The sequence below is a fragment of the Rhinolophus ferrumequinum genome, chromosome 20, assembly GCF_004115265.2.
Source record: "Rhinolophus ferrumequinum isolate MPI-CBG mRhiFer1 chromosome 20, mRhiFer1_v1.p, whole genome shotgun sequence".
NCBI classification, from domain to species: Eukaryota; Metazoa; Chordata; class Mammalia; order Chiroptera; family Rhinolophidae; genus Rhinolophus; species Rhinolophus ferrumequinum.
The window spans coordinates 10,319,283-10,607,640 of record NC_046303.1 but is presented as its reverse complement, the minus strand read 5'-3'; the positions used below and the strand labels follow the sequence as shown (position 1 = coordinate 10,607,640).

General features: G+C 41.6%; 7 protein-coding genes and 1 pseudogene across 18 annotated transcripts; 3 read left to right on the top strand and 5 right to left on the bottom strand.

Annotated features, from left to right (window-relative positions):
- Positions 1-71,918: 71,918 nt before the first annotated feature.
- Positions 71,919-78,534, bottom strand: LOC117012090 (ribose-phosphate pyrophosphokinase 2-like; annotated as a pseudogene).
- An 8,111-nt stretch (positions 78,535-86,645) lies between these two features.
- LSM5 (LSM5 homolog, U6 small nuclear RNA and mRNA degradation associated) lies at positions 86,646-91,669 on the bottom strand. The gene is made up of 5 exons (XM_033088340.1): positions 91,345-91,669; positions 90,111-90,206; positions 89,773-89,800; positions 88,938-89,010; positions 86,646-87,624 (listed from the first exon to the last, which is right to left on the bottom strand). Exons 1-5 carry the CDS (start codon positions 91,577-91,579, stop codon positions 87,592-87,594), a joined length of 465 nt encoding a protein of 154 aa, XP_032944231.1. The 5' UTR covers positions 91,580-91,669; the 3' UTR covers positions 86,646-87,591.
- A 5,807-nt stretch (positions 91,670-97,476) lies between these two features.
- On the top strand, positions 97,477-137,788 carry AVL9 (AVL9 cell migration associated). Its single transcript, XM_033088320.1, has 16 exons — positions 97,477-97,747; positions 104,673-104,793; positions 106,152-106,237; positions 108,293-108,364; positions 111,106-111,195; positions 111,933-111,999; positions 113,154-113,194; positions 113,943-113,981; positions 117,755-117,824; positions 118,140-118,678; positions 124,320-124,454; positions 125,619-125,838; positions 127,920-128,037; positions 130,526-130,579; positions 131,098-131,186; positions 133,276-137,788. Exons 1-16 carry the CDS (start codon positions 97,655-97,657, stop codon positions 133,389-133,391), a joined length of 1,950 nt encoding a protein of 649 aa, XP_032944211.1. The 5' UTR covers positions 97,477-97,654; the 3' UTR covers positions 133,392-137,788.
- A 3,921-nt stretch (positions 137,789-141,709) lies between these two features.
- Positions 141,710-163,086, bottom strand: KBTBD2 (kelch repeat and BTB domain containing 2). 5 transcript variants are annotated; one of them, XM_033088323.1, is made up of 4 exons: positions 162,952-163,086; positions 151,888-152,404; positions 146,211-146,376; positions 141,710-144,407 (listed from the first exon to the last, which is right to left on the bottom strand). In XM_033088323.1, the coding sequence occupies exons 2-4, from the start codon at positions 152,055-152,057 to the stop codon at positions 142,872-142,874; spliced, it is 1,872 nt and encodes a 623-aa protein (XP_032944214.1). In that variant the 5' UTR covers positions 152,058-152,404; positions 162,952-163,086; the 3' UTR covers positions 141,710-142,871. The 5 variants fall into 5 exon arrangements, with proteins under 5 accessions (XP_032944214.1, XP_032944213.1, XP_032944215.1 ...); XM_033088322.1 differs by lacking the exon at positions 162,952-163,086 and adding an exon at positions 162,520-162,655; XM_033088324.1 differs by lacking the exon at positions 162,952-163,086 and adding an exon at positions 162,443-162,463.
- A 602-nt stretch (positions 163,087-163,688) lies between these two features.
- On the top strand, positions 163,689-181,768 carry LOC117012271 (uncharacterized). Of its 5 annotated transcripts, none has more exons than XM_033088330.1 (3): positions 163,689-163,824; positions 174,087-174,227; positions 180,350-181,768. In XM_033088330.1, the coding sequence occupies exons 2-3, from the start codon at positions 174,095-174,097 to the stop codon at positions 181,522-181,524; spliced, it is 1,308 nt and encodes a 435-aa protein (XP_032944221.1). In that variant the 5' UTR covers positions 163,689-163,824; positions 174,087-174,094; the 3' UTR covers positions 181,525-181,768. The 5 variants fall into 5 exon arrangements, with proteins under 5 accessions (XP_032944221.1, XP_032944224.1, XP_032944220.1 ...); XM_033088329.1 differs by lacking the exon at positions 163,689-163,824 and adding an exon at positions 173,607-173,968; XM_033088332.1 differs by lacking the exon at positions 163,689-163,824 and having other exon boundaries at positions 174,066-174,227; positions 180,350-180,394; positions 180,487-181,768.
- A 5,600-nt stretch (positions 181,769-187,368) lies between these two features.
- LOC117012274 (retinitis pigmentosa 9 protein) lies at positions 187,369-200,507 on the bottom strand. The gene is made up of 6 exons (XM_033088339.1): positions 200,341-200,507; positions 197,271-197,301; positions 196,099-196,228; positions 190,506-190,597; positions 188,756-188,817; positions 187,369-187,987 (listed from the first exon to the last, which is right to left on the bottom strand). The coding sequence occupies exons 1-6, from the start codon at positions 200,490-200,492 to the stop codon at positions 187,786-187,788; spliced, it is 669 nt and encodes a 222-aa protein (XP_032944230.1). The 5' UTR covers positions 200,493-200,507; the 3' UTR covers positions 187,369-187,785.
- Positions 200,508-203,673: 3,166 nt separating this feature from the next.
- Positions 203,674-237,507, top strand: FKBP9 (FKBP prolyl isomerase 9). Of its 2 annotated transcripts, XM_033088326.1 has the most exons (10): positions 203,677-204,070; positions 215,888-216,033; positions 216,461-216,650; positions 217,301-217,446; positions 220,137-220,326; positions 224,937-225,082; positions 228,460-228,646; positions 232,192-232,337; positions 233,762-233,925; positions 236,107-237,507. In XM_033088326.1, the coding sequence occupies exons 1-10, from the start codon at positions 203,838-203,840 to the stop codon at positions 236,281-236,283; spliced, it is 1,725 nt and encodes a 574-aa protein (XP_032944217.1). In that variant the 5' UTR covers positions 203,677-203,837; the 3' UTR covers positions 236,284-237,507. The 2 variants fall into 2 exon arrangements, with proteins under 2 accessions (XP_032944218.1, XP_032944217.1); XM_033088327.1 differs by lacking the exons at positions 217,301-217,446; positions 220,137-220,326 and having other exon boundaries at positions 203,674-204,070.
- Positions 237,508-247,418: 9,911 nt separating this feature from the next.
- On the bottom strand, positions 247,419-287,911 carry NT5C3A (5'-nucleotidase, cytosolic IIIA). 3 transcript variants are annotated; one of them, XM_033088337.1, is made up of 10 exons: positions 287,670-287,749; positions 263,950-264,004; positions 257,660-257,758; positions 256,148-256,217; positions 253,994-254,040; positions 253,187-253,272; positions 251,119-251,208; positions 249,780-249,942; positions 249,025-249,225; positions 247,419-248,092 (listed from the first exon to the last, which is right to left on the bottom strand). In XM_033088337.1, the coding sequence occupies exons 2-10, from the start codon at positions 263,983-263,985 to the stop codon at positions 247,991-247,993; spliced, it is 894 nt and encodes a 297-aa protein (XP_032944228.1). In that variant the 5' UTR covers positions 263,986-264,004; positions 287,670-287,749; the 3' UTR covers positions 247,419-247,990. The 3 variants fall into 3 exon arrangements, with proteins under 3 accessions (XP_032944228.1, XP_032944227.1, XP_032944226.1); XM_033088336.1 differs by lacking the exon at positions 287,670-287,749 and adding an exon at positions 268,291-268,552; XM_033088335.1 differs by lacking the exon at positions 263,950-264,004 and having other exon boundaries at positions 287,670-287,911.
- Between the last annotated feature and the right edge of the window lie 447 nt (positions 287,912-288,358).

The following is a 288,358-nucleotide window of genomic DNA, read 5'->3' as shown; positions in this document are numbered from 1 at the left end:
CGATAAGGACACGGGTGTTTTGGAGAAAATGTCACAGAACAACACAGTGAGAGTAAAGATGAACTATGTTTCAGAAAAACTACAAAGTAGGATACAATACGGTCGTGATTACGTAAAAAAAAGCACTTCAGAAAGACAGGAAGGAAACACAACAGGATAATAGTGATTGCATGGCAGTGCTGGGATTAGAAGAACTTGGTTTCCTGGAGCCAGCAAGGTCAGGCTTATCTTAGTTCCTGTAGACAAAAACTGGCTGCACCCCAATGGCCCCCCACCCAAGAATATAGGTGGAATTTCATTTCTTCTTTTATGTGTTCTCCAAATTTTCTACCATGCCCATGGTTTTTAAAAAATGGAGATAAATATTTTGAAAGTCAGTTGTCAATACAGACATGGGTGTCTAAATGACTTCCTGTACTTTTTCATGTTTAAAACATTTTGTAATTTTCAATAGATATTAAACTAAATTATCCTGAGCCAGATCAAGGACCCATCCCTAGACTGTAAGCTTCATGAAGGCTACGTCTCATCTGTTCACTCATGGATTCCAAATGCCTAGAACAATGCCTGGCACTAAGCAGGTGGTTGGTGAATGAATACATGAATATTCTGCTGCTGACAGGAGCTTTAAAAAGAAGTATGGAAACTAATATGTCAGCCTTCTAAGTCAGGAATGTGCTCTAAGCATCCTCCAGGAGTCAGGGTAACACGGTCCATCTTTACCACTGACCAAGGAAAGAAGAACTCATATCTATCACCTAAAAACTCCTGGCCCTCCTTTCAGAAAGGGTTTCATCCCTTCATCAAACCAGGACCTAATGGAAAAGTCCTGCTACCATATCCCCAGTAATGTGACACTGTATCTCTTGGTACTTGATAAAACACTAGCCGTGTTCACCATACAAGGCAAGCTGATGCCAAAAGGAATAGATGACAGACATGTGTGGTTGGAATTCTAAATTACAGTCATGAGTTACAAAAATCTCCATGGGTGGGGAAAATAGGGAGTCTCTACAATGACAAGATGACTGAAATCTCAGAATCACAAGCAAATTTTTCCAGATGTTGATTACGCTGCTGCCCAAAAACTCTACCAGAGAATCAGACAGTCTGCATTATCATGACAAAAGGAAGCAGTTATAGTTGGCAGGAGGTGGGAGTATTAATGATTTAATGCTGAGATGCTTTTGTCAGGTATTTAAGTTACCAAAAGGTAGTTTTTTCATTGTGATAATTTTTGCACATACATTTGGCAACTGAGTTTTTTAAAAGGCCACTTGGGAGCATGGAGGTGATTTGGTTTCCTCTTTTCACATGAGTTGCCTCTTAGGTTAATTAATTCTCCTTCTGCTGTTGAAATTATCCTTCAAATCACAAAGCATCATCCTTTTTGACATGTAACCTGCACTCAGCCAACACTTACAGGATCGACTCAAAGTGTGTGACAACTGAAGCAAATCACCAGGAAAACTGAACTGTTGCAGTATGCTAGAAATGCAAGACCACACATCGGAAATAATAAGAAGTGGAAAAGGGTAAAAATGAGGTGTTAATTCAGCAACTAAATTGAAAGTACTAAGAGAAAATCAGTGGGTCCTCCTGGTAGTTTTCTTAATTTTCAATTCATGTTCGTCAAGGTCCCCACTAGGGTGCAGGCCCTTTCACCTACAGAATTGCCTTTAGCCTTCCCAGCAATGCCCATTCACATATGAAGAAACTGAGGCCAGCTATAGCCAGCAAGGTGACTGTGAGATCTAACCGGAGACCATGTGACTCCTCTCTGGGCCTCCATCCACCATGCGAGGCTGCCTCTCTTCTGAAAGGGTGTCAAGTTCCAGACACTCGCATCTGATGGCCCTTCTACCCACTGTCTGTTTTTACCTCTTCCTATTTAAGTCAAGTCCACAGCCATAAGTAAGCAGTGGGGAGAAGGTGCTGTTAGAGCCCACAGGGTAAGCCCCATTCATTCCCATCCCCGCACCTGGAATCCAAAAACGGTGCCCCTGCGGTTTACTGCCCTTGAGCTGCCCTTGAGGTTTCCGTGCCTCGGGGAGGGAGCCCCAAACCTCTCCTCGACCCCGATCCTCCCAAGGATCTTAGGTGAGCTTGGTTCCCATCCACAGCGCTGGCCCAGGCCCCCAGCACTGACCCCCTTCAGCTTCCTGTTACACAAAGGGAAACAAGGAAACCCCAAGCATCGTGACAATGACTCACCCCCAAATCAGCAGCCCCTTAAAGGACTACAGACCTGCTTCCCTGATACTCAGATGGACCGTCAGATCTTCTCAACAGGGACTCTCCTGGGAAGACGGGAAGAGATCCGGTTACCTCGAAGGAGTACGAGGGGAGAGAGGAGGAGGAGAAAATGCCACGAGAAGCCAGACGCCCAACATCCAAGCTCCACATCATCTGCTGGGGCCAGGCTCTGGGTCCCTGCCCCTGCCTTCAGGCAGCTCACAGTCTAGCTGGGTCAGCCCACAGGGAATAGACGATCATCTAACACGATGCTAAAGCAAAGGGATGTTCAAGAGGTGGCGGGGGGACGGGGGGGGGCCATGAGTCTGGCCCACAATTTCCTGGAGGAGCTAACATTAACACTACTCCCTTTTTTGAGATAACAGTGATTAAAAGACATAGGCAAAAGTGACAGGGTTTTTTCTTTCTTTGTTACATTATTAGTGTCATTTTCACTCTAACCACACTCACATCATTTCCATCCTGCCCACCCTCACGTTACTTGCAGCCAGGGTCAAATCCTGGCACTGCTCTTATTGGTTGTATGACCTTGGGCTCTGCCTCAGTTTCCTCATATGGAAACTGAGGACTAAATGACTTAATACATGACTGGAGCTTAGAGCAGCGTCTGGCATGTAGTCACCACTCAACAGACAGCAGCTGCGGTATTATTGTCGTTCTTACTGGTTCCCCACCTTATGCGTTTCAGTGACTTTTGACATAGTGACCTGTGAAGGCTGAGAAGCCGTAGGTAAAAGGACAGGGTCAGAGAGGGGAACAGATCGCCCCGACAACTAGGTCGCGAGGTTCTGACACCAGAACTTCTGACTGCCCATGTCATTCCCAACGCGTCACAACGCTTTATAACGTTGTTTAAAAACCCTGAACTCTTAGAAGAAAGTTCCTTTAAAGCTTTAATGACACCAATGCTCCTCTCACATAAACAAGGAGGGAAATGGCAATAGGAGACTCTGTGGCACATCACAGGACACCTAGGGTCAACCTGGGGATATTTGGAATCCAAACAGCAGCTCCTCCTGAGTGCGATTAAAAAAACCCCTCCACACTCCAAAGGCTCACGGGGCCCCTCTGTCCAACACGCCACAACCCACAGCAGCAGGAACCTCACTTCGAAAAGAACCTCACGGGCTCTTGCTCCCCGACTCCCGTCCCCAGGGCTCTGTCCACCCAGCTGCACTCCCCGCCAGCAGCGCTGGGGGCGCTGGTGTGCTGGCAGGACTCCTCGCACCTGCTTGGGCCCCCCACTTCCATGGCGGAAGTGATCGGGGTGAAGGGCAGTAAGGAAGAGAAATCATGAAATCATTAGCCATGAGGACGTTAGAATGGACTACATTTGCCTGGAATTTATTTCCCACAAAAAGAGATAGCGAGAAGTCTTGCAGCGAGGCATTCCCTGTGGCCGAGATAGCTGCGCAAAGCACCACGCGGCTGCTTTGAAACTGGAAACGCTTAGGAAACTCCGGAAAGACACAGCGGGTCCAGGGCGAAGGGCTCTGGGCTGCTAGATGCAAATCCCAGCTCCACCATGGCTTGAAAAAGCATTAGCACTCCCAGGCGTGGTTTTTCCATCACTTCAATGGACCTGACAGTGCTTGCGTGCGCTTCCCTAGGCTGTTGCAAGAGCAGAGGAAAGCAGAGCGTTTGGAAGATTTCGAACCTAGTCAGTTGCATGCGTGGGGCTTACCTTGCTCTCCTGCGCCCTCAAGTTCCTCCACGGTTTCCCCGGGGCTGTGCCGCTCCTCTGCAGCCTCTGCGCTCCTGGCTCCCGCCTCTACCGGCAAAGAAAAGAAACATGGCTGGTCAGGCCCCTGAAATCACGGGAGGAGCATGTCCTCGGTGACCCCTCTCGGGTGTCTGATGCACTTGACTAGTCCCTCTGTCTTGACTTTTGACTTTGGCTCGAGCTGCATTCCCGTGCCCAGCTTGCTCCTGGCTGGCCTCTGCCCTCCCCCTGCCCCATAAACATTGGTGTTCCTAAGAGTTCGCCCTTCTTTCTCTCTCTGGGTGATGGCATCTGTCCCCTTGGGTGCTGTTGACTCCTATCTCTCCAGCCAGCACATGAAGGGACTGCGTCATCTGGGCAATGGCCAAACTATCACTGCAAAAGGGACCAGCTGAGAAAGTGGACAACGCTTCCTCCAGACTGCTCGAATGATTCCCACAAGGCAAACATTCCTGGTCCAAAGGAGGCAGGAATAGAAAAGCAGGCCGCATTCTGCTATTGGATCTCATTTGTCACAATTCTGTGAGTAGTTATAATGACTCCCATTTTAAAAGTGGGAAAACAAACTTAGAGAGGTCAGGTAATATGCCCAACACCAGGGAGCTCGTAATCGCAGAGTCACGATTTGAACATGGGTCCTCAATAGGTCCCGTGCACAGCCACCGCTCTCTAGGTGTGAAGGCTGAAAAGTTCAGTCCATTCTGAAGTGAAAATAGTCCTACAGAAATTTTTCTTAAGATGGTGTTTAATTGCACCTGCGTTACGATGACTAAACGTATTTTCTCTCAGTTTTGTGTACCTTTTATGCCTCCTGAGCATAGAGAAATAAAACAAAATTATACATTTTGTTATCCCAAAATCTAAAATGAAACAGGTGGATAAAAGACCCCCCACAAAGCCATGGCCTTGGACACAGAGCAAAGCTTCCTGGCCTACAACCCACCAAGTTGGGGAGGGGGTAGTCAAGGTGATTTTAGGCCAATTCAGTGAACACTAATTTGCCAAACAGTGACTCTTCAACCTACTAATTGAAAGATTACTGACTCACTAAACCTTTCTTTGTAGTAACACTTTGTAAAGATCACAAAGGTCTGGGTTTCACTGAGACCACCTAACGTATAGTATATTTTTAGAATGAGAACTGCTTGTGAATTTTGTGTGTTTTGATTTTCAAGTATCATGTTTGTCACAAACATCAAAGATTTTGTAACAATAGAATGGGTTTTTCTTGTCCAGTGCCTTTTCAGACCAGCCTGCTACTTTTGTCTATTCCTCTTGGTTAATGGATTTGCTTTCTTGATGGAAGAGAAGAAAAAGGTGAAGGTGAAGGTAGTATGCAAGGAATTGTCCTAGGAATATTGTCACACATGTACCTGCATGCCCCTCCAGGAGCTACACACATTCATAAAACAAAGGTTTCATCTGGATGTTAATGTTCACATATTCACGTCAATTTAAGGAAAATCCCACCACTCGTATCGCACATATAGCACTTTCTGGAAGAAAGGAACTTTGAAAAGCAAGAGCAACGGAGGAAGTATCTTTTGAACACCTAGTAAGCCTCTGGAGCTCTGTCACATAATGTCACCACAGAGCTGCATCTCACTGAGACCTACACCACTTGCCACGTAGGTGTCACAATCCCTGTTTACAGAAGAGGAAAGTAAGGCTCAAAATGAAAGGTGCGTCCAGGGCCCTAGGTCACCCACAACAAAGTAACAGAGTCCTGATTCAGACTCAGACCTCTCTTGCCCCAGAGGCTCTGAATTTTGCAGTGAGGGGAGGACTACCGGTAAATTTCACAGCAGTCCTCATCCCCCTTATACATCATCAGGCCTCATCTCTTGCTCTGATCTACTTCTATCAAGTGAAGAACAATTGCTCAATGACAAAAGAATAAAAACCTCCAAGAGAATAGTGTCAACCTCAATCACTGTGCAGGTCCTAAAAAAAGACAAATTAATACCCTCCCTTCTTTTGTGAAGCAGTCTTTCTTTTAGCACAATCACAGGGCATGGCATGATTAGCTTGTCTTTGATTTGCCACAGGTGAGTTCCAAAAGGAACAAGATCTCACAATAGGCAAAGTGACAATGGATGTGGGAGGGGAAAGAATCAAGGGGTCACAATCTCTAAATCATCGTCAGATTACTTTTGGATGGCTATGGAAATGCTGCCATATTCTGTGAGTTTCTCCAGAATGCATAAAATTGCTGCTCCAGAATTACAGAACATTCCTTCTTGCTTTCTCTTCCAGTGCTTTGTTCAATAATTAAAATTTATTCTATTCCTAAAGTAAAACACTTAGTAACACTTCAGCAGACGCTGGGGAGGAAAGAAATGGAATTTTGATAGCAGGTCTGCTACTAACTTGAGATGAAATCAGCTTCATGCTAATTATTTCTCACATTCAGTTTCTATGTTTACCAATGGCCTAACATGTGGAGGCAGGGTTCTTTCTACAAATGCCTGCTGAAGCTACCATTCACCTCCGCCATCTAGCCACACTCTACCAACCCTTCAAACCTTATTGCAAACCCATCAGTTGTTCAAATCCCCTTACTCCAGCCTACAAGGATCACTCCCTTCTCTACCTCCATTTGTGCTTTTATTCATATAATTTCATACACATATTAAATGTATTAAATGTGTACCATATGACATGTGCCAGATAATATGATGGCAATTGAAGACAAAATAAATACTAATAATAGCTGAATTCGCTGAATGCTAACTAAGGGCAGGTGATTGTTCTAGGTACTTTTGTGTATATGAAATTATTTAGTCCTTGCACTCTATAAGAAATGTCCTACTATTACCCCGGTTCTACAGAAGAAGTAAATTGAGTCACGTAGTAACTTGCTCAGGGTGACTTAGATCATAAGTGATGGAGCCAGAGTTTGGACCCAGACAGCCCTGCTCTAGAGCTCTGACAATTAATCATTACTCTACAGCTGCCTCTCCCAGCTCACATTCAAGGAGCTCATCATTGAATAAAAGACAGGCACAGGATCAGAAGATGACACAAAACTGTGACATGACTGAGCACACCGAGGAAGGGTGACCAACACAGGCTGAGAGAGTCTAGTAGGAATTTGTCAAGAAGTAGAGGAGTAAGGAGATATTCCAGGCATTTTGACAGGTTACAAATTGACACTACACCTAACTCCAAATTTCTACTAGCTCTACCATTCTATAAATCAATGAGTAGTGTTGTGTCATACTCTAAAAATAACTCTGCCTGAGCTTATTAAAGAGGGCTGTGCTGGTAAACCAGTTCTCCAGGGCAGAAACAGCCACACAACAAAAAAGAGCCCTGATGTGTATTAGCAGATTTCCTGTGCCAATGTCTGTGGTGTAAATACTCCCACCATGGCAGATTTCAGCTACCAGCCAGACATCACATCAGGAAACTATAAAAGAGCAGCCAGTGAGGAATCAAAAGTATGCACTATTCTGAAAATTGAATGAAGAGGGAAAACATCGTCCACCAAGCCCAATCCCTATGACGGGTTAAATAAAGAGAAGGACTAATAATTGACTGTTGAGCTTAGCAGTGTTCAAATCACTGGCTACCTTAACTAGTGCAGTTTCCAGGAGGACAAAGGAAAAACCTTTATTAGAATAGGTTTAAAAGAAAACGGGGAAGAGAAGTTGGAGACAGCATATAGAAAGCTGTTTGGAGGGGGTTTACTGCACATAAAAGCAGAACAATGGGGTGGTGGCTGATGGATAAAAGGCATCAAGAGGACTTTTTTTTTTTAAGATTTTATTGGGGAAGGGGAACAGGACTTTATTGGGGAATAGTGTGTACTTCCAGGACTTTTTTCCAAGTCAAGTTGTTGTCCTTTCAATCTTAGTTGTGGAGGGCGCAGCTCAGCTCAGCTCCAGGTCCAGTTGCCATTGCTAGTTGCAGGGGGCGCAGCCCACCATCCCTAGCGGGACTCGAGGAATCGAACTGGCAACCTTGTGGTTGAGAGCCCACGCTCCAACCAACTGAGCCATCCGGGAGGCAGCTCAGCTCAAGGTGCCGTGTTCAATCTTACTTACAGGGGTCAAAGCCCACCATGTGGCCCAGTGGCTCAGGTGGTTGGAGCTCCATGCTCCTAACTCCGAAGGCTGCCGGTTCAATTCCCACATGGGCCAGTGGGCTCTCAACCACAAGGTTGCCAGTTCAACTCCAAGAGGACATGTTTTTAAGGTGGAAGAAATAACGGCATGTTTATATGCTGATGAGGATGATATAATCTCAAGGTGGGACATGAATGATGCAGAGAGTGTAAAGAGAGAATTACTGGGAAAATGTTCCTGACTAGGCAATGGGGTCTGAAATCCAGTGCAAAGTAGGTGCCCTACAAGTAGCACCATAATCCATATAATAACATGGGCAGAACACCTAACAGTCATTCTCCTTTCCTAGTTACCTAACGTCTCCCACCCAGAAGACACACGTGCACGCGCACGCACGCACACACACACACACACCCCTAATCCGTCAATAAACCCATTGGCCACACTGCCAAAATATGACCATTTCTGACTGCCTCCACTACTACCGTCCTGACCCGAGTCAAATTTATTTCTCTATGGGCTACTGCAATGGTCTCTCACGCTTGCTTTTCTAAGGAAAACTTTCATTGAAATATAACATCCATATAGAAAAGTTCACAGCTTGATCAATTTCCACAAGGTGAACACACCCATATCAAAGGTAATCAACCATCACCTAGATCAGAAAATGGGGCATTTCCAGAATCCCTTCTCATGCTCCTTTCCAGTCACACCACATCCCAAAGTCTGGATTTCTATCAGCATAGATTAATTGCTTTGTCTATTTTTAAATGTACACAAATGGAATCATACAGTGTAGCTTCTTTTGCGTCTGGTTTATTTCAGTCAAAATTATATTTATGAGCTTCACCCATGTTGTTTGCATGTAGAAATAGTTCATTCTTCCTCTTTGCTGCATTGTATTCCTTTGGATGAATATGCCACAAATTATTTACCCATTCTACAGTTAACAAATATTTGGATTGTTTCTGGTTTGGGGCTATTATGGAGAGAGTCTGCCATGAATATTTTCTTTCGCATCTCTTGGTGCATGTATGTCAGCACTTCTGTTCAACATATCCCCAGGAGTGGAATTGCTGGTTCACAAGTGATGTATACATCCAGCTTTAGCAGATCCTGCCAGACAGCTTTCCAAAATGCTTCTATCCTTTCACACTCCCATTGCAGTATTAAGAGTCCCATTGCTCACATCCTTGCCAACACTTGATATTAGACTCTTTTTTCATTTGAGCCATTCTAGCGGTGTGCAGAGCTATCTCACTGAGTTCTAGTTAAATAACCTTTTAATTAGTCTCCCCGATCCCACTTGTGCTTCCCTCCAATCCACTCTCCAAATTAAAACCAGAGAAATGTTTTTCCAACGCAAATCAGAGCATCCCACTGCCTTCTTCAAACATCCCAGTGACTCCCACTGCACTCAGATGAACCCAAACTTGTAAGCACAGCCTCCGAGTCCCTGCACGATCTGGCTTCTGCCCCGCGCCCAACTGCTTCTCACACCAGCCGCACTCACTCCGCCGCCTTTCACAGTCCCAGGAGCACCAGCCTCCCTTCCCTCCCTTGAACAAGCCCAGCTCCCTCCCATTGGAGGATCTCTGCGCGTGCTGTTCTCTCAGTCTGGAACACAACCTCACTCCCCGTCCCCCACCCAACTTCTTGCATGCCTCAGTGCTATTAATCCTTCAGGTCTCTACTTACAAGTCACCTCCTCAGCTGTGAACTCTTACCTGACCTCCCTATGAAGAGTTTATTTGCTCTGCCTACACATTTACCCATATCTTATTTCTTTACTTATTTGCTCACATTTTACCTTCACTAGCCTGTGAGACCCATGCGGGCAAGGAGGTGACTCTCTTGGCCACTACAGCCTGCTCAGTATCTGGCACATAATAGGAGCTCAGTAAAATGTTATCAGCTGGTTGATTTAACGAATAGTATGTCTGCCTGGGGAGACCTAAGCTTAGCAGCTCTTTCTCACGGAGGAAAACAGATAAAAGCAAAATATTCTGACATGTTCAGAGGAGAAGCACCATTTAATTGATCAATTTAGCCACTGTTCACTGAGCACCTACTATAAATGGGTAAGCCCCACGTTCTCTGTAACAGAAACCACATCAGTTCTTCCTCTCAATTGCCAACGAGATTTTAATCCAGGCGGGATGACCCTGAGGTGTCTTGGGCCTCCTGCTCCCTGCTTTTGACCACTTTACAGAGCTTCATCCTTACCTCAGAGGTGCAGCAGGGTGAAAATAGATTTGCCCAGTGTTTTAATTCAGAAAGTCTGTGGAAGGAGAGGGAGGATCTGATAATAATGCTAATTAATTATCACTTACAAAATGTGGGGAAATGATACGGGAAAAATAATGGCCATCCATATCTCTACAACCCAGGAAAAATCGGCGAATCTCCTCCACGTCTTCGCTCTTTCTTGAACTATAAAGTAGGGAATTTGGGGGATTCTAATTATTCAGGCCTGCATGCTAGGTGGGAGGGAAATAAAGCCCTCTATGCCCATAACTGGTGTGAATGGATTGGAAATGAAGTGGACGTAGATTATTAAAAGTTTCAGGCTTTGGACCCGTTTCCAGCTTACTTGCTCAAATCACCTTCCATACCTTGCCTTTGTCTCTCCCCGTGAGGGATGCACGGAGCCTGGCAGTATCTGTAGCAATTCAGCAAATACTGCCCTGCAATCAAGGATATAGAATGTCCCAGGACAACCAGATTCAGAAACCATATTTGGTCATCTTTCCCAGGAGAAAGGACAAAGAGAACCCACCCATACAGAACACTTACCATGTTCTAGCTACAGTACCGGGCACCTTCCAGAAGCTACTTAATCTTTACAATGTCCCTGGAGAGAAGAATTGTCTCCATTTTGCAGATGAGGAGGACGTTGAGGTTCAGTGAGGTACGTGAACTGTCCAGGGTCCCACTGAGTGGCTGGATCAAGCTGGAACCCAGATCTCTCTGGCTTCAAGGCCTTATTCAGCTACAGTGATAGATTCTGCCTTGGCCATGAACTGTGGGGATACAAGGAAGGGAGAACAGAAGAGCACATTTCCTGTGCGGGATTTCAAATTGCTCGTGAACCCACAGTGCTGAGCGCAGACTACCTAAAGGGAGTTGGGGAAAACATCGAGTTAATTGAGATCATCACAGGGTTAGATTGCTAATTAATAGACTAGCTACTCCCTGGGGGCACGGCCTCAATACAGCCAGAACTTCAAACCACAGTCCTGTCTCTTTCCCAGGATGCATTTGGATGTCAAGCTCCCTGCCACCAACTTTGATGAGTGTGTGTTAAATAATCCACATTTGGAGAAGGAGCTGGGTCTTTGAGAGACGAGTGAGGCCGTTTCCAGAACCCCAGGCCAAGATTTGCTCCACTGTGGACCTCAGTTCCAGAGGGAGAGGTCAGGGGCAGGACATGGGAACGGGACCCCCAAGCTTGTTTTATCCCCAAAACAGAAGTGCACAGTGTTCCCTAGAAATGCTTTGGGGGTCGGGGGGAGGGAAGTCAAGCCAAACAGCCAAGAAGTGCGTCTGCTAAGCAAGGGGAGTTTTCCAACTAAAACAATTAAGCAAGGACATCCGTGCCTTGGGAACACTGACCTGATTTCAGTCTTGCCCAGACCCCGGGCTTCCTTCAGCTTATACACTTTGCCTCGTCTTTGAACGCAAAAGTTAGGTAAGTTTCTTTCCTTTCAAATACAGGACAGGTGGCCTGGGGGGCAGATGATGAGCTTGGAGCCAGGTGCGGTAGAAGTGGAGTGAAGTGATCCAACTGGACATGGAATCAACGGGACTTGGTGGGACTGGAGAGATGAGGGCGTGGAGGGGCGGGGAGGAAAAGGGAAATGAGTCCCGGCTGCGGGACTGGACAAGACCATCTGAAGTTGTGCGTTTATAATACTGTGTAGATACCCAGACTGTGGGGCTCTGAAACCCAGATTCACAGGCCAGCCTACCCCTTGGTGAAGTACAGAGCCGCCCAGGGCCCCAAAGCCACTGTTACCTAAAATCTCTTTCCCATGTCGGGGGCTGAAAGTGGAAGAAAGTGAGGTTTTACTCTGGCACCCCCACCTCGCTTTCTGTTCTCTCTCCCTCTGCAACCCCCCTTTTAGAATCCCAGGACTCTCGTGCTGCCTTTACCACAACATTGTCTGGAACATGTATCTATATAAAGAATCCCTACAACCAATAAGAAAAACATGGACAGCCCAGTGGAAAATAGGCAAAGATCTGAACGGACATTTCACACACACACACCAAAAGATATCCAAATGGCCGGTAAACATACGAAAAGGTGTCCCACCTCACTCGTCATTAGAGAAACACAAAATAAAACCACAACCAGCTACAACCGCACACCCACCCAGTGGCTAAAATGAAAAAGACTAACACCACCAAATGTTGACAAAGATTCAGAGCAACTAACTCTCTCGTATATTATTTATAGGTCTCTAAATTGGCACAACTTACTGCTTTGACAAAGTGTTTACCAGTGTCTACTCAAGCTGAAATATACAGACCGTATGACCTAGCAATCCGCTCCTAGGCATTTATACAATGGAAATATGTGCATATTTATGCCAGAAGATATGTATGAGATTATTCATAATAGTCAAAAACTGGGGAAAACTTAAATGTCCATCCACAGAGAATGGATAAAATAAGTGTGACATACTTACACAAAGGAATGCCATAAGAGATGAAAGTGAATAACAAATGCTACGTGTAAGAACATGCAGGACTCTCACAAACATAATGTTGAAAAATGAAACCAAATGCAAAATACTGTATTTCCTATGATTCGATTTATATAAAGTTGAAAAACAGGCAGAACTAACCTAGGGCGATAAAAGTTAGGAGAGTGGAAACCATTAGGGAGGGTTTGTGGTGACCAAGCCTGGGTCTGAGGAGGTTTCTCCCACGCTGGTAATGTTCTTTTCGCTAATCTGGGCGCTGGTTACACAGGTGAGTACATTTCATGAAAATCCATTGACCTGTACCTTGTGATATGTCTACATTTAAACATACTTACATTATGCATAAATAAAAATGTACTCTGAAAACATCTGGGGAGAGTACTTGCCTGTGGCAGCCAGAGGCAATATGGCTGCACTAAATAACAAAAATCATAGTCGAGGTAAACCAAGGTCACGGCCAAGCATCAAGTTAAAAGAGTGATTTCTAGTCATAAGCAGCAAAGTCATTCTATTTTCAAATATTAATTTTTTTGAGCATTTTTCAAGTTTGACTCGCTATATTATTACAGCATTTGGCTGCCAACTTTTGTTTTGGCTATCGGGCCTGGCTGTGTTTTGGAGGTTTGCAAAGGCATTATCGTATCCCTTTCAGGGTAGTCTTTTTACATGTCTGTGTGAACACACCCATCTACCCACAGGATATGTACTGTACGTAATATAAGTATGTGACTATGAAACAATGAGAATGATTCCTGTAACCACGCACAAAATCAGTCTGATTATGCTATCATCACACCTTGTCTCTGCGTGCATGTTTCTTGCCACTGAATGCCCATTAAAGAAGTCCAAAAACTATCTGAGGCGCTGTCCTAATCATTAAAAAATTGTGCTGTATAATGAAAAAAACACATGCTTTGGAGCCCGCCTCTTGTCCATCTGTGTGCCCTGGACGAGTGATTCAACCTCTTTCACTCAGTTTCTGCTCATATAAAAGGGAGGAAGTACTACCTAAATTGTGGGACTGAAGTGAAAATTGAACAAAATCATTTACAGGAAGCTCCTGGCATGTACTAAGCCCTTAACAAATGCCAAACAATTATAGTACTATGTTGAAGACATTTATCTTGTGATTCTAGCCATTTTAAAGCAAACACATTAATATTACCTATTTCCTCCACAATTTAATGAAGACAAAAGGTCAGTTCTTTTGAACTTACTTCCTGACTGGACATTTTTCAAATGTTTAGAAATATGCCAGACCCTTTCTTTTCAGAAAGAAAAGCAGACAAAGACAAGGAGGAAAGGCATTGTATCCTTAACTTTGAATCCATGGATAGACACCTTTTCAGGTACACACATGAAAAGTAAAAATAAAATGAACCACCAATTAATGATTCAATGAAAAGGAGGTCCAAACACAAAGAATCATAAAACGCAATTTAACTTGATTTAATTTCATATTTTAATCAAATTTCTTTCAATGAAACTAAACTACCTCCAGTGACAATACATAATTACTGACAAAGAATAACTTCAATTGCAACTGTCATCCAACCACTCACAACCTCTGTTCGTCACGTGGGCCCCGAGGGGACTGCCTCGCCACCTCTATGGCCGGCAAGACCCTTCGAGGCTGAGAGGGTATCCAAGAGGTCTCAGTAAGACTGGTGGTGTTTGGTGAAGGGTTCTGCGTTAATGTGCTAGGGCCGCTGTAACAAAGTACCGCAAACTGGGTAGCTTAAAAAACTGAAATTTATGGATGCTACAAGTCCTAGATCAAGGTTGGCTTCTTCTGAGGTCTCTCTCCTTGACTTGTGGATGGCCCTCTCTTCCTTGGGTCTTCTCATGGTCTTCCTCCTGGGTCTCCTCTGCTTATAGGTCACACTGGATGGGGGCCCACCCCTACGACCTCATTTTACCTTAATTACTTCTTTAACAGCCTTATCTCCAAATACAGTCACATTCTGAGGTATTAGAGGTTAGGATTCACCATAAGAATTTGGGGGCCTGGGCGGGGTGACCCAATTCAGCACATGACAAGTTCATATCAAAGAAATGAACTCAGTGAGTGGAAAGAATGGTCTGATAGAAGGAGGAGAGTACAGTTAAAGACATTGTATGGAACTACCTGCCAATTTCCCAAAATATAACTAAAGTTCCATTTTCTTCACAGCCTTTTATTAGCGGGGTACTGCTTAACAAAAGTGCCCTCAGCATGAGAGATCTTTATCGTATTCAACAAGGAAACTGTTCAAGCTCTCATGCCAGCTGCCAGTTCATCATTCAGTTTAGTAGCACCCCAAATCGCATCCATTAAAGAAATTGTTTATGCGCTTACTTGAATTTTTTACTGCATTTTGCCCTTATTATGTCAAAAAAATGTGTAGAAAATGGAAAAATGACAGGCTGGAACTAGTGATTAGAAACATAAGTCTCCACCTTACTACAATTGACACAAAAATGGGAATTATTATGTGGGCTTGAATCAGAGACTCTCCCAAAACTGGGAATTCACTGAACTTAAGCTGATGTGTCTATACTTAGTGAAGGAAAACCGAAAAAGAAAAAAAAAGAGCTAAGAAAACCATGGACTAAGTTCCAAAACCAGATCATCACCAAGGGAGCCTAAGAGACAAGATGTAACTTGGGATCTGAAAATGGGTTTTGGCTCTCAGAGGATAGAGTTTCCCAAGTATCTTATGCAATCTTATGACATTTGTACACTTTTTCAAGAACTGCCTATAGGAAAGGAGAATTCTTTCCAGGAAAGCAGGGAGCTGCCTAATACAGTTCTTTGCTGAATGTTCACTAAATTACATTAGACAAACAACTCAGGCGAGCATGATTGGACACCTCCCCAGCCACATCATTGAAGCAAACTTTCTGCACGACTGCTGAGTCATATCATCCCTCCCTGCCCTTCTCCCAACATGCAAATCCCATGGGTTTGGATTTCGTGGTTCTTACTATATCTCTTACTTTCCCCCTTACTTATCACCTCTGGATGAGACTCCTACGTGGGCTCCCCGCTGGTCTCCTCACCTCTAAACCCTCCATGCTCCGCTGCCAGATAACTCATTAGTTTCACTGACAGCAATTTACTGAGCCCCGTCTAGGTGCCACCCACCAATTGCTAGAAACAAACTAGTACCGTGAGTGCTATGGTAGGTCAGGACACGCGCTACAAGAAACAGCAGGGAACTAGGAGGCCCAAACTAGGGCAGTGGAATGCAGAACGAATTGCTACTTTAAAAGTTCACAGATGTACAGATTCTTTCCTGGGGAGGATCAGAGAAGAGGGGCCTGGGCGCACATGGGAATGAGCTGGATTTGATGGGGAAAAATCCATAGCTGTGAGGCTAAGGGCTCAATTAGACATCTGAATGCAGATATCAAAAGGCAGGTGGACGTGTGAGCCCGAAGTCCAGGATCTGGGATGGACATAGAGAACCCCAAAAGTATCAGCTGCTATGATAATGCAGAAATGGTCCACCAAAGTTTTGTACTTATTTATTTTGTGCTTATTTATCTTCAAGCCAAACTTAGCATTCAAGTAATTTTGTTAAACTCTGGAATATGCATCATTAGCAAAGGGGAGAGCTAGATTTTACATGAGATGCATTGGTATAGGCATTTCTCACTAAATAAGAGCTGTTGGGAAATGTTAGGTCCAGGGTGCTGCCAGTCGCTAGTCGGCCTCTTGGATCTGCCACCAGAGGGCGCCAGCAATGGGTTTCTGATAAAGCTGTGCAAAAAGTCTCTTCTACTTCCTCATAGGTGGTGAGCTGGGTTCACAAACCACCAACAGTGGGCCAAGCCCACTCCATAAGGAGAGTTAGTATGTTTTGGCTGTACCTCCTATGCCCTCGGTGCAAAAGGAGATATTCTGTTTGAATTGCGGTCCATGGTACTCCGTATGGGTAAAACTATCTTTATGAGTGCATCTTACTTGTATCGAATAATTGCATACTCTGATGAGTCACTTTTTAAATCTATGTCTCTGTTGTAACATTGTAGCCTATTTTGTAATAAAGTATCCCTTGTAATCTCCCACCATCTCTATTCTTAATTAATCCATTTAAAACTTCTCTCAAAGAAAATAGATGCATTTTGCATTTAAATTTCACCTGTTTGTACATAAGCCAGTATTTTCATCTTTTTGGCAGCTCTGTAATAACATTTTAGATCCATTTGTTTTCTTTTATTATCCGTACAGTATCATTTGCCATTTTAAAAAATTAACTATTGATCCAGGATACACTGAATTCCTTGTATTGCTCAGGAAATCATCTGAGACAAACGTAACTATTATACACCTGAATGGAATAGAAATTTAGACATTATAGTTGTACCAAAAAAAATGTGTTCTCCTTCACTTTGTGTGAGAACTCAAGTCTTACTGGTTCATGAGACCTTCCTTATCTGGCCCCATGTCCTCTCTGCCTGTCTCCTGCCTCACCCCTTCTTGCTCATTCTACCCTGACCTCCAGCCCTTAAACATGCCGAGCACAACATAGCCCTGGGGCTTCTTCACTGGCTGGGGCCTCTTCCTTTTTCTGCTCTTTCCCCATATATCTTTCCCCACCACAGATATTACCCCTTTAGTGAGTTTTCCCGGACTTCCCTGAACGGCATGACATAGCCAGCATCCCTGATCCCCCAGCGCCTGCTGACTCTCCCATAGCATTTATCACTTCCGTCACACTGTATCATTTTCCTTACTTTTTATGTATTGTCCGTCTCTCCCACTCCTGGCATGTAAGTGTCATGGAACAAGGATTTTTGTCTACTTTGTCCTATTTAGCCATCTGTGGGGCCTAGAACAGTGGCTGGCACATCACAGGTGTCTAATAAATATTTTTTAAATAATGGAAAGGGATTAATAATACTAAAATCTCCGGAGTCGTCACTTTATCACTTATATTATGAGTAGTGCATCTATCATCCCATTTGCAGTTTTAGCTAAAATTGAGGTTGATGCCAATCATTAATCTTGAATGGTACTTAGATTTTTGAAACAAAGAATAACTGAGGCTTCCTCCTCAAACCATTCCCCTTCTAGCATAGTCATCAGGTCAGATCTTCTGGGGAAATCCCTGATACAGGGCCTGAGGATCTCCAGATGCCTAAAATTTCCATGTGGTGTTTTTCCTCTTCATGTGAGAGTGGGACTGTCAGGCGTGGACCCTTCCTCACCCCCAGGCTGGCCCACGAGCCTCCCCAGACACACACTGCACGTCAGCAATGGGGAGGAGGGTGCAAGGCCCCTGCTCATCTCACAGTCACGTTCCCTTTCTCTGTGTTTCTATAATACAACGAAGAGACATTTGCCTCTCGATGCCCCAAATCAAGTAGAAGAGTGGTGATTGTCACATGGCCCCCAATTTCTCCCCTGAAGAGAATAAAAAGAATCAGATGACACTAAAAGTAGGAACCATAAAAGAAAAAAATATGATAAATTAGACTTCATTCAAATTAAAAACTTTTGCTCTGCCATTGATACCGTTAGGAAAATGAAAAGACAAGCCATAGCTCAGGAGAAAATATTTTCTAATCGTATAACTGAAATGACTTGTATCCAGACCCTATTTTTTTTTTTTGAAAGATTTTATTGGGGAAGGGAACAGCACATTATTGAGAAACAGTGTGTACTTCCAGGACTTTTTTCCAAGTCAAGTCGTTGTCCTTCAATCTTAGTTGTGGAGGGTGCAGCTCAGCTGCAGGTCCAGTTGCCGTTGCTAGTTGCAGGGGGCGCAGCCCACCATCCCTTGTGGGAGTCGAGGAATTGAACTGGCAACCTTGTGGTTGAGAGCCCACTGGCCCATACGGGAATCGAACCGGCAGCCTTCGGAGTTAGGAGCACGAAGCTCTAACCGCCTGAGCCACCAGGCCAGCCCCCCAGACCCTATTTTTTTAAGTCTTCCAACTCAGTAATAAGACAAACAACCCAATTTATAAACAAATGGGCCAAAGTTTTAAATAAATACTTCACCAAAGAAAGTATATGGATAGACAATAAACACATGAAAAGATGTTGAGCATTACTGGTCACTAAAAAAATGCAAATCGGGTGACCGGAAGGTTCAGTTGGTTGGAGCGCAAGCGCTGAACAACAGGGTTGCCGGTTCGATTCCCACATGGGCCATTGAGCTGCGCCCTCCACAACTAGATTGAAGACAAGGAGCTGCCACTGAGCTCCCAGAGAGGCAGCAGGATGGCTTAGTTGGTTAGAGAGTGAGTTCTCAACAACAAAGTTGCCGGTTCAATTCCCCCATGGGATGGTCGGCTGCGCCCCCTGCAACTAAGATTGAAAACGGTGACTGGACTTGGAGCGGAGCTGCGCCCTCCACAACTAGAGTGAAAGACAATGACTGATGTGTCCTGGAAAAACACGTTACCCAATATTCCCCAAAAAAATTTTTTTAAAAAGAAAGAAAATGCAAATCAAAACCATAATGAGATAGCACCACACCCCCAGCAGAAAGGCTATAATCAAAAAGACAGATAATAAGTGTTGGTGAGGATGTGAAGAAACCCTCAGACCCAGCTAGTGGAAATGTAAAATGGTACAGTCACTTTGAAAAACAACTTGACAGTTTCATAAGAAGCTAAACACACGCACTTACCATATGACCCAGCAATTATTCTCCTAGGTATCCACCCAAGAGGAAGGAAAACATGTGTCCACACGAAGCCTCTCATAAGCTAATGTTCATAATGACCTCAAACCAGACACTTACGGTGACTTCCTGAAGCTCTTATTACAGAGCTGTACCTGGCCACCCCACCTGCAACATCAAGTGGGCCCTGCCATGTGAGGTGAGCACACTTATACTGGCCTCTCCTGTATTAAACAGCAGTAAGTGACCAAGAGCTGCCAGTTGCAGCTTAAACTGAGGACATGTAAGGATTCTAAATTCCCTTCTCCCTCACAACCAAGGCTGTGAACAAGAGCTCCACGAAGAAGCTATTCTAACAGAGAACCACCAGGGGGCGTCGTGCTATAAAAGAAAAGATCGATAAACCGTCTCAAAGGCGATCACTTCAAATCACTCAAATGTCAAGGACCCTTTCCAAGTCCCTCCCCAGAGGTAGTCCTCACTGTGACCTGTGGCCTCCTGGGACTTCTCTAGATATGGCACAAAGTTCACAGAGCAGAACAAATGTTATTCAATTCTGTTCAATTCATCTCTGCTGAGCCCCACGGTGCTGCGGGCCCTGGGCTGTGGCTGGGGACGTTGAGCAGGATCAGGCATGTCCCTGCTCTTAAGAAACTCAGGCCAGCGGGGCAGACCATGGGGCAGGACAAATATGCTTGGTCTAATAAAGACGTAGATGAGTGATGCAGGGTGAAGAAAGGATGGGGGCGGGGTGGGTCAGCAAGTTCCAGAAAGGGTCGCCAACATTAAATGGACTCAGAAATGCATGAGCTAGAGTTAACCTTTGTATTCTCTAGTTCTGTTTTCTAAAAACATTTAGAGCACAGCATTTTCAAAACTGGCCATATTAAAGTACTGCGTTTGTCGATTAGAGCTGCCTCCTCTATTCATTAAAGTAGATCCCAAAAAGCTCTGTTTAGAATATTCTGCTAGCAATAAGTTAGGTTCCTTTATTCCAATACTACACTCTTTACTCTGTATTCATATCCCTGATCTGTTACAATCATGTGATATTTAACCACGTCCTGCTTCGTGGCATTCCTTTGTATTGTCTTTTTTGAACATGCCGAAAAATAAACAAACTAATCTAACGAACCCCCGTGGACCCATTGCCCAGCCCCAAACGCCATCAGTCCACTGCCAAGTCTGTCCTTTCTACACCTCCATCCACCTCTCCCCTCTTCTCGTATCATTTTGAAGCAAACTCCACACATCATATCATTTAATCTTGCATACCTCAATAAAGGGTCTCTCCTAACTGCAGTACCACTACCACAACTACACCAAGGTAAGAACAATGCCTCAATATCCTCAAATATTCAGTGTCCTAATATCCAAATTGTCCCTTACAAGTCAAATGGTTGTTGTGTTCCTTTTTAATTTGTTAGAATCGGCATCCAACTAAGGTCTCCACATAGCACTCAGTACGTCTTTAAATCTCTTTTAGTCTAGAGGTATCACCTCCATTCTTTATCTCCATGCAATTAATTTGTCGCATGTATTTAGTGCCTTTAGCCTGCTTACATTTCTCGTATGAAGGGATCTGAAGCTTGGAGGAGTCTATGAAATGATATTGCAGAAGATATTTTTCTCTTTCTCATGTTAGTCTTATGTTACAGATGTCTGTGTTGGAGCTGAGATAGAGACATTCGTATCCTGACTCCCACTGTGTCCAACTGACTATCCTGACGTCAGTCTAATTGCCTGCGATCCTACAAGTCAGACAGATGTGGTCTTCTTCCACATCTGTCCAGGATCCCAAAGCACGGAAACCCCTGAGAGCGCCCCAGCCCAGGGATGGCGCCCGGCTCATTCCTTCCACAGTCACCCGTCCTCTGTCCCCTACATGGCAGCCGAGGTCCCCCCAGAGCATGATTCTGTAATCCTCGTCGATCAGTAAGACATCTAACCTCTTAGAAAAGACCTAACGACCAATGATTTCAGGAGACTACAGTACACCAGATCCCAGGCCACCCCCGTGAGCTTTGAGGAACGTAAGTATTTGGCCGGTAAGGTGAACTTGGAGACTCCTCTTTGGCTCCTCACTTATGATAGCCGTTGGGATGCTGTTATCTAGTTGACTCCCAGAGATCTGTGAATTTTTCTGACTCTTATGAATTTGTAAAAATCCTCGCAGGGGAAGAGCCTATGCCCCATGGGTTCAGGATGGCCACACCACCTGCCCCAAAGTCCTGCTGTCCTCATATGACAGAAGGGACAAGGAAATTCTCTAGCGTCTCTTTGGTAAGAGCATTAATCCCCATTCCTGACCTAATGAATCATTAAATGGTCATTGTTTTAAACTACTAAGTCTGGGAGTGCTTTGTTCTGCATCGATAGTCACCAGAACAGATGCCCAAAAGGTACACTTGATCTCATGTTTCGAGCAACATGGGAAACGTTCTGAATCCCTAACATCCCATGAACTCAGTTTCCACCCCAGCTGTCAGCCAGCCTCGTGCCCATGGTGCCCAGCTCCACTCAGGCCCAAGGTCACCTGTGAGTCACACGTCATCCCTGATACCGGACAAACACCACCGAGTTCCCAGGAGACTGGTTACCCAGATTCCTTGTATCTCCTGAGTCAGGAAACAGATCATACAAAGGATATTTTGACGGGGGCTCAAAGGGACTGGGGGTTCGGGGGGGGGCGGGTGCTACCAGCATCTAGTGGGTTGAGGCCAGAAATGCTCCGAAACTTCCTGCAATGCCCAGGACAGTTCCCACAACAAAGAATCCAGCCCAAAACATCAATCGTGTAACTCCCTGCTACAGGGTGTTCTCGGAAAAGTCCTGGCATTGGGGTCCTGCAACGTGGCCTCCAGCTTCTACTCTGCTGTCAACACCTTTATGGCCTGGGCCAATGACACACTTTCCCTGAGCCCCTTTTCCATCTGCCAAATTAGGGCCATGATAAGATAGGGCCATTGCTTTCTATTTAAGGGATGCATTCTTGAAGACTTGATTTAATTTACACCTTGAATAATTCAAAACCAATCCTTACAAATAGTGGCAGGTAATTCTGTTTACCAGCTGAACCCAGGAGCTGTGTGGCATTAGCATAAACACTGATGGAAATCTGCCAGACAACTTTAAAATTATGTGATTCCTGATGGAATTTTATGAACTGCAGACATAAAGTAAGATTTTATTAATATTTTATATCATGCTTTTTCAAATTCTCATAAAATGCAATGTCTCTGCTTCTGCTCTTCCCTGCCCACTAGGGCTGTTGGGAGGTCCGGCGAGCCCTGTAGCCACAGAGCCCTGCAGCCCTGGAAAGGATGGTCGCTGCTCTGGTGTCGCGTCCAGCGCAACAGAGGCAGTGAGGGAGTGAGAAAGGGCGGCATTAGGTTAAGTTTTAAGAAAGAAAGAAACAGAGACTCAACGCAGTTAAATCTCAGAGGGCCAAGGGTCTCACAGTCATTTAGCGCAGAATCAGGCCAACTGGTGGCTTTTATTGATAATCATACAAGGAAGTGGCATTGTTTCACACAGCCTGTGAGACTCACCCATCATGTCACAAAAGTGAATCAAGCCAGTGACCCCTGCCCACTAGCAGCCAGAGCAGAAAGTCCCATGATGACTTGGTGAGGTATGCACCTCCCCGGGACAAGTCTCTCAGGTTGAAACTGTTCCCTCGAGCTAAGCGGAGAGAGCTGATCTTTATTGCTCTCCTGACTTCTCTCACAATCAGGTGAGAGAGGAAAGCCAGATCAGCAGTGGCTTTTCTCAGGCAGGGGGAAGGAGAGGCAAAGTCCCTTCCCAGATCTTCCAAGGCAGCTCATTGGGGGTCCCCACACAGTTCCGCCTGGCGTGAGTTCTCCGCCCCCCCCCCCCCCGTGGGGAATCTTACTCGTCATTGGCTGCAAACTGTCTTTGGGGACCAGACAGAGAGACATGAGGTGTAAACATCATGGTAAAACAAAGTTCCAAAAAGGCACAGTCTCACAGACTCTTCTTTCCTCAAGGAAAGACACGGGGGGGGGACAGTCGGCTAGGCTGCTGTGTGACAACACTCCGGGTACAGCCACCAGGCCAGGACCGTCTGTCTTTTCTCTCTGTAACCTTGGGACCATCTCTTTTCCATGGGGCATCCTCCATGGCAGCTATTCAAATGGACCAAATCAGTATTTCCTCGAGCTTCCTTTGTATAAATATAAAAATCTGATGACTTCCCCTTTCCAAAGATCCTGTGAACCATTCACCTAGCACCTCCTCGTGGACCCAGGTAAGAATCACTGTCTTTGATGCAGCCAGCTCCCCATCTGCCCTTCCACCCTCCAGTCAATCAAGAGAGAATGAACTGAAAAGGATTAGACAATGACGCCAGGACATTCAATAGCTGAGCCACGTGGAAGCTGCCCAGAGGGGTGCGACTAGTCACCAGAGTGTAAGGCCAGGGTCTGCAAAGGAGCTGGGAGCCTGACTGAGGTCCTCCCTCGGCTCCACCCCTCCCACCAAAAGCACTTCGTTCAAGCCTCCATCATAACCACAGTGCATTGCGATACAGCCTGTGATACTTACCTTAAGTTAATGTGTACTTTCTATTAGCTATTTTAAAATAGTTAATGGGCTCCACCACTGCCTCTTCGGAACCCCAGCTGAGAAGGACAATTCTGGGGGGTCTCTTTATAGTTGCTTTGCCCTTGAGAAGCATTTCATCCTTGCACCGCGTTCCCCGGTCCTCAAATGTTCCAAGTCACTGATAGTAAGTAACAGCTAAGATGTATTAGATCCTACCGTGGCCAAGCCCTGCTCTAAGTGCTTCACAGGTATTATTTCCTTTAATCTTCACAATTACACTGTGATGTAGCTTCTTACTATTATAATATTACCCTTGCTTTAGAAATGGGGAAATTGAGGCACAGGCAGGTTACATAACTTGCCCGGAGTCGCTAGTATATGGTGGAGCTGGGATTCAAATCCAGGCAGTCTAGTTACCAAATTCACACTCTCCAACACGCTACTCTACTGCCTCTCGCCAAGCAAACACCAAACAAGAACGGAGGAAGAAAAGCTGAAAACACTACGTGAGTTTCCTCTTCCATTTTTGTCTCAATGGCCCATAGGCTGGGGTTGTGATTTCTGGTGCACTAGAATCCACAAGGAAGAACAATGCAACCCCCTCCCCTCTCTACGAAGAGAGAAGACTTCCGGGAGCAGGATGCAGCATAAGTCACACATGGCTGCTAACCGCATATGTTGGCAAGAGTAAGGGGTTTGTTTGTATGAGGACTGAAAGGAATAGGATTCCTGCAAGTGATTTCAGTGGCGTCATGTTCTGAAGCCGAGGTGGGAGCCCTGCCAACTGAGTGCATTTACTGTCTTTGACATCGTCTGCTCCCACATCCCTTCTGCCACCTCCCTGGCTCAGGCAGATGCAGTGACGAACCAAGTCTCCTCACCAGTCTCCCTGCCCCCTCTGATCCATACTCCTCGCAGCAGCTGCAGCAGAACCCGGGAGGTTCTTACGTGCAAATCGTCAATGCCAATCTGACATGTCACTCACCTTCTGAAACCTTCCGTGGCTCCCCATTGCCCTCAGTGCGAGGTGCAAGCTCCCACCTGCCTACCTCCCAGCTCCAGCTCCATACTCTTCAGCTCCTGCCCCACAAAAGGACTTGCAGTTCCCTCAGCTGACGCCTCCCTGTGGCTGGTCTCCCCCACTGTACTGTCAGTGCCTCGAGGGCATGTCCCATCCATCTCTGAGTCCCCACTGCCAAGCATAGACCTGGCCCAGCAAAAAGTATCAACATAGGGACGAGGGGGATCCAGACCGCCAGGTGGATCTCATCAGGGCTCAGACATGGCCTGGGCACCACCTCTCTGCCAATCAGATCATGGGACTGACCGCCTGAAACTCAGCAGCCATATGGGGCAAGATGTGCAGGTAGGACAGAGAGAAGTCAAAGTCTAGACAGCAGGACACAGCTTAGGACACCACAGGTGGAGACTTTTGGAGCCAAAGACCCAAGAATCAGAGACACCAACCAAGGCAATCACTTGGGCTGCAAACCAGAGAGACAAAGAGGGAAGGCTGGACATTCAACAGGAAGGAAAAACAGAAATGATGTCAGAAACAGGAAAAGAGATGCTCTTGCCCACAGCAAAATCCCCAAATGTCCTGTTTGGGGACAATGCCAGTATCTCAGCCAGTGTGCAAGCTTATAAGCCGTAACCAGGGCCGGCCATCAGAGACTTCCTACAACTCAAGATTCTAGAAAGAAAGAAGCTGTACATTGGGGTGAAAAAGCAAGACCACTGCCCACAAGCTGCAGGAAGTTGTCTGTTATGTGAAGACTCACCCTCTCAGATTGTCAGTTCCCAGCATTGCTTAAGGGAAGCAGCCCAAGATTCCACACTTAACAAGAGTTGCCCAGGATATCTAAAAATAATCCCAATTGTGGACTTCCATCGCATTAATTTTCCAGAGGGTTTCTCTCTGACCCTCCCTAACGCAGACACAGCTGACAAACCGGGGCTACCTGAGAGCTTTAATTGAGCTACTGATGGACATGGCATCATGTGGAAGCCAAGAATTCCTACAGCTGCCATTATGGCTGCCCTGTCTACTTGCTGGTAATAAGTTCATCAAATTCACTGTACGTCTAATACCAGAAATCTGAAGCTATAAAAATAACTTAGTGTTGGTTCCTGGAATGTGTCTTTCAGTATTCACTGCGGCCCCTCCCCCCAGGAAATGCCCAGCCAGCGCCTAGGGCTCTGTTGGGTGTGTGAGCTGCTAAGGCCAGCCCCTCCCCAGGGCACAGAGGACCATCCCCTGTTGTCTACTCAAGGACTTGGCTCCTGCCATGGTCCCCAATCTTCTGCATTATCAGTGTCCCCCTCTTTACTGGACCATTCTCATCAGCACACAAATGTATTTCTTCCATTATAAAACTCTCTCCCTCTCCTGCACACTCTTCCAGGTCTCTGCTCCCTTTCATAATGAAACTCCTCAGAGGACACGTCTACAATGACGGCCTCCACTCTCCTCCCATCCTCTCTCCAGCCTGGCCCCACTGAGCGTCCGTCCCCACCGCTCCACTGGCACTGCTCTGATCAAGTTCACCAATGACTGTTTGCAAATCAACTGTCATCCTCAATCCTCACTGGGCCTCGGGCAGACTGTGACACGTTGGATCACTACCCCCTTCTGGAAACATGCGCCCCTCGGCTGCTCTGGACACCTGGCTCCTGGTTTTCCTCCAACCTCACTGGCTGTTCCGCCTCATATTTCCGACCTCCAACTTTCTGGTGCCTCAAGGCCAAGGCCCTGGAAGTCTCTTCTCTAACTATGCTCACTGCCCACGTGGCCTTGCCCACACACACGCTAACGGCCCGTGCTCTTGACCCTGCTCTTTCTTTCTTACTCCACATCCACTCAACCTTCAAAATACATGCAGAATAGGATCACTCCTTATCACCCCACCACTGCTTCTCTACTCCAAGCCACGGCTCTCTGGCCTGTGCTACTGCAGTAGCTTCAAAGGTTGCCCCCCTTCTCCACTCTGCCAGTCTCTTCCCCACTCAGCAGCCAGAGAGCCTGTTGGTCAGGGCACCCCGGGTGGAAATGCACACTCCGCTCAGCTACCTACTTACCCCCCACGGCATTCCATGCCCCTTATAATAAATCCAATAGCCTCGTGTGGCTTACCCCGGTCATGTGCACTTGCCCCAGCTGCTGCTCCAACCTCACTCCCCTCCTTCCTGCTGCCTTCACTACAGTCACACTGGGCCACCTTCCTGTCCTCTGACCGCCCAAGCGTGCTTCCACCTCAGGGCCTTCCCCAGCTACTCTCTCCTCAGCCTGGAAACCTACTCACCTCTAATATCCACATAATTCTCTCAATTAACCATGCCTCTTTTCAATTCTCCTAACCAGAAAGGCTTTCCCTGACCCCTCTATCCAAAATCTCCTCCTGGTCAACCCCTTTTCTCCTGCTTAGCCTACCTTGCGTATTATCCTGTACAGTGTATATTTATCCGCGTATTTGTTTATTACCTGTCTGTCCCCCACCCCCGAATATCAGCTCCATGAGAGAAGGAATATCATTTGGTCTCCGGCCACATTCCTGGAGCCTGGAACAATGCGTGGCACCCAGAAAACCCTCTAAATCTCCATTAACTGCTGCCATATGCCAAGCACGGATGGCAATGTTTTCCATAAACGAATTCATTTAATCCTCCAAGGAGGCTCCAAGGTGAGTGATGTGATCATCATTCCCACTTCGCAGAAGACGTTGCAGCACAGAGAGTTGCTATACCTTCCCAAAAGCACATACGTAGCTAGTAGATGGCAGAACCAGGAATTGAACCCAGGCAGCCTGGCCCCAGCACCTGCTCTCTAAGCACCACAGCGGTGCTCCTCCATGAAGGAGCTTGGCATCTAGTCAGGAGGCATTTATGAGGCTGCATCCTGCCTGGACTTACTGGAACCTGGGCTCTGACCTTGGCCCAAGCTCTGCTCACAGGGCTCTGCCCTGCTGAGAGCTGGGCCCCACCTGGGCCCCGATTCTGGTAGCTTCGTCTCTGTTTTACTCTTTAATAAAGGATTCCTCAGTCTCTGTCTGGCCCTCCTGCCCAGAATCCTTGTCCCCAAAACTGGGTCCTGCCAGAACCCTCCCCAGAGGCAGGAAGGCTTCAAGCGCTGTCCTAGGCCGAGAGGCCTCAGCTGCTGAGCACCTGGGCCGACCCTATCGCAGGAGCTTCACGCCGAGCTGCAATCACTCAGACCTCAGAACGGGGCTGGCAGCCCGATAACTGCCTCCAAAGCTGGCCCGTGGGGACAAGCTGTGTGCAAGCCCCTACCGGGTAACCTTACCAGTGACTAGTCATACACCTTTCCTAGGTCACGTGCAATGTGCCAGTGCTGGGACAGCCATGCCCACACATCACCTTACACGAGCCTGGGAGACAAACATCATCAACCCACTGTACGAATTTAAAAGTTTACAAACTTGCCAAAGGTCACAGTGGGAACATGAACCCAGCCATCTGACCCCACTGTCTGTGCTCTCTCCCCCTCCTCCTCCTCCTCCTCACTGTGGCCAGGAAGAGCTCCCAGCCTGTGTGCATGTCTGTTTGCTCCTCATGCATCTCCAAGATAGGGCTAGAAAATTCCAGAACGCATTGCCCTAGCTGTCTAAGTATTACATTCAAACACACACACACACACACACACACACACACACACTCACGCGGAACCATGAGGCAAGTCCTCAGCCAGCAGATGTCTCTGTTCAAAACTAACCGACAGCAGCACTGGGGCATCTCAGGACTATCCACACATTTAATAATAACCATCAAGTTATTATCTTTGACACTAATTGCAGGGATTTGAACAGAAAATCACAGCTCACGACGTGCACTTCTCTTCCACTTACTAAGAATCACAAGGGACTTGCTTGTGACTGAGGTCTGAGTCATGACATAGGCTGCAGCGCTCCCAGCACTGAGCAACTATCACCAGACCATCAATAAGCGCTTCTTGAACACCTACTGCGTACGGGGCAGCCCAGTCCAGTGGATAGAGCTCTGAACTGATCTCTCAAAGGTCCAGGTTTGAGCCCCAGCTCTGCCCCTTATTTGCTGTGTGACCTTGGGTAAGTCACTCTGGGTCTCTGAGACTTGGTGAACAGAGAGAATGGAGCCAACTGGACCTCGTTAGAGAATGAGGTCCCTTTTAGATTTGGCATTCTATGGAGAGGGAGAGGCTTCGGATCCCACAGAGCAGGAGCCAAAGGAAAGTCTCTCTTGGAGTCTGCTCTTCATGGAAAAGACCAGGAAGGAGTGCTCTGTGTTAGAGGTGTGAAAGGCATGAAGTACTAATCACGGGTCAGAATGATGGACGGATATGCCGCATGCACGCATTCATTCAGGACAGGAATGGCGAAGCTGCCCTTCACTCGGGTCCCGATCCCGAGATTTGCAGTCCCGGCTCCCACTCTCACAGTCAGTGGAATCCTTGGCAAGTTGTTTAACATCCCTGGATCTCAGTTTCTGCATTTTAAATTGATATAACAATCCCCTCTGCCATCATCTCCCAGTCTGCAGAAGGCTAAGAAGAGCCCTGTTTGAGCGCATTCCGATCAAAGGAAGTAAAAGGTTATTTGTCATCCACTCATCTAAGAAGCGTGTACACACACAGGACTGCTCAAAGAAAACCAAATGAGTCCCTTAATTCATCAGCTAGGGCCTTTGCATCCCATACTCCTCATCAGTATGATTGGAGCTCCCCATCCATTTAACAAGCGTTTCTTAAGTACCATTTTGTGCCAAGTGTTACGCTGGTTCTGAGAATTCACAAGTGAATAAGTAAACATGGCTCATGGTTTTCATCCACAAAACAGACAAGTGTTATACAAATATTATTTAAGAATGTTAAAAAAAAAATGAATTAGTTAGCAAAGATAAGGAAATCCAGAGCGCCATGGGAGCAAAGAGAAGGGAAACCAAAATCAGATGTGGAAGGTCACAAGTGCTTCTTTGAAGAAGAAATACTTCCAAGAAGAATATGCCAGAAAGAGGGAAAATCACATGCAAATCCTGGAGAAAAGACACAGCTTAGCTGTCACAGAACTAAGAACAGTTCAGTGACCATGCTCAGAGGTCACAAGCAGCAAGAAAAGAGACAAATCTGCATAGGTACGTGGGCACTAGAACTTAAAGGGCATCAGGGGTTCATTTGAGGAGTGTTGATTTTCCGGAGGGCAGTAGGAAACCTCAAAGTGCCTTTAAAAGGTAGAGACATCATTAGATATTTATCTTAGAGTTGTGTTTCTAAATCTTAATGTACTTAGGTATTACCTGGGGGGTTGTTAGAAGCAGATTCTGATTCAGTAGGTCTGGGCTGGAGCCTAGGATTCTGCATTTCTAATTAACTCCCAAGTGAGGTCAAGTGTCTGGTCCATCGACCACACTTTGAGTATCAATTTTAGAACTAGTTTGGGGACATGGATTAGAAGAGAACGGGACCAAGGAGGCAGGGACACCAGCTGGATGACTGATCGTGAGGAAATGGGCTGAGGAAGTGGCAACAGGATCAGAAATAGATGAGCAGACAGGGGCTCTGACAGGATTTGTAGGGGGAGAAGAAGACAGGCATGGTGCTCCAGCTCCGGGCGTAGGCATCTGAGAGAATCAGGGTGGTGTTCCCAAGACGGGGGCCCTGAAGGAACAGCCAGCTTTGGGGAGAGAAGATGAATTCATCTGTATAAACACTGCATTTTTCAGCTTCCTCTGAAAATTGTAAGTGGACATACCAAGTAAACAGTTGAATGTACAGATGTGCAGTTCAGAAGAGAGTTCTAAACTGGAGACATATATCTGAGAGCCATCAGCAGGTAGAGTTTTATTTTTCCTTCTCTGTAATACCAAAGAGGCTAAAGCTACAATGTCCTTCCTTCTGTTAGTCTTTGAAGCACTTCTAATGTGAGGGGGCAGGAGGAAGGTAGCACGTGCCCGGAGCAAACATGATGGCACACAATGGAACAGAGGCTGGTGGGAAGCTCATCCTAGGACTTGGTGTCTGCCCACAGAAATCCAAACTTCTTAGAGAATTTGCGAAAAGAGAACGAGAGAAGATTATGAAGGATACACATGCCTGGACGAGACTGGAGAGAGGGAGTGTGTTACAGTCACGTGTGGTACTGTGCCCAGGGAGACCAGCAAGAGCTTGACAGAACTTAAAACCCAGAACGTCAGATAAGCGCCAGAGAGGAGCCGGCCTGGGAAATAGGAACCACAAGGAACCCCTGTATATGTAGTCAACTAATGTTTGACAAGTGAGCCAAGAATACGCAATGGGGAAAAATAGTCTCTTCGACAAATGATGTTTGTTGGGGAAACTGGATAACTACCTGCAGAAAAATGAAATTGGACCCCTACCTTACACCACTCACAAAAAATTAACTTGAAATGGGTTAAAAACTTAAACATAAGACCTGATTATCATAAAATTCCTAAAAGAAAACATATGGAAGAAGCCCCTTGGCAATGGTCTTGGCAAAGACTTTTTAAATATGACACCAAAAGTAAAGACAACAAAACCAAAAGTCAACAAATGGGACTATATCAAACTAAAAACCTCTGCAGAGCAAAAGAAACAATCAACAAAATGAAAAGGCAACCTACAGAATGGAAGAAAATTGTTGCACGCCATATATCAGATAAAGGGTTACTATGCCAAATATACGAAGAACTCATACAATTTATCACAAAACTACAGTTCGATTAAAAAATGGGCAAAGGAACTAAATAGATATTTTTCCAAAGAAGACATCCAAATGGCCAACGAGTACATGAAAAGATGCTCAACATCCCTAATCATCAAAGAAATGCAAATCAAAACCACAATGAGATGTCAGCTCCCTGTAAGAATGGCTATTACTAAGAAGATAAGAGATACTGCAAGTGAGGCCGTGGAGAAAAGGGAACCATTACGGGACTGTTGGGGGGAATGTAAACTGGTTAAACCACTACGGAGAACAATACGGAGGTTCCTCAAAAAATTAAAAATAGAACTGCCATATGATCCAGCAATCCCACTTTTGAGGATATAGCCAAAGGAAATGAAAACAGGATATCAAAAAGATATCTGCCCTCCCATGTTTATTGCACCATTACTCACAATAGCCAAGATATGGAAACAACTCAAGTGTCCGTCAATAGATGAATGAATAAAGATGTGTATGTATGTACAATGGAATATTCTTCAGCCATGAGAAAGAAGTAAATCCTGCCATTTTCAACAACATGGACAGAGGGCATTATTCTAAGTAAGATAAATCAGACATATAAAAACAAACACTGTATGATATCATTTATACATGAAATCTAAAAAAAGCTGAATTCTTCAAAACAGAGTAGAATGGAGGTTACCCGGGGCTGGGGGGACGGGGAGTTGGGGAGAAGTTATTTAAGGGCACAAACAGGAAAGAGTCAATAAGTCAAGGAATCTCATGTACGGCATAGTACTATAGACAACAGTACTGTCCTATAAACTTCAAAGTTGCTAAGAGACTAGCTCTTAATTGTTCTCACTGCAAACAAGGCTTAATTACGCGGGCTGATCGAGGTGTTAGCTAATGCTACAATGGTAATCATGTTGCTATGTAATCAAACTCACACCTTGTACACCTTAAACTTACCCAGTGATATGTTAATTATATCTCTACTTTAAAAACATGAAAAATAAATATAGCCTGTGCATCAGACTAATTATGGAAATGAAGGCACAAGGTCAGCAGAGCCAGGCCTGCTGCTTTCTGGCTCACCAAGCCTGAGACGCCTTAAACGCCAAGACCAGGACTGGGACCTGTCCCTCAGCCTGGGATGGCCAAGTAACTCTGGCTGTGGGGTTGGAGATATGCCTTCATGGATGCAGCTCCCTCCGCTCTTTCCTTTTGTCTCTCCACCCTTTCCTTTCAAAACCCAGCTGGAGTCAGCTTTTGCCAGAAGACTTCACTGGACCCTCCACCCCTGCCTTTGCGTCCCCATTTATCCCGCATAGAGGACCATCATATCCTCTCCATGCATTTATTGTGTCTGATGGTTTAATGTCTGCCGCCTTCGATAGACGGTGAGATCATGTGGCTGTTGCCCTGGAGTGATATCGAGATAACATCCAAATATCTGCTGAATGAACAGAATTTCATCTTCAGCACTATGACAGACTTGGTTGTCAGGGAAAAAGACTCCTGGCACAGGACACCAAAAATAGTAGTAAAACATGTTTCAATCTCTTTTCACTTACATGGCTAAACTGTCATGAGAGTAAAATAAATGGTCAGAGCTTAGAAACAATGAGAAACCATAAATCCAGAGAGATAAGCAAGTACTGAAACTGGCATTCTCTCTGGAGGCATCTGTCAATCCCTGGTGGCTTAGGGATTGATTTTAATGAGCCTCACAAGCACGGAAGGACCGGAAAGAAAGCCTGAAACCAAAATGGGGTGGGAGGCTGAATTAGAGATCTCACCAAAAACTAGGACCTCCAAAAAAGCACCATCTTCAATGGCACTGTGTTTCCCCAAAAAATAAGACTGGATCTTATATTAATTTTTGCTCCAAAAGACGCATTAGGGCTTATGTTTCCGGGGACGTCATCCTGAAAAATCATGCTAGGCCTTATTTTCTGGTAAGGTCTTATTTTTCAGGGAAACACAATATGACTTAGATTTTAAAAAAGAAAACCTACCCCACACCATGAGTAAACAGTAGTGATCTTGAGAGTATTAATCTTGACTCTGGGTAGAGTATGGGAAAAAAGGGCAAGGTTTGAGGGGAATCTCCCCCAAAGAATTCTTAATCACAAGGCTTTACTCACACAGATTCAGAGCTGAAATCTATACCACCTGTGGGGGCAGAAAAACCCCAAATCAATCATTTAAAGTGGTCCCAGGTTGATCAGTAAATTCCAAGCAGAATGAAGAAAAGGAAAATTGTACCAAACACATTGCATTAAAACTGCAAAGCATTAAATATGAAGAGTACCGCTAAAAAGGAAACAAAATAAAAAGGTAGGTGATCGGTAGCCAAGCAACCACTAAACTGATAGCTGATTTCTCTCATAACAGTGGAAGTTGGAAATGATGGAACTGCACGGAATGCAGACATTTCAGCCCCATAGAGGCCCACCAGGCGATTTGCATACTCACCCCCCCTTTCATGTAGATTTCCTCCAGGAGAAAAGCAGGGAAGCACCCTCTTAGAGCCATCTCACCTCTCTTGCTCTGAGGACAACATCTACCTTTTTCTCCTAATATTATTCCAGTAAGCACAAAAGGGTACCTAAGAAATGTCAGTGACGATTCCTAATTTAGATGTCCTATCTGCAGAGGAAAAGCCCAATTCATCCCATCACATTTCACTCTGGGTTAGGGTAGAAAAAGTATTATATTGAAAGGAAAGGAGCATTGTTCTGGCACCACTATTTATTAGCTTTATGACCTTGTGTAACTAACTTCTTGCTGGGCCCTCATTTAAAAAAAAAAAAAAAAAGATTTGAATTTGAAGAGCTCTGAGGTCCCTTACAGGTCTGAAAATTTCATTTGCACTTGTACTCATGCCCTTAGCTTGCATTTGGCTCTTACTGGATGCTTTCTCTTAGAAATAGAGTAACAGGCAGAGAACATCACTATATATCCCTCAAAGGTAACAATTTTCTCTCTTACGAGTACACATGGCAGGATGAAAGATTCCAGTGTCCTCAGAGGAAAAGAAAATTATAACCATCCAAAGTGTGATAGAGCTGAAAACATGACCGTAACAGGAAATCAGCTGTATCGATTACAAAACATATCACAGTTCAGTTGGCCCTGTGGGGGGTGCAAAAGGCACACATTTTCCAAGACAGAAAATGAAAAAAATGGATCCTATTGAAAAGATCTATCAGTAGCACATCAAAGTATGACCCTTCCGTCACAACTCTGGAGTAAATAAGAAGAGCAAACCCCCAAGCAATTCTATTTTTTAAAATCAGGGCATATGGATACAACAAGTATAAGGGTAGTTATGATGGCCAAAGGACAGAATGTTCGAGATTGGGAACAACCCAGAAAATTAAAAACACAGCTGTCTTATCAAAAGGTCAAGACGTGAGACATAGAGAGAACAAAAAGGTACCAGGGGTAAGAGAAAAGGCATGAGCCCCCCAGTCAGACAGCCTTCATTCAAGTCCTCGCCCCACCAGCCGCTTGCCCTCCCTGACCCAACCTGGGTCCCTTTAACAGGTCAGCTCTCCTCAGGGCATCAGGTCCCTGATCTCTAAAGCGGTGATACTCACAGCTTCCTCACAGGGCACTCGTGAGGATTAACCGAGATCGTGTTCAGAAAACACTGGCACCGTGCCTGACATTTGGAAGGTAGCCAGCAATTGTTACTTCTTTCCCCGTTCTTTGTCCCCCGGTGGGAAACAAGGAGATGAACAAGCAGAAAGACAAGCCAGGCAGAAGTAAAGGAAGCTGAGATGAGCCCAGAATGGCTTTACCTCATCTGAGATAATAGAAAGAAATGGAAGTCCTTTCTGAGAAGCCCAACTTTCCTCCTTTCTCTCCCCCATTCATCCCGGGCCCGGACCTTGGACGTATCCACAGACCTCACTGCTGGTCTCTCGGAGCGGGCTTTCTGGGCAGACCCCAGGCAGCTCCGTGGAGCTGCCCCCCACGCCGGCACTGCTGTCTTGAAGTTCTGGCCACACCATCACTTTCGTGCCTAGCATTTTTAGTTGTTTCGACAAGAAAAGTTAACCTACAGGGTTATGACTTAAAGGGACGACGTTGGCCTTTATTTCAATTGTCAGTTATTGTCATTTTCCTAGGATGGATCAGCCATCCTATTCAGTAGTTATTTCCTGAATAATTCCAGGTAACATGCTTGCTTCAGCAGCTAGGAGCCTGAAATACCCAGCATTTTTAGAAAGTACAGACCTGGTTTTCATATGATTTAAAAGCATAATCTTATGCCACTTGAATTTGGATTTCTTGTCAAGTTTTTGCCTGGATTTGTGCCAACACTCAAATCATATAGTTTGTCTTATTGTTGCCAGATCAGTACCACCCACCCCATCTTATATCTTCCCTTAACCACGTTTTATGAAATATTTTCCCAATGCCACAAGCAGTTCAATATTCATGGGAAATGTATACCTGTTCTGCTTTCCTTAAGAATGATAAAAGAAGAAAATGCAGGTTACTAAGGACTCACAAATGACGCCGTATAGGGCTGTCATTGTGCAAGGCTGTTTGTGGACATTTTAATTGTTGAGAAATAAGTGTACATAAAGCTCCTGAGTTATCTGGCCCTCCATGGGGACCGCTGGGGTTGGTTTTTTAATTAAGGCACATGGTCTGCTCGTGATGCAAAAGTTGTGGAAAACGATAAAACGTCTGGTTAAATATCTCTTCAAACAGTAAGGGATTATCTGGAAAGCACATCATTGTGGAAACTGTTCAAAGAGCTGAAGCAGGGAGGCTGACGGAGACGCACGATAGGGGTCTCCAACTCAACGCCAGGAGCCAGCGCCCACGGGCGTTACCAGCCTAGGGGAAGCGCAAGTGCCGGCTGCATCGGAGCCGGGACTCGACACACGGAGCCGGGACTCAACACACAAGCTCGGCTAAAGTGGCCTTGGCGCTTCAGAGCGGGGAGTACCTCTGTAGAAGTTTCTGCAGCATTTCAACAGCTTGCGGGAGGATCTGGGCTTCGGCCCGGGTTCAAATTCTGCTTTTATCTACTTGCTGGCGTGTGATTTTGAGCACATGTTATTAAGTACTAATAGTATCTCCCATTTAATAGGGAGTTACTAGGCGTCAGGTAGTGTTTGATATGCATTATCTATTTATTCTTCTGTCTGTCGTGCCATGAAGATGTCCCTATCCCCAGTGAATAACTCAGAGAAACCAAGATTCTAAAAGGCTACGTAATCCGCCTATAGTAAACCCATGTCTGTCTGACGCCAAACGCCCCACTCCTGACCACCACACCTACTGCCCCACACTCACCCTCTCCAAGCCTCTGTTGTTTCCTTTGTGAAATGGAGAGAAACAGTCCTTGTGTAACATGAGCATAGCACCTGGGCTCAGTAAATGTTACCAGTTATTGCTGAACCCCAGGTGAGTCCCCAAAAACGTGCCAAAAGTGAGTCATCGGGATGAGAGGACAAAGCAAGTTCATCATGTTGACCGCTGTCTGACAAAGAAAGTGCCAAGAGAAGGGGTTGCAGGGAGCCCTGCGAAGGCAGGAATGTACAGGTGTGTACCCTGCCCCCTCTCTGCGGCCTTGGGGCAGGGGTGGCAGGGCTGCCAGCCAGCGCACGGGAAATGAAGGTGGGAGCTGAGGTCAGAAGCTTCCTGACTCCCAGCTTTTACGCCATCAGCCTCTTCTCCTCTGACTTCATGGTCATCACGCAAGCTTCTGAAAGCATTTCCGTTCTCCACGGAGGAGAGAATTCACTGACCATTAATGTTTTATAGCAGGACAACTACATTAATAAATTGACGTTTTTGAAACTCCAAGATGTAGGAGACAGATCACGAGCCCAAAGGCCTGGATCCCATGCTTCCGGGCGGCTTCCTGACACCGTTCATCCCCAGCTCTCTGCAGCGCAGACTTCCACTGCGGAACATGTCTCAGCTCCCTTTGCCCTGTTCTGAGTCCTAACCCTGCAGCACTTAAATCCCCGGCTCCATCTCTGTCTCTTATGACGTCATCAACGCTGGCTCCCCAGCAGTCAGAGCCGGCAGGCTGTATTTTAAGGCTTGAAGACACTCAGGAGGGAGAAGCCATGTCATGCATGTAAGCCAGCACTCCAATCACTCATCACTTGAATCGTTAACGGCGACCCGAGGCGTGGAAACAGAAAGGCTACGGCAACCACACTCGTGTCCTCTCTAAATCTGTGGACATCTTGGTTGGGTTTGCCTTGGATTCGACTGGCAGTCAACACGAAGCCTGACTCCTTTCAATAAGCACGTCTATCCCTGACACCTTGGCGGGGAGCTCTCTAAATCATATTTTATGCTGACAGATTCAACGGTGCATTTGGTAACTATTCTTACTTAGTAACGGTCACAGAGTTAGGTAGTGGGGGTGGGAGCGGGGGAGAGGGCTGCAAAAGATGACAGGTGCCCTTTTGTCCACTTCTTCTGTTGTTTTAATATTAAGGGTAGTGAGCTTAAGGTTAAAATTACAATAATAATATTTCCGAACTTACCCATGTTACCTCCCCCAACACAAAGGTCATCCCTACTGCCCCAAATCCTCCAAGTGCAGGCACACATGCTAGTCTGGTGACCAATCACCTGCCCTTGGGATGGAACTGCTGGCTCCCCCGGGTCGGGGGTGTGGATCTGAGACCTGGGCCAAGTTCTCTGGACTCTCTGTGCTTCCCTTTTCTCACGGGGAAAATGGCAATTACAGTGGTGGTCCCTACCTCACAGGGTTGTTATGAGAACTAAAGCAGTTAGTTATACACGTAAAGCATTTACAAAGTGCCTCCCACATAGCAAGCAATAAATAAATGGGGACTGTTAATTATGGCAGCCACACTGGTGTTTAACTTAATTTTCAGTAGCTGTTATTTATTTGTTCACTGGCATTGGGACTCTACATATTCTTCGTGGCCACGCCCTCCATATGCAAGGGGGTGGGGGTGCTCCTTGGAGCTGTTTGGCTGAGACAGGGAGGCAGGGGACACACTCTCCAGTCAAAACCCTGCAGGGTGGCGTGAAAGGGAGGGGGCAGGACTGGGGAGACCTTTTTTTCAGTTTTGTTTGTCCCCTTGCCCCTCTTTCTGTCCTATCCCCCTCCAGGTACCCATGTTAACAAATCTGTTTATGCTCATCTAATCTCATGCAAACTTATAGAGAGAGGGGTGTATGTGAGTATAGGTGTGAGAGACGAGTGTTTGTTCTCTTAAAAACGGGATCATGCGATCATACATTTCTATGCCTCTTGCTTTGCTCATTCAAAATACTTCAGCTGAAGGTGGCCTGTTTCTTTGCAAGTCTGTGCTTATAATTTTAGGTGGAACATTTATTTCAGCAAGACCACCCATGGGAGCATGTGGAGCCAGGGTTAAATATCTACCTTTCCAACAAGGGTTTACATTCCCTTCGCCTGGAACCCAGGGCCCTGCCAACCCAAGTGTACTATATTGTGTGTTGCTGTATATTACACAAATGTATATATTTGGGTATTACACACATTTCTATTATAAAGTCTAATTTATAATATCCCAGATCAGCCCAGGAGTGTGAATCGGGAACTTAAATGCAAGCAACAGCAGACTTGCAGAGGTAAAGGCTTAAAAGAAACTTTTTTCTCCACCCAAACCCAGCACAAAATAGGTAACATATTATTTTTTTCTTATTGTTGGAAGGCAAAATTCCTTGTAGCACATTCATTCACGAGAATCCTAGTTTGATTCAGGGCTTTCAGTTCCAATTCTGTGGTTCACCGATGCCTGAGGCCTTGTCTCCTCTCCCCTAGAGCACTTAACATCTGGTTACCCAAGACCTGCAGCCCCACTTCACTTCCTTGGCCCCCAAGAGGTCCCCTTAATTCTCTGCAATCCCAGCTCTGAATTTAAAGACATGTTTGCTGTGCTTTATCCATTCTTCTAGGAATTTGTAAGGAGGGTTTTTCAGGATACCTATTCCACTGTACAGATGGGGTGCAAGTCAGAAGCCTGTGAGAATAGCTGTGTACCCCTCAGAGGCACTCCCATCCCCCGCTCTCAATCAATAAGTCATCACGCTGTACAGCTCCGTCTACTTTTCCAAGCGTCCATTACCTTCCTTGGTAAACTCATCAACCCCATGCGGTAGACACTACAGTATCATTATCGTCGTTTTATCGAAAAAGAATCGATGCCCAGAGAACCTAAGTGTCTTACCTCACAGAGGCCACAAAACAAACTAGAGGCAAATCCGGGAGCAGCGTCCTGATGGTACCCACTGTCATTGCCCTGCACCCTCTGGCTCCTAGCACAGCAATACACTGACTTACCCCCGGTCTCTCCTAGGACTTCTTCCATCACGCTTCTTGAGCTCCTACCATGAGCCAGACCCAGTATCAGGGACTGGGATTAAAAAACCAAAGAAAAGAAAGCCTTTCCGAGGGGTTCCTAGCTTGGCAGGGGGAAATAAGTAAAATTCTATATTTTTCTAATACAATACACTCAGGTACAAACTGTAGAGAGAACAAGAAGAGGAGAACATCATACGTGCCCACATGCCATTGGTGGCCTCTATTTCTTGTATATGAGGGAGAAAAACATGCTATTCAAAGCTGGTTGCAGCCTGCCTCTTGTTCAGCAAAACATATTGATGTTTACAATAAAATCCCTCTATAATGCAAAAAAAAAAATGGACTGTAGGAAATCGAATTGCATGAAATGCTAAAGTTGCATTCTTGCAAAGTTAATGAAAAGCAATATTTTTCAGAAGGGTTTCCAGTTACTGTATAATGTACATGCATGTGGGACTGTGGGGGTGCTCCTTGGAGCTGTTCGGTTTTTCTTGGCTAAGACAGGGAGGCAGGGAGACAAACCCTTCAGTCAAAACCCTGCACAGAGTGGGTGTAACCTGGGTGGGAAGAAGAAGAAAAAAGCCAGGATTGCACAGGGCTCAGACTTGGCGCCTGACCAGCTGTGGCTTCTCTCCCTGGAAGACAGACAGCGTCCTGATGGGACTCAGGAATCCTTTACATTAAACTGAGGACATTCTACACAATCGCAGTGGAGTCACTTCCTCACCCACCACACTCCCCCTCGCTCACGAGTGACTGGAATTTAAAATCCCACTGGGCAGAGGGAGGGGAAAATTGTCAGTTGTGTTTTGTCCCAATTCCATCATCATCCCAGGGCACGATTATTGCTGGGTTTTATGTGAACAGAGAAGCTCCAGAGAATTGGATAACTTTCCATAATAAGTGAGAAGGATTCTGAAGAGTAGGGAAGATGATACGAGGCAGGAAAGAGAAAAGAGCACAGTGATAACAGGTAGGCCAAGAGATGACGGGAAGAAAGGAAGAGAGGAGTTGAATGGACGATTGTAAGCTGTTTGCTGGGCTGAGCTCAATGTTACCGACATCCTCTGTCCACAAAACTTCTGTAAACTGCTACAGCCACAAGCCTGGGTCAGTGGTACTGTGGGGAGGGATGAAATCAGAGCAGTAGCCAACAGTGCTGCAGTGACAACAGGAGGGAAGAAATGGACACCACCACAGAACCCGGAAATCGGAAATTTGGGGCGATTGGAAGGAACGTGCAAGCCCACTAATTGGTAGGGGAGCTCAAGCCCCTCCCGCTAAAATATTAAATAAAATTCAAAGAGGCTATAAAGACTATTTAACCAGAAATAAATACGTTTTAAAATCTGAATGAAATAGATGATTTTCTAGGAAAATATAATTTGCCTGAGGATTCTCAGGAAAAACAAACAAAAAAAAGCTGTAAGTTTTCTAGTTTCTGGAGAAGAAAGAAAGGAGGTTGTCAAAAAATTGTCGTTCCCCCCTCCAGAAGGCAAAACGCCCAAGGTTTTCCAGCAGAATTATACAAACTTTCAAAGAGCAAGGAATTTCAATGATACTTAAATTTGTCTAGAGTATAGAAAGAAAAACTTCTAAGTTATTTTTGTAAAGAGAAGTATTACATTGATAGCAAAACCTCATAAATATTTCACATACAGTAAAAACTAAAGACAAATCTCAGTTAATATCAATGTAAAGATCCTAAATAAAATATTAACCAACAGAATATAACAGCACGATAAGACAATATATCATATCCAAGTAAAGTCGATTCTAGGAAAGCAGAGATGGCTCAATATTAGGAAATCCATGGATTATTCATATTTACTGATCTAAGGAGAAAAGACATACTGATTCCTTAGAGGCTGAAAGGGCATTTGACAAACCTCAACCCCTGTTCTTGATTTTTTTAAAGCCAAATAAAATAGGAATCTTTGAATAATTCCGCGTGTATGTTTGTCTCTAAATGCATATGTACATATTTATATATGTACATAGACATATATCCTCAACATGATATTATATTCCTTGATATGTATTATTTTCCAATATATGTATGTATATATAACATATATATTCATATATAATACAATTATTCTAAAAACAGCATTCTAACAAAGTCAGAAACAAGAAGACTCACTCTCACTATTATAATTTAACCTGGTCCTGGAGGTAATACGAATGTAATTGTGAATATAACTAGACAAGAGAGAGAAATGGAAAGCATAAAAACTGGAAATAGCAACATAAAACTATTACTAAGATACAGTTATATTTGGGGAAACCCCAAGAGAATTGACAAAAAAGACTACTACAACAATAGGAAAGTTCAGTAATACAAAGTAGTTTTCGAAAACTGACTGCTTTCTTTTATACTAACTAAAATCGGTTGTATGATATAAGAGAAAGATCCCATTTAAAACAGCAAACATAACAAATGCTAAAGAATAAACTTAAAAAGAAAGATACATGAGCCTGCATTTAGAAAACTATAAACACTATTGAAGCACACACACACATACACGAGAAACACTTGGACAAATGTAAAGACATGTTCATAGAAAGGACAATTCAACATCATCAAGATGCCAATTTTCTCCCAAGTTAATATATAAATCTATCTTAACCCAAACAAACATGTCAACAAACTGAGTTTTATTTCTGTTTCACTTTTAACTAGACAAATTGATTCTAATGTTTATATGGAAAATAAATAGGCAAGCACAGCCAGAAAATCTCTAAGGAAGGGAAAGCATGAGCTGGAAGTAGTCTTACTAAACCCTCAATAATCAGAACACCGTGATGCCGGCTTGGGACACACAAGCAGCCGGCGCTGCTGTTCCTCTACTCCCATGACCCACTCATCATTTTCCCCCCTTCTCTGCTCTGCCCTGAGGCATCTGCTGACCTTTGCCCTCTGGCTTCCTGTGGGTTCAGCCAATGGGCGGCCCTGGTAGGAGCTCAGAGGGTGAGATAAGAGAGAGGTCAGGTTTCTCCCCTGCCCCTTTGATACTGTTCAGGCAGTGGCTCTGCTCCATCGGTTCTGCAGCTCCCTCCTGCACAGCTCCAGCTGCCACAGTACCCCCATAACTATTTCCTCTCCTTGCTCCTCAGGCCTAGGGGTACAATGGCCTCCCACCATTGCTAGTCTCTGGGGGCTTCAACATCCCTTGTAGGTCCCTGATGCCTGAACCCACCTCCATTAAACCCCTTCATTTGAACCATTTGAGTGGAGTTCCGTTTCCTACCAGGAACTTGACTGATCCTCAGGCTAATGAAACAGAATAGACAATCCAGAAATAGACTTAAATGTGAATAAGGAAGTTAGTGTATAATAAAGTTAGCATGTCAAACCAACGGAGTAAAGAGGGACATTTTAATAACTACTGTTGAGACAAATGGATAGCCAATCTGGAAAAATATAAACACTTACCTTAGATGGTACACCAAGATACCTCCAGATCAAATGAAAACAAAATAAAACCCTAAGATTAGAAGTAAACTGTAGCTTAGTCAGACAATGGAATAGTACTCAGCAATATACAGAAATGAATGACAGGCAGACCCTAGAGATGTTGAGGTTTGGTTCCAGACCACCGCGATGAAGCGAATGTTGTAATAAAGTGAGTCACACAAGTTTTTTGGTTTCCCAGTGCATATAAAAGTTATGCTTATACTATACTGTTAGGCATAGTCTATTAAGCATGCTTTAGTCTTAAAAAACAACACACATATTTTGATGAAAATGTGCTTTATTGCTCAAAAATGCTAACCATCATCTGAACGTTCAGAGTCCTAATCTTTTTGCTGGTGGAGGGTCTTGCCTTAGTAACATAACAAATAACTAATCACAGATCACCATAAAAAATATAATAATGAAAAAAGCTCGAAATCTTGTGAGGATTACCACAATGTGGCACAGAGACACCAGTGAGCAAATGCTGTTGGAAAAATGGTGCCAACAGACTTGCTCGACACAGGGTTCCCACAAACTTACAATTTGTAGAAAACACAAAATCTGCAGGGTGCAATAAAGCAAGGTGCAATAAAATGAGGCGTGCCTGTGTTCACACATGCACAAACAGAGGTGACTCTCAAAAACCTGTGGAATGATAGAAGGTTTACACAGAAGAATTTGTGCTGTGGGATTTATTCCACTTATAGGAAATTCTAGAAGACATAACATAGTCTACAGAGGGGAAAAATCAGAACAGTGAATCAGAAGAGTGCAGCGATGAGTGGGAATGGGGTAGAGGTTCAGTGAGAAGGGGCATGAGGGAACTTTCTGGGATCATGGTAATACATGGGTTCTGTATCTTGAGAGGGGTTTGGATCACACAAGTGTAGGCATTTCTCAAAATTCAGTAAATGTACCCCTTTAATTAAGATTTTCACATTTTGGCCTGCTCGGTCGCTCAGGCGGTTGGAGCTCCGTGCTCCTAACTCCGAAGGCTTCTGGTTCGATTCCCACATGGGCCAGTGGGCTCTCAACCACAAGGTTGCCGGTTCAACTCCTTGAGTCCCGCATGGGATGGTGGGCAGCCCCCTGCAACTAGCAACAGCAACTGGACCTGGAGCTGAGCTGCGCCCTCCACAACTAAGATTGAAAGGACAACAACTTGACTTGGAAAAATAAATAAATAAATATATAAATAAATAAAGATTTTCATATTTTGTTGTATATAGATTTCACTTGAAAACAAACAACCAAAAAATGATCAACAAATATCAAACTCCAGTTAGTGGTATGTATGTAGACTTATTTAGGAGGGAGTGTACTAATAATTGCAGATAAAATCTAATTTGAAATGAACCAAAAATAAGATAAATGAAGGAATGCATAGAAGGATGAATCGGTAAATAGATATGTGATAAAGCAAGGATAGAAAAATGTTAATTGTAGTATCTAGGTGATGCGTACAGCAGTGTTGGCTAAAAAATTCTTTCAACTTTGCTGCATGTTTTAAATCTTTAATAATAAAACGTTTTTTAAAAATACTAAAAGAAAAAAATCTGACATGCTACAACATGGATGAACCTTGACGATATTATGTCAAGCGGAATAAGCCAGTCAGAGAAGAACAAATGCCATGTGATGCCACTTATACGTGGTACCTAAAGTAGTCAGATTCAGAGGGTTGAGTTCTCCACTTCTCCTTTCTAGTGGGTTAGAACTCAGACTTCACAAAAAGGACAGGAGAGATGAATCTGAATGGCTGAAACCTAAGCCTCAATCAATACTTGCCTTGTAAAATTTCCAGTGACAACATTATTCACAGATTTAAAATAGGCTAACATACAAACAACTTAGACACAGGTGGAAACGATGTGCTCTGGGAAACTGTCAGATGACTCCAAAATGGCATTAGTGTAGACAATGGCACTAGTGATCAAAATGCAGGCAAAAACAATGAAATAAAATTTTTATGTGAAATGTATGAGTGCAAGAAGTAATATTCGAAATCAATGTATTTTCTGCAACTTGAAATTTTTAAATAGGTATAACAAAAATAACAAAATAAATAGTAAGGTACACGTGTGACTTTTTTCTAGTCTCTTCAAAGTTTGTATGTTCAAGTAGGACATTTTTTAAAAATACATTGTGTTTTGAGGAATCTTCTCAAAGGGGGAAAGAGAGGACTTGCCTTGTATTTGAGGTCATTTCATTACATGAGAGCTTGAGAAGCGGGGCAGGGTGCAGGCAGAGGTCTGGGCCCTCACTTGGCACTGTTACCCTTTCCCCCTTTCCCTACCAAGTGGAGCAGGATTCCCAGGACTGACGATAACAAAGCAAAAGGCTGGAGGTTGGAGAGGGGCCAGGGCACAGAGTACAAGCCTCCTTTCCTTCTCCCAGGGGAGCCCACAATTAGTACGGCTTGGAAAAAGTGACAGTGGAAAAAGCAAAAGCTGGCAGGGCCACATGGTGGGTGAAAACTCCCTGCAGAAGAACGGTTTTCCCCTGAGTTGGGCAGAGGCTGGTTCTTAGGGAAGAACCAACGTGACCTGATGTGCCTGCCATGGGCGACCTGGAGAGGCTCAGGGAGAAAATGTCAGTCGGGGCCTGGGCTTGCTGGCCCGGCACATTGCGTGTCTTTGATCTAAGATCTGATGGTCCTCCCAGGACCCTCCTCCCTTTCTGCCTCCCTCTCTCTAGGATGCAGAGGCTCAGAGTGCACTCCGGAACGACCTGGATGTTTATTCAGGGGTAGGGGTGAGAAGGGCCTCTCGGAAAAACCTGCCCTTGGTGAGTAGTCTGGAAGGCAAAAGAGATGTGGAGACACCCCCTGCCCCGCTCCTCCAGGAAACTCAAAACGCAACGTTGGAGGGGCTTGCCCAAGTGGTTACTGTCTACTGAGAAATGAACCACACAGCCCATTAGACACCATGTGACATGTTGATGGCCATTTTGACATGGCTGTTTTGATGTGGCAAACGTTTTTAAAATGTGTCACTAAGCAGCATGTACAATTTAATCAGCTAGCCTCATCCCTTGCCCTCAGCCCGTTCCTGACCCTCATTCAGTCTCTATTCTCTCCAATGTGTAAAGGAAGGTGGGTGTGGGGTAACAGCCAGGCTGAAGCTCGGGACATGTGGGAACTGAGGAAGCATCAGGAGCAGAGTGAGATATGGTGTGAGGCTCAGGCTTCACACATTCTTTGGAAGAACAGTGTTTTGGGATCAAGTCACAATATGTTATACTCAGAACACACTTCTCTAAATCAGAACAGGTCTAGTGGGGGATGTGTGGTTAGGAATTGCTAACAACGAAGAGCTGTGTGGGGAGTGACCCAGGGAGAGACTGAGGGGCCCCTGCTCACCTGTGTGAGTCTGCAGGGCCCAGAGAGCAGCCACAGCAGGAGCCGCCTTAAACAGCCACGCCATGCCTCGCTCTCCCAGCCGACACACTTTGCCCAGGCTCAGGAGGATGACGGTGTTGTCAAATGCCACTGCCTCCCTCCAGGCAGACCGACTGTGGGGACAGAGTCCCAGAGAGCAGTTTCCAGGCTCTCGGCCTCACGTGGCGAGGTGCTGGCTCTGGTAGTGAATGACCGTCAACTGTGATTGGTTGGCCGTCAGCTGCAACCGGTTAGCCAATTGGCTACTGATGTAACTGCGGGGCTGTGTCCATTGGTTGGTTGGTTGGCCGGCAGAGATGTGAATGGCGGACTGCGGATCGGGTGGCTACTACTGCGTGTGTCTTGTCCGGCCGCCAGCGAGAATATAGTGGTATGACTCCCCCATCTATGACTCCATGGGTGCTCCTTTTTGGCCTCGCCATATCCTGCGTTCTTATGTGGGGAGCGGGACCAGAGACCCCACAGGCCGCCCCGCATGACAAATGGCACAGCAAGCAGGGAGGGTATGGTGCCTGCCAAAACCTAGCGAAGCATGGTGGAGCAGTTTGTGCTTGTAAAAATTCAGTTTCAGAAGGCCCGAGGGGAGTTGTGCCAGGAATGGGAGGTGCTGTCTGCCTGGGAGACTCGAGCCTCCAGATGGCACACCTCCCTCCTGGCCACAGAAGGCGTCACCTTCCTTTTGTGCTGCTGTAGGCTCCGAGGGTTGCGGACATCCTGCACTGAGGCCTCCACCCAATCGGATGCCTGGCCGGCGAGCAGGATTCCGGCCAGGTAGGAATGGAGTCTGACTCTGGGCAGGAGGACGTGTGGCCCCCATACAGTGTGTGGTGTCCAGTGGCCACTGTTCTCAGGAGTTGGACTCCCAAGGAGGAGTGGGAGGTGTAGGGACAGAGCCCCAAAAAGCAGTTTCCAGGCTCTCGGCCTCACATAGAAAGGTGCTGGCTCAGGTAGTAAATGGCCATCGACTGGGATCAAATGGCCATCAGCTGTGGCTAGTTGGCCGTCAGCTGTAACCAGTGAGCCATTGGCCACTAATATAACTGCCGTGGCTACGCTAGCAAAAAATGGGGGCTAGCAAGAAGATGGTGGCTGAGCCTGCAAGTGGTGCAGTGACGGTTGCGAATTGTGTGGCTCCTGTTTCCTGTGTCTCCAATCCAGCCGCCAGCGAGAATATAGTGGTGTGACTCCCCTATCTATGGCTCCGTGGGTGTTCCTTTTTGGCCTCACCATGTCCTGTGTTCTTATGTGGGGAGCGGGAGCAGAGACCCTGCAGGCCGCCCTGCATGACACATGGCGTCATTGGCAGGATCCCCCGCAGACCCTGCAGGCCGCCCCGTATGACAGAGGACATGGATGGCTCTCCAGACAGTGTGGAGAGGGCCCTGCAGGCTCTGGCTCAGCGGTTGCCGGAGGAGGAGAAGGCTACAGCTGGCCGCGTGGGCTGGATGTTCCTCATAGCCTTGAATCTCAACACGGAAAATGCACCTAATGAAATAGCCCAGCTGCCGGACCAGGTTGGAGGTGCTGGAAGCTCGGGTCCGCCTGTTAGAAGAGGGGCCCCACAGTGGAGACTCTGAGGCAGAGGCGGAGGAAGCGAGTTGAGACAATGTAGCTCCCAATCCCCAGGCCTGGCCAAGCTTGAAGCAAAGGGTAAAACGTGAGCAACCTTTGGGCCCGGGTGCTGCCAGCAACCCAGCTGTGACTGAGTTCACAACCTACACCCCTTATACTCCCACTGAGTTGCAGGAGCTGGGGAGGCGGTACTGACATAGCCCTGGAGAGCCAGTCCCGGCATGGCTACTACGTTTATGGGATGAGGGAGCAGACAACATTCTCTGCTCCCTAGGGGAAATGAAAAGTTAGCCTCTGTGGCAGTGCATTCATCCCTGTGACAAAGGTTACAGAACTGCCATAGGTTGGCCCACGACCAGGGCAACCATTCTCTAATGGAGTGGCTCACTGCTGCGGTACGCACAGTATGGGGACAGGCTGGCGAGCTGCCAGACACTGTGAGTCAATGGCAGTCATACACGGAACTTACGCAGATCATCTGTGAAATGGGTATGAGACATGCTATGTTCAACCCTAATATGCAGGGGCCAGATGATGAGCTTTTTACAGCCAGCATGAGAGATCTGGTTTTGGATACTGAACGTGCGAGTGCTTTTGGATCCTTGGTTGCCATTCTTACACCCTATGTGGGGCGACGGATCCATGAAGTTACAACTGCCATGGCCACCCTAGGGGATGTTGAAAGCCGGAGATGAAGCAAGTTAAGACAGGAGTTCTGAGCAGTTGAGACCTGGAAGCCCAAATCAAAAGTAAAAGGACGAGGTTGTGGGCCTCAGAGAGTAACACACGCACAGATGTGGCGTGATCTCATGGCAGCAGGGGTCGATCGGAAGAAAATAGACCAACAACCCAATGCACTCTTGTTGGAACTTTGGAAACAGTTGCGTCCGGAACAGCAATTCTGGACAAGCCTAAAGGAGAAGTCTCGGAAAGCGTGACCGTGTCCCTCCAGGACTTCACGCAGACGCTTGAGGCCGACTCCTTCCAGCTTGATTAGGGGTGGGGCCAAGGTACCTGGTCAGAGGGGACAAGCAGGGATCAGAGGCCCCATGTGGAACTATCCATACGTTGGTCCCCTTCTAATGTGCAGAGGGTTTTGGCCCTAGTTGACACTGGCACAGACTGCAGTCTTGTTTATGGGAACCCAGAACTGTTCCCTGAACCAGCAATCTGCATTGATGGCTACAGGGGCAAGACTGTGACTGTGAAAGCTGTTTCCTTACCACTGGGTATAGGAAGGCTTCCTCCTTGTACCTACAAGGTTTATGTCTCCCCCATACCAGAGTATATTCTAGGGGTGGACGTGCTACATGGCCTCAGCTTACAGACGTCGGTAGGACGGTTCCATCTCCGGATCCGGGTGGTGAAAGCGGTGACACGTGGGCATGCTCACCACCCTCCTCAAGTGTTGCCACAGCCCTGGCGTGTGGTTACAGTGTGACAGTACCGCCTGCCAGGAGGGCAGGAGGAGATTGGTCCTACAGTATTGGAATTGAAGAAGGCACATATTGTGAGGCCAACACACAGTCCCTTTAAGTCCCCAGTATGGCCTGTCAAGAAGCCAGATGGGACCTGGCGAATGACTGTGGACTATAGGGAGTTAAATAAGGTGACGCGACCTTTACACGCAGCAGTGCCTTCCATACACGATTTGATGGACCATCTGACTGTCCGCCTGGGAACGTATCATTATGTTGTGGACTCGGCCAATGCTTTTTTCTCCATTGACATTGCACCTGAGTGTCAAGAGCAGTTTGCTTTTACTTGGGACGGGCAGCAGTGGACCTTTCAAATCCTTCCGCAAGCATACTTGCACAGCCCCGCTATCTGCCACGGGCTCGTGGCCCAGGGTTTGGCGCGGTGGGATCGCCCGTCCTCTGTGGCATTGTTCCATGGTATTGATGCTTGTCGTGTAGATCATGAGGTGAGACCCTGGAGGGGTAGAGTGTGGGGACAGAGTCCCAGAGAGCAGTTTCCAGGCTCTTGGCCTCGGTGGGGAGGTGCTGGCTCGAGTAGTGAATGACCATCAACTGTGATTGGTTGGCCGTCAGCTGTAACCGGTTAGCCAACTGGCTACTGATGTAACTGCGGGGCTGCGTTGATTGGTTGGTTGGCAGGCAGGGAAGTGAATGGCGGACTGCGGATCGTGTGGTACTGCTGCGTGTGTCTCCCCCAGCCGCCAGAGAGAACATAGTGGTATGACTCCCCTATCTATGGCTCCGTGGGTGCTCCTTTTTGACCTAGCCATATCCTGCATTCTTATGTGGGGAGCGGGACCAGAGGCCCCGCAGGCCGCCCCACACGACGCTGACCCAGCCCAAACGTTCCAAAGGACCAAAGCTCTGGGCCTCTGATGAGCCACAGCCCCACAGAGCAAAGCCCGCCCCTCCTCAGGGCCTTACATTCCAGCCAGGCTGGACGCTTTCACCAGGAGCCAACAGCCGCTGGAATAGCCAGTTCAGGGACGCCATACCAGCACCAGGAAGAAAAGCTCAGAGGCGCCCCACAAAGCTGGTGCAAAGCGTGAGTGAATCCTAGATCAGACTGACTTCCTTTAAAAAGTGACAACGTTTTTTAAGCAATGACAACTGGTTAGCCCAAGTTTTAATGAACTTATACTAAAAATGCCCCACTACTGCTAATAAAAATCACACATTGACAAAGACAGTCAATCTATCGATTTATTTACTGATTATATTTAGACCACAACATTAAAATAATGAAAGATAACTATAAAATGTGCTGCTGGAAAATTTTATGGCATTATTGTCTTCTTCACAAACTCTTTGTTTCCACAGCAGCAGCATGTTGGCAGAATGTTTTCATCATCCTCAAGTTTCCGATATCTCGGGCAGTTCGACACAGTGCTTGAGACCTGAGTTCAAATCCCATAAGATCCCTCTATAACAAGGAAATAACTATGGCACTTACTTCATAGTGTAATGCTGATACGTAAGGATGCTCAGAACAGTGCCTTAGCACATAGTAGGTGCTCAATAAATGTTACTATTGTTCCTGTGCAATATAATGATTGATTTTTTTATCCACACTTTTCCAAGCAAAATATATACATATTGTTTGCTTTCCAAAAACATCATTACAAAACAAGATTCAGAATAGGAAGGTAAAGCAACACATATATTTCAAGACTAGGATTCACCTTTTCTTCCAGAACAGAGGCTTTTGTTCTGAAGAAGTTCCCTTCAGATGAGTAATATTTCTTGTCTCCTGGTCTAGAAGAAGATGCCCAGTTGTTACCATATTAAAGTCCGGGGACTAACTCAGTGGCCTCCCAAACTACAGCCAGACAGGGTTTGAAAAATAAAGAAAACTCTTTTTCCAAATAGCCCTGCCATGCAATCTTCAAAACAACATAGAAACTAGGTCAACTCGACTCTTGGAGCATTTGGGCTGCAGGCAAAACCCACTGCGATACCAAGAGGGATAAAAAATAGATTATGTATGTACTGATCTAATGGTTCCTTTTTCCCATTGTGTCTTAAATTTTATTGAGGTCTGTTAGGAAGATCTGACATCAGTAAGGGAGCCCAGCACTCTCACTGGCAGGAAAAAATGGCAACATGATGGAATCCTCCTGAAATCTGTAAGCTGGGAACCAGGAGGTGTTGGTGGGTAAAGCTTGGAGGAAAGAGTCTGTTACTGAATTTGGACTCGGGGGATGGGGTTTCCTCATTAGCAGCTCCATGCAAATCCAATTCTGCATCTTTCTAGTTGTGTGTGGAGGGCATGGCTGGCATGCACCATTTCTAGACACTTCCAACACAGCTGGGAGACTAAAGAATATTCTTGGAGTAGCTAAAGGAATAGTTGAAGAATATGGGAATATACTTCTTACTGAGTATTTCTGAGGAGGGTGTTAACTACCCAACCTTGAAGGCAGATGAAAACTAACACACACACATCACTGTCTAGATTAAACAGTTCAAGTAAATTACAGACAATATAACATTAAAGACGACGTAAGTAGATGGGATCTGTGTCCTTGCCCAGAAGTGGGTAACCCAGAGCCCCAGCCTCTAACACCAAATGAACCACTTTGGGTTTTCTCGCTTGCTTCCCCTCTGCCTTTAGACTTCCTCTGGTTCTACACCCCTCTCATCCTTACCTTCCTCACTACACTTACTGTTTTATTTCCACTGAAGACTCATCCTGGTATTACGGAAAGAGAACTGACTAGAAATCAGAAGATGTCTCTTTTAGCTCTGCCATCCATTGGCTGTGGGACTCCAGGAAAGATACCTGCGTCTCTGATCTGTTTATTTATCCGTAGAGATAACCAGTATTTACTGAGTCATTATCATGTCCCAAGGCAAGTGCTAAGTGCCATAAATTACCTTATTTAGGTGAGGTCAATACCACTTCCATTTCCACATAAGTAAATGGGCTCCAGAGAAGTTAAGTTCACAGCCAGGAAGTATCAAAGCCAAGGATTAAGATTCCAGAACTTCTTTCTTTCCCTGGCACCATGCTTCCTGGAAGAATTAATAATGGGCCACCTGAAAGTCTAACTAACAGCAAGTGATCTAGGATAAAGCATGTCATCGATAATAAATAAAAAGTTGATTTAAATTTCCTTTATTATAAGGAACAATAAGGCCATCTGTCCCGTCTACCTCAGAAAACTGTCCTAAAAATCAAATGGTAAAGAGATTTTCTAGGGCCATTCTAAACTGTAAGTGCTGTACAGAAATGAGGCATCCTTCCCAAGTCCCCCACCCGCCAGGGGCAAACACAACACTGGTGGCTCAGGGACAGAGAGGTTACTCAACTCTGACCTGAGATGAGACTGGCTTTGGAAGCCAAGACTCTAGTAAGTGCCAGGAAAGAGAATCCCAGGAAAGTGGTTCGGACACTTCTCAGCCTTCACAGGATCCTAGGGCCCCGGCTGGCCTCTGCAGGGGGAAGGCAGAGCGGGGGGGTGGCAGTTCCTGGAGGTAATGCCAAATCCACAGGAGCCCAGCGCGTGACAGTCACATGTCTGTTCTCATCAGTATTGCCTGGTACTAACTTAAGCTTTTAGAAGGCTGCTTGTGTCTGTTTAAATTAACTCAGAACAGAGGCACCCCTTAGGAGATGCTGTGAAGGCTGAAGATGAAGACACTAGGGGCAGCTCTACTTCACCCAGCCACCCTCTCATCTTTAAAACAACGAGGGTGTTGTTTTGTTTTCACATTAATCATCAGCCCTTTGAATTCAGCTAAAATCTTCCAAAAAACAATTAATCCCAAAGTAAAAGCATCCCTGGTAAAGAATCAGAATTATCCTGACATTTTAGAGAGTGGTCCTAGACGCAGAGAGATGGGGTAAATGAAAGCTCCCTTGAATCCAGTCTCTCTCCTCCACAGCATCTGTCAAGATCCCAAATCAAGAACTCCATAATGGTTAACACAATACATCTAAGAACAGGGTTCCTTCTGAGAGGTTTCCATGCATTGACCAGTGGTTTTCAAAGTGTGATCCCTTGACCAGAACTTGTTAGAAATGCAAATTCTCAGGTTGCTTGCCAAACTTACTAATCAGAAACTCCAAAGGTGAGGTCCCGGGATTCTGTGTTTTAGCAAGACTCCAGGAGACTTTGGTAGTAACAGAATCACCTAGAAAATTGGGTTAAAATACTAAGACTCCATACTCAACAAGCCAGGGCTTCTGGAATTAGCTCTCCAGGTAATTATGATAAACAACAAAATTTGAAAACCACTGATCCTAACAAATGAAAGGACTGAGTTAGAGGCAAATAGTGGTGGAGGGATTAACAACCCACCAAAGTGGTATAAAATTGACTTTAAACTGAAAACATCTGATCAGCAGCAACAGCAAGAAACATTATCTAAACTTAAGCAGAGCCTCCAAAAAAATACCTTCCATACTTTCCCACTGAAGCCCTAACCTGTCCTTCTTTTTCTGTTAAATGGGTATATCAACTTAATGGCTAGTCAACAAGTTACTCTTTATTAAGTATACCTTCAGGTGAGCATTTAAATAAACCTGTCTTCCCTCCTGTTAAACTGTCTATTGTCAGTTAATTTGCAGGCCCCTGACCTTGAATCCAAGTGGTTAGAGGAAAAGTTTTCCTCCCAATGGTAACCTTATCAGAAGCCACAAAGGACTTAAATGAAAACCAGAAAGCAGACAATGAAATCAGGAAGACAATGTTCCAAGACCCCCATTTAACAAATATTGGTTGTACTTTGAAACTACATATTTCAGGACATGCCTTTTCCAAATGTTAAAACAACAGGACAAGCAAAAATAGGAAAGAAAGGGATACAAATGAAAAATTGAAAGATCCCCAATAATTTTAACATATATTATTAACCAAAAATCACTTTAATCAATAATATCAAAGTCTCTCCGTATCTAGAGGAATTTCTAAGAAAAGCCGGGAGCCTCAGATAATCTACTGTGGATTATTACACAATGGACAGGTAGCTGTGGAAGGTTTTTTTGTTTGTTTCATATGGTTATTTGTTTATTCTGAGATGTGCTTTTATTGAAAATGGATCAACCTGGTCCTTCCTTTCTACCACTGAGTGGGGCCCCAAAGATCTGAAAAGAAACAAACATACAAAACAGCCATGCTTAATACATGCCAGGTCCCCACTAAGGTTTTGACACTGTATCTCATTTAATTTTCACAACAATATGATGAGAGAGGAGTAGGGAACCAATCACCATCCTTAATAAAATGATTTTCAGCAGCTCAAAGCATTTAAATTTAGACGAGGAGAGACAGCTGGACTTCCTGGCCTGACTGCATCCTGAGTTTTACTTTCTCCTTAAAGTTCTCTGGCTTTAATATGACCACAGTCATATCCAAGGTGACAGTTTCTTCCTGAATACCCTGACCCCTCCTACCCAGGAACAATGCACTTTGCCTTGGTTCCCCTCATCATAGATGGGACAAAATAATACTCTCAAAGGACTTCCCCAAATAACAAACTAAAAGCCTAACAAATGGGAAATAAACACACAACACTGAAATAGTACAGAGAAGTGGATACGAATATAGTTCTAGAGCTAGACTATAGCTCTACAGTCTGTACTAGTTCTATACTAGTCCTACAGACCTAGACTACCAGGGCCTAAAGTCTGGCTGTCACTTAGTAGCAGTGTGACTAGTTACTTAACCTCTCTGTGCCTTAATAGCCTCATGAGTATTAATAAAATCACAATAAAATTATGCATCCTACCATCTTATAAAATAGCATCTGGCACATAGCACACGTGTATATATTCAGCTTGGCTTGCAAAGCACAAGTTTTAGTTTGCAGCATAGCTACTTTGTTCCTGGATTCACAAGTTCTGTGCTGTTCTATCCGGTATGTGGAGAAATCCAATCTGGTCCAACAATGGGCCACGCAGCTTCACAGATGAGGGCAACTCACCTCAGTTTTTACAGATGATAAAACTGAGCCTCATCTACAATTCCAGCTCTCTACACCCACCACACTTCAACTATTTAAGCTCAACGCCATTTTTCTTTGTACAAAAAAGAGCAAAATATTAAAAAATGAATAACTTTGCATAAGCATCCTCGGTGAAAAAAAATGCAGAATGTCATTTTTAATTGGAGATGTTCTTTATGGGAAAATGAAAAAAAAAGAAAATGAAAAAAAAGAAAGAAATTGTACCAATTCTTGTATAATCAAAAAGTTCAAGTTAATAGTATTTCCAAGGTATATTCATCAAATTTAGAACAGAAATTAATTCAATGCAAATTCCTAGAAATTGGTTTGCAGGTATTATGTGTGAATTAATTGCAATATCTGAATTTTCTGTCCACATCATCAAAAATGTGAGAAAAAAATATGGTATATCTTCCATGAATGCATGTATGTGTAACTCAATTGATATCACACACACACAAACACAACACACTAATATTGAAGAGTTTCACAAAGGAATTCCATATTTTATCCAATGTAACTATGATAGACCATGATAAGATTATATAAAAACTAAATTTGCATCCTCCACATTAGAAAATGTTAAACCTCCAGGTAGTACTTTAATAATGTCTTACACTTGTACAGTACTTAGTGTTTACAGACCATTTTTATCTCCATAAGTTCCTTTGAAAATTATGGCATAAGAGATGGTGTAACTCTGTTTGTACTCATTTTAAACGAGCTGATAGTACAGGCTTAGAAAATATACATCTCCGGCCCTAGATTACAGAGCTGAGCAGAACTCAGGTATCCTGATTTTGGGTCTGATTCTCTCTCCATTAATACCACAAAGACACAACCCATGAATGGAAAAAACTAACATATTTTACAATGACAATTCCCCCATTGCAAGGACAACGTGTATGTATCTTCTTTCCATTTTTGTTTTAAAAGGTTGTTTGAATGAAACAAGAACAAATAAAAGCTCGTGGATAAACTCACAATATTTTTTACAAGAAAATTCTCAAGGGAATAAGGATACATGCATCCTTACCTCTCATGAGTCAAAGTGTAAGCCAATCCCCCTCTCCACCAACCCCATCTGTTTCTCCAGGGGAACCAACATTGCCCACTGAATCCACTGAACCCTCTTGAAAACTCAACAGACAATAGCAGTGAGCACTACAACGTTGCGTGGGGTGAAGTAGGAATCCATGTATGAGAACAAAAGGCTAGTGTGAGAGATTTTTTTTAAATCATATGTACTCATGAAGGACTTTTCTTCCCGCACACACAAAACAGGACCTGCCCAATGAAATGGAGCCTTTGAATATATCAAACTAAATATTGAAAAGTTTCACTATTCCCTTCACTTTCATCTGAAGAAATTCAGAGATGTGGCTCAGGCATAATATTGAATATTTATTTGCATAGCACTTTACAGTTTCAAAATACTTTCCACATGCATTGTGTCTAGTGAGATGCTATTATAATCCCTATGTCACAGATGATACAGTTGAGGCACGAGGACAGTATCCTGCCCAAGATAACAACTAAAGCAGCAGATGGAGACTCAGACCCACGTCTGACTCCAAATCTTGTGTGTGTTTTCATTTCTCCCTTGCTACCGATGCTAAAAATGTCCTCTCCCAACTACACGCCCCCAAGTCCCTTCAGAAAAGACTAGTTCAAATACTGGTTTCCCTCACACGTGGAACTAAATGTTGGACGAGCAGGAAATCTCCTGCCCTTTTCCCAGTTCCCTGGGAGGAGACGGGAAAGGGCGCCTCCTTTATCCTGGTCTTTCCAAGACAACAAGGGAGACTTCTCCCCGTGGTGCCGGCGCCAGAACAAAGCTGGGGAAAGGATCCTTAGGGCATTGCCAGCTACTGTTTAAACCCCTGTGAAATATGGTCCTTCTGAAATAACCCCATATTGAACCAGAAAGGAGTTTCAACTTGTAAAAGAAGTTACCGGCAAGAGGACAGGAAAAGCGAAACCCCGTTGGGAGACAGAGCCCTCATTTCTCCCCCCGAAGGTAAAAAGCCCCCCATGGGTCTCCAGGCAGCAGCTCTCCGCGATCCCTCGCGTTGATAAAGAGACTTACCCGTGGCGCTGCGGCTTCGGGGCAAGTCGGGCTGGGACATGCTGCCCGCCCGCTTCAGCACCGCGGACAGCTCCGGACTCGCTAACTTCGCTTTCGCTTCCTGGCTCCCCGCCGCGGGCCGAGCCTCCCAGGCTGCGGGCGGGGCGGACGTCTCTCCACTCCCGCGTCCAAGCTTGCGGATCTTGGGGAAAGCGAACCGGTCTCTGCGAGCAGCAGGAGCAGCCGGTGGCTCCTCGGGCTGCGGTGGTGACGAGTCCAACTGCACTACGGTGTTGCGGGACCGCGCCAACGCCGAGGAGACCGAGCCCATCTCAGCGGGCCGGGCTGGGCCCAGGTGAGCGGCTGTGGCTCCCCGTGGGACCCACACCCTTTGCCTGCCAAAGGCTTACTCCCTCCTCGCACTAAAGCGCCCCCAGAGGCTGCTCCGCCTCTGACCCCACGGGTTGCAGCCCCTCCTTGACGGAGGAGGAGGCTGCAGGGAGGGCTGCGCGCCCACCTCAGGTGGACGAAGGATAACCCGGGCGGTGTCCGCGCCTGTCTGACAGTTCCGGGCGGATGGGGCCGGTTGGAGGGATCCGTGTGCACAGGTTGTCCGGAGACTTCGCTGGGGCTGGGGAGAGGGAGGGGCGTGGCATTAGCGAGGGATACTTTTGTATCTACTTTCTGCACTTGATTCACCTGGGACCAAAAGCCGAGCACGTCCTTCCTGCTCCTCCCGACACAGCTGGGCCGCCTCAGTGCCCCAGGAGGATGGAGGGATTCGCAAGCGGGAGGAGGAGCCTACATTTGTTTTCTTCTCAATTACCCTTCTTAGAGCCAGTATCATTACCCCTCAGGCTGTGCTTTCCCGGAGAGCCCAGTTCGCAGGTCCCGAGGAAGGTTTGGTAATCCCTCTTCTCAGAGTGCCTCCCCGCTTGCCTCTCACCCTGGGCTCTCCCCCCTTGTGGGAACCAAGACTGCCCACCCATCCTGTGGGGGCTTGAGGCCAGAGAGAGCGGTGGCGGTGCAAAGAGGAGCCAGCCTGGCTAGTTCTCTGCGCTGGTGCCAGTAGGTCCCAGGGGCTCTCATGACAGGAAGTCATAAGCCCCCCTCCCTATTCATAAGCCTGTCCTGCAGGCTCTCTCCCTTCTCTGACTGCAGTGGAAAGGTGGTGACCCTACTGTGGGACCAGAAGCAGGATGAGCAGCCTGGGATTACATTCCAGTTACCATCCTGTTACCCAGAGAGGTCTTGCACACGGTAATACAGCCGGTTGGTTAGTGGTGGAGCTGGGTCTCGTGCCTGGGACTCTCTCCTCTTTCTAGATCCAATCTCCTATCCACACTGCTCCCCATTCCAAAAGTTTTCAGGCATTGGATTAGGAAGCAAGACAACTGTGCAATACACAGCACAACTAAGGTTGGAATATGTGATAGGACAGTGACTTTATCAGGGATTACTCAGCTGGCCTGAGCCCCAACCTGGCCTCCTCCTCATTCAGTGCCCAGCACCCTTTTTATGACAGCATGATATGACTCTGGACACTGTTACCTGTAAAGTGGCTACAAAAGTATGTAAAGTAGTATTATGGAGGTGGCTTCCAGGTCAACAAACCCCAAAATGGGAAGAGAAGGGGGAAAAAAGGTTTTAGAATCCTCGACAACTAGTATTTAGAGTAGAGACAAGTCAGGCTAGCTGGGATGGGATGGTGTGGGTCCAACACAGCCTCCTGTCCTTGGCATCATTTCCTGTGTGGTGGGCAGAAACTGAAATCCTAGTCCCTGAGCTAACATTACACGGAGGACCCGCCACCATTTAGGGGACTACACACCATGATCCCCACACCCTGCAAGGACCCTGGGGAGTATCCTCATGCAACCCATCTTCTCATGGCAGGCTGAAGGAAGGCAGCAGGGTCCACCTGTCCATGTATTTCTATGGCTATAGTAATTTCTTTATAATTTTAATTATCTTTTATTCTTGCCTTGCTTACCTGATGGACAAGTAGGTCCTGGTAGAAATCCTCAGTCTCGGCAAAGGACCTTTTAGAAAGGGAGCTCCCTGGGTAAAACAGTTCCTATCCTTGCACCTCGACTTCTCTGCAAACCTGACCAAGGCATTGTTAGCAATGATATAAAGGTGGACACAGAACGAGGTTAGATGTTGTGGACCTACCCTCAGTGGCCTATTCCACTGGCTGAACATACTGGGAAATACATCAACATAATACTTCTGAGTGGGATGGTAAAGGGCTGCTACCCTAAACCCTCAGAGCCGCCCCTCCACACTGGCTAACCCAGGCCTTTCCCCAGGACACACACACACACTCTCTCCTCCAGGAAGGAGGCTCAGCTCCACTAAGAATTTGGTTCTTGACACGGCTGCTGATAATCAGACTCTCCCAGTTCTGTCAGGGGAAGACAAGAGCCTAGAAAACTGAAACATTCTTCCGTCTCTTCTCCACTTGGATTTTTTTTTAATGGGGCTGTGTATGGTCAGCCTGGTGAGAGGAAGCTGTTAGAGATGTGCCGGCTGCGGGCGATCTTGTTCTCATGGCCCTTGCCTGCCCTCTTCCAGGCTTCTGACCTCATCTATCGGGGGCAGGAGAACTCCCTCCGGATTTCCACCAGTGGGTGTTCAGCACAATGTGCATTGAGGGCCACTGGAAAGTTCTGAGTCACCCATCAACATCCTGCGAGGATGTCACCAATCAAGTGACTTTGGATCCCAAAGGTTTTACCCTTGACAACGTTGAATTTTCCCTGTGCCTTATTCTCCTGGAAAACAATGAAGGTGGAGAAAGTCCCCCATCCTTTCATGTCCCAGAAAACAGCTTACTACAAACAAACAAACAAACAAAAACCCACCCTTCCCCAAAGGACTTAGATAAGACTCAAGGATGCCCCTTTGCTGACTACAAGGCTAGACACTGACCCTCCAAATTCCCACACTTCGCCTCCTAAATGATTGGCTGCACTATTTCATTCCCACTGATTAACTGGACCAAATGCTTGTTAACCAAACTTTGGTTAAGCTTTTTTCTCTCCTTCCTCCAGGCCTCTGAACTTTGGCCCACTCTCAGCCTGAGCCAGCATACAGCCCCTCCTGAAAACAAGCTGGTCTCAGGATAAAATATTCTCTGATCTACCAGCCAACAATGCTACCCTTTTATTCCACTCCCCACATCCAGTTCTTTCTAGCCTTGTTTACTCCTCTCTATAAAAGAAAACCTTTTCGCCTGTTTAGACACTTGCATCCTCCTTAAACACTTGAATTCTCCCAATTGCGATAGTCCTTTGCAATAATCTTTTCAAATAAAATCATTCCTTACTGAGTCCAGATTTGTTTTATGTGGCACCATCTTTAAGAGTTCTGTTGTATAATGTAAGTATCCCTGACAGGGCCCTTTAAGTGTCAATTAGCTCATTTTTTTATGGAGATTAATTTACCCCTGTTTAAGGAAAGGAGAGCAGGCAAGAATACTTAGAGAACTTACTGGGCACTAGACACAAGCCTGGAGATTATATATACTTTATCTCATGTAATACAACAACATTATAATATAAATATTATCCTCATTTTACAGAAGAGAACATTGAATCTCAGAGATGTGAAATGATTTCCCCAAGACCTCCCAGAGGCCAGATTGGAATCTAGGTCATTAACTCGGAATCATAGGCTTGACATAGATAATCACCCCCAAAGGAGCCTTGAAGATCCCAGAGTCCAGCCTCCTCTTTGGTCAGGTTGGGGAAACTAGAATAAACCAGCATGTTGGTGGCAGCAGAGCAGAGTAGGGTCCAAATCTTTCAACCCCCGTCTCTATCGCATTCCAGCACAGTCACAATTTTCACCAGCTTCACAGATCTGTCTTGTCAACCTTATTCTAACTGCTCTCTGCTGAAGAGGTCTTAACAATTCCCAAGAAAATTCAAAGGGCTCCAGGGAAGGCTCCGAACTCGTGTAATCGAATGACTTTAGGTGAAGTCACAACACACAGGAGCAGAGAAGCAACTCAGCTGAGCTCCTTTAACATCGATTGGGTATCAACAGCTTTTTATAGTCAACCAAACACAGAATTAGACATGGCTCCTGCCCAGTGGGGACTATGGAAGTATAATATAATTCTGGGCGCCTTAGCTGTTCCCCAGGCATTGGCAAATAAAAGGGAAAATGCATGTAACTCAGCCTTGAAAGGTCAGAGGATGACCTGCTCCAGGGAAATCTGAGAGCCAGAGAAGGTTTGGGATGCAGTGCCCTGGCATTATGACGTCATTGCTAAGCCTCTGGGTACAGTACCGGAACAAACATCTCAAGTATTGTTCTTAAAAACAATGACACAGGATGTTTCCCTGCTAGATGTTCCATCGTTTCATTTGTCTTTGCAGTATGCTGGTAAATTAGACAGGTTAAAGGTATTATTCACCCTCATTCTATCCAAACAAAACAAAGGCTTAAAATGGATTGTCCAACGTAAGTGGTAGGTAAGGATGGACACCAATCTAGTTAGAGCTCTCAGGTCTTCTAACTCCAACCAATGTTCTGTCTACTGTAAAAATCAAAGAGAAAATTTAAGTTGGATCTCTGGGCCATCTATTCCAATTTACCATCCAGTGAAGGACTTCCTTCTATAGCGTTCTGACAAAAAAAAAAAAAAAAAGTGAAAGTAAAACTTACAGCCTCTAATTAATCTCTTAGTAATGGAGAGTTCATTACTTTTTATAATATTTTCTTTTTCTGATGATTAAAATGATACACATTTAGGGTAAAATTTGGAAACTACATAAAAGCATAAAGAATAAAATTTAAATCACTCATAAACCCACCACATTGACATATCCTTTATTTTCCCCTTGCTTTTAAAATACAAATGAAGCATATGTTGATTCCTAACATTTTAAAAGGCTTGAGATTTTTATTTTCTTTCAAAAGAAGCACGGGTTCCCATAGGTTAAGATACACTGCCCACCACAATGAGATAGCACCTCATGCCATTAGGATGGTGCTATCAAAACAAAACAAAAAAAAAACAACACAAAAAAAACCCCCAGAAAATAACAAGTATTAGTGAGGACATGGAGAAAATGGAACCATTGTGCACTCTTGGTAGGAATGTAAACTGGTGCAACTGCCATGAAAAACAGTATGGCAGTTCCTCAAAAAATTAAACATAGAATTACCATTTATTCAGCAATACCACTTCCGGATATATACCCAAAAGAACTGAAAGCAGAGTCTCAAAGAGATATGTGTACCCCCATGTTCACAGCAGCATTATTCACAATAGCCAAATGGTAGAAGCAACCCAAGTGTCTATCAAAGATGAATAAGGAAAACATAGTATATATATATATATAATGGAATACTATTCAGCCTTGAAAAGGAAATAAAATTGACACATGCTACAGTATGGATGAACCGTGAGGACATTATGCTAAATTAAACAAGTCAGTCACAAAAGGACAAATACTATATAATTTCATTTACATGAGATACCTAGAATAGTCAAACTCAGGGAAACAGAAAGTAGAAGGGTGGTTGCCAGGGACTGGTGGGAAAGGAGACACGGAGAACTGATTCATGGGTAGAGTCTCATTTTCGTAGGATGAAAAGTTCTGGAGATTGGTTGCACAACAATGTGAATATATTTGCTACCACTAGTTGTACACTTATAAGTGATTAAGATGGTACATTTTAGACTAAGTTTATATACTAAACTTATACTATAAATTTAGTATATAAACTTTATACTAAGTTTATACCAATTATTGAAAAGAAACAAACAAAAAAAGACTCGCCAGAGCAACACCAAATCAAACTGTGCCTTCTTCTAGGTGATAAAATTGTAAATATATGAAGATAGTCATTGTGCTCCAATCGGCCTTTCTCTCTTTCAAGCCAACTGTTAGGTTCATCAGCTCTTCCCCATAAGACAGGCTGTTCAGACCCTTTGTTCTCCTCCAGTGTGCTCCTTTGAATACTCTCTAGTTGTTGCCATTTAATGTTTTTCTTAAAACTGAATTCCCAGTCTGAAGACCAAATGTGGTCTAACAGAGATACAATATTTTAGAACTGTTCCTCCTAATATCTAGCAGACCCTGGACTTCTAGCAATGTGTTCAGACAAAGTCATCAACTAAAACCCCAGGCCCATTTGTGGAAGCTGCTTCCCACATTTGGGACATGGGCCTTTGAACCTAAAAGCAGAATTTTTTAATATTCCTATTCTATTTAATTTCATGTTTTGCCTCAGCTGTGTTAAATTAAATCACTTCCAAGAATCAAATAAGGGGGGGGGGGAACACACTAGATTTTATGGCTAAATAAAAAAGACCAAATCTCAAAGGCACATGAGTCTCCCTTCCCAGCTTCTTCCACTATTCTTCACATGATAAACTTTAACATCCAAGCTTTTGTTAGATCAAGATTGAGAAAAATACAGCACACGTGGCAAATCAGTTTCATGTAGAATGCCTGCATTTGATTGGTACTGGCTGCCAGCAGCACTGTGCTTAGGAGGAATCTGGAGCCACACCCAGGTAGAGCAGGAAAGAGTGCAGTGATCGATTAAAGGTGTCTGTCCAAAGCACAGGTGAGGAGAGAGAGGTAAGCATGCCACCCAAGTGCCAGCAAGGACCCTGGGTTTTACTGGAGTTGAATTTCTGCCACAGGTCCTGTGATTGAAATCTAAAGGCTATTAGCAGGAGTGTTTTAACTGTTCTTGTCATTACCCTGTAGCAGGAAATAAAGCCAGGAAAGGAAACCTAATGTCTGTAATTCCCTCAGACTTTAAAGGACATCTGCATGTGCTGGGCTGATTATTCGGTTTCATCCCCACCCACCCAAGTCTCAGCCAGAGTCTAGACCAGAAACAGGAAAGATAATTCTAAAGGAAACCAAAAGATAGAGAAAACATTATAATGTTATTTTGAATTATACATAAATTATATGGAACATATATATGTGAAAATATCCTTTTAATTTTATATGAAATGTGTATATCTATTAATCAATTTCCACTCAGATAGAAAGACATACACTTTATACCATATGCCATAGATAAAGACATATACTATCATAGCAGAAATACATAGGAAAAGCAATGATTAATCTGATACGCATTTAGGGTAAAATTTGGAAACTACATAAAGGATAAAGAATAAAATTTAAATCACTCATAAACCCACCACATTGACATATTCTTTATTTTCCCCTTGCTTTTAAAATACAAATGAAGCATATGTTGATTCTTAACATTTAAAAATTTTAAAAGGCTTGAGATAACAGCTGTATTCCCAGCTGTTAAATTAAAAGAAATTCAGTGTATTTTTATGTTATAAGGCAAACAATGGCCTGAGCCAAATCTGCCTGTTGCCTGTTTTTATATGGCTTGTGAGCTAAGAATGTTTTTACGTTGCTTAAATGGTTGGGGGAGGGCGGGGGGGAATAAAAGAAGAATATGTCTTGGCATGTGAAAATATATAAAATTCAAATTTCGGAGTCCATAAATAAAGTTTCACTAGAACAAAACAATACTCATTCATTACACATCATCTATAGTTGCTTTTGCATGGCCACGGTGGAGTTGAGTCATTTTGACAAAGCCAAAAATATTCACTATCTGCCCATTTATAAGAAAAGTTTACAGAAAAAGTTCTAAGGGCTACTTACTAATCATGATCATTTCCAGGATATAGTTTCAGCACTGCAACCTCTATTTTGGAGCCAAAAGCAAGTAAGATTTTAAGTGACTTGGGATTTGTTCTTACCCATATACTTTTATTAAAATAAATCTTAATCTAAAATAATTTAATAAATTATAGCTCTGAATTTTTCATAAAGTCACAAAATACAAAATTATTATTGTAATCAAAATTATTGAAAATTAAATTTTTTAATATTTTTTTTGAATTTCAAATTTTAGAAATTATTAAATAAAAAGTACTACAATAAACATTTTCTTTTAAAATAGGAAACAGCAAATAGCCTACCATCTGGCATATACTGGGCATGCAATAACTGTTTGTTGAATTAAATTAAAATAGTTTAAATCTTCCTATTTCAATTCATTAAACAAAGCAGTTACTCTAAAAGTGTGGAAATAAATGAAGAGCTATCCAAATGAGAACAAGCAAAGGCCATTTATTCAGGGCTTGCTACAGCAAGGGGATCAGCCACCATCATTCAGGTTTGGAGAGACTCAAAGGCAGGCAGAGGTGTGGGAAAGCTTTGTAGTGGAAAAAGGGGAAGCCTGAGGGCATGCTCCGACTGGAGGCTGTTGGCCTGAGAAAGCTGTAGTCTAGCTCACTAGAATTGATTAGGGAAATATATTTGGCTTCCTCCAGTTGGTCCCACGTTGGAAGTTGGGCAAAAATTAGGGAAGCTGTCAGTTATTAATCAAGTCTTGATCATTTGGGGCCAATTGCTGTAGGATTTGTTTGGCTTCCAGAACTACTTGCTGCACATGGTCAGTCCAAGTCGTATTTTTATAGATGGTCTCACCATTGCCTGGTTGTAGATTAGTCTCTCAAATGCAAAAGACTAAGATTCACTTCAATTCCACAAACATTTCTACAACCACTAGCTACATGCCAGGAACTGCATCAGATACTAGGAATAAAGAGATGGATCTGACATGGCCACCACCCTATATTGGGGCAAGGCAGTCACATAAAAAGCCCACCAGGAGACAGTCTTTCTCTTATCTCTTGTAGAGATGGAATGAAAGCTTCTCTAGAAAGCGCTGTGGATACAACCTCCAAAAGAGATGTCACTGCATCACTGCCTTCAAAGGGGATGCAAAGCCCTTAGTTCTAGGAAATGGTTGTTACATCTGTGTTGCTGACATTTAAGACAATGTTCTCAAAAGCCTACCCAGCAAAATGATAAATCCATCAAATGTCTCCACCTAACAGTTTGCTTAATTTAAGGCCTGATAATAGTACTTTCTTTGATTCACTGTTGTTTCCACTCTTAGAAACCAGAAGAGTGAAAACTACAAAAATTAGACCAAAGTGCAACAGCTTCCCACAACCAGATGTTGATTTTTTTTGAAGCATAGTCCTGCATATGGAACGGCACCCGTCAATCAGCAATTGTTATATCCCAGGCAATGGGAACCCCTCTGTCCCAATCCAATTAGCCAGACCCCAAATTTTCCACCTGGCCCTGGTTCTCACTCCCCCCCATACCTCAGATTGCTCCACTTACCTGTCCTTGGATCTTACAAGTGCTGCTGGGCTCACTGAGGTTTATCAGCGGCATCCGTCACTTCGGACTCATTCTATTGGCCAAAGCAAGTCACATGGTGAAACCCCAGTCAGGAAAGGAGGGAAATAGACGGAGCACAGGGTGAAGAATTGGGGCCAATGACATCCTCTACGTCACAGCATCTGCCTCTGCCTGTGCGTGCTGGTGGTAAAAGCATAAACAACAAAGCTCAGGTAACCTGGCCTATAGCTCCAGCCTCGACTGTCCTCAGGACCGTTCATAAAGCATAGCGTAGTGCAGTGAACTGAGGTTTGGAATAGACAGATTCAGGTTTGTTACCTAGTTTTCACCATTTACACCACTGAAACCTTGGGCAAGTGACTTAACCTTTCTCTGACCCTCATTGTTTTCACCTGCAAAATAGAGAAATAACAGCATCTTCTTTAGATGTAAAACATTATCTGTCTTTATGGTTAGGGCACAGCTGGAAAGAGACGGCACCCTCAAACTGGAAAATTTGACAAGAGTATAATAAAGTGGGCAGAGTTTAGGGAAAGCAAACAGGGATGGGGGAGGATGCCCCGGTTAGCAAGGGGGCCTGGAAGACACAGCCCATCTGCAGTGAGCCGCAGGAGAAGAACACCCGACCTCCTCCTTCCTCTTCCTGGCCCCCTCCCCTGCCGGTACCTCCCACTGACCAACCCACTGACCAGCCCTGGGAGAGCCAGCAGCCAGGCAGAGGGGTCTATTCCCCACGGCTTAATTAACAGACTCCATCAAAGGCCTGAGTGGGGCTCAGCAGGAAGGCAAAAATGGTGACCGGAAGGGTTTGAGAAGGGGACACCCACAAGTACAAGTGGGCAGGCCACAGCTGACCACAGGAAGTTGGGGCTCTTCTCAGTGTGTCTAAAATCATTTATAAATGATTACAAGTTATTTTATAAACGAAAACGAATTTCTAACACTTTTCCGTGTCTTTGCGTCTGGTGGCTCACTTTATTCTTACTTTGTCATCTTTGGAGCATGTTAAGGAACTTTAAACAAAGTCATCTCATAATACTTCACACGAAATGTGCACTGATAAACAATAATAGTCAGAGTTGGCCTTTCTCACTGAAGCACGTCCTCGGTGCTGGGGGATGTTAAATGCAGCACTTTACTATTTAGAGCAGGGCTCCTGGTGACAGATATCCTAGACTCAAAGGCCAGCTCCACAATTTACTGGCGGTGTGATCTTAAGGATTATCTCACCTTTCTCTCCATTAGCTCCTTCATCTGTGCAGTGGGGGAAGATAACAAAGTTTGCCCTGAACTCTGCATGAAGTGCTGACCCATAGGAAACATTACCACCTTAGCAGACCTCGTCTCGTGTCATCACTACAACAGTGAGGTCAGTATCGCATTATTACTAATCCCCTTTTACAGACAAGGAAACAGGTTCAGGGAGGTTAAGTTACCTGTCCAAGTTTATACAAATGCAAATCTAGGTCTTTTTGACTCACACCCACGCGTGTTCTTAACCACCATGTTATGCCAAACTCCCACCATTTATCAAATCTGCAGCATTTTGAAAATGACAGAATTGTTTTGGATCTGTGTGAATTTGTTCTTCTTTTATTTAACTTTTGAAGAACTTTTTTTGCCAGTTTGTCTAAAAAGCCATTTATTCAGAATGGAAGTAGGGTCACAACAGATTATCAAACTATGGCCTGAAAACCACAGGACGAGTCACCACTTCTGGTATATGAGGATGGGGCTGGGTCCCTGCAATCAGTGGAGGTCCCAGTGACAACCTAACCAGGAGAAGCAGCAATGCCCAGCTGAGACCAGGGCATTTCCACGTCCTCTGGTTCCCACAGTAACAGTTAAATATGGGTATAATTATCCAGCAAGGTGGAAAGTGCGACACAGAAAGGTTACATGACTTACCCTTAAGTAAATGCTGTAGCCAGGACTTGAATGAGAGCTTAAGGTATGAGGCATGGAGTGGAAGATGCTGGTTGAAATGGCTTTCATTGAGGGTTTTCTTTTTACATCCTTTCAGAAGTGAAGAGTAAAAGTTCCCATTGTCCAAATGCTTTGTTTGCCTTCTTAGTAAGAATTTGTATTTCAGTATCTGTTTCTAAATAAGGACCTGGAAGGTGACCCCGCTTTGCTTTGCTTTGCACTGATTTACTGAAGAGCAAGACCCAAAAAAGGGATCCTAGAAACCCGGTCTCCTGAGAATGGTCCACTGCCCTTTACTCCTTACTAATTATACCCCAAAAAAGAACCAATGATGGAAACAAATGGGAAATGTGAACAGCTCCTTTTTATCGCCAAGGAGACAAAGCAACAAAGAACTGAAACAGCTTTCGGTAGAATTAATACAAATCCTAGTCCTCCGATGACTGACCTATCCCCACCACCGTCTCCCAAACCCTCCACTTCCACCCCCAGGCGAAGAATTAACTACTTGACACAAATGAGGTGAGGTTTCCTTTCTGTCCTGAAGAGGGAAAAAGAACTTCACTTTTTCTCCTCTAGACAGCATCCTAATTTGTCTCCACTTAGCCACATAGCTCAGGACAAGAGCTTTTGAAATTAATGATGCTTTTCTAAGAGTAATTGCTTCTGTTCTAATCATATGCTATTTCTTGCTACCCACGGGGCTCAGCATTGAGATTGCCTAAAGGAATCAGCAAATTGCCCAAAATGCACTGCTCTCAAGCCTCCAGGTTGCTTAATAAATGACGATGAGTCATCCTAAGCCAGGTAGTCACCTCACATCCCTTACAACACGTGAATGTGCTTTCTTAAGAGGCAAAGCAGAATGTGGCACTGGGAAAGGTAGGGGCTCAGATTTTTTAAAAAACCTTCCAGCTGTTTTTTTTTTTTTAATTGAAGTGAAATTCATGTAACAAGCAATTAACCATTTTAAAGTGTGTAATTCAGTGGTATTTAGTGTATTCACAATGCTGTACAACTACGCGCTCTCTAGGTTCAAAACTTTTCCATCACCCACTAAGAGCATCCTGTACCCATTAGGTAGTCACTCTTCATTCTCCCCTACCCACAGTCCCTGGTAACCGCTAATCTGCTTTCTGTCTCTATAGATTAGTGTATTCTGGGTACATCATATAACAGTACTCGTACAATTGTATATGTGACGTTTTTGTGTCTGGTTTCTTTTACTTATAATGTTTTCAAGGTTTGTTCAGTAGAGTATATCAGTACTTCAGTCCTTTTATGGCTGCATAATATTCCCATGTATAGATGTACCATAATTTGTTTATCCATTCCCCACCTCTCTTTTTGATGTGAATTATTCAGGTTGGTTGTCCAGCCAATACATATACAGAGGGTACCAAAAAATATATATATACATTTTAAGAAAGGAAAAAACTATTAAAATTGTAATACTCCATATATATTGATAACAAAAGATGAATACAAGTCATGTGTATACATTTGTTGGCACCCCCAGTATACAGTCCAACCCTTCTCTTCAGCTGTCTCGGCAGCACGGCATCTCACTTCTGACTGTCGTAAACTGTCAGCTCGTGGGTAACATAATCCTGAGTGAGTTTTTCCCCACCGTCACTTTTGAAAATCTTTGAACATTATCCTAACGAAATAATTAAGATTTAGGTATTGGTACTTTTTTCTTAATATTCTTCTACCTATATTTTTCAGATAAAATCTGTAGTTAAAACAATCATTCGTCTGAGAGACTTGCTACTTTAGAATACAAAAGGCAAAAGCATATTTAATATGAATGAAATAAACAAATACAGAAAGAAACCAAGAAAAGGGTTAAATGTGCATTTGGAGGCACTCATAACAAGCTCATCTATTTCTTATATCAAGAAGCAAATTAAAGAATCAGACTGGATAAGTTCTAATGGATCTAAGACAGTGTTTATTTTGAGGGAAATCCAAAACATAAAATTGTGGAGGAAAAAAATGAAAGGTAGAAGCTAAAAATAAAATATAAAAGAACAAAATGAAAGGATATATTAGAATGTATCTCAAAAAACTAGGAAGCACTGTACATCTTCCAACTTCAATTTGCAACTCACTAAGGCAGTCACAATTTGCTCATCAATTTCATGATAACTTTAAAGAAGGTAGTTCTATTACTGGACACAACTTGATTTTTAAGACTTAGAAGTTCAAGTAAGCATGGGTAGTTACCATGTTTTCAGAAGTGGTAGTTGAAAAGTCATGGTGATACCCAGATGGAGAGAGGCAATTCATAAAACTGCATTTACGTATAATTACATTGTACCTGATTTGTCTAAGTTACATCAGAAAATAAATGGGTCGCTGGCTATGTTTAGCTAAGTAGAGCTTAGTTCCAATTAAGTAAAATAGCTAGTTTATCTGAACCCTGAAAGTCAACATTCAAGGCATTTCATAATTTTCTAATGTTGACCCAAAAGAAAAGGGCTAATTCCATGTAGGGCTTTACCCAAATGTCCATCATATTATCACATGTAAAGTGGTTCCCAAAGCACTTTAATAGGAAGTTATCTTTGACAACCTCAGAAATATGTAAACTATGAATTTCCACAAAGGAAATTACATATGCAAATTATATGATTATGGCCTCAAAGTACCAGAAGAACAAAGGTAAAAGTTATCTGTCACTACAAGGCAACATAACATAGACATTTCTCATTCAAGACAAGTTCAATTACAAACAAAACAAACAGTCCCGTAACCCTATGCATTGTCTCCTAATACCATAAAGATACGTTCCAAGGTTAAAACAGAGATCTGATGCTTAAATATTCATCATTCTACACTTTGTGTGTTTTTTAATTCGGAGTATAATGTCTGAAATCATAGCATCCTGGCGCTACAGAGGATTGTGGCTGAACAAGAGACAGGTTTGCTGTTGTGCGCTCTTTGGTCCGCCTCAGCAAAATCACGGAAATGTCAACAACTTGAATCTTAGACCAGTGTTGCATCTTCTCAGGAGCGGTGTTTGTGACACTGAGAGCCTCAGAGGCAGAATTCCTATTTCTGGAAATAGCTGCCCCAGAGAAGATTCCATGAGTAAAAATGGCATAAACTTTAATGGCTCTGGCACAGCGCGGCTGTGTGTAGCACAGCATTTTTCTGCCACAAGCGTCATTCATGTCATCCATGAGGACGGCCACCGGATATTGAACATCATCAACCAGAATCATCCTACCCACCCCATGGCTCTCCTTCTCTCTCAGTGAAGCAAGGCAAACTCCATGTTCAGTCTGTCTGTCAATGACAGTTCCTCGGCCTGGAATATTCTCTCGGACCCACTGGAGGACGGCAGGTTCTGCATGGAAGTCACCCACGGAATACTGAAGAAGGCCTGCGTCTGAGCAGCGTGCGGAGCCATAGTGATGATGTGATCTGCCCCGGCTGCTGTAAGCAGACTGGCCATAAGTTTTCCAGAAACTGCAGCATGACTCTTGTCATTTTGCTCTCGTCAGGCGCATGGGAAGCAGGAGTCCCGCCCTCACTCTGGAGGACCACGTGCCTTTGCGCCACTGATCATACCAACAAGCTCCATCAGGGTGTCCTATACTCTGTATGGTATAGAAGCTTGGCCTCTCACACGCTCACTGACCTCTACTCGCTCTCCTGGTTGCTGAACTTCTTAGTGATCAGCCTGCCCAGCTACAGCCCCAGTCTGTCCACCACTTTCCGGGGACAGGTCCTGCCATGAGCTGCCACAGAACAGCACCATATTGGAGGAGCCAGGGGATGCTCAAGGCAGTGACAGCAGGAGCAGGAAAGAACTGTCCCTGATGACGGAAGTGGAGGAGGGGCCGGGGAGGCAGGTCTCCTGCTGGCCCAGCTCTGAAAGAGATATTTTTATTTCTGCCACATGTTGCTTCACCTCTCTCTCTATCATTCTCTTGCCATGTGAACCAAGGAAAGAACAACATAAAAAGAAAATAAACCACCGATAATACTTGAGTGTAGACTATAAAATTACTATTAGAACTTTTTGAGATTTCTTGAGCAATTGTAATTTCCCCATCCCTGTTACTTTGGGCTCCTTTCCTATCATTGGAGAAAAAACCTTTAAAACAAAAAAGGCTTGTATGGCCCGTGCACTAAGAGTCCTGGGCTACTCCTGCCAGAGTGGATGTAGACCGGTTGGTTACACAAAGTGTCATGGTGTGAAGCAATGGGGTAGGGGTGCCAAGACCCCCCTCCAAAAGCATCTCTCCTTGCCACAGAGACAACAGCAACCAAGCACAGAAAGTTTATTGTGATGAATAGGCACCAAACAAAGCATCGATGGAGAGAGCACTTCTTAGCCAAACAAAAGATAAAAGCCATTCCCAGAGACACAAAAACAAAACCACTTCAGCATTCTGCAACGCATATTGGAGGAAATAAGCCACCAAAGAAATCAATTGATAAAACTCAGAGTAAAAATAAGAGCTTATCGCAAACAAATGCAAAAGCAGAGTCCGAGGCCTTTAACAGCTATTGAGATTAATCTCAGTAGAATGAAACATGGGACAAATAGAGGTGTGACAGAATCTGATACAGAAGGCTTGATCTGAGCAAGATTATTCTTGTGGTTCACTGACTGAGAGTTCTGTATTGGATAGCATGTTTTCAGCAGCAAAACAACAGCCATGCAACAGAAAAATCCAAACCAAATTAGCTTAAGTTACGATAAGGAAATGCATTGGTCCACTAAACTGGAAGACCGAACGTAGCATGGTTCAATCTCCATTTCTCTTTTTTTTTCTTTCTTTTTTTTAAAGATTTTATTGGGAAAGGGGAACAGGACTTTATTGAGGAACAGTGTGTACTTCCAGGACTTTTTTCCAAGTCAAGTTGTTGTCTTTTCAGTCTTAGTTGTGGAGGGCGCAGCTCAGCTCCAGGTCCAGTTGCCATGCTAGTTGCAGGGAGCACAGCCCACCATTCCTTGCGGGAGTCAAACCTGCAACCTTGTGGTTAAGAGGACGTGCTCCAACCGAGCCATCCAGGAGTTCAGCGGCAGCTCAGCTCAAGGTGCCGTGTTCAATCTTTAGTTGCAGGGGTCGCTGCCCACCATCCCTTGCAGGACTCGGGGAATCAAACTGGCAACCTTGTGGTTGAAAGCCTGTGCTCCAACCAACTGAGCCATCTGGGAGGCAGCTCAGCTCAAGGTGCCATTTTCAATCTTAGTTGCAGGGGGCCGAGCCCACCATCCCTTGCGGGACTCAAGGAATCGAACCAGCAACCTTGTGGTTGAGAGCCCACTGGCCCATGTGGGAATCGAACCAGCAGCCTTTGGAGTTAGGAGCACGGAGCTCCAACAGCCTGAGCCACCAGGCTGGCCACGATCTCCATTTCTTTGACCTCCTCCTCAGACTGGCAAGGATACAGCTACAGCAGGTGCCAGCCTCACAGCACACATACGTAACAAAGCTTTGAGAAAGAACAGCACGTCTGTTCTTTCTGCAGCTCTCTCAGGAGTGAATAAACTTCCCAGAATCCCCCAGCCAACATCCCAAAATTGAGTCGCATGCTCGCTTCTGACTCGGTCACTGCAAAAGGGTTGCGATTACCACTACTGCCTTAAACAATTCAGACCGTTGCCTGGAGCTATAGACAATCCCCCCACAGCATGACTGCTCCCCAGTGGTGGGGCGGTATGGATATTGAAGAGGTACCCACCATAGTTTCCCAACAATTCCTCAGTTAGGAGGTACTGGTGACAATGCTGGGACCCCACAGATAGTTTTAAGCATTTAAAGCTTATCTTTGTGTTAGGACTTTTGGGTTGCAAGTAACAGAAACACCATTTAATTAGGTGGTGGGACTAGGTGGTTCTCAGCAACCAAGAAAGGGTTAAACTTCTAACTGGAGGGAATATCCAGGGATCCAGCTGGGCTGTGATGGGGACAGGAGTATGAATGCGGCCCGGGCTCTCCCTCCATCACTCACCTCTGCTCCTCTTCGCACACTAATGTCATTCTTTCCAACTCAGACTGGCTTTTTCCACGTAGCAGGAAACTTGGCTGCTGACAGCAACAAACATTTACATCTCGCAGCTTCAGCTCCTGGAGAGAGACCGAATTCAAGGTCTCTTTGGTCCCAAGTCAAAAATCTTTAGAATGGGCCTCATGGGTGGAGCTTGAGTTAGATGCCAATCCGTGGACAAATCAGCTGAAGCCAGGGGTTAGGAGTCACCCTGCACTAACATAGCAACTTCTGTTCTAACTGCATGGACGGAAAGAGGCAGTGCCTAAAAAGGAGGTCCTGGGAAAACAATCCTAAGTGTCCACTACAATAGTTACGCTCGCTTGTATAATAAACTGTACAGTTTTCATTCCAAGGAAAGGACTCCTTCATTTGCAAAACTGTTTCTTATAAAGAACCCCACAAGTTATTATTATAGATAATAAGTGGACTCTGACAACTGCAATGAACGTTGGCAAAGCCAAAGAAAGTGCCTTCTTTGTCTCTGGGTGAGAGACATCCTTGGCTCGGTTCAAGCTCAGGGAAGCAGAGAATTAGAGAGACTGTCATTTTCCACAATTATGAGGATTGAAGCCTTTCCCTCCTTCCAAAAAAAAAAAGCAAAAAACAAAGAGGAGTCGTGAAATGGAGCAGGAGCTCATGAGAAAGGAGGAAGAGAATATCTAGAAGCTGGGCCAGGGTGGAGGAGCAGGGCCTACGTCTCAGAAGGCAATAGGGAAATGGTTTCTCTCTTGGTTGGGCGTTCCCACAAAAGCGGATCCTGAAAATGATTTGGGGACAAGTCCTTTTGAGGTCATCCCAGGAAGCAAGTGAGGGAGCAGAGAAGTGTGTTCGAGGGTGTGACGGGATGCACTAGTAGTTGCATTGCTGCTATGAACAACTGGGGCCCCTCCAAGAGACTGTGTAGAACACACCTCAAAATACCAGGGAGCTAGAGAGCTGGGATTTTTATCCTTCAGCTCCCGTCTCCATTAGTTGTGAGTCACTCCTGGGGTCATATTCCCCCAGCATTTCCAAGCATCGCATGCTCACCAGGTCAGAGAACCATGTGCTTGAAGCAGAAGGTCATTGCTGAGACATGGAAACTGTCTGCTCGACTTACAAGTGACCTCCAGGTGGGCCAAGGGGATATGCAAGAGGCACTGACAGCATCTGCTATTATAGTCCCCAAACCCACCCCTTCAACTACAATCTCCCCTCAGATGTTTCTAGTTTTTAACTAGATTTCATCTGGGTTCAATCAGCATCAGAGGAGTAGTAGCTTCCCACAGCGCACTGGGCCAAGCCCCAGCAGTGGTTCAGGAAAGGATGACCCAATGTATACTAGATCCCTACCACAGGCCAGCTTCTGTACAAATATGATCTCATGGCAACATTCAAAGCAGCCCTATGATGTACATAATATGGTCCCAATTCTATATACATGTACATATATATATATATATATATATATACACACATACATATGGAAACTGAGACCTGGGGAGAGGGAGGTAAAGACCTCCGTCTCTAATAGATAGGAAGTGACAGTCAAGACTCAAACCACGTGAGGTCAGCTCAAACTCTCACGCCCTCTCCTCCTGACACGTAGAGAGGCCAGTGCCTCTTCACCCCTCAGGAAGAACATTTCCCTCCCAGAGCTAGGGTGAAATAAGTCTGGTTGTCAGCCGCAATGTGTTTCACTAATTCTGAAGCAGAACCTGAACCCTGACTTCATGGAAACCACTCCTCATACACGTCCACTTATCATGAAACCCCTTGCATGCCAGGTGACTAGTTTTGCTGCTTTGCGTTTATATAAGGAGGGATGGATGTGGCGCCAGCCACAGGGCAGAAATACGCATGTGCCTCCCTCCAGGGGAACACTCTCCAGGGCTGGGATTACAGGAACTCAGTGCCGTTTCAGTGGAGAGACTTGGCCTACACAAGGAGCAAGTTTTAAAGAGTCCAGGTGACGTATGTGGCAGAGTTTTCCAGCCTGGGGAGTGTGTTGCACAAAGGAAGTGGATAATTTTAGCAGGTTCACCTGCAGATGATTTCCCCAATGAGTCTGGAGAAGACGCCGCCTTCCCTCTCCAGGGCAACATGACCTGGGATTAACCTTTCATCCCCTGGAAGATATTGGATCCCACATAAAATCCTTTGCCCTGCCCCAGAAGCTCTCACCAACGATCGCCTCGTCTTCATGTTTCACCACGGGGCAATAATTCCATTGATTCACAGGCATTTAATGGGTGTCTACTCCGGGCCCCGTGAAAAGCATCAAGGGTACGAATATGAGCAAGGAAGTTCAGGTGATGGAAGGATTTGCATTTTCTTGTATTAAATTAGACAACAAATGTGCAGATGCTGGCATTGTGTCTGGCTGTGTACAGGTGTACAGTCATGTGGTTTCCTTTTCTTTCCCTGAATATTCTTCAAAACACTTTTGTCTGGTTGATTTCTCAGAGGCTCCTCAAATCCAATTTGCAATGAGACAGAATAAAAGCACAGAAATAAGTACAGGAATCCTTGAGTAGAAAGAAGCAGGCATTATCAGCCTCATCTGTACATCTGGAGATTGCAACCAGTTAGGCCGTGGAGCAGCAAGGGCACGTGGAGCAGCAAGGTGGGGAAGGGCACGGCTGTGGAGCCGGCGTTGGAATTCTGACTGTGACATCGCCGCCCAGACCTTGGGCGTTCTTAACTCTGTCTCAGTTTCCTCCGCTTTATAAGGGGGTGTGATAGTTTTATGTGTCCACTTGGCTAGGCTGTAGTACCCAGTTCTTTAATGAAACACTCATATAGGCGTTGCTGTGAAGACGTTTTGAAGTTGTGGTTAATAGCTACAACCAGTTGACATTAAACAAGGGAGATTACCCTCAGTAATGTTGGTGGGTTTCATCCAATCAGTTGAAAGGCCTTAAGAACCAAAACTTTGACAGAGGAAGGTTTCACAGAGAAAGAAGAAATTCCACCACCAGCAACATCAGCTCTTGCCAAACCTGCAGGCTTGCCCTACGGACTTTGGACTCGCCAACCCCCCGTAGCTGTGTAAATCAATTCCTTGCAACAGACAGATGATGACTGAGTGATAGATAGATCTATAGATATCTCCTACTGGTTCAGTTTCTCTGGAGAATCTTGACACAGAGGACAATAATACATCCCCTCTCACTCAGTTGTTGAGAAGTAGCATGCTTACAACAGCGCCTGCCGCGAGGGAACGAGCACACTGTCACCTACTCAAGCCCACTCAGCTGGTGGCTATGAGCTAGGCCAAGTCCCCAAGCGCAGGATTTTACACACCTCGTATTCCCTCTGCCCACTGCAGAGTTGCGCCACTCTGTCCTGCCCTTCAGAGCTCCAGTGAGAATGTGAGGACGCATTTCCCACACTCCGGACCGCCTGCTTTATCAGCTGACTCACAAACGGCTGGGTCCGACTGCTCGGGTGATGGAGAGCCTGACCCGAATCTGACCATCGCACTCCTGCCTGAGGGCATCGGGGCTATTAAGGAGGTCCCCTCAGAGTCCCATCAAAGCTGCAACCTGGGTTTGGCTTTGAAGCCACCACGTGAGGAGTTCCCTTTGCTAGCGGGTGTCAATAGCCCAGACAAATAATCAAAATCATAAAGGTACAAAGCAATTTATTAAGGGTTTGGAGTTTTTTAAGAATGGGAATATTTTAGCATTATATTTTGGTTTTATCATGGTCAGCCTAAGAAAAGAGATTGGGAAATGATAAAGGGGGCCTAAGAAATGGAATTTTGGAATTTGCCAGAAATGAATACCGTTTGACCTGGGAAGAGATGGCAAGCGGAGCAGGGATGAACGGTGTACAATCCCTCTCCCCTTCCCTTTGTGCTCCCAGCCCTCTCCTTCCACTCCGTATTTGTGTAGTGCCCCACAGCTAATAGGGCATGCTGGTGTCCTCCATCGAATCACGAGCTTCTTTTTCCTTACCGATCTCTGTCCCCTTTGTCCTGTACCTAACACAGTACCTGACATGTCATTGGTGTTCAACATGTGTGGCATGAGACCTGTGGATTTGATTATCTGACTTCTAGACCCATTGTTCTGGACCTCACTCTGGCTGGCCACTCTCTAAGGATAGGCAGAGTGATAATAATCATGACCTTCAGATCCTGTAGTTACAGCAGCTCTGATCACAAGTTTGTTGGTGTAACAACCAAATACAATGCATGGACCTGGTTTAGAAACTAATTCAGACAACCCACTGTAAAAAGGCAGTTTTGAGACAACTGGGTAAATCTGAATACAGACTATTACATAATACTACCAAGTTATTTCTAATTTGATTAGGGTGATAATATTATTGTTGTCAGAAAATATGCTTATTTTAAAGAAATGTGTACAGTATTTAAGGATGCAGTGACATAATGACCAAGACTTGCTTTAAGACTGCAGCCAAAAGAACAAAAGAGATGAAGGGCAGAGAGAAAAAGGGAGGGATGAGAATGAAAGAGAGATTGAGTAAATATGGCCTATTGGTCATTGTTGACTCTGGGAATGGATTGAATATTTTTGTGAATGTTTGAATGTTTGAATTCAGCTTTCACAAAACATTCAGCTTTGTGAACGTTTGAATATTTTTATAATAAAATGGTCTCTTAAAAGGCTTGTTGGAAAAGAAAATGTGAAGGAATTGCTGACATTAACACCAGATGACCTTTGTTCATTCACGCAGCCATTCCCAGCTCCTGAGAACCACCCACTAAGGGCTTTGGCGACCACATACATCTGAACCATCAGCAAAGCTGTTGCCACTTTTTCTTTAGAAAAACCTGGCTTGTCTTCAACCTGCTCTGAATCTAGCCCCAACACAGTGTCTAGCCTGGGCAAAAGGACTCCAGCAGGGTCTAATCTAGTTCACTAGGATGCTGTGTTTTGCATTAAGTCTTGGTTAGACTTAACCAAGTGGGTCCAACAGGACCATTTACTTCTCAGTCATGCAAACGGCCAGCTGGGTGGTCATGTACTGCGACAGCAGTTCCATTCACAGTTGCCGGGAACTACTTATTACTCTGCAGTGTCCATCTCATAGTTCATCACTTCATTCACAGCCCTTTGGCCAGAATCTTATGCATGATTCTTACGTGACCCCACTTTGCTGAAAGGGAGACTTAGAAATGTAGTCGTTGGCTGGGCAACCATGTAAGAAGACAGTCAAAACTGGGGGACAAGCAGCCATCTCCACTACCATAACCAAGCAAGAAAAGGTACTTACTACCTCCTAGGCATATATTTCTCCTGGGTACCACTCAGAAAGAGGTGGCAAAGATCAGATTTCCAAGGTCCCCTACAAAACATTATTTTAATGTCACTTTTATTGGTGCTCTTTTGGCACGGCCTTCTGCTGACAACAGAATGTGAGTTTGCATCCTCACTCTTACCTCCATCAGGGGAGAGCTTGACTGAGAATGGACGTGACAGAGGAGAGCAGAGCTAAGACACAGACAGACTGTACTTGCTGACATCGTTAGAACGCCTGGATCTAGCCCTGCCAGTAACTGGAATGTTAAATTATGTGAAACAATAAATATCTCCCCCTTTTGTTCTTAAAAACAAAACACTAACTGCTTTGACCTTTGGCACTGTAACATGCAACCTGCACATCTGGAGGAGACCTGAGGGGAGGGAGCTCCGTGAAGACGACGAGGCATTCTGGGCACTGCAGTGGTTTCCAGGAGGGAGTGAGGAAACTGACCTGGGGGGCGCCTACTGCACGTCAGGCACGGTGGGGTGCTTCCAGATCTCATATATTTTTTATATATTATCTTACATATTATGTAATATGTTTATCACATACATTATCTCATTTACTTCTTACACGTATATCCCAAAGTACACATCATCATTCCCACTTACAGAGAAGGGCACTAAGGCTAAGAGTTGTTAAGTACCGTCTCCAAGGTCACACCAATGAGAAATGACAGAGCAGGTATCAGAAGCCAGGTCCACCCCACCGCCATGCTTTGTTTAAATGCCTTCCTGGGCCCTCTTCCTTTCCAGCTCCAGGGCCAACTAAGCCCCCCCTCCGGATCTCCCTTTGGCTCCTTCTGCTGATAGCCTTTTTCAAGGCACCAGGGGCCCAGAGGCAGATGAGGCATCACTCCTAGTATAGAAAAGATGGCTCTTTGGAAATAAATTGGGAAAGCGTATCTCTAGGACACATATGGGGAAGTGCAGGGGCTCAGACACAAGTGATTTCATTCAGGGTAAGCCAATAATCACCACCCCGTCATGAATGCCACGTGGCATAGCCGGGAGTTCTGAACCAGGTTCCAATGAGCTAAGCACTGGTTCCAGCTCAGCCCGAGTCCCTCAGAAGTCGAGGCCCCTCTCTGGACCTAGGTATCCTCATCTCTAAGGAGCAGGACTGGGCCTAGAGGTGCTGTAAGCCCTTTCCAGCTCATCACACCCTGGCTCCTGTAATCTGAGGCACAGATCTCAGCACAAGCCTGTCACTAGGCCAGCAAGAGGCCAGGCTTCATTGGATGAGGTCCTCACCTCGGGAGCTCATCGTTTCTTTTCCTAAATAAATGTCAGGTAGAATAGAAGAAAAGTCGGTGTCAACGGGGCTCATTTGTGGTTCCCGTCACTATGGAAAATCCCTTAAGCCTCGGCAATCTCCACCTGTGGTGATGTGAATCCTTGGTCTGGATCTAGGAGAAACCTGGGCCCAATTGCCCGGACGGAGCGCAGCACTTCTTCCCCAGGCTTTTCTCACCCTCTTGCTGGCAGGCTATCTCTTGCCTGACTCAGTTGTCTCCACTAATTAAATGTCACACTTCCAGCTGCAATCAAGAGATGCTCTCCAGGCAATTCAGTAGAGCGGAAAATAAGGTCCTTCTTATTTCTTACTACCCTCAAGAGAAGCTGGCGAAAACCAATGACAAATAACAAGGTCGCTATAAGGGGCTCGTGCCCAAGGGCAGCAATTATGAGACAAAAGACAGCTTCCTACTCTACTGTCACCACTTAATTCAATGAATATCATTTGAGCCCGTGCCCAAGCATGTACTCTGTGACAGAAGATTCAAAGATGACGAGGGACTCAATTCTCAGGGAAATAGTATGGATTAAGTAAAAGGTAGCTTGAATTGTTGAAATTGCTGTGATGGAAAAACCATTAAGTTGATCTGGCAGCTCTTTAAATAGTAGTAATAACTACCACCATTTATTTGAGCACTTACTATAATTGAAACTATACTGAATGCTTTATATATATTATCTTTGTTAATTTTTACAACCCTGAAAGGTGGTTATTTTTCCCAATTTACAAATGAAAGAATTAAGGCCTGAGACATTAAGTAACCTCCTACAGTTACACAATTAATAAATGATTGATTGGGATTAGAGTCCACGTTAAGTCTGATTCTAGAGCCCATGTTTTCATTCACATACTTACAGTTTTTTTACGAAAAAGGCACCTCACACAAAATATGAAAAAGATTCCTTTTTCAAAAAAAAGTATAAAATAGTATAGATTCAACCTTTACCTGCCCTTGTGCTATGATCCAACAAGTATAGCAGAGTGGAAGACCAGAAACCTGAGTTCAAATACAGGTTTGCTGGTTCAAAACGAAACCTATGGAGCTTGTCAAGTGAATCTGAAACTGGCCCCCATGTATGGAGGGCAAGGAGACACCAAAGAAAGAGGCAGAGCTACTACTCTATAGATTAGTAGGTGGCAGGTTTAATAAGCAAGAGAATTTACAAGGTATGTCTTGGGCGACCACAAAACGAGTAAATCTGTATCCACCTGCCTGAATCTTAAATGCTTATATCGAAGCCTTACCTGGGTTCAGTCACATCTTCCCGTCCAGGTGGTCTCAACACCACCTCATTTTCAAGGCTGCATCCTTGAAATGGTTCCTACTGTGGGCAGAATGTGCATTTCAAGGACAGGAGGGGCTGAGGAGCTTCGGATTGCCCGGGTCCAGCTTTCTGGTAGAGTGGGCACGTCCTCTTGAACTCTTCCAAGAAAGTTCTGAAGCAAACTAAAAAGCCTTGGCTTTTGGCAGCTAGCTGCCCGTTCCACAGTGCCCTCTGGCGACCAGATGATGTCATACATGATTTATTCTTATTAAATTCAAGAATAAAATGTCTAATAACCAAAGATGCAGCCGGGTAACTTTGCAGAAAGTAGATTAAGTCTGTTTTCCAGCCTTACGACCTCACACTCCTCACGATGGAGTAGACAAAGCACGGTTTTTGGCATCAGGCTGACTGGAGACCAAGTACCAGCCACACCACTTCAAGATGTCAGTGAGTGGGACTCACAGCACGGGGCCCTGCGGGAGCTCCCTGAGTTTCTGCCTCTGAGCGTCCCTGCCAACAGCCAGAGTCCGGTTTCATCACGGCTCCGAGTCAATCAACCATGCCAGCCAAACCCTTAAGACACTCAGATAATTACCTAACACCATTAATCCTTGCTTTCTACATTTCATTGATTCAGTATTTAGGGTTGTTTTCTTAGTATATATAATTTTTACCTTAACAAATGAAAAACCTCAATCTTGAGACAAACCCAGAACAAAATTCCTTAGTAGAATCTTTAGGACCTTAAACAAAGAGGTGAGACCTTCCTTCATCCATTTACATCTTAATGGGCATCAGAGTTTTGCAATGTTTATCAATAATATATTTTGCCTCACCACGTGCTCACAGTTGAACAATGCTTCACTGTTCTTTATACATTTATTTATATTTAACGAGTTTGTCATTATTCCATTAATAATAAACTTGACTGTAAATGCAATACGAGAGTATCTCTGTATTGCTAACATCTCTCTGTAGAGTTTCAATAGACAAAATAGCCTAATTGTGTTCCAGATCACACCTGAGTGTCAGACATGTATTCTCATCATCCAGGACTCATTCCCACCAGTCTTCACTGGTCCATATGTGGTGGGTCTCTTTTTCTTTGTTCATTTCTCCATTTGTATTGATTAATTCATTGATAATAATAAAGTGGTTCACAAAACTCAACTAGATCCTTGAGTATCCCTAATATCACTTTATAGAATAAAAAAATTTTTTAAAGATATTCAGACGGTGATGCTGGTGGTGTCAGTAGTGACCCAGACTCCAGTTTCTGCTCCAACAGTGTGACAGGATTTGTTTCCCTTGAAACCAGGACTTTGCATGTCATGAACTGCTTGAGGATTTTTTTTTTTTTTAAAGGGAGCAGCTACTCAAGACAGTATAATGAAAAAGCACTTTGATGTTTCCATGACTTGTCACGCATAAACACTGAGAAGTGGCAGAAGGTTGGGGAGTCTTGTAGGACTTCCTGGAGAAGGTGACACTTGAGCCTACTCTTAAAGTTTGAGTAGAAGTAAACCACATGAAGCAAAGTTTAAAGACAAGGGTATTCCCACAGGGGCCTGACAGGAGTGAAGCCAAAAATCCAAAGAGAGGGAAGAGTCAGCCTCACACATTCTGTTTTACTCAGGCAAGACAAGGTCAATGGGTATCCCTCACGGTATTCTGCTAAGGAACTTGGGCCATTGCTGTAGGAGGGTAAGTTACTGAAAGGTCTGAAAGCAAAAGTGTCACATGACCATATTCTGCATTTAGCTGAATATTCAAATCCTCTACTGGCTGTGCAGGACAGATGTGCAGGGTGAGACAGGAGGAGTCAGGAAGGTGAAGGAGGTTGTTGTATTTCAGAGACTGGAACGCTGTTGGAGTCTTGAGGGGGCCAAAAATTAGCACCCCTCTTCCATGATTGAGTTCTGAACCAATCGAGAAAAAAGGCAAAAGGGTTAACACTTTCATTACTGACAGACACTAGGTGGATGATGCTGCTTATATCTGTGGACTGCAGTTAACTTCTTAGTAGGGAACTCCCAAATTATTCAGATGTACCCACAAAACTACAAGTATTGCTGGACCACCCCAGGCTGCTCCAGGTCTTCATGCAGACCCCTATGAAAGTTACAGCAAAATGCAGAGCAAAACTTATACTCCCTGAAGGCAACTCAACCCCAAGGGAAAAAAGGAATTGAGACAAACATGCCCGATTTCCCTCTTCCCATATTTAATCAGGTAAGTCACTCCATGTCTCCCGGGGCAGAGGGAAACGGAACAAAGAGAGGCCAGGTGCATTATTAGACTCATTATTCCTCCTCCATGTAGAAAAAAACACCAGAAGTGGAAAAGAATCATTCCTCCCTTACATTCCCATTCTTTTTGTTCTTTTCACCCACTGGGCTTACCCATTAAAGCCATGGAGAACCAGAGCACGGTCTATCATGAAGTCTCAAATACCAACCATTATGAGGGGGAGCAGGAAAGAAGAGGAAGGATGCTACTGGCATCTAGTGGGTAGAGGCCAGGGATGCTGCCAAACACCCTACTATGCACAGGACAACCCACACGACTAAGAATTATCCAGACAAAAGTGTCCATAGGGCCGAGGTTAAGAAACAACCCCTTTCAGAATAGTACATACTCTAAATGAACTGCGATATGACCAAAGTGTAAGCAGATGAGATAATCATACCCTCCTTTTTATTACTGCCGAAGACGAGATTAAGAGACACAGTTTATCTGTACACAAGTGGAATTCCGATTCCTGAACCCCAGAAGTCAACTCAGCCACCTAGCCATGGACGAGACAACCACAGGCAAGCCTCCCGAAGTGAGCTCGGCTCCTCTGCCACTCACAGCACGTTAGAGCTCAGACCACGTGCTCCCGGCAGGCTAGGAGCTCCGAAGAGGAAAAAAGTAAAAGCTGAACCCCGCTCACACAGGGTAGCTAGTGAAAAGGTGGCGAGGGGATGGCATTACATCATTTAACCTCCCCCCAAAAGGAAAGACACAATAGCGGGAAAAACACTCCCCCACTAAGGGTTCGAAGCAGCTGGGTGGGGCAACGGGCTGCCAGCTCCTGGGAACCAACTGTTAACCCTTTGGGAAGTTTGCCGGCTGTTACCCCGGCAGCCTGAAGTCAGCCAAGCTAGGAGTATTTACACCACAAAAATAAAAACATTAGTGCTCAAAAACAAATTAGTGCTTTGTTTTTAGAAAATAAAGTTGGGCCCCTTTGTCATGTGAAAACACTAAAATTGAAGATGGATTCAAGATTTAAATAAAACACAGGAAATATAAAGTAACCAAAAAATGTATAATCAGAGCAAAGGTCTTTCCAATCCATGTGTACCATAGACAAAAACCACAAATGACAAGACAAACATGACTACATAAAAATACGTCATTTATCTAAGAAAAATGTACCACTAACAGTCAAACTACAAAATGGGGGGTTTACCTGCAAAATACATCACCAAGAGGAACCAATTAAGAATTCTTACAAATTAGTAAAAAACAAGACCAGCATCTCAATGGTAAAAGCATCATATAAGTAATTCACAAAATAAAAAATGAGTTCACAATACAGAAAATTTTTAACATACCAGGTTTTGCCTATCACAATGGCACAGAGAGAAGACAGAATATAGCCAACAGTGGTAAGTATGTAAACGGTACTATGTAAAGGGTGGTAAGTATGTAATGATGGTAACTGCTGGCAAAACTGTAGGTTGGTACAAACTTTTTGTTGGCAACATGACAATATATACCCTTTGATCTTACACATTTCTGAATTTATTCGAAGAAAAATAAAAATGTATAAAGATTTAGATTACTATGGCCAATAATAAGAATAGGCTAAATATTAGGTTGGTGGAAAAGTAATTACGGTTTAAAAGGTTAACAATTGCAAAAACCACAATTATTTTTGCACCTACCTAGTAAGTTATGCTAAATCCATTTAATGAAATACTATGCACACATTAATTGCTGAAACAGCTGACAAAGAAAGATGTTTGGCATTTAAATTCAAAAAAAGTCATAAATGAAGGCTACAAAACAATATATTCAGGGTGACCAAGTTTTTGTAACAATGTGTACTAAGAGAGTACAGAGAACAGTATAGGAGGATATATAGCAAAGTACATTTTCCTTTTTACTAATCTACACTTCCACAATGTGTATATACTTACTACCCGTGTATTTTGCTTGTTTGTTTTTAATAGGAGTTAACAGCTTGAGTTCAGGAGAAAAATCCTCATTTCAAAGCATCACAGCTTGAATTGAACTGTGTAAGTAATCGTTTCAGGTTTTTTAAATGTACCTGTCCAAATTCAAAGTCTGTCATTTTGTTTGGAACAATTTTTGTTTGAGAATCAAATGGTCATGCAAATGAGGAAACAAACAGGCATAAAATGACAAGAAAGCAATTGACAAAAATGCAAGCTTTGTTCCACTGGCTATTGCAATATAATAAATAAAATGACAATTAACCAAAAACACCTTTATTTTAGTCTTCAAAGAACAAATGGTTCTTTTTTCCAAGATAATCATGATTAACTTACAAAAATGGCATTTACAATGCCTCTTCAAAGCATTCCCCTTTAACGGGAAACTTAGCTTCACAGAATCCAAACATTGAAAGGTTTAAAAAAAATTTGCTATTTTGTTGTCATTATGAGACAAAACAGAATCTAGCATAAGTCAAGGGAATCCATTCATACTTCAGGTCCTTCTCCTCCAGGAACCAGCTGCAAAGGAGGAAAACGTTTAATAACACCACCACTACATTATCTAAAAAGGCCTACTGAGAGTGCCTGGCTGACACTTTTGCTCTGTCCCTCCCTCACATTCCCATTTTCTCCATGGCACCTCTGTTTACAATTCCAACATCATTATTTAATACTTAGTGTCTCAACAATAATTCTTAGTAAAAGATTTAAAAAGCACAGGCAAACTGATAAGGTGTGATCAAAAAATATAGTGAATGTTTAAATAAAAGAATTTATTACAGAAGACAACATTGCCATTAATCCCCCTTCAAAATACTCCCCCTTGCTTCAAACACACTTATCCCACCATTCTTGCTACTTTCTGAAGCAGTTCTGGAAATCCTCTTTCATGACTGTCTTTAGTTGCGATGTTGTGGCTGCCTTGCTGTTTTAAATCGATTCAAAATGTTTACCTGTCATGGTCATTGACTTTGGGGAAGAGCCAGAAGTCGCAGGTGGCAGATCCGGTGAATTAGGTGGATGAGAACACACCGTAATGTTTTTATTTGACAGAAACTGCCGTACCAGAAGTGATGTGTGACACGAAGCCTTTCCGTTGTGATTACAAAATACGATGAATGCTGCTGCCGAGTGCCATCCAATGGAAAGGCGGGGATCTTCCATACGGGAAGTGGCATGTTGAACCTTAGTAACAGGGTATGACAAGTTTCAACTTGTTCGGCATAGTCAAGTGTGAGCTACAGTTGAGAGAAGGTGTGTTTTAAAGCGTGCCGTGAATCATCCTCCATCATGAAAACGCTCCACGTCACACATCACTTCTGGTACAGCAATTTCTGTCAAGTGAAAACATTACATTGTGTCCTTATTCACCAGATCTGGCACCATGAGACTTCTGGCTCTTCCCCAAAGTCAAAAGGACCATGAAAGGAAATCGATTCAGGACATCGAGGCAGCCACGACAGCGCAACTAAAGACCCTCACGAAAGAGGACTTCCAGAACTGCTTCAGAAAGTGGCAAGAACAATGGGATAAGTGTGTTCAAAGCGAAGGGGAGTATTCTGAAAGGGATCAATGGCAATGTATCTTTTACTGTTATAAATTTTTTTTTATTTAAACATTCACTGTATTGTGTGATCACACCTCGGATCTTTAGGCCTAATGTCATCTTCAACAGCTCAGCTTTACAGCCTTGACAGTGGAGCATCGCTTTCCCATCTTAAGCACCATTGGGCGGAGAATATTTATTTATATAGTCAAGCAAGTTAGTTCTGTAATCCCTGCCCCACAAAAATGGTCTAACATCAAAATAAAACAGCTTTACTGTGTCTTACCATTGTTATATTATTTCCATTTAGTAAAATCTGGTCTAATTTAGTAATCCTTCTTCCTTCTGGTGTGATTTCACTAAATGAATAGATAAAATGAGTCAGGATAAACAGAGATAATCAAAGCCAACATTCTGATCCCTAAAAAGGTTATTACTGTATATAAATAAACATGAGGTCACGCAATTATATCAACAGTTTTCAGAGACAAAGTTTATCCACTGGTGATATACATTCTTCCCCAAGGTGACAGAGTGGACTGGTTGGTCTAAGATCCACATCCACTAGAGCTGACTTTCATAAAAGAAACTGAAACTTGCCAAGGAGATCAAATACGAAATAAAATGTTTATTCTCCTCACTCTTTTTACTATTACTTACCACTGATTCCTATCCATTAAACCAATCTGTAATCAATTCAATTCTGAAAGCAGAGATACTGGTTGCGATTTTTATAATTAATATAAATGAGCCATCATTTACATTTTATCCTATACATATTTTGCAGAGCAATTAATTTGATTAAGAGCACTAAATGCTTTTACTATCAGTTCCTTGATTTGACCTGAGCCCCAAGATTCCTAATGTCTTTTACCTCCAAGCTTTGTCTCTACTAATTTCCTAGCAACATAGTAATAATTACATTAAGATACTAAACTTCCAATCCAGTTTTAGTAGCTTAGCATCAGTAAATAAAATTTCTATCTTTAAGGTAATTCCAACAGGAAATGTTTTCTCATGCATCATTTTACTGACTCAATAGTACTAAAATTGCCTTAAATTAAAAAAGGGGAGACTCCACCCAAAAAATAAAAAACACTTCAATTTTTAACAGTACTCACAATTCAGTGACATCTTCCAGTACCATATCTGAAATTTGGTGTTAAGAAATAAATATATCAGGTTAAATTTACTGTGGCTTCTGCTTTTGTTCAGTTTTAATTGTAATGTTTAACACAATGGCTCAAATTCAAAATGTGTGTGACTAGTAGGAACTTTATCTTCTTTCAGTACACACACCACTAAAATAATAAGCTGAAAATAATAAAGTTCTCAGCTTCCCTGAGAACACATTAAGTTTTATTATAATGATCAGTAAGTACTGATTGTCTGTAGTTCTTACTTCTGTTCTTAACTACTGAAGAAAAACCCATACCACCACCATCTTTCAAAAGGATACTGACAAAGTCATCAAATCCCAGAAGCGTGCCAACAATTTCTTTATCACTCTTCATCACAATGTGAATTCTTGATCCTATACATTTGTCCACAAGCTCTATGGATATATATTTTTTTAAAGAAAAAAAAGGGGGAGAGGGAAAATATTATTTTACCCATTCATTTCTTCAACAAATACTTGTGTGCCTATTGGCACTTATTACTTGCATATGGTGAAAGATAAACTAGAAAAAAATATTCATTCAAAAACTTCAGATCTTATAGTATGTATCTCTGTTCAGTCATTACATTAAAAGAAAAATTTTCCCTGTTCTCCACTTATTTTTCCTTTGTAGCAATGTATCATGGCTGTGGTTTTATATTATTTTAGATTATCAGATAATATACTTCCCCTTGAGACTCTAAGCTCCATGAATGCAGGAACTGTGGTGTTTTTTTCTTTATCACTGTATCCCAATAGACAGTGCCTATCATATGCTGGGCATTCAAAAAGAGTTTGTCAAATGAAGGAAAAATTTTCAATCACAGCCACATCCACTAACTCAATCACTCCTCAGTTACAACATATTAGGAAGAGAAAGGCATAACTGTCTTCGCCAGAGATTCCTTCTTGTCACTACCTCCCTTACCCAAAGAAGTCTATCCTCTGTACTCTGATAGCGGCTTGAACAGCTCTTTTAGCCGACTTATTATTTGGTATGATGCTTCTTTATCCAGTATCCTACATCCTGCACTGGTTTGGGTGCTATTTGAAGGCAATGGCCGTGATTTAAATTTGTTGAATAGTACCGCTGCTCAGTTTGTTGAATGAATGAATGATAAATAGAGCTAGTTTCCAGATTCCTCTTTTAAGGCTCATTCCAGACCGCGGTGCTTCTCTTAATGACCCGCCAGATACGTGAGAGTCTAACCGGGGAAGCTTAAACGCCAGGTGAGTGGGGCTGCTTCCCACGACTGCAGAGGCGAGCTCACAGCAAAGGAGGCTGGCGACGCAGTCACTAAGTGGGGGCCTTTTCCGGTGACGGTGTGGTTTGGGGAGTCACAGTCCCTGCCTAAAGGACCCCTACCACGCTGAAGAGACAGGGGCGGCCTAGGACCGCAGACTTGGAGCCTAGAGGCAAGCCGCCGAGAGGAGAGCAGTTGGTCCGACACATTTTCCTAACCGTCGGCCGCAGACCCTCGGCCCCCAACACTAAGCTTCAGCTCCCCGTCCCCGCTTCCCACTGGACAATTACCTAGAGGCAGCAGCTGCGACGGGTTAGTGGTAGCGTTAGCCGCCATGGCTACACCGGAAGTGGCCTGCGTCCATCGACGTTGAGACGGCGAATTTGAAAGAGCGCGGTTCCGCTTTCTTCCCTCAGCCTGGGCAGGCTCGACCAATCTGAGGCCGAGCAAGCGAACGAGCCAGTCCTCTAGGATCGTGCGGAGCGCCTTTATTCCAGGGCAGAAATATTTCTGTCCACTGAACATTCTGTGGTCTCGACAGGTACCCACTCTCCCCTAGAAGTTTCCGAAAGACGTTAAAGATATCCAGCCTTGTGAATAAATTCCTCCTCTAACCTGGAAGATTTTGCAAAATAGGGGAAACTTTGAGTGGTCTTGTTTTTTTACCCATATAAAGTTGCGTCTCATTTCAAGCCAGGATCTTTCTTCAAACGAGTATAAATCAATCTGTTTTTCCCACCACCAATTCATTGTGTTGCAATTTTCGTAAATACTATTCACTGCCTTAAGGAATCTACCGCTTCTTTTAAAAGTCCAGTGGAGTGGAAACCTACAAAGAGCATTTTTTGTAAACTTTTCTAGGATGTGGATTTAAATATGTTTTTATTTTATTTTTATTTCTATTTCTTTTCTACGATATTTAATTCATCTTTCTTAATCTTGTTATATCTACGAGTCTAATTTTTAGACTTTTTGTATTCACTATTTCTTAACATATTGTCTAATGGGCAACCACCAGATGTCACTCTATGTTAATATCATTACACTTGAGAAACCTTAATGCTTTTGCGATTCTGTTTTGAATACAAAGCAAAAAAATTCTCTGCTTTAATCTACTTTATATTTGTATCCTAGGAACTTAAAGCTAAAGAATAAACAGGAGAAGCCAAAAAGAACATCATTCATTCATGGAATAAACATGTCTTAGTTGCACACTATTTGTCTGGCATTTTGCTGAGTATAAAACTGTACAGAACAGAACTACAAGGTCTTCTGCCCTTGTAGGAGCTTAAGGATGAATGGGGAGAAAGACAAATAACAAACATGTGCAAGGCATATGAAATTTAATATATAAAACAAAAAGATCTCTTAGCTTCAGGAATCCTGGAGCAGTAGGTATGATTTACCGCAAACATTAGTGAGGAGGTTCAGAAACCCTTACAGTTGGTCCCTTGAGTTCAAAGCTCTAAGATTCAGCCTCCTAAATCCCAACCCAAGACTGGCTGTTTTGCATTTTGTAAATATTAAGCCCCTATTATGTGCCAGGAAATTTACAAATACACTTACTCCTATTCTTGACGACTAGCCTTTGAGAGGTTAAATAATTTGTCCACTGGCACATAGATAGCTTGGGAAGCTTCACAAAGAAATTGACAGGAGTCTAGTCTTGGAAGATGAATAAGAATTAGATAAGCTTAGAAAAGGGACAGGAGCAGCATTCCAAGTAGACTACTGTGTGCAATTGGCATGTGTTCATCTCCAAACATCTCTTGCTGCTTTAATTTAAATCTTACACCCTTCCTCCAAGTTTGGCATAAAACCCTTCCCTTCCTAAATGTTTTCCTTAATAACTCCTGTCCTTAGTGATTTTGTTTTATTACACTTAGGATACTCTGCACCCAAATTCTGATCAATCCTGCTCAAATATGACCAGCTCTGTCTGTGAAGCTTCTCTGATTTTGCAGTCTTAGTGGGTTATCTCATTATCCTGTAAAAATGTTAATAGCTCTCACAATGTCTTCTCTTATGATTATCCAGGGGGGTTATCACCCCCACAAAAAACTGTGAGTTCCTGAAATTCAAGAATTTGGGGAAGCAGTGTAGTGATTAAATCCATTCATTCCTAAGTTAAATTACTTTGGTTCAAATCTCATCCCCACCACAGTTTCTTCTAGTCATTTGGTCTTGGGCAAATTATTTAACCTTTCTGAGTCTCAATTTACCCATTGGAAAAAACGAGACTAATACTGTGTTTCCCCGAAAATAAGACCTAGCCAGACAATCAGCTCTAATGTGTCTTTTGGAGCAAAAATTAATATAAGACCCGGTATATAATATAATATAATATAATATAATATAATATAATATAATATAATAATAATATAATATACTAATAATACAATATACATAATATAATACTGGGTCTTATATTAATTTTTGCTCCAAAAGACACATTAGAGCTGATTGTCCAGCTCGGTCTTATTTTTGGGGAAACACGGTATCTACTTTAGGATTGTCGTGAAGATTAAATGAGATAATGCATGAAAAGTGCTTAGCAGAGGACTAGCACACAGTGCTTATTTATTAAATAAATATGAGCTATTATTGCTTGTCTTCATTTCATAATATTTAACATGATGCTTGGCTTAGAGTAGGTGCTACAAAAGGTAGCATTGCTAGCTGATTTCACATTTATCTTATTATTTTTTAAAGTGGTGATAGAAAAGTTTATTAGAAAAGATAGTACACTCCAAAGAATTAGGAGCGGGCCAAGCACTAAGAAAAGTGGCTCAAAGACACATTTATCTTATTTTTATAGCTAGATATAAGCCACTTTGAGGCAGCAATTTCTTTTTCTTTTCTTTTTTTTAATGCACTGTGTCTACCACACACAGTTCCAGGTATACTGTACGGTCTAATGAATGTTCTTTAAATTGATTCTCAATATTTCGTTCACATTCATTAACATCCTCCTTAATCTTCATAAGATTCCCAAGACAAAGTAATGCCAAATTAGTTTGTGAAGCCCTTTTTCTTTTCCTGGTTTTTCTTTTCTATCTCTACTCTTGTTTTATTTTTACCATACCATAATGAGAGCAGGGACCAAATTCAAGGCATTGTTGCTACTTGACAGAGTTTAAAATTCAGAAAATATGTTTTCTGAAAGTAAATTGTTTTCCATTTCAAGAACAAAATGAATATTAGCAATTTTCAATACCATTGATGAAAAATAAAGTCTCTTTATATAGTACCTGCTTACCTGTTGTTTTGCTTTCCGTGGTTTCCAGTTACCCTTGGTCGACCATGGTCTGAAAATATTAAATGGAAAATTCCAGAAATAACCAATTTATAACTGTTAAATTGCACATCATTCTGAGTAGTGTGATGAAATCTCCCATCATCCCTCTCATCCCAATCCATTCCTCCTGGGGTGTGACTCATCCCTTTTTCCAGCATCTTCATGCTGCACACACTTCAGGCCTGTTAGTCACTTAGTAGCCCTGTTGGTGATCAAATCCACTCTCCTGATATTCCTGTGCTTGTATTCATGTAACCCTTACTTTACTTAATAGCCCCCAAAGCGCAAGAGTCCTGATGCTGGCAATTTGCATACACCAAAGAGAAGCCATGAAGTGCTTCCTTTATATGAAAAAGTGAAAGTTCTCAACTTAATAAGGAAAAAAAGTATATATAGGGTTCAGTACTATCAGAGGTTTCAGGCATCCACTGGGGGGTCTTGGAACTATCCTCTTTGCATAAGCTGGGGGGCGGAGCAGCTACTATACTCTGAAAAAGGAGATAGATTTCATTTACACGGAAGAGTTAATGGAGATTGCAGGAAGGGAGTGGTTTTATTTGTCATGTTATTTCCTGAGGCAAAGTTACAAAAACAAACAACTGGCCAATTCCAGGTGGACAGTTCATTTATAATGAACTGAAAAACATGCCATAGCTCTGTCCCCAGGTTTTTTTCTCCCTTTAGCTCTTACTTACAGAATACACATAAAATAGAATTTACTTTCATCATGTAATATGCGTAATTGGAAGAGGTTCTTCAATATACAGAGGGTGCCAAAAAAATGTATACACATTTTAAGAAAGGAAAAAACTGTATTAAAATTGTGCTGATGGTAACAACTTGGAGCACCTTTTGTAACTGCAGAAGTCAAACGTGACTTGTATTCATCTTTTGTTATTGGTATATAACGAGTATTACAATTTTAATACAGTTTTTTTCCTTTCTTAAAATGTGTATACATTTTTTGGGGCACCTTCTGTATTATGTGTTCAGAAAAGCATTTCTAACTCTTTCCCTGGAGATAAATATCATAAAAATACAAGCAAAAGTTTCCTTTCAAAATAATGTTCAGAAAGTATTCCATTATCTCAAGTTGTTATTTCCAATCTTGCTAATCTCCTTCTAACACTTTTTACAATAAAGGATAAATTTCTATTTTTTCTCAATACATATATGTCTTTATAGACAATATCTTGTTAATGAATTTATTATATTAATACAACTCATTAAAAGCGAATGTAAAAGTTATTATTCTAAACTGTTAAATGAACCAGTCTGCATATTTAGAGATGGAAAAAATTCTGGAAATTTCCTTACTTACTTTCTCTCTCAATTTTCCCCGTAACATGTCTTCTTTGTTTATAGCATTATCTTAAATGATATTTTTAAAAAACATTTAAGCAACATAATAATTGTGAATAAATGATTTAACCTTAGGTGGAAGCCCTAGGATGCAAAGTGACACAATTTTTATAAAGCCATTACTGGGTCTCCTGCACAATGAATTGAACAATTGACGTTATCTGTAGATGTAGAGTTCTAAAATGCCCTAGCCTTACATCTTTTTAAAAAGATGTTCAACTAGACTTTAATTTTACCTATGCCAATTGTGGATAATATCAAGGCAGATGGAAGAAAACAGTAACCATATTCTGCAGACAGGAAAAAATATAGTTTCACACAGTTTTGAGCCAATGCCAAGATTTTGTAATTTAGAAATGATAGGAACATCTTGAAAATTTTCTACAGTATTTTTACCAGCATTAAAACAGTTCTACTGAATCATAGAAACTAAATTTAATTATAGGAAGTCTACTGTTTTTCCCAGCTATACTTATTCGAATGCAGGTCCTTAAATTTCAATGCCTGCAGTGGAAAAATATCTACTGCTAAGGTTGTTTAACCTAATGGATGTGCAATTAATAATGGTAATATTCACAGCCAATTATCCTACCGTGTTTCCCCAAAAATAAGACCAAGCCAGACAATCAGCTCTAATGCGTCTTTTGGAGCAAAACTTAATATAAGACCCTGTCTTATATGACATAATATGACATGATATAATATAATATAATATAATATAATATAATATAATATAATATAATATAATATAATAAATACCGGGTTTTATATAAGACTGACTCTTATATTAATTTTTGCTCCAAAAGACGCATTAGAGCTGATTGTCTGGCTTGGTCTTATTTTTGGGGAAACATGGTAGTAATGTCAAATTCTATTTGAAGCAGGCACCTTCCTTTAGTTTACCCCAAAACTGCCCTGGATAAGATATGTTAAATCTGTTAGTATTTCCATTATTCAATTTAAATTGACAAAGGATGAGATTCAATGCTTTAAAAAACGTTGAAGTAGTACAACCAGCAAGGAAATTAAAAACCCTGGTGACAATAGATCCCATATATTTTGTGCTGACCACAGTACTAAACCCAGAAAAAAATATAGAATGAAAAAAATGTTGCTTTTTAAATAGCAAGACTAGAATAATCATTTTACAGGTCTCCCTGTAAACTTCCTTTTTTGTCAAGGATATAGTGCTTCAGGCCTTAAGTTGCCTCCAAACTCCGATCGATAATATTTAACTAGGAAGAAAAGTAAAAACATAGAACGAAGCAAAAGAGAAACCCTGGGTAAGCAAGTTATTTAAAGCTGAATTCACAGCTACAGAGCTGCATCGATATGTTTCGTGTTACCAAAAATTGAAGAGTAAAGGGCAGAGAGACCCGAGGCCAGAAAGTTCAAGGAAAGGAAGTGAAGGAATTGGATAATAAGAGAATGAACAGAAAACACGTTAAAAAAAGAAGAGGAGGGAAGGAGCGGAGATTTTAATGAGAAAGGAGAGGGCAAAGGCGGTGGAAGAAGGTTGAGGCCACAAGGGAGCAGGAAACAGGTGTGCCAAGTCCCCGTCAGGCCCTGTCGGGGTTTTGGCGCCCCTCCCCTCAGGCCCCGCCCCACTCCTTAGCCCCGCCCCGGACGCTCAGGCCCGTCCCATCGGTTCCCTCCAGGTCTTACACCGCCCGGCTTCGCCGGAGGCGACCGCCGCATCAGGTGACAGCCCGGAAGCAGCCGAAGCGGATGAGGGAAGCGCGACGGCGGCCCCGGGGGGCGGGGCGGGGCGGAGCCGCAGAAGCCTCGGCCTTTTCCCCGTCCCCTGCGCGGCCCTCATGCGGCGCCCTGGTTGACACCTGAAATCCGCCGGTCGCCGTCCTCCTGGGGACCGTGGGGACGCCCGGCCCGCCGCCCTCGGCGGTTGAAGTCGTCGTGGTGCGGACCCACGGCGGCTGCCCATGGAGAAGGCCGGGCGGGGCAGCGATGGCGCCCCCCGGGGGCCGGTGCTGCACATTGTGGTGGTCGGCTTTCATCACAAGAAGGGCTGCCAGGTGAGGAAGGGGCCAGATCCTGCTCCCCGCCTTTCGGCTGCGTCCCCTCCGCTCCCCTCTGTTCCCCTCCGCTCGGCGCAGTCCCCCCTACAGCGCTCTCGGCCCTTCGCCTCTGAACTCGACTCCTCTGTCCAGCTCCTCGCTCTCTCCCCACCTGCAGCCCATCCCCACACTCCCGTCCTTCTCCGGCCCCTGCAAATTGTATTTCGAGCAGCGGAGGAGCTGTGTGGGTATGTTGGTGTTGGTAGGTGTTTAGGTTATTTGGTGGAATTGGAGGAAGGAATCGAAGGTCGGCCCCACTCTCTTCCCGGTCCATTTCTGTCTCTATTGACTTTATGGGTGTGCACCTGTATAACCCGAGCTTTTAGAAAAATTCAGCACTTGGACTGCGTTTTCAAGGTTATGAGCTCGGTGGGCTTCCACACCAACGCCTCTGGTTGGTTGAAGCACATGCCGCGCGGTGGGAAAATCAACTTCCTTTGTTTATCTTTGGAAGCCCTAGAATCCGTCGCGTTAGGGTGGTGTGTTGACTCCGCCCCCTCCTTCCCATTGGGCCTTGATTTGGCTATTTGATCTTGTCCAGATCGTGTTTTTTGGTGAGACCTTTACCTCCAGCTCTATTACAGTAAGAGCAAGTGTCTTTACGGAGCAAAGAAATGTGCAAATACAAAGTCATTTTTAAGCTTCTTCACTGAAATGGTAAAGGGAAGAATGGCACATTTGCAGTCTATGTATTGAAGGCAAGGGAACAAAATAGAAACAGGATTACTTAGAGTAAATACTGGAAGGCAATGATGTCATAATGTGCTAGTGAAGAGGAAATTGAAATGCTTAAAATATTAAAAACACCCTTTGCTACCACTAAGTAATGCAGCATTTCGCTTCTTGCGTTTCACAGGAAATGTAACATTTTGGGAGACTTTAATTGGCAAAATTTAAGTTCTTTAGAGGATAACAGAAAAGTGATGAAGGAAGTGTTTGTATGTGTTTTAAAGACTGCTTAACTTTAAAGTGTCATATCAAAATCCTTGTCGTTCAGGTAAAAATGACATAGAAAGATATCAAGGAGGAAGTGGCATTATTCAGTATTAAAAAATCCCAAGCAGCCATAGAATATATAAGTTTTTAAATGTGGCCCTGTGTTTAGAGGTAAGAGAATAGATACTTGAGTTTGTATCGTGGCATGCAAACACAGTGTTCATCATCATTAGATTTTTAATACTTTAAAACTTCACTTCTTTGATCTTAATTGTTGCTTTATAACTAACTTTGGATGTCGATGAAGTAATTGAAGCTTGGAGGAAGTATAATGTTCTTGCTGAGGTCACACTGCAAAACAGCCCTGGACTCAGACAGAATTGCTCTGGCACCATATGTGTGCATTCAAGCTGAGCATTTAGGAGTCTTTTAGGGTAAATTAAAAAGTGGAGCCCACTACCCAACCAAACTGAATGGAACTTTAAAGACCAAAAAGAAGGAAATATTGGTAGGAGATAGAATAAAATCTTTTAAATTTTGCTGTCACATAAAGTCAAGATTAATCTGTTTTATACCTGTTTTATTAGCAAAAGTAATATAATTCATATTTCCAGAAAGGAAAATGTAATGCTGCTTAGACATTTAAAGAAAACTGAACAACAGATTGTAAGATGAAAGAGGCACTTTGGGCTGTACCAACCACCCTGGCATTTCTCTGGATTTGTCTGGTTTTGGGTTTCAGCACTGAGGTAAAGGTGATGACAGGTTTTGTAAAATGAACACTATGCTGAGAGTCAGACCTGGATAATAACCAGCAAGTCCAAATTGCTTAATTTTTCTGTACCTCATTTTCCTCTACCAGAATTCTTCATGAGAATTTTAGACCTGGCAGGGATTTGCAGGTGAGTAAACTGAAACCCAGAAAGATTAAGTGACTTAAGCATACTTACACAGCTAATTTGGCCCTGTCTGAAAAACCAGAGCTGTACAATAGTTAAAGCAGTAAAAACTGATTTCATTCAGGAAAGCTGTTGCGATAGGAGAGAAGAGACCTCAGTATAGAACTGAGCTCAATCATGAATACAGTAAGGAAAAGAGAGAATTTATAGCCAAGTTGCAGAGTCGGGGGTCAGTGAATGGAAAATTACTGCATGGGGGGGGGAAGGGTTTCTGGCTAAACCTAACAGGATTCTTGCTAAAATTAGATAATGCAGAGACAAAATTAGTCTATCAGGTATTTCAGAGGCTCTAATTATTAAAGATTTCCCGCAGGATGTGTTAATCAGCCACCTTAGTCTCCATTTTAAGATCTTGCTTCCAGGTGTAAAAGACTAAAAAGTGCATGGCTCATTGAATTGTGACTGCCTTTAGATTGGTTTGGACTGTGTGAAGGTGCTTTGTGAGACTGGTTCTTCCAAGTATTCCAAATGCTGCGGGTTGTGTTGATCACTTCTTTCCATGCACTGAGATTATTCATAGCGCAAATTCCCATACTTGGTTGTAATTTGTAATTTTTAGATTCGAGGGACTGAAGTGAAACCTTTGTTTGAAAATAATGCCTTTCAGCCGTCTGCTGGGTTAAACTTGCTAACTTTGCGTAAGGGAATGGACTCCGTCTTTGTAGCCTCGGGTTATAAAGCTGCTGTCTAGTGCTGTGATAAAGGAGCCGGGTTGATTCCCGTGGACCACCAGGTAAAGTCAGCTTCTAATGTGGCTGTGTGCAAGATCCCAAACGATGGGTGTTCGTTCATTTTGTTTCTTACGTTTTTTTTCCACCTTTGAAGCCTTCACGTCGTGTATTTTAATGAAACATTTCTTCATTTAAATTTAAGTGAACATCTAATAGCTTTATCACTTGCTCATTTTTTCTCTTTTATTTGTGGAAATCTGTGGGAGTGAATTTTTCTGTATATAACATGTTAGTTTCTAGTGGTGATTTTTCTAGTTGACTGATATACTTAACACTTAGAACATGTTAAGTGAGTTAAAGTGCTCCCATGACATTTATAATGGTTTTGAGATAGCCCAACTCTTTTCCTAAAATTTTGTTTTTAAGTGAGTATTTGGCAAAGGACCTTTCTTCTTTAAAAACTCACCTGCAATTAGACTCTTTGACATGAGATAATTTATGGGCATCTTCTCTCGACTAGTTTGTTTGTTATAGATTGTGTGTTCAGGAGTTTTGTTTGTCCTTTATTTGCTTTGTTGCAGTAAATATATAAACTGCATTTGTCAGATTAGTGTAACTTTTGGCAAAATAATATAATCAAAAGCATATGAATTACACTTTTTGGTTCTTTCGTAGATGGAAATTTTTTTAACACTCCAATGAATCGGGATTAGTTATTTTTCAAAGCAATGTCATAAAAAGTTGGAATTATTACTTGATTTTTGACCCACTGTTCTGATTTTTTTCTGTTCATAGTTTTATATACATAGCTAGCAATTTTATTAATTCTTGAATAAACTGGTTTTACCAGACTGAACTTCTTAGAAAAATAGAATTATAAAAGAACTAGAACTCATGTTTACACTAGTTCCAACAGTGAATAAAGCCACTAGAAGCAGTGAAGAGAACAGTATATTTTCCTGTTGGTCTGCGTGGGCCAATCATGGGAACATCTCCACGAGTAGCAGGATGTTGCTTTGCAGATTCAGGGATGGGTTGAGGAGATTGGTGGTGGGAGGATTGGTTTATTTTGGATGATAGTGTCAAGCCCTGAGCCATTCAGGTTTTGGTGACAGATGGCTGGTGACAAGCATGTAGTTTTGGCACCTGCTATTGATAGAATCCTGTGGTGACAATGATAAAACATTGAGGAGGTACCGTTTGTGATTCTTGGAACAGAAAGAACAAACTTTGGAGAGTTAGAGGTTAGGGAAGAATGATACCTAGAGATTCTTTTTAGCTACTCAAAGAAACTCCTAAAACAAGATTGCAGTTTTCTGGCCTTCCTCAGTACTTTTATATTGAACTTGAATATTTTCGTGAGGTTTTTTTCCTGGTATTAGCCATGCTTTTCTAATGCTGAAATGATAAAATTCTCTGACTTTGAAGGGCTTAGAGCAATAGAATAGTTTTCATTTAGGCCTTGACATCCTGTCTAAGCAGGGGGGGTGTCAACTTGTATAATGGAAATTTAGAAGTATCAGGAGGTTCCTTTGTCCTCTTACAATTCCCTCCAGGAAGCTAGAGCGCCTAAATTTCTTTCCCTGGCTTAGGTCTTCATCCCTAATAAAATGCTTATGCATCTGGGTAAGGAACCCTTCCCATGTTATTAATGTGGTTCAGATCCTTTGTTGACCACAGATTTTGCTAGAAAAAGGAAGGCTGCGGAAGGACCCTAGTCTACTAGGGAGGAGCACTACAAGAGGAAGATGAAGATATGTAAGGAGAGGAGTCATTACCTAGTTAATAATTTTGAGACAGATTGGTCCTGTCATATTCCTTGGCTAAGATGACATCAGATTAAAAACTCACTTTCTCCCTAGGAGGTTTTTAGAGAATGTCATTTAAATTGATGTTTTTGATCATTTTTAGTCATATTCCAGCTGTTTTAAAAAATAACATTTCTTATGATCAGATGTAGTATGTACTCACTGTAGTAGAAAAGTGAGAAAAAAAGAAGAAAACTAGCACTTAAAACCTTGTTATCCCAGAGAAATCTATTCTTAACACTTTGATGAATATCCCTCCAGTTTTCTGGGGGTTTTTTTATGAATATATATAACTTTTTCCAAAAATGTATATACTGTAATCAAGTTTTATGACCTGCCTTTTTATGTAACAATATACCATTAATCTCTTTCCATATCAATAAAGGTTGAATTATAATATTTATAATATAATATTTATAATTATAATATTTATAAGTAGCTAAATAGTATTTTGTAGAAATACTTATTTGACTGGTCTCCTTTTCAGACACTAGTCAGCTTTCCAATTTTTGCTATTTTGAGTAATGCTGCAAAGACAACTTTGTGGCTAAATTTTTACACCATTTTTCTTAAGTGTGGAGACTTCATTTTAAGCCATCTTTTTCTTCATGGAGATCTTGTTGAAATGATTTTGAAAAAGAATATACTGAACACAATTTAGGTTAGTCTGGACGATTCTGGCTTCAGAACAGATGTCACTCATACTATGGCCTTCTCCATTTGTTTTAACGTAGAGTGTTTCACATACGCCTCTGATTCAGCTGGGCTTTTGATAGTCAGAGCATGATGACAGATGACAAAGCACTTAGCAGTTATTTCTTAGTGTTGACCCAAAGCATAGCATTGTAGCTTTTAGCTTCCCCTCTCTGCTTTCTAATTTGTTGCTGTTTTTTCTATGCACCGGGAGACCATATCTACTAAATGTATTAGAACAGTGTATGAAATAAAATGCCTTAGTCGTAAGGCTTTGAAATGCAGGAAAACACTGTTTACGTTTACTAGTTAATTATAAAGGATTCAACTCTGCAACAGCCAAATGGGAGAGATGCATAGGACAAGGTACTGGGGGAAGGGGCATAGAGCTTCCATGCCCTCCCAGCACCTCAGTGCTTTGCCAAACTCGAAGCTCCCTGAACCCCATCGCTTAGGGGTTTTCATGGAGGTTTCATTACATAGGCACAACTGATTAAATCATTAGCCACTAGTGATTGAACTCAGTGGACTTCCAGGGAGGTCAAAGTTTGGTCTTCTTGGTGACCAGGCCCCATCCTGAAGCTATTTAGCACCCCCCACCACCAAGAATCACCTCATTAGCTTAAACCCTGATAGGACTAAAAGGATCTTGTTATGAATAATAAAAGTGCTCCCATTTCTGGGAAATTCCAAGAGTTTTAGGAACTGTGGACCAGGGACAAAGATCAAATATATGATACACAGAGGGTGCCAAAAAAATGTGTACACATTTTAAGAAAGGAAAACTGTATTAAAATTGTGATGTTCAACATATACCGGTAACAAAATATGAATACGAGTCATATTTGACTTCTGCAATTACCGAGGTTCTCAGAGTGGTTACCATCAGGGTCTAGACACTTCTGATTACGGCAAACTACTGCTTGAGCAACGTTGACCAAAGTGTCCACTTGTATACATTTTTTTGGCACCCCCAGTATATTGCTAATGCAGTACAAAATCCTGCTTAAATATATTTTGAAAGAAAATTAAACATAGGTCACCTAGAACTTCGAAGTCATGTGATAATCCAAGTCCCATGTATTTAATTGTGCCTTCTTCACAATTAAGTCTTCACAAGTCTTATTGGAATAACAAAGAACGTTAGAAGCACAGAGAACATACTGTAAACCTGGGGAATGCCAGAAACTGGGGGCACATACTAAGAGCTTTGTTCTTTCTACAAGATACAGTGTTAGAGAGACTTCATTGGATGTCCATTTATCAATTCTCAATCTTAAAAAAAAATAACCCAAAATGTTGGTTAATGCCCCCCCACCCGTCTACCAACCTCCCATCAAAACCATAAACTAAAAGCTGCAAGTATTGGGAGCAAAGGAGCCAAACATTAGAAGCAAACGTAGATCTTGACTCAACTTCTCAGCCTCCTTTGTGGGATCTCTTCTACTCAGTTCAGTGGGATGTTGGTTTTCCTCAGGAATCCATGGCTTCAAGTACTATTTAGTGACAACAACCAAATGTAAATTTCCAATCCAGTCACCTCTGCCACTACCCCCTACCCTGTTATGCACATTAAAATGTAACAACCTTTATATCAGAAAGGGGCAAAGACTTACAAATCTTTCTTCCTTTTATCCCTTTTTTTCCTTTTCTCCTTTTCCCCTTCTCTAGTATAGGTTTGCTGATGAGTCAAATGGCATTAAGTGTGCTTTAATCCTTACTTCTGTCCTTCAGCGTTTCAAAGCATTTTAGCCTTTCATGATAAAAGGCTCCCTTTGATCAGCAACCTTTTGGCTAACATTCCTTACCATTTTAGGTTGAATTCTCTTACCCGCCCCTGATTCCAGGCGATGGACACGACAGTCACACTTTACCTGAAGAATGGAAGTATTTGCCCTTCCTTGCCTTACCAGATGGAGCTCACAACTACCAGGAAGGTATGTAAACAGACAGTGGAGCAATTAGTGTCATTTTTTTTTTACTTTGCCAAGACATCTTCGATTCTAAGTACTTTGATCAATGAAAAGCCTTTGGCCTATTGTGACTATTTGTGAAATATTTAAGTGCTTGTTTGGAGATGACCATTCATGCGCTAGAGGATCTCCAGCAGCGTGCCAGGCTTATCTTGACTTATCTTGGTTGGTGAACCTTCGCCAGTCTTGCCAGGACGCCGACCAAAGTAAGTGATTATTATCCAGAGATTAGGACGTTTGCTTCTGGTAGCACCTCCTGCATTTCTGTAATACTTCAGAGTCCTGTCAGGCAAACTACGTAAAGGGCTTACCTGCACCAGCCACAGATTGATTGAGGCTCTACCTGCAAACTCCAGTGCCCACCTGGAAGCAGCTGGGATTGCTTGTCCACCCCCGGAGCCATTGTCATCACAGAGCTCTAGGAGCCCATTTGTCGGCTGTAGAGCATGTGAGCGCACTCAGAGAAGACAGGGCTGTGAAGTCACTACAGAACCTCCCGCCCACCTAGACAAGGGCTTGGACTGGCTTAATGAAGGATTCCATTCTATCACGTGTTAGAGCTCTACCAAAACACCAGTTTGAGCTTGGTTTGATCACCTGTTTTACTAATATTTGCTAATTTTTGATGACATGAAGCAAACGTTACTGTGCAGGTTAACAACATTTAAATATACTGTTTTAACCTAGCAAATGTTTTTTTTCCTAACTTTTTTATTATAAAAGCTTTTAAACGTAAGAAAAGTTGAAAGAATGGTGTTGTGAATATTCTACAAATGTTCTTTATATTTGTGTATGTGTAGTTTTGCCTGGACTATTTGAAAGTCAGTGGAAAACATCATGACACTTTACTTCTTATTACTTCAGCATGCGTCCCCTAAGAAGGTTATTCCCGGGGTAATTTACAATATCATTATCACAGCTAAGAGATTGTTCAGTAATTCCCTAATACCGTCTAATATCCAGTCTATGTTCACATTTCCCCGTGATCCCAGGAATTTCTTGGATCTATTCAAGATTCATGTATTTATTGCCTTTGGTTTTTATGATTCTCTGCTTTCTTTTAATCTGGTATAATCCTATATAGGTGAAGTATTTTCTGAGATAAGTGATCATAGTCTGAATTTGACTTGTTATAATTCAGCCTTTTGTGTTGAGTGTACACTGTTGGTCCGTGAGAGGCATTGTAACAAACCAGTGGTTGTGATGTGTTCCCTGTTACATTATCGTTTTTGTTTTAATGACTGCATTATAATAACTTCAAATGTCATTTATTAATAAGAGTAACTCATTCTGGTATTTACATTTTTCTGTGTATCTCTTAGATACTGTGTTTTTTCACTTGCCACCCAGAAATGGAAATGGAGCCACAGTATATGGTATCTCTTGCTATCGACAAATTGAAGCTAAGGTACGATAGTTACAACGAACAACAAAAACCACTCAAAAATTCTTTTTTATGTGTTGACCACTTAAAATGTAAAACATGAGGAAATACATAATCTTTTGTGTGTATGTGGCACCTGTGATATTATTTAAAATTTTTATAAACAGTTTAGCTGTTTGCCCAATAGTACCAATTTATTCAAATGAATTTTTGTAAGTTGATATTGGTGATTATAATTATATCTGTATCATAATATTTTGTACATTGTTTTTAAATAGTGGTACCTAGATTATCCATTTGTCTTCAAAATACTGTATTTAAATTTTATGGTGTCCTTGAATTTTCTATTTCTAGTGTTTGGTATATAACTTAGAAAAATAGAGTGGTAACAGGTGCTTTTTGTTTTTTGGTGTTTTTTTTAAGCAGCATTTTAGAAGTAGTGCATAGTACCCCCGAAAAGACCCGGAATTATATTATATTATATCATATTATATTATATCATATTATGTAAGACCGGGCCTTATATTATAGTAAAATAAGACCGGGTGTTATATTAATTTTTGCTCCAAAAGACGCATTAGAGCTGATGGTCCAGCTAGGTCTTATTTTCTGGGAAACATGGTACTTCCAGTAGCTTCAAACTACTCACAAGTTATCTTAATTATAACTAAGATTTTGATCATTCTTGAACTACCTGCCAGTTTAACACCTGTAATATAATAGCTCTAATTAATAAATTCGAATAAATAAAATGAGTAGCTCCCCTGTCATGATTTGGTTCTGAGCAGCACTGTTTTGTTTTATTTTGTTTGTGGTGGAGATACTCTGTATGGTTGCTTTCTGCATTTGTTTTCTTCATACACTGTTACCCTTACATGCTTTTATATGAGATGAATTGAGCTGCTGCCCTTCTTGAAAATCCATTCCTTTTATTACCTCTTATTCCCTACAGGTTATGTGAGCACTGGTAAAAGGAGTTCTCGAAAGCTGTTGTCGCTAACAGCGGTTCTCATGCCCTGCATCGCCTTTAAATGGCATTCATACTGCCCGTCTCCCTCCCCCCGGGTCTGACCCACACCTGAGTGTATTGGGATTGCCCATTTCCCCCAAGTTTTTCTAGCCTCCTCTGATAACCAGACAGACAAGCCAGATATCAGAGGGACCGAGAGCCTACCATGTTTCTTCAAAAATAAGACCGGGTCTTATATTAAGGTTTGCTCCAAAAGACGCATGTTCAGGGGATGTCATCCTGGAAAATCATGCTGCGGCTTCTTTACTGGGGAAACATGGTAGGAGAAAGACTTTAATTCCTTTTGAACAAGGTGAGATCTGATGAATGAATCCAGTCAAGGCAAAGAGGTAGAAAACAGATGGAGGAAAGGCTCTGCTCTTGACTTAATTTAATGACTAGTCGTCAGTCATCAGTCAGTTGAAGACACTGAGGCCCGTTGGTCCTAAAGACAGCTCGAAGGAGATGTCAGGTAATACACTGGAAGGGGCGCAGTCATACTTCCTTAACTGAAGCTGATCAAATCAAGACTTGTTTCTATTAGCAGAGAACTGTAGAAATCTCACATGGTCAGCTACAGAATCACGGAGGCATGAGTTACGGCTCAGGGCTGGGCTACAATACAGCTCTGCCAGGATAGACTCCAGGTAGCATAGAACAACCACCTTAATTTAACAATTGCTGACAGTTCTTCATCTCTGGAGAAACAAGCCGTTTTGTCACCTCTTACACTATTTCCTCACCAGAAGCAATGGTCTCTGAAAGCAGAGCCAAGGTGGTTGCTGTGTATTATGAGTGTGACAACTCACACATTCTCCATCAGACTGTCAATTCCTCCATAGTAGAGATTGTCTCTGGCTGTTCTATTCCACTGCCTCCCAGATTCCAGCACACAGTGCCCTGGCCGACTGACACTTATTCATTCAATAAGTATGTTCTGAGCTTGTCAGTAAATACTTTTTGAATTTAATTAACTAAACGCAAGAAATATTTTCTGTCTAAGTGCTATATTTATGTTGAAAAAGAATGATTTGTAAATATTTCTAATACTGCCTATTTGTTTGTAATAGGCATTGAAAGTACGGCAAGCAGACGTCACCAGAGAGACTGTTCAGAAAAGTGTCTGTGTTCTAAGCAAGCTGGTAAGAGACCACATAACACATTCATGCATTTGTTAAACATTCATGGCAGAATTATTTGAGGGTAAGGCATTATCAGAATAAGGAGAGATTTATGAAAACAATATATTAAAATTCACCGATGGCTCATTATTTATGCTTTCGCAGCTCCTTTTTCTCTTTGCCTTCCAGCAGTTTTACTCTCATTTGCTCCTCTACTCAAAACTAGATAAGAGGAAGGACATGTAATAGATAGGTTTTGAGAAAGGAGGTTGACACTTGACCAAAATGAGGTAGTTCATAAATTTCATTTATCCATTTTTGGGTTTGTTTTCAAGACTTCGGATAAATAATATTTTACTGAAATTCAAAATATTGTGATTATATTCAGATTTTATTGATGATAATAGAAGAAGTGCATGACTTGACTCTTTTACATTGAAAAAATTACGAAAGCCTTAACTTGATCTTTAGAAACTTAAAATGTCCTAGGGAAGGAAGTGACATAATCAAGTGTACTATCATAATACTTTAAAGTTGTTTCTTCTACAAATAAGTTGATCAGATGCAAGCATATAGTCATTTTAACTTTATTTTAAAAAAGAAATATATAACATTTCTTATTTTTCATAGCTCTCTTCATTAAATCATTTGTGATGTTCCATTTTTATTACTAATAAGATAATAACACCTTTACCAGTAATACCAAATGCCTAATTCTACATGTAGTATATAGTACTCCAAATCCCCTTGTGGGGAAAAACCCAGATATCCAGCATATTAAGTACCATAGATCTATATGATTAGTGAATACAAATGTTTCTGCAGTTAACCTAAACCAAAATTCAGACTTTCATTAGCCTAGTCACCAAATATATTTAGGTTTTAATGATTTCTTCTGCAAGTGTCAAATTTCATATATCCAGAGACAAGTTAAACATAGTTTGCTTAATATAAGTCGAGTTTTGCAAAATAGGATTTATTTGGCTTTTATTACAAAGCTTAAAAAAAATATACAAAATCCTAAATAATAATAATTTAATACTGCTGGCCTTAATAATAAGATTTTGAGGATCAGGATATTTCTTCCAAGATAGTAATTTTAAACATAGGGCGAGAATAGTCTTTTAGAAAAGGCAGGGTTACAAAGGACCCCAATATTAGAAAATTGGTAGATTGCTAATCTGATCCCTGTTCAGTTTCTAGAAGGGTAACCTGAAAAATATATATCAGTGAGTTACTTTTTTTATACTGGGCCAGATGACCAAAGAAAAGAAAGCATAGGAGTCCTAGATATTAAAGCCAATACAACATGTTGGAAGGTTTACTGAGGAAAAACAATTCTGCTTTTTAGAGTAAACAAGTAAATCTCAACAATAATAAATGCTGTATATCGAGTGCCTGTATGTCAGGTATGAATTCTGTACCAGACACTTTTTAGATATAATTGTCATTATAATCCTCATGATAGCAGTGAGATAGAAGTATTTACTGTTCTCATTTGACAAACACATTTCAGAGAAAAACTGTCTGAACTTTCATAGACATGTAACTACTAAGTGATAAAATTAGGGTGAACATTCAGTTTTACCTGGATTTATCATAGGGAATAGGGAAAGCTAGCTCACACAAAAAGGTTTGGTGGTTCATAGTGCATTGTAGTCTATTCAAATATACTGATTTTGTACATAGATGGTAATAATGATATATGAACAGGAATATTGGGGAAAAAAATAATCCCAGTATTGCTTGCTTTAACTAATTAGAATATACTGGGGGTGCCAAAAAATGTAGATACATTTTAAGAGATGTTATCTATGCTTAAGCAATAGTTTGCCATAATCAGAAGTATCTGGACACTGATGGTTACCACTTCGAGCACCTCTTGTAATTTCAGAAGTCAAACGTGACTTGTATTCATCTTTTGTTATCAGTATATATTGAGTATTACAATTTTAATAGTTTTTTTCCTTTCTTAAAATGTGTATACCCTCTTAAAATGTGGCGCCCTCTGTATATACGGCATTGGTCTCTGCATATTAAAAACAACATAGAAATCAGAAAACATCTATAAAAGAAGACTAAGAATAAAAGGATGGAAATGGTAGAAGAGGGTCTTAAAAAGGAAAAATAAGAACTAAGTAATAACTTTGTTCAAGTATACAAAAGAATATTATGATAGAGGGCACAGAATGATTGTTCAAAGCCTCCATGGAGGACAAAAAAGGGAAATGAACTTAAGTTTGATTATGAATGTTGAACTAGATCTAAGAACCAACTGCTATAAGGATTAAATGTCTCCACAAGCCAGTAGGACAATGTGCAGAATTAGAATAGGTTTTAAATTGTGATAATCACAGCTAATGTTTAGGTGCTTTCTGTGTGCTGGATACTCTAAGTGCTTTTCTCTGTGCCATTTCATTCTGAAAACAACTCTGCAAGACGTCCTTTGTTTTCATACACCCATGTTCACATCAGCAAGCAGGTGTGTATGAAAGGAGAGGTAAAGTGCCCAGAGTCATGCAGCTGAGTGATGGAAAAGACCCAGGTCTGTGCCCGCCTCTCAGCCACTTACTCTGTGTGTGCCAGGCACTTTTCAGCTGCAGCCAGAGAGCTAGAACAAGTGACTTAATGGCTTTCAGCTGTGGATAATAAGATACTAAAGTTGAGTTACTTTTTTCTTCCTGTTCTCTTCCAGTTAAAAGAGGTTGTGGGGTATTTGTTACTATTATCAAACTAATGGTAATTTCTCTTTTTTCTTTAAGCCTCTCTATGGCTTACTTCAAGCAAAACTCCAACTCATTACACATGCTTATTTTGAAGAGAAGGATTTTTCCCAAATTTCCATTCTAAAGGTAATTTTATACCCCTCTATAGATGTGTTTGGCTGATGACAGATTCATGAAACAAGTAAATCTCATCAGTAATGCGGTGAAAGATAATTATTTATGAGCTTAAGAAAGACATTCTTTGAAAATAACATCAAAGAGCCAGGGATCTGCCCAAAATGTACAGTTCGTACTTTATTACATTTAACCAAACTGTCTTTTATTAGGAAATAATGACTGCAAATGACTATAACTAACATAAACGTTTCTATTAATAGATAAGAGCCTTTTTGCTATGGCATGGCTTGTCTAAATTTGCTTATCTTCTTAATACACTGCACACTATGTTTACATATCAGGCTTCTGGTTCCTAACACTCATAGCAAAAAAAAAAAAAAAACCAGAAAAACTACATGGCTGTTTTACTGCAGATGGATAACATGTTTTTCTCAAGGCTGCCATGAATGTATAAAACAGGAATCTCTCCTGGACTCTAGTGAGAGTAGGACAGCTAGATATTTAGCAAGAAGTAGAGGGAATTTATCCCAGGAATCCATACCACCATGTGAGTGCATCAAGGACCAAAATGTAGAAGAGACGGATGGAGTGCTGACAACTGGCAAGGTTTCAGAGAGACCTGGATTGTTTCTAAATTTAGGGCCTGGCAAGACAAACTGCCTCAATTAGAACCATTTTTTTCCTGATCATCATATTCAATGTCTACAATGATAGTAAAATATCTAAACTGAATCTATATTTTATAGGAGCTTTATGAACATATGAATAGTTCCCTGGGAGGAACTTCATTAGAAGGATCCCAAGTATATCTTGGTAAGTAGCTTTTATACAACTCCAAAGAAATGCCCTCATTTCTTTTTGTTTGGCACACAGAATTGCATGTAACGCTTTATGAGCAGAATTACATTTCTACATGGGATCAAATTTTTCATCATTTGATCCTGCTGCTTTCTTAAATATCCTATTAGCCAGTATTTATGTTGACAAAGGTTATAACATACTGTGCCAGTAGTAGTCACAGTTATTACGGTGTAAGGCAATTCTGCTTTTCAGAGTGATAACGGAAGTTTTGTTTTTTCCTTACGCTAACAGTTCCCTCGTAACAGAGAGGGAGAGCAAGAGAGAGATCTGCTTAACTCTTTTCTAGTCTAAGATTTTTCAAGTTTGGGGTTCTGTTGAATTTATATTATTTTGACAATCCAAAAAACCCCTTGGTGTCCAGGTACACAATACATATCCTTTTCATGATTAAAACAAAGTTTTAATCCCATGGTGGCTTATGCTGACTCAGTTCCGATTTTAGCATGAATTAGGCAAGCTGATAGCCCGCTTTTGCAATCCTGTGTGCGACCTAAACTGGTTACAGCCTCCTACGCTGAGGACATATGTTTCTCTAAATTATTTTCTCTTGTCCTATGGCTAATGATCAGAGAAGACTGTGATTCAGAAATAATAGCCTAAGGAGTGCAGTGACCAAAAACCACATTTAAATGATTGACTGCCACTCCAGTATAAGCTTCGTAATTTCTAAGTTTGTATAATTTGTAAGATGTTTGTAAAATAGGGAGGTGTCAGAGCTGCATTGTCCAAAGCAGTAGCCACTAGTCACATATAATCACTTACATTTAGATTTGAATTAATAAAAATTAAACAAAATTTAAAAGTTAGTTTGTCAGTCACACTTGCCACATTTCGAGTGTTCAGTGGGCACATGGCTACTGTATTGGACAGCACAGATTTAGGATGTTTCCATCACAGAAAATTTTACTGGACAATGCTGTCTTTGACTATTAATTGTAATTTGATAAATTCTGAGTACATGTGTACATAATCAAATACTACATAAATATTTTAATATTTGCATATTCCTGCTTTTTTTACCTGCTTTTCCTTTGAGGGGGGAAAAACTTTCTTGGACAAAAATAGTAGGTTGTACTTACAGATTAGCTTTTTCGTTACCATTGTAGGTCTGTCTCCTCGAGATCTTGTGCTTCATTTTCAACACAAGGTATGAAACCTTATTTAATTTATGATGTCCTAAAGTTGTGTTCCTTTAACTGGGCACATTCCGTGTGCAGCGTGGTCAAATGCAGATTATGGTGTAACCATGTTTTAGTTCTTCTAAGAGCTCTCAGAAGGAAGATCCAGAGTCAAAAGTGTTGGTAGTGCTTGTGTGGTAGAAATTTCTTAAAGATTACAAATACCGCTTGTTTATTTTTGTGCAGGATAGGATACTTTTTTCTGTTGACTTTGTAATTTCAGGTATCCTGAAATTAAGAGTGGAAAGAAACATGTTGTGATCTTGCAGAATATTTTATGTGCTGCTCTGTGAGTGGAACATTTTCCAGTAAAATATTTATACTTATGCCTTCTCATCTTTATTACTAAAGCATATGCATTCATCATTCATTTAATAAGCAGTAAACTGAGTATCTGCTATGCGCATGCTCTGGACATATTCAGAAATAAATGAATAGTTCCTGCCCTTTAAGGAGCTTGGCGATATTTCAAACAAAAATGGCACAACTCCTTCCAAAAAGCACATTTTGTTAGAGAGTTAAGTGGTTCTCACATTTTTTAGAGGACACAGATAATATATAATTTCTCAGTACACGTTCATAATTTTCAGTGTATTTTTAAAGCAGTTATTTAATATTATTGATTAAATGATATATGGATATGTTTGAAGGGGGGAAAGGCAAATAAATAGGCTTGTGTTTCTTGTTTTAATATAATTTTCCTTTTTTTTTCTACAGGTCTTAATTCTGTTTAAACTAATTCTTCTTGAAAAAAAGGTGAGATTTGAAGTGATGCAATATTTAACATTGACATTTCATAAATACTATATAAAATTAAAGCTAATGATACACTATAAATTAATTTTTTTGCCTATCAAATTGTGGTGAGCTGAAGCACACATTCTTGTTCACTGTCATAGAAGTAAATATTCATGCAATCTTTCTGGGGGCGGTTTGACAGCATTCAGTTATCAGAATGGTTTTGATATAGGTAACAGAAAATGCAATTTAAACTGATTTAAATAATAAGGAAATGTATTGGCTCACTTCAGACTTCAGGATTGGTTGACTGAATGGTTCAACAGTATAATTAAGAACCTAGATTTTGTTCCATCTCTTTGCTTTACTGTCCGTAGCCTGGCTTTGTCCTAAGCCTGGTTTCCCTCATAGTGTAGGATAGCTGTCAACAGTAGCTGTTCTCAGTTATAACTGGTGGCAGAGACAGTACCTCTTCCCAAACCATTTAATAAGAATTTTTCTCTTCAATTTGTTTGGGGCCTCTGAGGCCATGTGCATACCTGGAACCAGTAATTGTTGCCAAAGAAATGCCTGTACTGATTGGTTTACACTTGGGTTCTAGGCCACTCCCCTAGTACATAGGGATGGGACTGCCATGATTTTAGACCAAAGATTTGTATCGGGGATTTTAGACCAAGGGTCTGCTAACTAGGCCCCTGGACCAAATTTGGCCCACCGAGCTATTTTTGTAAATAAAGTTTTATTGTAACATGGTTACACCCATTCATCCACTTATTATTTATGACTACTTTTGCACTACAGTGGCAGAGTTGAGTAGTGTAACAGAAACCACAAGCCAGCAAAGGAAAAATACTTAACTATCTGACCCTTTTTAGAAAAAGTTTACTGACCTCTGGTTTAGACTAATAAAGAGGCATTTTTGTATCTGGGGCCAGTTTTATGTACCATATTACTGTGCTTGGTGGAATATGGTTGGAATGGATATTGAAGAGTCAACCATTCACAATATCCAGTATGACTCATTACCTTAAAAATATTTATTCCTTTGGCTCAGAAATTCTCCCCTTTGAGATTCATTTTCCAGAATTAATCTGAGTTGGACACAAAGCTCTGTCTAAGAGATTCTATCACAGAATCATTTTTAATAATGAATTATCAGTGAATAAGTAATGATTTATCTTGTATATTGTATATACTTCCAAACAACAAAGAAGATTTTGAGATGTTTAGTTGTTGGAAAGATGTGTCATGACATATTAAGTGAAAAAGTTTGTCCAACTACATATCAAGCCCATGATCCCAACTTTATAAATAAATATATATTTATCGAAAAGAGACCGGAAGGGAAAGACATTAATAGGTTGGTGAGAACATAAATTATAGTTTTAAGAAGGAAATACTTTTCTGTATTCTAGTTTTCCGTAATGAACATGTATTCCTTCTTCTAACAAGAAAATAAATTAAAAACAAAAAAGAATGAATCTAACATATACTAGTGCACTGGTCAACCTTTTAAAAAAAAGTTTTTGATGTAAAATACACATAACATAATCTACCATCTTCATCATTTTTAAGTGTACAGTTTAGTGATGTCAAGTACATTCACACTGTTGTGCTGCCATCACCATCCATCCACAAAACTGTCTGCACTGTGCAAAGCTAAAACTCTGTACCCGTTGAACAATAACTCCCCATTCTCCCTCTCCCCAGCTCCTGGCAACCACCCTTTTACTTACTGTCTTTATGACTTTGGCTACTCTAGGTTCCTCATATAAGTGGAATCATACTGTATTTGTCTTTTTGTGACTGGCTTATTTCACTTGGTTCATCCATGTTGTGGCATATGTCAGAATTTACTTCCTTTTCAAGCCTGAATTATATTCCATGGTTTGTACATACCATATTTTGCTTACCCATGCATTTGTCGATGGACACTTGGGTTGCTCCCACCTTTCTGCTCATGAATAATGCTGCTATGAACATGGGTGTATATATATCTCTTCAAGACCCTGCTTTCAGTTCTTTTGCATATATACCCAGAAGTGGTACTGCTGGGTCATATGGTAATTCCATTTAAACATTTTTGAAGAACCCCATGTTGTTTTCCATGGTGGCTGCACCACTTTACCATCCCACCAACAGTGCACAAGGGTTCCGATTTCTCCACATCTTCATCAACACTTATTATTTTCTGGATCTTGATAGTAGCCGTCCTAATAGATGAGGCAGTGTTTCCTGGTTTTGGTTTGCATTTTCCTAATGATTGGTAATATTTGAGCACCTTTTCATGTGCTTGTTGGCTATTTATATATTTTTCTTGGAGAAATTTCTGTTCAGGTCTTTTGCCTATTTTTTAATCAGGCTGTTTGGTGTTTTTTTTGTTGTCGAGTGTACATTTCAAATTGTTTTATTGAAACCCACAATAAAAAATGTTTTACATTGCAACCTGGAACACACAGGGATATTCATGTCTGAAACGAAAGTTTTCCAAAGAATACTTTAATCTAGGTACATGCAGTGGCATTTATGATCAAGTAAACTTTATCTAATGTGGCAAATCACAGTTACATTCTTTTTATATTGATTTGATAAAATAAGGACATCCTTTTATGCAATACTTGGGTTCTCTGTACTTGCAAGCTACTCCTTAAATAAGACTAATGTACAAGGAGACAGACGATGGGTGCCGTGCTGTTAGCAGTTTAGTGTCACTAAATGAGTCAATTGTTTAAAAAGGGGGGGAAAAAACTCACCTAAGCTTGCTTGTTTTTTCAACTAATATAATTATTGCCCATGGTAGTTTTAGTGCAGTATCTAACTGAATTCTGATTTTTGTCTCAATTTTTATTATGAAAAATGTCAAACATAGAAAACTTTTGCCACTTTTGCATTATATTGCTTTATACTATATAGGTTCACGTTTTCCCCCCTGAATCATAATTTTAAAGCAATTTGTAGATAAACATAGTACTTCATCCCTAAATACTTTAGCATATATTTCTTAAGAATAAGGATATATTCCTATATAGCCAGAATACCATTTTCACATTTAAGAAGCTTAACATGATACAATAAGTGATTTCTAGCATACAGTCCGTTTAAAAGTTTCCCCAGATGTCATAATGATGCTCTATAAGCTGGTGTTTTTCAATCTGGGAACCAAGGATCATGTATTGCATTGTGAGCTTTCTTTTACTCTGAAACTAGTCTACCACCTCACTCTTTTTTTGTTTATTTTTGTTTTTCATGACATTGACTTTTTTTTTTTGTTTTAAGAGTACAGAGTAGTTGCATTATAAAGTTAGATTTGTCTGACTGTTTCCTTGTGGCTAGTTTCAGATTTAACTTTTTTGGCAAGAATACTATTGAGGTGGTGGTACGTCCTCAGGGCATCACATCAGGAGGCCCAAAACTGTTTGTACTGTTATTGGTGATGTGAAGTTTGATCATTTGATTAATGTGGTGGTTGCCAGATTTCTTCATATTAAGGTACTTGTTTTTTCCCTTTGCAATTAATAGGTAATCTGTGGGGTGATAAATTTGAATGTATATGAATATCGTGTTGCCTAACAATCTTTCATAATAGTTTTAGCATCCATTGGTAATTTTTACCTGAATCACAGTGGATGTTTGGTGGTTTTCTAATTCTGCTATTAATTCTATACTTATTAGCTGTTATTCTTCTGTAAAAAAGAGATTCCCCTCTCTTTCCACCTGCTTTTTTTTTTTTTTTCCTAAGTATCATTGTGGACTCAGGTTTTCTAATTTGATTTTGATTGAATCCATTTCAGGTTCTCTTTTATATTTCTCCAGTGAATAAATTGGTGGGTGCCCTGATGACCGTGTTATCCCTTTTTCCAGGTAAGAAGGTAGTAGTATCTACTCTTTCTTTTGTTTAGCTTTTGTAGCAAAACTTACAATGATAAAAAGTTTTCGAGGATAAACTCATTAGGGTTAACATTTCTATTTTAATATGACATTTTCATTTTGGCAATTGGTTTCTTTTATCTGAGATTTTTCTTGTGTGTTTTTTTTAATTATTATTATTAGAATGTGTACAAGCATAGTTTATTCAAATTTTTAAGGAGAGTTCTATTTAGAACAGAATATACAACTCTTATTTTCTTTCACCTTATTATAAGCCAAGCTGTTGTTCTCCAATGTTTTATGTTTTAGGCATGATTGAGCACGGTCTCAGTGACTGTTCTCAGTACAGACCCCGAAAGAGTATGTCTGACGATGCTGGGCTTCAAGAAAGTAATCCCCCTGCACGTGATTTTGCTTCTGTGTCTACCCCCAACTTTCCAAACACCAACTCGGAAACTGTCAAGAAAATTATGACAGGAAACCGTGACGGAGACACTGCCATCAAAACTGAAGGACCTTTGTTCCAAGTACAAGATGACAGCAACAAAGGACAGGAACTTGGTGATGCCAATCAATATTTGAAACCTCCTTCTCGTCCATCTCCAGAGTCTTCAGAAAGTGACTGGGAGACCTTGGATCCTAGTATTTTAGAGGATCTCACCTTGAAAGAAAGGGAGCAGGGGGGGCCAGAACAGACAAACTCATTTCCAAAGGAGTCGGTGCCCTCAGAGAGTCCTCCGATTACTGTACAACCTCAAGCTCACGTGGGCCAGGCGGTCCTGGTACCAGGGTTGATTTCCGGTTTGGAAGAGGACCAGTATGGCATGCCCTTGGCCATCTTCACAAAGGTAAACTTCATGTCCTTTCTGAGGCCCTTAAAGAATCTGACACAATCCTTTCAGAATTTAACTTTGAGCGCTGAACACATTTTCAGGCCTGAAGAGTTTCCTTGAAAACTAAAATACATACCAAATGGATAGTGCTGTGGCATTTGTGACCATAAAGCTATAGGGAATTAATTCAGAGGCGTTTGATTGGGAAAAGTTTGCAAGCTTAGTAGATAAGAGGTTAGCCATCACTGAATTGGGTCTGTTTTTAATCATTCAGGTTTACCTTTGAAAAAAAAATGAATTGAGAAAGTCCAGACAGTCTTGATTACACTTAATGAATATATATTAAAATATTCCAATTCCAAAGCTATGACTTTATGAGGAAAAAATGCTTAGATGGCTAACTAAAATATTAGTACATCTCGTACATATAATATAGTGCTTTGGTTAACTTGCCCTAAAAAATTTCTAAATCTTTTTATGAAAAACCATTGAAAATGTATTTGTAATTTTTTAAATAACTTAAACATAACATAGGAAATCAAATTGAATCTTTGGTTCAGGATCTTATGTCCTAGGATTTCATTTCTTAATGTCAGTAATACATTAAGATTATAGAAGCTATGTTATTTGGAATTTTTGTTTTTTTCATCCTATTCAGGAAAAGCTACTTTTATTTATTTATTTTTGCCATTCTAAATTATGTTTCAAAAATGGAGCAGAAAAAAAGAAATTCCATTTAATTCCTTAGTCAACAGTATTTATTGCCTTCCTTTGTGCCAGTGGCACTGTACTAGGCTCTAAATTCTTGCATCATGATCTTACAATGAAAGACAGCTATATCTCTGCAAATTATCTTAATTGGTTTCATGACTGAACTAATGCTGGGGTTTAAACTGGGGTTTAGGAATGTGAGATAAATCACAGCTGTCAAACGACTGGGTATAGTTAATAGCCACGAACTGTGGGTCTTCTGAACTCACATGTGGGTGTCATGACTGCCTGTGCTTTTACCTTGCAGCTTTACCCACCCATTTCGTATTTCTATCATTGTGGAGCTATCGAGAGGGAGATTAACTGCGGAGGGATTTGTCTGTGAGGTTGCTGATTTAAACAAAGCATTGTAAACATACATTGTATGTGCTGTCAGTTAACCATGTTTGACTGCATATTCTATTTATGTGCATTATACCAGTACTGCATATATGATGGGTTAACCACCATCATTATGATAAATGAAACATTTTTCTTTTTGGTTTTATGTTTTGTTACATACTGATTAAAATCAAATTTGTTGTTTAATCACATTTTTAAATACAAGTGCTGATTCTTTCATGTCAGTAACTTTGGAATATGAACTATTCCTAAACGTGAATGGTCTTTGGGCTCTTTTTCTCTTGAAGATCTTAAAACGCTTGTGCAGAGGGAATTAGGTTAGCAAACATCTCGAAAAGTAATTTCAAAAATAACCAGAGAGAAGCATGGATGCCTAGAGAATATTGCTGAAGTAGGATATCGAGCTTTGAAGAGAATATAATAATAAGCTGACCGGTCTCCTGACTCAGCATATGAATAAATGGAAACAAATTTCTACATAATAAAACAATTATGTCTGGAAGAGAATCCTCAGCTTTCCTGTCTCTCTGGTATTTGAAATTGCCTAAAAACGATACCTTTCACATCAGTCTTAGGTATTAGGCTTACTATGTAAATGCTGCAGACAGCAGATTTTAAAATATGCTTGAACCTTTCCTGAAAGCTGATTTAGGAAGTGTAAAGAAGAAACTGGGGTACCGAGGGAGGAGATGGTACTGGAGGCAACTTTCAGGGTTTCTGAAGCAGTTCTGACAACTTTGATTCCCACAACAGCGCATAGGAATTCCCATTGCTCCGTGTTTTCATCCACACTTGATATTGTCAGACTCATATTTAGCCAATCTGACGGTATCTTGTAGCTCTAAGTTTGCCTATTTTTCAGTAACCACTGTTAAGGTTAAACATCTCTTCCAGTTCTTATTAACCATTTGGATTTCCCTTTGTGTAGAGTTAGTTCAAAGCTTCTAGAGTGCCTCACTTGTTGTCACTGATTTGTGAGACTTTATATATTCTAGGTACCTTTTCTATTTATGAATTTCTTATTTTATGGCTACTACTTTGGGGGTCTTATTTAAGAAATCCTCCCCTACCTTAAGGCCAGAAAAATAATCCTCTAAATTATCTTTTAAAACTTTATGGTTTTGACTTTCACATTTTGTTTGTTTTTTAAGTACCTGGAATTGATTTTTGTGTATGATTGAGGAAAGGAGTTAGTTTTTGGACTCTGTCGTTGTTCCATTGGTGTGTTTGTCTATCCCCTGGGCAGTCCCACATTGTGTTAATTACCTTGCACCTCATGTCAGGCAGAGAAAAGTCTTCCCCTCTTGTTATTATTCGTTAGGAGTTTCTTAGCCTTTTGCATTTCCACAGGAATTTCAGGATCAACTTATGTTCTCACTCACACAGGTTGTGATTTTGATAGGGATTACCTTCAAATTCTAGATAAATTTTGGAGAGAACTGACATCCATATAAGATGGAGGCTTTCAATTAATGAACATGCTTATCGTCCCTGAACAGAGGTGAGATGAGACAATGACATTTGGTCCTGATCGTATTGTGGCCCTTTCTTTCCAAGTCGCAAGAGAGAAGGCATACTATGCTTTCGCAGACCAGCTCACAGTAGTTCTGCCAGATTTACCAAGCTGAGGTGTGGGTTTTTTTAAATTTGTTTATTAATTGTGGTTAAAAAAAACAAACATATAACAGAGTTTACCCTCTTTACCATTTTTTAGTGTATAGTTTGGTAGTTTTAATTTTTATATATATTGTTATGCTACAGATCTCCAGAATGTCTTCATCTTGCAAAACTGAAACTCTATAACCATTAAATGACAACTCCCCATTCTCTCCTCATCCCAACCCCTGGCAACCACTATTCTTTCTGTTTCTATGAATTTGACTACTTCAAATACCTTATAGAAGTGGAATCATACAGAATTGATCTTTTTGTGATTGGTCTATTTCACTTAACATAATGTCCTCAAGGTTTATCCTTGTAGTAGCGTATGACAGGGTTTCCTTCCTTGTATGTATTTGCCACACTTCCGTTATCCCTTCATCCTTCAGTGGTCCTTTGGGTTGCTCCCACGGTTTGGCTGTTGTGAATAATGCTGCTGTGAACATGGGTTTACAGATATCTCCTCACTTTTCTTTTTACCATTATATATTGCAGCTCCAAATTTGGAAGTTAACGTACCCTAGAAAAATGGAAAGTGGGGTATAAAAGGTATGAAAGGACCCTTGCCCTTGCCACTCTACGTTAAGGCCTTTTAAGAGATTTAGGTTAAACTGATCATTAAAACTAATGATGACAAAATTTTAAGGCTATTTTGAACTGCTGGTTTAAATAACTTTATAAATATGTAATACTTTCACATGGTTCAGTGTATTCAAATGGTTCCAAAGCGTCTGTAATAAAAAGTCTCCTTCATTCATTCCCCTGGGACTCATTTATCCTCTCCAGTGGCAACCAACATGATCAATGTCTTTTGTTTCCATCTGGGAGTATTTTATGCATAAATAAATGCTTAGATATTTTTCCCCTTACTTTTTACACAAATGGTAGCAAGCTAAACCTGTTTTTATTCCCCTTATTCTTTTTTACAAAATATTCCTTGGAGATGAACTTCACTCTTTATCGCTGGAGGGTTTGTATAGATGAATTGTATAGATGAACGTGTATGGGGTTCCCTGCTCACGAATAGTTAGGATTCCAGGCTTTTGCTATAATAAACAATGATGTAATAAATACCTTTTTACAAACCTCACACATGAGCAGGTGTATCTGTAGGATAAATTACAAGAAGTGGAATGCTGGGTCAAAGAGTATGTCTATGTATAACTTTTTAAGAAAAGCAGTTTTTCACACTGTTAAAAAGCTTTGAACTATTGATTTTTAAAAACACTTCTGAGTATTCATGATTTTGTAGACGTAGACAAGATTCCATTGTTGACAATAAACTAACAGGATCAGTTAGGAATGTAATACTGTGAGCAATTAAATTATCTTATTGCTATTTTGTAATGAAATCTTTTGTAATAATTGGCGGTTCTGAGAATGCCTTTGTCAGGGATTCTCAATTCTATTGGGGAAGTGGATATCCTGGGGTCTACGTCAAGTGTGAAAGTGCATTCAATATTGTAATACTAATGTTTAGAAACAGGTACTTGGGGACAAAATAAAGCGTTAACTGGGAGCCTTAACCAGCTGTTTTGACTGCGTGATTCTGAATGAGTGGCGTCTTTTCAGCCTTTAGTCACAAGAGGGCGTGATTGAGACGCACTGCACTGAGAAGCTCTTACGCACAGACATGGATTTCTTTTTGCTGCTTCTGTTAGCGTTTTATTGAGCAAAGGAAGACATTGTCAAGAATAAGAATAAAACCAAGTTGCTAGGCCTATATTCCAACTTTTGGAAGTCTCTCCCATGTTAAATGTTTAAACAACCACCTGTTAGGTACAAGGTACCATGTTTCCCCGAAAATAAGACCTAACCGGAAAATAACCCCGGGCATGATTTTTCAGGGTGACATCCCCTGAGCATAAGCCCTAATGTGTCTTTTGGAGCAAAACTTAATATAAGACTGGTCTTATTTTCAGGGAAACATGGTACAGGGTACATCCTAGATGCAATGAAGAAGATGAAGTAACAAAAGGGAGAGATCCTGCCCTCAGAGACTCACCTCATGGTGTAAACAAGACATCCAGATGACAAGAGTTCAGTGCTTTGTACAAAGTGATGAAATGTCATAGACCTGGAGATTGAAAACAAGTGCAGGTGTTCAGCACCCTCCTGGCTTCATAGACAGGTTGTGCCCCTTGTGAAAAACCTGTCTTCATTCAGAAGCTTTCAGCAGCAATTCCATTTCCTCCTTCGGTGCATCGTTCCAGCATTAACACCTTTATTCAGAAACACACTGCCTTTTGTACACGTAACTGCCTGCTGTGGTTTGGCAATTCAACTCTAATGGTGTTATCAAATACAATTCTAATGGAAATTTATTAAATATGCTACTGCCGCTGTCATTTTTACTTTAAACACTTAGGAACAGATACCTTGAAGTATTTCTTTTGCGTGATTTTTAACAAGAGGACAATAAAAACAAATGCTGTGCATTCCTTTGTGTTTCTCATAATAGTACATTGGTGGTGTGTGCCTGTGTGTGTGTTTCAAAATTTTCCTGGATGAACAGCTTTCTGCTAAACAACATACTACTTAATGGGCTTAGTACTTCATTTCCTAAATGAAAAAGTCCAGTTCCTTAGTCACCTTGGGAGCTTTCAGGTAGAACCAAGAAAAAAGTGCTGCAATGAGACAGCCTTCATAGCAGACCTTGCCAAGCTGCCCAGGCGCGGAAAAGGTTAGCTATTGACTGACGTGCTGCAGTCAAGACCTGAGGTTCCCCAGGAATATTATTGTAGTGAGTCAAACCTTGGACAGATCAGCTGCGTGAGGGGTGGCAAGGAGGTGGGAGAAAATCAGGGGGTTTCTTTTCTGCTGTTAGCTCTTTGTTCCCTTGCTGTTCTAACATTCTCTTCTCTATTATTCTTGTGACGTGTAGGGGTATCTGTGTTTGCCTTATATGGCCTTGCAGCAGCATCATCTTCTCTCTGACGTCACCGTTCGGGGATTTGTTGCTGGAGCTACTAACATCCTTTTTCGACAACAGAAACACCTCAGTGATGCCATTGTGGAAGTAGGTTTATGTGTGAGTGTGTGTCCTCGACACTGCTGGTCCCTGTTTTCCTTTCTTAAATGGAATTACGAGGGCATACTCATTACACTAGTAGCGATAATAATTGCTTCCTGTGCCCGGCGTTCTAAGCGCCTTAGGTGTACGAACTGATCTAGTTCTCATAACCTGTGCAATAGGTGGTGTTACTGCCGCTCTTTTAGAGCCGTGTTGACTAAGGAACTGAGAGATCAAACAGCAAGTATAGTGGGTGAGCCAGGACTCCCATCTGGACAGTCTGGTCCTACCACAATCTGACAATTCAAATGTGTTTATTGTTTAAATGATTTAAATACTTCTAGCCTACTTAATAAGCTTATGATATCAAGGGGAAAGAAGCAGAGATAACATATGACATCTTGCCATCTATATATAAGAATTTTAAATCGTTTGTTCAACTTAACAGTTGAAGTAATTTTAATAAGAAAGGAAATCAAATCAACCCGAAGGTTTTTTGTACTTTCTAACATACAGCACCAAGACATACTTCCTGGGAAATGTCTATAACATACAAATGAAAAATATGAGGTTCAAAGCTGTATGTATTACGATTCCAATTTTGAGGAAGGAAAATAGATACATACCGTCCAAGGCGGAAGGATACAGATGGGAAGACCACAGAGTTGTGTCAGCGTTGTTGGTTATACTCTAGTTCTCAAGTAGGCGGGTTCATGGGCATTTGTTTTATTGTTATGATTCAAAACTAATCTGAAAGTTACATATATTTCTTTGTATATCAAATGTTACATAATAAAAATATTGCAAAGTATCTGCACTCAAAGGAAACATTTTTAGAAATTGTACTTATTAATTGTAGTCATTTCCGGTTGTGTGATGAAAATGATACTATACATCTCTATATTTACAATCAATGTGAATTACTTTTATAATTCAAAACTCAATATTTAACATCGTTCCTAAAGCTAGAAAATGAGCAGTTTTTAAAACTATAGACAGATAACAACTTCAGTGTAAGAACCTGTCTCTTTCTTAGACTCATCATTTGAGAATACTGTCGTTCATATTTTTTTATTTCCAGCTGCAACTTCCCAGTAGTTGCTCTATAAAGTGTGGCATGGATATCCGCATGAATGCCCAGCCTCTGACTTGTACCTGGGTACCCTCTAGGTAGAAGAAGCTCTGATCCAGATCCATGACCCAGAACTCAGGAAGTTGCTTCACCCTACCACTGCAGACCTCAGGTTCGCAGATTACCTGGTGAGGCACGTGACGGAGAACCGGGACGATGTCTTCCTGGATGGCACGGGCTGGGAGGGAGGTGACGAATGGATCCGAGCCCAGTTTGCAGTCTACATCCACGCGCTGCTGGCAGCCACACTGCACTTAGGTAAGGAGCATACAGCGCTTTTTCCTTTGGTAACAACGACGATGTTTTGAATTACATAAGAAACACATTTTCATCACCGAAAAATTATGTTACTCCCTCATGCAGAGGTAACTACTGGTAGCATTTTGAGTACTTCATATCCTTCCACACCTTTTTCTATGCATATTTTTGGACTTTAGTTTTGTGGTATTTGTGGTCGCCCTTTTACAAAAATGGTTCCCGTTGGACATGTTCACGAAACCTAGATCTTTTTTATAATAGAAACATAAACATCTATCAAGACAATAAATGCAGATCTTTGTCACTTTTATATGGGTGCTAGGTATTCTACCATGTGGAAGGGTATCTCAGTATCAGGGACTATTTATAAACACTGCTTACATGTTTTTAAGACATATAAAGGGAGAAAAGAGAAATATGCAAACTGGAAATTATTGGAAATCACATTCTGAGTGATTGACCTTCAAATTTATTCCTCATTCTAAGAAATGTTATTCGTATTAAATAATTAAAAGGGAGCGGGTAACCATAGACTCAGTCCTGTATTAAAACCATCGCATTCTCCATAGAAGAAAATATGTAAAAATAAAAAAGGAAACTCTGCAACGAGCTTTTGTACCACGGACACCTACCACCCTCGACATTTAGCAGATGTGCAGTAGAGTTGTTATAAGAGTGTTGAGCTTTTGTTTTTCCTTTTTTTGAATTATCTCTACCACTGTTTTTTATTGTTGATTTGCTGCAATACACAACCTGAAAATACCATCTTACCCACTTATAAGTGTATAGTTCCACAGTGGCATTGAGTACATTCACCTTGTCAGTAGGTTCTTTAAATCATCCCCACCACTGCCACCTCCCAAGGTAGTTCTTCACCTAGTATGTCTGGAGTTTAAACCCAGGCTTCAGGTGTGTTCTTCCTTTGTAAAGGGAAGCTATGGAACAAGTTCTTCTTTGTTAAGGGGATATTTTTAAGAAGTGTTTGCCTGGGCAGCTGTCAGCATAGATGAACAGTCGCCAACTGCCTCGTGTGTGTTTCAATATGTGCAGGGCCCTGTTTGGAGCCCCTTCCATCTTCTAGCCCTGTCACCTTCAGCAATCCTGGAGGTAGATACCTGGTCGTCCTCACGTACAGAAGAGAAGATGGGTCACAGAAAGGGTAAAGAGCTTGCTCTTCCATCTGGGGAGAGGCTGAGCTGCTATTTAAACCCAAGTAGCCTGGCTCAGGTCCATGCATTAAAGGAAATTCAGCCCAAGGAACCATTTGAGGAATACGATCTCAAAGAACTTCCTTATCCTGCTTACGGAACCATGTACATCCTTCTCTTCCTTTCCCAGCAACACAAGTCACATGTTTCACCTGCAAAGCAAGCAACTTGCAATTAAAATATGAAATAATATCCTGTGGAATCATTTCTCCAAACTTTTTCTGTTCCTCCAAGTAGAAACGCCCTGCTTTGAGGCTCCCCCCATGGTATTGATAAAGCCGAACAGTTTTAAACATTAATGATGAAAATTCCCTTGTTATTTTAAGTATGTTGACAGTGAAATGCATGGAAACTGAGTGTCACCAGATAATGAGACAGAATCGAAAGAAGAGAAAATAGTGGCTAAAAGAACCAATTCATATATTCTTTCTAATCTTTTTCTGTGGGGAAAAAATGACATTTGTGAAAAGATAGCTACCCCATTGCCTTCTCTGTATGTGAACATCAGCACATTTACTCACTGTCCAGCCTGTTGTTTTTGTTTAATAAACAATATCGTGCTTCCCAACCTTGCTAAGAAGAACGTAGACATATTTTGGAGTTATAAGGAACCTGAGACATTATCTGGCTCAACCCTTTTCTTTTTTGGTCAGGAAAATGAAGTTCTGGGTGATTAAGTGACTCGTCACAGGCCACATAGCTTCTCAGCAGGGTGTCTGGAACTAGACGCAAGTTTCCTGACATCTGGTCAACTATCTCCCCCTAAAAGCAGGGGCGGAGAGGGTCAAACTGTTGCTTTACCCTTTTTGGTTGTTAATCTTCACATCCCTACTGGCTACCATCCAGCTCAACTTGTAAATATTTACTTGACAGATAATGAAAAGATAGTATCGGACTACGGGACAACCTTTGTTGCCGCATGGAAGAATACTCACAACTACAGAGTCTGGAATAGCAACAAGCATCCGGCACTGGCAGAAATAAATCCGAAGTAAGCACATCCCCGAAGACTGTCTGAACATAATGGTGGATTTGCTAATGTGCCCCATAAATCATATCTGAGCTTTGGTGACCCTGTGAATATCTTCAAGAATCTCCTTAAGTAGATTAAAAAAGGAGAAGTAGCTGATCAAATATGGAGAAGTAGCTGAAAAACGCTCACCTATTCACTTTCTTACACGAAAAGCACAAAGCATTTTGGGAAGCACATTTCTCCCAGCTGTCTGTGTAATTTGGGAAGAAGTGCTAGCCCGTGGTAATGCTCAGCACGTGACATTTCTCCCCCTTTCCTGAGATCTGAACCTTAGCAGAATGGTCAAACAAAATGGAAGCCTTGGAGGAAATTCCACTGGTTAATACTGAGAAGTTATTTTAAAACATGAAGAATAAAAAAAACGAAAGTTGATATTTGAACTCCTAGACCTGTGGTCAAACCTAGCTTCCATATCAGATTCTAAAAGTCAACAAAATTCAATGCCTGTCACAATATTGAATGTTGACTGGACAGACTTTATTCCCACATAGACATAAAAGACATTTAAACATACTATGGAGTGGGACTCTCATGAAATAATACCATCTTTATGTGAATGGAAACAGAGTAGAGTCTAAGGAGATGAAGTGATACAATGTGTGCATCCTAGGAACTTATTTTTCCTAATATAAAATATTAAAATAATGGTATTTTTAGTGATAAGCGCACACACTGAATGTTTTCATTTGTATTTTAAACTTTTACTTCTTAGTGAGAATCGGGCAAAAATCAACTTTGTACTGATCGGAAGCTAGGGTTAACTTAGCTAGACTGGGGGGTGTGATTTCAGTAATGCTAGAAAGGATACTCCCCCCCCTAAAAAAAAAATCCAGATATTTATGTCGTAGTAACTTGGGGTGAGGGGGGTGGGGCATCTGCAAGGATGAGGTGGTGTGGCCGGGCTTTGGAGAGCATGTCTGTTACACTTTGTATCCTTTATCAAGAACAATGACTGGGTTCAGTACCGATTTTGGTGAATTTAATCATCATACTGGGCTATAGCAAAAGCCTATATTGCCATTTGAATGCGGCAAAAACATAGAGAATGAAAAGGCAAAAACATTAAATAGTATTTAATGAAAGGGCTAAGAGTTCAAAGTATTCTCCGTCACTAACCACAAGCTCTGTATTCTAAAGAGTGATGAAGAGAAACAGATGTGAGTTTGTTTGCCTAGTGGCACTTACTGTGGCCGGCTGGGTGGGGCCGGGGTCTGCCACGGCCATCCGCAGTGCGGCATGTGGGGCCATCGGTCTGCTCCCCGTCGTCAGACCTTCATCCAGTCTCTGCATCTGCTCTTCTGCCTTTAACTTGAACCTGCCCTACGGATTTTAACACAGGCCCATATGAGGCTTAGCTGGAGTGGCTTTTAAAGGACTGTAAAACAGTACTTTTTAAAATGTGTAAATAAATCGAGGTTGCTTCGATTGAAGAGAAAGCAAAAGAAGGACCTGAAACATATAGATAGGGAAATGATGTAGATAGGATAGTCAACAGATTTTCAATGTTTTCACCAAATTCAAAACAAGAAATGATCATCTTCAATTGTTAGCAGGGGGAATCATTTAGAAATATTCCAAACTGACTAAGATTTGAGGTCTGTGAATCCCTTTCTTTAGCTCCTAAAGATCAGAGAAGGCAGTCCTCCAACTTTCCTTAATAAGCAAGAATGGTTAAGTAATCTCTCAATTCTTTCAACCTGTGATTAAGAAATCCAGAAAAAGAGAGAAGTGAATATGGCCAATATGGCCAATTAGGAAACTTGTTGTTTGAAAAGCCATAAATAGTATTTTGATGTTTTTATAAGTTGCTATTGATTTCACTAGGGTCGCTTTCTTTGTTAGACATTGACTGAGAGACAATGTCTGAGTGTGAGATAAGAATTTGTGTATTTATTGACTCCTTCTTTTATAGTGTAACTTTAGTTAAGTTGCCTGATATATATATATAAAACCTTTTGTATATTTATACCCTTTTGTGTATTTTTAAGATCTGCATTTTGAGTTGCTTCTCTAATAGAAAGTACAGATTTTACTGATCTGTCCTCGAATCGTCATATGGCCGATGGCACACATTTATAAGATGACCAGAATCAAGGTACAATCCATGGCCATGGCCTAAGTCAGTGACTCTAACCTGACTGTCCTGAGAGCTTTTTTAAAAATGTTGATACTTGAGCCCCACCTCTAACCAAATAAATCAGAGCATCACAAACCACCCCACCCAAGAAAAAAAACCCACCTATTGCACAAGTGAGGAAATAAGCTCAGAGAGGCTCCCACAACTGGAAGCAGGGGGCTGTGATCACAGGACGGCTGCTCACACCTTCAAAGCCCCGCAGCCCAGCTGAGTCGGTGACCCCCCCCCCCACCCCTGTGACAACTGATAACTGTTCTGCAGCTTTATTGGTGAGATACTCACAGTCTGAACTCAAACTTTGTTTTACAGCCATCCTTTTCAAGGCCAGTACTCAGTGTCAGACATGAGGTTAAGATTCTCACAGTGAGTATTTCGAGAAAATACTAGAAACATTCTTACATCTGACTTTATGCCATGCGTTTCATTGCTAATTAGGAATTGTTTTTCTCCACTTGATAGACTTGTGCTTCAAATAGTAACCAAATATGTGCATGACAGTCTCTAGCTTAGCAGTGTGTATGTTTCCAAGAGAAAACACTGCTGTTTCATGAAGAATGGTGTGAACTAATAACAGGATTTGCCATTTTTATTCTGGTGAAGTAACTTTAGCAAATCATGACTATAGGGTGAATTAACGATATATATGCATCCTTATATCCTTACCACTTTCTGGTTCATCTGTATGTTCTTCTAATATTTTCTGAAAAGTTAATGCTTAAAACATTAGCAAATTAATAGATACATAACAAGTAATGAATGATCTAGCTTTTCTCAATAATTCTAATTTGGGGGATGGTTATAGAATTGTGTGTGTGTGTGTGTGTGTGTGATTTTTTTGTTGTTGTTTTAAAATTATACTTACACTTCTTTCCTTTACTCAGTTCTGTTCAAAACAGTGAACGTGGCAAAAAAATTGGAAACGTCATGGTTACAACCAGCCGGAATGTTGTACAAACAGGAAAAGCTGTTGGTAAGGCATGCCTTTAGCCAAAACTAGATAGGAATCATAACGCATCTCTCTGTGTCAACTTTATCAATATGTCATTGATAAAGTTGTAGAGCTCTGTGTAGCACATAACGATACAACATAATTTCCGCGGTCGAATACAGAGGGTTTTTTCTTTTTTTAAAATTTTTGTCTTATTCATTAAAAAAATTGCCGTGACACCAGATAATATCAAAGTTCAGCAAATTTTGCCGTATCTGATGGAGAAGTGACAGCATTTTCTGATGAGTTCACTGTTCTGTTCCAGGATTCATGCTTCACTGGAGTTTTCCCCTCCCTTAGCTTCCCACAGTTCTTTGTAAATAGTAGAGAGCAAAAATAAAGGAGGCATTAGGAACTGCTGTCTTGTAAGGCTGTATGTCACACAATTAGGAAAATCAGGGAAATCAATAGTTGGTTTTTGAAAAGATCAACAATATTAATAAAACCTTTATAGGCTAATGAAGAGAAAAAGAGAGAAGATATAAATGACCAGTATTAGGAATGACAGGGGACATCACTATGGATCTTACTGAAATTAAAAGGATAAGGGAGTATTGTGAATAACTTTATGCCAATTTTTTGACAACCTGGATGAAATATACAAATTGTTTGAAAGACTCAAACTGCCAAAACTGACTCAGTAAGAAACAGAAAAATTTGAATAGCCCTATATCTATTAAATAAACTGAATTAAAAAACTTTCCATAAGGTTTTTAATGTAATCCAGGCCCAGATGGCTTTACTTACAGATTTTACCAAACATTTAAGGAATTTTATGAATTTTATACAAACTTTCAAAAAGTGGTAGATCAGGTAACGCTTCCCGACTCTTTCAGGGAGGCCAGTGTTACCGTGAAACCAAAGCCAGACAAATGGTGTATTGTGTACACTCTCTGCACCTAGCTTTTTTCACTTAAAATTTTTGAAAATTGTTTCATATCCATTCTAAAGATATTTCTTGTTCCTTCTTTTCTATATTTTTAACTTTTTATTTTTATATAATTTCAAATTAAGAGAAATGGTGTAACAGTATACAAGGAATTCTTCATTATCTCAGATTCACCAGTTACTTACATTTGCCACATTTGCTTTGCCATGTCAGCATGTAAAAATAGCACCCATCTCCTTACGTAGCTCCTGAGAAAGGTTAACTAATGCTATTGAACACAGTTCAGAAGCCCCAGAACTGCGTGCTCTCTGTGCAGGGGTCCTCGTAGGTATAACACCTGTGCACTTAGAGATAGATAGACAGGGTGAGAGAAACACTCCACAGACTCGTCTTAGAAGACGAGCCCAGAGCACATAGCCCCGTCACCAGGTTTGTTTTATCACCGCGAATGGAATTTGACTGTAAGCACTTGCTTCCGTACAGTATTATGCATTTCACTTTTATCTTTTAATAGAGAAATTCTACTTTGTCATAGATATCTGATGTCAATTGTTAGTTAATTTTTCGTAGTGCTGCTGCCTGTATTTACAGTCTGTGGTCAGTTCTCTTCCACCCTACCCTCTCCAAATATAGTGGGATTCATCTTCAGTAACTTCACTTTAGCGCCACTTTTGCAATGTTTTTTAAATCGAAACAGACCTGAGGCAGGTAGAGCTCTGTATGTCTTCATTTAATGCAGTGTCGTTTTAGATGACACAGTCAGTCAAATGTCCCTAACGCAGCCTAACCACTCTTCCCTGTGTGGGTGGTTATCAATTATCACTTTGGATTTAGAGTACAGAGAGCACACGGGACTTTTTCAGTCTGCAGGTAATTCTGATGCACAGCCAGTACTGAGAACCACTGGCCTAGCACTGTGGGTATTGAGGAAAGCTTGCTGAGTACCTCCAGAATGCTTGCAAGGTAGTAGGCTCTTACACCCAGACATTGTCCAATTTCTTACTAGACATTGCCATGGAAAGGGATTGTTTCGAAACTAGAAATTTAAATGGTAGTTTAATAACTGTTAATATACTGATGCGTTACAGTAAATGAACATTTATTAATCAGCATTGGTCTTTCGGTGTCTCTTAACAAACGTGAATGCGTGTTTCCCTTTGTTTTCCCCTCTTTTCCATCTAGGCCAGTCGGTTGGAGGGGCTCTTTCCAGTGCAAAGACGGCTATGTCTTCATGGCTTTCTACTTTCACCAACTCCACCCCTCAGAGCCTCACTGAGCCACCCGACGGGAAGCCCTGAGCGTGGGGTTCCAGACGCTGCTGCTGCTTTCTTAGGTTTAAGTGTTCTCTGTCTGTCTGCTGCTCCCGGACTCTCCACTTCATCGGCCACAGGTCGTCGAATGTTTACATGGACGGTTGCCCTCTGTCTGGATGAATGTCACAGGATGCTGAAAAAATGAAATCACAACCATAGCAGGGATGGCTTTCCAGGTTGGGGTTTAAATTGACTACTTTTATTTCAGTCTGAGCCTGATTAAAAAACACAGTGTACCGTCTAATCATTTTTGAATTCTGATAGTATACATTTGTTTACTTTAGAAAAGTTTTTACTTGTGTAAATTTTATTCTGTTTTGCTATTTGAATAGCTAGATGATCACTGCAGTTTATTTTTGCTGAAATTAAGTTATATTGCTATTATAATTTCTCTAAAGTTGGCCCTAAAATGTGCTTATAAAGTTAAGGGGCCATACAATCCAGCTTTGTTATTATTTTGCTGACGTATATGACCATTCTTTGTTTATTGGTTTTCTACCTACAAAACTATCAATTCACTTCTTCCCAGAAACAGGAAAGTTGTGGGTAGTAGTTCTGAGGATAGAGTGTTTTGTTTCGTGTTTAACTTATTTTTTCCCAATCCTAAATACTTGCTTTGAGACATCAGGGGGTGTCATTGTATTTTTTCTTCCTCTTCCTAATTGTTCACGTAGGTTTGCAGAGAAATAGCATAATGATGGGTCCAGCCACGTTGGAGCAGTTTAACATGAAGGCGTACTTAGGGCAAGACTTTAAAAGACCTTGGTGTTAGTTCTGTCAACTCTAGTCATGTTGCAATCTTCTACAAGTGTTTTCTAACTCAGAGTTTGTGCCTTCTATGTCTTCTTTTGAACAGTTTTCCATTGGGTATTTACAGACCTACAGGTTTTTTCTTAGTCTTATTCTTCATAAAACTTTCCAAGGCACTTGGCTTTCCTACTTCCCTGATGGAAAATCTTCCTGTAATCAATCCCTTCTAAGAGTATTTTTAAAAGAAAAGTAAGATGACCTGTAAATATTAAATAGAAATCTCATCATAGGTCCCATTTAGAAAAGCAAGAAACAGGAGAAGAAAACTACAGCCGTGACATCAGTCATGTTTCATAAAGGACATCTGGATTCATTTTAGATTGTGTGTGTGTGTGTGTGTGTGTGTGTGTGCGCGCGCGCGCGCATGTGCATGCTGTCTACTGAAGACTTTTACACAACTGGACCTCATGTATCTGTCGTGTTCAGCTGTCATTTGCTTTTCATGGGGACATTGGATGGGAGTTCTCAGGGAGGATTTATAGGGGACAGACTGCTTTTTCAGTAACAGGATACGTGGAAAATACATAGTGAGTGTAACCTAAACACGACATAAAGAGTGTTGGGAAAATAAGGGGTCTAATTAAGGATGACACTTGATTATATTTGATTTATCGCTTAAGAAATGTTTATGTAAAGTAAATCCTTCTAAGGCATGTAAAATGGTCATGGGGACATAATCTAAATATCCCTAAATCTTCCAATTTGTGTTTTAACACAAATCCAGCAAATCTAAAAGCATACTTCCATTTGAACATAATAACTCAAGAATTCAGTGATGATAAATTAAAGGGCTTATTGTGAGAACTCCATTCACTCCACCTCTGCTAGGAAAGTTAACCTTCTCAGGAAATGTTACTTGAAGAGAAGTAATACCAAACAAACCCTTAAAAGGTACTTTAATCAGTGTTGCACTGAGACTATAAAGAACTCATTCTAACATCTTGTTTCATCAGGCCACACCATTAGCTGGAGTGATAGTGTATTAGTTGCAATTGTTACCTCTCAACTGCCAGAAACTCACAGTGCTAAGCGCACTGCGAGGGGTCGGCCAGCTCACTGCTGGCTCATTCTTCGGTTTGTATGAGAGGGCTAAACTCCCATCTCTCACTATTCAATAGCAACCCAATCCATCCACACTTTCGAATGCCACTAAAATATAGTTATATGAAGTCTAACTTTGCTTTAGTCTCACTTGTTCCCCATTTTAATATACACCTTAATTGAACTTCCTATTGTTTCCAGTTAAGAGTTCAACTCTTAAAATGGTCATTTAACTGGCTTTCAACATAAAATGAATATTTCAGAAGATAGAACTTTTGTAATAGAAATGGCTAAAAGACTGTCACTCTATTTCCTTCAGGTTCTGGGAGGTGTGGGAGTTTGCAGGGAACAGAGGCCATTATGTTGTCGGCAGGGCCGCGGGACAGCCAGCACAGCTGAAGGCAGGAGACCTGTCCCTCATCCTGGGAGCCTGTGTGCATTGGGTGTGGGCTCCGGGCTCCGGGCTCCCGCTGAGAGGCCAGCACAGGAGCCTCACTTCTAGTCACTGGCTCTGAGGGCCACAGGAGCCAACACGGGGCCGTCTTCGGACCCGTCACTGATAAAGGTGGGTTTTGGTTGGCCATGGTTGCTCCAGTGCTTCTGGGTCTAAGAACTGAGTATTTGTCAGGAGGCCTGAGGGAGCGAGGGGTGCTAGGCACACAGGCGGCATCTATAGCTTGCTGTTGGCCTCACTGTCTGTCTAGGTGATTTAAAAGTAAGATTGTTTGGAAAAAGTCGCTGGCATACTTTAATTCCCACTAGGCACTGTAATGACAGTGACACAGGTAAGGAAAAGAGACTTGAAGCTATTGTGTCCTGGACTAGGAGACTAGAAGAAGTTGTATGTCGGAGTGAGGCTTAGAGTTGTTTTGCATATGCATTTGTTTCATGGAACAGGTATGAATAGTGTACCCCCAACTCCATTAGTGATTTGTTAGCCCCCAAGCCTTAAAACAATTCCCATCTACTTTTGCTTTAAGACACATAGCGGCAATATCCTTGGGCAACAAACCTGAGCATGTGACATGATTTGTTCAACCTTATCTTGCTTTCCCAGTCGTATACTAAACATTGCATTTTTCTTTAGAATCATTTAGTTTGGAAAGGCAAGGAGAAAGAAAGCACGCTATTGCAAGGCTGAGGAGCAAGGTACTTAAAAATCGGAATGAAAGTATTTTGAGAGCAGTATTTCATATGCTGAAGGTTGTAAGAATTTATAAAGAAGTTACAGGTTTAAAATGATGCTGTAACATTGTGTCTCTGGCAGGCAGGTTTTGTTTTTATTTTGTTTTGTGGAAGTTACAGACAGATGTTCCTTTTCCCTCCCGGCCTGGTGATGGGTTTGGGAGCGCTCAGCTCACTAAGGGGTTTTGGGCTGATCCCAAACCACAAGAACTTGATCTGCTTCAACAATTTGGGAAAGTAGCCTCTTAGGATCGTAGCTGTTAAACACTGCCTGTTATTCTGTCGGGAACTTGGTTGGGACTGTTGAGGTGGCACCAGCCTTTGCCCGCTCTCTCTGAGCAGAGGTGGCACGGCGTGCACGGCCTTTCCACCCAGCGCTGTGGTAGCCTTTCAGTATGACAGAGAACGCAGCCCTCGCTTCCAGAAGGTGACTGGCTTGGCAAGCAGTGCGCTGTGTGACTCGCAGTGTTTTCATTCCACGTCTTTGGACTTCATAACATTGGAATTGTTTTTCCATAATCTCCAACATTCCATGAATATTTGTCAAGGACAAAGAAAGGGAATATGGATCTTTATTCTTTTCATATAAATAACTTTGTACACATGACTTTCTGCTTTCATATGAAGGAGAAGAAACTCGCTCCCTTGTATGGTAACTCCAACATTGTAAGATTGTGCACGTATAAGGGGTTGAATATATTTTGTAAAACTCTAATGCATTTGTATTTCTGTGCTGTTCTAAAGTTTACCCTTTTTACTTATATTAATTAAAGATATAGAGGCTATATATTTAAATCATGTAAACGGGACATAATTTAGGGGTTTTTTCAGCCTTGTTTTCCATCAGCTTCTCACACGCACATAGTATGCTGCTCAAATTTGTGTGCAATATAAACTTTTGAACATTTCAGTCAAGTACTGAGCCAGAAAAGGTAATTGAAGTTTTTAGAAAGCTTCTGTGCTTAGAAAATACTTTGTTTTTTCTTGAAATAATAATTTATAGCTGGAAAAATAGGATCACGACTTATCTGTTTCAGGGCACTTGGTCATTGATTCCTAAACTTAGGAAGCATTTGATTAACAAGTAGGTAAAGGCATTTAGTGGTTACAAAAATAGTTTAAATATTTGAGATTCAGGGTTTTTTTTACAGACCCTTTCTAAGGAAGTTTAGCTTAGAAATCTTAGAACGTTTTCTGAGGACGTTTAGCTGTGGCACATATTTTAATCAGAAAGGTAGTTTCTCTTTGCTCTGGTAGTTTTATAATTTATACTAGTTCTTTGTTTCTGTTGTCATTTGTTTCAAAAGAATGTTAAAATTATAAATCACGTCTGATCATACTGAATTGTAAAACTTCTACTGTATCTTTATTTTAAAGAAAAATGAGAATAAAATTATCCGGTTGGTCCTGCATACAGTTGTACTCGACCTCTCTTTCTGGAGGTGCCCCTCGTGTTTCCGGTATGGTCTGTGGCCTGTGTCACGGTCGGCAGCGGAGCCAGCCCCATAGGAAAGCAGCACGCAGAATGAACTAGAGGACTCAGCGCTGATGTAATCTTTCATTTTGACATTGCTGATGGTGGCACCTCAGTTTTTAAGGTGGTGACCCTCCCAGGAAGGGCCCCTTAGTTTCTGTGAAATGGTGAGTGCATGCGACTGCCGAGTACAACCAATAATACGTCACCATGTGCTCACTGACAGAAACCCCCAGGGGAGTAGGACCTTGTCACGAGCAGCCCCTTTTCCCACCTGAACAGGTAAGCTTCAAAACAGCCCCTGACATTTCCTTGGCCCCTAGTACATTTTCATCTCTTTCCGTGTGCTGTGGTTTTCTTACAGCTGACCTACAAACGGGAGCTCTGTGATGTGCTTCACGGAAGCGGACAGATGTCCTCGTCCGTGGGAAGGTGTGCTTTCTGGAGCACAGGGTTACGTTGAGGCCCCAGTGCTCCCTGGCCCGGAGTGTTAATGCCCTGGGGCTGAACAGGTGACTGGGGGGGACAGGAGAGCCCAATGCTGGACATCTCCCCTTTTCTGAGGACCTGTTACCGGTCATCCAGTCACGAAGTTCCCACTGTTCTCGGTAACGTGTCTCAGTTCCATCCCTTTCTAGCTTCACTTCCCTCGTTCCCAGCGTCTCATGCCTGACCCTTTACTGGTTTCCCTATTTCCAGTCCACCCAACCCAATACACCCCGATTCGTCTCCCTACAACATGAGTGTTTGTAATTCTCACTTCCCTGCACAGTAACCTCAGCGTCTCCAGTTCCTCAGCATTAAATCCGGATTCCTAAGTCAGGCACTTGGGGTTCACTGCACTGGAACCCGCAATCCATTAGCTTCACTGGGGCCCTGGCCAGCTGCAACTGTGCTGTGACTGTGGCCTTCCCACTCTCCAGATGGGGGAGAATCCACAACACACACCAAAGACCCAGCGCCAGCCTCTTCCTGAAAGTGACCCCTAGGGCTGCTTGCCCACTGGTTCCTTCCTTGCTTAGGTCTCCCTGACTCCATGTTTCTTGGACTGTATCAAGTCCCACACTGCACGAGTTGTATTTTGTATTTGAATGTTAAGCTAACACTAGTTTCATTGCTTTCAAAGCGATGAGCTTTTAACCCGCACAGTCAATAAAACAGGAGGGAACATTTTTATGGCTCTTACCTTCATCAGGAGAGCAACTCACTCCTTCTAAATGCACTTAATCCCACCCTGGGCCTGGCCAGCATTCCACTGCTAAGAGCTAATAGCAAGGAAACAATCCAAAAGGAAGAAAGCTATGTGTGTAGTTCTTTGTCGTGGCATTTTTCATTGAGTGATGAAAAGCTGGCAACAGCCAACAGAACTGAGTTATGATACGAAAGTGTAATACTAAGCGTCAGGCTCCTTGTCATGTTAAGACAGCTATTGAAACAATCACTGAAAACGGGGGTAATGTGGAGAAAAGGAAAACACAGACTACAAAACGATACAAAGGGAGGTGGTCCCAGGAGGGTAGGAGTCCTGTGCCTTTCTTCTTCCTGCTTCCTGTCTTTCCTGTTTCTCCCACGTTGCTGAGAACATGGGGCAATGAGCTGACTTCAGGTCAATGACACTGGCGATTTCCTTCTGCTTCAATTGCTGCACTGGGGAGGGGACAGAATCAAAGCACAAGGAGAGCTGGTGAGTGAGCCTCTTGGCTTTCAGCTAGGCCAATGCTTTTCTCCCCATAGGCCCTGACTGTCTCCATCACTGTTCTTACTGTTCTGGGCGGAACTGGTGTTGTAATGAACTGAGGGCAGGGAGCTTCGTCACAGTAGGCGCTTGACGAATATTGTGACATGAAAACCTTCCTTTCCAAAGCGAGGCTCTGTGCCTCTGGCTTTCCAAGAAGCCCGATGGAACTGACGTCCTGAAAAACAGTCAAAGAAAGCAGTGCTTTCAAGTGTTTGTTTTACAAAGTACAGGGTGAAACTGTAAAAGGATATTTAGTACCACAAAAAGTAGGCCAAGGGTAAGAAAAACTCTCCATACCCCAGAGAATTCAGCTGACCAAATTAAGTCTGATCCAGAATAAACAATTCTCATCTGGAAATCTAGCAGTTTCAGAAAGTACTGTCCAAGGGTGAAAAGAAGGCCCACAAAGCTGATCTGCATAATTATGTAAGTCTTTAGGAAGGAGGGAAGAAGTGTCACAGCACTGGGGTGCATGGGAAGAAGCAAAGGTGAGAAAAGCAGATCTCGGGCCTCAGAGGGCTTTTATTACGGAGCAGACACGGGGCTCCCACGCCTGCCCCATGCTCCTAACCGACCTCCATCAGTTTTCCCCATGCTCACCCAGCAAACCAGGCCTCAAACAAGGGTTCTATCATCCAACCCCAACAACAGAAATTACTTTCACATAGTCATGTGAGGAGCATTGCACGTGAAGGAACTCATTTGAAATGAAACTGAAGCTGAGTTATCACAAACATGTCAAGACCATTCATACTCACCTAAGATTCAGGTTTTGCCACAGTTACAAAATCATTAAGGCAAAGGATATTGCCAAGGGTGGCAGAAGTATTAAGGTAACAGATCTAAGATGGAGAGGTAAGTGAAGAAAAAAGGGGACTAATGAAACTTCTAATGAGAATGAAGAATCTGGTATATTGGGTTTGACTATTTCAAACTCCCCAAGGCCCCTTGTATTCATATATATCCGCTTTCATTCAACATTTATCACCAACTATGCTACACTGTAGGGAGATGTAGCCCTACAGAACAAAGTCCCAACTCTCAAAAACATCAATCACTTTGTAAAAAAGCCATTAAGACCCATAAAGATACTCAGCAGAATGAACTGGTCCAATTACCGATGAAAGGACGAAGGATGTGACAAGAGGAGAAGGGCCTCTTCAGCACAGGGGTAAGAGGTGGTTATCAGGGAAGCATTCATTTAAAAACCACCTTACACAGATCTTGGGTAACACAAGAGACAGCCACAGGCAGCGTGGGGATGAAAAGACCATTCTGAGTAGAGCCAACAGCATAAGCTAAGGCAGGAAAGTATAGCAAAAGCCTGATTAACGTTTTGTGGGAACACGATGCTAAGGCTGTAAAGGTTCTAAAGCCAAATTACGTGCCTTAAATGTGCTCAAGAATCTGGACTTCATTCCATAGGCAGCAGGAGGCAGCTGAAGTCTGTACACATGAAGAACAGTAAGTTCTAGGAAGAATGGTGACCTAGAATGAAGCCTTATAATACAGGTACACCTCGTTTTATTGTGCTTCCCTTTTCTGCCTTCACAGATGGTGCCTTTTTCACACACTACACACTGAAGATGAGACCCTCCACCAGCAAGAGCTCCGCTTTACTGCGGTGGTCTGGGACCAGACCTGCAGTGTCTCCGAGGTCTGCCTGGACAGAAGGCCCAAGCAATGGTTCTCAGTGCACAAGCAGACCACCTGCAGTGCTGAGACACTGTCGCCAGACCCGCCCACCAGATGGGGGGGGGCGGCATCGTATGTGGGACGCGGCTCCCGCGTCATCCCAAGCTTTTGAAAGTAGCCCAGGTGATTCTAATATGCGACTAGGGTTGAAAGGCATTGTTTCTGATCTATATAGTTTATGTTGATACAGTAAGACTCACATCACAAAAAATGCCCCCCCACACACACACACAAGATGTGTATACATCTCTCAAACAGAATTAATTCTAAAACCACGTGTAACAAGCTAAACTGATCCAGTAAATTTAAAACTAAAAGCACACCATTACACCATTCCCATCACAAAAGAAAAACAAATAGTGAATATATACAATTTATTTATTTAATAAATTAATGTCATTCAAAATACAGTGCCAGAACATTATGCAGTTGAACATGCTAGTAACGCTTGTCACGAAGCACCTGTGCCCGTGTTAGGTTGGCGGCGCCCGCTCCTGCTAGTGGTTCCTGGGATTAATGCCAGAGCAGCGCAGTTGTCTGCTCTCCTGCACGGCTGATGCAGGAATTCCTGAACAGTTCACCTTCCTAATCCTACCCCCACACACAACAGCTTAAAAAAAACACACCCTGACAGCTAACGGTATCTACACACAATCACTCTACAGTAATGCTTGTTATTAAATTAAGATGTAATGACCTGGTTAACCCACTCTAAATCTTTAAGGTGGAGGAATACAACAGCAGCAGGTAATTATACGCATGAGCCCATGTTACTGGAATACAGGAAGTGGAGGCATTTACTGATTGAAGCTCCACACAGACCCGCACAGTGAGGGACTAGCAACTCTCATTGCAGCCCAGCAACTTCAGTCCACGCCTGGGAAGTGACCAGCTGATTGGAAGACCTGTATGCTCGAGTATAAGTTAGTGAAAAGAATACATGCACCTAACAGTATAGTTAGACCGGTCCTGCAGTCATAGCTTTCCCTGTGCAATACTGTAAGATGGAAGATCTTCCTCAACTGAAGTACAGGATTTAGACGACATTTCTGTACCAACACGGACGTTAGTGTTAAACGCAGCTGAATTAATTACACTGAAAAACTGTATTCCAAGACTTCAGAACAGAAGCACGGGAATGAAATACATAGACTAAAATAACCTCAGCACGATTTAAGATATACCACACTAGGAACAGGAAACTACTTTAATAAGTGAACTTTTGGAACTGTACATACACAGGGCTAACAATGTTAGGTAATCCAGATTCTATGCTCTCATGATACACATAAAAGTTTCTCAATTATTGGATAATCTATTTCATATTATGGAAGCATATCTTTCTGTAAGACTCACTGATATATATTATACTGATGCAAATATTAACTAGGGCATAAAAATAAAATTTATCAAAGATAGATTTTTATGTACTCATATTTAGTCCTTTCATAGCCTCTCTTGCTTAGCAAAGAAAATGACAAAGCACGTAAGCCAGGCGTGCACTCCCTGGATTCCCTCCCAGCTATACAGGTGGTAGCGCGACCATTTCTCCATCCAGTTCAAACTCCTCTGTTCCATCCGGTGAGAAGAGATAAGCTGGTGGTTTCCATGGAGATTCTTCAAGGCAGGACGGATAAAGTTTCCCCACAGTGCATCGAAAATCTCTCCCTAAGTCCCACAGCACACGTTCAGATATATGCTGCCGCAGAGACCACCGGTCAAGTTCCAGGTCGTATTGGTAGGTGACGTATTTAGCTCTCTCATTTAAGTGGGTTTCTCGCATAAACACACACAGAGAATTTGAGATCACAACAGCTCTAACACAGGGGTCAGAGTACCTCTTGGCAGGGATGTTGGCTGCCATTTTCCACTCATTTTTATTCACATCATAAATTTCCACAGTTACTGAAGACCCATCCACAGTGCCGGAGGGGAGTCTTATGCCAGAATTGGTAGCAATATGCAACCCTCCGATATAGAAAATTTTATCACCAAAAGCTGCAGCTGAAGCGAAGGACCTGCTAGTCTGCCTCATGGCCATTTCTACCCACGAATCAGACCTTGGGAAGTAACAGTACATGAGGTTCAGTGTCATCACATAAATGCAGTCGTGAACCACAACTGCTGCGCTCCACTGCCAGGCGCACGGCAGAGGGCTCACCATGGTCCACTCGTCCTTCTCCGTGTCATACCTTTCCACGGTCCTCCGGTTAAGTTCTCCACCCACACTGTCTCCTCCGATTGCATAGATATAGCCTTCACAGCAAACCAGAGATGGCTTTATGCGCACAAAAAGCATCGGGGTCTTTGCAAACCAGGTATTTTGCTGTGCATCAAACCAATAAAAGCAATTCACAGTTCTGAAGGCAGTCTGAAGTTTGCTTGTTTTACTGTGGTTTGTTTTTGTGTTTTTCAAAGGAATTTGACCACCTGCTATATAAATGTCATTATCAGGAGTTACAACGGTCCCAACTTTATGCAAATCAGCTGGTGGGCTACACAGCTTGTAAACTTTTTCGGCTTGGGGACTGTAACAGACAGAAGAGTAAAGACTACAAGGATTTTCTGAAGATGCTTCAATGAAAATCATCATCTCCTCTTTAGTCATTCCAAGTCTTGGTTTGAAAAACTTGGGCATGGACTTATACAGACCTTGAACCACTACAGACTTATCATTGGGTGGCAGACCTTGAAACCAAGCTCTCTGTGTTACTTCTGAAAGTGCATCAATTCTGATTTGGCTAAGAACTGAAGACAAATACTGGGATCGTGATTCTGTGTTGTACTCTAGCCATAGCATAGCAGCTTCACGAACCGTCTCCTCCTTTTCTACATTTAAATTGTCACTACTGAGAATGTCTATCAGTAAGTCATGTGACAGCTGCATGAAAGCTTCCTGGTGATACACAGCAGTGAACTTGTGCTCCACCATTCTTTTAGCACTTTGTTTTAATTCCTCACAACTGAACAGATCAGCAAAACTCAACAATCGCACACAATTCTCTGCATTTATTTTTTTAATTAAATATTCTCGACAATGTTGTAACACATCTTCTACCTAAAAATGAAAAAAAAAACAAAGATGATCAAGGTAGGATAGACAAATTTTATTTTTCTGTTAAGACACAGATATGTTAATCAGATCTCTGTACTATAGTTTTTATTTTTAGATACGGATATTTGGGCTAAGAGATCACATCTTTCGTTATAATAAAATTAGAAGACTACGCATAGCTTTGCATTTCTTCTTCCTGTCCAGTGGCCTACTTAACTGCCCTATTTAGGAGTCAGCACTATAACATTAAATAGGCTCTTAAGAAACTAAACAGTCTTAAGGCAAAGGGATGGAAATTCACGTATACGTTATACACTTTTCTAGGCTTTAAAAAATATATAATTGAGAACCAAATGAAAACAACAGAAATAAATCATAGCACAGGAAATGATAATTGCTGGTAGCTGGAATCTGGTTTTCTCAAAATGGACACCACAGACAAATAAAATCAGAAAATCGTGCACAATGACTAAGAATAGTTATTATTTGCCTGTCTTATTTTGAGAGCTAAGATAACCAAAGGAACAATATATGTATTTCTGTGTAGTTATAAATCACCTGCGTCTGATGACCCACCTTAGCCATTCTAGGTTTTCTACATTTGTTTTAAGAAGGAAAAGTAGATCTCAGTTGAATAACTGCTACCTACTATGTTGATTCAACATCATAGCAATTAACTAAAAGCAATTTACAGTGAGAGGTTGGGTTGCTTGGGTTCAAAACTTGGATTGGCCAGTCAGTACTTGTACAGTATTAGAAAAGCAGCTCTACTTCTCTAAGCCTCAGTTTTCTCTTGTATAAAATAGGGAAAACCTTACAAATATTTATTGTAAGGATTACACGAGAACCCATATAAAGCACAGTATGGTCTCTGGCATATAAAACCATTATTATTTCATGTGGTTAATAGTGAAAATCATAAAATGCCCCATCCCAGGCTGACCAGGGCCACTCAGTCCAGCAAGCAGTCCTACTTTGCATTTGGCCAATCATATGCATAAGGTTTTCAGTAACATGGTTGGAAAAAAACTGTACGAACAGTTGTCAGTACTTACAGTAACAAAGTGTTTTGGAATCCAAATTTCTTAAAATTTCTCATTTTTTTTAGCAATTCTATAAAACACCTGCTTTTAGTTCCTGGCTTTAAAACAGTTAATGAACTTACATGTTATGGAAAGACAGCACTTACAGTTGGCATTTCCCTGTTTCAAGCTTGGATTTAGGATATGACTGACTCTAATTCTAAAGCATCTGGAAGCTACCTACTATGGCCTTAGTTTCCCCAGAGTTATAGGTATACTAGGTACCTACTATAGGCACAGTATTTTAGTTTAGTTTAAATTCTTCCCCTTAAGAGCTCAATGTGGTCACATGGCTGTTCTACATACTTAAGTTTGATCATTTCCATAACGATATTGAAATTTTCTGTGAAAAGTAATACCATCAAAAATTAGTACATCTAAGCATTTAGCAAAAAAACCTAAAGCACTTACAATTTAATGAACACTGTTAAACACTGCTTTTACTTGAAATCTGAATTCTTCAAGGTACCTACCTGACACAGAATATGAAACCAGTATGAAATGTTTACTTCTCTTTTTAATTAAGTTCCCATCTATAACTAAATTAGACGACTGGCTGATCAAATCCTATTTTGTCTTTCCCTTACACATTTTAAAAAGAAAACTTTTACCTTCTAAAATCTGCAACAAGAAAATTACATATGTGTATCACTGATGAAATAATGTTTCTTGAAAAAACGTAACTCACAGCTGACACACGTAACTGGGAGGAAAAACCGCTCACCTGCAGGAAACACGCTGTTTCATAGAGCTGCTCTACAGTGCTGTCATTTATTGCCAGGTTACCCGTGTACGCGTACGTTATTATTATCTGTAAGGTGGCTGCATCCACATTCCTCAGATGCACGTGTGTCTGTTTGCTTTCACTGAGTCCACTCATGAACATGGCCCTAAAGCAGAGAGGGAAAAAGCAAAGCTTACGGGTTTACTATAAAACAAATGTAGAGCTCAAAAGAAAAAACATGGATGTTTATTTTTGGTACTTGCTGAGGGACAATTAACTTATGGGGAAAACATGTGAGAGAGACAACAGACAAGTATAATCTAGTGCCAAAGACAGACCTAATTATTCCACTGCGCCATTCTGAGGGACAATATCAAAATTCCCTTACAGGCGTACCTGGTTTTCTTGAGTTTCACCTTATTGTGCTTTGCAGACACTGTTTTTTTTGTTTGTTTGTTTTTTACAAATTGAAGACCCTCCACCAGCGAAGATTACAACTCACTGAAGGCTCAGATGGTTAGCATTTTTTTTGCAATTAAATATTTTTAAATGAAGGTATGTAGAATATTTTTAGACATAACACCATTGCACTTAATAGACTACAGTATAGTGTAAAAGTAACTTTTATATGCACTGGGAAGTCAAAAAATCCATGTGCCTTGCTTTGTTACAGTATCCACTTTACTGAAGTAGTCTGGAACGGAACTCGCAGTATCTCTTAGGTATGCCCATATTCCTTATAGTCATAAAATGGAATACTATTCAGCAATAAAAAGGAACTAAATATTGATACATATTACCACACAGATAAACCTCAAAAACATGCTCAGTGAAAGAAGCCAGATACACAAAAACCACACATTGTATGATTCTATTTAAATGTATGAAATGTCCCAAAAAAGCAAATGTATAGAGAGACAAAAGGGAGATTAGTAGTTGGGCTGTAGTAAAAATGGTGAGTGACTATAAGTGGGCACAAGATGATAGAAATGTTTCAAATTAGACTGTTGAGATGGTTGTTTATCTCTGTAAATATACTAAAATTCAATTAGTTATACACTTAAGATGGGTGGATTTTATGGTATGTAAATTGTCTCTCAACAAAGCTGTTAAAAATTTCATTTACTCAATGATTTCCTAAAAACATGCAGGACTGTTTCCTAAGAATCTAGTGTATACAGGAAACTATGCTGGAAAGGAATTAGCATTGCAAGAATACAAAGTAGAATGGCCATGTGTAGGTGAGAGGTGAACAAACAATGCCAAGAACATTACTGTTGCACAGGAGACAAAAGCCTGTCGTGATCAAAAGTGGGCATCACAAAAAGTGACATCACCAAAGCAGTCACTAGCGTGGGCCCTCAGGGACAAGATGACGAAGGCATTCAACTTGGATAACAGCGTGACTGAGGGTAGAACGTAAGAACCGTCTATTCCAGGGGCATGGCTGAACACAGGGTCATGCAAGAGAGTAGGAAGTGAACTGGGAAGATGAGTGGCAGTTAGACCACAGAGCAAGGGTTCTCCAAATGAGACACAGGAGCCTAAGCTTTTTCTTACGGATACAGGTGCCAGGGTTTTGAGCATGGGGTCATTAGGTAATAAAAGGTACTCTAGGATGAATACTCTGTACTACCAAACCTCAAGGGCCAAAGACTAGAAACAGGAAAACTGGTTCTGAGGCTACTACTGCAATAACCGAGATGAAAAGTAAGAAGAACCTGTACTACGGTGGCAGAAATGGATACAAAAGCTTTGACAAAGAACCAACAAGAGCTGGTGATTTTCTCAAAATAGGGAACGGGGTACAATAGGAAGTAAACAGGGAAAGAATCAAAGCTACCTGTTTATTTTCAAGTAAGTGCCTGAAAAAATATTGTCAACCATTGAGAGAAAAATTGTTAGGGCCAAGGAAGTTAATTCTGGGAGAAAGGAGAGTTAAATTTTTGGATACACTTAATTTGAGGTAAGGGCAATTGAGTCAAATAGAAAAAATACAATAATCAGTTAAGTATTTAACAACATTACTGGAACGGTGGAGGACAGGCATTAATGCAGGTAACTCTGAATGACCTATAAAGTGACGTGGGTTAAAGCCCATTAATTTATATGAGGGAAACTAAAAGAAAAGAAAAGCCCACCTAGTATCCCAAAGACCAACCTGAGGTAGAATTCAATTAGGAGAAAAAAGAATGACAGAAGGTTGAGATTCACCAGAGAAATGAGCAGTAAGGACAGCAGCTAAGACTGCAGGCAATTAGGGAGCAGAGGACTGGCACAAACAACATCCATCAGGGTGGGTGGTGACTTCCTCCGGAAGAATACAGGATGGGCATAAATAAACCCTAGAGTAATGGCGAGCAGGAACTGTTCCTGGAAAACATCCTAGACAGGACAAGAAACTCTCTAAAAACACCTACTGCTACTGGCTTCACCTGTTTGACATGGGAAAATGGGAGCTAGCCAAAAGAAGCCTGAAAAAGAACTGTAAGAGCTCTGAGACAAAAATAGAAGATTTAGGGGTCACAAGGGGTTTTTACATCTATTCCAGTAGAAGGTCGTAACTTTGGAAGAGAAAGTAGGGCAAGGGAACAGCTGATTATACAGATGACACCGAGACTGGTCATTCTAGACTATGGCTTATTACACCGGGATGATGGACTTCTGTGAAGGAACTGTGCTTCCGGGAGACCGAAGACAGAAGCAGCCCAGCCAAGCTGATCATGAACATTTTAAACAAACATTTTAAAGAGCGAGCAAATACTGAATTACATAATATTTTAACAGGCTGAAGTATCACAATGTTAAAGATGCTGAGTAATTCTCTCATTGGGGGTCTAAAAAGAACTGGTAAATGTAACCAAGTAGAAACTACTGCTTCAGAGGCTCTTTTGATTTCAGACATTGTATTGATTCTTGGTGGGATGAACTGGTAACTCAAACTGCATAGGGAAGAATGTATCTAATTCAAAAGGCAAAATTTCTAATAGTAAATTTCAAATGATAAAGACTGATAGTAGTATTACGTATATGTGAAGACAATGAAATCTACAAACCTGAAAACAAAATCCAATTGAAGAATACTTGGGAAAAGATCAAACTGTGGAAGTACATGATAATCTATCTACCCAGACCAGAGAGAAGATGTATGTGGGAGAAAATAATCATGAGCGTGTTTATACCGTGGATTATGAAACTGGCCCAGACACAGGATTTTCAAGATGACTGGCTTTATTCCTAAACATGTACTGGACTATTCTTTCTACTTATTATTTCTACTCATTATCTGATTGTCTTTAAGGAGAATATATTATCTCAGAAGACCAAGGATGCTAAAGAAGGGAACTAGCTAGCAATGAGGAAATAACAGTAGCTTAAGAAGGACTGTGTTGTCTTTAAGATTGTAACATTAATGAAAGATTTAAGTTTCTTGCTCTAAAGGAAAACCAATTCCAATCCAATCAGTTAAAGGTAAATAATAGGGCTGGCCGGGTGGCTCAGGTGGCTCCTAACACCGAGGTCGCCGGTTCGATTCCCACATGGGCCAGTGAGCTGAACCCTCTACAGCTAAGACTGTGAAAACAACAGCTCTGTCTGGAGCTGGGCTGCCGTGAGCAGCCGGAGGTCGGCATGAGCTGCCGCGGGCTTGCCAGAAGCGGCCGGTGGCCAGCGTAGTGGCCGGCAGCCAGCAAGAGCTGCCGTGAGCTGCTGTGAACGGCCGATTGACGACCGACAGTCGGGGAAAATGCAAGGGTCATAACACCAGCATGGACCAGGGAGCTGTATCCTTACACAACTAGACTGAGAAACAATGGCTTGAACCAGAGTTTGGGGGACGGGGGAGTAAATAAATAAATAATAACCTCATGACTAGAGAATTTAAAGAATAGTGTTATCTATATAATCACAAATAAATGAGAAAGAAAAAGGGAAGCCATCTAAATAAACCCACGTGTTACTTTATGGCAGAGACGAAGACAAACAGAAAATATTAGAATTTCTGCATAAGTTTAAAAGTTAGACTAGATGACTGCTAAGGTTACTACCACAAAGGTTCTACTGATTACAAATGTCATCTGAAAATCCACAACTAAGGCATAAAGCTCTTTCTAATAATGTGTAATCAATTTATAATCTATGGCCATCAGAAAGGGAAAGCTAATGGGCCCAGGTGTTCTAAGATTCTATAACCTTGAATTTCTAACACCATCTACTAAACCAACAGATCTGGAAAAAAATAACCATCACAATCATTTAGGAAGCTTTTAAATACACAAATTCTGAAACTGTAACCCAGACCCATTGACTCAAATTTCTAGGTTTGAAATCTAAGAATATCTATTTGTAAAAGCACCCAATAGTATTCTGACAATCAACCAGGTTTTGGAACCACTATTTGCAAATACGCTAAGCTTTCTAAGATAAGAAAATCAGTGTCTGAAATTACATGAAAAATCCACAACTTAACCTGAAGCAATTGCAGACACAGCAAGCAATTGGCATTTGGGCCTTAGCTTCTGTAATCATGAGATGGGTTACACTGAGGAAGGTGAAGTTTCTACATCTTCAGTGTACGTGAAAGTCAAATTGAACCTGTCCTGTCCACAGCTGCCACTAAAAAACAGCAGAAATTAACATTTACTGCTGATCTCCACCTGACTTAATATTTGTAGTAGGAATATAGTGGTCCACATTTAATTCACCTGTATTCACCCTGTCCCTTTCAAATATTAAGTAAAAATTCAACATACGGGCAGAACACAAAGGAATTTCTATGCCTTAACTTCTATTCTTCTCATGAAACACGTAACAAAGAGAAACCCACTTAAAAAAAAGATTAAAAAATTGAAAAGGATCATAAAAGTGGAAAGTTAAGCTTTACTTATTTCTAATTAGCAAACAATAACTAAATTAACTTCTAAAATTCTCAGTCATTCAGAACACCAACAATGTTATCAATTACTAAATATTTTAATCTAGCAAGGAGTCTGATAAGGCTGAAGGATATCACAAATGACAACAGTAACCAAGAATGAGAAAAATATACTTTTACAAAGGAAATAAAAAGTCCTTAACATGTGTGAATAGCACTAATTATCCTCTAGAAATTATTAGAGCCTACTGTACTTTTTAATATATTAACGACCAGTTTTTAAAATTCAATTATTTTGACTTCTCAAGACTAAATGAAAATTACCCCATTCATTTTTCTTTCTTTTAAGGGAAAAATAACATCTGAATCTTCTCACTTCCCCATCATTAAAATCTTTCCTTAGTCAATTTCAACCAATTTCTTGTATTTAAACCTTTGTAACAACTGCTTTCACCTGTCCCTTACTTATGAACTGTTTTGGAAAGCACTACATCCTCTGAATAGAAAATTAACAAAACATTAAGACATCTATTTTTTTTAATTTAAATAATGCTTAAAAGAATTCCTAACCAGGGGCCAAATATATAGTGATGGAAAGAGACGAGACTTTGGCTGGTGAGCACACAGTGCATTACATAGATGATGTATTACAGAATCCTACGTTTGAAATTTATATAATGCATTGACCAAAGTCACCCCAATAAATTTAATTAAAAAAACTAAAAAAAGAATTCCTATTAAAACATTAAAATAAACTGATATTCTGCATTTGAAATACAAACTAATCAAGATTAAAGTACTTACCTAAAATAAGAGCTACATGTTGCAAGAACCATCTTATGACAAGGGAATTCAGTGCCCTCAACAATTAACACTATGTCAGTAAACAACTGCTGTTCATAAAACAGTTTTAACTGCTCCAACAAGGACACAGCATATTCAGTATTGATCTGCCTGTCGTCTTGAGTGGACATGACTGTATTCCATTAATATCTCCCGGAGCAGATTAGAAAAGTCAGTCTTACTGATGGAAGGTCAAGTGAATGCTTCAGAAATAAAGAAAGGAGAAACTCTGCTTGCTGTTACCTGCAGCATTCAGAAACAAGACTGACACATTCACTAATGGATAGTAGTATCTTGTTATAGACTTAAAATCACTCCTAGGTCATCGTGTGTTAATTAGGTTCTTCAGAGTTTCTCAAAACAGTCTGCAGACATCTTGCTCCAATTTGCAGTTGTTGTGCAGCTCATGAGTAAAAAAGAATAACACGCGAGGTAGATTTCGTGGCAACATCCTATGTCCCGTGGATCTTCTGGGTAACTAAAAAGAAAAAAAGTTCAGTTAGAGTATCTAGGCCAGTATAATTCAGAGTTTTTAAAATGGCAGACTTAAATATAAATTATATTTATTTGAAGTTCAACTTTAGCTATTACCATAAAAATGAAACACGAGAAAAAGGACATTTTTTAAAGTTTATTACATTTAAAATGAAAAGAAAGACTGAAGGAAATTAACATTTGTAGTCTTAACTTTTTGCCTTTTATGCAAAATATAAACATTCTAGAAAATAAGGAGCACATAACAGGCATACATTTTTAAAGTTCTTTAAAAACAAAGAATTTAAATTACCACAAAGCCAGATCTATTTGTTTAGTGGCAATACATGACCATAATTTAAGAGGAAACAAACCTTTTTCTTGCAGAGATTCTCATTTTGGGGATATATCTTAAATGCATTCACAAAAGCTTTATATATAATTATTAAACTATATGATAAATAGACTCAATTTATTTCCAAAGTATAAACTACCGTGTTTCCCCGAAAATAAGAACTAGCCCGACCATCAGCTCTAATATGTCTTTTGGAGCAAAGATTAATATAAGACACGGTCTTATTCTACTATAATATAAGATCAGGTATGTAATATAATAATAATATTATACCGGGTCTTATATTAATTTTTGCTCCAAAAGACGCATTACAGCTGATGGTCCCACTAGGTCTTATTTTCAGGGAAACACAGTATATATTTTTAAATTTGCAGTTCAATTCTATAAGGGAAGTATATGTAATATATATCTTCGTACAGTATTTCCTTCCTAGAAATCTTTGTAAGAGCATACAATTTTACTGGAAAAACCCTACAAAACATGGTAAAATAGACACATGTTCCTATACAGAGGACTCCGTATTATATTATACAAATATAAAAGTTCTCCAAATTAGTATGTAAATTTAATATAAATCCAATTTAAACCCTATTTGCAGAGGATTCATCTGGAAGAATACACAAAAGTTGCCGAGATATTTGGGGACAGGAGGCAAGTTTTTCCTCATGACATCGAATATTAAAATGTATTACAAATCTACAATAAACTCAAGTAAACATAAGAAATTAGATATGATAAAGATAAACATGGCATTTCAAATTAGAAAGACTGACTTATTTCAACAAATAATGTTGGAACAACTGGCTAACCACTTGACGAAATTAAAACCAAGGTTTAGTCACACTGCATACCATTCATCAAAAAAAACTCCAGCTGAATTAAAGTTTAACTTTAAAAATCAGTACTTACAAGATATGGCAAAGAAATTACAAACCAGGAAAAGCAGAGGGACAATCCACACAGAATGCTATTACCGTGTTTCCCAGAAAATAAGACCTAGCCAGACAATCAGCAATAGTGCATCCTTTGGAGCAAAAATTAATGTAAGACCTGGTATTATATTATATTAATTATATTATACCAGTCTTATGGTAAAATAAGACTGGGGTCATATATTAATTTTTGCTCCAAAAGATGCATTAGAGCTGATTGTCTGGCTAGGTCTTATTTTCAGGGAAACACAGTAAGAGGTAAAAACTACCACCTCTTTTCTAATTAGGTATCTCTTAGTTCCCATAATCAGAAAGTCAAGTGCTGTTGCCATGAAACCTATGAGTATCACTGGAACCACTAATACTTTTTCTCATAAAATACCACCTATATGTCAGAGATCACATTGTACTTCCTCCCAATTATACTATTGCAGGAACTGCTAACTTGATATAAACTGTCAATTTCCAGCCAAGTAACTATGGAACTAAAACAGGTGCAAAGGCAGAGTGAGACCTTGGGTCATTTAAGGTAGTAATGACTTTGTTCTTCCAGATCTGCAAGTTACACTATAAATCTAAGTTCTACTGTCCCTAAGGCTAATACTACCTAAAATCACTAGCTATTTTCACATATTAATAATGCAGCAAGGTCTGGTGTTAGTGAGGGTGTGGGAATATGAGCATTCTCATACAGGAGTGTAAGGTGACACATTACTACAAGGCCTTACTTATTCAAAACTCTTGGAGCGAGATATGTTCTGGAATTTCGAATTTTTCAGATTGTATAGAGATAGCGTGGTGCACAAATTGTGTATTACAAGACTCTCTCAAAGAGTCTGGGGCAGCATGCCATAACTGAACATATTACTATCTTTACTGTAGAAAATATGAACAGTGTGAAAAATAGTATTATATAGAGCCTCATGTTACTTGAGGTCAGGCTGTGCTAAGTTTTATTAAAAATTCGATTTTAAGAGCTTTTGAATTTCAGAACTGCAAGTGAAGTATTGTCTAGAGAAGGTATATATGTGGCATTGTAAGTGCTTAATAACTCGGTCTGTCAATTCTTCCTCTGAGAAATTTATCTACAGAAATGCTTGTATTAATAAACTGAAAGGCCTAAACCCAGCTGCAAGGACCAAAATCGTCCCCATCCATATTTAAACCAGGTGACAGGAACTGGCGGCCAGGGCCAGGATAGATTTGGACCACACTCCTAGATCCCAGAATTCCTTGCAGGCTAGCTGTACGGGCTCACTCTGGTAATTTCTTTAACCTCATACTATGATCTGATATTTGGCAGTGACTTTTTTGAGACCCATGTAGTTTGTTATGTCTGGGCTATACTAGGTTTGATTTTTTTAAATCATATGCATGAAACTGTATTAAAACAACTGAAGACATCTTTTAAAAGTACAGTGGGCCAACCTGATGTAATGCTCACTATCACTGATTTATACACCCTATTCCCACCCTTCTCCTCTGTAATTAAGGGTATATTTTCTACCTGATGAGGTCATTTTTATTTAGCATATCTTAATATTAAAATAGGCTGAAAAAGTATGCCATACAAATATCATATTAATAAACTTAATAACTTAAACAGATCTGTATCTAGTACAATTCAAAATAAAATATCACTTCTCTGGGAACATGGACTTCAAAATGTATTAATTAAAAATGTGAAAAGTTGCAAAGTTTAAGATGATCAACCAATAACCTTAAAATGCGTGTAACATAAACAGTTTTATAACAAGATGACTTCTCTCCTAAAAACAAAAATTGAAATCGATATCCTAAATACTGAAACATTTCAAAATGTGTACTATATCACTTAATTACCGATGATGTAGCACATTTTATAATTGTCCTTCGAATATATTGTCATATATATCATTCTGTATTATATCTAAAATTCACTTCAAAATAAGTGATACATCCTCTTATCTGTAAAAGTTAGCATCCTCAGACAGTAATTTTAGGTATCAAGGCAATTGTTTACTTAATTTTCTATTATAAATTAATGGCTACTTAAATCAAACTCAACAAATGCTTACTGAGTATTTACTAAGTGTTGGTCATTGTTCTAAGTACTCAGCGTGCAAGCTGCCAACCACCAGAGCTCGAAAACACCAGGTGCATTTACTCTCAGTATACACTACAGCCAATACCATGAATATCATTTTTAAAAAGTGTGTTTTAAACCCAAACGAGATCAACTCAATAGCCAAAAGAGGTAGGCAAATGAGGGAAGTTAGGTATAAGAAACATTTTTCTTGAAATCTAGTTGTCTTGATCTTTCATTTCCAAACGTTTGATAGCTACAAGAAATTTTACTTTACCATAAAAAAAAAACAACACAAAAAACTATAGTACAAAGAAAATGATCAAAGGAGGTAGTTGGCCCTACCCCCACTACTAACAGTGGTTTGCACTGCAGAGGAAGGAAAAATTTATTGAAGACCTATTTAAACCTTCTGAATTTAACATATACACTAATTAATTTAGAAAACCCCAAACTTTCAAAACATGTACTATTCTGTTTTTTCATCATAAAGTTAAAATATTTTAGACTTTGTAAGCCATAAGGTCTCTGTCCCAAATTCTTAACACTGTTGTAGCCTGCGAGCAGCAAGACAGTATGTAAATGAATGGACATGATTGTTTCAATAGAACTTTATTTACAGTGTAACAGGCTGCAGGCCACATATAAAATCTCTGCTTCAGACTGTTTCTTGATCAAATATTAAGAGTCAGTGAATAATATGCATAACTCAAGTTGTTTTTCTTGGAAGAATGTTTCTCCCTTCAGATCACAAAAACAAGGAAAAAGCACAAATCTTGAAATGCTTGAAAGTTGAATTGAATATAATTCTTAATCTAACCTGTTTATATTCCACTTTTCTTTTCAACTGAAATATTTTAACATCTCCTAACAATTGCTTTCCCCACCTACTGTAGGTTCAATGGACTTGTGAAATACTTTTTCTTTTACCTAGTGTGAGTACCCTTTATGAAAGGTTAAGAAAAAAAGGGACATTCCTCTCCAAGATAATCTGTTGGGGGAAAAAACCACAATAAAAAAAAAAAACTATTATAGTCAATAACTTACTTTTTATTTTATCAACTGCAATATCTACATACATTTGAAAAACAGAAGATGTACACAAAACAATGCTTGTATAAAGAAATTTAGTGGATACATGGATTCATTAGATGAACCAAAGGACAGAGATTGGGAAATCAATGTGACATGCCACAATTCCTCAATTCCTGACACCAGGCAAGATTAACAAGAAAGAGTAACAGGAAAATCCTATATTGTAAAGCAGGTCACTAGAACATATTCCAGAGTGAAAAATGCCAACGGGAATGAGAATTAAATGGGAGCCACACAAACACAATGTTATGAAATTCAGAATCTGAGTGTACTGTGACATAAAAACTATGGGTATTCTCGTTCCTTTTTCTAAGTTCTGGACTCAATTCAATGTTTTTGATTTGCTTTAATGGCAGAGAAAAATAGCAATGAATAAGGTTAGAAGGCTATCCACAGGATAAGATCCTTCCTACTCTCTACCCACTGACTTTATGCAAATAATTAGGAGACAAAGACCAACTTATCTAAATCTAAGGGCTTCGTATAAATGCAGGAAATTTATAAATTAATTAAGATTGAGAGAAAAAAGAAAACACAAAAATTTAGGTTCTAATACACTGTCCAGAATACCCACGCCTCTAAGGTTCTACTGAGTGAATTCCACCACACACAAGTTTCAACACAAACATTCTGTTATTAAATGATCATTAGGATTCAATTAGTCAGCAATCCATTGTAATATATACAACTCTACTTAAAAATCTGACAAACCTTTTATGGAAAATTATTCCAACAGGTTTTCCTCCCTTAAATAATCAATATGTCTATAAAGTAAATCTTCATAGAGCTAATCTGATTTTTCATTTTCATCTTAAAATCAGAAATGGAAAAAACCCAACTTTCAAATTACTTGCACGTCAGACATGTAAGGTGATTGCCTGAAATACTCACTTCACTTTCCTATAAAGAACAGCATTAAAAAGGTATTTAAGTCCTCAGCGGCAAAAGCCAAAATACACTCAAAAGTGTACATGCAAAGAAAATTTACAAAGTAAATTATTACTGTAATACTCATAAAAAAGGGAACAGTAGTGATAAATTTTATATTCATTTTGTAGCTTCTAAATATTGGTATTAAGGGAATAGGAACCAAAATTAATTGGAGAAAAGTATGAAATGGCGAAAAAAAAAAAATCCCAAATACTTTGAAACGTTTCATAGGTTGATGGCTGTGGTTTTTAGTAGGGGGAAAGAAGGTTCTAATTTCACTTAGAAACCTAGTTTTCATTCCCACAGCTGTGTCATTTGCAGTTCCCTTCCAATGACAGCAACAGAAACACAACTAGAAGCAAAGCAACTTTTCCAATGTTAACTAAGACAAAAGATCAAGGAATAAAAGATTAAGTAACTACTCAATGTGAAAATGAGACTGATCAGCAATTAACTGAGCTGTGTCTGTGAAATGAAGGAAGGATAAAAAGATAAGGAGCTTGCAAATGCGGACTGCACAGACACGACACCTCGGGATGAGACAGTGATAGAGGAAGGGCAATGTGGATCATCATCTGTATGAAGCGCTTCCAAGTCGTGTGTTACTTAATGGAGGAGGCCTTGCTGCGCTTCCAACGCTATGCATGTCAATACAGAAGACTGAAAACTTTTCCTGGAAAGGATCCAAGGCTTTCTGAATGTCGAGTATCGCCAAAAAATTCGAGTATCGCCAAAAAATTAAGACCATGAACTGTGGAGCCAAATTACTTGGCTTGAAAGCCCAATTCTGCAACTTACTAGTTTTGTGACCTTTTATGAGTTACGTCTTTCGTTCTGTAGTATGTTCAGCTGTAAAACGGGAGATAAAAAGTAGAACTCTTCTCAATGGATTAGGATTAAACTAGTTTTATGAAGAGCTTGGAACAGTGCCTAACACACAGCTCTACTACATAGATATTTGCGATTATTTTTATGAATGCACACTCATCGGTCAAGCTTTTTGTAGCACTTTCTCAACTCCTGAATCTCCACACCTCTACTAGGTCTAAGGGTCCCAATCACAAGGTCTCACCACTTGAACACACGTCTCTTTTCTCCGTGGGTGAACGGTATTTCAGATGAACAGAAATTCATTCCAAGATTTTAGGAAGTATTTTGATGGTACAAATCAGGAAATTAGTTCAACAAAGACTAACCTTGAGAAAGGTGGTGCTAGTGCAGAAAAACTAAATGAGAGCCAGGAAGGCACGAGTCGTAAAACAAGCCTTTCTTAATTCATTTCAATGAGGAGAGATAGGTTTCTCCTTAAGGAGAACAAAATACTGGTACCAGAAATAGGTTGCTTTCAAGTTATCAAAACAACCCTGACAGTCGAGAACGTTCAGGGAGACTTGGTCTTTCAGATTGTCAACCACTACACAAAACAGAATTTTTTGGGACTGTGACAAACATCAATTAAAAAACAAATACTTTGCCTTTTGAAAAATTGATCAAGTTTGATCAATTTGAGTATAGCGTCCCCTACTCGTCAAATTCAGAACTTAGGTCTATTCCTGTGTCCCCCCTTTCCAACCACAGTGACTAGATTACATGGCTCCATCAAGTTGATTATGCTCAGTACCTTAAGTAAATTCAGGTCACAAGTATAAGCTTCTGTACTACATTATGATTAATAAGTCATCTCACTTTTTAAAAATTAAGTAAGAACTTAAAGGAGACGCCATCTGTGACAGAACAATTATGAGTGTAGTATGTCCTTTTATTTTGGATATATCATTTTTTTCCTTTTCAGCTCTGCAGTGATTAATGAATGAAAGCTGAAGAAATATAGACTAAAGTGAAATTGACCCTTACTTTTTCACTGGGATTTCATTTCCCACCAAGTCAATGATTTTTTCAATCACAACAGCAGAAGAAAATATTTCCCACATATTCAAACATACTCATGAGGTCGTTAAGGACATAGGCAATTAACAATGATTATGACTACTCATGTTCGTCAGCTTAAAAAAAGTAAAAGGTAAACAGTAATACTTAGAATCCTCTGCCTACTGTGGAAGCTACTACATGACACCACTTGTCAGAGGTATGGGAGTGGAGCAGAGAAAGAAAGGGAAAATTTTTAAAAAGCATCTCTCATTAAATGATTGTTATTTTCTCCAAATCTCATACAAAAGTCCCCCCCCACGGAGGAATCTAAGTACAGCAAATTCCTGGCAAGGGAACCAGGAGTGACCTTCATATATTTAAAAAGTTACTTGAAATCAACCTATCATTTCTACTATTCTGAGTTACTTAGTATTAGTTGCTCTATTTAAACTCCACAAAACTGAAAATGGTAAGACTGAGATATACCAAAGGACTCCGGCATTCTCATTCATATACTTTATGACAACAGAATCAATCCTTTTTCCTGGTCTTAGGAATATGGGCAAGAAAAACTACGCTTTTACCAATGTGTGAAATCTCTGGGAAAACCAAGGTATCTTTTGGCTTGTAAGTTGCATTCAAGTTTCCATGAATTTACCAGCCACCTTAAACACATTCAGTGTTTGGATCTTATGAAATATCTCATTATTTCCATTAACCAGGATAAAGAAAATCTATGGGTGAAGACTCAAATACTATGACACTTCTATTCCCACCCATCTCCTTACAGGCTCTGTGAATAAGGTTAACATTTTATGGTAATACTTCTTATGAGCAAAAAACGGACGAGTTACAGCTCTTGAAACTCTTCCTACAAGCCTGAGAGTAGAGAAAATAGCACTATGCGGGACAATAAAGCATGCGCAATAGAACTGCCATAGTCCTGTAGTCACCCTAGACAGTCACCCTCTTAAGGATTTCAGAGCCTAGTCTAAAAGGCCTTCAATAAACACTAGACTAACAAAAGATCAAAGTGAAGAAGTAAGCTTAACATCAGCAGGCAGATGGAAAGAACAGCAAACTTCCACATCATCAAGACTGGAAAACAACGGACTGGTTTTACCTTCCAATTTACTTTAGGTCAGAGAAAAGTCCTGAGAAAACGTCAGGGAAAAAGTCCTTACCAAAGATTAACTAAAATAAGTCACTCAAAATTGCAAGCGATTTGAAGTCCACACTACTCAAATTCAGGCAAAAATTCACAACTCAGAAGGAAAAAAAACAACCCACCCTGTTCATTAGTTCCCTCAAAGGAAAATATCATTTTGGTCAGACCACACTGCTCACAGGGTTTTGTTTCTGAGTGCCTGAATGCTCAGTGAGCCAGACATACAGATTCATACATAAACAACACGTGACCAGTCCTGTGCCCTACGTTTTCATTTCACAAGGAAAACTGCTACAGAAGATAGTTCACACAAACATACCCTTTTAAAGTTAGTTTTTCATTTTGGATTCTTTTTCTATTTTCACTTGAAGGGGTCATCGCGGTAGCGGACAATTCTAGAGCTTTATAGCCCGTGGAGTGTATGTTCTTCTCCCCTTGAACGAGCTATCAAAAGTTACCTTAAGATTGCTAAACCAGAAAAAAAAGGCATGAACTCAAAGTAACTGCTCTACACCAAACTAAGGGATAGTTTTCTACTCTACGATTTCTCAATTCATACGGAGAGGGAAGAGGGAGGTGGTCGAGTTCAAATAAGTTAACGATTTCACAGTCTAAACTAAACACGTACACAATTTTCCGTTTCAAAGGGCAGCTTCTGCTTCCTTTTTTAAATCATCAGTAGATCACAATGGGACCTCTGTTAATCCGGACATCTCTTGGTTACTTCAGATGTACCGGGAAAGAAAAAATGCAAGGAAGGGCTAGCCCTCCTTCGGCCCACCATCTCGTGAACACGTCGCGAGTCGCTAAGGGAAACGGCTTTATTTTGGCAAAGACGGGCGCCAGCCCGGGCCAGGGCGCCGCCCGGGAGACCCGCGGCCGAGGAGGCGCCCGGGGACCGGGGCCGGAAACGCCCCCGCAAGCGGCGCGCCCGCCGCCCCGTCCCGCGCACCAGCCCGGCGCCCGGCAGCGGAGGGGGGCCGCCGCGGGGTGCGGAGGGCTGCGCTGGCCCCCTCGCCCCTCCCCCGCCTGCGGCGGAAACGTCTCCGGTTTGAAAGATGCCGCCGCCGCCGCCCCCCACCCGCCAAGCTACAAAGGGCCGAGCCCGCTCCCGCCGCAGCCCTTTTAACCTCCCATCCCAATTCCTCTACAGATCGTCGCGGGCTCCCCCTGCCCACCCCTCTCCCCGCGCCGGCGACGCCTGCTCACCCGCGTCCCTCGGTCCCGAGGGTTGGGATCCGGTGCGGCCCGTGGCCCCGAAGACTCTGGGCCCTTGGGCGCGGCGGCGGGGGCGTGGCCCTCCCGCCGTGGCCAAGGCCAGGGTCTCGCCTTCGCCTCCCGCCGAGGAAGGCTGGCGCCGCCGCCTCCTCTTCCTTCCGGTTTCCCCTCGCGCCCTCCCTCGGTCGGTCTGTCCTGCGCGAAAATCAGCGTCCTCTGCGGGCGCCGCCGCACGCTCCTCCGGGCCAGACCACCGCCAGACTCCTCCCCCGGGGCCGCGAGACGCCCGGCTCGCCGCTCCCGCCCCGCCCCTGCGGCGCGCTCTCGCCCCCTTGGCGGGCCCCCGTCGCAGCCCGGGAACGTGCGGCCAGTGGGCCGGGGGCCAGCCCTTCCCAGGTTTTCCTTCTTACCGCTCGCGCGCGCCTAGCGCCACCAGCGGCAATTTTGCAGTTTCCCGGGTTCTCGAGACCCCCCCCACCCCCCTTACCCTAGTTTCCCCCGCCCTTTTCCTTTGCTGGATCCCACCGGAAAGCCAAAACAATTGGGTCCGCGCAGGCGCGAAAAAGGAAGCGGAAAGAGCAGGAAGGGCGGGGGCAGCGCGAGGTGACAGGGAAGCGCTATTGAAGGGGTTTCCCGGGGAAGGTCAGCCGAGGGCGCGTGCGCGGCGGAGGGTTCACCGACTCCCCCCCACCCCGGGTCCCCGCCCCCAGACGCGCAGGCCTGAGGCGCCAGCGGGTTCACGCGGTGGGGGCTTAAGGCTTAGCCTGGCGGAAGGTGAGGCTCGGAGATTTTAGTGCTAGGAAATCCAGGCAGCCAATTACCAAATATTGTGCTGTAGGCTGTTATCGCCCCCCTTGAAATCCAGAACTTTGCAGGGTAGGTGGGGGAGTGGGAATGAGGAGACCGGACAACAGCAGACCTGGGCCACGAGGGCAGACGTTGGGCGGTTGGCGGAGTGGGCTTTGTTTCCTCAACCCCTTCTCTCCAAAACACGCCCTCCGCTTTCCTGAGCGTGTTCGGTTTTTCCATCTCATCCAGAAAGCTTTCATGTTCTGGTCTGTCAAGGCCAAGCAACAACTCAAAGCAGCAGCTGAAAGGGCCCGCAGTTCTGGGGAGACGACCGTCGGGGGTGCGCAGGGGGAGCCTCTGCCTGGGAAGCCCGCAGACAGTTTTGTGCCGCAATGCGGGCAGCTACCCTCTCCCCCGCCTAGCAAGTTCCAAAGGAGCGCCTTCTGCTTCACAAAGCCAAGCCTTTGTAGCAGCTGGTGGCTGTGGCCCACACTGGTTGGGTTAAGTCGGTACAGCTTGCTGGCAAGCAGAACGTTGTATGTTTGCTCTCTCATTTGATAGAAGTTATTTATGGACCAAAGATTGTCAGAAATGCCCACACAGCCGTCACCTACTTTCCTAACTTCACTTTTAGCATAAGCCCTATGTGGAGCATGTACACAACTAATTATCAACTCAAAGCATATATGTTAGTGAAGAGCCTCTTCCTGTCGGAAAAGTGAGGTCAATTGAGTGCACATCAAGATGTGTGTATCCAGCTCTGCTGTCGATAAAGGATTTTTCAGTAGAATTTAGAAACTAGATTCGTTCAACAAATCTGTATTGAGTGCCCAGTGTGCTGTCACTCGGCTTAGTTTGATTAAATGTGTTTTGACTTTACAACCACAAAAGCCATACAAAATACTCAGTCATTGAGCAAATGCTTGAGCACCTGCTCTGTGCCAGACTGGATCCAGGAGATGCAGTCTAAACAAGAAGGCAGGAACTGCTAACAATACCTATGGTGAGAGTTTGTGTTTCATCCTGTAGACAGCCATTTAAGATTTTTAAAGAGGAGAATGAATATCTTCATAAGATTTTGGAAACATGATTTTTTTTTTTAATTCTAAGTGTTTATTTGAGCCAAACAACATATGCAGGGGAGCAAGATCTCAGGTGCTCCTTAGAAAACTAATTCTGAAACATGGTGGATTTCAAACTGCAACAGGGGGGGATACAGGTTAAAAGACTTAAAATAATCCAAATAGGAGATGGAGAGAGTCCAAACTCATTGAGTGGTAGTGAAGACTGAAGAATGGATTTGAAAGAAACTAGCTTGATATAATAAACAAGACTTGATTTCTAAGAGGATGAAGGAAAATAAGGTAAAAGATGACTGAGTTTTCCGGTTAGAGTGATGAGATAGTAATATCAGTAACTATATAAAGAGAAGCTAATTGTGAGGATGAAAAAGGACTAAAAAGGTGTCATTTTAATAGCTATACAGTTAGGAACGTGTTTGGCTGCAAGTGACAAAGATTCCATTTCAATGACTTAAACAAATTCTCGTCTATTTGCTCACATAACCAGTCTGCAGGTAGGCAGTTAGCATTATTCATTCAACTGCGTAAGAACAGCAGAGCCACGATTTCTGTAATTCTCTGGACATTTCCCTCATGGTTGCAGATGGTTACAGCAAGTTGAGGCTTCACACCCTTGTTCCAGACAGGAAGAGGAAGAAAGGAGTGGCTTCAGCCATCTATGTTTTTTTTTTCCCCCCAGGAAAGTAAAAGCTTTCTCAGGACAATACTTCATCCCCCCAAATCTGCAGACTTTCACGTACATCTCATTTTCTAGCACTGCAGTTTGGCCAACTGTGGCTGCAAAAACTTAATTTTTCCAAGCTCTAACAAGGCTGTAAGGGAGCAAAGCATTGAGGATGGAGGTTGGGTCAGACAAGCGACAGTCTAGTTCGGTAATACTTAAAGCATCACTTTTTAACTTTTAAAACACTGAGCGCTGGCAGGCTGGATTGCTGTATCTAGAGTTTCAAAGAAGCCAATCTTTTTGTGTTTTATTTTCATTGGGAAAAGAACAGACTGAACGTTTATCCTCAAATAGTTGTACTTGTTTGCCATTCCTTCCCTCAAGGTGGCCATCCCCTTAAAAAGTCTCAGAGAGCATTAGAACAGTCAGGAAGAAAGGTGCTGCTGCGATCAGAGGAGGCTGAGTACTTGCACCCGCTGAGGTAGAACAACTGACAGTGGGGTACGTGGCATCGTTAGTCTCAACACCTTGATTTCCTCACATGTCTTGTCTCAGTTTGAAAGCTGAACAATCGCAGCTTGTTATGATATCCAGTTGAGGGACATCATAAATCAGCAATTACACTAACCGTTTTGGAATGGACAGCAGCTCCCATGTGATCTATATCCCAAACTAGGCACATGACATTGCTTCAAGCATTCCTTTTTATTTAATAAGGCATTTTCTTTTAATTAAGTGCCAATGGCCGTGAACCAGTATCCTCCTAAGATGGCATTTGAAACTTTGTCATGATTCTAGAAAAGACAGAAAACTGAAATGACTCCTGGAAAAAGAAAGATGCGACTACAAAATTTCTAAAGTTGAGTCTTTGCTTAGCCATTTCTGAATGTTATAAATCATAATCATTTAAGATGTTAAGGTAATCTAAAATGTTCTTAATGTTAATTTTAACATTTTAACCGATTTACAGATCTTGGATTTGGGGGAGGAGTTATCAGGGCCATCTCTGAGGGGACAGTGCATTCCAGAGCTAATGTGCAATATGTCCTCACCATCTTGCTTCCCTGTAATAATACAGAGAAAATCTAGTTAAAATGGACATCATTATTACGGGGTGGTATGAGGGAGTTCTTTGTGGTAATAGAGCAGTTCTGTATCTTGATTGTGGTATAATTGCAAAAGATAAAATTTGAGAGAACTGCGTATAACACCTACCAAAAATATAAATGCATACAAAGGTGATGAAATCTGAGTAAGGTCTGTAGTCTAGTTAATTGCATTGTGCCAGTGTCAATTTCCTAGTTTTAACAATGTTTTATAGTTTTATAAGATGTTACCATTGGGGAAGCTGGGTACCCAAGGAACCCTCTGTACTATTTCTACAACTTCTCCTGAGTCTATAAATATTTAAAGATAAAAACATTTTTAAAACTGTACATCATTTATTCAACAAAGATTTATTTTAATACCCTGGAATACAGAGTTAAAAGACTCGTGGAGGAATGGGAGTATTGGAGGGAAATATCCGGGCAAACCAACAAGTGAGATAAATTCTGTGAAAGCAATATGCACAGGGTATTATGAGGGTATGTAAGAAGAACAAGCATGCCAAGAAAGGCTTCTCCAAAAAAGTGGAGTAGATTGGGTAGAAAAAGGAGGGAACCAGCTGAGGAATATAGCAGGGTTCAAGACAGTGGTTTATTTAATTTTTTTTAAAGATTTTATTGGGGAAAGGGAATAGGACTTTATTGGGGAACAGTATGTACTTCCAGGACTTTTTTCCCCAAGTCAAGTTGTTGTCCTATCAATCTTAGTTGTGGAGGGCGCAGCTCAGCTCCAGGTCCAGTTGTCGTTGCTAGTTGCAGGGGGTGCAGCCCACCATCCCTTGCGAGACTCGAGGAATCGAACTGGCAACCTTGTGGTTGAGAGCCCACTGGCCCATGTGGGAATCGAACTGGCAGCCTTCGGAGTTAGGAGCATGGAGCTCCAACCACCTGAGCCACTGGGCCGGCCCAAGACAGTGGTTTAAATGAACTCTGGTAGGTTTCACTAGTATATGTTTCCCTTCCACACAGTACTTTTTGTCTCATAGCCCTTATGATTATTATAATTAAATGTTGTTATAAGGTAAGCTCCATGAAGGCAAAAACCACTTTTATATCTTGTTGGCTCTCCAGTGCCTTACACAGCTCCTATGTAGGCACAATAAATACTTGTGAATGAGGTCACTAACTATGACCAGAACATGAAGTACATGAGGGGAATGACAGGATATCTGGAGAGGAAGGCCAGAGATGGATACAGATCATGAAGGGGCTTCCATGTTAAGTTTGAACTCGATCCTAAAGGTAGTGGGGAACTATCAGTGGAAGGTGATGGTTTTTGTGTTTTAGAAATATAATATGAAGAGCAGTATAGAGAAAGCAAAATGTAGCGATGTCCCTAAAGGTCAAAATGCAACCTTCAGTAGTTTGTCCCTTAGCAGAGGAAAGCAAACTAGATTGTTAGTAATTGCAGGTCCCACTCTAGGGGTTATATGTCTAACAGTCTCTGAGTGTCCTAGGTGTTTGTTTTGTAATAATAATAATAATACCACCAACAAAATAATAACACTTGGTGAGTACTTATGATGTGCCAGACACTTTATATATATTAACTCATTTAATATTTACAACAACTGTATGAGTTTGCTGCTCTTGTCTCTACAGATGAAGTATCTGAAGCACAGAGAGGTTAAGTAACTCACTCTAGATCACACAGTAATAAACTGGAATATTATTTCAATGGAATAGAATAGTTTTCAGCCTTAAAAAAGAAGAAACATGTTACAATATGGATGAATCATTAATGCTGAGTGAAATAAGCTGGACACAAAAGAACAGATATTATATGATTCCACTTATATGAGTTACATAGACTTGTCAAATTTATAGAGACAAAGAAGTAGAACTGGTGGTAGTCAGGGGCTGGTAGGAGGGGAGAATGGGAAGTGCTTGGGTAATGGATACGGAGTTTCTATTTGGGATGATGAAAAAGTTCTGGCTGTGGATAGTGGTAATGATAGCACCACATTGTGAATGTACTTAATGCCACTGAATTGTGTGCTCAAAATGAGATTTTTATGTTTTGTGTATTTTACAAAAAAAAAAAAAAAAAACAGTTTAAAGGGAAACATTGGAAAGAGGCCTGACTTTGTCACTTAACTAAATCTATAATCTGAGGCAAATTCCCTGATCTACCCAGGTCTCAGTTTCCTCATCTGTAGAATTGGAAAAATAATAACATAATACCTACTTCCTAGGTCTATTGTGAGGTTAAAATGAGATAACTTGGCAAAGCATTACGTTGTCTTAAGCTTCATTCTTCCTAGCTTGGAAGGCAAATAATCTAATTCTAAAAATCATAAAAGTGTAACTTAGTACTTATAGTGGCAGAGAGAAAATGTGCGTTTTTAATAGTTGGCTGGATCATAAGGCAGGTTATGTTTAGTTTTGTAAGAAATCACCACACTGTACTCCAAAGCAGCTGCGCCATTTTGCATTCCCACCAGCAGTGAATGAGAGTTGCTGTTGTTCCCCATCTTCCCTAGCCGTTAGTGGTATCAGGGGTCAGGGTTTGGGCCATTCCAGTAGATGTATAGAGGTATCTCGTTTTAATTTGCATTTCCCTAATGACATAAGATGTGGAGCATCTTTTCATGTGTTTGCCACCTGTGTATCATCTTTGGTGATGTCTCTGCTAAGGTTTGGGGCCCCTTCTTTAATTGGGGTATGTGTTTTCTTAGTGTTGAGTTTTAAGAGTTCTTTGTATATTTTGGATGACAGGTTTTTTCCAGATATGTCTGTTGCAAATATTTTCTCCCAGTCTGTGGATGCTTTTTTCATTCGATAGTGTCTTTCATAGAGTTTTTAATTTCAATGAAGTCCAGCTTATCGGTTCTTTTTTACATGAATTGTGCCATTGGTGTTCTATCTACAAAGTCATCACCATACCCAAGATCGTCTTGGTTTTCTCTTGTGTTATTGTCTAGGCTTTTTATAGTTTTCTGTTTTACACATAGGTCTCTGATCCATTTTCAGTTAAATTTTGTGAAGGGTATAGGTCTGTGTCTAGATTCATTTTCTTTGCATGTGGATGTCCAGTTGTTCCAGGACCATTTGTTGAAAAGACTATCTTTGCTTCATTGTATTGCCTTTGTTCGTTTGTCAAAGACTATATTTATGTGGGTCTATTTGTGAGCTCTTTATTCTGTTCCATTGATCTTTTTGTCCATTCTTTTGCCAATACCACATTGTCCTGATTACTGTAGCTTTCTTTATAGTAAATCTTGAAGTCGGGTAGTGTCAGTCCTCTTAACTAATTTTAGATAATCCTTCTCTTATGCAAACTGCTCTAGAGAACAGGAAAAGATGGCACGTTATCTGATTATATGAGGCTAGAATGTCTGGAAACCGAGAAAAGACAATGTGAAAATTGAAAATTCTTAGATTCCAAAATTCTAAATAAAGTACCAGCAAATGGAATCCTGCAATGTATATTGAAATATATCAAAACCACATTGAGTGTATCAAAAGGATGCAAGGATTGTTTAATGGGAGAAAAATCTGTTAAGAAATCTGCCTTACTAGTAAGGTGAAGATGGGGGGGGAAATGTAATTCTTTTAATAGATGCAGAAAAACCATTTACTGAAACTCAACAGTCATTAAAAATTTTAAAACTTTTCTGTCAATTTGGAATAAAAAAGATCCTACTAAGTTGATAAAGTTTATCTAGAAAATAACCTACAACAATTATAACGAATCATTAGGAATTAAATACAAAGCACTGGTATCTGCTATCAATTTTTTTAGTTGAATGTTGTCCTGAAGGTCTTAGAAGGTTAAAATAAATAAGAGACATGAGAAGACAGTCATTGAAAAAGAAGAAATAAAACTGTCATTATTTGTAGATAACTTGAGTGTCCACGTAGAAAATCTAGTCAAATCTACCAAAACCTGAAATTAATGAGAGTTCAGCAAGGTTGCTGGAATATAAAATCAATATATAAATGTCAATATACACACCACCAACACAGAAAATGTAATTTAAATAAATCATTTTCAATAGGAAGAAAAACTATAACTCTAAAAGACATTTATAAAGGAAATTATAAATTAGAACCTTGTATTTAATTCAGATTTATGCATGGGGACAGAAGTGATTCTAATTCCTTCATTTGACTCCTGTGTAATATCCCATAATCTATCTATAATTTATTTATCCATTCTCTTATTTCACGAACACTTAGGTGGTTTTCAATTTTTTAATATTACAAGCAATGCTATTGCAACAAACATTTTAAATAAATGTCTCCTTGTGCATATATGCAAGATTTATTTCTAGCAGTTTTCTGGAAGTAGAATTGCTGGTTCATGGAGTATGGCTCATTTTTCACTTTTTTTTTTTTTTCAACTTTTTAAGATACTCTCAACTTGCCCTCCAAAGTGATTTTACCAATTTACACTCTCACCAGCAGGGTATACATGTTCTTGTCACACCACTTCCTCCTAAACCCTTAGTGTTGTCAGAGTTTTTAGGGTTTTTCCCCCATCTGATAGTTGTAAATGGCGTCTCATTGCAAATTCCACAAAATGGAGGCTCCCTAGGAATTATAATTTTGTTTTCTTCCCTGCTGTTTCCTTAGGGCTAGAATTGTGCTGGTCACATTGCAGGGACTCCAATATTTGTGGAGGGAATAAGTAAATGAAGGGTCACTAGTAAGCCTCAGCGTCCTTGATGCAGGAATTACTGACCAATGTGTTAAAGATGAAGCTCAGGGTGTGGAAACATAGACCATCACTACACTTGTGTTTAAAATTTCAATCTGAAATTAGTGTGTCAACTGAGAGGAAAGCAGAAATCATTCTGCTTTAATGAGAGACAGACTGTCACATTGTCAAAGTGAGGGCAACACTGACCACCCAAGCACTAGAAAAGGCACTGGGCCTGAGACTCCAAAGACCTCAGCCCACACCCCTTCCATCCAGTAGGATTGCAACGTCACATCTATGAGCAGATTAATCAACCTCCCTGAATCTCAGGTGTCCCCATCGTAAAATAGACATGATGATAATACCCATTTGGAATCCTGAGCAGAGAACACACAGTTCACGAACTGGACTTAACAGCACAATAGCGACTGCCATCTATCCTCTGACCCCCCACCTCACACAAAATGCCTCAACACGAAAACCTTACAGAAGAAGTCTAGTAGGAATCTACGGACCAGGAAGGACCACTGTATGTTTCATCCTTGACATCTTCCAGCACTGCCTCAAACCCAAAACCCAGTTAGCAGGCATTTCTGGGACTTTCTTAGTCCAGTCCTGCTCCCTGGTGATCTAGCTACCAGCCCTCTCAATAATTATGCCACCTGGAAGCCCTGTTTGGCTACAAACAAGCCACCATATCCCTCAACCTCTTTACTGAATCGTCCCTGCACCGTGTTCCCTTCCAAGGACTCTCCAGTCCTGAGCTGCTCCCATAGGGAGGTTCTTCAATCTCCCACTCTCCATGCACTGCAAGGCTGAGACATGGCCCCCAGCTTGTGGCAGATCCAAGTTTTATGGGGACTAATATAAAATTCGGGGACTCTTGAAGAAAAACATTATAAAATTATGAATACAAACATCTTGGGATGTTTCTCTCTCACCTTCCTGGTCTCTCTGCCACATTCATTGAGGACATGGGAACCTGTAATGACTACAATATGAAGGAGGGGGTGATTCATCCCAAACCCCAGCTTCACCGATCTTTTCCTTCCTCAGTGCCAATGACCTTCACCTCCATAGCACTTCTGCAAACCACTAGCTTGGCCACCTGGTGGACCTTGTTATAACTTGCAACTGCTCCGACTATGAAAACCTAAACTTCAGATGTCCATTCTCTGACCACAACCCTCTTCCTCTAGCTCTTTAACTCTCATGTGGAAGCCCTCCATTAATTTTTCTCCATTTGATCATCTGCTCTCTGACATTATTTACTTTCTCTTTCTGACTATTCTAGGCCACGAGAAGGGTAAGGCAAGGCATCTGGGGGGCAAAATTTAAGGAGGCACTCGTGCGCAGGGTCATAACAAGTGCAGGATATACAATACGTGCCATGATGTATTACTTTTATTTTCTCACCATCACACTGAACTTTCTTGAACCCTTGACTTTTCTTTCCATAAGCCCTGCAAAACCACAGTCCTTGATCCATCCAACCATTCAGTGTCTCTCCCAAGTGACTGAACATGGCTGAGCAAGTGACCCACCAATGCAGATGCGGGCCAATACAAATTACTGATCCCCAACCCAATTCAACCCTCAGATCTACCAGCAACGCTTTTGCACGTACGTTGGTTACTGCGTCCTCCATTCCCAGCAGCAGTATGGCAGACATTGTTAGTTGTCTGCTCAATTAATACCCATTCTCTTCCTGAGTCACGGCATCCCAGTTTATTCCAAGTGGCAATGTGCCCAGCTAACAAACCATTTTTCAGCCATGAGAAGCCAATGTGCTGAAACCTGAAGTTTCGTGGGTCTTTGAGAAATTCCTGAAGAGCAAAACTGATGACAGAAGAAGCTGCTGTGTGCCCTTTGTGCTCTTTTTTTACTCTTTCCCTTCTCATCCTCTTGGTTTCTACTTGGAAAAGGCATCTTGAAACATGAGGCAATTTGAAGATAAAGGCCAGGGCTAAGGATGGTAGAGTGGAAAGAGAGGAGATTGGATTCTTCATGACAGCAAGAGCTACCAGCCCAGCCCTGGGTGGCTCACTTCCAGACTTCTTTATGTGAAAGAAAAACTTTAATCAAGTTTCAGCCACTGCTATTGCTGGTCAAGCACAGTTTCTACCCAGTAATGCTGTTGGTCATCCCAAATTCTCAGTGTTACCTACAAGTGTTATTCCTGCCTTTATTCATTGGGGGGAAATCGCTCATTAGATGCTAATGCGCTTAAATTCCTGCCTTTAAGCCTTCATTTCCCTCCAATCTCAAAGACTTTTTTCTGTGCAAAACATTGCAACCAGGTGTAGCTACTCTCCCTCTGCCTCCTCACAACATCCTGACATCCCTTCTCTCTCCACTTTCTGCAACATCTCCCTATGTCTCCATTTAGGAGATTAAAATACAAAAATCGGTCTTAAAAAAAAGTGCAAATAAAGCGCAGTCTGTATTTGCCAGCTTCACTTTCACTGTCCATCTATCACCCCACAGACGACTGACTGTGGCTTTCTGTCCCACCACTTTCCCCAACCAGTGGCGTCCTAATTGCCAAAGCCTCTTCTTCCCCGATTTTACCCCGAGCAGCATGAAGCCTGCTTGAGCACCTCCTGTGTGAATCTTTCTCCCCTCCGTCTGTACTCTCTGCCCAAGTTGGCCTCCTCCTCCGTCTCTTCTCCTCGCTCAGCTCCTCTTGCTTAAGAGTCAGTGGCTTTAGGCCCAAGGACGGAAGGAGACCAGGAGCTCAGAGAAGCAGAGATAAGCTGCCCTCACTCTGGCTAAGTGGAGGGGACAGTCGGCACAGCGAGGGGAACGGGGGACTGTCCAGTCCTCTGGAAGAGCCAACACCAGGGCGTCTACGCGCACGAAGGAGTTCCAGAAGGGAGGATTAAGGCTGCACCCCCTGACCGGACGCAGAGCACTGCTCCCCGCCTCCGGGTGGAAGCCCACGAGGGCTTCTTCCGGGGCTTCCTGGCGGGGCCGCGGGCCAGGGCCGCACACAGGACGCACGCGCGGGCGAAGCGTGCGGGGCGGTGCCTGCTCAACGCGCAGCACGTGCCGCCCTGTGGCGCGTATAAAGGCGGGCGCAGCGCCACAGCCGCCATGGCCGCTCCGGGTTGCCGAGGTGAGCCTAGCAGCAGGCCGGTGGGCCACCGCAGAGGGGCCCAGTCGTAGACTTCAAACTACTTCAGACTAGGTCGGTGTGACAAATTTGAAGCAGGGGTGGTGCGGGTTGGCCGGTGGGCTGGAACTCACTGGTTTGAGGGTATTTGCGGGGTGGGGGGTAGGGGCAGGTGAGGCAGGTGAGGCTTGGGTAAGGTGACCCTGAGCCCGGGGGCCTCCTGGACTGACGAGAGCCCGGGCCTGGGGAAGGTGCTGGCCCCACACGCTGGAGGGCACAGGACAAGGACACGGTAGGCCCGGCCTGAGCCACCGCCCTCGGGTGCAGCACCTGGTGTGTGAGGCCTGGCACTGAATTGCGCCTGCGCCTCCAAAGCCTCACTCTTGCCTGGGGGCGGCTGCGCAGGAAGCCTAGACTCGCTTGTCACAAGGTGACGCGGCCTTTGGGCACCACTGCCCGGGTCCTGAATGCGATGCTGCCCTTTGTGTCACTAATGCCAGGTGAGGCCCTGATGCCAGGTGAGCAGGAGGACAAGGTAAGGAACCTGACACCCAGGCCTGGAGCTGTGAAGCGGCTCTGAGGTGACGTCTCCACGCTCACATTTTTGGCCGAGTGTGACGGTCGTTTCCTGAACGTCAACATCCGTTTTTCAGCCTGGACGATGACCTCTTCAGAAAACAATCTTGACAGCAATAACGGCCGACCCTTTGTGGTGCACACCGTGGCCCAGCAGCCTTACCCAAGCTTCTGGTACCAGAATCCTGCCTATAATCCGTTCTGCGTTCCCGGGGCAGGTAAGGACTCTGCAAAGAGGTTCAGTGGGATTATGGACCCTCCCTGAAACCTGTGCTTGAGGGTTTTCTGATGCTTCGCCATGACCTCCCCTTCCTCACCCTGTCCTGACACAAAGGGCATTGTGGCAGCTCAGGGGGCAGTGGGGCCAGTTCACAGTACTAGGAAAAACTGGAATCGAGCTCTATGCCGGGTACTCTGCTAAATACTAGGAATGAGTCTCTCGGTCCACCTCTCAGCCCCGCGAGCTGTCCTTGTTTGACAAATAAGGGAACTGAGGCTGAGAGAGTCAGTGACTTGTTCAGGGTCCCAGTAGTCAAACCAGAACCTCCTTACGTTCTGAGACCAGTGTGGTTGGCAGAGGTACGTCAGAGCTCCTTGTCCAAATATCACAGGAGTATCGGTTGTTGCCCACACCGTGAAGAATCAAAGGTCAGCAAGTTGATTAGTATGTAAGCAGGGCTTATTAGTGATATGTCCTCAGGGAAGGGAATGGGAGAGAGGCATAGGCTCCCAGTATTAGTGATAGGTTCTCAGGGAAGAGAACAGGCCTAGCCGAGGCTGGCAAGAGGGCCCTGTCCCAAGGACTTAGCGTTTGCTGGGTGGGGTGATCCCAGGGAAGAGATTTCTCTTCCATAGTTTCATCTAGAGTTCAAAGCTGATGTTCCATGTCTGCCTTTGTCACATGCTCTCCCTGTTCTAATTACCAAGCCAGGAAGGTGCCCTAGTCTCCTTGGTCAGTCTAGATTGTGTGCCCCATGTTGAAGGTGGTGTGAGCCTGTCGTATAAGGCTCTCTCCTTTTTCAAAGAAAAAGTTCCTTTTTCCAAGAAGCTTGAGAGCCTGTTACCAAAACAAGGTAGAATGGATGCTGGGTACAGAAAAGATGTCGAGTATAGATTCACTGAAGACCATTTATATCATTTTTGGATATAGAGTTAACTAGGAAGTAAGAGGCATATATAAGTTGTTAAATAGCTTACTGAAATTGTGAATTAAACATGACAGTGTCGTGGCCAACGTGTAGAGAGGTTCCTTGGGGTGAATACAACCTGAGTGCACTTGAGCAAGTGGACTCAAAGCATCCTGGTTGTATTAACCTACAGGGCAGATTCTCATGGCTTATTTTGTGCCTGGTCATTTTGATTAGGAATTATTCAGAATAAGAGGTATAACTAGCTTCTGAATAACAACATTTTTGCAGTTGAAACTTGCTTAAATTATTTTTTATTTAAAGTAACCAAATTCACGAGGCTAAAAATTAAAATAGTGTACCAACGTGGAATGAAGTCTTTCCCTTACACTCCCTTTTCCTAGTCTCCCAGTCCATTCCCCTGAGGCAAAAACTATTGTCAGTTAATTTGGGTATTTTTCCAGATATATTCTATGCATATTCAGTGACCTCTACTTAAAGTCTTTAATCCATTTTGTTCTTGTATATGATGTAAGAATGTGGTCCAGTTTCATTTTTTTTTCATATATCTGCCCAGTTTTCCCAACACCATTTATTGAACAGACTGTCTTTACCCCCATTGTATATTCTTGCCTCCTTTGTCATAGATTAAGTTAGGTGTGGGTTTATTTCTGGGTTCTCTTATTCTGTTTCATAGATCTATGTGTCTGTTTTTATGCCAGTACCATGCTATTTTGATAACTATAGCCTTATAGTATAATTTGATACCAGGTAGCATGATACCTCCAACTCTGTTCTTTCTCAAGATTGCTATGCCTATTTTGGGGTCTTTTTTGGTTTAAATTTTTTAAGATTTTTTTTTTTAAGGAGGGCGCAGCTCACAGTGGGTCATGCGGGGATAGAACTGGCAACCTTCGTGTTATTAGCTTCACGCTCTAACCAACTGAGCTAACTGGCCACTCCCTGGTTCCATATAAATTTTAGGATTATTTATTCTAGTTCTGTGGAATATCTTTAGTTTTGTAAGTAACTGCCAAACTGTTGTCCAGAGCAGCTGTATCATTTTGCCTTCCCACCAGCAATGACTAAGCGTTCTCATTGGTCCATATCCTTACCAGTATTTGGTGTTGTCAGTGTTCAGGATTTTAAGTGTTCTAATACATGTGTGGTAGTAGCTCATTGCTTTAATTTGCATTTCCCTGATGATATATGATGTGGAGCATCTTCTCACATGCGTATTTGCCATCCATATATCCTCTTTGATGAGGTGTGTTAAGGTCTGGCCTTTTTTTTAAATTGGGCTGTTCTCTTAATATTTTAGGAGTCTTTTGTATATTTTGGATAATAGTCCCTTATCAGATACGTCTTTTGCAAATATTTTCTCCCATTCTGGTTTGTCTTTTCATTCTCGTGACACTGTCTTTTGCAGAGTTTTAAATTTTGATGGGGTCCAGCTTATTAGTTTTAAGTGGATGTGCCAAAGGTGTTGCATCTAAAAAGTCACCACCATACCCAGCATCATCTAATTTTTCTCCTGTGTCATCTTCTAGGCATCTGAATAGTTTTGCATTTCACACTTAGGTCTATGATTTATTTGAGTTAATTTTTGTGAAGGGTGTGAAGTCTATGTCTAGATCCACTTTTTTACATATGGATGTCAACTTTTTCCAGGACCATTTGTTCAAAAGGTTGTCTCTGCTCCATTGTAATATTGCCTTTGCTAGTTTTTCAAAGTATTTTGGAACTTTCCAGCTATCTTGTTTTCTACATTAGTTCCGTTGTAGTCTAAGAGCAGACATTATATATAACGAATATATTTTTTAATTTGTAAAAGTGTGTTTTATGGCCCACAACGTTGTCTGTCTGGGTGAATGTTCTTGTGAGTGTGAAAAGGTGTATTTTTCCGTCGAAGTCTATAGATGTCAATTATATTTAATAGGTTGATGGTCCTGTTGAATTCACCTGTTTTCGTATAATTTTTTTTTTTTACCCCCTACATCGGTCCATTTGCAATAACAAGGATGCTAAAGTCTCCAACTATAATAGTGAGTTAATCTATTTCTCCCTGCAGTTCTGTCACTTTTGGCCTCACGTAGTTTGACCCTCTGTTAAGGGCATACACATTAGGGTTTATGACTCAGTGAAGAATGACCCTGTAGGTGAGGCTGTTCTTTATCTCCATCACTTATACAACTCACACGTGATTACTGTCAGCATGGTACATCTTTCTCCATTCACTTTTATTAGCTGTCTTTAAAGTGAGTTTTTTGGAGACAATGTGATTTTTGTCTTAGTAGGTCTTGTAATGCTTTCTTTATTGCCAGGCATTATGTGCTGGATAAAAGGAACTGCTTTAAATAGACCTTTAGTAATGTGGTAAGTTATTGGGGGATCCTAGTTTTATGGTTGTGAAAGGACTATGATATTAGGTGTGTCTTTTAGTCAGATTGTGTCTTTGGACTGAACTATACATATGCTTTACTTTCCCATTGAGATGGGAGAGGTGTGGTCTGGAGATAGGTATTTCCCTTCCTACAGGTCAGTTTGGCCCTGGTGAACTAGTAGCTTCTCCTGCAGTCTCCTGCAGTCTGGTGTTTGTCACAGTGGTTCCTTTTCCCCTTCTCCCTGTTGGAGGCACAAGGGACTTGTCTCGTAGATGTACCTTGAGAAACTGAGCTACTGCAGGTAAAACTTAAAAAAGAGTGCCACTATCCCCAAAGTTTTTAACTCTCAGATTTGTTTACCCTGAATGTACAATTTGTCAGTAACAGTTCAGGTTTCCCTACTCCACTCGTACCCAGGGAGTTGTTATGTCTTGGGTTTGTGCCCCTGTAAGTTGTGATAGTTGTACTGGGTGTCACAGTTTGCCCTGTAACCTCACTACTATGAAGGATCTAAGAAAAGTTCATTTTTCACATCAGCTTTTTACTTTGTTAGGACCGAATGGCTTTGAAGCTTCTTACGTATCCAGAATTGGGAAGTCTACCACAATATGCAGTGCTGTACACTTGAAATTTGGGCTGAATTCATATTCCTGTAAATGGGTGGGTTTTAAATATTAAATTCTCTTCGCCTCAGTTTCCTCTTTTGTATAAGATCAGTTAGGCTTTTTCCCACTGGCTAACAGCTCCCCATTTCCTCCACCACTCAGACCCTGGCAACCACCGTTGTGTTCTTTTACTATGAGTGCATCTTTTCTAGATTTTACTTATAAATGAGATCATGCAACAATTTTTTTCTCTGTCCACCTGATTTCTCTTAGCAAAATGCCCTTAAGGTCCATCTGTTGTCACAAACGGCAGGATTTCCTTTTATAAAAAAATGAATTAGGTTTTGGTAGCAGTTGGAAGGGAGTGGGGAAGGAGGATGTCCCAGAAAAGGGAAGAGGAGTTGCTGTAGTGGAGGAACCCACATATAGCTAGAGGCTGTGGTGTTAGTGGGAGAGAATGAGACGATACAGTGAGAAACCAGATAATGAGGGCCTTTATGCCATCTTAAGGAATGGGGTCATTGTTCCCCATTTCCTGACAGGCTGTGATAAGCCATTCACATACTGTAACTGGAATAAGTGAATCAAAGTGGGTCAGAAAGATCATTCTGGAAGAGTATGGATTACAGACCTGTGATATGTTGGGGAGATGGGTCAAGAACGTTAATAGTAATCAGGTAAAAACTTGGAGAGGACTTTGTACTAGTAACAGAAGAGGGAAGGCATTAAAAAGAATAGACTGATAGCTTTGGGTGGTTAGTGAGGGAGAAAAAAAATAACTTTAATTACACCTATGTTTATGCTATGGGTGACTGGATAGTGGTCCCATGGTGGTTTCTTGTGACGGGGACCTGCTATTACGCTATTTTGTTGTACTTAAAGACAATGTTAAACTCCAAGCTGAGATTTTACTCCTTTCTTTCAATAAGGGAAAAAAAAAAACCCAATGCTTGTATAACTATGTTATGCCAGGTACGAGAGTCACTTTGGTACATTTCTCAACAGTGAAATTGAGTTTGTAAGGTCAGCCTCATCATACTGAGTAAATTCCTCAGGAACACTGATTTGAACTAATACTTCCTTTCTAGTTTTATCTTAACTTTATTTGCCATTTGTCTTGCAAAATCTTTCCCAAGGATGTATGAGGTGTGATTAAAAAAATACTGTGAATGTTTACATTAAAAAAAAAATTATTGCTGTAAAAAACACATTGCCGTTAATCCCCGTCAGAATACTCCCCCATTTATCCCATCATTCTTGCCACTTTCTGAAGCAGTTCTGGAAGTCCTCTTTTGTGAGTGTCTTTAGTTGTGCTGTTGTGGCTGCCTCAATGTCCTGATATGATTCAAAACATTTTTGTTTCATGGTCATTTTGACTTTGGGGAAGAGCCAGAAGTCACATGGTCCCAGGACCGGTGAATGAGGTGGATGAGGACACACCGTAATGTTTTTATTTGAGAGAAGTTGCCATGTACCAGAAGAGATGTGTGACATGGAGCATTGTCATGATGAAGTAAAAACCCTCACGAAAGAGGACTTCCAGAACTGCTTCAGAAAGTGGCAGAAATGATAGGATAAGTATGTTCAAAGCGAGGGGGAGTATTTGGAGAGGGGTTAATAGCAATGTGTCTTTTACTGTAATAAGTTTTTTTTAATTTAAACATTCACTATATTTTGTGATCATATGTCATATTTATGTGAAGAAAATGTCTGGTGACACCATTGCAGTGATTACCCTGAAGAGTGGAAATGGGGGGGAAATGTGTGTGTGTGTGTGTGTGTGTGAATGAAGGATGCTGAATAAGTAGTTTTACAAAGGCTTTGAAATCCGAAGAACTTTTGTTCCCCTTCACTTTGTAAAGGCCTGATGTGAATTATTTTTTCTGAAGCCATGAAAACCCTGAGTTATGCTTAGTGTGTGCTTGGTCTCTCTCTCTTTTTTTTTTGCTTGGTCTCTTTTAAAGTCATTAAGAGTGACACTCATAATGTGCTGGCTGACTGTGGCCTGGGAACTGATCATTCGGAACGGATGCCTATTCTAGTGCCAAGGTTCTGGGGGTCCCGCAGTTTCAGTCATTGCCCCTTGATTTGTGGAGTCCCGGGATATCCAGAGAGCAGCTGGGCGTGTTAGTTACCACCTCCATGGTGTGCCATACAGGTGTGTGCTGGCTGAATGTTGTGACTGGTTGCAGGAGACAAAATGACCACCATATTTTCTTCCTAGGGTCCAGAAATGGAAGCCTGTATTTCCCATGTTCAGTGGTGCCCAGTGAGTATCCCGGCTTCCTCGTACCTCAATCCCCGTTGCCCACTACACTTAACCGCAGACCGGGATTCCCTATGTGTTATCATCCAGCACAGTTCTGGCACTACAGTGGCTATGCAAGAAAAATGAAAACACAAGAGACTCAAACTGAACTTCAGCAGGAGAATATGAGCAAAAAACAAGATTTACACTCTAAAGGCAACAGCCGTGACATAGGCAGGGTGACCAGTTTCTCTACTAACAGTGACATAGAAAGTGACAACATTCCCGAAGAAACAGATGGGGCTTGGTCTTCGGTTGCTCAGAAGAGGGAACTACATGCTAAGAGCTCTCCTAATGAAACACTGTGTGGTGACACACCTCAAGGAAGCTATGCATCTGAGAACAAGAAAATGATGGAAGAGGGCAAAGGATCTCTTGTAATACAGTTCTGGAAGACTTTCCAAGAAACCGTGCATTTGTATGACCTGGTTTATGGTAGATCCATGCCAGAGAATGTGCAGCACAATAGGATTTCACGGAGTTCATGTGAAAGTCTGGGTGTGCCCAGTAATCCTCAGGAGGGTGAAGACCCCATTTTGTATAAAGGTGAACAAATCGCTGTCGGGTCAGAGCAGTGTCAGGTTGTAAGACATGATGAGATGTTAAAGTCAGGGTTAACCATGGAGACGGATAAAGAAAAGAAGGGACATGTAGCTGTTCCCCAAATCCTGCCACCTCCAGATGAAGTGAAAGACGGAGTTGAGATCCATAATACTCTGAACTCAGACTTGTATCCATCTTCTGGAGATGTCACCACATGTCACGAAAGGCCACTGTGCATCAGCATGGAAGCAGTCAAGGACCTGAGCCTACAATCTAGATCCCAGAAGACCCTTGTTGGGGAAAGAAAGCCAGACAACAGTAGGGGGAGCCATGGCTTCCCTGAGAAAGTAGATGAAGAGGAAGTGGGAGAGCAGAACAGTTACTCCCAGGGGGCCGTTCCCTCAGCTGCCTGGTTGGCCCAGTTTGAGAAAGTTGATGAAGCCATCCAGTGTGATAGTTGCTGGTGGCAGGATGCAGAACTGGAGAGGTGCCTTGAATCATCAACAGAAGGGAGTGGAAAGGGAACAGGGAGAGATTCAAGGCCTTGAGCTTTATCCTGAAGATGAAAACTTAAAGATATTGGTAATGATTCTGTGTATAAGGTATCTTGAGTCTCTTATACAACCAATTTAAGGAGATGTATTATTCCATCACTATTTCATAGGAAACTATTTTCTGAGTTCCAGTTACAAAGAATAGCTAAATATTACAATGTCATGTTTGGTTTAGAACATTGATTTTTCTCTTGATTTGAACTAATACAGCTATTATACAAAAACCAAGTTAAGAAAATGTGACATTGTAAAGCCTTTGGAAACTGTAAAACAGTAAATAAGTTGAAATTGCATATGCATGTGATTCTTATGATTTTTCTTCCCTTCCCAAAATGGCCACATCACTGATAACACCAATAGAATTGGGTCATTTGAGTATGCTTCTGTCATGTATCCTGTTTTATAATCTCAGGGACCTTTAGATAAAGTGAAATGGATGTGGAATTGAGGACAGAATAAATGTAGAATTCTCCATAAACAGGACCTTCCCTCGGGGTAACACTGTGCCTTGCTCATTTCTATAGAAAGACCAGGCACATCATAGGTCCCTGATAATAAAACTGATGTGTCCAAGGGTGGGTTCTAGTACCACATGTCCTTTACTTCCAACCAGTGTACACTTGTAGAAACAAAGGAAGCTTTAGGCAAACAAAGGTACTTTATTCTCATAACCTTGGACCTAGATGGTCAGTTTGTGGAACCAGTCGTCTCCCAATAAATACACAAGTTAAGGCTGACTAAGTGCCAAAAATGTTTATATATGGTTGAAGGCTCTCCCAGGGTTATTTGAAAGAAAAGGGCAGATGTGGGAGAGCTTGAGGCTGCCTTCCAGAAAGCTCTCTGGGTGATAGTGTGGACAGTATGGGCATACATGTGGATGGGTCCTCCAGTGTTGCCTCTTACCCTGTGATGAAAATGTCATATTTTTAACTCCTATAGTAACCAAGTACCTCTCAAAATGGTGGAAATAGCTTAACAAAGTGATGGCAATGCATTCTTTCAGATAAGATTCAAAAAGGCAGCAAGACACTGTTTCCAAGATTGGTCTGAATGAGTGTCTGCGACTGCTTTCCTAACCCCTACTTCAAGATTTGATTTAGATACTTTAGGAAAACATGTCTCACCCCTATCCCCACCCAAGGGTGGATTATGTGACTCTCCTATGTGTTCCAGTGTCACCTACATTTTCACTTTCAAAGCCCATTACAGGACATAACACGAGACCTGTAACATTCTCTCCCTCCTCAAGGAGGCCATATATTCTTAGAGCAGTATCCACCGCATATCTCCATGGGATGGTTAGTGTAGAGCTTCACACATTATAAATGCACTCAAGCGTTTGTGAATGAATGGCTTAGTGTCAGTTTAGATGAACAGATTTTGCCCTGTGGTCACTGTCCCCACCATCCCAAGCCCAGCAGAACACAACTGAGTTGGAAAGGCTGAGCAAGAAATGCATTGGCTGGAGTCACTGAAGAATAGGGAAGACTTGAGTCCCGGTGACCCAGCTTCCTTGCCTTCATGCAAACCAGGAAGGCATTCCACTGCTCTAACTCGACTCACCACCAGAAATTCCAATAGTCTGATTCATTCACCTATAAATTCCCATGAGAAAAATGAAAGGGAGTGGCTTTTCGTGTTAGTGTGTTAATATGAATGAGTTGAATCTGATTGCCTTTTTGACACTTGTGAAATAGGAGTTGGAAGTGTTGTGGGTGAACTAACTCAAGGCACTTAAAGGATCGTAACTAGGGCTCCCTCGTAGTAGGGAGATGTGGGACCCTAGAAGGTGGGGAAGATGCTAATGCCAGTATATGGATGAGAAAGCACAAAAAGCAGGGTAGTACCAATAAACACTTGCCTGACTTTCCAGAGTATTCCCTGTATCCTGGAGGATACATGAAAAGCCAAGTGTAAGTTTGGAAAATGGAGTCCAAAATGAAAGGTGACTCCTGACAACACCTACCCTTTAATTTTCCCAAGTGGCTATTGCACCCCAGTGGCAGGTTGAGTACCCTGGGACCAGACTCTGAGATGGAGATTTGTATGCAGGAAATTTAATGGGGAGGGCTTTGGGGAATAACATCTCTGAGGGGGCAAAGAAAGCAAGATTAAGCAGAGGGAGAAGTGGATTTAACGCAGTCGCAGAGGCCTTAGCCAATCTGGTGAGAGCTGAGCTGCATGACCCTGCAGTTGTCCCAGTTGGGGCAAGACGCCACACCTCATATCCCCTGGCATTGACCAGTCACTGTGATGCAGAATACTTCTATAAAGGAGGCATGGCCTTGGGTAGGGTGGCTCTCTTCAAGAACAATCACTGGGAAGGTAAAGTCAGTTGCAATCTGTCAGCTGCCGGTGGTCCCAGCAGCTGGGAGAGTAAATGCTTTAGTCCTGAAGTCAGGTGTGGGGGTTACGGGGCAGATACGAGTGGTATAACACAGCATCCACTACAATTTCCCAGTCGTGTTCCAGTTGCAGAATGTAACCATATTTTTCGTAAATTGGCTCTGAACACCACATGTGATGCCCTTGTGTTAGGTGACAAAACAACACCAAACAAGGTGGTCTCTGCCCTCCAGCAGCTTCCAGACATGCAGGCAGTCGCTAATTAACACAGATGTAATGGCTTAAAATAATACCCATCGACTTCTGGCTTCTAGTATAGCAGGTAAGAACGTTAGAAGTCTTCATGCTATGTTAACAAGTAAAACGCTGATCAAACAAAAATCTAATCTTAAATCCTTCAGAGAACTGAGGTTACAGGGCAAACCACTGACCCCAAAATTGGAGAGGCAGGCAGACACAGAATCACAGCTTACTGGAGCAAAAAACTCTGGGAACCAGTTTCAGGGTAGGACAATAACAGGTATACTATGGTGGTGTTGACACAGGTTGGGCGAGAGGATATAAAGGAAATCCCTGTACTTTCTGCTCAATTCTGTTGTGAACCTAAAACTGCTGTAAAAAAAATTAAGTTTATGAATTTTTTTAAAAAAGTGAGAAAAACACCCATTTATTATCTCACAGGTCTGTAGTTCAGAAATCTCGGTAGATGCGACCGGGTTCTCTGCTTAGGACCTCATCAAGTGCCAGATAAGGCGCGGGCAGGCCTACGCTGTTACTTGAGGGGTCTGGAGAAGAATACGTGGCCGGGGCCATTGCAACAGCTAGCAGAAGTGAGTTCCTTGCGAGTATAGGAGTGAGGTGTCCCATTTCCTTGCTGGCAGTTGGAATTTCCTTGCTGGCATTTCCTTGCATAGATTGATTTCAGCTCTTAGAAGTTACCACATTCTTTGCCATGTGGCCCCTTCATTTTAAAATAAAACCACCAAGTCTTTCTCACATCAAGTCTTTCTCAAGCCCGGAATCTGACTTCCTCTTTGCTATCCGCCAGAAAAACCTGTGGTTTAAAAATGCTCATGTGATATGGTTCTGACCACCCAAATAATCACCTTGTGAAAAGGTCAACTGTGTCTTGTAACAGTCTAATTGTGGGAGTAAAATCCATTATCGTAACAATCCTGTGTATTTAGGCAGGAAACCTGGGGGCAGTTTTACAAGTCTGCCTATGCCAACCGTGAGGACAGGCTGTAGGATACCTTGGTAAAAGGAAGTCTGCTGGATTCTTTTGCCTTCCTGAATAGGAGTGGAGAGTACTAAGACTGAGGGGAGAGATTTGGGGACAGAGATATTTGATTCATCAGCAGTTGGGGAACTGGGGCAGAGGAGGAAGAGTTTGGTTTAAGGTTCTGGGTAAACTAGACAAAGGAGATAGCAGGTCAGGGAGATGACAGGCTGAAGTGGTGGACCACGGAATCTAGGCCAGAAACCTGGAGTGAATAAGGTACAGAAATTAACTTGCAAGGGCTGCAGTGGATGGTGAGATTCCAGTTAAAGCAGGAGGTGGAGGAAGACTTCAGTAGAAGTTTAAGCATTTAAAGCAGGGGTGTCCAAACTACAGCTCGCGGGCCAACTGTGGGCCATGATCCATTGTTAATTGGCCTGCAGCAAAGTCCAAAAATATATTTAGTTTACTTAAATAAACCAGGTGAGGCAATACGTACTTCACCTCGAGTGAGTGGCCCGGCTGTTTGTGTATTTTACCGCATATGGCCCTTGGTGAAAACCGTTGAAAAAAGTTTGGACACCCCTGATTTAAAGCAATGGATCTCTATGGCGGGTCCCCAGACCAACAGCATCCTTTGGAAACTGGGTAGAAATGCAAATCTCCCCAGTTCATCCCAGACCCAGTAAATCAGAAATCCTGAAACTCTAGCAATAGGCCATAGGAATCTGTTTTAACAAGCTCTCTGGGTGATTTTGATGCCCCATAAGTTTGAGAATCATTGATATTATTCTTCCATATTGTACTAGAATATGTTTAACATAAATGGGATTCCAGCAGGATAAATTCCCAGGGGAGGATTTTCTGCTGCATGCCGAGCTAAGATGCTAAGAGTAAATGTAGGCATGGCTGAATTAACTGGCTGTAGGGTTTTCAGAAATAACAAATCCTGGAGATTGCAGTTTGGGCCAATTGTGTTACAGAGAGAAACTTTCTAAGGCCAAGTCTAGGAGCCTTTACTGAAGAGAGCTGAGGAAGCAGCCAGCCTCGCCTGCATGGGTTACTCTAAAGGGGGAGGGGGGAGATCCAAACCCCAGAGAGAGGCAGGATGGTTCCTGGGATCCTGAGTAATGAAAGCAGCAAGAGACCCTCGTGACGGAAGGATCCTTGACCATGAGCAAGCTCTGGCCCCACTTTGGTTCATCAAAGCAGACACCCTTCCCTAGCTGCAGGCCCACCCCAGCCTGCTGAGCTGTCTTGGCTGCAGTGCAATCAAAGCTGGAAGTTCTCAGGCATCTGTGCTTAGGCAACAGGACGAGGGGTATTCTGGGATGTGGGTAGCTGACCGGTATAGTACATTACCTGTATCCTAATTTTTCTGAATCAATCATTCTGGGAATAATAATCATGTGGCAATGGCAATAAGATATAAACAAGTAAAATGCATGATTTTTCATTGTTATTATAGGATATCCAACTCCTCCCTCCACCCCAAAAATAATCAGGCCAGGGGTTATTGCAGCAAGGCCCAACATGCTTTTACACTGTTGAGTTAAATGAAAAACTGTCCCAACAAATGTGTATACTGAGTGTGCCAAAAAAATGTATACACATTTTAAGAAAGAAAAAACTATTACAATTGTAATAATACATACTGATAACAAAAGATCAATACGAGTCGTGTAGACATTTTTTGGCATCTTTGGTATTGAGTATTGCAATTTTTTTTTTTTTTTAAACGGACTCAGCTGTCTATCCCCATTGGAGAGGAACCCAGCCTTTTTTTTTTTTTTTAATTGGGGAACACTGTGTTTCTCCAGGGCCCATCAGCTTCAAGTCGTTGTCCTTCAATCTAGTTGTGGAGGGTGCAGCTCAGCTCCAAGTCCAGTTGCTGTTTTCAATCTTAGTTGCAGGGGGCGCAGCCCACCATCCCATGTGGGAATTGAACCGGCAACCGTGTTGCTGAGAGCTTGCGCTCTAAGCTCTAACCAACTGAGCCATCCAGCTGCCCGGAGTATTACAATTTTAAAACAGTTTTTTCCTTTCTTAAAATGTGTATACATTTTTGGGGCACCCTCTGTAGTATGCTAGCATTTATGTTAAAAAAAAATGTTTCCAATATATAAAATATATTTGGAAGAATTCACAAGAAACTGGTAAAATTAGTAGCCATTGGGGAAGGGAACTGGGAGTTTTCACAATTAAACCTCATGTACCTTTTAAGTTTGGAACACATGCATGTATTACTCAGAAATAAAACAAATACATTTAAAAAATAAATAATGACTTTTTATTATCCTCAACAGCAGAGAAAAGTCAAGGCTGAAGTCTGGGGATTAAGTAGCCTCGCTCTGGAGGGTGACAGCACCTGGAGGAGCGTCCTCGGAGACTCCCTTAGTCCGGCCGCCCTGACTCTTCTGAGGAATCAGAAACCACAGTGCTCAGCAGGGAGGAGGAGCTGAAAGAGCTTTCCGGCCTGAAATCAGCCACTCTCGAGTTAGCACCTGGGACGATATAACTCCCGCTCCTGTGGTCACGTCTTCACTGGAAGGCAGGTGAGTCACATGTGTGACACCAGATGGCCTCCGTCTTGGTGTCACTCCCTCCTCGTCCTCCCTGATCCCACGTGCCTCTGTGCTTTGGCCAGTGTTAGATCTCAGAGACGAGAATGCTGCATGGTCAACAGCCTGTCAGTCCGAGTCTGAACTTTCATTTGACTTGGAGGACTTATGCTTTCGTTTTTTCTTCTTTTTCTTTTCTTTCTTCCTTTTCTTATGCTTTTCTTTCTTCTTCCTTTTCTTGTGTTTCTCCTTACAGTCTGAGGAACTGGAGCTGCTCCCATCTTCGTCGTCTGAGGTGGAATCCTCCAGTAGTTGTTTTAACTGTTGTATCCTAAACATTAAAGATTGGTCAAAGAACATAAACCACAATAACTTCAAATAATCTTTAGACACAAATGTAAGATTCATAGTAAAGGTAAAAAGTCAAAAATAATCACCTCATTAGACACAGTACTTATCTTTATTTTTGCACGTTCCCCCATTCCTGTCCATATGTATGCCTGTTTTGCAGGACTGTAACCAGTGAATAAGCCATTTTGCATTTTTTCATTGTCCTAAATATTTCTGCATGTTTCTATAGTCCTTATGATTATAACTTCTAATAGATACATACTTTCCTAAATTATTCTCCCACTGCTCACGTTCACATTAGGCAACCTACCTCCTCAACAATTGTAACTCAATACCACCAATTTGGGGGGGAAAAACAAAAAACTTTTCTTTTTTGTTCACTGTCTTTATTCATGTCTAGAGTAATTTTTAACAATAGCTCAGATCCCTAAAGACACTGGAGACGATAAACTAAATCATACGAAAGAGAATTAAGCATAGTAGAATCAGACACCACAATGTGAGTTGTCAGCATCAACCATCAGTGGGGTGAGTGGGCCGGGCCAAGCCCCCTGCGTGAAATTTATCCAAGTAGGACCGGCTGATGTGCTCGTTCCCACACACTGGCCTTCTCCGTGATTACTCCTGCCCTCCAAATATGTCACAATTAAAGGACCACGTTTATTAAACCGCGCCTCTAACACTGGAATGGTTTCCAACTTAACATAATTAAAAACTTTAAGAGGGTTTGTTATCAGGACAACCTCACCTTATATCCTTTTCATGTCTTTTATTCTCTCGTATGATGTCATACATGGGATCTTCATGTGCCTTGAGGGTTAGAGAAGGTTCAAGTTAGGTTAGACTTCATGGACCATTAGTTAAATAAAAATTAAATCCCTATATTACTAAAACTAGTCACTTTTTTCGTTTGGTGTAGTTTTTTTGTTCAACATGTTCTAATTGTTCCCAAGAGTCACCATCACTGCAAACTCACTGGGGCTGTAAAAAGGATTTTCCAATTAGAAAAATATAGGATATAATTTAAATATCCTTTATAAGGAAATACACCAATGGTAGAATGAAATACAATTCAAGGTAGAAATAGTGAGGTAATTCTCTTTGTCCTATGTGGATAGATAACTAAGAAATAGTATTAAAAAAAGTGAAGTGTAAGATGATATATAAGAGTGAAACATTTATAGGTACCCAAAAATATATGTTAAGTACCCCAAAGTCTGGAAGTATATGGGAAGTACAGATAATTTAAAATAACTTGAATTATTTAAAAATAAGAATACATTTATAGGAAATGTTATGATACATGAATTATTTCAATTAAAAAAAAGGTTTATTGTAGAAATTTTAGATGTTACCAAAAATTCAACTTAAAAAATTTATTACCTCACTACCCAGGGATAATTACTATTAACATTTGGTCTCTTTCCTTCAATCATTATTCATAATTTATGAAAAATTATAATCATTTTATATATACAACTCTATTGCTTTTCACTTATGTTGTCAGAAACATTTTTTTCTATAACATTACACATTCTTTTAAAATATAATTCTTAATGGCTAAATAATCTGTTACAGTAATTTATGTGGATATGTTGGACGACTATTTCCTATTTTTCTTTAGTTTCCATTTTTTCAATCATATAGTTATGAAAGTTATCCTTGTACATACATAAACAGTTGTGTATATATTGATGTTCTCTTACATCCTTAAGGTAAGTTCTTAGAAGTGGGATTTCTGAGTCAAAAAAAAAAAAAAAAAAAAAAAAGAATGTGTTTAAGGTTTTTGAGATTTATCATCAAACTATGTTCTATAGTATCTATAAAAATTGACATTCCACCTAAAAGTGGAATGATTGATCCAAAAAATTATTTCAGATTATTAAAAAATTAAAACACAGTATTTTAAATATCTAAAAAACTTTGGAGCTTGTCTTTTGACCCCGGTCTGATATATGCTGATAAACTAGTACATCCAGACAGCAGCATATTTCACTTGGCAGAAGCAGTTAACTGAATGGTAAATTACCACCTCTGGGAGCTGACTTTGTTAAAATCAAGTGAGTAAATGATAGCTATATTTTACTGTCATCTAAGAGCATCTATAATGTATATACACACACTTCTAGCTTATAATTTAAAGACATCTATTATTAAATAAAGACTGGAAAAACTAAAACCCTGATTTTAGTTATGAAACATGATTTCTAAGATAAGTTTTAAAAAGTAACTGAATAAATAACAATGTCTGCTTCAGAAAAAGAAGCATTATTCCCATGGTATAAGCAAATAACACTTTAATGATGTTAGTTTTTGTTAATGAACTAATCTATCACATAAATGTAATTTAACAGAGATGTAGTTAATATCCGACACTTTGGCCAAAACACTTCTGGAAATGCATTTTATGTGAACTTACAGTTCGTCAATTACTGCCTGATTCATTGATATTCACTATCTCTGATAAATGTAAATTGACATGGTGGGGTTCTACTTACTACTCTGAACTGTTCTAACTTTTGGTTGCCTTTGATAAAAAAAGGACATTCTTTGTCGCCTGTTCGGTGACCATATCGTTTACAACGCCAACCTAAAAACAAAGAAAAAAGGAAATGTTTCTGTAAGATAACACAGTTTCATTTAATGAAGATAAAGAATCAGTAGGTCATGTTAAAGTTTTTCTTCATTAAACTCCAATTCTAAAAGCAAATGCAATCAGTGAATGATTTATGTAAGATCCTAGAAAATCGGCAGGCAACACATGAGAGATGGTTAGAAATGCAGAGTATTAGGCCCACCTCAGAAATACTGATACGTATTTGAATTTCAAAGGATTTATTGGTGATCTGTAGACATATTAAAGTTTGAGAACCACTGTTCTAGATAACACCACAATCAATAAAATGAATGAAAGTATGTGCAGTATATGTACTTAAGTGTATCTTTGATCATATCTGGGATAAATCCAAGGTTGTGGGGCTTGAGCTTAAATTATTTGGGAGGTAGGAGACTTTTTAGGGAAAAAAAAATATCTTCCCTTGGCAAATTTTACAAAATCATACGACCATATCAACACATTGCTGCAGTCCCTGCAGAACTTTGAAAAGTACAATCAAGGGGCCCTGATGCTTAAATTTCATTTACTTCGTAATAAAACTGGCTCTGGTCCCAACACAAACCCTTGTATTTTCCAAGTCAATGCAAATACCTACAAAACAGTAAGTGAAATGCAACTAACCACCTCACCAAAGAGAGTAGTGGTTTTTAAACTTAAAAAATAAAAGCTGTAGACATCTGGGTAAAGATGGCAGACTAAACACATTTGTCTGCTTTCATCCCCTTAATGAGAGGCCATAAAAATGACAATGAAGAGAATTATTTTCAAAAGGAATAAGCCTGGAAGTACCTCAAGAATGGACAAGTGACAACCTCCATAAATCTGTTTCTCCATAAAAGCATTGAAAGTAGTTGCAAATTTGCCGAAATCAATTCATTTAAAACCCTGGAAATTAACCAAAGGCTTGTGCAATCTGAGGAGCACTAATTCAAGAAAAACTAGTGAACCTTGGTTACCAACATTGGGATTTCTGGAATTTTAACTGTACCTACTCGCAACCCTCTCTTCAGCACTTCCACGAGTCTTGAAAAGCAGCAGCCTTGCAGCTATGACAGCTGTGAAAAGCAGCAGTCTCACACCCACCGAAGGGGGAAGACTGGGGTTTTGAGCGGCTCAAAAAGCCCTAACCCCAGCTGAAAATTGACATATATCTTTTGACTCCCCAAAAACTTAACTAGTAATAACAGCCTACTGTCGACTGGAAACTTTACCGATAACATAAACTGTTGATTAACACATATTTTGTATGTTATATGTTATTACATACTGTATTCTTAGAATAAAATAAAATTTAAAAAAATTGTAAAATATATTTACAGTATTGAAAAAAATTCGTAAGTGGACCTGCACAGTTCAAACCTGTGTTGGGGTTCTATTTACTACTCTGAACAGTTCTAATTTTTTAAAAATTGTGGTAAAATACAGGCACACCTCGGAGATATTGTGGGTTCGGTTCCAGACCACCACAATAAAGCAAGTGTCACAATAAAGCGAATTGTAACCTTTTTGCTGGTGGAGGGTCTTGCCTTCAATTTATAAAAAATGCAACATCTGTGAAGTACATTAAAATGAGGTCTGTCTGTACATATAACATAAAATTTACCATCACTACCATCCATCTCCATAACTCTTTTCATTTTGTGAAGCTGAAACTCTATTCCCATTAAATAATTCCCCGTTCCCCACCCCATCCCAATGAATAAGCAGCAATCAGTTCTACTTTCTGTCTCTATGATGCTGATGACCCTAAATACTTCATATAAGAGAAATCGTACAGTATTTGTCTTTTTGTGACTGGCTAATTTCACTTAGCATACTGCCCTCAAGCAAGGTTCGTCCATGTTGTAGCATATGTAAGAATTTCCTTCCTTTTTAAGGCTGACTATTCCATTATATGTATACACCACATTTTGTCTATCCACTCACTTGTTGATGGACGCTTTTGTTGCTTCTACCTTTTGGCTAGTGAATGAATAATGCTGCTAGCACAGTGTACGAAGATCTCTTCAAGACCCTACTTTCAATTCTTTTGGATATATACCCAGAAATGAAATGCACATGGTAATTCTATTTCTAAGTTTTTGAGGAACCACAATACTTTACCCCATAGTAGCTGTACCATTTTACTAGGGTTTCCAGGCAGGAATTCCTGCCAGTTCTCATGAATTTTTTTCGCTTTCCTGTTCCCGAATCCCAGAAAAGTTGGTCGGGAAATCGGGAAAATCGGCTCCTTGAACCTAGGTGGTTGGTTGGTAGTATCGGCTGTCACTTTGTGGAAACGATTCATCGTGGAGAACAGAAAACAGTTTATATTTCCGGATTCGGGAATGGGAAAGCAAAAAAAATTCCTGAGAACAGGAGGGAATTCCCGTCTGGAAACCCTACATTTTACATTCCCATCAACACTACACAAAGGTTCCAATTTCTCCACATCCTTGCCAACACCTATTTTTTTTGATAGTCGCCATCCTAATGGGTGTGAAGTGGTATCTCGTTGTGCTTTTAATTTGCATTTCCCTCATGCTTAGGGATGTTGACCATCTTTTCATATGGGTTCATTAGTCATTTGTATCTATATTGTCTTTGGAGAAATGTCTACTCAAGTCCTTTGCCAAATTTTATTCGGGTTATTTCTTTATTGTTAAGAGTTATCTATACATTCTGGGTATAGTCCTTTATCAGATACATGACTTGCAAATATTTTCTCCCATTCTGTTGGTTGCCTTTTTACTCTATCGATTAACTTCTTTTATTCACAGAATTTTTTATTTTTCATGAAGTCAAATTGGTCTATTTATTCTTTTGTTTCCAGTGCCTTTGCTTTTTTTATCCAAGAAATCACTGCCAAATCCAATTTTGTGCAGCTTTGCCCTATGTTTTCTTCTAAGAGTTTTATAGTTTTAGGTCTTACAGTTATGTTCATGATCCATTTAGACTTAATTTTTGTATATGGTTTCAGATATAGGTCCAACTTCATTCTTTTGCATGTGGATATCAGTTTTCCCAGCACCATTTGTTGAAGAGTGTCCTTTCTCCGTTTAATGGTCATGGCACTCGTCAAAAATCATTAGACCACATAAGTAAGGATCTGTATCTGTGCTCTCTATTCTGTTCCATTATCTATATGTCTGTCTTTATGCTGGTACCACACTGTTTTCATTACTGTAGCTTTGTAGTAAGTTTTGAAATCAGGAAGTATAAGTCCTCCAGCTTTGTTCTCTTTTTCCAAGATTCTTGTGGCTATTTGGGGTCCGTTGAGATTCCATATGAATTTTAGGATGGGTTTTTCTATTTCTGCAAAAAAATGCTATTGGGATTTTTATAGTAATGGTATTGAATCTGGAGATCACTTTGGGTAGTATTGACATCTTAACAACACTGAGTCTTCCAATCCGTGAATATGGGATGTGTAGCCAGTTATTGATGTCATCTTTAATTAGTTTTAACAACGTTTTGTAGTTTTCATTGTATAAGTCTTTCATTTCCTTGGTTAATTCCTAAGTATTTTATTCTTTTTGATGCTATTGTAAATGGACTCATTTTTGTAAGTTCCTTTTCAGATTGTTCATTGTCAGTGTATAGAAATGCAACTGACTTGTGTGTGTTAACTTTTGTATCCTACTACTTGGCCAAATTCATTTATTAGCTCCAACAGATTTTTTTGTAGCATCTTTAGGGTTCTCTACTATAAGATCATATCAAGGAAACTGATTTTTAACCTAGCATTCTAAACCCTGGGAAATTAATAAATCTGTAAAATAAAGATATTTCCAGTAAATTAAGGTCTTAAATATTTTATCTACTATAAACCCATTTTAAAAGAAGCTGTGGGAGACTGCACTCCACCGTAACAAGAGACTATAACGACAAAGACGATGGTTCAACATACAGGAAAGAGGAGATCTGAGACAGGAAGAGACTAAGAAGCTGCAGAATGATGGTGTCTTACGTCAGCTCAGGCTGCCGTAACAAAATGTACACTGGGTGGCTTAAATAACAGAAATGTATTTTCTCACAATGCTGGATACGGGAAGTCCAAGGTCTGGGTGCCAGCATCTGATGAGTGCTCGCTTCCTGGCTTGCAGACAGTTGTGTCCTCACACAGTGGAGAGAGAGAACAAGCTCTCTGGTTTCTCTTCTTTTAAAAGAAACTATTCACATCATGAGAGCCACCCTCATTACTTCATCTAATCCTAATTACTTCCCAAAGACCTCATCTCCAAATCTCCAAATACTATCCCATTGGGGATTGGGGATTGGGGCTTCAGTATAGAATTGCGGGGGGAGGGAGGGGCGCAAGACCATAAACCTTCAATCAATTCATACATAGTGAAGGGCAGCCCCTGGATGATAAGCATGGGAGCAACCACCTCCAGAAAGATGAAATCGGTAGAATACCTTAAGTACTTGAAGGTCAAGATTCAAGCCTGGGAAAAATTTGGGGTTGAATTAGAAGTCAGTACATGGAAATCAAAAGTAATAATAACAACAGAGCAAAACACACATGCACACAGAGAAACAAACAAAAACAAGACAACTGTTAATTCTGGGGGGAGTGAGACCATTATTCAGGATACATGAAAGTAAAAGTAATCAGTGTACTGATTATGATTCAGCTCTGAATCTAACCATAAGAAACACCAAAATTATCAAACGAAAATTATGATAAAACTATTCTTGGGAAGATAAAATATAGTAAGAGTCCATGTGTGGTCAGAGAAGGAGAGAGCTAAATTTTCATCTTCCACTGAACAAGATATGTCAACAGATAAAACCTAAATCTGAAAAATCAATATAATACAAGCTTGATCTTTAGACCTAAGAAGATAAAGATCAAAATAACCAACTAAATGAGCTTCAATGGGAATGGAGAAAGAGACCAGGAACTGCTATTTTAATTATGTGCATGATTAATCTCTACAAACAAATGTCTTTAAAAGGCAGCCGGACTCTTTCTTCAGATGGCATTTTACGCTGAGGGAGGTGTTGCTGCGCTGGGGGGTGGGGGCTGTGCGCGCGGCTCTGCCTGCTCCAGACTCACCTTTGTGGCCCGTAGGTCCTCTGAGTTTACCTGGATCAAACTCCAGTACTGATGCAGGGTGACTGAGGCAAGACCCAAAGGGACCTGCCCTCCAAGGCACCCCTTATCTCCTGGGCATTTCTGCCATGGAAGATCCTTTTCCTTACGGGAATGTTACTAAAGAGTATGTACTCACTCCAGAGGCAGCTAGTGCTGTGGAAAGACCACTGCACTCGCGTCAGAAGCCCCGGAGCCAAAGCTTTGCTCTGCCTCTTACCTCAGACCACGTACTGACACGTGCACGTCGGCTTCCGTGTCGATAAAACACATCACACCACAACTTGAACAGCGCTGTGGTGAGAAGGACTTAAATCAGAGATCAGTGCGCTTTGTACATTGTGGGATGTGACCTGTGTGTATTCGGGCATGTTACTTGACGCTCTTCTACACTCACACTGCATCACTTTGACTTCCTTCCCCAGAGGCATCCAAAGTCCTCTGGTTGGCGCGTGAGCCAGAAATTCCCTGGCATGCTCATTGCCTGGTACATCCGGTATACAGTCTTCTGGCTTCGTCTCATCTTCCTACAAAAGGAAACAGCGTGTCAACAATGTGGCCACAGCACTGGCGTCCTCTCCCACCTGCTTCAGAACACAGCATCGCCTGCTTTCTCGTGGGCTGGAGATCCCAAGGTCATCAGTAGTTACCCGCTCAAGAACTAGAAAGACAAATGAGACCTGACAGAAAAAACGGAAATCAATGTACCAGGAGAACTGTACCACAAACACGAACTAGCTGTTCTTAAAGTTACGAGTGTTGGTCACACAGAAATGATTTGTGAGCTCCAAATTCTAAGACACAAAAAGTGTTCTGCTAATTTCAAAGCTTTGTGGAATGAGGCAAAGTATAAAATTAAACAAGTAAGGTTTCCTGGAATAATAACAATAGCATGTTAAATTCAAATGGATGATTATACTTGAAGGCCACGGTGTCATGTTTTATAATCTCTCACACGCTGCATTTATGAAATGCTGGGTTTTTCACATTTTGATTTGTTTTCAAATTTCCGTGAATATTAAATTTATAATGAAAAAAATTTGTTTCAAATCTTTGTTTTAAATTGAAAAGTACCGAAAAGGAAGCTTTGGCCGTGAACTGCCCCTCTAAGTCTCACTCCTGCAGGGGGACACTGACATGGGCGGGGTGCAGGAGGAGGGGCTCTGCACAGGGGGGGCGGGGCTGGATGAGCTGCAGGTCCCCCAAGTCTGCTCCTCTCTGAGCTGATGACATTCAAGGAACGGGCATCAGGAGAGTCAGTCAGCCTGGGGCGGCAGAGCTTTGAGAAGATGCTGTCACAAGTGAGAGAGAAGGGGGGTGATGGCTGAGGAGGAGAACCGGTGGGCCTGCCAGGGTTTCTTAGGGAACAGTCACAGCTGATTAAGTTTCTACAAAGGCACAGGCTTGTGACAAAGCCCGAAGTGTATGAATGGCATCTGAGGAAGAAACAGGGTTATCGTAACGGGAGGCTCAAAACCTTATGGAACTGTTTCATACCAAGTTAACGAGTCTGAACACTGAGTCGCATACATCTAAGGGAATACCCAAAAGGACAAACTTCACACTGACCTTGATAAGCCCAGGAGGAGGTTTTTCATAACTAGAAAGAAAGAAAAAAATCATCAACCACGTTAATAGGAACATAACACATTTTGATGAGCAAAAAGCAACTGCAGGCTAAAATAAAAAGGGTATATTTAGTAAAAACTTAAAACTATATTATACCTAGGGCCGGCCTGGTGGCTCAGGCGGTTAGAGCTCTGTGCGCCTAACTTCTAAGGCTGCCGGTTCGATTCCCACATGGGCCAGTAGGCTCTCAACCACGAGGTTGCCAGTTCAATTCCTCGAGTCCCGCAAGGGATGGTGGGCTCTGCCCCCTGCAACTAAGATTGAACACGGCACCTTGAGCTGAGCTGCCGCTGAGCTCCCGGATGGCTCAGTTGGTTGGAGCGCGTCCTCTCAACCACAAGGTTGCCGGTTCGATTCCTCGACTCCCGCAAGGGAAGGTGGGCTGCGCCCCCTGCAACTAACAACAGCAAGTGGACCTGGAGGTGAGCTGTGCCCTCCACAACTAAGATTGAAAGGACAACAACTTGACTTGGAAAAAAGTCCTGGAAGTACACACCGTTCCCCAATAAAGTCCTGTTCCCCTTCCCCAATAAAATCTTAAAAAAATAAAAAAAAAAAAACTATATTATACCTAAAACAGTTAATAAAATAGGTCCAGCACTCGAGAGCACATATAAATAGGAGGCTGCTATTCCACGTCCCGCTGAGATCTAGAACCTAAGTTCACTGAAATAATAACTAACTTGGTGTCTTAGCTCAATGATTTAATTTTTGCAAGAAAGGAAAGCAAGAGATTGCAGCGAAAATGTGAAGTAAGAAGACCCAGGAGTTCCAGACTGTTACAGTTTTCAAGTTGTTTACGCAGCATAACTTCCATTTAACACTGAAGAAACTCATGGGCAGGGAGTCGGGGAGGACTGAGAGATAAGCTCTAACAGGGCTGGGGGCAGGGTGGGGGGAAGAGCCTGTGGTAGGCGAAGGAGTGAAGGTGATCTGTCCCCTAGGCTCCACCTCCCATTTCTCTGTCCCAATTCAAGATCCTCCGCCCCACTGCCCACAGAGTGAGCCGTCCAGCTGTGAGCTGCCTTCTGCTCCTCTGCTCTCTGACCACCCCCCATGCCGGTACTGGCTTTGCTGGACTCTGGGAGCAGGACCCCGCACAGTACAATGTCTGCACGACAGGTTGACCGACTGTCAACCTACATATGAATGACTGTAGGAATGTACTCCCCCTTGACCCACCAAGCTCTCAGACCCCCAGCGCCCTGAGGATGTAAATCATGCCTATGCTCCCATTTCATTTCGCACTTCCCATCACTGCCAGCGATGCCGGAAAAGGCTTCTGCATTCCACAGCCGGAAAATCAGCACCAAAGGCTCACGTTCGTTTTTAAGTATTTATACACTATTGGCTAATAAACACACAGCATGGGTGTTTGGCTTTCATTGGGAATGGCCAGGGGACCAAAAAGTACATATGAAGAATGATAAAAAGACACAGGACAAGGTCTGTTCATCCCAGGTCGATTCAGTGCCTCCACAGGGAACTTTTTACTGAGGACATCTGGGCACTGCAGTTGTTTACAGTTGTGTCTTGGCTCTAGAAACATGGAAATGTGGGAGCTTCACCATTGCTGCACCCAGATGGTGAGAGCAGGGCTGACTAATTTTCCAAGCTTTAAAAAATGAAATGTTACCTTTATCACCAGAAAAACATTAATGAGTACAAGTGAATTAGACATTAATACGGGACAATCTCCGTAGAGTTTTTGAAAAAGGAGAAAGGGAGCAAAACAAAACAGTGTACTTGGTATGCTTCTATTTGTGCGATGGGGAAAGAAGACTGTACTCATATGTGGCCATACGCACACACACCGCATATGTATAGTACAGATGATCTCTGGAAAGATACCCAGGAAACTGGTTCCATGCTCTGCCTGACAGCAGATGGAGAGGCCAGGGCTGCAGATGCCAGCAAAGCGGGGGCCTGTATCCTGCAGCCACTGCCCTGAGGTGACATTCAGCTCAAGGGCCACAACGAAAACAGCAGGCCGGGCTCCAAAGCAATGCACTTTGTGTCACAACTCCCAAAAGGTTCATAATGAAGCATTTTAACCCTGTGAAGAAATTTCCTTACGTGATTGTCTTAGCACTTGAAACAAACGATTTGTTAAATGAGTGAACATCAAACTTTAAAAAGTTTGCCTTCTAAAGCTAATACAGAATGACCGAAAAGTGGAAGGTCATTAATCCAACCTCCTACCTGATGTTTACAAATCTCCTTTAAACCTACCCTTCTCCCCCTAGTGGCTATCTGGACTCCCCTTGGATCCTCTGGAGCTGGGGAGCAAGCACAGTGCCCCCGAAGTCCGGCCATGCTCACCGGCAAGAGTATGTCTCTGGTCCTAATATTTCTCTTTGACGTGGAATCGGCCTCTTAGTAGCTTCCAGCCTCACGTCAGGACTGAGGAGAGCACGTCCACACTCTTCATCTGACAGCCACCTTTCCAGTAGGTGGGGATCAGTCCCTTACCCCACTGTTTCTTCTCTCATTTACCACGCTAACGTTACAGGGCTGGGTTTTCTCTTCCCTCATCAACAGAAGATGGAAAGATTGCACCGACTTCACAGTGAGCCCTGTGACCTGAAAACCGTGCAAGGCCTGGGACCAAAGCACTCAGCTGCACTTCTCGTGTATTCAGTCCCCAAATCCCGACCGAACGCCTGCTAAGTGCCTTAGCGCCGCACAGAGCCCGCACCAAACTCCGACGCCTCCGCGCGAGGACTCAAACCCTGGCTCCCCACCTCGGGAAGCGCCCCCCACCCCGCGTGCGCCCCGGGGCGCCTCGGGGGCGGAGCCTGCGCTCCCTCCCGGCCTAGGCGGCTCCTGGGCGCCCGGGACGCCGACCTTCCCTCCCGCAGGGGTGACGGCTGCATGGCGAGTGCGCGCGCCGCTCGGGATCGGTAACCGGCAGCCGGGCCCAGCAGCCCACTCGTGGGTCTCCGAGGACCGCACTTAATGCGACCACACGGCGCCCGTTCCTCGCGGGAGACGGGGGGCGGGGACTCACAAGGACTCCAGGTGCTTGAGCTGCTGCAGCTGCTGCGCGTCATGCCGCCGCCGCTTCTGCTCCCGGCGCCGCTGCAGCTCTTGCTCCGCCGGTTCCCGCGCCCGCCTCGCGGCTCCGGCCCCCTCGTCGTCGCGCCCCCGCCGGGACGACATCGCGGCCGGCGCGGCTGTGGCGGCGGCCAACACGGCACTTCCTCCGCGCTGCGCCCGCCCGGCCCCGCAGCGCCCCCTCCCGCCGTCGCCCCGAGGACTGCCTGTCCCCGCCTCCCTGTCGCCCGGCCGGCGGGTGCCGGAGGTCGGAGCACGCCCCCTGGCGGCGGCGGACGGCTGAGGATTCCGGCTGAGGAACCTGGAGCTCTTCCTGTCGCCCCCCGACTTGGCGCCCAGGTCTCCAGCCCAGGGAACCTGATAGAGTACCATGTCAGATCCTAATACGAGAAGGGTGTTTTGATCAGAGCTAAGTATTAGCGTCAGTGGAAAGTTGTGTCTCCTACAGTAAATCCACAACTCGACACTGATTTAAAATTTGGTATCTTATGACTTTAGTTGTTGTGGCAAATTGTATTATGCAAGTTGGCTGCAATAAGGTTTCCCATCTCACTTGTTTTCTACAAATGACCTTGACATTCCTCCTATGGAGAGGTGGGTGGGGTCTTTGCCACTTCCTTTGAATTTAGACCAACCTTAGTGATTTGCTTGGAACCAGTAGAAAGCAGTGGAAGGGATGCGTCATCATTTTTGAGATTGGGTCAGAAAAGGTCATGTAGCTTCCACTTGGTTCTTTTGAAATATTCCTTCCTGAAGAAGCCTTCAGGGAGGTAAACTAGTCAAGCCATCATGGTGTGAGGAGGCCCAAACTAACTCAAGAAGAGAGATCACATGAAGAGGCCCTGAGACTCAATGAAGAGAGAGATGTCAGGCCAGAGCCCACTGCCTAAACACCCCCCACCCTGCTCAGACGACTCCTTAGTGCTTGCCCTAGATAAATCTAAGTGGTTCACATCCATCAAGCTGGACCAGAGTAGTTCCTCCCCTCCTGGGGAGCCTGTTTCTGGCCAAAATATGCCCCTAAAGAAAAAGAAAAGAAGGAGAAGATAAAAAGAAAAGATACCAAACATTCTTCAGCCACAACCAGTGACTTTATAGCAAGCAAGCAAATAATCTGAAAACCTTAGGATTACTTCTATGCAGAAACCATTTGAGTTGGGTTTCTCATACTTGCAATTGAAAGAGTCTTGACTGATTGAAATATTTGCTTAACACAGTGATTTGATCTCTCAGCAAGAAGACCCAGGAATTGACAATTCCATTTTAGCAAGTATTAGTCAAGACTCTTGAAAACAACAGACCAAAATTAAAATCAAGCAGTTTTAAGAAAAATAATAAAATTAATAAAGGAATTTGTCTCACATATGTGAAATGTCATGGGGTAGAACTTCAGGAATGGTTGTATCTAGGTGCTGAAATATTATAGTTAATAATTTCTTTTTGTCTCAGCTTCACTTTCCTTTGTATTGCTTCATTCTCATGTAGGTTCTCCCATTGTGGGGGCAAAGATGGCCAACAACTTAGCAGTTCCAGCTGGAAGAAAACCTTTCTCAGTACCAGTTATGCTTCCATGTATTGTACTCTTTGGCTTAGCAAGGGGTCGTGTAGCTGTCATGGAAACAATCCCTGTGGTCAGGGAAAGGCAATGCTCAGACTGGCCAAGCCTATGTTATGTGCCCACCCTAATTCCCAGGGGTGGAGTCAGCTTTACCCAAGCCGTATAGACTAACAGTGTTAATAGGATGAATATTACGAATGGGTTTTCTATTTCAATAGAATAAGCTCTAATAGGAACAATGAACATTTATTTAGTGCCCATGAAGTTTCTCATTAGATCCTGGGATCTAATAAGATCTATAATAATCTTATAATTATCATGTTTCATCTTCATCTTACAGAGGATACTGAGACTGTTAATTAACTTGCCAAAGGTCACTTACGTAGTTCACATAATGTTAGATGTATAATTCCTTAACACATTGTTGAATTCACTTTGTTCATGTTTTATTTAGTATTTTTGCATTTATATTTATAAATTAGATTGGCCCACTTCCTCTCTCTCTTGCTGTCTTTGCCACATTTTGGTATCAGGATTGTTTTGCTTCTGTGGACCCTGAGAAAGAAGATACCTACTAAGAAAGCCTCCTGGTGGCTAGCTGGGCTCAAATTTAAAAAACGGCCTAGCGGGAGTTTCTACACAGGGGCCTCTCATACAAACTGCACTTCAGGGAGAAACCCCGCACTGAACTGCCTGCCTGCACTGTGTTCCTGCCATCTGAGCCAGGTCTGGGGCAGAGTGTCGAGCCAGAGAGGGGCCTCACCAAGGGTCACCTGGCCCCGGGGGCCACCTCACAGCTGCGCCACTTCGTAATTGAGCTGTAACTCTACTGAGCTGTTCCACAGTTGTGCTGTTGTCACTGCTCTGCTGTATCACAGTTGGGCTGTTTGCAGTGAATAAAGTTTCCTGCTTCACCATACCCCTAATTGGGAATTACTGTTGGCATTCAATTGGCGCCAACGACCATTGGTTGACACTTCCAAAATGAATTTAGAAACCCTGGTGATTTCCTTTCATTAGTGGTTTTTAATAAATAAGAAGAGATTCTAAGTTAAGTGTATTTAACTACTCCAATGAATTTCTATCGTCTGGGTCTCCGTTGTGAAGTCCTACCTGCCTGAGTCACGTGTGTGAGATCCTATGGGTTGTTTGCTATTAAGTCAGCTCACAGTACATCTTGACGGCTGGGGAAACACTCACAGTTAGCTACTTATAACTTTGGTCTGTACAACTGTCCAGGGAGTCTTGCAACACATGCCTCCTCCTTTCTCTAAGTATTAAAAGAAATTCCTGGGGGGAAAAAATTCCTGAAGAATGGTTTCAGTCTTGTTCAATGTAGAATCCATACTTGTAACTAAGTTTTAAAAAAATAATAAAACTCTAACTTTCCCTCCCTCCCCAAAGAAACAACGGGTAATTGGATCTGCGGCCACGTAGGAGCCTCTAGGTCCTAAATCCGGAGTCTCCCGGGACAGGCAGAAACCAGCGGGTCTGCTTAGGCAGTAAACGCTTTTCGGAGTCTCCCAACTTTGGCTCAAAGCCCAGTCCGGAGGAGTTCGGGATTTCTCCCTGGGGGATGGGTCCCTGCTGCGGCTACTAGCGCTCTTCGCAGGGCCAACCAGCGGGATCCGAGGGACGTGCGAGGCGGGGGTGGTGCAGGGCGCAGCAAGCCCGTCCCCCCCCCCCCCCACACGCGGCCGCGGCTCCTCCCCTCGCTCGGATGTGGCCGGGGGGCGGGGGTAGAGGGGGTGGTTGCTGTATCCCGGGGAGGGCCGGGAATCTTTTCCACGTTTGCAAACGCCGCTGCGCCCAGGCCTGACCCGCGTCGCCCGAGCTCCGCGCGCCCTCGCCCGCTCCGCGTCCTGACCCCGCTCCTCTCCTCGTAGCCCCCGATGGTGTTCAGGGCCCGGGGCTGGCGGCCCCCGCCGCCGCCGCTGCTTCTGCTGTTGCTCTGGGTGACCGGGCAGGCGGCGCCTGTGGCGGGCCTGGGCCTGGGTTCCGAAACGGAGCTGCAGATCGAGCGGCGCTTCGTGCCGGATGAGTGCCCGCGCACCGTGAGCAGCGGCGACTTCGTGCGCTACCACTACGTGGGGACATTCCCCAACGGCCAGAAGTTCGACTCCAGGTACCGCGCCCTGAGCGCCCGGCCGGCTTTCCCGCTTCCTTCTCTCCGGACAGGCCTTTCCCTCCCGACGGACCTCCCCCAGCTCCGCCCCGCGAACCCTGCGCTCCTCCCTCTCCCTCCTCCTACCCCAAAGCTCCCGGACCCTAAATCCCTCAGCCCCGGGGGCGAGCCTCCGGGCCGCCATGCTCCCCTGGTCCTCTGACCCAGGGCTGGAATTTTGGAGAAGACCTTGCGCAGCGGAGTTGGGACAAGTCACGCCCTCCTTCTCCGCTCGGCGCATTTACAAACGCGAAATCTGCGTAAGATGGCCACTCGCCGGGTGGACACCCCACCCAGAGTAAATGATGTCCTCCTGCCACCTCGCCTTATTGTTCCTTCTGACAGGCGCCTTATTTAGTCAGACGATGCTGATGAAGCTGAAGCTGATGATAGCAGCCTCGAATGTTTAAGGAACTACAAAGGTTTATGGAGCTATTACAACGTGCCAGGGTAGTTCTAAGCGCTTTCCATATAATGAACTCATTTAATTCTCTGAGGTTGGTACTGTTATTACCCTCATTTTGCCAGCGAAGTAACTTGAAGCCATTGAGGTTAGTGGGGTCATATTGAAACCCGGACCATCCAAGTCCAGAGTTTGTGCGTGTAACTGCCACTGCCCTCCCTTTATGGCCTTACAGAAATCTCCCTTGGGCACGATGTCCAGAGCAAGTTCAGCTTTGCCCACAGTTACTTCCCTCAGCTCTGCCCCAAGACCACAGCCCGTCTCCCCCAATTCTCTCCGGTTTAGCTTTAGGGTGAACAGGCCTGTTTGGCTCCAGCTCCAGGCCGCTCTCCTCCGCAAGGCTTTGTTACCAACCCAGGTCTGTGGGGGCACTTCCGTCAGTGATTCAGCAGACTAGGCAAAGAGAACTCTTTGTTGAGCATCTGCTGTATGACCTAGGCTTGGCGAGGCTCATTCCTGAAGTTATCTTTTAAAATAATACTTTTAGCCTCTCTTGCCTTTCTTGAAATTACAATGAGTAAATCTGCAAAAACTGTTTAGCATATCGCATGGCACAGAGCACGTGCTTAGAAATGGTCATTCCTACTATTTCAGTTGCTTCTTTTTTAAACTAGAGATATAATTGACATACCATACAATTCACCCATTTAAAGTGTACAATGTAATGGTTTTTAGTATATTCACAGAGTTGTGCAACCATCACAACTATTTAATTCCAGAAACCATTAGCAGTCACTCCCCTCCCCTCCAGCCCCAGGTAACCATTAATCTACTCTCTGTCTCTTTATAAAATCATACAATTGGTGGTGCTTTGTGTCTGGCTTCTTTCACTTAGCATACTCTTTTCAAGGTTTATCCATGTTGTAGCATTTATCAGTACTTCATTCTTTTTTGTTTTAAGGAGAGCGCAACTCAGAGTGGTCCATATGGGGATCCAACCGGCAACCTTGGTGTTATTAGCTCCACGCTCTAACCAACTGAGCTAACCAGCCATCCCTACTTCATTCTTTTTTACGGCTGTATAATATTTCATTGTATGGCTATACCACATTTTGATTATCTGTTTATCAGTTGATGGGCATTGTACACTTTTCGGCTATTATCAATAATGATGTGTGAACATTCCTTTACAGGGTTTTGTGTGGATGCATGTTTTCATGTCTTTTGGATTGTATACCTAGGAGTGGAATTGCTGGCTCCTATGGTAACTATATTTAACTCTTAGAGGAACTGCCAGGCTGTTTTCCAACGCGGCTGCACCATTTTACATGCCCACCAGCAAGGCATGTGGGTTCATCCAATTTCCCTGCATTCTCCCCAACACTCCTAATTGTCTTCTTTATTACAGCCGTCCTAGAGGGTGTGAAGTGCTGTCTCACTGTGGGTTTGATTCACATTTCCCTCATGTCTAATGATACTGATCTTTTCATCTGTTTCTTGACCATTGGTATGTCTTCTTTCATTTGCTGCTTTAGCTAGAAAATAGGGAAGGATTTGTTGCTTGTGCTGATGGCAATGAATAATTCCCACTAGAACAAGTTGTCTAGGCGTGACAGCCACTTTGAGACACTGAGGGGCAGTGGAAAGAATAGAGAGGAATTACCCTCCACTCAGCAAACTTGTGTGTAGTGTGTGCCCCTGGAGACGGTGTCCCGCCCCCCCCCCCGCCCCGCCCCTACCACTTACAGATCAGGCAATTACATAGTGTGATAAGTACAGCAAGAGTAACCGCATACTTCTCCCACATAGAGTTCATATATAGTTTTTAGCACATGCCTTTACATATATTAATTCATTTAATCTCCAATGTATTCATTTTACCTCACAAGACAGTGAGGGAGGTAACACATTTACAAATGAAGAAACTGAGGCTCAAAGTAATTTGCCCAGTAGCCAGCTAGCTACTAAGTGGTGGTGTGGAGCTTTGAACCTAGGCAGCTTAGTGCCAGTCTATAGTCTGCCATATAGATGATGGAAGAAAGGCAAGGAGCTCTGGAAGCGCACAGAAAGCTTAGCTGTATGTTGTATGGGTGTGTGTGTGTGGTGGGGTCAGGATGGAGTCCTGGCATGGCGGGGATAAGACTTGAGGAGGATTAAAATTTACAGGTTGCTGCTGAGGGGTGAGGGCTGTCGGGAGAAGAAAGGGCATGGCGGGTAGAGGGAAGAGCATATGCAGAGGCCTGGAGATGGGACCATGTGTTGGGGGACATTCCAGCTGCTCAGTGTGGCCTGAGCTTGGAGTGGGCGTAGGGGAGTGACGGGCAAAAAGGAGAGGAGAGAGGAGCCTGGGCCTGCTTTTGAGAGCTTGTCTGCTTGGCTGTGGAGTTTGGACTTTGTCTAAGGACAATGGAAAGCCATTGAGGAGTTTTAGTCAGGGGAGTGAGAGATCAGAGCTGCATTTTACAAAGGTCCCTGTGGCTGCAGTGTGGATCGTGGAATAGAAGGGGCAGGGCACACAGTAGGTGCTTCATTAATGTGAGTTTTCCTCAAGAGCCTCCATTCCTTCGGGAATTTATGACGTATTGGGGCATGGCTGCTACGCCTGCCCCAAGATCTTGGGGGAGAAATTTAAGGTGTTTTGGGCTTTGGCAGCTGATGTGGAGGGTTTTGCCCAGAAGAAAATGATGGCTATCACCCTCACCAGTGTCCTAAACCATGAGCGGCCTTTCTTTCCACAGAGCTTTCTTCCTGCATCTCTGCCTGACACTTGAGGGCAATTGGTGTATGCAGTTTATGGGCATTTGCAGTTGCCAGGAGGTCCAGCCCTTCAGCCCTTGGCCACTCACCGGGATATGCTTTCATTTTATTTGGAGCCTCCGTGGACTTGTTATGTGTGGCTGTAGCTGCAGGTCCAGACCGGGGACACCAGCTCCCCGCCTGTAGGTTTCCGTGGGGCCCCTGCGCTCGCTCTCCAGGTCTCGGGAGCACCTTGTCAGCCACTCCTGATTCAGCTTTTTAGGAGTTCCCTACCATTCTTAGCACCCCCACCCCCAGAGGGGGCGATCTCTTTGTTTACTCTGATTTCCTTCTGGGAACTGAAATTTAACTTGATCCTGTTATCTTTAGCCGGCAAGACAAGCATCTGGTCTGTTCATTCACAGCCTGCAGGCCTGTCTGCAGGCCCTTTAAGTCCAGACAGTCAGTAAATATTATTGTGTGCCTACCACATGCCCTGTTGGGTGGGATGCTCTAACACAGCGGTGGTCAAACTGTACGCGCTTCAGAATCCCTGGGAGAACTGGTTCTGTTCCGTTCCTGATTCAGTGGGGCGGGCAGGGGAGGGGGAGCGGGGAAGGGCTGAGTGTTTACATTCCTAACAGGTTCCCGGGTGCTGCTGCTGCTGGTCTGAGGATCGCACTTTGAGAACCATTTCTCTAAACCAGGGGTGTCCAAACTTTTTTCAACGTTTTTCACCGAGGGCCATATGCGGTAAAATACACACACAGCCGGGCCCCTCACTCGAGGTGAAGGACGTATGGCCTCACCTGGTTTATTTAAGTAAACTAAATATATTTTTGGAATTTGCTGCGGGCCAATTAACAATGGATTTCGAGCCGCAGTTGGCCCGCGGGCCGCAGTTTTGACACCCCTGCTCTAAAAGAATCATAGACTCACTAACAGAGGTCAACTTCATTTTATATATGTATTTATTCATTCATTCATTCATTCAACAATGAATATCTTTATTGAATATCTACTGTTCTAGGTGCTGGGATGTAGCAGAGAATAAAATAGACAAAATTCCCTGCCCTCCAGTGAAATTATTCTGTGTGATGCCCCCGTGGTGGACACGTGTCATACATTTGTCCAAAGCTGTAGAATGTACAACACGGAGAGTAAACCGTAATGTAAACTGTGGACTTCGGGGGATGATGACATGTCAGTGGAGGTCATTGATTGTGACAGATGGACCCCTCTGGTGGGGGGTGTTGATAATGGGGGAGGCTGTGCATGTGTGGGGGTAGGGGGTATACGGCCTTCTGTTCCTTCTGCTCAATTTTGCTGTGAACCTAAAACTGTTCTAAAAAATAACGTCTACCTGAAAAAACAAAATCCCTGCCCTCAAGTTGGAGGAGGGGGAGGACACAGAAACCCATTCCAGCTGGCTTCAGCAGAAAGGGAGGGAATTTACTAGAAGGATCTCCGATTCCTCCTGGGGGTCCAGAGTCATGAACTGAGGTGACTTTCTGCATTTCCCAGAGGGTTTGCAGAGGGACTCCGTTCCCCATCCCCCAAGGGAATTCTCCACCAGACTTCCACATCACATACATGGCCTCTTGGGTCCAGCAATGCTGACTAGCTGGAATCTGTTTCAATTCTATATTCCCACCAGAGAATCTGATTGGTCCCTTTTGGGACAGGTGCCAACTCTGGTGGGTGTTGGGTGAAGGGGTGCTAAGGCTCACCCCTTCTGCAGGACTGGATCTCACAGAAGAGCCGCTGGGCTGGGCAGCACCCTGGATGGTGTTGGGGTGGGCTGGAGGGGTTAATGGTGGCCGGGTAAATCTTAAGTGTTCTCACCACAAAGAATAAGGAAAATGGTAACTATGTGATGTGATGGACCTGCTAATTGGCTTGATTGTGGCAGTTATTTCACACTGTATACATAAAACATCAAATCATACACCTTACCTATGTATATAATTTTTATTTAGCAGTTATACCTCAGTAAAGATGGGGAGGGAGTAATTTCAGTTTGTATTTGTCTAAACTGGATCTAAAACTGGCATTGAGAGCGAGCTGACTTTTCCTTTCAGAGTCGATCAGGGCTTTGGTTCTAACCACAGGGCAGTTTTCTCTCCCCTATGTAATGGCCATTTTTCCTTTGTTTGGGATCCGAGATCAGAATAATCTCAGGAACAAGTAGTGTAGTATTTGTGTATGTCAATCTTTGCAAAAAGTTTTGAAATTAATTTAATTTTTACCAGTGATACATATACACAGGGTTTTTAAAAAACAGTTAAATAACTCAATAAGTTTAAAATGATAGCTGCCAAGTTGCTGCCAAGTTGCTGGGTGAGCCTTAGCACCCCCTGGGGCTTTGGGGTGGGGTATAGCTCTTCTAAATGCAGACTTTTTTCAAGCTCCAGGCTTCCTTCTGCCCTGCTGCCTTCCACTCTGCAGTCCCTGTGGCTCGGAGGCCCACGCACCCACCCTGGGCTGGATTCCCTTTTGCGTACACCTAGATTCTGTTTCTTCCCTTCTAGGTCAATTCCTGCTCTTTCCATTTTCTTTCCGTCTTCCAAAATGTTGTTGCTGTGTCTTGACTGCAATGATCTCCTTCCCGGTTTTCTAAGTCCTTTTTTAAAAAAGAGGAGCTTAGGAAGGAATGGGCCTTTGGGGGCTCAAGAGAGGGAATGTGTTCAGTTTGCCATATATTCTTGTAAAAGTTCATCCTCATTGCAGATTGACGCTTACATTTAGAAATAGAGCCACAGTATGTGTGCTTTAAGAAAACAGCCACAGGGATAGTCGTTTATCGTGAGGAGTATGGTGCAAGGTGATGTGTGCTTGTGTGTAGGCAGTTTAGTGAGTTGAATGTAATGGTTTTACATGATGGCTGCATTCTTAGTGGTTTGGGGCTGATAATCTTGAAGAGCATCATTAGAGGGTACCACAGCCACCTCCTATCCCACCTGTGGGGTAGAAGTGTCAGGGGCAGTGATCAAAAACAGCAGACAATGAGTGGGGGACAAAAATCAGCTGGTGGAGAGGAAAGGGGAGTGTTGCATGTGCTGGATGACTTCTACTTGCCTTTCTAGGTCCACTGTCCTCCTGTTCCACTTGCTTTTTGATCTCAGAGGCTGTCCTGTATGGACTACATGTGTATAGTATGAGTTACATCAGCGACCGCCTAGTCATCTGGCTTCTGGTTGGGTTCAGCCAATGGGGCATCAGCAGGAGGTCAGCGGGAGGAAGGTGAGGGGAGTGAGATATTTATTCCCCTTGCTCCCTGTCTATAGAGTCACCATGGGCTGTGTCCCTAGGCTAAAGGTCCTAGCTTAGCTTCTGTCAGGTGCCCTGACCCACCCTCTCTTCCCCTGGATCCTTCAGGCCCAGGTGTGACGACAGCACCCCCTACTGTCCTCAGAGGTACTGCATGTCCGTGTGTTTCTCTGTATTGTTCATATACTTTTGCACACAGCCCCTTTTATTAAACTTTCCTGGAACTGCCTCCTCTGGGCGTATCATTTGTTTCCTGCAGGACCTGGACTGGGACTCCTGCAAAAGGTGTAAATCAGCCAGATACTGGGACAGGTTGTATAACTGCTCATTCCAGAGCTTCATTTTCACGACCAGTTCTGGGCTTGATGCTGCACATGAATTTATGCCAATTGTACTGATCAGCACAAATTTGCTCAGCACAACTGTATTTTTCCAGATGGTCAGAGTTTTCTTTTTTTTTTCATTTTATTTTATTTTATTTTATTTTATTAGTTTCAGGTGTACAAAGCAACGTAATAGACATTTAAACCCCTTCTAAAGTGATAACTCACCCCCCAAGCTACTACCCCTCTGACATCTTATATAGTTACTGTTACAGTACCATTGACTATCTTCCCTATGCTGTACTCCACATCCCATGACTGTATATACCTATATATTTAGTTATAGTTGACATTCAATATTATTCTACTTCAGCTCTTCATGTGTATAGTGCATTCATTGGTCAGGCATCTACACAGTCTATGACGTGATCCCTCTGATAAATCCAGTGCCCATCTGGCACCTTACATGATCTTTACAACATTGTTGATTATATTTCCCATTCTGTCTTAACTATCAATTTATATTTCTTAATGCCTTCACCTTTTTCACCCTGACCCCAGCCCCATTCCCATCTGTCACCCTGACAGATCTAGTACCTATCTGGCACCATACCTAGTTATTTCAATATTGTTGACTATATTCCTACGTCCCCATTACTACTGTATAACACACAATTTGTTCTTAATCCCTTCCCCTTTTACCTGTCGTTAACCGCCCTCCCATCTTAAAGAAGGCCCTCTAAGAGTCCTTGTAATACTGGTTTGGTTGTGATGAACTCCTTCAGCTTTTTCTTGTCTGGGAAGCTCCTATCTGTCTTTCAATTCTAAATGACAGCCTTGCTGAGTAGAGGAATCTTGATTATATGTCCTTGCTTTTCATCACTTGGAATATTTCCTGCAAAGTTTCTGTTGAGAAATCAGCTGACAGTCTTATGGGAGCTCCCTTATAGGTAACTAAAAGCTTTTCTCTTGCTGCTTTTAAGATTCTCTCTTTGTATTTAATCTTTGACATTTTAATTATGATGTGTCTTGGTGTTGGCCTCTTTCAGTTTATCTTGTTTGGGACTCTCTGTGCTTCCTGGGCTTGTATGTCCATTTCCTTCACCAGGTTAGGGAAGTTTTCTGTCATTATTTCTTTAAATAGGTTTTCAATTCCTTGCTCTCTCTTCTCCTTCTGGTGCCCCTATAATGCGAATGTTGGTACGCTTGATATTGTCTCAGAGGCCCCTTAAACTCTCCTCAATTTTTTGGATTCTTTTTTCTTTTTGCTGTTCTGGTTGGGTGTTTTCTGCTACCTTATCTTCTACATCGTTGGTTGGATGCTCTGCTTCATCAAATCTACTGTTGATTCCCTGTAATATATTCTTCGTTTCCATTATTCTTTATTTCTGACTGGTTCTTTTTTATGGTTTCCATCTCCATTTTTATGAGATCATTGAGCATTCTTATAACTCAGCCGCCTCCAAGTACAACACACCCTAAGTGTGGATTGGGCAGGCACCAGAGTCCTGCTGAGACAGATCCTGCTCTGTAGGATCAGGCCATGCACAACAACTCTTCCACTGTAGTCAAGGCCAGTCCTAACCACCAGTGAGCCCAAGGGTCAGTCCCTCACATTGATGTGGAATTATCAAACAAGGCTCAACTACAAGAGGAGGGCACACACAACCCACTCAAAGGACGCACCTGGAGTGTGTGGCTCAGGTGACCAAAAAGACTGAGCCACTGAACCCCACAGCACACCAACTACATAAGGCCACTCTACTAAGACCAAAAGACACAGCAGCCTTACCTAATACATAGAAACAAACACAGGGAGGCGGCCAAAATGGGGAGACAAAGAAACATGTCCCAAATGAAAGAACAGAACAAAGCTCCAGAAAAAGAACGAAGCGAAACAGATATAAGCAATCTATCAGATGCAGAGTTCCAGATGGTCAGAGTTTTCAGCAGTAGATAAGACTAGTCTTGCATTGTTAATTTCTCGTGTATGTAAATTACACATTTTCTTTCAGAAGGTTTTTTTTCCTTTTGTTTGTTTTTTAGCACTTTGCTTAGGGAGTCATCAAATGAAGAAATTAATATTGCGAGGCAATAACCGTTTTTATACATTATCTGGGAAGGCCCTGTGCCTTGAAGGTAAAGAATTAGGCAGTCTTGGGTTCTAGCTTGGCTAACCTTGGGAACTTGGCAAATTTTTTTCACCTCCAAGGCGCCTGAATATCAGTACCCACCTTAAAGTGTTGTATGAGAATCAAATGAGGTCATATGTGGAAAAGCTTGGTTCGGCACTGTGCCTGACATAAAAAACACTCTCTAAATGCTAGTTATTATGAAAAATTCTCATTACATTTGGGAACTATATTCAGGTTCTGTGGATGAAAGACATAAAATAGTTTCTAGCCTGTGCACTGTTGCTGTTTGCACATGTTCTGTGCCTGGGGAGTCTCTGAAGCCTTGAGTGCTGGTCCATTATTAACATAAATCCACCAGTTTGATGGTGGTTCAGGGCATGGCGACCCTGCCAAGTGAAATTCAAGAGCTGGCATTCCAGCGGGCGGGCGTTGGTCCTCCAGAGATGGAGGGTGGAGGTGTAAAGCCATCTAGGGCACAAAGCTGACCATGTGCTTTTGTCCTCTGGCTCGTTGGCCTGAACTTGGAATCTTGCTTTTTGTCCACTGACCTTGGAGAAAGGAAGGTTATTAAAATGGGCTGTAAAAGTAGGAAGCGAAAGGGGGGGGCGGGTCTGAGGAAGCCGCCCTGGCCGGTGGTGAGGTGGACTCTGCTGCTTTCCCAAGCTGTTTGTTAGGGAAAATGAGAAGTTGGAAGTGATTTACCAAATGAAGGGCGGTGCATCCTAATGAGGTAAATTCCAACAGCTCTTAACAGTTCATTACATAAAGATTATATGATTATTTTAAAAATTAAGAGATAAAGAGAAAACAAATTAAATTGCCTGAAATCTTCTACCCATAGATTACCATTGATAATATTTTCATGTATCGCCTTGGGGATTGTTTTCATGTGCATCTATATATGTAAATTCAAAATGGGATTGTTTTATAGTGGCTCTGTAACCTGCACTTTCCTCTGAATGTATGTATCCATCCTTCTGAGCCAGTGAATAGAAATCTGTTTTTCCCCCCAAATTTTAATTGAGGTATAATTGACATATTAGTTTCAGATGTACAACATAATGACTTGATATTTGTATGTATTTTTAAATGATCACCACAATAAGTGCAGTTAACATTGATCACTACGCATAGTTACAAAAATTTTCTTATGATGAGAATTTTTAAGATCGACTCTCTTACCAACTTATAAATATGCAACGTCATATGTATATTATTAACTATAGTCATCACGCTGTACATTACATCCCTATAACAGAAATCTGTTGTTTTTAAATGGCCATAGAGCATGTTATTGTATGTCCTTGCCTTAAATGCAGCCAGTGCCATACCCTTGAACTTCTTTTTCCAGTGTTTCATTATTATAAACCAAGCCCTGTAGTCGTTTTCTTTTTTTTTTTTTTAAAGATTTTATTGGGGAAAGGGAACAGGACTTTATTGGTGAACAGTGTGTACTTCCTTGCCTTTATTCCAAGTCAAGTTGTTGTCCTTTCAATCTTAGTTGTGGAGGGCGCAGCTCAGCTCCTGGTCCTGTTGCTGTTTCTAGTTGCAGGGGGCACAGCCCACCATTCCTTGCCGGACTTGAGGAATTAAACTGCCAACCTTATGGTTGAGAGCCCGTGCTCCAACCAATTGAGCCATCCGGGAGTCAGCTCAGCTCAAGGTGCCGTGTTCAATCTTGGTTGCAGGGGGCACTGCCCACTATCCCTTGTGGGACTCGAGGAGTTGGATCGTCTCAACCTTGTGGTTGAGAGCCCACTGGCCCATGTGGGAATCGAACCGGCAGCCTTCGGAGTTAGGAGCATGGAGCTCTAACCGCCTGAGCCACCAGGCCAGCCCTGTAGTCGTTTTCTTAAACACAGTGTCTGAAACTCTGAGGGTGTCTCTGCCAGTGTTTTTTTAATAGCCAAAGTTCATGCCTTGCACTTCTTTTATAGCCCTCAAAACACCTACCATGTTTCCCCAGAAATGAGACCTAGCCGGACAATCAGCTCTAATGTGTCTTTTGGAGCAAAAAATAATATAAGACCCGGTCTTATTATATAAGTAAAATAATTTATATAGTAAAATAAGACCGGGTATAATATAATATAATACAATATAAATAACGGGTCTTATATTAATTTTTTGCTCCAAAAGGCATATTAGAGCTAATGTCCGTCTAGGTCTTATTTTCGGGGAAACAGGGTAGCACAGCCTCCTAAGAGGCAGACAGACCCTTGTTGGTTGCTGAGTTTGACATTGAAGAGGATGAGAGCATGGGTCATAGCCATGATTCCATTATCTATCTTCCAACCTAAGGCCGTCACCTTTAAAACAGATATATGAGTGATCTCAAGACTGTATTGGAACTTTCTATTACCTGTAATAATTACAGTAATATTGGCATAACCCTTAGGTTTTCAGAGCACTTTCTACATTGTATCACACAGATCTTGGGATGGCTGTTATTACTACTCTTGTTTTGCAGCAGAGAAGACTGAGTGAGGTTGAGAGTTTAAGTACCCTTTATGCTACACCATGCTTCCTCTTTGTTTTACTTATTGACTTAAAAAAAGAAAAAAAAATATATATATATTAACTTGGGCAGTAGTATCTATGATGTTGCTTTTAGGTACCAGTCACACAGAAATGGAGTAAACTATATTTTTAGTAGAGTAATTGGTAGCTATTTTGCAAAAGAAACTTTATTTTTTGGGGGGAGAGTTATATTGATGCTTATCTAACTAGATTTGCTAGCAATATTGAAGGTAATTTAAAAATTGTAGCCCTACAGGTACTGTTCCTGTGTCAGTAACTCCTTTGCAGGCTTTTGGTTTTGCAGTGACTCACTCTGTGCATGGGTACGTTTTCACAGGTTGATTTCACTGAAGGAAAGATTATTTATTCTTGTCTTTCTCTCTCTCTTCAGCTATGACAGAGACTCCACTTTCAATGTGTTTGTGGGGAAAGGACAGCTGATTGCAGGGATGGACCAAGCTCTGGTCGGGATGTGTGTTAATGAGAGGCGCTTTGTGAAGATCCCTCCGAAGCTGGCTTATGGAAGTGAAGGCGTTTGTAAGTTTTCGTTCCTTGTGTGTAAACATATCCGCAGAAACAACCAGAACATTTACAGGCTGTTAGGCATACTGGAGAATCTTTGGAAGCTTTAAGTTGGGGAAAATAAAAAGCAGAAGCAGTGGACACACGCACACGCGCACACACACACACACACACACACCCCTAAATTTTCCATCTTAGGTTTATTTCTTCTACATATGAAAGAAGGTGTTATTAACACAGGTGTATTGAATGTTACCCTTGTTGAGAGGAAAATTTTGTATATTCTCTTTTCCCTCAGTTTCATTTGGAGGAAAGAGGGTGGGAGCATGGCTCATTTTGGAATTGGCTACCAGTGTCCCCTTGAGCCCTTGGCAACCTCCTAAGGTGCTTGTCTGGCCTGGAAGGCAGCAGCTTCTGAGTGTGAACTCTCTTTAATTTCTAGCTGGTGTGATCCCCCCAAATTCACTGCTTCATTTTGATGTACTTCTGATGGATATTTGGAATGCTGAAGATCAGGTTCAGATTCACACTTACTTCAAGCCTCCCAGTTGCGCTCGGACCATCCAGGTGTCTGATTTTGTAAGGTACCACTACAACGGAACGTTCTTGGACGGGACGCTGTTTGATTCGAGGTAAGTCTCACTGCTCATGCTAGTATCAGTGAAATCCCCCTTAGTTCCTTCTGTCTCACCAGCTTTTTATGCCCATGGAGAAATCAGAAACGGGACTCTTCCCAGCTTTCACCGGCAGCACCTCCTTCACTTTAGTCTTTCGGTTAATGTTTTATGCCCCAGAGTGCAAGAGTCAAAGTTTTAATCTAGTAGAAAAACCTAAGAGCAATGTTTATCTAAATTAACAGTATTTTGAGATCACATTAAGTGAAGGGCCCTATTACCAAGTAGGTTCATGCATTTTTTGGCTGCTTTTTATACTTTTCCCATGGAAGAAGGAGGGGAAGGCTAAATATGTATGAAGCTATGGAGAAGTGTGGGTGTAAGGTGCTAAGCTGGGGGACAGTGAACCCTTCTCATTATAGCATCAAAATTTGGTAAGAGAGTAACAGGCCTATTTTTTGTGAATCGCTGTGACTTAGTTACATGCTTTTTTATAAATTTGAGGGTGTCTGCTCTGTGATTGGGATCAGAGGTCCATACGTGCTTGTCTCTAGGGATGGGTAGGGTTCAATATTCAGCTGAGATTTGGGTAACAAAAACCCTAGTGAGGGATGAGTTAGAACCGTCCTCATGGTATGGAACTTTTTCCCTTCCTCATTGGTTTTCAGTCACAATCGCATGAAAACATATGACACATATGTGGGAATTGGCTGGCTGATTCCTGGAATGGATAAAGGGCTACTGGGGATGTGCGTGGGGGAAAAGCGCATCATCACGATCCCTCCCTTTCTGGCCTACGGAGAAGATGGAGACGGTAAGTCCTTCTCACTCTGGGAACCGCTCTCATCTGTCCTCATTTTTATTGCTGTGATTAATTCAACTTACCACGTGAAACCCCCAAACCTTTTGGTCTAGACTTGCCCCGCCCAATATGGTAGTCATTCGGTGCATATGGCTGCTTACATTTAAACTAAAATTAAATTTTAATTGAAATTGTATATATTGGTCACATAGACACATGTCATGGACTTCAGAGCCACATGTTACCGAGTGCTGTGTACTGGACATTGCAGACGAGTATTTCCATCCCTGCAGAAAGCTGTGCGGACAGCGCTAGTCTAGGTTGCCTGCTGTGTGGTGACTGAGTTGCATGCAGAATCTCCTACTTCTTCATGGTCATTGATGTTCATAAATAAGATGTTCACTGCTTCAGAAGCTGTAACCTTGGGTACCAACCTCTCCAGCCTATGTATTTCCCACTGTAAAATGAGATTTGGACTAGACAGTCGGAAGATTGTAGACATCAAGGGAGAAACTTAGCATTTGACGCCAGAATTCCCTTTTTTCCCCAGATTTGTACCTCCATGATGGGTTTTACCCATGACATTAGCTCCGTGTGGACAAATGCGAAGCATAATGTTAGAAAAAAACACATTAATTTTAATTAATTGAATTTTTCTGTCTGTTGTTTTACTATGAGAGAAAACAGAATATCGGCATAAATAGAATTTGTCCGTTACTCATATTTGAATTTCAGGCACCTTTAATCCTGAGAGGCTGACACAACAAAGAGACTGCCAGGCAATAGACAAGCAGATATACATATAGTTAAGAATAGAAAGGAAAACATGATGCTTAGAAGTTTACTGACAATGGTACCTGACTTATAATAATGCCCTAATATAATGTTTTCCAAGAGACAGGCTGGAGGAGAGGGAACCTGAGTGGATGAGGCTCAGCCTTCTCTCCTGCCCACCTCCATTTTTATATATTTTACATGCTGGAAATCTGCAGACAGTTTCTTTAAAAAGTGGGGTGGGAGGTTGAGGGAGTTCCCTGCTAAAAGGAAAGTTGGAGGACAATTGCTGTAAATATGTCTTAGTTCTCCCTTCCCTTAGATATGCTGTCATTCTTATTAATGCTCCAGTTGTCTGTTCCTTGGCCAGTGGGATTTCATTCACCTTGGCTTCCAAATCCTTTTGACATCATCATATGCACCTGACATACATAATAAAAACTAGATGCCTAGCCTAAGATGAGGAATACTATTTATTTATTTTAAAGAATTAATAATTTAAATATTTAAAATACATAGTTTATTTAACACACTTATTTTTTTAAATATTTTATAGTTGAATACTGTGTTCAGCTATCCGGGTATAACTTTGAACAGGTGAATTGTATGGTATTGGAAGTATATCTCAATAAAGTTGTTGTAAAGAAACAAACAGGCCGTTTGAGCCTCTGAGCCCCGGCCTGCGCTTGACCCTTTGGAGTGTAATAATGGCCATCGAACCACTGCCTTCTGCTCGGGCCTGCTTCTACCTCTTTGAAGTGTACTTTTTCTTCTAATAAACTTCTCTTTCACCACTTTAAACAAGCAAAAAGGCAAACAGTCAATGAGTACATGTAATGCTAGGAAAGTTTAAATTCTGGGGTGACTTTTAAGGCTTTCTTTTTTCTCTTAAATTAAAAGATACAGGAAAGTACAACTGAAGAATAGTCTACTGCTCCCTCCTCCCCCCCCCCACAAACCCACACCCACATTTCAGGGATTGGACACCTTGCATTCCAGAGGCTGACTCAGCAGCCTGGTTCCAGCAGACTTCATCATCCCCCTGAGGGGACAGAAACGGAGGGGCGGGCTCTGCCAAAGAGCCCGTTGAAGGAGCACAGACTTGGCAGGCCCTGTGGGTCACCAGGCCTTCTCCTTTGCATGGATCACAAACAGCAAGTAAGAGGGTTGAGATAGATGGTTCATCAGTTAACTTCCTTTTAGTCCAAAGTTCTGGATTTAGAGTTATTTGTTGGTTAATATTGGTCTTCAAGGAGACCTAATGCCCAGTACTGTCTTCATATGGCATTAGTTGCAGGCATTGAATAAATTGTCACTGTTAGGAAGATCAAGACAGGCAGTATCATCCGGAAGTGAGATAGAAATGATTTGAAGACTATTTCTTTAGAATGTGGGTGCCATTTTTTTATTTCTCGTACATCAGCTAACTTTAGTTTTATTTATATCTTGTTTTGGATGCACTTAAAGGATTGAATTTTGCATAAGTCTCTTTAAAAAATTGACTATGGGTTCCAAAGAACAAGTCTACGGAATGTTCTCCAGAACCAGATCTGAGCTTTGGAATTTGTGCCTTTAAATGTCTGAGATTTGCGTTTGTACAGAGGTACAAACAGAAACAGAGGTATGTATTTGGGTTTGTATGACCACCACATAGAGCCTTGACTTGCCAGCACATGCATAGGAAGCATAGTCAGAGTAGTCTCTCATGCCATTTGTATCCCTTTGCCCCCTTTTCCGAGGAAGTCAGGCTTCAAATTATACCCACCAGCCCACGGTTGGACACCGGGGGGAACCACCCAAGACGTGGAGGCGCATTTGTTTCCTTGGCTTGAAAACTTCAAGGAATGAGTTAACACTAGCACAGTGGGTGTTAAGTACTTCCTAAATCTTGTGGCCTGATTTCAGCACCTTCCTCCATTCCACGCTAGGGAAAGACATTCCTGGACAGGCATCTCTGGTGTTTGATGTTGTGTTGTTGGACCTTCATAACCCCAAGGATGGCATTTCCATTGAGAATAAGGTCGTACCTGAAAACTGTGAGCGGCAAAGTCAAAGCGGGGACTTTCTCAGGTATCACTACAATGGCACGCTTCTGGACGGCACCTTCTTTGATTCCAGGTGAGGAAACGACGGGAGCCTTCGCTCCCCACAGCGTCATATTACGTATAAAGTACCGCTGCACCCTGATCCCAGCGCTCCGCCAGTGCTGACTTGGAGTTAGTGTATTCATCTCCAGTACAGGTTTCTATTCTGACACTGAATTCCTCTAGCGGGAGTTAGAACTCTCTCCTTGGGGCCTGTGGGAGATGAATCTGCAGGAAGCCAGGACAGGCTCACCCTAGATGCCTACCATCCCCCTATACTGCGCTCTGCTGTCCAAGTATAAACCTAGCTATGGCGTCCACGATGGGAAGTGGCCAGATGGGGAGGAGGTGCAGGCGGTAGGAAGGGAAGAGAACAGACCAGGTTCCAGTCCCTGTGTGCGGTGCACCAACTGTGTGACTTTGGACAGCATTTAACCGTCCCGAGCTTCAGTTTTTGAGCTGTTATTAGCATCTTTCTCAAAGAAATGGTTAAAGAGAGAAGGTAGGCGGAAGCACTTTGCAAACTTCTCAGGCTTATCTACTGCAGGGGACTGGTTGCATGTGTTCAGCTTCCTTCCTGCCTGGCAGAGGCTAATTATCCAGCTGCTGTTGTTATTCAAGTTGTGTTTTCTTTATAAGGCTTAGCCTGCAATTGTGCAGATGGCTGGGGCATGCCTGGTGTGTCTCCCTCCTTCAAGTGGCATGTGCTGTTTGGAAAACCACTCCTGTAGAGCAAACAAGTTGGGGCAGTAATCTGTCTGTCTCTCTGAGGTAATAGCCTTCGAGGTTATTTAGTCATCCAGACACATCACAGAACAATTTTTATATGGTATTATTTTACTTAAATAATTCATTCTTTCTACTCCTAGGATCTCTTCATTTAAAATTTTCATTTGATTTTGTTGGGAAGAAGTAATAGTCATGTGGGTCAAAATTAAAGCAAAATATGCATTAAGATATGTTGTACCAGCTGTCCCCGCCTATTCATGTGCCCTCTCCCCGAGCTACTTAAGAATTAGCTACTTTTATTAATGTTTCTTTTTTATTCTTCTAGTGTGTGTATTTTTTCTAATACAGATATAAGCAAATATAAATGTTGTCTTATTTTCTCCTCTTTATAGTACATAGCATGTAGAATATGGTATATAGCATGTATCCTGTATATTCTGCTCCTTGTTTTGTTTCACCTTGGAATTTTTCCATATTACTGCGTAAAGAGAAATCATTTAATTTTTATGTCTGCCTCGTGTTTCATTGGGTGAATATACCATATTTATTTAACCATTTCCCTATTGAGGAACCTTTGAGTCGTTTTTACTCCTTGTCTATTACAAAAAACTGTGTGTGTGTGTGTGTGTTATTACTTATCACATAGGAGCTTGGTTCTGTCCTTTATTCCCTGGAATTATATTTCGAATTGAAAGACCGTTTTTCTAGTGGATATCAGATTTCTTTCTGTATTAATGGAACCACAGTTTTCTTAGGTTTCAAACAGGTTTTCATTTTTGAACGTTGGGATCTAGCCTGTCCTAACAGCTAAATAATATTCCATTGTATAGATTTGCCTTAATTTAGGTAATCAATCCCTAACTTTTGACATTCTAGGGAGGGCTGCAATAATTATTTTTGTAGCTGAATCTTAATGTATGTGATTGTTTCTTTGGGATAAATTTCTAGAAGAATCTCTGGGGCTCAGGTTTAGGTTTTGTGCATTTTTACAGCTTTTGCTATACACTACAAAGTTGTCCTCAAGCAAAGTTTTCCATTAATGTCTAATAGTGCCCCTTTCCTTGCAAACTTGATAACGTTGAGTATCATTTTAAAATAATCTTTGCCGATTTATAGAAGAAAAATGGAACTTTATAGCTTTAATCTGAATTTCTTTGATTGCTATTGAGGTTGAAATCCTTTCAAATGTTTATTGACTATTTGGGTATCTTCTTTTGTGATTTACCGTTTATGTCTTTTGCCTGTTTTTATGTTGAGGGTACTGATATTTGTCCTTATCTTATTGATTTGAAGACCCTATACATTAAAGATATTAACCCTTTCGTGGTTGTATATTGTTGAGAGCATATTCCCTGTTTATTAGCATTTTAATTTTGGTCATTGTGATTTTTGACCTATTTAAATATAAATGTTTTATATTGTTAAATACATTCCACTCTTCCTTTATGGCTTCCTTTATTCTAATCTAAATTCTTATATATTCTGCTTTTGATGACTTGCCAAATAGTCTGTCACCTTCCCTAAAGTATACAAACATTGGCCTGTATTTTCCTCATGCCTTTTTAATAGTTTTATTTTTTTATTCTGTAAACAAGTCTTTATTATAATTTTTATTTTACAAAGAATTGTTCTTATTGTATAAGAGAAACAGTGCAAATATATATATAATGTAATAATTGCCCATCATCCCCTTCCATTCTTGCCACCTGGACTAAATATTAATAATCTTTCACAGCCTGTCCCCATGCTTATAAATGCTTTCATGTTTAAAACTTCAATCCATCTGGAATTTGTTGCGGTATTCCGTGTGACAGTAAGGATCTATTTTTTTCCAGATGGTTAGCTAGTGTTTTCCAACACCCTTCATTGAATAACTCTGTTTTTTTCCTTACTCATCTAAAATCTGACTTTTATTATGTACCAAATTCTTAAGTATACTTTTGGTTCCTTTGTCTGTCTAGAATTTTTATCCTTTTTCACTGGTCTAGCTGTTCCTGAGCCAGTATCACATCTTTAACTGTTGCAGTTTTTAAATTTACATAGTAGAGAGTATTGTTTTTTAAACATTATTATTTTCTACTAAGTGATAACATTGACATGGTTCAAAAATCCTGAAAGTATAAAAGAATATACAATGACGAAGTTCCCTCAATCACCCAGTTCCACTCTTCATAGGGACACCAGTGTTACGAATTTCATAGGTCTTCCATACATATACAGTGAAATACATATTCCCCCATTTTAATGTTTTACAGGAATGAGAGTTTGCTATATCCTGTGCCTTCAAAACAGTATTCTTGATTATTTCTTTTTCCAAATGAATTTTACAGTCCCCTCCTCTCCCGTACACACCACTCAGATATTGATTGGAATTGTTTAGAAATTCATGTTAGTTTGGGGGAGCATTGATAACTTTACAATTCTCAACTTTCCCGTGAGGAAACATGATGGTTTTTCCATTTATCTAAGTCTCCTGTTAAAGTTCTTTAACATTCTCTACCCTTGAAGCCCGCCCTGCTCCTCCCGTCTCTTCGGAAGCTCTTTCCTGCCTCGAGGCCTCGGCCCCGTTGGTACCCCCGTACTCTTCCCTTGATGATCCCCATATCATCCCCCAGCGTGCCCTGTCTCCCAAACCCGTGGAATCTTTGCTGGCTATTCCAACGGGCAGCTCTTCCCTCCTCTAAGGCACCTGCCATCTCGCGCACCTCCTGCTGTCCCCTTTAAGGGGTCCGTCTCACAGGTATCCTCCTCTTGCCTGAAAGGCTAGCAGCGAGCTGGTCTTTGCTGATGATCGCCAAGCACCTGCTGGAGAGGTAGTAAACCTGGGGAAGGAGCGAGGTGAGAGCCGAGCCTGTCCTTCCTTGTCTGCTGTGTTCCCATCCTCGGCTTCCTGGCCCCTGTGAGGGGATGAGGTAGGAAGCTGCTCTGTGCTGCTTCCCCAGAGCCTTCTCCAGGAGGTCCTGCAGATAATCCGCTTCCTGGGTGAGGACGTTCACCTGTGGTTATCATTTCTCCACACCCCTTGGCTTTGTGATCTCTGAGGGGTGTCGAGAAGGAAGAGCCCTTCCCAGCGCTGCTTCGTCTCCCTGGCCCCACTTGGCTGGCCGCCTTCTCCGAGGCAGTCATCGTTTGGCTGTGTTTGATGGGGTAATGGCAGCACTGACTGGCCCTTTCAGGACATGCTTTTTGCCACAATTGCACCAGGTGGGGGTGGGTAATGGGTACAGATCACTGTGGTTCAGAGCTGGGTAGCAGACGTGGCAGTTTTATTATTGTACTCGGGAATCATCAGGCTTTGGGGAATTGATTCTTGTTCTCACCAAACTCCCAGCACTCCGTTGGCAGTTTACACAGAGGCTGGATGTCCGCTCAGCGGAATGCTTGGGCCTCCTGCCATTGGCACTTGGGAAACCCAAGTCCTCACCAGAAGGTAGCTTGGAGAGCAGGGGTGACAGCAGGGAGCAGGCAACCAGGCTGTGGTGAGGACTGCACTCAATGGCTCTCAGTATCTGTGCTACTTCAATGGCAATCCGAATATTCATGTCCCACATATACAGCTATTCTCCTCTTTAGGTGCTGGAGACATTGTCTTCATTTCTGATAAGAGCCTCGTGATGCATTTTTCATTAACTTGACGTGGGCGAAGCGTACAGTCCAGTTTACATGAGCTGCACTTCCGTGCGGGCTCCGGTCGCCGCGTCCCATTCATAACCTGACCACACCGAGGGTGGGAGGGCTTGTTTCTGGGAGGGCTTCTGCTGACACCACTCCCACGCCGTGTGTGGATTCTTGTTCGCAGTTTCAGAGGAGCACGTCTCCCGCCTGTGTCCTCGGATCCTACGGTTCCCCCCGTTCCGGGGTCTGGAGGCCAGTGTGTTGCCCTGTGAAGAACCTCGTTCTTTTCTTCTCTTCCAGTTACTCGCGGAATCGCACCTTTGACACGTACATCGGGCAGGGCTACGTGATTGCGGGGATAGATGAAGGTTTACTTGGTGTTTGCGTGGGAGAGAAGCGGAGGATCGTGGTCCCGCCTCACCTGGGCTATGGAGAGGAAGGGAGAGGTGAGTGCTGGCTGCCTTCTTCAGGGGAAACCAAGCTGCACTAACTGGCTGCTTCCAGGCTGGTTCCACGCAACCAGGGCTTCTTGAGAACCAAAATGGCGAAACTGAAGTCCAGCTGGAGACTGGAATGCCCCAGTAGCTTTCGTTTCCAGAGATGCTCTCTTATTTCCCCTTGTCCTCCCTGCCCACTTTTCCTTTTGATTTTGAAAAATGGAAAACCTGCACCAACGCTGAAAGAACTGTACAGTGAACTCCTCTTAACTTGGACCAGTTGTTAACATCTTGCTGTATTTTCTCTGTGTCTCTCTGTCTATAGATTGCATTTTGTTGTTGTTGAGCCATTTGAAAGTAAATTACAAAAGAACCTCTTTGGTTTTTGTTTTTTAACAACTGGGCCGAGGTGTCATGTATATATCATAAAATTCACCCATTTTCAGTATACAAGTCAATGAGTATTAGTAAATGTAGTGAGTGGAGCCATCATCACCCTAACGCAGTTTTAAAACATTTTTTGTCACCTTCCTAGCAAAGTCCCCTTTAAAAATTACACAAATAAATACATGTTTGCTTTATTAAAAGAAAATACAGATAAACAAAGTAAACAAAAATCTCCCATAAACTCTTCACCCAGGAATAAACATTGTCATGCAGGGTCTCTGGTCCTGCTCCCCACATAAGAGCGCGGGACATGGTGAGGCCAAAAAGGAACACCCACGGAGCCATAGATAGGGGAGTCATACCGCGACATTCTTGCTGGTGGCTATGGTGGAGCTATAGGGAGCAAACATCCGCCAGTACCCCCACAAGGGTCTCCCTGCACCCCAGTCTTGGGGTGGCCGGGCAAGACACAGGAAGTAGGATCCACATGATCTGCAATCCGCCATCCGCTTCTCTGCCAACCAACTCACCAACCCCCTAGTGTAACCATGGCAGTTATATTAGTGGCTAATGGCTAACCAGTAATAGTTGATGGCCATCTACTGCCCGAGCCACCACCTTTCCACGTGAGGCCAAGAGCCTGGAAACTGCTCTCTGGGACTCTGTCCCCACAACATTTTAATGTGGTAGGTAGAAGACCAGCCCCAGAAGATGTCCATGCCCCCAAACCTGTGAATATGTTACTTTACATGGAAAAAGGATTTTGCAGATGTGACGCAGGTAAAGATCTTGAGACGGGGAGATTATCCTTCTGGATAATCCAGGTAACCTTAATGTACTTATAAGAATCTTTGTAAGAGGGAGCAGGTCAGAGAGAGGAGAAAATACTAAGCTGATGACTTAAAATATGGAACAAGGGGCCAAAAGTGAAGGAATGAGGGCAGGCTTGAGAAGCTAGAGAAGGCGAGGGAACAGACTGTCCCCTGAAGCCTCCAGAAGGAACGCATCCCTGCCAACACCTTGAATTTAGACTCCGATCTCCGGCGGTAGGACAATAAATTTGTGTTATTTTAGGCCACCAAGTTTGTAGTAATTTGTTACAGCAGCAATAGGAAACTAATACAACCATGAAGTAAAAACTTACATATTTGAGTATATGTAAATCTATATAAGTAAAATGAAATCCACATCTACATCCACCTACACTAATAAATACTGACAAAAATGGGATCTTCTATACATATTACTCTGTAATTTCTCTCTTCACCTAATTTGTTGTGAACTTTCTATGCCAACACGCATTTTTTATGGTTGCATAGTATTCCCAACTATATTATCTTTCTTAATTATTTTTTTCTCATATACCACTTTTTGCTAGCTTGCTTAGGAGTAGTTGATGCAGTATTTCTTTTGCTTTTGTTTTCTTTTTGCTGATGGCATTCTGAGTGACCTGGCTGGCTGTACACATTCATTTTGTTAACTTTCTTCTTATTACTGCTAATATGTCATATGGATCTTTGGAATTTTCCCACTAGGCTTTGTCCAGAAGATCTGAAACACATCGGGTTGGTTGGAAACCAGGATATGCCGTAAAGCAACAGTTTTTCTTCCTTAACTCAAATTTCTGAAATATGAAGCCACAACACATCACAGCTTAAAACATATTTATTCACTATGCCTTCGTGTCCTGTTTGTCTCCTGTCTTGATGCTTCATTGTTTTGTATCGTGTAAACTTCTAGCCAATTATATACAAAAATAGAAGATGACTTTCTGAGTATTGATTTTGTGTTTTGCCCTCAAGACTAATCCTTCCTTTCTCTAAAAAGAGTATATTGATGGGAAACATTTGCTTAAATTATTTTTCTTCTTTTGGCTTTCTATCAAGTATGAGATAGAGCTCTGCAGAGGATTATATAAGGCTCTGGAAAGCATCCGAAGCCTCATAAATTTTCTGTGCATGAGGCTGCTTCATCCTGAATCATATGTTGCCAAGGGGGGAGGGGCACCCTGACGGTAACACCCAGGTGCTTTTGTGCCGGGTCCACCTCTGTCCTCTTTTGGTTAGCACCCCTGCTCTCTTGGTGGGGTGTGATAGGACCTCATACTAATCCCTGAGGGACTGACCCGAGAAGAGTGTCAGGACACAGAAGTTTGTGGTTTCCTCACCACATACCACAGGGCCAGGCATGTAGGAAACGTTCATGAAATATTTGTGGAAGGAATGAAAGGCTGTGTTCTCCATGGAGTTCACAGACTCGTAGTGTTCTGGGCATTCATTTTGTTGCAGTCATTTTTCCCACAAGATTGCTGCAGAGATTTAGTGAGAGAATATACGTGAAAAATACTTTTATAAATTGTAAAACATTATTGAGATGTGAGGTAATGTTTTCAAAAGAGATAATGGAAGAGAAAAATATATTAGTAATTTTGTGTAGAAAGAGCAAATAAGATGTGTTGTAAAGGCACTTTGTGAATCCTGGGCGTACTGTGTATATCCTAAGGGGTGTATATGGGCCGGTTTGGCCTCGGTGTTTTTCCACTATGAACTTTCTGTTAGTTTTGTTTCTCTCGTACAGTGATAAGGGCACTGGTGTGATTTTTACTCTACAGCTGATTTTCTTATCTCACCTCTTAAATCGGGTAGGAGCAGGGTGAGACTTAATTTGGCCTAGCTTATAGTTTCCTGGTCTGTGAGGAATTTAGCCATAAATCTTTCTGGCTCAACAATTCCATGGGGCAGTAGCTCATCATCTTGACTTGTAGTCCAAACCATGCTCCTAATTGGCTGTGTGACCCTGGACAAATCTGTGCCTCAGTTTCCCTATCTATAAAAATGAGAGTTAGGTTACTTCTAATGGCCCTTCCAGCTTCGTTCTCCCAGTATTCCCTAGGATTTCATACCTGGGTCCCCGTGTTCCTCACTGGACGCCTGTGAGGACACACACACATGCTGCTGCTTGAAGGGGTTCCTGCTTCATTTCCTGTGTCTGCCCTTTAGGGAACATCCCAGGCTCGGCTGTGCTGGTGTTTGACATCCACGTGATCGACTTCCACAACCCTTCGGACTCAATCAGCATCACCTCCCACTACAAGCCCCCCGACTGCTCGGTGCTCAGTAAGAAGGGGGATTACCTCAAGTATCACTACAACGCTTCGCTTCTGGACGGCACCCTGCTGGATTCCACGTAAGTGCAGCCGGGGGTGGGGGGGCCTGAGCCCGGAGGGGAGCAGCCATGTGTCCCTGAGAACTTTTATCTCCACGCCTCACCCCTGCGTAGCTCAAGCCTACTTCACAGCTCAGGTGCATTATTCTACGAGTTCCCTGTGAACAGTCTCCCCCTGCTCTTGTGAAATTGTCTTTCTGGAAAACAATCTTATTTTATAACCGCTGTCTTTAAAAATGGACCCACAGATAAAATCCCAACTGCAGAGTTTGGCACATTGTCCGCTCCATTCTGCCCCACCAGCCTCACCTCTCTGCTGGGACCCACCCTCCGCCGCCCAGGGCTGCCGTGTGCAGACTACACTGCTTCCACTTTTCCTTCTGGCCAACTTCTGTCCTGGTCTAAATGTCTTCCCTTTTCTCAAAATCTTTCCTTAATTCTTACGAAGAATCAACTGCTCCTGCCTCTGTAGTCTCATAGTATTTCGTATGTTACCTGCCTTTCATGTTTGCTTCTATCGCTTTTGCTGGTCTGAATACCTTAGTGATACCCAACGTGTTTATTCATGTTTTTATTCCTTACACCCAGCCCAGAACATAGCGCAAAGGGAGCATTTTGTAAATGTTAATTGATTGAGATGAATCTAAAAACACATTAATAGCAATCGACAGTATAAATTAATATCAGGGAGGCTAAAGGAGCTTTGCTTCTTCTGTATGAATGTTCAGGTGTATCTGTAAGTTAATACAATCTTCTCTTCTTTGGAAAAGAAACATTTTTAGCCTTTCTTTATATCTCCGTACAAGCACATCCATTTTTGTACTGAGGCTGACTTAAGTTCCTAAGTTTGGTCTTGGGGAGAAAGAAAGGCTTCATATGAATGTGTGCTGCTGCATTTATTCTTGGGGGGTTGGGAGAGTGAGGGGCCTTCTCTCCCTTCTACAAGTTCCTCTGCCCTGTGGCTTCAGGTGACAGAGTGTGGCTGGGGAGAGCCACACGTGGAGTGGGGGGAGCCCTGGGGACATATTCTTCAGAGCCTTCTCTCTGCTGCCATGAGACTAATGCGTTTAGCGTATTTCATCAAATCCAAAATGTACTGATTATTAGAAGCATCACTTTATGAATCTCTCAGAAAGTAAAAACGCTGCCAAAAAATAATGACATGCTGTCAATTGTAAAATGTATCTCAATTACAGATGTTAAAATGTGAAGTAATGTGCATTATAGCATCGATGAAATATATACTTGCTTCTGGGGCGAAGATTTACAGGGACCTGACTTAAAATAAACGTCCTTGCACCATATGGGAACCCTGTGGAGGGTGGCGAACGGGGAGGAAGCATGGCTTGTAGTTGTTTTGGGGATTGCATGAGTTTATGCGTGTGAAAATGGTCCACAAGTTTAGAACAGTCCACCAAGGCCCACGGCTTGCCATCATTGCTCTTGCTGACGTTCATATTTTTGTCTGGTGTTCCTATGGCTGTGGAAAGGGGAAGTAGGGGTGGGAAATGAACACAGGAATTCCTTCCTGGTGGGTTCAGGATATGCTTCTCGTGTGGGCTGGGGAGAATCAGCCTTCCAGCCTTCTGATGTGTGGTTGGTGGGTTCACCGTCTTCTCACACAGCATCCGGGAGCCACGTGATGCTCCTTCCTCTTCTTAGAGACTCTCTTCTGTACCTTGAAAGAGTCATTTGTGTTGTGTGTAAAAGGCAGCATCTCCGCTGGAGTCTTCTGGGCGTAAGCTTCAGGTTAATGGGATGATGGGAAGTGTGGTAGGCGCCTGCCTCGCTGTGTGTGGGAGAGGAGCCCCTCCTGGAAGGTGCGCCTGCGCCCACCCCGAGCCCTGTGTGGACTCCATCAGTAAAGGAGGCAGGTGCTGGTGGCTCTTATGAGGATAGAGGGGCCTGTGGGTGGAGAGCCAGAGAGGGCAGCCGCAGGCAGGAAGCTTGTGAAGGATGGGAAGCGGGGAATGTACAGAAGGAATGAGGAGAATGTCTGAGAGGAAAACTGGTGGGGTGGGGGCAAGCCAAAAGGATGACCTGGGGAAAACTAATTAGTGGGGTCTTCAGACATGACACAGGAAAACAAATTGTTCGCTTGGAGGATTTTCTTCATGTGTGTTTAAGCTGGCCTCAGAGAGGAAGAATGAAGATTTGTTATTTGATAACTAAATGAGTGCTTGAATATTCTGTAAGACTTTGAAACTGAGTAGTCCCATGGGAGGTCCCCGATGGTGCCTGGAGAAACGCAGTGTGAAGGCACCTCTGTGCTGCTGACAAAGGAGGGCCTGTGTGGGGCTGGACAGAGGACGCTCCCTCCCGCCGGCCTCGGGCCAAGGCGTCCTGTGCCAGAGTTGGCTTTGTTTCAGTTTCATCCCAGGTAAGATAAATGCAAACCCTGTTTTGTTTTGCTGGCCCCAGGGAACCAGCCTGGTCCTGGGAACCAGTTTGAAGAGGGAAAGAGCTGGCAGCCCTATGCCCAGGGCAGGCTGGGAAGACTGAGAAGAGGATATGACCCGAAGGGCTGCCCCTTCCATGTTGTCAGCACCTGGTGAGGGGTATCAAGGGGCCCCCGTGATATTGGACAGGCTTTTCTTCCTTGGCAGAGACGAGCATTCCCCCCGTTTGTCTTTAGGAAGTGATAGGAATAACATAGGTTTGGAAATAGATTTATTTTCAGAGTGATTAAGGTGATAGAGCCAACTTTCATTTATCTGGGTTACCCAGGGAGAGTGGACATCAAAGATGATTAAAGCCATGACCCAAATTAAACCCTCGGTGTTTTTCTGGAGTCAAAGACTATTACAGACACAAGCACTGCACACCCTCAAGGCCATCCATTCATTGAGCCCTCCATACTTTTCCGCTTTCAAGCATAATATATTATTTACTGTTTAGAACATTCCTGTGTGAAGGCGAATGGTATCTCCATCTTGTAAATGAGGAAGCTGAGATTACATTTGCCAGGATCAAATTAAGTGGCCGAACTAGGATTCAAACTCAGGTCTTGCTAAATCTAAAACCTAGGGTTCCAGCTACATTATGTATTTTTAAAATTCTCATGAAAATGTCTGACTCGAACACTGACTGAAACTTAGAGAGAAAAATTGTAAGAACAGTACAAAGAACTTTCTTCCCCCTGAACCATTGGCAAGTAGGTTGCCAACATGATGTCCCATCACCCCTGTGCGTTTCCTACAAACACAGACCTTCTCCTACATAACTCGATACATACATTAAAATCAGGAAATTAGCATTGATACAGTACTACGTTTCAATTTTCAGATCCCACTTAAGTTTTGCTAAATGTTCCCATAAGGTCTTTAGCATCAAAAGGACCCCATTCCAGGATGTTCCAACATGGAGCAGTTCCTCAGTTTCCCTTGATTTTTCACCATGACATTTTTGAAGATTACCCGTGTTTTTCTGTGAAATGTCCCGTCATGTGGGTTTGTCTGATGTTTCCTCAGGACCCGATGAGGGTTCGGTAACTTTGACAGTGATGTGATGTGGTGGTGAAGTAATGGGTTGTGATCTCACCAGGAACTCTTCTGTTTCGTTTTCAGGTGGAATTTAGGCAAAACGTATAATATTGTTTTGGGATCTGGACAAGTTGTGCTGGGAATGGATATGGGTCTCAGAGAGATGTGCGTTGGAGAGAAGCGGACAGTGATCATTCCACCCCACCTGGGCTATGGGGAGGCTGGCGTGGGTGAGTAGTGACAGTATTAAGGGGTGTTTGGGACATGTTTACCATCCAAATTTTGTGCTTTTTGGAATGTCATATTTAGAACAACAATATGCTTCTTCCATTTTAAACCCAAAGAATCTTTTTTTTTTTTTTTTAAGTATTTAGCATTTTTGTTTAAAGACCCCTGAGAATTCAGCATGGATGCCATGCTGATGCCTCATGCCCTCTTGAGAAAGCAGGGGTTTCCATGAAATAAACCTTTAACTTTCCAGGCAATGTCTCTTAGGCGAGGCCAAGTGCTTCCTTTGTGAGCTGTCTCCTAGGAGAATGGAATGCTCCAGGCCTTGGCTTTTCACGTCTCCTGAACCTGAAAACTAGCCAAGGAAATTTCCTTTTGGAAGAGATTAGTTTCAAGTTCTGGAAGTTCTGGCTTTATCTCTCCCTCACAGCTGTTATGGTTTCTGTGCTTGATGATTTCGGCCAGAATGAGTCCCCATGGGTAATTTGGGAACCTCTTCTTTTCCAGTGTTTTAATGTTGCTGTTATCTGGAGGCGGAGGAGAGTGGAAGTGCTGACTTTTAAAAGTGACAGTGACGTTGAATTGATTTTCTCTTTTTCTTAATTTTTAAATAATTGTAAAAATACTCTCTGCTACTCCCCGCCAATCTGAAAAGCAACACTTTCAAAAAATATGTTGGGTATCCTATAAGACCATGATCCTATGATTATATATTATAAATAATTATAACATAATCTATAATAATTTCAAATAATCACATTACATTTATATATATATATACATATATATGTGTATATACGCACACACACATATGTGTGTATATGGATACATATGCACATACATACTTATATAACTTCTTTGGGGCCCATAATATATATATTGTTCTTGAGTCTGTATTTACAGTCATATATTGGATCATGATTTTAAGGCATACTTTATTATTCTTACAGTTCTGATGTTAGATTTATTCAAAAGTTCTACCATTGTAGTCTCTACTAGTGGCTTTCAAACTTTTTTCACCAAGACACAGTAAGAGATACATTTTAGCTTCTAATCTGTATTACATATAAACATACAATATCATATATTTATATACATTTAGTTTTATATATAAAATTGAAACTCGAGTTTCATAAAATTATACATATCCCTTCTATGTGCCGTGCACCCCCATCTGTTTTATTCTATTCTTTACTTTAAAAAAAACAATTGCCAGTCACCATCCCTCTAAACTGATTTCATGACTCACAAGCGGTACTACCTCCAGTTTGGAAAAATCACGTGCTGATGCTGAACTTTCTTGCTTTCACAAGAAGTGCCTGCCCTCGTCCGTGAGGCAGCTAGAACCCACGGTGGGCGTGAGGGCTGAGGGGTTGAGTCTGCTGCCCTGTGGCACTAACTGCTGCTTCCCCTGTCGGTGAGGCAGATGGAGAAGTTCCCGGCAGTGCTGTGTTGGTGTTTGACATCGAGCTTCTGGAGCTTGTGGCTGGCCTGCCCGAGGGGTACATGTTCATATGGAACGGCGAGGTGTCACCCAACCTCTTTGAAGAAATCGACAAGAACGGCGATGGAGAAGTCCTCCTGGAAGAGGTAACTGGCCTTTGCAGGAAAGTGGGACCAGAGGAGCCGACGATGCCTCACTGGGCCTGGGGAACCATTCTGAATGTGAAGCCTCAGAGGGAGGCGGACACCTGCGCTGATTTCTTGTGGTTATGATAACCTACACTCTCACGTACCTAGCACTTTTACACTCTCTAAGTTGAAGCTCATAATTTCAAGAAACTGAGGCCCTGAGAGGTACAGGGCTTGATTCCAGGGCTTACAGATCTGGATTCAGTTCTCAGTTCCGCACTGGATGCCTGCACGGTAGTTAGTGTTTTTCACATGTGTTATCCGCTCGGCTCTCACGACCGCCATGTAATCGTCCCTATTTTTCAGAATTAGCAGGCTGTGCACTAAGAAGATAATGACTACCTAGTGGTTTGAGCCAAGATCCACCCCCCTGTTCAGTCATCTAGATCCTGTGTTGTTTCTCCTGTACCAGACACCCCCTCTTGGAGCTGGGTAGTAGAGTTCTTTGCCCAGTCACCACCCTGATGAAGTCCAGCACCACCCATCCCCCATCTGCATATTCAAGGAGATCGCTCCAGCCTTCTTTTTCTCTCCCATCATCATCATTTCCTCCGCCACTGGACTGTTCACAATAGCACTGAACCTGGTCTTGCCAAGGTGACCAGTGCCTTCCATGTTGCTGAATCCAGTGGTCAGTTCTCACTCTCTTCAACACAGCGGACTCCTTTGCAGGACGCCTCCTTTCCCCAGCTAATGGAACACCGCACTTTCTTGGTGTTCCTTCTACCTCACTGATAGCTCCTTCTCAGGAGTCTCCCCTCTGATCTCTTCATGTTGGAGTGCCCCATGCTAAGTGCTCACCTTTTCTTTTTTCCACCTTCCGTCACTCCCTTGCTGGTCTCATCAAGTCCCCACGTTCGTGGCTTTACCATTCATATCCTGATGGCTTCCAAATTTGTAGCTCTGGTCCCATCTTCTCTCTCCATGTCACACTCATTTATCCAACTGCCTACTTGATATCTTCCTTTATCAAACCCCTGATATCCTCCCCCCACCCCCGAACTCACTTCCCCCAAAGCCTTCCCCATCCCACTTGATGGCAGTGTTTCCTTCCTGTTGCTCAGGTGAGAGCACTCAGGAATCTTTGATTCCAGTCTTGATCACATAGGCCATAATAAGTCCATCAGGAAGTCGTTCTAGCTCTGTCTTGAAAATGCATCCAGAACCTGACCATGTCTCACCACCTCCACCCTAGCATCTTAGTCCCCTGTCTGCAATCCTCCGCATGGACCTTCCTGCTTTCACATTGCTCCCCACAGCAGCCTGGGCGATCCTTCTACAACATAAGTCGGATCATGGCCCACTTCGACTCAGCACCCTGCAGAAGCCCCGCTATGTCCGAAGTCATTACAGTGGCCTGTAAAGCTCCTGCCAAGGCCTGTCACATCCTGCTCGCTGTAACCTCCTCTCCAACCACTCTCCTCTTGCTCTCTGAACACACCAGGCATGCACCCACCCCAGGCCTATGCTCTTCACTCTGCTCAGAAGACTCTTGCCCTAGGTAACTGTTGGGCTTGTTCCCTCACTTCCTTCAAGGCGTTGCTAGTCCCCCTTTCTCACTGGGTTCTGACCCTGACCACCCACTGGGATACTTCGACCCACTGGCGCCCCTGGACTCTGGATCTTTCTTACTTGACTCTACTTTTTTGTTTACCTAGAGTGTTTCACTTTCTCACTGAATATGGAATTTACCTTTTTTTGTGTGTGCATTTTTAATTGTGTGTCTTTCCTACTAGAATATGCTAGAATGACAAGGGCAGGATGTTTGGTTTATTTATTGATATATATCTCTAGGGTCTAGGCTGGTGCTCAGGAAAACTGTAGATGATACGTTTTTATTGTGTGAATGAACGAAAGCAGGCAGCTGTCGTCTCAGAGACTCGGGGTTAAGGGTCAGCGTTTGGGGGAGAAACAGCAGTTGATTTGGGGAGAAGGGACAGCTGCCTAGAACCCAGGGGCTCCAGGAGTCATTCAGTCAGGTGTTTTTATCCTGCCTGGAGAAAAAGAAACACAGGTCGCATCTCTCATAAGATTTTGTTTGTTTTGCCAGTTCAGATTCAAATTCCACTCTGTTCAGGCCCTGGCTTGGTGTTCTTGGCTGCTGTATGTCAGGATCTGCCCTGTCCCCTTTCTCTCTAGTTCTCAGAGTACATTCATGCCCAGGTGGCATCTGGCAAGGGGAAACTCGCTCCTGGTTTTGATGCTGAGATGATCGTGAAGAATATGTTCACCAACCAGGACCGGAATGGAGATGGCAAGGTCACCGCGGAGGAATTTAAACTCAAAGACCAGGAGGCCAAACACGATGAACTCTAAACCTGACACAAGCCACTGTGTGACACCAAGCCCCTGTCGTGGCAGTGCGTGTCGTGAGGGCGCGAGGGTCTCTCGGAAGGTGAATCGTCAGCAGGTGGTAGTGGGTCACATAGTACCTGGGGCGTACATCAAGGGTGGGGAATACATATGGTGGGAATTTTAGGCCGAATGCCAGTGATATTAAACAATCGGTGTGAGGCGCCTTAGCGTGGGCTATGCAGGAGACTGAAAAGGTTGCACTGCCAACCATTGTTTTGTGGGCCTTCTGGGTAGTTTTGTTAATAAAGGAAAATAGTTTCATGTAGAAGTTATAACCATCTTTGGAGGGAACAGAAGAAAAAGTGTCTAGGATATCGATGTAGAGAGGATTAAGAAAAAAATTCTTTTAACTTGCTGGAGTCTTTTTTTTTAACAAGTGTTCTCCAGATGGGCAGAAAAGACAAAGGGCCCCAGCAGGCATTCTGGAAAGCCCCAGAAAACTTCTCAGTGGCCTGTAGAGGCTGTGATGATGCCCAGCCTCCACTTTCCCTTTGTGCACATACACACACAAAAACAGGCACACACACGTGCATTTTTCTAGTTAATCACGCCCCATACTATTGTGTCCTCTGATTGGCTGAGTAACTTGGAGGTTAAAAAGGAAATCATTGGACCAAACAAAAGGCATCTAGGACCACAGATAGAGAATGTGATTCTGTGTTTGTCATGGAAGATTATCTGCTTTACTCCTTCTTATTCCCGTCACTCTGTCCCGTAGCACACTCACTTCCTTCCCTGAACCCTTCAGCCAGATAGATACGCACAGGGCTGGTATCTAAGCTGAGCTCCAGAGTCTCTCCCTATGGCCGAGGTGGAAGTGTCATCCCAACAGATGAGCATAAACAAGGTGGCATGTGTCTGCTGCTCATTTGTGTCCCGGAGAGGGAGATGCCCTAGAGCCTGGGGCCTCTACCCAGGAAAGCAAGGACACTGTACCTGCCGGCCTGTCCCCATGTGACGCAGTGAACCACCTTGCTGCCTTACGTCCTCTGTTCCCAACTGGTGGTGGCACTCACTCTGAAGTAATCGATGATTTTCCTTCTGAAACTGTTTTATTTTACTAATTTAAATGATTTTGTACGGATGTAGCTCTGAGATAGTCCATGAAAATGCCATGCACTAATTCAGTGGAATAAATGTTGGAAAACTATCTTTTCGTATATAAAATATTGAATTCTCTCGTCAGGTTTTGTGGTGTGTTATTTGAAGGCTGAGAAGATCCCATGAGAATGTACCATGCAGTCAGAATCTCCTTGCTAAGAACTCGGTGGGACTGTGCTGTGTGAACTGGATGGATAGCCCTGTATAGTATAGTGGGTGCATTGGTCAGGCCCTGGCGGAAACACACCCTCCTCAGGACTTCTGAAGAGAAGCGAATGAAGAGATTGTGTGCACAGGTGTGGGCAGGACTCAGGGACCCTGTAAGGATGTTGAGGTACCCAGGGCTGCTGGTGGCCAGCAAACAGTGGGGGGTCGTTCCGCCTCTGGGCCTGAAGGGTCGAGGGGCACCCAGGTGGAACTACCTGGTGGGCGTCATGGAAGGCCTGAACCACTAACGGAACTGGCTGGCACTGCAGCAAATGAGTGAGGGAAGCAACACCTCATTCTCTCTGCCCTGCCACTGTCTCCCCTTAGCTGAACCCAATCCAAACCAGTGGGTAAGGAGCTCAGGGCCTGTGTTCTCAGAGGGCAGCCTGCTGGGGTGCAGAGAACGGTGGACGATGAATCAGGTACGGGTCAAGGTGGGAGCAAATGGAGAATAACTGGGACCTGTATAGGGGGATAAATATGTAAATATATATGTGTGTTTTTATTTATTTACTTTTTTTTTTTTTTTAAGGAAGGCACAACTCACATGGCCCATGCGGGGTTCGAACCGGCAAACTTGGTGTTATTAACACCATGCTCTAACCAACTGAGCTAACCGGCCCACCCCTATGTATTTTTTCAAAAAGCAACTTTATTATTTACTGTTTGCAGAAGCAACTTCAGGGACTCCGTGTGCTTTGGGGAGGCAAAGGAGATCCCCATGGCCTTCCTACCCATGGCCTGCCACCATGGTCACTAATGTCCCATAAGCTTCTTCTAGCTGGCACACAGTCACTCAGTTTTCATTTAACAGAATTCCTTACATGCACTAGATAGGTTAATAATCTAGCTAAAGTGAACTGCCCTTAGCAGTGCACTGGACCTGTAACACTTCATTATCCTACCTGGAGATAAAAGCCTTGGACTTATTCTCTACCCCAGATTTTTAGCTGATCCTGCTTGAATTTCTTCACTGGCTGTTTTCTACAGTGGTGGAGAAAGATTGGCTGAATAAAAAATAAGTTTCTCTGGGAAATTAAGGACCATGGGTCTTACAGCTTCTAGAATAGAGGGAAACCTTTAGCTTGTTTTTGTTTTTAAATTCTGCCTGCCTGACTGATGAGCTGGAACATTGGTCTTTTCTGGCCTTCAGAATCATACTGAAATACTGGATCTCCTTGGGTTTCCAGCCCTCTGGCTTTTGTGTGTGTGTTTTTTTTCCCTCCAGCTTTACTGAGCTATAATTAACAAATAAAATTGTAAGATGTTTAAAGTATACATGATTATTTGATATATACATTGTGAAAGGATTCTCCCTATCTAGTTTTTTAACACATCCATCACCTCACATATTTATCTTTTTTTTTTTGGTGAGAACATTTTGCAGCAGATTTCAACTATTAACAATGCATTGTTAAGATAACACCTAACAATGCAGTCTTATGGACTTAGTCACCATGTTATACATTAGATCCTCAGACCTTATCTAGCTTACCCATTTAGTTATTAACCTCTCTCTATTTTCCTGACCCGCCAGCCCCTGGCAACCATTTTTTTATTTTTTTTATGACTTCAACTTCTGTTTTTTAAAAAAATTCCACACATAAGTGATACCATGCAGCGTTTATCTTTCTGAACCTTTGGCTTATTGGTGAGTGCTGCCTGGGCACTTGCATTCTTCCTGTCACTAAGGAGAGCATGAGATTGTGGATATATCAAGGGCTTCAATCTCTCTGGAATCTGCTTAGCTGCCCTCACTTTATGATGTTACTGCAACACTTGCTTATATTTGCATTATAGTTATGGGTTATACTTCTGCTGGCAAGGCTATGAGTACTAATTAGGGACCAAATATAGGCTAGAGAGGCCACACAGCATTTTTCTTAAGCACATTTTATACTCAGTGTCTGCCATTGGAGTCACCTTGGAGCTCCTGATAGAACACCTAATTTATGACATACAGATTTTGAACTTTGGGCCCTAAAGATGAATGAGGTTATTGATGCCTAGTGGGGGATTAGAGTATTTTAGAGAACATGATATCTGAGTATGCATGTGACCAGTGTGCTTGAAACACCAACCCTAGGTGACTCTGCAAGCAGAAGCACTCTGAACTGTTTTGTTAAAACCCAGGGAGTTTTGGTCTCCCATTACTTAGGAATTTATAATGCTTTTCAAAATTATTACTTAAAGGACAGGAAGAATGTTTCATTTTGATAGGGAAGTTGGCCTGACTGCAAAGTTATACATAAGCATACTAATATCTTAGGTTACTAGAGACAAAGTTACTTCCTTTAAGTCCTTTTTGGCTCTTTTGGGGGTCTGGGGTCTTTTTATAAAACAAGACTACTCCTCCTAGTTATTTATTGCTAGTTTCGGATGTCAAATTTCGAAGACTATTAAAATAGCGTTTGATTCTGTATAGTCTTCATTTTTTTAAAAAAAAGATTTTATTGGTGAAGGGGAACAGGACTTTATTAGGGAACAGTGTGTACTTCCAGGACTTTTTTCCAAGTCAAGTTGTTGTCCTTTCAATCTTAGTTGTGGAGGGCGCAGCTCAGCTCCAGGTCCAGTTGCCATTGCTAGTTGCAGGGGACGCAGCCCACCATCCCTTGCGGGAGGGGGCGCAGCCCACCATCCCTTGCGGGAGTCGAAATGGCAACCTGTGGTTGAGAGGACGCGCTCCAACCAACTGAGCCATCCGGGAGCTCAACGGCAGCTCAGCTCAAGGTGCCGTGTTCAATCTTAGTTGCAGGGGGCGTTGCCCACCATCCCTTGTGGGACTTGAGGAGTTGAACCAGCAGCCTTGTGGTTGAGAGCCCACTGGCCCCTATGGGAATCGAACCGGCAGTCTTCAGAGTTAGGAGCATGGAGTTCCAACCACCTGAGCCACCAGGCCAGCCCCCTAGTCTTCATTCTTAATATTGGAATTTCAGGTTAGGAGATTCTTTCCAGCTTATACTGGCCATATGTAAATCTCATTTAAATGCAAATAATGTCCAAATTTATAGTTCCTGCCAAAATTTCTGCTTTGAGCTCTAGTCTGCCTATTTGGTGCCTTCTCTTGTCGATCTCACAGGCACCTCAATCCTTGTATGTCCAAAATAGAATGTATAGCCCCCCCTCTCCCTAGCATCCTACAGCCAAGCCTATTCCTCGTTCTACCCTTGCACCCATTTGCTCAAAGCAGACATCTGTGAGCCCCGTCCTATTCTCTCACCCCACACATTCAATCCAACAGCAAATGTTGGCATTTCTAAATCTAAACTATTGAAAACAATCCACCTCTCCAGCTCCACTGCTCCAGTTCCACCAACCTACCATAATTTCTAGTGTGGACTGCTGCAGAGGCCCCCTAACAGGTTGGCTTGGGTATATCTGCCCCCACGAGCCCATCATCCCCATGTCAGCAAGTGTGATCACCACACTCCTCGGCAGAGAGTAAAACCAAAGTAATGATTTACGAAGCCCCGTGTGATCTGGCACCCACGCGCTTCCCGTTCACCTGAGCCGTTCTTTCCTTTGCTCAAAATACTGTTAAACCACTTCTCAGTTCTTTGAACACCCTAAATTTTCTTACTTGGGACCTTTGCATGTGCTGTCTCCTCTCCTTGGAATGCTTCTCCCTCAGTTTGTCACATGGCTGGCCTCTTCTTATCTTCTTATTCTAGGCTTTGGCTTAACTGTTATCTCCTGAGAGCTTCCTCTGACCACCTTGTCTAAAATATGTCCCTGCTATTTGTGTTGTCTTCTTCAGAACATGTGTCTTATTGATAATGGCTTACTTCTTTTCTCCATTAGGATGGAAGCTACGTGAAAGCAGGAAGTATGTCTGATTTGTTAACTATTGTTTCTCTGGAACCTAGCACACACTAAGGCCTTAAATATTTGTTGAACTTTTATTTAATCTTCACCTCTAGAGTTAATACCCCACTTTACAGATGAGGAAACCAAGCCTTAGAAAAGTCAGAGCCTTACCCCACGTCATAGAATCAAAGCCTCGGGTCCAGGATTGACTGATTTCAAAGCCTGTGCCCCTTATACCTCATGTACTTTTTATCTTATCTATTAAACTTGTAATTGAAACACAAGACTAAGTACAAAATGCAGCATGATTGATGAATTTTCGGGGAATTTCAGGGTTAGTCATTCAAGATCACATGCATCTTTTCCTTCCTGATTCTCCAGAATGTATACCGAAGAGAAAACCCTGACCTTGACTCTGGTTAAAAGAACCGTCAATAATCTAATCTACCTAAACAACTTTGGTGTCTGTTAAACCATGGAATGGAGATGTCTTGTGAAATCACTCTGACAGTTTTTTTTTTTCCAGTTTCATCAAAATTGTTCATCTTAGCACTCAAAACTGCTTTACCTCATAACGTAAAATTGTAAATGGAAAAAAACTACCAGCTAATGCTAGACTCTTTAGAAATGTGGTGGTTACCACATACTACCGAGGTACTAGGGCTGCAAAAGATCTTTCCGTTTCATCAGTTCACCCAGACTGCTCAGGGATATAACTTTTGTGCATGGATAATAGCTAACAGTATTCAATACTTGTGCTAAGCTATTGTAAATGCAAATATAAATTTTAATGCATACATAGATGCAGATGAGCACATCTCTTCACAAATCTAGAGGATATATCACCTCACTTTATAGATGAGCAAACTGGAGCACAGGTTAAATGACTTGTCTTGGTGACACACTGCTAAGTGATCGAAAGGATTCAAATCCAGGCAGTCTGACTTTAGCCCATTACCTGATGGCTAAACTGCTCTGAAAACGAGGATTTTAAATGTCGGTAGCTCAGGAGCAGTTAAGATGTAATAGGGTCACAGGTGTATCAAGGAAGAGGCATGACCTGGGCTTTATAGTCAAGTTATCATGGACGCAGCTAAAAGGGGCTGTAGAGACTGTGCTCTCAAGGTCTCCTTCGTGAGGAGGTGACTCATCTGTAGTTGTTTTTGTTTTTAAGATATTTATCAAAACACAGCTAACATACAATATATTAGTTTCAGGGGTACAGCGTGTTATTCACCATTTATAGACCTAAAGAAGTGATCACCATGATAAGTCCAGCAACCATCTGACACTGTACCACGTTATCACAATATTATTGACTATATTCCCTATGCTGTACATTACATCCCCATGACTTATTTGTTTTATACTGGGAAATTTGGATCTCTTATTCCCCTTTCCCTCCTTTTAAATGTATCAATTACAGTTGACATTCAATATTATATTAATTTCAGGTGTACAGCAGCATGGTGGTTACACAGTTACATAATTTAAGAAGTGATCCCCCTGACTACTACCCACCTAGCACTATACATAATTATAACCATATCATTGACTATATTCCCCGTGCTTTACTTTGCATCCCCACAACTTTTCTAACTATTAATTTGTACTTTTTAATCCCTTCATCTTTTTCATCCTGCCCCTAACCTCTCCCATCTATTAATATCACCCCAATAAATCTGGTTCCAATATGACACCATACATAGTTATTACAATATTGATTATAATCCTGCTATCCCTACATCTCCATAACTACTTTGTAACAACCAATTTGTACTTCTTAATCCCTTCCCTTTTTCACTCACACCCTCAATCCCCCTCCCATCTGGCAACCATCAAACTGTTTTCTGTATCTGTGAGTTTGTTTCTGTTTTGTTTGTTAATTTTGTTCTTAGATTCCACATGTAAGTGAAATCACATTGAATCTGTCTTTCTCTGTCTGACACTCCACTTAGCACAACACCCTCCAGGTCCATCCATGTCACCATAGATAGCAAGAACCTATTCCCTTCCATGGCTGAGCAATATTTCATGTATTAGGTTGGTGGAAAAGTAATTGTGGATTAAAACGTTTAAAATAATTGCAAAAACCACACTTACTTTTGCACCAACCTAATATATATGTACCACCTCCTCTTTATCCATTCTTCCATAGACGAACACCCAGGCTGCCTCCACATCTTGGCCATTGTAAACAAAGCTGTAATGAACATCTGGATGCACATGTCCCCTCAAAGTAGTGTTTTGGGTTTCTTTGGATAAATACCCTGAAGTGGGATTACTGGGTCCTTCATTGTCCCTTGTTATAGCCTTTGTTTTAAAGTCTATTTTGTCTAGTATAAGTATTGCTACTCCAGCACTTTTTTTTCCACTTTTATGTTCATGAAATATCTTTTTCCATCCCTTTACTTTCTGTGTCTTTCAACCTGAAGTGATTTCTCTTGAAGGCAATATATGTAAGGTTTTTGTTTTCTTATCCATTCATCCTTCCTATGTCTTGTGACTGGAGCATTTATCAATCAACAGACTTGTATATCTATTTTCTTTGCCAGGGTAGGAAAGTTTTCAGTAATATTTCTTCAAGTAGGTCCTCAGTTTCTTGCTTTCTCCCTTCTCCTTATGGTACCCCTCTGATGTGAATGTTCTTAATGCTTGACATTGTCCCAGAGGTCTCTTAAACTATCCTCATTTTTTTTTTGGATTCTTTTTTTCTTTTTGCTGTTCCTATTGGATGTTTTTGTTTTTGTTTGTTTGTTTTGTTTTTAAAGACTTTATTGGGGAAGGGGAACAAGACCCCACTGGAGAACAGTGTGTACTGCCAGGACCACCCCCAAGGCAAGTTGTTGTCCCCTCAATCCCAGCTGTGGAGGGCGCAGCTCAGCTCCAGGTCCAATCGCCGCTGCCAGCTGCAGGGGTCGCAGCCCACCATCCCTTGTGGAAGTCGAACCAGCAACCTTGTGGCTGAGAGGACGCACCCCAACCGACTGAGCCATCTGGGAGCTCAGCTGCAGCTCAGCTCAAGGTGCTGTGTTCAATCTTAGTTGCAGGGGCCAGAGCCCACCATCCCTTGTGGGAGTCGAAGAGTCGAACCGGCAGCTTTGTGGTTGAGAGCCCTCTGGTCTATGTGGGAATTGAACCGGCAGCCTTTGGTGTTAGGAGCACGGAGCTCCAACCGCCTGAGCCACTGGGCCGGCCCCTTATTGGGTGTTTTATACTACTGTGTCTTCCAAATTGCTGATTCAGTCCTTTTCTTCATCTAGTCTGCTAGTGATTCCTTCTAGTGCATTCTTCATTTCAGTTATTGTATTCTTCATTTCTGACTGGTTCTTTTTTATGGTTTCTATGTCCTTTTTTATGCTTGCCATTCTCTGTTGAATTTCTCACTAAGTTCCTTGAGCATCCTTATAACCATTATTTTGAATTCTGTCTCTGGTAGGCTCCATTTCGTTTAGTTCTTTTTCTGGATTTTTCTCCTGTTTTTTCATTTGGGATGCATTTCTTTGTTTCCTCATTTTGGCTGCCTCTCTGTGTGTCTATGTATTAGGAATATCTGCTATGTCTCCCAGTCTTGGCCAGGTGGCCTTATGTAGTAGGTGCCCTGTGGGTCCCTGGCACAGTCTCTCTGGTTGGGGTGCTCCAGGAGTGTCCCTTTTGTGGGTTGTGTGTGCCATCATGTTATAATCAAGTTGAGCCTTGATTGCTATTGGCATGTCAATAGGTAGGATTGACCTTCAGGCTGATTGGCGGTGGAGTTTGGCCACAGCTACAGTTTATGGGCTGCTGTGCAGGGGGGCTTACAACATGGAGTGGGACCTACCCCAGCCAGCTCTGGTGCCTGTTGAGACCATACTTTGTGTGTGCTGCTTGTGGGGCTAATTGGGCAGTGCGCTGCTGTGGTCTGAAGCCAACCTCCAAGTCTGCTGGTTCTCTGGGGCCTCTTGGGAGGAGCTCTGATGCAAGCCCAGGTCACCCACTGCCCAGGTCACCCAGGTGACCAGCCAGGGACTACCTGGTAGGAGCTATAAAGCAATCTGCAGTTATTTGCTTGCTGCCTGTGCTAAACCTGGAGGCACGTGGGAGAGGCCTCACTATGAACTGAGAATGGCTGCCACTAGTACTGGACCTAGGGTAGCTCTGCAAAAAGCCAGGTCATCCAAAGGCCCGCTGCCACCTGCTGGCTCCCATGCGGTTCAGCCACAGATAATGCCTTGTGCGGTGTGCAAGTTGGGTGAGGCAGGGTCTCAGGGAGTCCCTAGAGTGGGAGGAATTGTGGTCACCAGGTAAATGTAAATTCTGGTTTGCTGCCAGTACTGAGCCTGGAGCGACTCAGCAGAAGTCTCAGAGCCCACCAAGGCTAGTTGTTGCTCATCTGGGGCCTGCTGGACTCCAAGTTTTCCAAGAAAGTGCAATGTGGGCAGATCTGGCTGCTGCTGAGAAAGTGCCTCCAGCAGTATAAGAGTTGGGTGGGGTGGAGTCCCTGGCAGAGGAGTGGAGCTCACCAGGCCAATCAGATTCAGATTTGACCTGTGGGGGGGTGGGCTCAACAGACAAGATGGCGTCCACCTACTGGCTTCACGGAAGGACACCTCACCAGGGAAATGCTGTTTTCTAGTCCCCGCTACCTGAAGCCACACACCTCAGTCTACCCCCCTACCCGTATGTCTCTGAAGCCCCTGTCACCATCCCTCTGATGGAACCCAAGGTGAGTGCCTGCGAGCGAGTCTGTGCACGGGCCGTTTTAAGAGGTTGCCTGGGTTTCCTGCAGCCTCTTGTCCCACTCGGATTGTTGAAATCCCCACTGTTTTTCACAGCCAGGTGTTGTGGGGGCTCCTCTTCTTGGCACCAGGCTGGGGAGCCTGGGGTGTGTGTGTGTGTGGCGGGGGGTCGGGGTGGTGGGCTTGGGGCCCTCACTTCTCGGGGGTAACCTCCACTGTCGAGATATCTCTCCTGATTCTCAACCGCCAAACGGAGGTTTGGGGTGGGTTCTGTGTCTTCACCGCTACCAGTCTCGTCGTGGCTTTATATTTTTAATTCTGTTTGGCTAGACTTCAGACGGTTCTCCAGGTTGACTGTTCTATAATTTAGCTGTAATTTTAATGTGCTCATGGAAGGATGCAGGCAGTGTTTATCTCCTCCGCCATCTTGCTAAGAAGTTTTCTGTAGTATTATTAATAAAGGGCTGAGATATGACTGCAGTGCAGGTCATAACTTCAGTATTCTTTACATGTACACTATGCAATGTGCTTGTTTGTGGAAGCATACTCTAAATTCCTTTGGAAAATAGCCAGCATGGTGAGCTCCAATAGCAGTACAGGGGTAAAAAGCTATCATTAGGTCAGAGGTCCCAACAATTATCTATGAAAAAGACCTCCAGCGAATTCTGAGACTCCCATGCCATGCTATCTGCTTTAATGCAAGAAGCTTGGTTTGGGGTTTGATTTTGGAAATATCGAAGCAGAGAATATAGCCTACTTTTTGCCAGCATATACTTTTATTGTTTATTAGGAAAAGGAGTAGTGATGGAAGGTAAGGATGGGCTGCCCCAAGAGAAAGGTTTTCATTGCGTGACTCTACCTCCCTGCCACATCTGATTGGGCTAGAGATTTCTGACCACAATGGATGTCCAGAACTTTGTGCTTTGTGCGTGTCACAGTTCAGATGCTTCAAGGAAATCCAATGAGTTGCTCATAGACTCTGGAATTCCAGAGTTAGTGTCAGGGTCAAATTTATTACAATGGCCAAGTCTAAGCCTTGTGTAAACCATTTATGGGGCAGCAAAAATTTGGAATGGGAAGTAAGACTACAGAGAGTAATGTCGGTTCCTGACTTTGTAATATTCAGTTTTTAGTCACCATGAGACCCAGCTATACTTTGTTTCCTGACAGTGACTGACATAGTATATCGTATACACACTAGAAAAACATGGCAGGTGCTTAATAAGTATTTGTTGAATGAATGACTAATAATAGTCTTGCCAGTAGAATGAAAAAAGCTCTTCATGTCATGTTTATTATCAGTGCATCAATACACATTTTATAATGATTAGTGACAAGTGGATACCAAGTTTTTTCAAACAACAAGGACCAGTATTTTCTGGTAAATATCAATGTTCCCAAAACAAAATAACCCACATAACACAATTTCAGGAGATGGTGATACCATCTGCATAATTCACCCAAATTACAAAAATGGCAATAACTTAAAAATCACGTACACCAGACTTCCCCAGTGTAAACAAAACTTCATGATAACATTACACTACAAAATTCACTCTGGAAATATAGGGAGTTACTTTTCAAATTTTGACTTTTAAGATTTTTTTTTTTTTGAATGTTAAAAAGTATGGTGGGAAGTGTACTGAAAGAGGTGGAGGAAAAGGAGCTTCCAGTTGGTAGATTCAACATATCTGAAAATACTTCAGCAATGTAGAGGAAACAACTTCAAGAGCAAGAATATATTATAAATAAAAGTCTGTCAGCAAGATGAACACACAAGCAGTTCTTGTTTCAAATGCATCCACAGGAGAGGCATCTTCTGGAAGAATGCATGTTTACAGAATCTTCTGTAAGATGGAGTTGGCCACATCCAATGATTCATCTTTTACTAGAACAATATCGTAACAGTCCATGTACTTTTCTAAAAGCTCATCCACCTAATGAACAAAAACAACAACAACAAAGATTAATATACAGGAAGGAGAAGCAAAGGATTTCAGTGTGTACCTCAATGTTATGTTAGAGCCGTTGGGCAAAATGGTATAAATTAAATTCACTTTTTTCCCCCTTTTCCACCTCCCCCCCCCCCCACTCCGGTTCAAGCCGCGGTTTCTCAGTCTAGTTGTGTAGGACCCAGCTCCCTGGCCCATGTGGTGTTACGAGCCTTGCACTGCCCCCCCGGCTGAGGCAGCCGGTCGCCAGTTGTCGGTCGGCCGCTCACAGCGGCTCTTGGCTAGACTTCAGGCACGAAGGCTGCCGGCCACTCACACTGGCCACTGGCTGCTCACGGCAGCCCAGCTCCAGGGAGGGCCGTTGTTCACAATCTTCGCTGTCGAGGGCGCAGCTCACTGGCCCATGTGGGAATCGAACCGGCAACCTGGGCGTTAGGAGCACGGCGCTCCAACCGCCTCAGCCACGGTGCTGGCCCCTAAATTCACTTTCATAAGACATTTGAAATGAATTAATATTTTTAACTATTCAAAATTTTAAGACTCACTGACAGAAATTTTCCCACATGATGGCTTTTCTCCCAAAATGATTTCTCTCCAGTCCAGTGGTTCTCAACTGGGGAAGTTGTGACCAAGGAACATTTGGCAATGTCTGGAGTTTTGACTGTTGTGACTGGAGAGGCTATTGGCATCTATCGGGAGGGGCCAGAGAGACCTTTTAGATTGCACACCCTCCCTTCCCAACACCTATAGCCTGCACCTGTGCACACAAACTCCTTTACTCATCACCCAAGTAAAGGGATAAAGAGCAATCCAAATGTCACTAAAATAACTACTTTCTCAGGCACCTTTGCTAACCTGTCCAGTTTCACCCTACTTCTTTCATAAAAGAAAATTAGATGACAGATTGGTATACTTACTCTATCATTTAGATATCCAATTTTCAGAATGTGTTCCACATTGGCTACTCCATCTGCCATTCTTAAGTCTCCTTGGGAGTCTCCCAGTAGAATTATGTTGCTGTTGTCTTTTAGTTGATTGAAATATTCTGTGTTCTTCAAGGCACCATTATGTTTGTTAAATACATGAATTAGTTCTCCTTTAAATCCTTTGAGCACCCCCTGTTAAAAATATAAATCCTTTGAAATAACAGGTTTTGCAAATTCTACTTGTTGCAATTTCACATTCATGGCAGGTAAGAAGGGCTCTGAGAAGTAAATGACTTTCTAGAGACTACTTGAAATACTAAATATGAGTTGAAAGTCCAATTTTCACTTTTCATTTGGTTCCTAACAAAAAGGTCCCACTTTATGTAAATCATAATATATTGCATTGATTAGAGGAACTCGTTCACATTATATCAGTTCTGATTAACTTGTTTTTTTCTACCTATAGAGGTTAACTCTTTAGAGTTGTTGCATTAAATTACATTAAAATAAGTTTAACTAATTTTAACATTAATCTGTAGCTTGGGGAACAAAAGTTTAAGGGTTATAATTTTTAAAATATGGTTATGGGTATAACTCTGGAAGAGAGGCTGAGTCACCCAGAAGGCCTATCAACTTGGCCTAATCTTAATGAGTATATGTGAAAGAATAAACAACAAACGCATTTACATGATTAAAATATTTTCAGATTTTAAAAGTAATTATAAAGAATGCTGTGATATTCTTACATTGTCATCAAAATCCATGAAGTTGGACACGACTTTGACATTGGGATAATAAACACCAGCTTGACGGATAATCTCCTCTAGTACATCGCCAATGCCCGCCGAAAATATGAACACAGGGATACTGTGCTGCTGGAGCTTATCAAAGAAATTCTCATATCCTTCCCTGCAAGATGGAGGCACGATATGATCAATAAGCTTGCAAGACGTATCTCTTTGTCACCTAGATGTTAAAAAAGCTAAATATTTCTACCTAATCCTATAGCTCACTTACGTTCTCATTTCAAAATACTGCCCAAGGTGGCTGTTACTGATGTAGGACTCTACTAGGAAACGTTTTTCAAATAATACTTCACTTTTTACCCTCCTTTTAATCAATTCTAACAGTAAAAGTGAGGTGATTTTAGACTCACATTGAATATGGGTCACTTCAGTAAAGCATACCTGAGAAACGCACTTAGGGTGAGCAGAAAGACATGCTTGTCATCCTGCTCATCTCCTCCCTGCTGTTAGAAAGCAGAGCGGCAAGGACCGAGCTGTAGTCAGTCTCTTCACATCTGGCATCTCTCCCCTGAGATCTGGCAGCTGTAGGTAATGTGTCGATCTTAAAACCTTTTCTTCCCTTGTTACTCTTCCTGGGCTATAGGATAAGCTGCCTAACAAAAGAATGAAATACTAGCTGTCTTCACCTCTTTCTGATAATTTAATGCTTTCCTCCTTAGAAGTAGATCACCTTAAAATGTAGCATCATCAAAAAAAGAAAGAAAAAACGAAAAAAGCAATAACATATTTGCCCAGTGAGTTGAAAATTTTAAGAGGTGGTAAACAGAATTGCCAATAAGCTTTAAAGTGTTTATCTTATAATTCATGTATTAGAAATTACTTCTATTATTTGTTAAAACATATTCACCTTTCCAAGAGATAGTTTTCAAGGGACTTTGAGAATTCAGAAAGTAGATTCATGTCAATTTAGAAATGGTATTTATTTAGCTAAATACTTTTCAATTTGATTTATAAACATTCTTTTCACATTTCATGTCTTTAAAAAGTATTTTGCTAAACCATTTCAAAATGGTCTTGGCTTCATAAATTTGTAAGTTAGTCTTGAAAATTTTAATTTGGAGAAAGGAAATGCCAGTTAGTGCTTCAAGCTCATGAGTCTTTTATTCCCTATACCAAGATCTAACATGTCATTCTAAATTCTTTTTAGGTGGCATATTCTGGATGTTTTTATATGGGATATTGGTAGAGATTATTTTAATAAAAATACACACCTGAATGTGTATGTAACAACAGTTCAAGCCTGTAGACAATTAACAACAAAAACACCGAAGAAACTTACTTGAGCATAACGTCAGATTCTGCCACAATTTCTCTAAGTTTAGCTTTCTGTAAAGCCTGTTCAACAAGCAAGCCATGTGATTTAGTGTACCTAGAGTTTATGACCAAAGGAAAAGAGAATATCCATTAAAGCAAATTAAAACTGTTATCTGTATTACAAAGCATTCTTCAGTACAAGAAAATGAAGTATTTCATTCCATCGTATTTTGGATTTAAATTCATCACTAATGAATGTATACCCCACACGTCTCAAAATGTGAAATGCATGTTCTTACTGCATTTCCCAGTTCTCCTCAAACTATGGCTTACTTTAAATGTGTTAATAAGATAATGAAAGGATAACTCCCTCAGTCTACAGATAAGAACTGAATCCAACCTAGAGATACATAATCATTTTGCTGATTGCAGTAGGAATTAGGGCGAAGCCATTTTTTTCATCTGTCTGTAGTCTGAATTTTCATGAAATGCCTAAGTACTGAAGACGCTGCCTAGTGAGCAAAAGAAAAAAATCCTTGCTATGGAAAGTTTTAAATATATGTGCTTCATAATTACATAAAAGCATCTATAATTACAAAAAATCCCCCTGTAATATTCCTAAGTGAAACCCCCTCTCTGGGTTGGCTCCCATCCTGTTAGTGAGCTCATTCTCTCCAGGGAAGCTTATACCATTGCTAGAAAATTTTGATTGCCACACAGTCATTTCATTGAGCTGAACTCAGTCTTCCTTCCGAGTCTCGTTCCAGTTCTGCTTCTACAGGCATGTAGAGTGAGTCTAATCTTTTCAACATTTTATGCCATAAACATTGACTGAGTGTGCAAGGTATTCAGTTGGGTGATGGGATCATGAAATATAAACACTTTTCCTGGTCGCTTAAGATTCTAAAACTACAAGACGTTGCTTCTCAATCAAAATTCTCTACTCCTTGAAATGTTCCTCAAATGGAACGACTCCAAATCCTGTGATTATCGTAGTGGACTCCTCTGACACAGTCTACGTTGGTCAGCATTTCTTTTAACAGCATTCTCCCAGGATTCAACACAATGCCTGCAGTGTAGTCTGCTTAGAATGCTGCATTTCAATTAATGCAACCAACACCTGAGGTCCATTTCTCAGTAACGGTCACCTGCTGGTTCCAACTGAGTTTCAGAGTCCATTTAAATCCTGTTTTTCTTTACATATCTAGCCACATTTTGTCCATATACTTTAAAGAAAAAAATTCTTGTTTTGAGTTTAAGGCTTAAGTGTAGGACTTAACATTTATTCCTACTGATGAAACCAAGGATTCCTATGCCTTTGATTAAATTTAGTTTTAAATCCCAGCTCTAGAAATCACCCCTCTCTTTCCCCTCAGAGACCTAACCTTCCCTCGGATAATCAGCAACCCCCAAGGCAGCAGATGACAGTAGCCCGGACCTGACCAATGGTCACAAGGTCCAGACCTCTGGCAGGCTGCAGATAACATTTTGACATAAGATATGTTTCAGCTCCTAAATCCTAAAGTGGAAGGACCCTCTGGCTACTTTCCCATAAGACTAGGCAGAGAGACCCTAAAACAAGACCTCAAAACTGTCCTCAAGACTGAAGAAATGATTTATTACCCTTACCTCACCTCTGACCAATCAGCTCCCAGCATAACCTTGACCCCCCCTAACCCACGGTGTTTTTCTGACTTTGCCCTATATAGTCTCTACCCTACAGTCATCGGAGAGTCGGGTTTTTTTTTTAGAGCATAAGCTCCCCATCTCCACATTGGCCAATTCAATATTAAACTATTTTTTCTTTCAATAGTGCAAACTCCTGCTCGTGCATTTCTTTGGGTCAGTGCGCACAGGCAGGAAGAGTCAAGTTAAAAACATAGGGGTTCCGGTAACATTGATCTTCATCTTAATAAAACAGAACAAACCAAGTTCTAGACTGTTGGAGTGATTAGAGAGTTAAGAGTTTATAACTCACTGGATAATTTATAAATCTATTTACATACAGTACCGCAGGGAAATAAACCATTAGTTGTAGCTGCAATATTGTTTTATTATATTTTTAACCCTCCTATTGCCAAATACATACTCACCATTCTACCATATACGGGTTCTTCTCTTCTATGGTAAGAGTGGGATCGACTTCAATAGCATAATATTTTTCCTTTAGTTGCAGTAACTAGAAATAAACAAATACTTTAGTCCTGAAGAAGATTGAAGAGTTGTCATTAAGCTGCTTAGTTTTATAGAAAGCAAAACAATGTAAACAGGTGTTTTCCATAAACTGTTTTAAATGGGAAAGATTAGATCATGAGTGCCTAAAACATCTATCAACTGAAAAGATCTTTGTTGATCTTAGTTTACATATAACTAACTATCCCCACAAAAAGCTACTTTTTCTTTCTTCTTTTAAGTATTTTCAGGTCAGTAACTCAGTGAAACTGACTATAATCAAATTATCACTACAAAAACTTTCATTCTCATATGAAAGTATTAAATCTGATTCGCATTTGGAGTCTTTGTTGAGAGACACAGATACCTCAAGAAAAGCAGAGAACTAAGGCAATTTCCTGGTCATGTTAAGAGAGCAAAACCTACATAAAACCAAAGTACTTTTGTTTTAATTCTCTAGTTAATGTATGGAAACCAGAATATTTTGATAAGCGCTTAAAGGTTTTTAATCCAAGTTTTGTTGTTAAGAAGTTACTGTTAATTTTTTCTTTAAGACATGGTGACAGCTATAATCCATAACCTAACATTTCCTGACAGTTTATTACGTGCCATGTATGGCTCTAAGCACTTTAAATCCATTCTGTTTGTGTGAATGAACCTGAAGAAATTCTCAGGCAAAAAGAGCAATGAAGTCTTTCAGTAGAAACTGGATTACTGTTAGTACTTACCTTTCTTCTACATTCATCTGAAACCAGCTTACAGTTGTCAATGACATCTAAAGAGAAAAGGCAAACTAGGCATGAAAAGAAATATTCTGTCTGACTGATGCTGCCATGACTGTGAATAACTTATTACTTTCTTTTAAGTTTAAATGCCAAGTCAACCAGCATGGTCATTACAACTGTTGGTCTTAGTGCCATAATTCACTTGGCATTGATAGAGAATCTAATGATTTTAAAATCCACGTTTTAAGTATGGAGGTATCTCAAAATTCTGAAAATGGAACTACCTTATGATCCAGTAATTCCACTCCTAGGTATCTATCCGGAGAAATCCAGAACTTCAATTCAAAAATCTCTATGCACTCCTATGTTTATTGCAGCACTATACACAATAGCTAAGACATGGAAACAACCAAAATGCCCATCGGTAGATGACTGGATTAAGAAACTGTGGTACATTTATACAATGGAGTATTATGCAGCCATAAGGAAGAAAGAAATCTTACCATTTGCAACAACATGGATGGATCTAGAGAACATTATGTTAAGTGAAATAAGTCAGACAGAGAAAGATAAGTTCCATATGATCTCACTTATTTGCGGATTCTAAAGAAAAGAATAAGTGAATGAACTAATCAGAAACTGTTTGGGAGACAATGAGGAAAAACTGAGGGTTGCTAGATGGGCGGGGGGAGTGGGGGGTGGGGGGGAGGGTGAGGGGATTGGAGGGCAGTCGGTGACCACAGGATGGCCACGGGGTTTGAAAATTAATCTGGGGAACGTAATTTGGTGGTTACCAGAGCGTAAGGGGGTTGGGGGGAGGGGGATGAGGGTGAGGGGGATCAAATGTACGGTGATGGAAGGGGAGCTGACTCTGGGTGGTGAACACACAGTGTGATTTATGGATGATGTGATACAGAATTGCACAACTGAAATCTATGTAATTCTACTAACAAATGTCACCCCAATAAATTAAAAAAAAAAAAAAAAAAAAAAATCCACGTTTTAGTGATTCCTTATTTACACCAGTGAGCTAGATAATTCAAAGTCTTCAAACACTGTGAATTGTATACTGACTGGTCCCTTTAACACTTTCCTTTTTAATTAAATAGAAGAAAGGAATACATCTTTGAAATACACTTTTTTCTTAATAAAACATTAATAAACAATGACAATCTGGAAAATATAGATTATTGTAAAGAAAACAAAAATTACAATTTTACCATTTAACAATGAATTACTAAAAATTTAATCTTAAAGTTTTATGGATTTATCAATTAGATAAGAGATTAACCCAGATCTACACTTTTGAACTCTGCTTTCTTTTTCACTTCACATCTTAGTCTGTATTTTTGCATATAATTAAAAGCTCCCCACGCATATCATTCATGATGGTTATATATTCTCCGTCACGTGGGTATGGCATTATTTATACCATTTTCTACAGTGTTAAAATTTTTAGGTTGTTTCCAAGCTTTTGCTATTATAAATAAATTTATGTTGAACTTAGTTACCATTATTTCTGTGAACACAGCTTTCCCCCCTACTTTTAGGATGACCTAATTAGAAAGTTTCCAAAGAGGAATTACTGGACCAAAGGGTATGACTTTTAGAGGTTTTTGTGAAACTTATCAAAATGATTTCTCACACAAGCATCAACAGTAAATGAGAAGGCTTATATCACTGCTTCTGTGTCAGGCTGAAGAGTATTATTTAAAAAATTCACTGCCAACTTTGGAAAACAAGAAAGGTATATTATCCTAGAAACACATTTTAATAGCTTATTCTTTAACTTAATTTACACTAAAAAATTTAGTGACATTCCTAGAAAACACAGAGTATGTGATAAATACTATTTCTTTACATTAATCCAAAATTTAAAATCCATTTAAAATTTTCTTGAATAATGAACAGACTACATTTGGAGAAAAGCATTTCTGAAGTCTTTATTCCTTTTGCAACAAAAACAATATATGAAAATAGCCATTTATATAACAAGGGAAAAAACAAATCCTCAAAATACAGTAAGAAAAAAGCAGGTTCCCTCACTTTCAATATCCAAAAAGAAGAAAAAATCCCTCTCACAGACAATATCATAGGTAGAAAAGGATCTTAAAATAACGATTACTTGCATGAATTTGTTATGAGTGCCGCACTTACTGTGACATGTTGGGCATCTTTTCCCTTTGTAGGAAAATCTACTCAGTGTCATATCAAAGTCTGTGATTATCTGTAAGACAAGGGGGAAAAGCATTAGGAGAACACAGCTACAAGGGCAGACACCGTGCTGCAAGCTTCTCAGAGACCTGGGACTGTGTGGGGTTCCTGGCCCCCACTGTGAGCTATTCTCTCTACATTGGGTTTTCTAATGCAGTTCACATACCTGAGAATTACCTTTAATACAAGATAATACCTTACGTGCCTTAGCATTATCACCACATAAAATCTGATTAATCAGTATTGGAATTTGCAATTGCAGGTAACATGGTTAGTTATCCATCGAGATAAAATATTGCACAATTTCAACCCACTTAGTCAATGTACAGAAATGCAATGAAAGCAGTTAAACTATATGAAGCTCTTTAGTTATTGACACTGTTACATTCTAGATGTAACTTGTCTATTTAGGTATATAAACTATACCAATCAATGAATGATACATAGTAATAGTTTGCCAGCTCTTGAAATTTAGGAGATTGGGCTAAATTTCTTTTCAAAAATGTTTTAAGAAAGAAATGTTTTGTTTTCTTTTTATTGAATTTCTAGATTGTTGATTTAATTTACATTTAAAACATTCCTTTAAAAAAATTTTCTTAAAAATCAGCTATCCCTAATAGTTACATCTTAACTTGAACTACTATGATTTTTTAAATTAAAAGATGGAAAAGCAACTTGAAACTGTACATATTTTAATATTATTCTTAAAATGGTTTAATATTTATGCACAGTATTAGTTAACTTAGTACTTAATATTAAAGAAAAGCTGAATTTATTTCAAGGCCATTAATTTTGGTTTGTTTCTAATAGGCTATTCTATGTTTTTTGACCAACTCTAGATATATCTTTTATATTTCCCATTCCAAAAGGATAGGCAAAACCTGTCTAGCCAAACTTTCTTTGCTTACATTTTAGTAAACCATGAGATGAATGTGTCTGCTTGAACATTAAAAATAGAGGCTTAGTGGGCTGGCCCGGTGGCTCAGGTGGTAGAGCTCCATGCTCCTAACTCCGAAGGCTGCCGGTTCGATTCCCACATGGGCCAGTGGGCTCTCAACTACAAGGTTGCCAGTTCAACTCCTCCAGTCCCATGAGGGATGGTGGGCAGCGCCCCCTGCAACTAAGATTGAACACGGCACCTTGAGCTGAGCTGCCGCTGAGCTCCCGGATGGCTCAGTTGGTTGGAGCGTGGACTCTCAACCACAAGGTTGCCGGTTCAATTCTTCAACTCCCACAAGGGATGGCGGGCTGTGCCGCCTGCAACTAGTAACGGCAACTGGACCTGGAGCTGAGCTGCGCCCTCCATAACTAAGATTGGAAGGACAACAACTTGACTTGGAAAAAAGGCCTGGAAGTACACACTGCTCCCCAATAAAGTCCTGTTCCCCTTTCCCAATAAAATCTTAAAAAAAAAAAAAGAGGCTTAGTAATAAAGGCTTCTTGATAATTATTCACCTGAAGTTTGAGAGCTCCTCCTTTGATAAGACCACAGATAATTTCTTCTACTCTTGCAGGGTTCTTGATGCGAACTGAACTTTTCTGGAATTCTGGCATCTACAAATAAAAGGAAAATAACTGACTATTTTTAATTCCTCTTTTCCCAGGTTCCCTTATACCAAGCAGTAACTTATATCATTTAAAGATTTTTAAACGTTGAGGTATTACTTAAAAACAAGTGAAACCACTGTATCAAATTACCACTTATACGCACAAAAATTTTAAAGGCATATCAGTAGTTTCCACCTAGAAGATTAAGACAAAACTACATTTGTAATTAATACATTATCAGAAAGTGTAATTTTTCTAATTATAAAAGCCATGCATCTTACCTCAAAAAATTACGGGGAAAAAAAAAAGAAATTGACTGGAATTCTATTACCCAAAGAAAAATAGGTAACCATTTTATTTCCCATTATTTTCATTTTTCTGATTACAAACATGTACGTATGATACATGCATATGTACATTATCTTATTCTCATGCTTTTGCATCTGGCTTTCTGAGATTAATATTATTACATATGTAGTTATAAGAAAATGTCTTTAACAAAATTCATTTATCAAGATAGAATCCAAGAACTGAATGGAGAATATTTGAACTTTGTGATAAAGAATTTTCTTATAAGAACCTTTCTGCTTAAGATTTAGCTTGTATTCCTATTTACATTTTTAAACATTTCTTAGCAGAAAGGAAATATTGCATGATTATTCCCCACAAGTTTACCATTGTACAGATCACTAAAATATATTCAAGGGAGTGGTGGGGCGGGAGAAAAGAAAAAAAAAAAAATATATATATATATATTCAGTATATTTAATTTGAAAAGTTGCTTGCTTCAAGATCTTTGCTCCCTATTGTACTATATCCTAAAGAACTTCATTGTTCTTGGAATAAATTCATTGATTTATTTCAAGTTAAGACAACTACTAAAAGGTATTAAACCACCGGGGCTTAGGCTGCTATTAGGCTGGTTCATGCAGATTGTAGTGTTTCTCAACAATTTAATGTTATTGTTTCTTTTTCCTACAAAACTACAAACAGAATGAAAGTAATCAGAGTAAACTGAGTACAAGTGCAGTCTCTTACAGCACAGGTACAAGATGGAGGGGATTACGGATCATTTCAGTCAGCTCCACAGTATAAAAAGACCGTAAGAGAATCTCAGGATAGGGTTTGTATCCGATAATCTTTATTTTATATGCTGTTATTCTGGGTATGTTATCACCAGTATTTACGTATTTCACGTGTATTATGGACACGGTTATGAAAAATTCCCTAGACCTTATATCTTTTCTATAAGAGAATGTGACCAGGTAAGTCTATCAGGTCTCATGTTGTTTCTAGATAATGGACAAAATTAGAAAAATTGGAAAAATGCTTAGATGTTTTCCAAAGACCAGACGATGAATACGGAAGTATATGAGAAAGAGAAATGCTAACATTAAAATTTTCTCCATGAATGAAAGAGCTGGATCTACATTACACTTACTTTTAAAAAGCCATATTAGCATAGAATAACCTGCAATGCAGCTAACCTTCTTCATTCAGTGATCCTTTTAATTTCAATTTTAACTTTAAAGGGTTTCAACCAATTAAAGAAGGTAATCTAAATGTTTATAGTGATTTGTCAATAGATGAGACAAACCAATAGGCGCTTCTTCCTAGATTCCCTTTCTTCATTCACTAACCCATTCATTTGATTGACACATACTTACCAAGTGCCTACTGTGCGTCAGGCAGTCTGCCTTAACGGGCAGATGCATAGGAATCAGTATATACTTGATTCAATAGCTAACTCATTCCTGAAAGCAGCAGAGGATACATGTCACTGACTATATTTTCACCAAGAATATTAACCATTTTACTTCAGTGTGTCCATAGTGAGGAAAACATCCTACCTCAGGCAAATCACATCCTCGAGTTTCAGATAATGGATAGAAGAGCACCAAGACTATTCAAAGTAGGCTGGTTTCTGCTAGGCCAACAACTTCTAGATGGGCTTTCCTTCCTCCCTCCCTCCCTCCCTCCCTCCCTCCCTCCCTCCATCCCTCCCTCCCTCCCTCCCTCCTTCCTTTTAGATGGGCTTATTTGAAATAACTGGTATCTGAAAGAGCAGTGGCTAAGGGCACTGGTGTCCATGCCAGGCTTCTGCACAGCATATAACCATTCATTGCCACAAATACAGATATATAAATAGTGAATACCCAGAAACCACTAGAGTGAAATAATAGTGATGAAAACAGATGAAAAACAGCTGCTTTCTCCAAAGAACACAACAGGGTGGAGGACACAGGTATAAGGATTGTAAAAATGACAATTGCATCTGCCTTGGGATATACAGTACAGTACCTGCTCCCGCCCCTCCCCCCACTTCTCCCAGTACACACACAACATCACTAAATACTTCTCAGCTATTGGGCATTTTACTCAAAATTTTAGAATGTGGCCTAAGAAATATAATTTAAAACTACACATGGAAGTGCCAAGATAATCAGAATATCAGAACACTAAGACACACACCGCAGCTGTGTGCACATCACCACTTTTTGTCACATCCTCAAATCCATCCATATTCTTCTTGGACAAAAATACACCTTTTTGGTAGCACATAAAGTCAGGATACTTCAAATTTGAAGGGCAAGTTAGTTTGAATTGTCTGAAGACTGTTCAATTTTATTATCATTTTATGGAAAATAAATAGGGGCAAAAAATTTCCATCATTTATGAACAAAAGAAAACAAATTCCTTTTATAAGACCATAATGTACAATGTTGCAAAAGGGGCAATGTTGGGGAAGGGGCAAAGCTTTCCCCCAAAGAAACAGGGTAGGCTGGTTGACTGGAGCCTAACCTGAATCAACACTAAAGATGCCTAAGAAAAACCCAACATACATTTATTCTGGCTGGTCTTTAATATGTTATATTTGTACAGATAAAACAAACTGCTGTTAGTCTACTATGATACTCAAAAAGCAGTGATTTCTAAAGAAGTTGATTTCAAAGATATATAGGTTTATGCAAAACTCTGTATAGCAGTATTAGAGTATTTGGTATTATCTTACAGATACATTTATTGAGACAAGATATAAATGAGTACTCTGGGTGGTGAACACATAATGTAATTTATAGATGATGTGATACAGAATTGTACACCTGAAATCTATGTAATTTTACTAACAATTGTCACCCCAATAAATTAAAAAAAAAATGTATCATACCTAGAAGTTAAGCTCTATAAGGGCAGATTTTGTCTATTTTGTTTCCTGTAATATTAATGGCAATTAGAACATAGGTACTAAATAAACAACTGAATAAATAACAACAAAAAAAGTATACTTCTTCAATAAAAAGTTTCTTTAAAAAATGAAAAAAAAAAGATATAAATGAGTAGCTGCGTGCTATAGTCACAAAATTGTCCTAGTGATGTTTACCTGTATTTTTCTGAAAATGGCCTACATAAAAACTAGTTTAAATTACTTAAGAATCTCTGTCCAAAGCTCTCAGGGGATATATATTTTCTTTGCTTTCCAATGTTAGTATTTGGTACAAGCAAAAGACATCATTACAAAGGAGTGGGCACTACAATTTTTATGTAACTACATAAATAGTATAGACTTAAAGACATCTTTTTTCAGACTGGTACATTTACTCACATACACAGATGATTCTATGGTTTTGTTGGAAAATTATGCTAAATTTTGTTGCTAAATTTTGTGGGATACCCGTTTCCCCCTGCCTGCCTATTTGGTCTGTCTCTATATTAAGGAAACATAGGCCACATTCTTTCATGGATTCACAATACGATCGTAAGTGCAAGGCACTATGTTACACAGCTCCGTAAGCGATGCAAACGTTTCAGTAAGATACACTTCGGAAGAACATATTCTCAGGACACATATTCTGAACATGGATTACACTGCAGGAACCTAAATAATTATGACCTTGCCAAGATGACCAGAAAAACTACAAAGGAAACAGAAGAAACTGAGATTATTTCGGTTGGGGCCTTAGGAAGACGCAAGTGAGCTAGGCTTTCAAAGAGAAGCAGGACATGGGTATGCAGAGACTGGGGAAGAATCAACGTACAGGGTCTAATGTGGGAAAAAGATAGCTAGCTCTGTTTGTCTGGAACATAAGTGTACATGGACAGGAGAGAGAGGGTGGGAAGGGGTGGAGAGAGACAGAGAGAGAGAGAGAGAGAGAGAGAGAGAGAGAGAGACGAAGCCTAGAAGGGGAGATTTGGAGTCAGATCATTAAAACTTAAGAATAAGGAACATTTGAGATTTTGATTCCCCAGCATATGTTGTCGGTTTTGACTCAAATATACTCTTATAAGAATTCTCAAAAAGAAAAAAAAATAAGTAAGGATAAAATCCCAAGGAGCTTTCAACCTAAAAGATATATCAACATTTTTAGAAAAGCAAACATTTTTAGAAAGGAAAGATGTAGCAACATCTTTAGAAAGGAAAGATGTGTTTATTCATTTTTAAAAACTGTACGCATATAATTGTATAAATACAATGACAGTAAAAAAATACATAAGTATACTCGTATATCATCTTTTGGCTTCTTTTTCTTCAATAGTCTTTTTGGGGGTTTACTACACTGGCTACTTGTTTCTGAAAGAGACACATGTTAGAGGGACCCAGGGAACAACAAATTATATGGTAGGACATTCCTACATCACTCGTCTTCATTTTGGTTAAAAATAAATAAATCAATCTACTCAAGCAAGAAAATAAGTTTAGACTGATTTAATTCTACATGTCAGAGATACATGCTCAAAACCAGTGAATCAAACACTAATCATGCAACGGGTGCAAAGTTCACATCCATTTCCTAGGTTGAACCATATGAAACTGCCAATATTGGACTGTATTTGACATACAAAAATAGCAATTTCATATGTTTCATCCTACCAGCAAAACCTATGCTGATAACAGCTTAACCAGTACTTTACGTCAGCTTTCCCCTCCCATCATATACTGGAGGAGGAAAGTCAACCTGAACAAGAGATTTATGTTCATTGTGACACAAAGCTGTTTGCATGCTAAGTCATGTTGTGGTTTATAGACTCAAACCAGAAAAAAAAAAGAGGATGAAAAAACAGAGAAGAGGAAGATCAACAAAACAGAAAGAGAAAATAAGAAAGAGATCATGGAGTAGTTGTCCTCTTTAAAAGACAGGGAGAAATTATGATTTTTAGGATTTTATCATTGTGAATATGGAGAATGGATATGTTTTTCCACACCCACAAATAAATATGCTAGTTACATAGTTAAAACACTCACTAACATAATACAGGAAATTAACATTTAAAGTTAAGTGCTATTAGGCACTTTACATGCTTTTTCATTAAGTATGAATAAGAACATTTTAGTTATGAGTAAGGTCTGAGGATCTAATGTATAACATCGTGACTATAGTTTATAAGCATAAACTATATAGTTGAAATTTGTATTTTTGTATAATTTTTTTGCTGAGACAGAACTTCAATGTTCTCACCAAAAAAAACCCCCAAACAAACAAACAAACAAAAAACAAAAGGTAAATATGTGAAAAGTGATGGATATGTTAACTAGAGAGGGGAAATCCTTCTACAATGTATACACGTATATCAAATTATACATTGTGCACATCAAGTATCTTACAATTTCATTTGTCAATTATATCTCAGTAAAGATGGGGAAAAAGATGAATAAGAGCAACATGAGGTTTGTGGTTTCACACCCATTTCTTAAAGGTGAGATTGTTGCCCTCATTCAAGGTTATCACAGCTATAATATTTAAGGACTGAGTTAAGATGTGGAGCCAGTTCTGACTCGAAAGCCTATATTTTTCCTACCTCATCCTAATTTCTACAAAGTAACGAACTCTGTTTTCAATAAGTTTTCTTTTTTTAAAAAATTTAAATGCTTGTCATTTTTAATTCAGAGACCTAAAATAAAACATCTCATGTTGTATGATTTAAGTGTGTTGTTGAGCAAGGAAAATTTAGCACAAAAAGGAATGGGGTAACCATCTTATATGCTCAGAAACAGTATAATGCACATATTTCAAGCAAAAATAATTCAAAGATAAGTTGAAATTCAATTCAACAAATATTTGAGGTTCTATTGTATGTCAAACATTGTGAAGATCTGCATAAAGTTACAGTCCCATAATTAATTATCTGGTTAGAGACAGAGGTAAAAGTGGTGAAGATTCACCATTAGTAAATGGAACTGGAAATCTTTAGATACCCACCATTTTCACATGTACAGCAGAATCTTGATTAGCCATTTCTTGGTTATCCAATCTTCTGGATTTTCCCAGGTGATGTCACAGTAAAAGAGAGAGAAAAAAGGTACATGTGACGCACATACATTTCAGACTCTTCCTGTATGTTAATAACATACGACGGTGGTACTTTTGTATTGATTTAAACACCAAATTATTGAAGGCAGCTTTTTTCTTTACAAGCAGCTCAGTAAAGATTTTAACTCTATCTCACAAAGTTTTGGGTTAAAAATTTTATGTGGAGAAGTTGCAGCTCTCCTATAAGAACTAATATGATGTTATTAAGATTTGAATAAAGTATATATATTAATATTTGCAAGAAAATGCTTTATTGCAAGAACATTTTATCAACATTTTCTCTTCATGTAAGGATGAAGTTTCTGGGAAAATTATGCATGAAGAAATATATAAAAAGAATGTAAGGAGAAACATGATACACAAATGTCAAATTTATTCTTTAATTTTCTCATATTAGTATCTTTAATTTTATGAAACGATGTGACTAAGATCTGAGTTGTGTTTCAATCTAGCATGAAATAGGTATGTGATAGTGTTTTTTAACTAAATGATCATTTTAGGGATTTGGGTGAAATTGATACATGTCTATATTTTAAACCAAAAGAAGCAGTTTTTAAAATATCTCTTATAATTTTTTTTCATATTTGCAGTATAAATCTTAGGGAAAATTCCTTTTTTGGTCCTCAATGACTTTATTCTAGATAAGTAAAATTTTTATAATAAAAGCACTATTATAAAAAGGTATTATTAGTTGAAAGAGAAAAAAATCTGACGTTTCCTTAAACTCTAGTAACAGAAGTTGGACATTAGATCTGTGTTCTTTATAATTAAAATGTGTTATAGCAGATTAATATAGTTTCCTCAAATTCTAAAATCCATCCCTCCATCTTTCATTTTAAGCGCATAAAATTGGGAAATGTCCTATAAAAAAGTATTTTCCCTCCTTTCTCAGAAAGGCTGTTAGTAAGTTGATGGTCTTACGATTTATGGCATCTTAGAGCTGAGTAAAAAGATACCTCCAATTTTTCACATCTGAAAAATAATGTAGTATCTATTATCTCTCTATATATACACTCTATATAACTCATAAAACATTTGATCACCAACCCCAAAATGTAACTATAATGGTAGTTTGGGGTTAGGAGTCTTTAGAGGATTATATAGTATATAGTCAAACACACAGTCAGATTTAAGTAACCTTTCCTTGGTCTGTCAGTCATCTGGCTTAAAGATGCCACAGAAGCTGCCTACCAAGTCTGTTTCCTCATTTATAGAAACCAAAGCATATAATATTAAATGCTTATGGTGTTTCTTTGATGTTTAATATCTGAAAAGGAGTCTAGATTTCTCAGAAGGCACTATTTAAATAGAACCATTTTATTAGCTTGATAAAGAGGAAGGAGAATGTGGAAAAATACAACAGAGTTTATAAAAATACCACGTACTCTGTGAAACATTGGAAAAGCCCAACAAAAACAGAATTCAAGCAGTGAAGAATACATTTTAATATCTGGGAATCTAAGGTCTTTTTGTTAAACATGGTCAAGCAGCCCAATTGTCTCCACTCCCAACCCCCAAGTATGGCTCTTTCTGGAGCATTCAGGCTTGGTTAAAAAAGGAAACAAACTGTTAGTAGATGAAAGAGTAATCATCTTTCTCATGGTCTCATCAAATTTTATTTAAACAAAACACAAATGAAAACAGAGTAATCAGAAATGTACTAATGGAAAAAATTTGCAGCTGCTAAACTTGTGACTTTAGGACGTTTTTTGTACATAAACCTCACAGTTCGTGGATTCTGTGCCAATTTCAACTGCAGAGCCTTCATTCTTCCCAGTCTTCACTGGCAATCTGACCAGAATTTATCCTTGTTCAAACATAATCTCACTTAAAGTGACACTGCAGTCCTAATACACAAATCAGGCTGTGGTCTCTACCACTATAAAAGTGTAAAGACTAAGGCATAAATGTCAGCATTCTGGCACTATTCTAAAGAAGACAGAAAATTAGGGCAGGGTATTTTTAAACCAATAGGCTTGTAAACCTATACTTGGTATATAAAGTTCTGGCTTACTCTGCCAACAGTCATCTGTTACAGACGCTTCAGGAGAAGAGTTGTTGGAAAAAACACATCAAGTGCAGAAGACATGTTCAAAAATAGAAAATACCACTCCTGAACTATGAACTCTCTTCAAAGGAAGTTTTGAAGTTAAGTCTTTGGAATCTTTAAATGCAGACTGGATAATGTGGAAGGTGGAAAACAACAGTGTGCTTTCTGCACAAGGTTCAGGTCACTCCCGTAAGAGTTCATTACAAGGCATAGGGAGGACAAGGCTAAAGACTGATGAAGCAAGAGGTAAGAACTTCGCCGGAATAGCCCAAACTGGGTAACTGAAAATTTTAGCTATCGTGGTAGTTCATTCTGAGATGATTAACTTTACCTTGAAAATATATTTACAAATCAATGACTGAAAAGTTCGGGGTCTGCATGAAAAATATTTACTTGCCTTTATAGGAGTATCAGAATGCAAATTGAATGCTTTTAAGGACCCACTTGATTTTCTCTTATGGGAAAGTGAAAAAGATTAAATTCATTAATATAATTAGCTTAAAAAGTTATGATTCTCACTTTAATTCTGATTCTTGTAGAATCACTTAAACTACACACCAATAAGGTAATGAAATTTTGAATGGCAAACTGTGTATTACTTACACATGAAAAGGCATGTGTTACTGTAATATGGACAGGGTACCTGCAAACAGTACTAAACATCCACGATGAATTCATCTTAGTGCCAGCAACCTGTATTACTTGTCATAAGCTTGGGTTTTTTATAACAACACTTTCTTAGGGTAATTAGCACATCAAACTATAAGTGCATTATTTCCATAGCATTGTAAATCAGTTTCTTGGGGCATTTAAATGATTCTCCCTAATTAAATTTTCAAAGCAGCAGTGAAAAAAATTCATAAACTGGAAAGTGAAACTTTAGCGATACAGGCATACACAAAAATGAAACTGAAGAGCAAAAGGTGGGAGGGGAAGAGAGGAGAAAAATAGATTGCAAAGGCTAGTTATTTAAAATTGGCCATTTATACCAACTTTCTTAAATAAAACTTGACTTCTTGGTCAGAATTTTGTGGATACTTATGAAAATATACAGTCTCAGAGCTTAGAATTTACTCATCTATCCTCCCCACATGCACTACCCTAATATTTAACAGCATTTTTCAAGATGAGTTAAACCAAGGCACATGGAAATTAAGTTAAGTTACACTGATTACTCTCCAGGCACTCTGAATTCTTCTGTCCTTGAATTTGTCCTAGGACAACAACGTGGGTGGTAAGTACCGTGTTTCCCCGAAAATAAGACCTAGCCGGACCATCAGCTCTAATGCGTCTTTTGGAGCAATAATTCATATAAGACCTGCTCTTATTTTACTATAATAAGACCCGGTCTTATATAATATATTAATTTTTGCTCCAAAAGACGTATTAGAGCTGGATGGTCCGGCTAGGTCTTATTTTCAGGGAAATGGTAATATCCAGATTCAGGGCTTGCATACAGATTGCCAGCGAAAACCAAGTAAACTGCTTTAAAAATGGTCTGCTGCATTATCTGATTTTCCTGATTTTAAAAAAGGACTATTAAAAAGTAAAGCACATCCAATTATGTAAATCTAACTTAGTCATAGCGTCCTAGGCTTTTTGCTAATATACGTTTGGATCTTAATTTTCAGTATACAGTTTGTTATAAGCCTTAGAGATAGTACTTCAGTTTTTATCAATTCATAAAACATACCAGTATAGTGCCATTCCATGATATCCTGAACAAAGCTCAGGGGCACAAAATAAAAATTAATTATATTTATTACTAGCCACGATAAATAGTTCCTGATGCTAGAGAAACAAAGCATGTGGCTATCAGCAAAACTGAGTTACAGCAACTTGAATGGACAACAAATATGGATCTTACAGGGTTTTTTTCCCCTTGAAAAGAGACTTCTGAGAGTACTTTGTTGTTTCTTGACATCTACATGTCAAACAAGAAGCTCTTAAAATTAGAACCTAAAAAGTTCTAATTTCTGAACCCTAAGACACTGCAAAGTTCTATATATTCAGATATTTGTAAACTATAAAGAAGTTTTGCATTATACTAGATCAATTTTTACTTCATTAATTTGTATTTTTTCAATGCCTAAAATTTCAATCAGATGCTGAACCAAACGAGAATCAGATAAAGTTAAACAAGAGAAACTCATTTGTTTACACGAACTGTACACACTTACCCTGAAGGTAACCGGACGAGCTACACCAGCGAAAGAAAATTCTTCCTGTCTGAGAAGTACTAATATAGCACAAGGTGCAATTGAGGGCGGTTCCAAAAGCCTCGGATAAGCTCTATGCAAAGCCAGTCTTGTGCTGCGTTACTACACAGCGCTTTATTCTGCTCTGGGCCACAGGCTTGTAAACTCTGAGCTAGTCACCAGTCTACAGAAATGATCAACTGAAATAATGCGACAGTGAAGAGAAGGCAACTCCATGCTATTAGAGAGCACTGGCAACTTGCTCCGCAGAGAAAAAAGGCACTTCAGTATTAACACTTACAAATACTTCCTTCCTCCTGGTGGTTTTTAATTTCTATTTTTTTGGTTGTCACTGTACTTGTGATATGTGCATTTTTCTATATGAATATTATATTTCAATACAAAGTAAAGATAAGGTCGTGTTGCCAGGGCCTGGGGAAGGGGGGCTGGGTAGTTTCCATTGGGAAGATGAAAGGAATTCTGCAGATAGATGGTGGTGATGGCTGCACAACAATGTGTGTGTATGTATTTAAGGCCAAACTGTACACTTAAAACTACTTAAAATGGTAAAATTTTGTTATGTACATTTTACCATGATTTTTTTAAAAATTAGCTCAGCGAGATTTAACGTGATTTTTATGTTTTTCTTCACATTTTCCTACATTGTTTGTAAATTTTAACAAGACCATGCACGGATTTGCTTTAAAAAAAAGTGAACACAAACAGTGAAAACTAATTTTTATGGTTAAAATATTGAAAAAAGTTCCATTCCTGTGGGAAATAAAAGCAGTCAAATTGTTGTGAAGAAAAATATTTTTAACTTTTAAAGAGAACCAGTCTTGCTTTTAACCTGAGTAGTTGCCCTGCAGCACGTTAGTACCATGTGTCAAGGCCTGATAAATTCTACTGTGGGTTCCCGGCAGCTTTATCATTCGGAACATGGCTAAGCTATCCTTGCGTAAATACATTTTTATACCTGCCTTCTCTCATGTGTGCTCAAGAGAAATCAAATCCACACATTTCAGCAATCAAACTTAGTGAAGTAGCATTCCCTGTTAAAAAACAACCCAAGAAATTTAAAAATGGCTTTCAAAAAAAGGCCACAAACAAATTATCCAAACTTGGTATCTACCAAATGTTAAAAATTTAGCACTGCTATGTTATTTTAATACGATGAAAAGATTCACAGCAGAACATTCCTCTAAGAGGAACATCTTTTATACTCTAGTAATGGGATGCAGGGGGAATGAGTTGATCTATTTTGAAAACACTTCTGTATTATGTATGAATATGAGGTAACTGTCCTGTAATATATTAGTATAGTTAGCAATGATAAGGATTTTAAGATATCACTTTGAAAGACGGATGGCTCAAGAGAAATCATCTTCAACAACAAAGAATGCTGGAATTGAGTTCCACAACCTTTTTGGAGGACTATTTAGAAATACTATTAAAAGCTTTAGAAACATACATACCCTTTGACACACCAGTTTTTGTGTCCTAAGAAATTTATGCTACTAAGGATATAAAGCAGCACACATTTAGTTGCAAAGATGTATATATTGCAGATGTATATATTATAAACTGGAAAACTGTAAACAAAACAAATGCCCAATACTTAATGTTCAGTAATACAGGAGAGGTAGATAAATTGTGGTATATACATGATATAAAATTATACAGTTCTCAAAAATAATTATAAATAGCTGAAATTTACTGTATATTTACTATGTGCCGGGGACTTCTAAGGACTTGACATTCCTCACCTCATATAATACTTGTAACCTAGAAGGCATGTGCTATTATTATCCTCATCTTACAGGGGAATCAGTTCAGGCTTATAGCTGGCAAGTGGCAGAAATGGATTAAAACTCAGGACTCTGTGAGTTCAGAATCTATGCCTGTAAACACTGGACAGTACTGCTGTAAGGTCAGTATTTACAGATATACTGAGGTGCACATGATTTATTACTGAGTGAAAAAAGCTAGAGAGTATTTACAGCAAGAGTCCACTTTGGAGGGAAAATCTTTATATAAGCTTATGAAGTCTAAAATAGAATACATAAGGCAGTATCGATGGAATAAAGGGGCCATTTTTATTTTCTGAACTTTATAAAATAAATGAATTCCTTGGGAAATAAAAATGGCTTATTAAAAATGTTACAGTAGTGGCACCAATCATGTCCATAAGAAGAAGAAAAAGTTTTATTTAAAAAAAACACCAGATCTTCAGAACCAGTCTACATCATATGGATGGATACTTTGAAACAATGTTTCTAAAGCAGACAGAAGTAAGCGATTCAGTCAGTTTACTCTAAAACAAAACAACTTTACAGCATGAAAAGAAAGGCGGCTAATAGGAGGGGTGTTTTGGTCTCCAAGGGTCGAAGATGGCTTTGGCGCTGCTGGTGTTTTGTCCTATCAAAGGAGTGTAGGGAAGAGAGGAAATAAGACTATTGCTTCGTGCCTACAGGGGACTTCTGCCTTTTAATTCCACCCAGAAAGTGTGTAAATGCAGTGAGGGTGGGATGGTGTGTCTCGTGGGGTGTCCCTCCACGGGGATTTAATGTATTTATAGCACTTTCTTACCCTGTGTGTCGGTCTCAGAAGCATGGAATGGTCCCTCCTATACATACTAATTTAATCAGTATGCCCTTAAGAGAAACATCGTAGTTCCCCCTTTTTTATAGACAAGGAATCAAAGATTTGGAGAAGTTAAGTCACTTATTACTTATGTGACTTAGGTACAAAAGCTGGAATACTTTTTTCTCATTATATCATGCTGTTTCTAGACAGTATATACATAGCACGAGAGGGCTAGAGATGCCTACAAATGAGAATAATGTTTTGAAACTGTGCCATAGAAAAGGAACAGGATACAAGCAAAGCACTGAAGGAAAGAAAATGAGTTTTGTCTCAAATAGCTCTAGGATACTTGCTTTTTCTTTTTTTGAGAAGAGTTAAAGGCTCTAGAAATGAGAAGTCATTCCAGGCAATCTCTTTAGCAGCACAGTGGACTTTCATCTCTGAGAACAATGACTGGGATCCGTTGCCTTGGAGTTTCTTTACTCATTGTCACAAAAACAGAAGCCATTCATATATCGCTCCTAATGCAAACTCTAGACCGGAAATTGATAATACCAAAGAGCCGAGAACTTCTCATACATGACTCACATCTTTGGAAGATTTTTCTCCCATCATAACACTGAAACTGGCTGTCTTTATCAACAGAGAAAGGGATATCCATTTGTACCTTTGAGTAACTAGTTACATTTTAGATACTATGTAAAATGATTCAATCGACCTAAAAACCTATAATCACTTCATATTTTAACATCAAAAAGTTACTCAAAATTTTTAAATAATGAAAAAACAACAAAAAAGCCCATAGAAAATCAAATCTAGCCATTTAAATCTTAATAACTTATCAATTGATTCATCTTAGCCTTTAATGTTGGGGTAGGGAAGTAATGGTATTATATAAATTAATAGGTCTTTGTGAAAGAAATCACTTTATAATCCCACGTAAAACCTGTATTATTTCTCAATAATTCAAGCTAAGACTTAACACTAATTCACTTGACCATAATCCAATCACTTATGTGGCCTCCGAATGTAGGTTAAAACTTCGGTGTCAACTTGACTGACACCCTAGGAAGTTATTCCCAAACAAAACATGGAAGGCAGTTCAGTAAGAGGTGAGATGCAGTATTTCATATATGGACTCTTGCAAAACTTGTTCCTAATTGCTGCATGATGTAAATAGAAAGATGATTTTTTTTTTTAAACATGGAAAACATCAGTCTAAGCATTTCACTTCTCTTAAAATTTCTCTGACAAGAACAACATTCATCTAACTTCAACACTGACTGCTCAAAATAGAATTAGAACATGGTGCTATAAATGTTTATATAAATATGGTTTTTAAATGTTTCAGGAGCAAAAACAAAGGTAAAATAGTAAATTACTACATTTTGGGAAAATGAACAGCAGGTAAAGATTTTCTCATTTAAAATCCTTCCAAAAACTTCTGGTGTTAAGTGATTGTTAGTGAAGTTGAAGGCTGCATTTGTGAATTTACACACATATATGCAAACTGAGGAAAACCTATGGTTCTAATCTCAATGTATTTCTGAAAAATTCTATGCGAAAATCTAGGATTGAGTAGCTTAATTTTCAGCAACGCAAGTGAAGTTCTTGAACATAGTCTACATCATTTTTATTTCTTAACTTGAAAAGTAATAAATGCTGTAGTTTAAACTCCTTTAGAAGAAATGACTTTTATGTTGCAATAGACAGGTCAAGTTCAAGAAAACTGGATGTAAGACAGTATCATAAATGAAGGGAGTCTTAGCTCTCCATTCAAATGCACTGTGTTCTAATATTTCAAGATGCTTAGTACTGAAACTGTTTCCATTTTATATCTGGATCTCTGTGCCTGAATTGGAACAAGATGAAAAACTTTGTTTTAACTTTGGACCCCTTCCACATCACACAATTGGTATTCAATCTGTTGAAAAGAAACAGTATTGTTTAGGATTGCTATTTTGGTATAGGATATATTAAAAATGGCAAAAAGGTTATGCTAGTTAAGCTTTTATTTTATTGTTGGTGTATTATACCCAATACATGTATTTAGAGAGTACAAAGACTAACTTATTATCCCCGTTTGCTGTGCCAGATAAACTCACTTAAAGAATAATAAAGTAAGAAAATGAAGGAAATTATTTTGAAAGTGATTCAAGTTCATAAATGAATAACTTATAGCAAAGATTAAAAATTATATGGAAGAGAAGTGGGTGATAATTTGAGTTTTAAAAGTATATAAGGTTTTTAAAATGCTCATAGTTTTGAAAAGAACCTAAAGTATATACTTTTCTACATTTTTAGGAATTAAAATAGATTTCTCTCAACTTCTGTGTATGTTTGAAATTTGTCATTTTTCATATTAAAATGTTGGAAGGTAGATTAATTTACTTGTATTTTACTTTTTTCAGTTAGTTCATTGAAGTATTTCAACAAAATAATCATTATTTAACATTAACAAAAAAGTATATAAGTAGAAGAAACAACAAAATATAGCCCTTTCAAAACTTCCTTGAATACTGGAAGTAAACCAAAGTACTCAATTTAACCTTAGAAAAGTTTTGATAACATACATTGTATTCGATAATATAATATATGCCATCAGAATAGAACTTACAGCCTTCAAAAAGCTTATGGTCAGATTTTATACTGGTAAGCTCTTTCAAACTCTTAAATAACAGATGTCTCCTATGCTAGGTAAACTATTTAAAAATACATAAAAAGAAGTTAAGCTATCCAATTTTGTTTATGAAACTAAATAGTATAAAACCCTGAAACAAGCCTGTCAAAAATAGCACAAAAAGAGGAAACACACCTAACTTCACTTATGAATACAGATACAAGAGTCTTAAGTAATAAACCAGTAATAAAATTCAATAGTACAATAATCATCTAACATGACTCAATGGAATATATACTAAGCATCAATTAAGTCATCACAGAGGAATGACATGATCACATGTGAATGCATTGTCTTCTTCATACTCTGGTATTTTCTAAATGTTTCTGTAGTGAATATATCATACACCCAGAAGAAAACAAACAAAAAAATGTTTTAAAGTTACCCGTTCCAAAATGTAAGAAAGTGAGGGTGTATATAATGTTTCTCCGTCTCTGGAAGGAATGAACATGGCATATATTATGTCATGTTTATGAAGGGAAAATGAAAACTATGGGGACAATATCATACCTTACTATTTTTTCTGCAGTGGCCTTCCTCATTCTATGGCTAGGAAGGTAAACTAATGAGTAAGATACACAAATGAGTCAAACAATTGCTACATTCTCCTCCCATTCTGCCCATAGAATGAACTCATAATGTGTAAATGGGGAGTTGTCCAAATTAAGCTCCGTAAAACATTCTAAAGAATTAGTACATTGGTTTAACGAAGCCATTTAAAGGTTTGAAGAGGAGGGTCACATTTAGATTACTCAAAAATGGAAGGGAAACTTTAGAAAACACTGAATGTAGGCATGTAGGGATTTGGCCCTATTTTCTAACGACCTTGTTTTCCCGAAAATAAGACCTAGACGGACCATCAGCTCTAATGCATCTATTGGAACAAAAATTAATATAAGACCCTGGTCTTATATTATATTATATTATATTATATTATATTATATTATATTATAAAGACCAGGTCTTATGTTAATTTTGCTCCAAAGATGTACTAGAGCTGATGGTCCGGCTAGGTCTTATTTTCGGGGAAACACAGTAGGAAAAGCCAAACTAACCCAAATGGGAATCCATTCCTTATTGTTTTCTAGTTCTAGTGCCAGTGTAGCCAGGCTCCCTTTTTTCCTACAATGACTTTAGTGGGTTTCTATTTTATAATATTTCGCTATTCCATAATGCTTAGATTCTCAAATTTTTCCTCTCTCCGTCCATCAGAATCAATCCAGGGTGTCAATCCTTGAGAACCGTAATGGTTTAACAGAGAAATCTAGATAAACTGCCAACTGTTCATGGGGAAAACTATATAAGAATATGATATTTTTTTGGATGACAATATTCTGAACTCAGACCCTGAGGGGAACGTTTGAGGGGAGGTAAATGAGAGGCCTGTGCCATAACAAGTCTATGGAGGAGATAAAATGGGGGCAGGAAGGATCTTGCTGGAACCCACAACCTATGACTACGTACCTACTTCCACCTACTTATAAGCAGGAACTTGCCAAACACTTTGAGCAATCCTCCAGTCAATTACTAAACAATTCTGTAATCGCTTAGCACCTCGAAAATTAGGAAGACAACATACATGAAAAAAATAGATACACAGCACTTACATGTATAGTGGCAGGAAACTGTCATACTTGTTTTAAAATTTTTAACTTCCATAGCTGAAAGTTTTTTTTTAAAAGAAAGTGTTCATGAGGCTATTGCCAGCAAGAAAAAGAAGACCGGTCCTGGGGCATGGAGTCTAAGTCACCAGCAGCACAGCTAGGTGGGAAAGACAAGCATGTCCCCCATCCTGTAGTTGAAGAGCTCTGAAAGAATTTATATTCGCTATAGACAAAAGAGGGTGGGAGGAAGTGAATCAGGGCTAGTTCTGGGATAGGCGCATTCACTCCTCAGAAAGAAGTGTTTGCTCCTTTGGATTAGCTGTGGACATGGGATTGGAAAATTCAGGAAGTGGAGGCTCCTGGGGTTTGATGGCGCCTGGCTATTCTGTCTTTAGTTAATCATGGAAATAGCCACCTGAAAGTTAATCCAAAATTCCAGTTTACATTCAGGAGTGTGAGCAGTCTTCTGTTGGTTTTGCCCTGCAGTTGTTAACTGAATAACCCCATTTGTGTCTCTTTCTTCTATCCTCTGTCCTGCTGTAATTTAATTTAGGACATCTCAGAATTTTCTCCTTGTCACTTGGTTTAAATTATATAGATGGGTTTAAGCAACAGCAAGCGAGTAAACAAAACACTATAAACAAGAAAGGTAATTTAGAAACGTACCACTGTGCTACAGTAAAACTGAGGGTCCCTATGCCTTTGATTAAACTGTTTTCAATCCCAGCTCTAGAAATCACCTCCCTCCCTCCGTCTCTCTCTGTCTCTCTCTCTCCCCCTCAGAGACCTAGACTTTCCCTGGATAATCAGCAACCCCCAAGACAGCAAAACACAGCAGCCGGGACTGCTCATGACCTCTGGCAGGCTCAAAATAACACCTTGACCTCAGCCATATTTCAGCTCCTGAGCCCTAAGGTGGAAGGACCCTCTGGCTACTTTCCCATGAGACCGAACAGAGACCCTAAAACAAGACCTCAGAACCGTCCTCCAGGCCTGAAGAGATGATGTATTACCCTTTCCTCACCTCTGACCACCAGTCAGCTCCCAGCATGACTGCAACCCCCTCATCCAGTGTTGTGACCTACAGGCCATCGCCAGGCTTTCAGCATTACCTCCTCATCTCCATATTGGCCAATTCAGTAGTAAACTATTTTTTTCTTTCTGTACTACAAACTCCTGCTCATGCATGTGTTGGGCTAGTAAGAGCAGGCAGGCGGACTACGGGGGAAAAAAAAAGAAAAAATGGGGATCAGTAACAATAGCAAAGAGAGAAGTCTGCCACCTGCTGACAGAAAAACAGAATTGTATAGCTTTCCGACTGCTAGTGTCAAAGGCGGGGTGGGAAACCCGACCACCGTAAGGTTCATGACATTAGATTTCAAATAAATTATGATACCAAAAGTATAAACAACAACCTCTAATTTAAAAAAAAGAATAAGGGTTAAAATAATACTTAAGATTATTTATATGCTTCTTAATTCAATAACTCTACATACTGTAATGTTTGAATTATTGTAAAAGCAAACAAAAAAGGGATATATGGAAATGATTCATCATAAACTACGGGGAACATCCAAACTGCTATGAGAAATTAAGGACAATCTAAAATATAAAATAGTTTGCCAAACTTATAAAGTCCTATAGATTTCACCTTGGCGATCCATCTCTTTTCTGTTCTCTTTCCACTGCTCCCTCAGCAGTCTAGGATTTCATTACCTTTAATCCAGGCTTATTTTAATTTCTGCGGCTTGACAGTGTCAGAATATGCCACCGCAGCACGTACCTCTTTAGCATAAGGATTATTTTCAGTTGGTTATTCAGAGAAACAGCAGACACAGGAGAGGCTCTGAAAACATACCAGTTACCCTTTTGTAAAGGAATTTTACCTTTATAAAGGAAATCTGTTTGTGAGGGTGTTTTCTGAAAACTCTGTACAGGAAGACAAGGATGACTAAATCACCAGAACGTCTTATCAGTGCAGAAGCACTGACTTAAATCTCCATATGGACTCAGTACTCAGTACTCATTAGGTGGGTGGACTCACTACCCACCTAACAGGCCTCCCCCATACCTTTCTCTCTCCCGTCTTAACTGTAAAGGGTATAATTCTAAGCCACCTAAGAGAGTTTTTTCCCATGGGTATCTTCCATGTACATGTGGACAAAAGAGAAGGGTTCTATGGAAAGTAAGCTCACAAGGTGATCTGATCATAAATCCCTACCTGGGCAGGTCATGGTGGTAGTGACATGCCCCAGGCCTATCACTTTTTGAAGTGAAAGGGTACCTTTGCCTTTAGCCAGCTCTGCCCATTGTTTCTGTTCATCAAGATTAGCACACCTTTGAAATAAACCTTAACCACCCTCAAGATAGCACATAATCTTGTTACTTATTATCCTGTAATCCAATCCTTCTTCCTTTCTCCCACCTTCACGTAATCTTCCTTAGTTCTCACCTTAATTTCAAATGTGTAAAAGAAACTCATTCTCTGGAGCATTTGAGATCTTGCTTCCCAGCAGTTGTCATCCGTTTTGGCTCAAATAAACTTAGACAGGTTTGGACCTTTCTTACATTGACATACACGTTAATAAACTTGGTGTGTTAAAGAAAAACCCACAGGCCAAACCCAGATTTAATACCTGATCTAAAACCTGATTTAAAACCGCAGTCTGAACCTCTCTCAGAACCATAGTCTTGATCATCTAGCATGGACTTTTCTGGTCAAGGTAATTGGTCACATAGGCCCTCTCCATCCGCCATGGAAAGAAGAGGCAGTCTACATAAAACCCTCTCCCTCCACTTCCCCCAAAAAAGATGTCCGCGCCTCAAAATAATCCTTTTCTTTCTCTTGCCCCACCCTCCTTCCATTTGCTAGATGGGATGCTGCCTCATTCTTGAGTCATTTAATAAATCCCATTAGATCTTCAAATTTACTGGGTTGAATTTCGTTTTTTAAGTTTTTTCTCGTTAGTCTGTGTTTTTTTACAGGGTTCCCAGGGGAGAATTTAAAAGGCTAGAGGGAAAATTGTGTTTCCCTCTCCTACACTCCTCACCATCTGATTCTAGTAAATGCTATTAAGCGTCCTTCAGCTACCAGGTTAATCATACTAAAATGCATTCCGGATCGTCACTTATTTAAAAAAAAACCACACGGTATCTTTAGCAAATTAACTACAAACACTTTATACTGACAAAGATGTTTTTACAATGTGATCCCAACACATTTTTTAAAATGTTAATTAACCAATTTTATAAAATATACAGAATACAGGCTCACATTTCAAACTGGATGAAACATTATAAGCTGGTCTCCCTCCTCAGTCTCATCCTCCCAAGCTCCACCATCACCAGTAACAACAACTTCTAGTGTACTTTTTCAAGAATTTCCCATGACATACAAGCATATACAAGTGTATCTCTTTTGGGACCACAACTGTTCTACAACTTAGTTTTTTCCCTAGTTACTATCTTTTGAGCTTTTTAAAATGTTAACTCACATACACTTACTTTTTTGTTTTTAACAGCCGAACACTATTTTATTATACAAATGCACCATACATAATCTCACCATGCACCGTAATTTATCTAGCCAACGTATACTGCCTCAAACAGAGTAAATGAAAGTGCTCATTTTGCTACATCTTCCTCTGCTTTCTCTCTTTATACAGTAATTGGTAGACCCAATTGTGAGTATTTGTGAGCAATTAACCTAGTTTTGCGACCTGTAAAATTTTAATTTTGCTGGGGGCAAGGGTTTGAATCGTTTACTTCAGTGGTTCTCATTCTTTGGCATGTATCAGAATCCTGAAGGGCTGGTTAAAGCAGATCGCTGGGCCCTACCCTGAGGGCTTCTGAGGCAGCAAATCTGGAGTGGAGCTAAAAAATTTGCATATCTTACAAATTCCCACAAGATCCTACTGGTCTAGGACCACTCTTTGAGAACCACTGATATACTTCAACACTAGCACATGGGATCTCACACGTCAAAAAATAAGGCTTGCCCGTATTTATTTGTCATGGTTTTTAAAGCCAGCTCTTCTGAGGTTGTAAAAAATCGCCCTATTGTGGGGGAGAAATACCAGTCATCCCCTTGAATCAATGGCTACTGTTGGTATGCAAATGAAGAAAGGAAAAGGATCTAAGCATATGATCAGGCTTTTAGCTAGAAAAAAAGAATTTTTGGATGAATTAAAAATACTAGTGAGACAAGATAGGTAGTAGTGTTGTTAGATAAACAGGGAAGTCCCTGGTAGCATAAACAAGGCAGCCATACCTTGGAACTCCAGGTTCTGAAATGACTCATTCACTCCAGGGCAACAATATAATTCCACTCTGGAGATAAATGGGTTATTTTGTAAATCCCTTCAGGCTGGACAAACAGAACAAATCGGATAGACAGAAATGGGTTATTTCCTAACTCCCTTTAGGCTGGACAAACAGAGTGAATCTGATAGATAAAATCCATCAGAAGGCGCCAACTCTCTTCCCCAAGCATGCAAGAGAAAGTACGGTTTCCCTGAAAATAAGACCTGGCTGGTCAATCAGGTCTGATGTGTCTTTTGGAGCAAACATTAATATAAGACCCGGTCTTATTTTACTATTATATAAGAGCAGGTATAATATAATATAATATAATATAATATAATATAATATAATATAATATTATATTATATTATATAATAGAATACAATACAATACAATACAATACAATATAATAATGCTGGGTCTTATATTAATTTTTGCTCCAAAAGATGCATTAGAGCTGATTGTCCTGCCAGGTCTTATTTTTGGGGAAACATGATATAAAAATAAGAGCCTTTTGCCGTAGCCAGTGGGCATTCCAGTTTCGGGTACCCCCTCTCATAAGAGAGTTGTACTTTCGCTTTAATAAAAATCTTTGCTCCTCTGCCTCTCCTTCCGAGTCCGCGTTCTCGTTCTTCAGGTACGTGAGACCATGATCTCCAGGCCAGAGCCACTTTAAAATGGAACTGAAGCTGCCATCCCAGAGGAACTGGCCTATCTTACTCCTCACAATTTGGAATGTGACTGGGCCTTAAGCAACATTATGCCCCCAAAACTGTTTGCAAATATCACAAAGCATATATGACCAGACTGAAAATTAAAAACTATTTAGAATTAGTGTCATTATGTTAGCTTATCTCTACAAACAGAAATGCTTTTCTTCTACTGATGTAATTGTTCCCCGTCCATTTCTCATAAATGCCTCGACTTTGTCTCCTAATTGGAACACTATTTTGGCTTTTGCCTGAATCAGTGCTTTCCCGAAAGATTGGCTGACTATTCTTTCAAATAAATACTTGTTGCCTCTCACTTTGGCCTTTTATTTTTAGGTTAACATATCTAAAACTGCCTCAGGAAGTATTCTAGCTAACCTAAAACTGGCTCACTAGATAAGAAGTCAAACTTTTCATTGCAGTTGACAATGTGGTTAACTTGTTGTCTGAGGATAACACACAGGAAACATGACAAATGTGACTAGAAAGGACAAAGTCATATGCCTGGTGCAAACATTTTCATACTTGCAAATTTGGGGAGTCAACCGGATCGTGGATATATTCTTTGCCAATGTTAAGAACTGAACACATTTCCCTTACTTTACAAATATTTTAGTCAAACTGAACCAATCATGATTGACTTTCAAATACCACCACATCCATCAAACATGACCCAATGTCTATTCCTTTGAATCCCTGGAGCCTTTTCGTGATTTCTCACATTTACATTCATTCATTCTAAAAGGATTTGTTAGGATGCTGGCTGTTAAGTTAGCTCTGACACTTAATTGGGAGGGGGAGAGGGAGGGGCGGGCGGAAGAAAACTTAAAAAAAAATATGTGAGGTGATGGATGTGTTAATTAACTAGATGGGAGAGGTCCTTTCACAATGTTTAGGTGTATCAAATCATTACAGTGTACATTTTAAATACCTTACAATTTTAAATACCTCAGTAAAGCGGAAATTTGGGGGAGAAAAAAGTGGTTCTGTTATAATGGACCTATAGTCCTAGAGTTTGTCAGAGAACTAGGGATGAGTGAATGTTTCCCAGATTGGGCGGGGGCCACAGAGGAGCCGAGCAGCCAGGAACCTATTTATGTCCAGCCCTGAAGAGCCACCTGAGAGGGAGGGTCTTCAAAAGCAAGAATGGATCACTTAAAAAAAAAAAAAAAATCAGGCCTAAGGGGAGCGGGGTGCAAAAGAGAATTCATTGCCACATAAGGGGCTGCAGTCAAAGGACAAGAGAAAGTCAACTGCAAATACCCTGCAGGCCCAGAGAACACAAACCTACCCAGTCAAAGAAGAACTGTCATGTCTTCACTTCCTCAGTGCTGCCGCCTTCCTCTTACCCCATTGACCCAAAAGTCTAAAGCAAAGGCTCGTGGGGGAAGGAGGAGCAGGGCAAAAGAGGTTGACTACGACCTCCTCTCCATCCCAGACCACTAGCCGCCGTTAACTGGGGAGGGAGAAGCCACAGCATAGCTTGGGGCTGATGGAGAAGTCTGCATTAGTCAGGATAGGTTACGGCACAGGAACGACACAAAAATCTCAGTGCCTTAACACACAAAGTTGATTTTTTTCACTCACACCACATCCAGCCTGGGTCCAGGTGATAGTCCAGGGCAGCAATCCTCCAAGTACTGACATGTCCCAGGCTGCCTTGATACTGTGTCACCTCCATCTCAACATGATGCTTCAGGGTTAGCCCAGAGGAGGAAAGGATATGGCCAGCTGTGCGCCTGTTGGTTCGTAACCTCACTGGCCCAGAAGTGACCATGTCATCTCTGGACAGCTTACTGGCCAGAGTAGCGAAAGCATGCCCAACTGCAAGAAGGGGAGAAGAACTAAAAATATTGGTGAGCACTGGTAATGCTCACCTAAAGTCTCACCTCAGAATTAATATTGAAATCGTGACTAATAAGACTGGATACATCTATTTATAGAAATGAGACTGACTTCTTGTGATTTTAAAATACTGTCTTTTACCTAAGAATGAGTAAAAAGTTTTCACCAGGGGTGAGGAAGATTACCGCCACTGAATAAATTTACAAGGGGTCACTAGAGAGAAAAATAAACTTGTGTTTTATTTACATCCCTTGCGTCACATCTCTTCAAACACGAATCACATCTTTAGAAGAGACATCTTAGAGACCATCTAATTTAACTCCATTTTAAAAAAAAATAATCAAACCTTTAATCTCTCTAGTTTAAAGACTACAATTCCATTTCCCTCAGTAACTATGTGAGACTGGAAATGTTTGTTCTCATCAGCTGGCTCCTTCTGTTTATAGAATAGCCTATCGAAAGAAATCATTCTTTTCCATGTACATAATTTAGAGATTTCTTCATTTATTTTATCTTTTAAACTCCCGTAGGGGAAGGTCTGTATCCAACTTACTTTAACAGCAAACAGAAGAATGACATACAGATGGGCCTTAAATTTAAAAGTCAGTTTTAGAGCTTTCTTTTAACACTTTGGATTAAAAAAAAAATTAGAAAAAAAATTCTCAGCTTTCTAAAACAACTTCAAAAGCACAAATTAAGCATATAGGATTTTACATAACTGGAAAAGTTGTCAAATTTGCTATCGATAAATGAAGGGCCTTGCATTTTCTGTCCTATATGACACTAAATTTTCTGGATTAGTCTCTGAAATAAACAGAAGAGAACACTCTAAGTAATTTTGCTCAGAGATCAAAGTAGACTTGGGTAGCCAAATTTAATAAAAATAAGTAAAATCCACACTTGTATAAACTATCTAACAAGAATAATGACTAAGGAAAGTGGGGAAAGCTGAGATTCTTGGAGCCGTAGAAAAGTTGAGCTCTGTGGAGGATAACTGTAGGGCTTGAAAGCCATGGTTCATCGGAAATAACTGGTAAAAACCCTTGCAAGATAGAATGAGTTCTTACAAATAGCATGTGTGCATGAACATATGTGCACACACATTTAAAATAAATGTATTTACTTTAAAATGATTTCCTCTTGCAAGTAATTGCATCTTACACAGAAAACTGTTTCATCAGTGCTGTCCCAACTCCCTGATCACTAACCAAACACATTTGTTTTTAAGATAATATACGTTGTTTTTATATTTTAACATTTCTGAAATCAGGATGCATCCTACAATTTTGATTGGCAGCATTTTCTTCTTTCTTGGTGATGCACAAAATAATGACATATCTTACAGTTGATAACATCTTAGATTCAGTGAAATACATCTGGTAAAAAGCTATCATTATTCAGCTGGATACCAAACACATTTTTAAATGGTGTGAAAATTCTCCCATTAACTGTCTTCTTTAGAAGTCACACTTGGTACTTAAATTTGTACACTGCTGTCTTTTTAATCACTGACACTTAATTTTATTTGGTTTCAAGTACTGGGCTGTTCTTTAATGGGAACTATTTCCCAAAGAGTTTACTATTGATAAAGCTTTCATATTTAAGTTAAATTAATTTGAAAGTAGATAAATGCTATGTGTAGAATACAAAATATGGAAGCAATGTCCACGAATAGAAATCAACCAAGTAAAAAACACTCAAGTTGTCATGTATCATTCAATGTGAAAGTTATATGATACGTATGATTACATTTCTCCAGCTTGAGCCTTTCCTGCCAAGCCTAACCTGTGATGGAGTAGGTTTCTCTGCCTGGCAGTAAACTTCCAGTCAGTGCTCAAGCTTTGTTCCAGAATCTTTGTTTTTATGGAGAGGGTAGCCATTCCTGGCTGAAATGGTCTCATCTGAGTGGAAATACCCGAGAGAGAACTGGTCATATCTGAGTCGGCATGCTTGATTGGAATGATGAGTTATAATGAAACTGAAAAGTGATGTTCATGCCCCAATACCAGTTTCATTTCTGTGAATTTCAACTATATATGTATAAACGTCTATATACATGTTTGGCAACCTTAACCTTTTTACTCCAGTTTACAAAAACTGCAATTATTAGAAAGAGTAGTTTTTACAATGGAGGCTTACAAGAGGGCAAGGAAGATGAAAGAAAATCAAACAACTAGCTAAAAATTATGCACCACTAGTATCCATCAGGAGAAACGACAATAAGATGTTAGAGGGGCTGACAGTCTGTGCATTGGTATAATAATTATAGCTACTATTCATTAGTTACTATGCTTTAGGCTGAACTGTTGGTCAGAGTAGCAGAAGCTTGCCCAACTGCAAGGGGATAGTTTATACACAACATTTCTGGCACCAAATACCATGTGGTTTTTTTCCTACGACAACCAATTCTCCAGACAATTTGAGTTCTGATATTATCAATAGCGTCTGATCCCATGAGATAACGGCTCAGTCCCACAAGTCTGTCCACACTTCGGATGCCAGTCACAAGTGCCAGGTTGCCACCCATACTTCTGATTGACTGGGTGTACATTTTTTTTTTTTTTTTTTTAAATTTTTATTTGGGGAATATTGGGAAGCAGTGTGTTTCTCCAGGGCCCATCAGCTCCAAGTCGTTGTCCTTCAATCTAGTTGTGGAGGGCGCAGCTTACTGGCCCATGTGGGAATCAAACCAGCAACTCTATTGTTCAGAGCTCATGCTCTAACCAACTGAGCCATCCGGTTGCCCTGGGTGTACATTTGAGGGTTCCAACAACCCCCTCCTCAGGTTCCGTAATTTGCTAGAACCACTCACCGTATTCAAGTGAGTGCTACCTGTTTATTATTAAGGCTACAACTCAGAATAGCCAAATGGAAGAGAAGCATAGGGTAAGGTATGGGAAAAGGGGTGTAGAACTGCCATGCCCTCTCCATGCATGCCACCCTCCTAGCATCTTGAGGTATTTACCAACCCGGAAACTCTCCTTTAGGGACTTTTATGGACACTGTTATATAAGGAAGATTGATTAAATCATTGGCCAGAGGAGATTAGGTCCAACTCTAGCCATTTCCCCCTCCACAGAACCATTAAAAGTTCAATCCTCTAATCATGCCTTGATCTTTATGGAAATCAGCCACAATCCAGAAAGCCAGGTGGCAGAGTCCAACTCATTAACATACGAAAGACACTCTTAACACTTCAAGAGTCCAGGTGTTTTATGAGCTATGTGCCAGGAACCTGGGACAAACACCGAATACATCCTTCTTATTGCATCACAGATACAGAAAACAAGGAAAATCTGAGAAACTGTCACAGCTAAGGTGAAGTATGGACCCATGACTACTACATGTAATGTATTCTGGGTGGAATCCTGAGGGCAGAGAAGGACATTAGGTAAAAACAAAGACATTCTGAACAAAGTATGGCTATTTTACATGTATAAACATGTGTTGATTTGATCAAACGTTCCATATTAAGATAAGATGTTAGTAAATGGCAAACTGGTTGTACAACATAAGAGGACTCTACTTACCAACTCAATTTTTCCGTAAATTTAAAAGTGATCCAAAATAAAAATTTATTTAAAGGTAAAGTGTATTAATTATGATAATTAGTAATCTTAAAAGAGATTTGGGTGCAAAGAGACATGTACCCAAATTAGCTCCATTAATAGGTAGGGCTGGTTGTTACCGGTCTCAGGGAACACACAAAATGAAAGAAACATCAACTTCAGGAAAGACTTCCCCCAATCTCTGAGCTCCTGTCTTCTGACTGACTCCCTCTGCCTATTTATCTTACTGTCCTACAGCACTTCAGCTGTAGCCTGCATAACCCACTAGCAAGTCCACCGTGTTTCTTACTTAAAAACTCCTGAAGCAGTGCATTATCTTAAATCCAGTGCCAGAAGTCATTTCTTTGCCTAGTCAGCTACGAAAAGGCCCATTTTGGCTAGGTAGTTACTGCTGGACATCCATGGGTTTGTACAGATTTTCTAAGGTGGAGGTTGCGGGAGGGGGTGCGCGGTGAGCAGAGCATGCTCCCTAAAACAAAGCTATTACCAAGAAATAAAACCAGGATTTGAATCAAGGTTTTCAGATTCCCAGTCAAATGTTTATCCCATTTGAAGAAGTAACCCATTAAAATTACAAGTTAAAAACATCAAGCTCTTTTGACTTTTCCCTTTTAATAACAGCTACTAGCACCTTGCATATATTACAATCTGCATTACTATAACATTATGTATACACATGTATCTATCAAGATACATGATTTCTATACTACAAATAAAGCTGGTCAGCCTGACGGACCCTCATTATTTTTCAAAGATGGCAAACCGTTCTTTATCATGCTGTCATTGTGGGGTTTTTTGAAAGCATTCATTTTTAGCTCTATGTAGTTTAGAGAAGTGATAAAGCAGACCAACCACAGTGTGAGTACGCACAGGAAGCTATGGCAATAAGTTTTCTTTTCACATGTGCATTATACATTTTTGGTTTTGGGCAAAAGGAAACTACTAAAGATCTCTAAGCAGGACAGCAACAAAAACAAAATGAAATTTCTGAGATAAAGACATTTGCTGCTGTGGGTATACAAGTGTAGAAAAGAAGTAATAACCCAAGAATAATTTAATTCTAGCAATAAACAAAACCTAGGAATATTATTGGTGTATGAAACAGGGGAATTAACATTTTTTATTTTTATTTTCAGTTATGTAAAATATTTCTGTATTCAACCTGGGGCCAATAGCAACCACCAAGACAGTTTCTTTGGTGGATCAGAACATATGACCAAGGCTGAAATATTCTAAGTAATATACGAACGTAAAAATGATTATTATTTAGTAGAGTGGTAAATTGTGAACTGTTTTGTCATAAGTATTGGACTCCAGATGTTCACCTGAGTACATTCCAGACCATGCACTCCAGTAAGTACATCAGAACGCAAGTCAGTAACTTCTCTTGATGAATGGACTAATTAAAAAAAAAAAATCCCCAACTTTGGAGCATATACTGCTTATGATGTACCTCAAATAGAATTCCTGAAACACTCTATTACAATAAAATTGGAAATAAGTTTCTAAATGTTATGCAAAAGGTTTGGGAAAAAAACAAATAGAAAGATACTTCCTCTGGCAGTTTGAGACAAGAAGACGCAACATTCAAATAGAAAATAAACTATTCTGAACTCCAACTGGATTATGCCATTCGTTTAACCACTGAGAAATTACACCTTTTCATAATCTAACTCATTCTAGCCACCGTGCAAAATCAACTCCTCTGGTAGAATTGGTTTGGTTGCCACGGTTTGCGCGGGTTGCGGGAAGGAGAGAGAAACCTGTCCAGGCGTTCAGTCTCTCTCTTGAGAAACGGGTTTTGCAGCAGGAGGTAGCTTGTTTCCTTATCACCTATTTGCTGCCTTTCTGTTTCAAATGGAGACAAAACAAAGGCCACGGGAACCCGAGTGTCGCGTCGAGGGTCCAGATCAGTTCACGGGGCCCACGGGGTGGCCGCACGCGGGGCGAACGGGTTCCCTGGGCGCTCCTAGCATTCCAGCAGCGGCGGGCGCGGGAAGGCGAGGCTGGCGGGACCGCCCGCGGGCCCCTCTCGCGCTCCAGCGCGCGGAGTCCCCACACTCACCATCTCGATGATCTTGGTCTTCCGCCCCGTCTTCCTCTTCAAGGTGAATATGTACTGGGCCAGCACCACCCCCGCCACCAGGGCACACAAGCTGGCGCTCGCTACGGCGCCCACCCGCGCCATGGCCGCCCGGTCCATGGACTGAACCGCGTGCGACTCCCCTGCAGAAAAGAGCTGGTCACTGGGCCGCGGGGATCCTGACAAGCGCGAGCCTGGGAAACAGCCGGGGAGCCCCACCGCCCACCCCCCCTCTTCCCGCTCTGCGCGAGCCCCGCCCCCGCAGAAAGCCCCTCCCACGAGCGCCGAAAGGCAGGGAGAGGGGCAAAGTGGGGGGGCGTGGCCTGCGTCGGAGGCCGAGGCGGAAGGCGGGTCTATCCCAGAGCCAGAGTCCAGGAGCTGTCCAAGGACCGAAAAGGGAATTGTATTAATTCTCTCTCTCTGCTAATGAGGAACAGGCAGTGAGTCATTCTAGCCCCATCCAATGGAAATCTGATTCCAATCATGGCGTTCAGAAACAACCCTCCAACTTCCATCGTCCTCAGCCAGTTCTCTAGACTACAAGCCCCAGAAGACATTGGGGTGCAGCCTTCCAACTTGCGCAGTAGCATTGGCTGTAATGTGCGATGACAAACTGCAGCGCCGCAAAGGAAGCAGTCAACAGAGTAACAAGACGACAAGTATGTGAGAAA

Coding starts and splice junctions, on each gene's coding strand:
- LOC117012274 (XM_033088339.1), bottom strand. CDS start 200,492: ATGTCGTCCCGGCGGGGGCGCGACGACGAGGGGGCCGGAGCCGCGAGG. Junction 190,598..196,098: donor GGAAGTCAAAGTGATGCAGT/GTGAGTGTAGAA, acceptor CTTTGTTTTTAG/GTTGGCGTTGTAAACGATAT. Junction 188,818..190,505: donor AGTTAGAACAGTTCAGAGTA/GTAAGTAGAACC, acceptor CTAACCCTCAAG/GCACATGAAGATCCCATGTA.
- KBTBD2 (XM_033088323.1), bottom strand. CDS start 152,057: ATGTCCACTCAAGACGACAGGCAGATCAATACTGAATATGCTGTGTCC. Junction 146,377..151,887: donor ACATGTAGCTCTTATTTTAG/GTAAGTACTTTA, acceptor TCTCTGCTTTAG/GGCCATGTTCATGAGTGGAC. Junction 144,408..146,210: donor AAACAGCGTGTTTCCTGCAG/GTGAGCGGTTTT, acceptor TTTCATTTTTAG/GTAGAAGATGTGTTACAACA.
- LOC117012271 (XM_033088330.1), top strand. CDS start 174,095: ATGACCTCTTCAGAAAACAATCTTGACAGCAATAACGGCCGACCCTTT. Junction 174,228..180,349: donor GTTCTGCGTTCCCGGGGCAG/GTAAGGACTCTG, acceptor TTTTCTTCCTAG/GGTCCAGAAATGGAAGCCTG.
- NT5C3A (XM_033088335.1), bottom strand. CDS start 287,807: ATGGACCGGGCGGCCATGGCGCGGGTGGGCGCCGTAGCGAGCGCCAGC. Junction 254,041..256,147: donor AAGATGCCCAACATGTCACA/GTAAGTGCGGCA, acceptor TTTTCTCTTTAG/ATGTCATTGACAACTGTAAG. Junction 249,226..249,779: donor TCATGGATTTTGATGACAAT/GTAAGAATATCA, acceptor TATTTTTAACAG/GGGGTGCTCAAAGGATTTAA.
- AVL9 (XM_033088320.1), top strand. CDS start 97,655: ATGGAGAAGGCCGGGCGGGGCAGCGATGGCGCCCCCCGGGGGCCGGTG. Junction 97,748..104,672: donor ATCACAAGAAGGGCTGCCAG/GTGAGGAAGGGG, acceptor TTACCATTTTAG/GTTGAATTCTCTTACCCGCC. Junction 130,580..131,097: donor ATGAGGTTAAGATTCTCACA/GTGAGTATTTCG, acceptor TCCTTTACTCAG/TTCTGTTCAAAACAGTGAAC.
- LSM5 (XM_033088340.1), bottom strand. CDS start 91,579: ATGTTCAGTGGACAGAAATATTTCTGCCCTGGAATAAAGGCGCTCCGC. Junction 89,011..89,772: donor CTGGAAGATGTCACTGAATT/GTGAGTACTGTT, acceptor CTATTCATTTAG/TGAAATCACACCAGAAGGAA. Junction 87,625..88,937: donor ATGGAAATAATATAACAATG/GTAAGACACAGT, acceptor CCTCCTTTGCAG/CTGGTTCCTGGAGGAGAAGG.
- FKBP9 (XM_033088326.1), top strand. CDS start 203,838: ATGGTGTTCAGGGCCCGGGGCTGGCGGCCCCCGCCGCCGCCGCTGCTT. Junction 220,327..224,936: donor GGCACCTTCTTTGATTCCAG/GTGAGGAAACGA, acceptor CTTCTCTTCCAG/TTACTCGCGGAATCGCACCT. Junction 225,083..228,459: donor CTATGGAGAGGAAGGGAGAG/GTGAGTGCTGGC, acceptor TCTGCCCTTTAG/GGAACATCCCAGGCTCGGCT.